The 288,358-nt window shown below is 41.3% G+C and overlaps 3 protein-coding genes across 6 annotated transcripts; 2 read left to right on the plus strand and 1 right to left on the minus strand.

The window, feature by feature from the left end:
* Window positions 1-26,597: 26,597 nt before the first annotated feature.
* Window positions 26,598-229,691, minus strand: ARHGAP6 (Rho GTPase activating protein 6). Of its 4 annotated transcripts, none has more exons than XM_060273488.1 (13): window positions 228,480-229,691; window positions 87,876-88,035; window positions 72,927-73,010; window positions 64,935-65,191; window positions 61,413-61,608; window positions 58,708-58,763; window positions 57,791-57,941; window positions 55,955-56,103; window positions 54,747-54,926; window positions 47,973-48,070; window positions 45,126-45,391; window positions 43,962-44,042; window positions 26,598-42,512 (listed from the first exon to the last, which is right to left on the minus strand). In XM_060273488.1, exons 1-13 carry the CDS (start codon window positions 229,050-229,052, stop codon window positions 41,800-41,802), a joined length of 2,964 nt encoding a protein of 987 aa, XP_060129471.1. In that variant the 5' UTR covers window positions 229,053-229,691; the 3' UTR covers window positions 26,598-41,799. The 4 variants fall into 4 exon arrangements, with proteins under 4 accessions (XP_060129471.1, XP_034972543.2, XP_034972544.2 ...); XM_035116652.2 differs by having other exon boundaries at window positions 72,939-73,010; window positions 228,480-229,689; XM_035116653.2 differs by lacking the exon at window positions 228,480-229,691 and adding an exon at window positions 153,655-154,465.
* AMELX (amelogenin X-linked) lies at window positions 107,048-113,650 on the plus strand. The gene is made up of 6 exons (XM_035116656.2): window positions 107,048-107,095; window positions 109,059-109,129; window positions 110,278-110,316; window positions 111,302-111,346; window positions 112,215-112,622; window positions 113,490-113,650. Exons 2-6 carry the CDS (start codon window positions 109,067-109,069, stop codon window positions 113,493-113,495), a joined length of 561 nt encoding a protein of 186 aa, XP_034972547.1. The 5' UTR covers window positions 107,048-107,095; window positions 109,059-109,066; the 3' UTR covers window positions 113,496-113,650.
* Window positions 229,692-252,859: 23,168 nt separating the features above from the next.
* Window positions 252,860-271,785, plus strand: MSL3 (MSL complex subunit 3). Its single transcript, XM_035115973.2, has 13 exons — window positions 252,860-253,110; window positions 257,197-257,279; window positions 257,738-257,833; window positions 258,752-258,849; window positions 260,171-260,262; window positions 261,549-261,671; window positions 262,456-262,616; window positions 264,394-264,552; window positions 264,814-265,076; window positions 265,839-265,948; window positions 266,465-266,564; window positions 267,519-267,603; window positions 269,860-271,785. Exons 1-13 carry the CDS (start codon window positions 253,012-253,014, stop codon window positions 269,957-269,959), a joined length of 1,569 nt encoding a protein of 522 aa, XP_034971864.1. The 5' UTR covers window positions 252,860-253,011; the 3' UTR covers window positions 269,960-271,785.
* Window positions 271,786-288,358: the final 16,573 nt, after the last annotated feature.

Consider the following 288,358-nt stretch of genomic DNA (forward strand, 5'->3'; position numbering starts at 1 on the left):
CAAACTCATGTTCGTAGCTTCGAGAACACTGTCCAACCATCTCGTCCTCTGTCGTACCCTTCTCCTAGTGCCCTCCATCTTTCCCAACATCAAGGTCTTTTCCAAGGATTCTTCTCTTCTCATGAGGTGGCCAAAGTATTGGAGCCTCAGCTTCACGATCTGTCCTTCCAGTGAGCACTCAGGGCTGATTTCCTTAAGAATGGATAGGTTTGATCTTCTTGCAGTCCATGGGACTCTCAAGAGTCTCCTCCAGCACCATAATTCAAAAGCATCAATTCTTCGGCGATCAGCCTTCTTTATGGTCCAGCTCTCACTTCCATACATCACTACTGGGAAAACCATAGCTTTAACTATACGGACCTTTGTAGGCAAGGTGATGTCTCTGCTTTTTAAGATGCTGTCTAGGTATCAAGGGACATTACATTACAGGGACCTTGATACTTGTCACTTCAAATCCAGGAATCACAAGTAGCCAAGTGTGCATGTGCTCCAAGGAAGGCATATGAGCTCAATGGTATAGCGTGTGAAGGAACTACTACTAGTAGCCTCTCCATATCAATCTTTTATTTTTAAAAATTATAGTTTGGTGAGGTAAGTAGCACAGAGGAAAATACGAAGCACATATTTTGTGAGTTAGCTTTAAAACAAAACAAAAACTCACCACATCCTTTTCAAAATCAATGCAAGTCACGCCATTTTAATGCCCCTTCCACTTAATGCACTTTGGAGAGCGAAAGTCTTTTGTCAACTAAGTGGAATATTAAAGAAAAACAGAGATTTCCAAAATAGCAAAGTTTGATCCAACAAGACAACAGCTAAAGCCACAACTTTAAAGCCAAAAGAATTCCATTCCAAACCCACAGCTGTTTCAGTTTCCAGATCATATTGTTTCATCCTGTTAGAGTGTGTGAGATATTGTCTATTTCATTATATTGGTCCTTTGATAAGAGAGGGTGGGGCACAATTTCTAAGCAGTTACCCAGCTTCTTAAATATACAATTCTTTTCAAGATATTCATCAGCTACAGTTAGGCCTGTGTAACTTAGGAATGGAGCCAGCCTCACTGTAAGATAATGAAAGAGAAGCAAGATGGGAGGGAGAAGACCACGGGCAGAGGTCTATGGGCGGAATACATTGTCCTTTAAACCAGAGGAACTTGTGGCTTTCTTGTCATCACTAAGCCATCTAGTTCACTGCAGTCTTTTACAACTGATGTGTTATAGAGAGCTGTTAGAATATAAAGAAGCTACACATTATTGTGAGATCACAATCCTAATCGGGAGACAACCAAACCCAATGCTCATCAGTTATCCCATTGCTACACTCAACAGGGAACAATAAAAGGTCAGAACCCACTCACAGGGTACATGAGGAGGAAAGAAGAGAGACCAGTTGACTCTCCCACCAGTGCTAGAGGTGTTGTTGCTTTGAGTTGTATCCAACCAAGTTGTCCAGTTCGCCCAATGACTTCCCCTCCTCCTTCTTGCCTGCCAATTCTATTCTGGAGCAGATTGGGGGTGAGGGCATCTAGGGAAAGGGGATGAAAGTTACACTGTGCAAGGGAAAGTCCTTAACACGACTGCGAAGACTTCAGTTGGATACAACTCATAAGGTGCCAGGCTCAAGTAACAGCTCCTGTGTCCAATTTACTCACCTCTCTCCTCTTGGCCCTTCATTAGGACTCAAGGTTGTTCACAAAACATATTAAAAAATAAATAAAATACCTCAGACAAATACCTGAACTAACATTGGTTGAATCATCAGAGCAGAGTGGGGCTTGAAAGCACGAATGTAACCTACAGCTCTTCAGCAATGCAAAAGACACATATATTTTAAGAAATATTTTTGAGAACTTTGTACCCTGGTTGGCTCCAGGTCCACCAAACACACTCACAGAGCACAGTTGAGCATATAGGGCCAACCAATCCAGCTTCCTTTTTTTCCATAAATGCTGCCAAAACCAACAGAGATTCCAGCCATCCCACAGACTCCTTAGCGGCAGACATCTCTGGCTCATCAACAGCTTAAGGCCCTGCCTGAAGGAGGAAAGTGTCATTGCTAGAGTAATGTCAAAAAGTGCTTCAGTGAGGATTCTTGGCTATACAAACCCCATTCCAAACCTCTGTGTATAAAAGCTTATGCTCCTTTCTTTTGAATGCAATTTGTTCTTTTGACAGCTTCTTCCTGTACCAAGAGACGATTCTTTGGAACCTAAGAAGCTGTCCCAAACCAAGTTAAAATACCAGTCTAGCACATCACAGGCAGGCAACTCAAAGTCTTTTCCTTTGTAGCCTGCTGGTTGCCCATGGCCATTAAATTTACTATTGTTATTTATTAAGTTTCTCCACCACCTTTCATCCAAACATCGCAGGGTGGTTTACAATATAAAATATAATAACAAAGAAAAATAATTGCCCCACCATACACAGTTTTAAAGGTCATAGACTGTTTAATTAGCCAAAGGCCTGGGAGGAGAGGAATGTTTTTGCCAGGTGCCTAAAGATATGTAACAAAGGTGCCAGGTGAGCCTCCCTGGGAAGAGCATTCCACAAATGGGGAGCCACTGCAGAAAAGGCCCATCCTCATGTAGCTGTCCCAGGAGGCACATGAAGAAGGGTCTCAGATGATGATGGGGGGGAATTCAATGCACTTTGCAATTAAAGTGAGTCCACCACCATTGAACTTCTCACCAAAATTGTAGCTATTGCCCTGCTCCCCACCCCCTTTTAAGTATCTCGGTTGCAGTGCTCTGCTCAGTGTTGATATTGCTTCTTCTTCCTGCTTCCTATTTATTTCTTCTTTCTACTTCCTTCCATAGACTTGCCAGGCACAGCATAGACTTGGTCCTCTGCCCTACAAACTCTATGGCCACCTGCTGCAGCCGGCATGCTCAGTGCTCATCTCAGAACATCAGGCGATGACAGGTCTCACATCCTGAAAACCACCATTGTGGAGTAAAAGGGAATGGATGACTACCATTAATGCCTGCCTAAAAGGACTAAGATTAAAATGAACATTAATTTTTAACAAAACTAAGTAGTGGGAGTGAGGCCAAGATAGCAGCATTTTTAAAAAGTAAAAGTGAACATAATTTAAAAAGATAAATAAATGAAATGAATAATAATAGTAATCAACTTTTTAAAAAACTTTTTTTAAGATGTATTTTTGCACACTGAGCAATTATTATTTGGATGCTTGTTTCTACTGCGTGGACAGGTGGAGTCCCCCAAACCCCAGGCAACCCCTGAGCAGAATAATGACTCAAGGCAATTTGCTATGGAATTAAAGTTGACCACAACTTGATTAAGGTTCGGATGTAGGGAGACCTTGGCTCAGGCATTGGGCATTTATCCTTCCCAGTCCCCAGCCGGGGATCTGGGAGATTTCAGGGTTATCCAGAATGTGTGGGGATTGGGTTGGTTCTGGAGAACATATATTCAAGCAGAAAGCCCGCCCCTGTTTTGCCGCCGCTGGAGGGGAGAGCAATGACAACCTCTCGGTGTATGGCCAATGCCTCCCCTCAAGACCCCTTTAATGGGGAACCCTGGTATCACCGCTGCAAAGGGGGCATGGGACACAGCTTCACGCCCCCCACCCCCATTTAGGAAGATAGACTAAAGGATTCCGCCCAAGGCCTGAAACCGCCAAAGTTGTGACGTTTTGCTATGGGAAAGGCGAAACCTGCCAATGCAGGAAAATTCCTTTCCAGCCTTTCAACAGCAACCTTGACGTAGCAGGGAATGGAGGGTGGGAGAAGCTCTGGAGCCGACTGCCGCTTCCCAGGTAAGCTACACCTTCTGTTGTGTGGGCAGGGCAGTCCCTCCCCTTACCTGGCCAATCCCCTGGCAATGCCTCCCCAGGCAGGATTGGGCAGTTGACTGAGGCAGGCGGAGACCCCAGATATCCTGCTTGGGGAGGATGCAGTCTGAACTACCAGTCCAAACTGCACGCGACCACGCAAAAGTCGCCCCCCCCATTTTATGTGGGGAGTGGTCATTATGTGTGTGTTTGTGAAATGAGTGGTGCATGCCCAAAGGAGGGGAGGGTGCATGTGTTTGTGAGGGAAGGAGTACAATGTGTTTCCCATACCACACCCCACTGTGGCATGCAGCCCTCGGGGCCCAAAAATGTTGCCTACAGCAAGTATATGTGGGAAATAAAACAAAAGACTGCAGTGTGGAATACTTTCAGCTGAGCATGCTCAGTCCTCATTTGGCTGTTGGGAGTCTTTCAACTAGGGTCCCCCGCCCCCTCCAATTAAAAAATGTTTTCATAGTTTTGAAAACTGTGGGGTTTCCCCAAGCCTGCTGAAATCTCCCTTCTTGCACGTGGGTGATTCTCTTTTGGCCACATAAGAAACAGCACTCAAAAAACCTTAATGGCTGCAATTTTTAAAAGATAAATAACCTTAAATGCAAAGGAAGATGCAGCTTACTAACAGAACTCCTTCAAAGAGTTCTCTTAAATCTTCCTTTACAAATACTAAATTATCTGGGTTTAGACTCGCTTTCCCTTTGTTAGTGACACATCAAAAAAGCTTTGAATTATACTTCGTTATTTGAAGCAGTCCTCCCTCTTTATCGTTTATACCTGTTGGGTTATGTTTTGCATGCTTATAGTTATTACATGTAATACTTCCTTTTGCTCTGTATGGGAACAGTATGTGGCTCTGCATAATTGCGATGTAAGAGGGGAATTCTTAAGATATGAAGAGTATTTTGAAAAAGGTAGGCAAAACGTTATTTTCTGTCTGTTGTATTTCCCTCAGCTTAAATGATCTCCACCCCGCTTTTGATTTCCAACCATAATTTGCCAAAGTCCATTGATTGGCATGTTGTCCCAGCATGTAAAGGAAAGCACTGTGTGGCCAGGCATATGAAGTGAGCTGCTCTTCAAACACAGGGAGATTTTACTGTGAACTGAAAATAAAATGGGGGGGGGGCAGAGACCCAAGCCCTTTCAATCATCTCATAAAAAGGGTCAGAGAGCAAATGCCTCGGAAAATCCAAACCATATCGAGCAGAAATTCTTTACATTTACGGCATTCCTTTCACAATCACATGGTACAACCAGAGTAATGACAGAGAAAGAATGGACCGTGTGGATTATGAACAGTAATTACCTGGACGCCACTGTCAAGTGCAGGCATCCCTTAAATTCACATTTCTTTGGGTAACAAAGCACAGATAAGTGAGGTCCTGCTCACGAGGGGGAAAGCAAGTTGATTCATGAACATGTTGATTCTGCCGAATGTCAACTTGGAAGGAATGTCATATATTTGGCATCATCCAAAACTTAGGGGAAGATGGTTAGCTTTGTGAATAACACCTTTATGCTGGCATCTGATGATTCAGAATGATCAGATCCATTTCAAAAAGAAGTAGAAAACCCCATTTAGTTTACTAAGAAATATGCAACAGGGCTCCTCCACTTGCAAGGAGGACTTTTGATCCAGAAGGTGTCACCCCAACAGGAGAGATGGGGAGGTGTTTTCAGTAATTTGCCCTTCCTGTAGCTCCCAGCACCGCTCAAATCTGTTCCTATTGGAGAACTCTCTCCTATTGGGGAACTGTTTCTGCAGGAAACAGGGGAAATCAGCAAAAATAACATCTCCTCTTCCATTAGTGGAGACATCCACTGGAACAGATTCTACCATTGGATCCCACCCATAGAATTTAATTTAATTCCAACTGTAGAATTTAATATATAGAGATCCTTCTGATGTTCTCTCATTTTGTGCACAAATGTTTTCCTAACTGGCATCATGGAAGTTTAAGATCATCAGAAGGGATTTGGCAACCATCTGGGGACCCCCCAAAAGATGGTTGCTGTGTATCCTTGGAACATGTGCATTACCTGAGCTGGGAGAAAATAGTTAGCATCAAAGACCAAGTACCTGCTCTGGTTGGGTCTTACTTGATGTGTTTGTGTGTGGGGATTTGGGTGTCTTATGCACAACCAGGCTGTGAAGGTCAGTGGATTAAGTGCTTGATTCGGCCTGGAAAGAGGTCTGACAGTTCAAGTAAGCAGTAGACATTGAGCTGTATTTGACTTTCTAATGGCACATTCAAGACCTTAAGGCAGATCCTCCCTTTTATAAATAGGCACAGCTCATCATCTTACTAGTGTAACAATATCTTGTAGACACCAAGATCCAATGAACTTCCATCACAAAGAAAGAAACAGAACACGAACAGGCAATTATGGGCACTTTCAACTATCACAAAACTAGGCCAAGGAAGATTTACCAGTTATAATTATGAGCACAGCAATTACAATATCAACATATTGTATGACAAAAGCTAATTATAACACAGATGGAATGCTATACGAACATGACTGTTGGTGATTTCATTTTTCTGTGTCAGGGTTAGCCATTGTGGTGTCCAATATGGTGCTAGACTCCAACTCAGCTGCTCTGTGCAAGATCCAAATGCTCATCCCCATTCCTTTGTCTCAGCTGGTATGAGTCCACAAAGAACAAGAGGCTGAATAATCCTAGTTCCATACAGATTCACCATCTAATTTTTCTTCCTACTCCAGATTCGAGCATGAATTTATTCTGAGAATCTTTTTTAAGTCTATGGGACCTATAAGATGGGATAGAGAGATATGAAATGGACTCTCCTTCATTGGAGGTTTTTAAGCAGAGGTTGGATGGCCATCTGTCATGCATGCTTTAGCTGAGACTCCTGCACTGCAGGGGGCTGGACTAGATGAGCCTTGGGGTCCCTTCCAACTCTACAATTCCATGATTCTATGAAATAAACTCTCATCTGCTCTAAACAGAGAATCAGTGGTAAGGGAGGATAAGAGTCGTACTCCAACAACATCTTAGCTACCCCATTCTATGGAAAGAGGCTAGAAAAAGAGAGAAAGACAATGATGGATAAAAGAAAACAAGATAAGAGAGAGAGCTATTAAGAAGCAAAATATGTAAAGTCTGTCCTTGGGATAATGTTCTTATGCAATAGAAAAAGTAAGTTAAAAATCATTACTTGCTCCTACAGCTGGAAAGTTTTTTTTAAAAAAAACACACATTTCTACTGTTAAGTAGGAGAATAATTCTTTGTTTCATTATGATAAATACTCAATATTGTACTACCATGAACATATTTTAACAGTTATTGAAATCAGTGCTATATAGAACGAAGAAGGGTACCAGCAGGTCAGCACTGATGGCATTCTCTTGCCCAAGGCAAATGTGATTCATCTCATTCATCTAAATCTTGTTTACTAAATGAATCAATACATCCATTTTGACAAGAGCACTGTCAGGTTCAGTGGTGATTTTTGTGCAGTTGTTATTATCAGACCTCATAGTAAATAAGGAAAGACAAGGGACTTAAATAACAGTTAAATTACAGGGTTTGGGGGCCCCCGGGGCTGGGGGATGCTTTGCTGTGTAGGGAAAAGTCAGAGGTGCTGTTTTGTTCCAAAAGTCATAGCTTGACATAATAGCTTACTGCTTTAGCTTGCAAATCACAATCCATTTCCAACTTGATGAATTACATTGACTTGAATGGGTATAAAACAGCATATGTGCAAGCTTTCAAACTAAGTAATTTGTAAATTAAACTTATTTATAACAGCAAAGAAATGCAGCAGGGGTTTCTCATTACTCCTCTATATTTTTTTGCATATCTTTCAACAGTGAAAATTTTTCCCCCCAAAATGTTTTTAATTAGTTTATTGTATCTTGGTTCCATCAATCCCTCCTCCTTTTGATATCAAATTTCCCAATACCTGGGCAGACCGTTGATAAGGATACAACCCCAAATTTCAGCTGACACCTGGGAGAGCTTTTTCGCTGATTTATATGCAGCCCATGCTGCTGACGGAGGAAGGCCAGATTTGGCCCCTTGCCTGACTGGGACCCAGTTACCTACTCTGATGTGGAAACACTTATAGGCCAGTTTAAGGCGGGCAAGGCGCCCGGAGATGACCTTATATCCATTGATGTTATCAAAGCCAATATACAGATACAGCAAGCCACAGATACCAGCAAGCCATATGCTTCAAATGGGCCGTTTAAAAAACAAAAAAACAAAAAAACAACAACACAAGAGTACCATGAACAACAATTTTTAATTTCTCCATGAATCATCAACAGGAGCATTTTACCCCATACCATAATGGAATGGGGGCGGGGATATAATTCAGTTTTGTTGAGAATCAAGCCCACAAATGGAAGGAGAGCTCAGCTTAAGTAGCAAATACTACAGATGTGCAATGATTTCTTTTTCATTTTAGCATTCAGCTTTACTTCTGAAAACCCTAATCAGTTCCTGTTTCATTCATTAAAATCTTGTTTGATTTGTGTTTAATCGTTAGCATTTCATTTGCCTTATACTCATGTTCATCTTCAGAAGCAATGATGCAGCCATCAGTGGCTCCTGGTGGCTGGCTTGCAGCACACACACACACACACACACACACACACACCAGATGATGTGTAGTGGGGTTGGAACCATGTCTAAGAGACCCTCAGCAAAGTGCCATTAGTAGGCCCCAAAGAATTCCACCAGTGCTACCAGTGGCCCCAGGCTGGGATGGTGGGGTCACAAAGGGGCAGAAGAAGCAGCCGGCAGCAGCGCTGATAGTATTGCAAGGCCAGCAGCCATTCTTTAAATTTCCTCACAATGAGCACACTGTGGGCCTTAACATTGTGCAGAAATTAAAACGGCAGCCTTGCTGGCAAGCTAAAGCCTAACTGCATCCATGCTGACGGTCTGATATTTGCAGGTACCAAAAAGGACATTTGCTCTATGGGTCCAGGGAGTGACCAAATGAATCGCACGGTTAACATTATGCTGTTTGTGCTGCCACAACTCTGGCATTCTGGCCGTTCACCTGGTTATTCAGGTCAGGGAGCTGGGGTTCTGCCAGGCATTATGTAACTGTGCACACTGTGAAGTCCCAGCTACGGCCAACTCATTTCATCCTTAAGTGTCATCTCAAATAGATTTTATTTGTTTTGCCTAGAGCAGCAGGATGTGTGCTAGCATTTATTTTGCCTTCATCATGACAGAATAAAAGATGCCTTCGGGGACTAGCATTGACAGCTGCATTAGTTGCTTGCATTGCTGCAGCATGTTCCACACAAAGGGAACCCAGATATGGGAAATATGAGTTCGGGGGCGGCAGGGGGGACTGCTTGGGAAGTGAATGATTAATGCACTCTTCAACATAAATGTCTCCGTTGTATTAAGAATATTTTCCAAGTATGAACACTCGCAGATAAAACCAAATGCAATGTAGAGCATTCAAGGGACTAAATGAACAGCTCACGCCCACCATATTCCTTGAGAATTTTTTAGAGCAATTTAGCTTGGTGTGTAACTATTAAATTGACATCAAGTGGTCATCTGATATGCAATCTTATGCTCACTTACCTGGGAGTAAGCCCCACTGAATCCAATGGAGTTCACTTTTGAGTAGATATGTATCAGATTACACAGTAGCAGCACTACTTAAATATAGGAATGAAAATATGTTGATGCCTTTATCAAGGTAAAATAATAATAATTCTATTCATACAGGATAGTCACTCTGCATCATTGCCAAGATAGCCAAGAAAAGTTCACCGAGTTTGGTTGATCGTGCATCTGATGAAACGTACGCCATAATAAATGTGTTTGTCTTTAACGTGCCACAATAATAATGCTTTTGCTGCAACCGATTAGCATGGCTAACCCTCTGGAAATGGTTATGGTGGACTCTCTAGGCATATTGAAAGGAAAAGTTTAAGAAAGGATGTTGCACATCGGTACAAGTTTTACTTTTGAAAAAGACAGCAGCCATTGTGGCTGGCATTCTTGTCTCAGAAACCTGATCACCTGAGAATTTAAAAAAGGGGGGACAAGCAAGATGGAATTTTATTTATTGATTTAAAAGCATTCATAAAACACTTAACATCGGACCAATGCCTGTAGCTTTTTATGTGGTTTTCATCATGTTGTTTTATGTACTGCCACTGTAAACTGCTTTGATTTTTTTAAAAAATGAATTGCCGTATATAAATATATATAAATTTATTTCTAAATAAATAAATAATAGGGCCTCTGTTAGCAACCTACCTGGGGCATGATGAGAAACATATGGAAAAGAATTGTGAACAATGCAAATGATAAACAGTGAACAGCTAGGCCCAGGATTATCAGAGCAATCCTGAGCAGGTTTACGTAAAGGGAAATCCTGCTGTGTTCAACAGTGTTTGCTCCTTAGAGAGGTGCTTAGCATTAGGATTGCCATGAAATATTATCATCTCTATTTAGATGTGGAGGTGCATGCTCTCACATTAACAACACAATCCTGTGCTTGTTTACTCAGAAGTACAGCTCATTCAATTCAACGAAATTGACTCCCAGACATGTGTGAATAGAATTGCAGAGGAAAGGGGAAGATGATGTCACTATTCTACATAGAGACTTCTCAGACAAAATAATCTGACATCTGGCTGTAGTGTAGGGAAGAGAGAGCTTTTCACACGCAAGTTTTTTTTAAAAAAAAAGAATCATCTTTGAAAGTGCATCTTACATGTTCCCAACACAAAGCTCCAAGGCCTTCACATTTCCAGAGTTGGGTGTTCATTAGCTGACTGGATCTTTTTACTCTGGCAAAAAACAACAACCATGGTACTGGGAACATAGCTGCCAAGTTATCCCTTTTTTACAGGGATTTTCCCTTATGCTGAATAGGCTTCCTCGCGAGAAAAGCGAAAACTTGGCAGCTATGACTGGGAAGGAGGGGCAGATGTTAGGCACAGTTTTCTTCAACTTGTGTACCTTCTGTCAAACTTGGCTGGAGTCACTAACCCAACTCTCTAAACAAAATTAGTTCAAAGCAAGGGCATTCTGAATGACTGATCGAAAATAGTTTCCTTATTTGATTTTGAAACGAGAGAAGGGCTATCCCATCCAGAGCAGCAGGAGATGAGGCTAAAGGGGCAGCACAGCAGGAGAAGTTAAGGGGAGCTTTTATTGGTGGTTTTGAAACCCTTCATGCTATAATGTAAATAAGCAGGCATGTCATTTAAAGCATTTCCTGGAGTTCTGGGGAAGGGAAGAAATAGCTAACCAGCCTTAAAGTAGCTTGTCATCAAATCTCCTCAACAGATTCTAAACCAGCCTTCGCCAACTTGGGCTCTCTGCCATGGCTTGGACTACAATTTCCACCGTGCTGGCTGGGGCTGATGGAAGTTGTAGTCTCAAACAACTGGAGAACACCAGCTCGGTGAAGGCTGTTCTCAAGGGCAGTGGCGTGGCCAATCTGTTGGAGCAGGAGTAGGTAACCTTTTGCTCTCCCGATGTTGCTGAACTACAACTCCATCAGCCCCAGCAAGTGTGGCCAATGTCCAGGGATGGTGGGAGCTGTAGTTCAGCAACATCTAGAGGACCAAAGGCTTCCCACAGCTGTGTTAAGAGTCTAACAGTTAGACCAGGCACCCCCAAACTTCGGCCCTCCAGATGTTTTGGACTACAATTCCCATCTTCCCTGACCACTGGTCCTGTTAGCTAGGAGTTGTAGGCCAAAACATCTGGAGGGCTGCAGTTTGTGGATGCCTGAGTTAGACCATGACTGTGCTGATACAGAAGAGGGTATAAAATAATATAAAATGGAGGCAGCAGAATTTGTAACTCTCTTCCTCTGTGCATCCCCTGTTCTCCACCCCTCTGCTCAAAAGCTGTTTTTGTCTGGTAGGTCTCACTTCCCAAGTCCCCAAAACACATATTCATTTTAGATTTTGTCAGTGAAAAATTACCCTGAAGAACAACTTGGTTTGAAAAATGTATACAGTGTATTTAAGCTCAGAGTTCCTCCCCTCCCCACCCCATACTGATGTGCTCTTTGCAACCCATAATGCTCAACACGCAACTATGTAGAGGGTTGGGGGAAGACTGTACAATGGAGAAGAGAGTTCCTTATTTTCTCTGGAAATGTGTTTTCTTTAGCATTTAACCTAAACCTGTTCATCTGCTACTGAGCAACAGTGATCTAAGGCCAACTTAAAAGTTGTGAGAGAAAGTCGGGGTTCCTGTCCCCAAACCTGGTTTTCCCTCATGATTGTTTCCTCTCACATCTTGATTCTGTGAATGAAACACACCTGTAAAAACTGCCACAGAAAAAAACCTGCACGTCAGACAAAGCATTTTTAAACAGTCTGTTCACAAATCCCACAGTGAAGTCAGCAAGCAATGCACATGAATGCGCAAATCAACTCCACCCCAAAACGCTGGATTCTAATAGTATTTTTTGGTGCCATAGACTGGATCCAACAGTGCCCTTCCATTTGTGGAACAGACTTGGATCCCCAGTGGGAGATTGTGCTAATGGAGGTATGCAATACAGCAGCAAGGGTACGGGAAGCAGTTGCTGCTAATTCCCTCTTTGCTAACTGCTACTAATTATCTGGAAATGTTCAGAGGTCACGGAAGGAGGATGAAAATTGGCTGAAGTCCCATGCCCATTCTGGTAGTGGATGCTAAGGACAGCCCACTCCATGAGCAGAGCTCCCCTCATGAGTTCCTGAATCCAACCCATCTAATACTCAGCAATGAGACCTAAAGACTCCACTTGGACCTGCATATAGTCTGAAGGCACCTGCGGCTACTACCTTGCTGAAACAAAGCAGGTCTGGTGCCCTGGACTGGCTGAAAGCAGGAGTGGTGGGAAGCACCAGCTGGTGACCCCTCAAGTGGACCCCCAAGGGAAGAAGGCGCAGAGCCAAGGGAGTGGTGGTGGGGTGACAATGAATGGTCAGAGGGAGAAGGGGGAGCAGACTGGGAGGAGGTGATGTTGGAAGCTGAAGAGGCAACAGGGTTTTGTAAGCAGAAAGAGGCCGTGGCGGAGAGCAATCCTGATTCAGAGGCAGAAGAGGACGGGGGCCAAGAGGCAGAGATGAGGCAGGCTGCCAGGGAGTCTACCCCTCCTGCTGCAACCAGGATTGTTGTTCATGCAACCCTCCTCCCTGGTCTCACAGAACCCAAAGATGTATGAAGAGGGCAGAACAGAAACAGACAAGGTGAAGTAGTCTCAGGTTGTTTGGGAACAACCCGGGGAAGGAGGAGACTTAGGAAACTGTGGGAAGGTGGGGGCCTTCAGTCCTCGTAACTGCTTCATTGGGGCAAGACCTACTGGGAAGAGTTACTGTGCTCACTAGGCCTGAGCTGTTTTGTTTCTTTGACTAAAGAGTTAACTTCATTGACACTTTGTGAGTTATTGCTGACTGGTTCCTGACTCCCACTTTGATGTATACAGCCTTGGGTTCCATGATGTCGGAAAGCTGGGGTATACATACCATAAAATAATATAAACTGAACCAGCAGATCACTTGCCAGTGGAATGTCTCCACAATATGACTGGGAAAGGAGCACAACAGGAAGCAAAATTAAAAGGACAAAAGTGGAATGAAAGAGACATTTTAAACTTTTAAGATAAATGATACAGATTGCTGTGATCACAACCACATTGATCACAGTAGAACTAATGGAGAAACAAAAAGAAGAAACCCTATATAAAATGTTTCCACAAAATTATAGGGTTTCCATTTGTTTGTGGATTTCTGATTTAACGTCTAGGCTTTTTCCCAGCCAATAAAAAAAAATTAAGGTCTGAGACCACAGATGCCTAGAAAAATGTGTATATATGCACACATTTTAAATTCCCGGTTGGTGTTTTTGCTGTTCTCATGCTAAGGTTTAAAGGTTACTGTTTAAGTTCCAATATGATATTTTCATGGTTCATATGAATCTGTATTACTTTACGTTTTTGTTGGCAGCTTTCATTATGCCCTTGTGAGTCTTAGAAGCCATCAGACTTTCCTGCTGTTGAGAGATATACTTTCCATAAAGTAACCTAATACAAAAATAATTGACTCTGATTTGCTTTGCTAATGGAGAGAGAATATTCTAAATAGAGGAAACCCATTTTTGTGGCTGCATCACCTAATGAGAAATTAAGGGGCTGCACAGTGGGACTGAGACACAGGAGGTAAGTTTGAGTGGGCTGTACCAGCTCTTAATATTTCACATCCGACAGATGTCTGATTAGAATGCCAAACTGAACTTTGGCTAGGAAGCCAAAGAGGGTGTGGCTGGAGAAGGAGAGAGAGAGAAAAGTGGAGTTGTTGGCCAGGACCACTGGTTCTGCTCCAGTAAATTTTGGCAGAAAGTGAAAGGACTGCATTTCACTCCTCAAAAATCCTGGAGTACCACAGAATCTGGAATGGCTTCTGTACTTCACTACAGAGTCACCCTGTTGCCTGTGTCTGAGATTGCAGAGAGTATGTATCTTAACACAAACAGCGGGCTGTGCTCAATGCAAAACCTCTCAACAGAGATGCAGTCGAATGGCTGCAATTTTCTCATTTTTAACTTTTCCTCATCACTGCATTTCCAATGTTGGAGTCACTTCAGTGAGATAAACTAACTCCCTTGCTTTCACCTCAGGAGGGGAGAGGGAATATAGCAAAAAAAAAAAAAGGGTAGTGTTTGCAAGACAGGCGCCATGGTAGAAAGCCTTTTGTTTAAAAAGGGGTATACATATAGGGCCAACACTGAAAGGCACAGTAATATATTATTAAAATCACAGCGGAAATTGATGACACCTCCTTCCCTCCCTCCAGCTAGTATCCAATGAAAACTGACAAGGTTTTTTCTGGGTTTTATCTTTAGGCACTAATAATAAATAATAATAATAATAATAATAATAATAATAATAATAATTTTTATTTATACCCCGCCCTTCCCAGTCAAGACTGGGCTCAGGGCGGCTAACAACAAATAATATCAACACAAGTATAAAAGAAACAATTCAGTTAAAACGCAGATTAATACAATGTTAAAATTCAATTTTAAAATTAAAAACCTACGAATAAGATAAAACCATTATGAAATAAAACCTTAGGAGAGGGTAACCGTGGGGTCAGACTGCGTCAGTCCGAAGGCCAAACGGAACAGCTCTGTCTTGCAGGCCCTACGAAAAGATGACAAATCCCACAGGGCCCTAGTCTCCTGGGACAGAGCGTTCCACCAGGCGGGGCCAGTACTGAGAAGGTCCTGGTCCTGGTCGAGGCCAGCCTAACCACCTTGTGACTCGGGATCTCCAATATGTTTTTATTTGTGGACCTTAATGTCCTCTGTGGGTCATACCGGGAGAGGCGGTCCCGTAGGTACAAGGGTCCTAAGCCGCATAAGGCTTTAAAGGTCAAAACCAGCACCTTAAACTTGGCAAAAACTTTCCTCTATAAGCAGGTCTTTGCCCTTTAACTATCTGTGGCCTTTCAGAAGTCGGGGTGGTGGTGGTGGGTGTTTTTGTATTTCTCTCTTCTCTTGATTTTAACTACAGGTAACCCGTGTTGGTCTGACGTAGTCGAAACAAAATAAAAAACAAATCCTTCCAGCAGCCAAGTTTCTCATTGGTATGAGCTTTTGTGTGCATGCACACTTCTTCAGATATCTGAAGAAGTGTCCATGCACACGAAAGTTCATACCAATGACAAACTTAGTTGGTCTCCAAGGTGCTGCTGGAAGGAATTTATTATTAATATTATTTTGTTTCGACTTGATTTTAACATATCTGTGTGAGGTGTATTGTCAACTTGTTTGGTCATAGGTCACTTTGGGTTGCCCCGGGCAAGGTAATGCAACTGACAAATGTAATTAATAAACAAATGAAAATGCAGGAAGCATCGATTTCACTATAATTCTTTCCCTTTTTCTAAAGATCACTGTGTGCACGCATCTTGCAGCTTAAGATGCAATTATTTGGAAAAATGGTCCTATGAGGAAGCTTTAGAAACTTTCACCACATGCAGAGTGGCTGGGGCAACCCAGCCAGATGGCCAGGATATGAATATTATTATTATTATTATTATTATTATTATTATTATTATTATTATTATTATTATTCTCCTTGCTGTGAAGGCCTCAGACTAGCTTGCAGTCTACCAGAAAGCAGTGAGTTCTGACTCACCCCACCAGAAGTTAAGGTTAGACCAAAGGTTTACAGGTTTATTCATATATGTGTTTGAGAGGAGAAAAAGAGGGCTTATCTACAGTTGCCTTCTGCTCCTAGCTTTCCAAGCACAGGTCCCTACATTAAAAGCTTAAGTGCAACAAATGGCAATTTAGGTTTTCCGTGAATTGCTGTTTGTTCCAATTTAGCGGTAAAGAGCTTAAAAGCATGGCCTGCGCCTGAAAAGCACAGAGGAAAGGACAGTATGGATAAGCCCTGACTCACTTGTCAAGCTTCTCCTTTTGATTAGTGCAATAGAGATCCTTTGGCTTTGATAAGACAGGCAGAAAAATAACCAGCACCCCTTTCCTGTGTCCAATCCATGTTAGTTAAACCTTCGCCTGCTTAATTTTTATCTGCCACAAAGATGTTAAAAGTACCTCTGGGTCAACGGTTCCTTTTCTGCAGACAAACTAGTTTGTGTGTGGCATCTTGCAGACTCCTTATAGGCCTAGGAACCGGAAACTGTGATGCAACGCTATTCCTTGGACATTCTGTAAAGTGCCCTGTTTCACTTGAAAATATAGCACAGCCTTCTTTAACTGTCGTGGCACAAAACTGATGTTGACTCAAGAGCAGCTAAAGTGCATTTCTAGGATCTCACTGTCCATTACTTATTCCTGCAACAGTGCCAGAGGAGGTGTAAAAGGCTCAGCATCCACAGGAACGCGGTTTTTGAAAATCCCTAAAACAAACAAGGGGGACTTCCTGAGAAGTTAATATTAAGATTCCCTATTATAATAACTAAGTTAAATAAGTCAACTTGTTTTCCCAAAACAGCTCTTTCCCCCCAAATTCCTGTCTAATCTCAGGAACATTCTCAGAATATGCCTTGTTTGTGTTGGCTATTTCAAATGAGTATCACTTTTCAGATTTCCATTTCAAGAAATCTGATCTTAACATCGCATCTTTGCATACTTTCTGATGTGGCATATTCCCATGATGTTTTGATAAGTAAATGTTTCTTTGATATTGCTGATTTCCCCTTCTTAGGTGTCCAAACATATCACACTGAACCACTAATGAAAGCATAGTTAACAAAAATAAAGACAATCTGTGCACAAGGTAACCCTTGCCCAAATACCTTCATAGTGGTTAATATAATGTTTGTTTGTTTTCTTAGCAGGAAACCCCAGCTATGACAAGGAATCTGCAAGATAGATTCCATATTGCTTGCCAGAAAAATAAATAATTTAGTCAGAGAAGGCAGCAAGCATGATCTGAAGATTCGCTTCTCATACTGTGCATATGGAGTTTTGCAACCATACCCTTGCCTTAGTATCTTCAGTCTCCACTGCATCTGCATGCAGTTCCCATAGAATGCATGAAAGCATTCTGTTGGCTGTATAGAAAACCTTGTTCCTTTGCTGAATATGGGTGATAAACACCTAAGTAACACTCATGAGTAGACCCACCAAAACCAATGGACTTCAGTAACTGAAATCCATTATTTCAATGGGTCTAATTGGACTATGACTAGGGGCTCTGCTCCTGCTCATCATGGAGGAACTGTCATGACAAGCCAGGACAGCTCTGTTCTGCTCTGTCACTTCTCTCTTCCACCAAAAATGTTGTTTCTTTGTCTGTATTTTCCTGGTTTCTTTGGCTCTCAAAGGAAGAGGTGACACTGCAGCAAAAGCTTCTATCATTTATGGGCAGAAAAGAACCAAGAACAACACTCAAGAAAGTGTAACTGGATCACCTAATCCGATCTCATGCACGCCGCTGGTTCATCCACTGTGCTATTGACGTTTCTGTGGATGGTTTTAACGGGACATTCATTCAGCCTGAATGAATTCCCATCCTTCCCACTAAATTTATATCAGACATTTTTAAAATATAGGAAATCACAACAAAATGCAAAATAGACTGCTTTAAAAAAAAGTTAACCTTGAGGGTAAGTAAGATTGGGCTCTTGGAAATTTCTAAATGTTGCCTCCCCTCCCCTTTCCATTGAAATGGCTCCCCTGAGTACATTTGTCTGTATTTCCTTTTGCCTTCTAAGTGGGAGTGGGCAGCAATCCAATATACATAGGGACATGCTGAAAAAGTTAGGCTAATCACTTGACTTCACTGTTATTCAGCCTATTATGCAAATCCCAAAAGTGCCAAAGAATATCGAGAAAGATTGCTTCAGATAATTTGCCTCTCTTTTCACATTTCAGAAAGACTAAAATTACATCGTTATTATGGCTTTCCAGTTTGAACCAAACCAGAGCAGAGTTTCTAGTCAATTTCCCCCACAGTCTACCATACTGAACTTTGTTGCAGAACTGGACGAAGACCCCCTTACACAAACCATCTCATATCGAATTACTTATACAGTGGTGAGACCATCTTTCTAGGAGGAGACATTTCACACCTTCAGGATACCACTTACCTCACGTACCATACTTCCTCCCCCAAACCCTCCTTTTCCCTTGATCAATTCCTTCGTTCTCCTTGTCTCCACTTCCTCCTCTTTCCTCTGTCATCATCCCCATATCCCACTTTGTGGCAGGGACCTGTTCACTCATAAAAGCTGGTTAGCTCCTGGCATTAAGATCCTACCACCAGCTGAGGGAGAGCAGCTTCCCTTGCCAGCAAAACATTGCATTTCTTCTTAGCCCTGGTGTTGAGACAATATATATGAGAAAGTAGAAAAGGGCATCCATGGCTCCTCCGGGCTGGTGTTTTATTGCATGTGTAGACTATTCTGCAAAATGATCTTGACACAATAATAGTGCATTAGCCTGGTTTTTTCTTCTTCCTGGTTTATTAGTTGTTTTGTGCTGTTTTGCTACCATTTTATTGTTGTCTGAAGGGGCTATAGAGCAACAAAAGCAGGACAACCCCCCCCCTATGTTTATGGAATGAAAAGTTATGGGATACACAGTATGGAGCAATAGGTCCGCTCCGAAATTTTTGCAGGCACAAACAGTGTTGAAAGTGGGGTCACATATGAAAAGGAGAGCCGGATAGTCCCAAACTGATGTAAGGACACATGTACTAAAGCTAAGACTTGTTAATTCCCAGGATCCAACACACAGTGGACTTTAGCCTATGAAAGTCATCCCACCATGTGTGAATTAGCCACTTAGGTGCCATGGGTTTTTAAGATGTGTCTTTGCCCAGGTGGAGACCCACCTCCAGTCTGTAATAAGGGGGTTGGGGAAAACCTTTCCTGCACCTAGCTTTGCCCAGTTTTGCAGGAGGTGTACAAGGAGAGTGAGGTGAATACCAACAGCTTATATTTGGGTGGAAAAGACCAGAGTGGGCAGTTGAGCCTGATGCTGCTTTAAGATGAACATTACTTGCCTGAGGAACAAATGTGGACAGTGGATTAGCAAAGAAACCCCAAGTCTCCAGAGTATTCTCTCTCCCCTGAAAAACTGCATAAAGGCTTCCCTGACTCCCCACATGCTCCTACTTACAAGAACTTCAAAACAACTTTTAGTTCCTTCAAACTCCAGCAAACCTCACCTTCAAATTGTCAAACTAATCCCACACTCCTGCGGGCCAAACTCCCAAAACTTTTCACCACAGCGCCTTCATTATATCAATAATTTCATAATAGTCCTTTTTATGAGCAGAAATAATTTTTATTGAGTGGCTTTACAAGTGTTTAAGCAGCTATACTAGAATTAAGACAGTTAAAAACCACACAACCTATGTTTCTATGAACTTTCCCTGTTAATAGACAGTACTCAGTTGTTTTACTGCCAAGTGAGGCCAGAAAGTGTCGCATAACAGAGCGTGTGTGTCGATTTACACATACAGTGCTCGTCATCCATATAAAAATCAAAGTAGTGTTTTTGTAAATGAAGAGGTGGCGTTGGCCTACCTATTTTAAAAGCACATTCCCCATTTGCCATTTTATCAAGCAGTAGGGATAGTTCAGAAAGCCTACTTGCAGTCCTTATTTTTTTTATAGATTTTTAAAATTGGTTATTGAGTATTATGTTTTATTTTTTCTGTAAACCCATTCATATGATGAAAAGCAGGGAATACAGTTCTTACATAAAAAAGTAAATAAAATGTTACCTTTCAGACCATTAATATCATGCCGTATCATGTTAGATCAGCTTTGTTCACAGTGCTCATAAAGGTATACCAAGGATTTCAGATACCCTTTGCAAGAAATGTTCTGAAAAGAAGTTCAGATGTGGTACTTGCAAAAGCTGAATCCTACCACTGCAAGCATTATACAAATAAAAATTACATGTATTTGCACTATGTATTTATCAGAGACGGTAGAGAGCCAGCCTGAGGATGAAAGTCTTGCTCCCTACTACAGAAGGGACCTTGGCCCATAGTTGGCTGCTATGGCTCCTAGCTACCATGCTTTTGCTCCTAACAGTACCCATATCAGACCCATAATCTGGTGCTGATTTATTTTTTTTTGCATCTCCCCCATGTTTCAGGGAGAAAGCCTGCTTTTTAAAAATTAAGGCAACCGGCATGTTTATCTGCATCATTCTATATTTAGCAATTCTTTTTTTTTAAAAAAAAAAAACCCCACAAAACCCTATTGCAGCTAGGGATGAGGAGTAGTTTCATTACTGTCACAAGGTCCAGCCAATCAGCACGATGCAGAGCCATGTTCTTCTGGAAACGGGATGAATTAGCTGCTCTTCAGCTTGACTCATGACGAAGGTTGCATGGCTGGCTAAATATGGATGAACCAGAAGCAAGGCAGGCTTTGCAAACCATCTTTGCCTGACTCTATGCAGCCTAATTATCTGGGATTTTAATGATGTGTCCCAGAATGTGTGTGTGCTTCCCCCCCCCACCAATAAACTTTTAATTTCAAGCTAATACTGTGTAAAAGCTTTTTATTTTATTTTACTCAAAACGATTCAATGAGGAAATTAATTCAAGAGAGAAAAAAAGCACCATTGTTGACAATTTTAAGCTAAACGCAGCCAGATGGAATGGGACGCATAGAATAGGCTGTTTATGGAAACAAACAAATAAAACAAGTCTTTGTCACAGCATGGCCCTCAAACATTATAACTGTTTCATAAAATTCAAGTTCTCTTTTATGATGGAGTTTGAGCATCCTTTGAATTTGTGTTCTGGTCACTGACATTTTAGAAGATGGTTCCATTACTAATCTTCTATATATATAAAAATGTAGAAGGGTCATGTTTGTTATAGTCCACTTTTCTTGGAAACCGCTTGACTGATTCTGCTCAAATTTGGACACAGCGTTCCTTGCCAATACGAGACAGTTTGCAAAACCTTAAATTGTTACGATCCCACCCCTAACACACCTAAAAACATGATTTTCTCTATAAAAAAAGGCAAAATATACCGCCCTCAAGTGGCCATCAAAGGAACAGACGGCAAATATTGCCATAATCCCGCCCACTCCTCTTCCTCCTACTAGGCTGAAGCCTTTACAGACTAGGCTGAATGGAGGTACTGACTTGCCTGGGTGGGGGATGGAGAGAGGAGGGGACGGGGTGTAGGTCAGGACAGAGTTGGGGAATTTACAGGGATGAGTCGGGGGGAGGAACAGAATAGGTCACGGATCGGGACAGGGTGGGGGCAGTCACAGGGATTAGTCACTGCAACGCGTGGCAGGGACAGCTAGTAGAAAATAAATTTCGACAGCACTTCCTGATTCATGGATACATAGACATGTAAATGGTAAAAGTAAAGGACTCCTGGATTGTTATGTTCAGTCAAAGGTGACTCTGGGGTTGTGGCTCTCATCTCGCTTCATGCCGGGGGAGACGGCGTTTGTCCACAGACAGCTTTCTGGGTCATGTGGCCAGCATGACTAAATCGCCTCTGGCACAACGGGACACCGTAACAGAAGCTAGAGCGCACGGAAATGCTGTTTACCTTCCTGCCACAGCAGTACCTATTTATCTACTTCCACTGGCATGCTTTTGAACTGCTAGGTTGGCAGGAGCTGGGACAGCAATGGGAGCTCACCCCGTTGCATGGATTCAAACTGCCAACCTTCTGATTGGCAAGCCGAAGAGGCTCAGTGGTTTAGACCACAGCACCACCCGCGCCCATATATATATGTATGTATGTTTGCATGTATGTGAGGGTGGGGGTGAGGTCCAGAGTAGGTCTTGATGTGCTTTACATGTAATATTTCCAGAACATTGAGGGAGCACTTTTAGACTGTAACCCTACACCCATTAACCTCAAAGCTCTATTGAACTCCCTATTTTCCAGAGGTGCAGGAAAAGGACATGTTCAATTCACCATGCTTAATTTGCTACTTCAAAAATGAATAGGGAAGTTGCATTAAACTGAGAAAGAAACGGTTTCTCTGACATACACATTAGAGTACCAGCATCTCATGAATATTAATCTAGTCACTGTTCTTACCAATATTGTGAAAACGTGGCACTACGTTTAGTAGCCGCTTGTCAGAACATTGGACAAATGCTATTGAAGCCAATGCACAATGGAAGCCCGATGCCATGAAATTAATATTACTGAAATCGTAATGCTGCTGGCTCTAGAATACATGCATATCAATTTCTGATTGGAGTAATATATGAATGATCAATATTCTGGAAAGGTGACAGTCCACAGAGCATATCCTGATTCATTTTGTGGGCATTTCTAATCAGTATATTGAAGAATGCTGTTGAAACCAATTCACAATGGGAATACTGTATGCTATGAGATGATATTATTGAAGTCATGTGTTTGGACATGAGGTAAACCTCAGATCCAACACAATGTATTTTTTATTTGCATTCAATCTAAAGCCTTCAAGCCCCGGCTAATTTTTAAAAGCAACTTTTCTGTGGCCCAAATTATTTATTGGAAGAGGCACTGAAGCAAATCTAATATAGTTCAAAGATGCAAATACATTTGGCAAATGTAAGTGTTTTTGTTTAAGAACAGTCTAATGGGGATTCATATTGGCAACAATTTTTAATAAAATAATGCTTTCCATTCCTACATATAAGGGAAACAAATCAATCATTGTTCCTTTGATGTCGATGGAAAATTAGTGAGCTCTTTGGAAACGGAGACGTTTATATGCTGCAATCTGCCTGCAATTCTCATACTGGTCAAAATGACAAAAAAAAGTAGTATAAGATCTGATCTGAAGTGATGGAAAAGGCAGCCTGCCCACAGCAGTGGAGGCATGTAGAAAGTAGCAAAGAAGCAGGCAGCTCAGTCTTGAACCAATTTCTCCACCGGGTACTTACTGGATTTATTTATTTTTATCTATTCAGCAATGAGATCCTATTAGTTTTCTAAAATTATGATGGAAAGGAAAGGACAGATAAATTTATTCTTGCAAGAGAATTAAATGGCACATTAGGGACTTCAAAGAGAAGAAAACGGCACGCAATACAAGCCGATAAATATTCCAGAGCATCAAACTATTTAATAACACGTCCCATTCGGTGGAACAGCAACTTATACCGCAGCAACCCTAGAACTGTCAGTGGTATGATTTATTGAAGGAAAGTATGACTGTAGCCCTGGGCATAAAAGCCTGGCCCTTGGAAAGAATTTAAAGTTCAAAGGCAAATAAAATACTTAAAATACCCAAAGTCTCCCATTTTCTAACAGAACTGTGAGGTAGATGGCTCAGGGGCTTCCTTTGCACAGTCAGCTCTGGCACAAAGCTATTCTGCAGCATGAACTGATTTCTCTTAGGGCCACAAAAGCAAGGTACAGATAGCAGGTATCAGTAGTTCCTCTGGATTGCTAAATGGGACAATTTCCCCACCTAACCAGCTCATCACTCTACTCTCAATTTTATAGATAACACAGAGTCAAAATGTTGGCTGCAAACCAGCTTCCTGTCAAAACTTTACATTAGCAAGGAAAACTATCTCAAGACAAAAATGGTCTGAAGGCAACTGATGTTCCATTTATATGGGTATTCCAATCACAACCACTTACTTTTAGTTATGGAGCAGTGCTCCAACCCAGTAGATTCACCACCCCACTCTCTTTTTTTCTCAGTTAAAACATTGTTTATAAAATTTCATTCTAAACTAGGGATGGGAAACCGATGTCCCTCAATGTTGCTGGACTATAACTCCCATCATCGCTGACCATTGGCCATTCTGAAGTGGACTAATGGAAACTATGCTTCAACATCATATCCCTATTTCAAAAGGATAATAGAATCATAGGACTGTAGAGTTGGAAGGGGCTCCCAAGGAAAATCTAGTCCAACCACCTGCAGTGCAGCAATCTCAATATGCAGTCTCCCATCCAATTTGAAACCATACTGGACCCTGCTTAGCTTTGCAAATGTGCTAGCGGTTAAATTGCTGGATACTTACTCCTTCTTGAAACGTGATGACCGACACCAACACTTAATGCAGTACTGCAGTTATGAGTAAGGAGAGAATTGGCATCCTTTTTTCTAGGTGTTAAACGTTTAGGTTAAGGCAATCAAAATTGTACTGAACTTCCTTTCCAAAGGGTGGCATTGTTAAAATGTGTTCAGCCTGGGTCACACAAGTCAACAAGTAAGGCAACTTCCAAGTCAGTTGTCTTCCACTTAAGGTTTTTTTTTTTTCATTTATATGCCACCCAATCAATGTTCCCTGGATTGGCCCATAATTTAAAGACTTAAATTAAATTAAATTAAATTAGACTTAATTTAAATGTTTGTGATGTGTGTGTCAGAAGAAAGCTACATACTTTGGATCACTTCACAAGTGGTGAAAAAGCATTTTTTTCGCTGCAGGTACACAGATCAGGAGGAACACACACACACACACACACACCATATCAATCTCTATATAGAAAAAAGTTGGGTGTTAACGCATCACTAGTATTTGCTAATTCTTCTTTCCTAAGTGGAACACCTTCATTTCTACCTGTTGAAGTTCATTTTATTGTTGTGAGCCCAATGTTTCACTTCACGGAGATCATTTTTAAAAAACTCTGTCTCCTAAAGTGGCTGCAATCATAGTTAATACTGACTTGTTTACAGTCAAATTACTTCCCGTTACCCTTCACAAAGTGACAGATAAATGCCCTTACACTAAATTGATTAGATAGGTTTGCTCTGTTCAACATCTGTGCTTTGGAAGCACTTATCACATTACCTAATAGAGCTGATTATTGATGGACATGCTATTCAAGCATGGCATTAGCTCATATCTGTTGTAACTAATTACCTTGTACCTGGCAAAAATTCAGCTCAGACAACCAACTCTGCAACTAAAATCTACTGGGATTTTCAGGTGTTTCATGAATACTGCAATGTATTAAGGGTGATGTCAACACTGTTATTATACATAGAGCCCAAGGACAATGATAATAAATAGGGGGAGGCTGAAGGAACAGAAATTGTGATAAATAGTGACTTAATTGGAAAGTAATTTAACTGGAGGTTTGCAGCCAACTGAAAAAAGTGTAGATGAGACAGAAACCATTACAAGTATATTAGTATAGCCTCATAAAAGCATGTGACTTAAAGACAGGTTCTGTGCATAACTGCAATTCTTCAAGTTTTGTAGAAGCCCATAAAAACAGCAGCAACATCTTTGTGGTCCTTATGGATGAAAAGACGTGTTTGAAAGAATGTCAGCAACAGCTGATATATTCAGAACCAAGGTGATGGCTGAATAAAGATTTCAGTGATTAAGAATAGAGCTTTGGGGCCTTGGTTTGGGGCCCCTCCCTTGGCTAGCAAACCTAGAAGAAACAATGCAAAAAAACCCCACTACCCTCAACACCACAGAATTATGCCAATTAATTTATACATAGCTCAGTTTCTCTAATTATGTCACAGAATCCAGCTTCTCTCACTGCAGAACTCAGAATGACTGGATGCATAATTTTAATTCATGTGTTCATTTTAAGAATGGTATCTGAAGAAGTGTGCATGCACACGAAAGCTCATACCAAAATAAAAACTTAGTTGGTCTTTAAGGTGCTACTGAAGGACTTTTTTTATTTTGTTTTAAGAATGGGTTAGACTCGGCCTTCTCTATTTGCTCACTTTATCTTTGCAATTCAGGTGTCCCAAAAAGTCAAGGGTAGTCCCACCATCTAAAATTTTAACTGTAACCTTAAATAAATGCAATTGGTATCAATGGAATTTAAACAGAAGATTGTTTAGGATTAGGGTTGGGTTTTGTTTTGTTTTTTGCTATGCTTTAACTTCACTGCATTGCTGAGGCAAGGCAAGTTCACAGAGCCAAACAAGGGATTTGTCACAGTGGCCGGAGCGGGCTACTTCAGAGTAACGACTCTACACAGCTCTGCATTTTATTCTTTTATTGGTGCTGTGTATTTACAGTGCTGAAGTCATTGCTATATACACGGAGCTATGTGTTCAGTCGGGTTCAGAACCTCCGAATGGCTTTTGGCGCGTCTTTCTCCAACACAAAAGCCTCGGTAGACCCATCCTCTTTCCTCTCCTCTTTCTGCGCAATTCCGGAGTTGGGCGGATGGGTCTCCCCCCCTTATTTGCCCCTTCCTGTTCCACCTGAGACCCTGGCTCCGCTACCTTGCCTGAGCCTCGGACACGACTTCCTGCTTCCCCACTGGAATCGGAACTCTCTCTGCTTTCCCCTGTGCTCGGGGATGGGCTTGAACTCAGGAGGGGAGGGACTTCGCGATATCCCCTGTCCCTCACAGGATTGTTTGAGGATCCGTGCAGAGCCGGGGAGGTAGTGAAAAACCCACGAAATTGCTTCCTCACGTCCCTTAGGCTTGGATCCCAAAAGGGCTTGCGAACAAATGCACATAGCCAGCTATTCACAGAGATCTTGATGAATGAAGAATGCGTCCCTAAACAGAGCTTGAATGAATTACAATACTGCACTTTGGTAACCAGGAGCAATAGGTTTCGAAAAAGAAATCAGTGGGAACCAGTACATGCAACCCAGCAACTTTCCTCCTTCGAAAAGCTATTATTTCTAATTGCCAAATGTATCCCTTTTAATGAAGTTTTGCAAGGCAGTTGCGATTATTATTTTTTTAAAAGACAGGCACATGTTCAGAAATGTGCACACTCTTGGATCCACTTCATAGCTCCATTGCACAATTTATAGTGCCACTGCTTAATCATTTTTGGCAGCTTTAGAAAGTCTAACTTATTTGGAGATACCTTAGGAATTAATGCATCATTTCAAAAGCTACTACAGTATTTTTTAAAATCTCCATCCTTCACATTTAATGTATTGGATAAGCTGCCTGTTCTTTTCTCCTCTTCCCTTCTGAGTTGGGTGCATTCCACGGCATTTATTCACCACCAAAATAGTCTGAAGAATGTATGCCACATACCACGAGCCTGGTGGGGTATGGGCCACATACTTCAGGTTAATTTTTAAATATTTGCATAGGGAACTCTGCACAATGCTGAAAAATCTGAACACTGGCCTATACTATACAGTCATCAAATGGAAGAAGCATGGCTTTTTTGAGAGGAAACTAGGACAGGCAGGTCTGGGTACAGAAAAATAAAAATACTGACTTTGATAAATTCCTGTGATAACGAAAACCTAGCTGTGCTCATTATGAAGCTGCATATTGTTAGGTTGGATGTTCTAAAAGATTTTTTCAAGGGAGTTGATGGTTTATATGGGCTGTGGGGTGTTTTCTGAATCAATCTTTATAAAGTTTGGCGGGAAAACTGAAGGATGGAAAGGAGCAGAGGAATGACAACCACATATAGTGAATTGGTGCCTCCAAGGCATGCAGTGGCTTAAATTGTAATCCTTATCAGAAGCAGAAAAAAAGCCACACAATAGTGATTCAGTGCCTCTAAGGCAAGCAGTTGTTTAAACCATAATCCTTGTCACACACAGAAATGCCACATACCAGTTAGAGCAAATCCTCCACTGTGATATTATTCCTCTGTTCTGGCATCTAAGCACCCAGCAAGATATAGACAGCAGAAATTACAAAATCAGAATTAACACGAAGGCTGTGAGATATCATGTGGTTTTTCTGACGGTTGTGTGTTTTTTGTTAGTGTAATAATCTCAGTTTTAGAAAGGCCAACCAAGTGAGATAATGTGGTAATACTCAGGGAATGTGCCGTGGTGAGCGGGACAGAAATTTCAAACTGGATGGCAGCTCCCAGGCAATCATCTGTAGCATCACATTTTGGTGCCATGCGTGCCCACAAGCAGGTATGTTTGAAGCCTCATGGCAATGTGACCCAGGGCAATATGATCACTACTACTAAACAAAAGTCTGTATAATCAGAGCTCTACATTACAGCTTTGACAACTGTGGGATCAGCCAAATCACATGGTTTGTTCATAAGCCTGTGCTAGACACATTCCAGGATGTTGATGCCAGAACTAAATCACACAATCTTGAACATCCATGTGCTTGAGATGACAAGATGGATGCCTGGAGGCAGCAATGGGCTGGGTGATATCCAATAAAATGAAGTTGAGGCTTGACAAAATGGAGGGACTACTAGGGGGTGGTTTCTGCTTGTTCCTGATGGAGCCACACACCTCCTGAATAAACAAGTAGTCTGAGATACTCCTGGAACCACTGCAGTCACTTAAAGCCAGGTGGCTTCAGTGGCGAGGAGCCTAGATTGCAAGGTGTTTATGTAGAATTTACCCATTTAAGAACAGATTACCTTGCTAGAACTAGAGTCACCTTCCTCACTGTAAGTATATCATTGAAAAAGAATCAATGGCTAAAGGTGTATTTCAACTTCCCCCTTTCCCTTTTCTAGAAAAAGAGGTGCTAGAACTCACCATGAATGCCTCCCTTGTTCTCTTAGAATGGCAATGGTGCCCACCTGAGAGGTGCTGGAACTGAGTTCTGGTGAGTTCCGGCTGGAAAAAAACCCCTTCCCTTCCCCCATAATGTCCTATTGTCAACTGCTGGGTGGTGAATTTGGGCCACCAGCCCATTTCATTTTAACAAGGTCTACAGAATAAGCTCAACATCAAAAAAACCAAGATCGTGGCCACTGGTCCCGTCACCACCTGACAAATAGAAGGGGAAGAAATGGAGGCAGTGAGAGATTTTACTTTCTTGGGCTCCTTGATCACTGCAGATGGTGACAGCAGTCACAAAATTAAAAGACGCCTGCTTCTTGGGACAAAAGCAATGACAAACCTAGACAGCAACTTAAAAAGCAGAGACATCACCTTGCCGACAAAGGTCTGTATAGTTAAAGCCATGGTTTTCCCAGTATAGTGATGTATGGAAGTGAGAGCTGGACTATAAAGAAGGCTGATCGCCGAAGAATTGATGCTTTTGAATTATGGTGCTGGAGGAGACTCTTGAGAGTCCCATCGACTGCAAGATGATCAAACCTATCCATTCTGAAGGAAATCAGCCCCGAGTGCTCACTGGAAGGACAGATCCTGAAGCTGAGGCTCCAGTACTTTGGCCACCTCATGAGAAGAGAAGACTCCCTGGAAAAGACCCTGATGTTGGAAAAGTTGGAGGGCACTAGGAGAAGGGGACGACAGAGGACAAGATGGTTGGACAGTGTTCTTGAAGCTACCAACATGAGTTTGACCAAACTGCGGGAGGCAGTGGAAGACAGGAGTGCCTGGCGTGCTCTGGTCCATGGGGTCATGAAGAGTCGGACACGACTAAACGACTAAACAACAACAACAGAACAGAACAAAACAAATGTAAGCCATTCAGTTCTAAGTATAGGGTGGTATTCAACGAAGTTTTACTCAGAGTTCACTTGCTGAAATTAATGAACACGACCAAAATAGGTCCACCAATTCCAGTGGGTCTACTTCAAGGAAAACACAGCTGACTGCCACCCATGGGGTTGATATTACCATATGCGATACTGAAAAAGACCCTGCTTTCTATCTACATAAATTGCAAAGTTTAGATCACCATGCAAACATGTGCTGATACAAAGTGACTGATCTGTGAGCAATATAATGCCTACTTTACATATAACAGATGTCAGTGGTGACATGGGGCACATTAGTTGCATATTTATATTAAAAAGGAGGCACGTGCTCTCTATTTTACATAGGGGAGTTGTGGGAAATGTCTCAAGTGCACAATGGTGAGGTAAAAAATGATAAATATTTGCAAATGTTTATTCAGGTGCCATGAAAAGTACAGGGCTGAAAAAAGAGAAGGGAACAGCAGATACAAATGTGCCTTGGATAAGTTTCAGTGATGCCTCTCATTTGGATGACAGCAGAACTGAGCCACAAACACACCAGAATGGAAATATTTAAAGAGCAATGCAGAATTTCTCATATACAGTTTCCTTTCAGTGCTAAACAAAGTTGAAGACCATGGTCCATTGTCATGACGACAGGCGCAATTCTCCAGGATAGATGAGGAGAGGGAAGGAAAGATGCCAGCATCAACAATATTCCCTCTGAGGAATGGTTCGCTTCTTGCACGTATTTTGGCAAGAAATGTGAAATCTTGTGTATGTGTGCGGTTTCCTTTTTAAAGGAACCCACACTGCTGTGTTTATCCCTCAAAAATTGGGAAATCTGACCTCATAGAAGAGGAGTTCATGAGCACACGTTGAAGACATGGGACAAGGGGAAGCAGAGCCCTGGCATAAATGTCAAATATAAGTCGAAGAGCAGTATTTGCTCACAAACATTTCAAAGGACAGGGAGAACAAAATCTCAATTAATAATAATAATAATAATGTATTAATTAAATGCCACCCATCTGACTGGGTTGCCCCAGCCACACTGGGCGGCTTCCAACAAATTAAACAGCAAAACATCAAACATTAAAAACTTCCCTACACGGGGCTGCCTTCAGATGCCTTCAGTTTCATTATAAATATCATTATTTCAATTGCTGTTTTACCTGAAAGTTGAAGGCTATGAAATCTATGGCCAGCCCACATTATCACATAAATGGAATCCTTTTATTGACACAATAGCCATGTTCTCATCAAGTACAACACAGTGCTCACCTGCACATGCTGTTATTTTGCTTTCTCAGTCTTAGGTTTTGCCCACACTTCCCCATTAGGCATTCCAATGATTTAGCCTTGGGGGCTAAATGGATGTGAGCATTCTTAAAAAAACATATCTGCAGTGATTCGGCTACAAAGCAGGGGGGTGTTGGAGGCTCAACTTTTAACAATAAAAGGAGTGTGTTGTGCTTCTCACCTTTGGAAAGCCCTACCACAGAAAGGCTGGGCAGATGATCTTGATACATTTGAGGCACTAGGAAAAAACTCCTATCCTTGAGGGCTTTTGAGATTGGCTAATTTTAGCATCTTTAATTATAAACTGTTTTGAGATTAACTGGTTCTTTGATTGGACTATTGCCATTTTGGCTTGCCATATTACTTTGCATTCCTTATTTTATTGTTTTAAATTTTTTAATGAATTTTGGTCAATAGGATATAAATTGTGTAAATAAATAAAAATATAGGTAGGCTATTTTTTTTTTAAAAAAAAGTTGATGCATCCAGCAAAATATTAATACTTCTACATCTGGTATCTTAATCTTAGCGTTCACCAATTTATATGAGCAACTCATGTTTCTATAAAAAAAAATCTAACAGTACAAAACTAGAAGCAATTCTATTACAACTCTTGCACAAATTAAGAGTGGATAAAAGGGACACATTCCAGAATCTGGATCTAAACAACAGACAAACAGAGCCAATACCTCCTCGCACATTGGTGGGAAAGTAAGTAGTTCAGTGTTTCTCAACCGCTGTTCCGCGGCACACTAGACGCTGGCTGGTGTGCCGCGACGTGCGGCGACGAGAAGGGCGATTTGCATTGTCACGTGCCTGGCGGCCGCCAATAACCAACACTGACCCGCCGGAAAGGAAGCCGGCTGGGTCACGACGCGGAGCGAGCGCAGCTCTCAACAGCCACCACCACGGGAGGGTGGTTTTAGACAAACTTAAAGAAGCTGGCTGGATGAGCTCAACCTGAAACTTGCTGAGCAAAGGATTGTGCTGGCAGAGAAATCAGCGGCTTGTGAAGCCTTATTACAGGAGATTGCAACCAACACAGCAATTGGCAAGTGTTTCTTACAGTCATAATTATATAGTCAATATAGGGCGGCACAGAGTTAAAATTTTTTAACTTTTTTAATGGTGGTGTGCCTCGTGATTTTTTTCCTGGAACAAGTGTGCCTTGGCCCAAAAAAGGTTGAGAAACACTGAAGTAGTTAATATTCAGGGACTACTTCGACTCGGGAATCAGCTTTATTATTTCTTATCCACACTGCAAGCAGAGTGTTTTGGAGTTGTGACACTTACTTATTCCCAAGCTATAATCAAGCTATTTCTTTACAGCGTGTATAAATAATTACATGGGGAGAAGTTGCTATTGGTTACAAAGCTAAATCCTTGCTTACATATTCTTCAGGAATAGGATATCAGGAGGCAGACATCCAGGTTTCTACAGCTACTTCACCACACACAGCTACTTCCTGCCCCACAAGCCAAATAATTATTTATAAAGAGAAATGTGATTTTTACACTATAAAAGCAGAGTTTAAACTGGATTCTTATTTCACGGAGGCATGATACCAAACATGATCTGTCGTGATATGCAACACCTTTGACAAGTATTGGCAAGTGCCCCGACAGCATTCTTTTCCAGCTCCATCACGTTATAAAGAATGAATGGCTGTATAGTGTTAGGAGGGCTGACACCATAAGCCTGACAGTCTCTGCATATCGTCACTTGGTGATAACTTTGTCAAGCAGACGTCACTTGCAGCTGCAACAGAGGGTGTTCGAATCAGAGCAATAATTTAAAAACAACAACATTCCCAAGGATGTGAAATAACTATCACTCAGCTATTACTGAGTTTTAAAAAATGAAGCGGATATCACTGAGGTCAATAAAGCTATGAACATTGTGAAGCCATTAACGTCCCTCAGAACACTAGAACTGGGGTTATCCAACAAAACTGAATATCAGTGGAAGCATCCTTCCCTGCCCCGGACAAAACACATAATTAAGGAATGAATATCAACACACAATGATGGCCGCTTGATTAGAATGCTATGAAAAGTATTAGGAAATTCATGATGGATAGGCCTTTCAGAGGCTATAAGCCACAACAGCGACAGAGAACCTTTACATTCATAGCAGCAACATACTCTGAATACTAGGTGCAGAGAACGAAATGCTCTCACTTCCCAGCAGGCATGTCTGAGTGGCCACTGTTAAAAGAGAGATACTGTAGTATTATTTATGTATTTGATTTACCTGTCACAGCTGTCTCAAGGAAATTAACAGCAATAAAATTCATGCAAATACAGCGTTTAAAATCAATGACAAACTAAAAGTGAATGGCCACTAATTAATAAATGAAAGTACCCTCTCCACACACAACGAAAATATCATCTGGAATAGTTGCAAAAAAGTTTTCATCTGTTAGCGTTGGCACTAAGCAAGTTTCTCTGGGAAGACCGTTCCACATATTTTGGAATATGTTGCTACCCTTTGGAATTCTCCTAGAGGAGATGGCCTTTGATGATAACTTGAGGGCCTGGGTAGGCATGTATGACTGAGGTAAAGCTCGTCCATGAGGTATTGTGAAAGGCTTTGTTGGTAAAGACCAGCACTTTTAAATAAGTTTGGATTTTTGCTATATGAACAGAATATGTTCTGCATACCTCTTAAGAAATGAACAAAGGTATCATTCAAACAAAGTTTACTCAACAGGAAATATTCCAAATTATAATCAAAGATTTACAGCTCATCCTGATAATTCCTCTCAGATGCCTTGAGTGATATAGGCTGGCCTTTGCTTACAGGCAGACTTCCAACCTAACACAGCTAGTCACTGGCAACAAGTCACACAGAACAGTGACAGAGCGACAGGGATTACAACCACAGAAAAGTGTCCTATACAGAGAGGCAGATTATTCTCCCATTTAGCTAAGTATTGTCTACACTGACTGGTAGTCCTCTTCTTACCTGAAGATGTCAGGAACAGAACTTGGGGGTTCTAGGCATGCAGATCATGTGTTCTACTCTAAATGAAAATAAAAGGGAGCATAAGTTCGCAAGAAGCCTTTCATATAAAAGCTAAGAACACTCCTTACATAAAGGATATGAAATAAATAGTGCATATTAAGTGAAAATATGCTTTCTAATATACTTATAAATACAGCTTATATGAATTTTGTTTCAATATGTATTTATCCAGAAGTCATGGAGGGCAATAGGAAGAAACTATAGGATGCTCCTTTACAAATGACACATTTATGAAAATGCAACACCCCCCTGGAACCAAATCAATGTTTGTTTGTTTTTTAAAACCCTATAGACCAAACCATTCTATATAGCTCTCTGGCTGAGGTAATTTGAAGAGAACAGTTCCGCAGTTTAAGAACTTTTTTGCCTCCAGGCATGAATAGCATTTGAGTGGCAAGGTGACTGACAGACGAGGCCGCTAAAGGATTGTTCTTTGTGGAGAAAAGCATTCTGGAGACATTGGATCACAACGTGTTATTGTCACACCAAATTCTGTTTACTATTTCTCTTCCAATTTCCATAATCAATTTGCCTGCATGACTAAATTGAGGATTCGCTCAGTTATCTTGATTCACAGCATCAAGCCTGCTTTGGAAGGAAACAAGGGAATCATATGCTTCCATGAGATTTTCAAAGAGCAATTTGGTTTCTGTGCCTGCCAGTAACATAAGGATGCCAAGCCAATAAAACCTATCCACAAGGCAGGACACACAAATCAAAATTAGAAGTTTGTGTTCCTGCAGATACTCTCCCTACATAGCACCAGGGGCTGAGTGCAATTCTCCCCTGCTAAAGTTTCCAGAAACTGCTATTCAGGAGCATACGGCTTGTGACTATGGAGACAAGAGTAAAGCCATCATGGCTGATAGCCACTGATAGTCTTATACTCCCAGTCTCTTTGTTCAGGTGCCACAAAACTGTTTTGCTGCAGCAGACTAACATCACTACTCTGAGTAGCAGAAAAATAAATATTCTTAAAAGCACACACTGTCTGCAAATCATTTTCATTTTGAATATAACATCAGGCCTTTAAAAAAACCTTGCTGCGATGCTGGGTTCCATCTCACTGAAGTCTCTTTGCTCACGCTTACAGACACCGGGAATAGCTTCATACTACTGGCTCAGGTTTTATCAAATTTAGCAAAACGTTTATACCTGGGTGAAAGCCAATGGAGTACATCCACCAGCAGGATAAATTTCCTCCCCCTCCGTGTGTCCCAAAAATCAGCTTTAGTAAAGTTTAGAGACTATCTGGAGGATACACAAAGGACTATAAAAGGGGAAGGGATACTGATATTCCCCACTGTTCTTATTTTATGCCCAATCCTACATGATTTCAGTCATTAAAGTTAAATAAAATTTACCTCCTGGTAAACATGCTTTGGATTGGAGCTGTAAATAAAGAGGCCATCCGACGAAAAACAGCTATCAGCACAGTCCTAAATCATCTGCTAAGAAAAATGAGACTTAGCTTCCCTGTAGCCTGAGAGCACAGCTGAAGCTAATTTTCCTGATGTGCCTGTTACACTCACCCACCTTTCCCTTAAAAAGCATGACTTGCAGTAGCTATTTTTGCAGCATATGAGGTATTACCAAATGCAGCTTGGGTCCACCATGATTTTGCATTGATTTAATTAAGTTAATTAAATTTATCTGCTGAGTTTTGTAAATAAAACAGGCAGAAGGTAGAACACTGAAAAAACAAATTGTTGTTGAACACATGTTTCATGGTAATCTGGCATTCTGCTATGGCTTGACATAAAAACAGGGGGAGTGGGAGGGAAGGCATCACTGGGCTCTGACTGTCAATTGCCACATGACTGTTGTACAAGATATGGGAGGAAGGAAGACACAAAGGCCACTCCATCCCAGTAAGACCAGTGGGAATTCAGCCTGGCCATAATAAATAGAGTGGTACCTCTGGTTACAAACTTAATTCGTTCCGGAGGTCCATTCTTAACCTGAAACCGTTCTTAACCTGAGGTACCACTTTAGCTAATTGGGCCTCCCACTGCTGCCGTGCGATTTCTGTTCTCATCCTGAGGTAAACTTCTTAACCCGAGGTACTACTTCTGGGTTAGCGGAGCCTGTAACACGAAGTGTTTGTAACCCGAGGTAACACTGCACATAAATGTCTGTTTACAATGCACCTCTTGTCCTGGTAGCTATTTTCAGAACAATCCTATCACATCTGCCTGTCCCCTCCATCTCTCTTATGCCCTTTGAAATGTGAAGCCTGGGGACAGGGTCCGTGCCTTATTAAAAGAAGACACTCTACCCCATTTAAAAAGATGCCTTCAAACATGACAACCCCGTCATGTGGGAATCCCTTGCAGATGACTGGAGTGCCTGGAGACAGACAGTCAAGTCGTGTGACCAGAGGAGGAATAACCACTGGGAGGAGAAACGCCATGGTGCAACCAGACGCCTTCATCTGCCCCAGCTGCAACAAAACATGTCTCTCCTGTATTGGTCTTCCTAGTTTGACTTCACACCCAAAGCCACACTGTCTCCACTGTCTCCCGACACAGACGGATGCCAACAACTCCTTCTATAACTAAATAGAATTTCCACTGTTCATTTTCTGAATATAGTCCCTAAATGCCCACTGTTAGCAGCTTGAATAGCTTCTTTCTCTTCAGCCCCGTAACACAGAACTCATATTCAAAATTACTGGTATTAATGAAGGTCTGAAAACTCTTAAGTGAATTAAGAGGTAATCAACCTAGGTTATTTAAATCAGTGGCCAATCTTGAATATATGTCCATGGCTTTTCTATGAGGCCATATAGATTCACCCAGTCTGTTAGTTTTCATAAGATGTGATCATTCTTGTCTACACATTTATTTATCTGTGGCTTGGAACACAGAAACACATCTAGCGTATTGTGAGGTAAGACAGCCTCCTAGTGGCCATATTTGAATCTCTCTGGCAATAGTGCAAGTGAACATACTTCAAACAGAATGCTTTAGTTCCAACAACACTTCCTTCAAAAAATGTCATTTCCGATTATAGCCAACCACAAGGTATTCAGTAGATGAGATCCTTGGCTACATGACAAATATTCTGTGGACTCAACAGTTTCTCACAGTATTTCAGAGCAGAGCTGAGAGAGTACTCATTTCCAGTTGATTTTAAAATAAATGTATGACAAACACTGTGAAACTCCTAGAATTTCATGCGCTGGCAAAAAACAAAACAAAACAAAACTTAGACGTGGCTTTGCCATCACAATAACAAGTCCCTGGAAGGAGAATAACAGACAAGAGCATTAAATGTACAAATGGCACAAATTTATTTTAAGTTCCGGTGAAGTTGCGAATGTAACCTCTGGTCTAACACAAGGCTATTCATGGCCACACATCTTGACTGATCTGTGTGCAACTTTCCACAGTCCTTTGTATCCATGCAGAATGAGAGGACTAAATCAATACAGCCAACAAGCTTCAAACTACATTATTGGCCACCCATTTACAAACAGCAAGCAGATCCACCATTCATTGAGAGAGGTTAATATTCTTCTTTTGAGACCTAAGTACAGCTGAGACTCATTGAGGGGGGAAAAGACAAAGTTGAAGACAATGTGTTTAGTCCTGTTAATGCAATTTCATGTATTAGTTTTGATTTTTCATACAACACACATACAAAATACATACTTTAAAAGTGCATTTATTGTACCCAGTGAGCAGTTTATAATAAAAGTTGTCCTCAAATAATGAACATTTCACAGTATTTATCTTCAGCAAGCTTGTTGACTACTTGATCTAGGCAAACACTAACAACTGAAGTTTCTGTTACCCAAAGTATTCTTTGGCGATCTCTTGTAGCCGAGTAAGATTGTCTTCTATAAACACGATTTTAACAATGAGTCCGTAAGTGACTGTGGAGGCCAATTCTGGACCCACATGTCCTTCCACAATGGGGACATTGGTTTCTGGGCGGGAGTTGATCATGGTGTGGATTTGCCAAGCGTGCCTTCCTCTTAGCACATTTCTCCCTTGCGTTCTGAGTTCGAGTGCCTTCAAAGCCCATGACACCTTTGGTAAACTGGAGCGCTCGCAGGCCAGTGATTCCCAGTTGTCAGTGTTTATACTACATTTTTTAGATTTGCCTTGAGACAGTCTTTAAACCTCTTTTGTTGACCACCAGCATTACACTTTCCATTTTTAAGTTCAGAATATAATAGTTGCTTTGGAAGACTATCATCAGGCACAGTAGTACTAAAGGTGAGTTTACCTGGTACATTCACAGTACACATAATCATGGCTATTTCAAATCTAATTCATACACCCTAAACTGATGATGGCTCTTGATTCAGCCAGATCTCTATCCTGGAAGAATGGGGTGGTTTTTTTTTGGGGGGGGGAATAAAAAATAGTAACTTAATCAAGTAATACCACATACCTGTGCTCAGAATGAACCAGTTCAAGTCAACAACATTCACCACAAAAATCTCTGAACCTGACCCCATCCACACTACACATTTAAAAACACTTTAAATAGCCATGGATTCCCCCAAAGATTCATGGGAACTGTAGTTTGTTTAAGGATGCTGAGAGCTGTTCCAAGACCCCTATATTTCCCTCACAGAGCTACAATTCCCAGAGTTCCCTGGGAAGAGAGATTGATTGCTAAACCATTCTGAAAATTGTTAAATTGGTATAATACTCCTTTAAATGCACAGTGCAGCTAGTGCCCCACACCTGAAAGTAGTTTCCATAATTGCTGGGTGAACTGAATGTATACTAAGGTTGCTTTTAGTTTAGGCAAAACTTTGGACTGTTTCTAGTCTATCTTCAAGTTCATTCTCTGACATACTTTTTTAAAAAAACTCTTTAGATTCTTTGGGCCTTTAAGATTAAATATCATAATTGTTGGGGAAAACAAATTAAACTAGTCAGATTTCTCTCTGTGTGTGTTATATGTATTGAAGTTTATTAGTCATTTTCTACTTCAGCACAGCAGCTTGTAACATTCTGAATGATTTCTTTTCTTTTCTTATTTTTGCCAAGGGATCATTTGGATCAACTTGAACTGAACTAAACTAGTTGAATTTGTAAAGGGAAGGACGTGAACTGGAATTGAGTTTCTTTTTGGACAGCTTGAACCAGAATAGTTCTTTCTTTCTTTTTAATGAAGCTTCCAACCTCTGCATGACACACAGTGCTCTTGACATGAACTCAAGTAGATGTGAACAGCCAGCCAGGGGATATATAGCAGAAGTTCTCAGAGGAGAGGTCCCTGTTCTGGATTACTAAGGTCCATGCAGTTAAGACTTCAGAGGTGCTGCAGTTATTTATTCAGCTATTTGGAAAGGCTGAGTTCTTCGGAAAAATCATTCTTAGTGGAACACTTAGTCTGCACTTCTTTCTTTCTTTCTTTCTTTCTTTCTTTCTTTCTTTCTTTCTTTCTTTCTTTCTTTCTTTCTTTCTTTCTTTCTAAGAATGGCAGGAACTCCTGCAGCATCTTGTCCATTTCTGAAATGCCTTTTCCCGATTGCTACCTTCCCCACTCTTATTAAGTGAACATTGTGTTTTTGCTTCACGAAGCCAACCTATAAAATCACTGCACACATACATTATTTTCTGCATGACAAAATGTTTTCCGGACCTCACAATCCCTTCTTCTTGGTTTTATAACCTTAGGAAATTGACTGTTGATATTTTCCCAAATGAGAATAACAAACTTGAAGGTACTGTTGTGTAGCTCCATGCACCCCGACTCTGGTAGAGCAAAGACCCACCCGTCCCAAGGCTCCTCACCCCACCCAGTAATGAAAGCAGGAGGGTCTAAATGCTCTGTTTTCAGATGAATGTCTTTTTAGCTATATTTGGTGATAAGCCTCCCCCTCCCCCCGGACCCCATGATTATTTAATTTTTACAGGCAGGATCAAAATTATTGTATAGATAAATGGACTTTCACAATTTCATTGCTTTACGACAATTCTTGTGCATTCCCCTGAATCCCACCACTCTATGATACTGCTTTTAATCAGAATTTCTAAAATTAATTTTCAGAGTTGGGGTATTGCCAGTGTGTTGCACCTTTCAGTTTGTTTGCAACTCTCCCCTACGTTAATGATACGCATTGATAATATACTAGAAAAAAATATGACAATATGTATGAATACATCAATATCCTTTTCGTGTAGTCTTTCAGAAATGCACACAAGGAGAATCTTAATACAGCTGTATGTACAATCACGTCCAGCTTGTTGGTTGCAGTTTTTAGCCCAATGATCTTGCAAATTAGATAAAGGCATCAGGAAAAGAATCTAAATGCCATCACGCATGCGGTCCTCTCTTGATTTACAAATTTGCATGGATACACTGGCAAAGGAGAAGACAAAGTGAACTTAACCAAAGAAAGAAAGGGGGGTGCGACTAACTTCACATATGCAATACTCTGGACAAAACCTGCAAATTTGTTTGTTTGTTAGGAATAATTGAGTATTAGGAATTAGGAATAATTGAGTATTCCTAATGCATCGGTAAACCATACCAGATACCACAGAATGAGAGAACTTCAAAAATCACCCTTGCTTACAGTTTGCCTTAAAAGGTTTGGTCTCATATGGTAGCAAAACAAATAATATATTTGCACACACTGTACTGTGGTATACCTTCTCAAGTGTGTTGACACCATTATTTCAAACCCAACAAATGGAAACATATTTTTGGTAGGCTTTTATTCCATCCTTTTGGCACAAGATATAACTTAAAGACAATCATATTTATAAGAATGCCATGGGCAGATGTTTCCCTTGTTAAAACGGGGGGAAGCCTTTAAAAATGGCAACGTATTGCCACCTGCTGGCCCTAAACATTCTTGCCGTTTAGCTATTATTTGCAGGAACATCAACATTTAACAAATATGACATTGCATTTTTGGCACAATCTGCCTGTAAAAAGGTCATACTTAGTCTGGAATCTATATATGGGATTCAGTAAATACTTGTCCCTTAAGGTATGCAAGGATTTTTCCATAATACTTTGGAAAACTTTTTTTTAAAAGGAAAAGTAGTACTTCAATTATTAAATTTGGATTCCAGTTTACTTTAAAACCATAATATTTATAAATATATATTATATACTGTGTATATAAAATTGCAGTTTATCTGGAATGGGAGGCAGGAATTTGAGTTCCCTTTGTTTGGTGTAGGCACGGCCTTGCATCTGAAGGGTTAACTAAATTGCCTTCTAATAAGAGTCTAAATATATATCTTTACCATATTGCATCAAATTTTTGATTCTTTTGCTTGAAAGCAAATAACATGGTACATACGCTTACTCTCTAACTTGCTCACTATAAAATATATGGCTTTTTAACTGTTTCATCCCACATTAGTGTTTTTCGTAGGCAGTGAAAATATATGTCTCCCACAGACAGGCTAAATTAAAAGCACAGAAACCAGCTTGTGCACCTTCAAGAGAGCCTCAATGCATCTTGTGGTAATATAAGTGCAGTGATTAAAATATTTTTCTTTTCTTTTTAAAAAGCAGTTAAGGTTGCTTGTTTTCTGCATATGAACACACTACCGTACCAAAAAAAAACCCAAAAAACTTTTGCAGAATATACAATCATCTGAATGGCAGATACATAAATACATCTTAGCAACACCAAGGCTGTAGTTTTTAATGTACACACAGCTTATATTTTACAGAGTGGTTAGGTCTGGAATTGTCATGTCATTTTCCCTTCCTTTGATGATTGCAAAACCATTCTTTTTTCACAATGCTATTAAAATTATTTTATAAAGTGAACATAGTTGTTGTTCTTGTTCTTTTTAAATTAAATGACATTTGTTTTGCTATAAAAGCTAGAATCCAGTCCACCATTACCTTTACTTCTTCAGCTGGAAAAAAAAGCATGGCAAGTGCTGGTTTCTACTCATACTAATGTTTCAGGAAGAGCATCTGGATTATCAGGCGATAAAATCTCCCAGATCTGCCACCGATCCCTTTGCCAGTCATGCCAATCTGGTTCTGACAAATTTTTACTGTTCTGCTCACTGTCTGTGGCGGAGCACTCTCTCTCCGTTTTGTCCTGCTGCTCCTCAAACAGGGTAGACTGTTCAGGCACTTGCGGCATTATTCTTGCTCCCGTGGCCCTGGATCGGGATTCTGCCCTCTGGGGCCTCCACAGCGGATGTTCTGTTGGAGAGACCATTGGCTGAAGGCACGAGGAAGAACTCTGCTTTGCCTTGTCAGGATAAGGTGGCGGCGGAGGCCTATCTTTCCGAAGTGCTTCGCCCTGCCTCGGGTACAACGGGTTTATTACGTTGTGCAAACAAGCGGCATCTGAGTCACGCTCCGCGAGGTGCTGTACGTTACTCGTAGGAAAATGCTGCTCCGAATCAGACTGGCTGGAATTCCTCCGGCCAACTTCCATTTGCGGGGTGCTGCAAATCCGAGAAAGGGGAGGATGAGGGCGGCATTCCAGAAGGGCAGTCGTTGTCTGACTCCTTCGTATAATTTGCTTTCCATTGTCTAATTCTGTGGCGCTCCCCTGCCACTGAGGTGAAGACAGAGACAGGTTCCCTTGAGAAAGAGAGCAGTGCCCTGGCCGCAGTGAGTTGCTCTCGTAGATGTCTCCATATGACCCTACAGGCCCACGGAGAAGGTTTGTCAATAAAGCATATAGTAACTTTTGACACAACATTTAAGCAGCAGCAAAAACACAGGCACCAAGATCTTACATAACGTATGCACAATTATATTATGATAGGACTGCAGCCTACTAATATAAAACAGGTGACTTTCATACACATACCTTTGCTCATGTGCGCAAGCTACCCTAAGGTAGTATAGTCAAGGGTAGTCTGCTTTGCATTGGAACACACCACAATATTTTGACTATCTAGGGCAGGCATGTCAAACCTGCGGCCCTCCAGATGTTTTGGCCTACAACTCCCATGATCCCTAGCTAGCAGGACCAGTGGTTGGGGAAGATGGGAATTGTAGTCCAAAACATCTGGAGGGCCGCAGGTTTGACATGCCTGATCTAGGGCTTTCAGGAAAACATAGTTCTCAGCTTGAAATGTCAAAATAAAAAATGTTGCACCCTAAAGTGCTAGCTTTTTCCCCCTTTTTTTAAAGGTCTGAAAAGACAGAAGAAATCTCTCTCTCTTATTCCTATTTCCAGAACACATGGTCCACCTGATGAAACTGATTAGCAATAATGTCAGAAGAAAATTAATTTTTCATATAATACATGCATCCACTGGTTGGATGCCATTAAAAAACAAAAGGCGAACTATCTTCTAAATGTCTGCCAAGTGATAGCTATTAGCTAAATGGAACCTCCAATTTCTAAACAGAACCTCCACTTACCAGGTATTAAATCAAACACACAAGAGGCATGACTATCACGGTAACCTCCTGACAGTAACCATCTAGGACTGCCTCCAGTCTACTTCAGGCTGCCCAAGAAACACCTCTCCTCACCCGAGAAGCCAAAAGCTGTGTCCAGAATGGAAAGGGGGGGGGGGTATGCAAGTCATCCAAAGTTCAGGGTTCATATAAGGCCACAGAAGCTTATAGACAGCAGTGACAGCCTTGAGCAGTCACCCAATCAAGGACACAGAAAGCCAGAATCTGGAAAGGAAGGGTGATAGGAATCACTCTTCCTTGGAGACAAAGCAAGAGTACAAGGCACAAGTCTATTCCAGGAGAGAAGTAATTTCCGGTTCTCCCCGCCCCTGCCCCCCACCCCCCAGTTAAAGTGGATCTTTTTTTATTTTTCTTGCGCTTGCCTGCTCTCTAGAGAACACTAATGGCAGGCTTCTGCTTCCCTGCTCTGCTCCTTCCTGTGATCTAAGCCTTAATGGAACCTGTCACAATTCCAAACCCAGAGTAATCTACTAAAAATGAATCCTAGATTTTCTGTTAAGGGCACACCTGACTCCCTCGTGGCACCAAAATTCACAATGAAACAAGACTGATAACTGTATGAGTGGGATTCAGGACGTCAGAGTAATGTAGTACTCTGAAGTGAATGTCCAAAATCTTGCAACATATACAAGTATGCTTTAAAAGCAAGGTAATTTATACCTGTCATTCCTAAATCTTTGGAACCACTTTTCAGTGTTGAATGCCAGGTTCCCCAGATGTCGAAATAGTCTTCTGAAGCATCTGCAAAATGAGGAGAAACATAAATGCAGATTATTCTGTAAGAGTCAAACAACGGAAATAGTAGCAAGGTCCCAGAGAATTTTTTAGCCTTGCGCAAAGAGGGGAAATACCTGTTCAGCAGCGGTATCATAGCAATGGAACTTACCCCATGATTTTTTACCTGGCACCAAGCTGTGGATCATTATTCAACAGCTGGGGAAAAAACTATTTTATTTGCTTAACTGTATCCCAGCTCCTGCCCACCTAGCAGTTTGAAATAAGTACCGCTATGTACTTATTTATCTACTTGCACTTTGTTTCCCTGTGCTGCTCTGGTTTGCCAGAAGCAGCTTAGTCATGCTGGCCACATGACCCAGAAGCTGTACGCTGGCTCCCTCGGCCAGTAAAGCAAGATGAGTGCTGCAACCCCAGAGTCGTCCGTGACTGGACCTGATGGTCAGGGGTCCCTTTACCTTTATCTACTCTACAATAAAGTGCTGGCTCCATTCTCTAGAGTGAATTAATTGAAAAACTCAAAACAGGACTGAGTTGGTTTTCAGAAACAGCATGCTGGAACACTTTGAAGAACTTTCTTTCCAAATAACTGGAGGGAAATGTACTGTCAATCATGTTTAGTATCCAGAGACCAGAGAAAATTGCACGGAGATTTAACAGCAGATAATACAGGACCAAATAAGATTCTTGGAACTTGCCATATATATCATGGAGCATATATCCCGCACTGCCCCCTGCCACAGAGCAACCTCAAAAACAATTCATTCTGACCCACTTTTAATTAAGAGGTCATATGGATATAACTTTTTGATGTGTTATATTGCTGAAGGTTTTCAATTACTTCTTATAAATGTTGAAATGAATTTTGTACAAACGTGGCTTTTGAAATATCTTTACTACTGCTTTCAGTTGGTTGCAATTTTTGGAACTGTGTTTTATTCTTTTTATGTGTATTTCCTTCAGAGAGCTTCCCCCCCCCCCAAAAAAAAAGACAGCCTAGAACAATTTTAAAATATGTAATACACAGCAATAACATCACAGTGCAATTTGAAACTGGGAAATTTCATCTAGCTTTTGTGCTGAGCATACCTTTTCCAAACCACGATCCAAGGGAATTCTCTCTTGATTTGGGGTGCAAACTGCTGATCACTGTACATTGTTCTGGTACTTTGAATAACTTTGAATCGGAAGTGAGGGCCATATCGTCTTGCATTGCCAAAAGAGACCTTTCGGAGAGCACCGGGGAGTTGTTGTCATAAGGCGAGATGTCACCACTCGAGGCTCTATTTGAGTCTATGGATGGATGTCTGCCTTCCATGGAGAATGAACCTTCTGACTGGAGCATTTCAGGGATTCTGATAAAGTTTGACACAAAAACAGAAAGTTCAGCCCAGGTAAATCAATGGTGCATTTCAACAACAAGCGTGCAAAGCAGGTCCACCGATACTGGGATGAAAATGCTTCTGTAACAATGGAGACTGTTTTCTACACCACACAAGTAAAAAACACACCACCACAATATATCCAAAACAAATCAATAGATGTTTCAAGAAGACAACAACAGATGTTTCAAGAAAACAACAACAGCAGAATATGTCAGGTGAAACTATAATTTAAACAGAACTCACTTCTTGTGTTAACACTGAAGGTTTTCTCTACAATGTGATTTTTTTAAATCAAAGGATAAGAAAGGTTCCCTGACACAAAAGGGTTATTATGTATGTGTAATAGTTGTTTTTTTTCACTTTTGGAAAGTAATATAAAATTTGGTAAATTATTATGTAGGAGATGTCTAATAAAGTGACATAACGCAAGAAATGTGGAGGGTGGGACGAAGGGAAACATTCATGGAAATACTATACAACAAACTTCCAAGTTACATAAATTCTTACCTTACCTTGAATAAGCTTTGTCCTTCTTATAAAAAGAATCCCTGATAAAAGCTTAAGATGGACACTGCCTGCTTTACAAGAGATTTAACAAGAAAGCTTTCACCGTCAGTTTTTTTGGTGAGTTATATTAGTATACTGACGAAGAATAGAAAATTCATCCTTGCAAATCCAGGTATGTAAGTGGGTGGGCAATCCAGAAATAGGTGGTCATTCCAGTAGTGTTAGTAGCAAGCAATATTACATAATGCCCAACACAGCTGTATTTTTTGTTTCCATCCTGACAGGATATGTAGCAAACATGGCAAGCTTTGTTTTGTACTCCAGTAAGAGGAAATGGAAACATTGGCAATTAGCTAAAAGCAGAGTCGAGAAAGCATTTGTAATGGCATTGAGTGGAAAGCCCAGAGAGGCACTCACAATGTACACTTTACAAGTAGCAGTCTCAAGACAGCTATCTTGCCATCTTGAGAAAGAAGTGTTAGAGTAGTTCTCATATATTTTGCATGGAACCAGTTATTTCCACTGCTGGACATCTGTTTACTTCACAATGTTGAGTTTCACCATTTTCCTTGTCATTTGTCCAGCTTTAAAATCCATAATCAAGTGAAACCAGGATAGTTCCAAGAGATGTGTGGTTATAGATTCTGGTGGCTGTTGTTAACTAAACACGTATCTCACATTCCAACTTCTCATCAGGAAAAGACACAAAAAACAGCCCAGTTTATTTGTAGCCATTTCTCCAAATGGGAATGGAAACGGGCCATGTCTTATGAGGATCACATTCTTTTCATATGGAACAATTGTCCCTCTCATCTTCTAGCCAAATTCTTTCCCATGACTTCGCAATGTCGGCTGGAAACACGCTAACATTAAGACATATAAAAAGTGATTTCTAGGTACCTCATTATTAATGAGATGAATGGAAAAAGAACAAATTTTACTAGCAGCGGAACAATAGGTTAGTGACAATTCTGTCATAAGTCTCAGACACATACATTTTCCATTGTTGACCTGGGAAGTACAGTGACTGCAATTTGCAACCATCATTTTAACATACCGTATTTTTTCCATGTATAAGACACCACCATGTATAAGACGCCCCCTACTTTTGGAGACCCCAAATTCAGAAAATGGGCATATGCACTATCCGTACATAAGACGCCCCCAGATTTGTGACCTTATTTTAAAGTTTTAAAAAAACCAACCCTAGTCTTATACATGGGAAAGTACGGTAGTTTCTTAAGAAAGTGCCATCATGCATTTCAAAGAAGACTGATAAACACATCTGCATGGAACTCAGCTGCAAGCTATTGGACTGATGACACAGCAAAATGTGTGTGTGTGTGTGTGTGAGAGAGAGAGAGAGAGAGAGAGAGAGAGAGAGAGATGTCCTGAACTCTGTCCAGGAAACCTTTAAAATGACTTAATGTATAGCTGAGAACGCTACTGAGATTCTAACAGCTGCTGCATTGGCACACACTAGAAAGAAATAACATGGATATGATCCAAAACTTTCTGTGTGCCCAATACGTGCAAAACCATCCTGTACAAGTATATTCCCTACAATGGGGGAGCCAATTCCTTTTGTGTACACAGTTCTGTCCACTTTGCTGCTGTATAAGGAACATGTATGCACATGTTGGAATTTCTGTGCCCTCAGTGAACATCAGGATCATGGCTATGTGAAAGATGAACCCCATCAACATTCATGATACCAGGATACTGATGAATACATATCATTGAAGATGCTTAAAAACTGCTGCCATGTAACCAATTAAATTAGTTTATTACAGTTTCCTGCCTATTTTATAAGCAAACGGACTATACTATGGAAAATAAACATGAAGACCATTTAATGATTCTGAAGGCACTAGAATCACAACCACTCACATTAAGTTATGAAATGGACACAATTGATGACAGCACATTCTTGTTCTTTTAAATCAATGTAACAGGGTTTTGAAATTAGAAGTTTTTGAATAATTCAGCTAGAAAACACATCCCTGGTGGAAACAATGAAGGAAAAGGAAAACAAATTACTCACGATGACTGAGAAGCTTTCCTTCTCAGCAAATAGTCTACAACATCTGGGTCAGTCTCAAGTAGACTAATCAGAACTTCATTTTGAAGGTCAGCAGGGACCTATAAATGAATGAAACATCAGAAAGGTGAGTACAGAATCATGCACCATTGTACTATATAAATGGCTAAGCTTCAACAAAATGAAACAAACACACTAAAGAACAATGATTCAATGATCAATGATTTTAACTATTTGTGTGAAATAAGTACCGTATTTTTCCATCTAGAAGATGCCCCCATGTATAAGATGCCCCCTATTTTGGGGGATTTAAGAAAATGGGGGGATATATACCCCCAATTTTTGACATTATTTTTTAGGGGGAAACCTAGCCTTACACATGGAAAAATACGGTATATAAGGAAAGCACTATTATTTAACAACTGCTCTATCTTTCCACTTATTTCTTCCTTACTATGCATAAGTGCACAAGACTGTGGTTCTTATAATATGAAATAATGGACTGTACAGAGTTTGTATAAAGACTGCTCTTACTGATCGTTCAATAAAATATTGATCAAGTATCAGGCAATATTGCTGGATGCATAATTTGTTCGTAAACATCAACACTCATCATGCTTACAAAAAGAACGAGGTGTACAATGATTTTCATGTCTGTTAAGACACTAATTGCTCTTCATTCTGAATTTTATTATAAGTAGCACATTTTATTCATGAATATCTGACTTTAATGGGCTGTACAACACCTGGCAGAGATCTGGCATTCATGACTCACACTGGGATGGAATGAACCTGGGAGGCAGCACACACACACAAACACACACACAACGCTTTCAAGTTTGACTCCTGTTCACAAAACAATTGCCAAACTGAGCCTCTATCATCCTGACAGATTATTTAGGATTTTAACACATCCCTGCAGAAAGAATGTACTTAAATTAGAATTTACTTGTAGAGTGCACATATTCTCTAGTTTGTTCTGCTGCAACTTTGAAAAATATGTGAAACTGATACCTGACTATTTACTACAGAACTAAAATCAGCAGCAGATTGCTGATCCTAATTCACTGAAGAAACACAAACAACCCGTTGTAATATTATGTATTCATCCTGACAAGCAGAACCATTCTGACCTGATAATAAACCTATGCAGTAGGCCAAATATCACATTCTGTTCTACTGGATTTTATTTTGCAGATCTTGCTCCAGTTTCAGTGGTGAAGCCGGTCACAGCTGGAGGAGCGAAAGAAAACTTGGCAGCAACACACTTAAGTTGTACACTGTGGATCCACGCTCTCGTCCAAATGTTTCTCTATTTGAAACTAGTACAAATGTCAAAGTCTTAACTATAAACAGCAGCCCTGGCCTCTTACCACTTCTGGGGTTTGAAAAACAATTTTCTGCTGCTTGATAGGGAACTATCAGCATTTGCTACAAAAAGTCAACACACCTATATCTGTTGATCAATCTACCACCTTAGCAAAGAATATGAGGGTCAAATTTGCAAACTCACACACCTTGTTGTTCTCTTAGACAAAATGCTATCAGCAAATGAATAAATAAGCACAAATATAAGTATGTTCCACTATAACAGCTAAATTGAGGCAGAGGTTTGAGCCAGATCCACTGAAGCAGTTCAGTTCAATCAATAAACACATTGGCACAAATAGGAAGAATATCTACAGAGATGCTTTTCCACTGTACGTATCTAATGTCAAACTGACACACATCTGCAGCACTCTCTAATTATGAACACGTCATTTGAAACGGTACATTGTTCCCTTGCATCCAGCAAGGCACTTAGCTTGGCCTACAAAGAGGCAAAATATTTATCAGCCCCAACAAAATAATAAAACCCGCTCTAAAAAAAGCAAAGACAACAGACATTGCCCGCACCCTGCAATCTATGGCAGATTGTAAGAAAGATGTGGTAGAAAAAGGCTACTACAGCTGCAATGATCCAGTGGATAACTAGCTCAATCTTTTAACCCCATCTCTCTCCCCCACCCCATTAAAGAAATAAAAAATCTTTGTTTATTTAATAGGTTGTGTCCAAACATTGCTCCTGTTAGCTCATGCTGGCAGAGAGATGGAGAAGCTTCTTTTATTGATCTTCCACTGCAGCACCCAATATCCCCACACTGCTGAGGACTGAAGGACTCTCAGAAACAGTGTAGGGACTGGTGCAGGGATAACTTGCCCCCACCCCACAAGCAGGATCCCTTCTCATTATATTTATAACCTGTCTTTTGGCATTAAATAATATATCCTTTATGGACTTCAGAAAAGGAAGGTTCTGCATGAACTGAAAGGAGCATCTTAACTCAATTTGCATATTGTGCTTGAAGATTATAGTGAAGGAATATGAGGCAAATGAGAAGCCAAAGCAGCAAGAGTCCATGTGTCCTGAAGCCCTCCAGATGTTTTGAACTACAACTCCCATCAGCACCAGCCAGAACAACTGTGCTCATCAGATTTAGGATGCAATTAGATGAGATGTCAGTGTTCCATGTCAGAAACTCCTGTTTGTTTCTAAGGAAGTTAAAAGCAGGCTTTAGTGTTCGGGAAGCAACTTTGTGGAAGGGGGTTTAAACCCATCTTCCCCATGCCATGATGTGGGTTTATGGGAGTTGTAGTCCAACAGCATCTGGAGGGTCGAGTTTGCCTATGCCTGTTCTAGTCCATTTGGGCTACGAATAATCAGCATCACCCCTTTTCTGCTTACCAGGTGTCAGATATAGTTATTGTATTACTTCAAGCTAAGTAATAACGTCATGCAACCATAGTACTCACATGTGCAAAAGAATGTGCTATCTTGTAGAAGTTTATTGCCAAGTTAAAAATACTGTGAAGTGTGCATGAATACTTGTGGGAATATCCTTGGAGCAGAAGTGAAACCTTGATGAAAGATGGGTTTGATGAAAGATGCTTATTTTATATTTACTGCACAGAAAACTTGACAGTATGAGGAAACACTAACTGTTGTTTTGAATTTCATTTAGCAATTATGAGTTGCTGTTCCACTTTCTACCTCATATGCAAGTGAGCAATAATTTTGTAGTTCCCAAGGCCTTTCTGGTATAATTGTCAACCTCATAATCCACACTATTCACCTTACCATGGAAGGCCTTCAACGTGTGTGAAGGAATATGCATCCATGCTCATTCTTTTTTCCTTCTGAAGTGAGAAGCATCTGCGATTCTTAATGGAGCTACTTATCAAAGAATTGTACTCCCACAGGATGAAAACACTGTATGCTAATATATAAGGTACTTTATTTATCAACAACTGAAAATATATCATAACATATGATGCTATCTCGAGTTTATGATGCCAAACTGGTGTTTTGTTTTTTATCTCAGGAGATTTTCACCACTGTCTTTTTCAGCAGTGATTTGCCATACATTAAAAAGACAATGTATCCCCTTCATGGATCAATGCCTTGTCGTGGCGAAGGGGCTTGAATAACTCAGAGAAGCTATGAGCTATGCCATGCAGGGCCACCCAAGATGGACAGGTCATAGTGGAGAGTTTTGACTAAACGTGATCCACCTGGAGAAGGAACTGGCAAGCCACTCCAGTATCCCTGCCAAGAAAACTCCATGGACAAAGACAACAGGCATATAAAAGTTATGACGCTGGAAGATGAGCCCCTCAGGTCGGAAGGCGTCCAACATGCTACTGAGGAAGAGCGGAGGACAAGTACAAGTAGATTCAGAGCTGATGAAGCGGCTGGGCCAAAGCCGAAAGGACGCTCAGTTGCGGATATGCCTGGAAGCGAAAGGAAAGTCCGATGCTGTAAAGAAAAATATTGCATAGGAACCTGGAATGTAAGAACCATGAGTGGAGGTAAGCTGGATGTGGTCAAAAATGAGATGACAAGAATAAATATCGACATCCTGGGCATCAGTGAACTAAAATGGAAGGGAATGGGCGAATTCAGTTCGGGTGACTATCATATCTACTACTGTGGGCAAGAATCCCGTAGTAGAAATGGAGTGGCCCTCATAGTCAACAAAAGAGTGGCAAAAGCTGTAATGGGATGCAATCTCAAAAATGACAGAATGATCTCGATACGAATCCAAGGCAGACCTTTTAACATCACAGTAATCCAAGTTTATGCACCAACTACCGGTGCTGAAGAAAGTGAAATTGACCAATTCTATGAAGACCTACAACACCTTCTAGAAATGACACCAAAGAAGGATGTTCTTCTCATTACAGGGGATTGGAATGCTAAAGTAGGGAATCAAGAGATAAAAGGAACAACTGGCAAGTTTGGCCTGGGAGTTCAAAATGAAGCAGGGCAAAGGCTAATAGAGTTCTGTCAAGAGAACAAGCTGGTCATCACAAACACTCTCTTCCAACAACACAAGAGAAGACTCTACACATGGATATCACCAAATGGGCAGCATCGAAATCAGATTGATTATATTCTCTGCAGCCAAAGATGGAGAAGCTCTATACAGTCAGCAAAAACAAGACCTGGAGCTGACTGTAACTCAGATCATCAGCTTCTTATAGCAAAATTCCAGCTTAAACTGAAGAAAGTAGGAAAAACCACTGGGCCAGTAAGATACAATCTGGATCAAATCCCTTATGAATACACAGTGGAAGTGAGGAACAGGTTTAAGGATTTAGATTTGGTGGACAGAGTGCCTGAAGAACTATGGATGGAGGCTCGTAACATTATACAGGAGGCAGCAACGAAAACCATCCCAAGGAAAAGGAAATGCAAGAAAGCAAAATGGCTATCCAACGAGGCCTTACAAATAGCGGAGGAGAGGAGGCAAGCAAAATGCAAGGGAGATAGGGAAAGATACAGGAAACTGAATGCAGATTTCCAAAAAACAGCAAGGAGAGACAAGAGGGTCTTCTTAAATGAGCAATGCAAAGAAATAGAGGAAAACAATAGAATGGGGAAAACCAGAGATCTGTTCAAGAAAATTGGAGATATGAAAGGAGCATTTCGTACAAAGATTACCATAATCAAGGACAAAAGTGGTAAGGACCTAACAGAAGCAGAAGACATCAAGAAGAGGTGGCAAGAATACACAGAGGAATTATACCAGAAAGATATGGAGGTCTCGTACACCCCAGGTAGTGTGGTTGCTGACCTTGAGCCAGACATCTTGGAGAGTGAAGTCAAATGGGCCTTAGAAAGCACTGCTAATAACAAGGCCAGTGGAAGTGATGATATTCCAGCTGAACTATTTAAAATCTTAAAAGATGATGCTGTTAAGGTGCTACACCCAATATGCCAGCAAGTTTGGAAAACTCAGCAATGGCCAGAGGATTGGAGAAGATCAGTCTACATCCCAATTCCAAAGAAGGGCAGTGCCAAAGAATGCTCCAACTACCGCACAATTGCGCTCATTTCACACGCTAGCAAGGTTATGCTTAAAATTCTACAAGGCAGACTTAGGCAGTATGTGGATCGAGAACTCCCAGAAGTGCAAGCTGGATTTCGAAAGGGCAGAGGAACCAGAGACCAAATAGCAAACATGCGCTGGATTATGGAGAAAGCTAGAGAGTTCCAGAAAAACGTCTACTTCTGCTTCATTGACTATGCAAAAGCCTTTGACTGTGTCGACCACAGCAAACTATGGCAAGTTCTTAAAGAAATGGGAGTGCCTGATCACCTCATCTGTCTCCTGAGAAATCTCTATGTGGGACAAGAAGCTACAGTTAGAACTGGATATGGAACAACTGATTGGTTCAAAATTGGGAAAGGAGTACGACAAGGTTGTATATTGTCTCCCTGCTTATTTAACTTATATGCAGAATTCATCATGCGAAAGGCTGGACTAGATGAATCCCAAGCCGGAATTAAGATTGCCGGAAGAAATATCAACAACCTCAGATATGCAGATGACACAACCTTGATGGCAGAAAGTGAGGAGGAATTAAAGAACCTTTTAATGAGGGTGAAAGAGGAGAGCGCAAAATATGGTCTGAAGCTCAACATCAAAAAAACCAAGATCATGGCCACTGGTCCCATCACCTCCTGGCAAATAGAAGGGGAAGAAATGGAGGCAGTGAGAGATTTTACTTTCTTGGGCTCCTTGATCACTGCAGATGGTGACAGCAGTCACGAAATTAAAAGACGCCTGCTTCTTGGGAGAAAAGCAATGACAAACCTAGACAGCATCTTAAAAAGCAGAGACATCACCTTGCCGACAAAGGTCCGTATAGTTAAAGCTATGGTTTTCCCAGTAGTGATATATGGAAGTGAGAGCTGGACCATAAAGAAGGCTGATCGCCAAAGAATTGATGCTTTTGAATTATGGTGCTGGAGGAGACTCTTGAGAGTCCCATGGACTGCTAGAAGATCAAACCTATCCATTCTTAAGGAAATCAGCCCTGAGTGCTCCCTGGAAGGACAGATCGTGAAGCTGAGGCTCCAATACTTTGGCCACCTCATGAGAAGAGAAGAATCCTTGGAAAAGACCTTGATGCTGGGAAAGATGGAGGGCACAAGGAGAAGGGGACGACAGAGGACAAGATGGTTGGACAGTGTTCTCGAAGCTACGAACATGAGTTTGACCAAACTGCGGGAGGCAGTGCAAGACAGGAGTGCCTGGCGTGCTATGGTCCATGGGGTCACGAAGAGTCGGACACGACTAAACGACTAAACAACAACAAAAAGACAATGCCACAGCTGATATATAATATATAAATAGAGAGTGCTGCATGTTTTGAAATGAAAGCACAGGAGAAAAGTTTGAAGTGTATTCATAACCTGCAATAATGCAAAATAAAGAAGACTTTGCCTACCATAAAAAGCATTTCATAGTTTTCTATCATCTTTTGTACAACAGCAATGATTGCAGTACTCTCCTCGGCTCGTGCTGTACTTTGAACAGTAAATTCTTTGTCTGTTGTCTTCTGTTTGTGCAACAGGTTAGGTCCAAATATAGTGGCTAGATTAAGTGATGTCATTTTGTTGCCAGGAATCTGGAACAAAACAGAAATAAAGTTGGGTTACCTGATTCTGTAAATGGCTGCCTGGGATTTAATGTAGGCTGAATTTATCTGCCTAACCAGTTTAGAACCCCACATTGTCTTATACTCTTGAACCATCTGCCATAAAAACGATCCAAATTTGTTCTCAATATGTCTGCATCTTTATTTATCTCTCTCTCTCTCTTTTAGTTTATCAACAATGTGTGCTTTATACAAGGAAGCCTGAAGATCAGGGACACAATTGTTTCTGGAAAGAAGATCAAGCAATGACCTGTTGTATTTATAACTGGAGGCAGTTTTCTGATAAGCTGCTTTTCAGTGGTCAGGCTCTTCTATACAAATGCCACCTGAAGTGGTAAGTTTCTACTCCAGCACCAGTGATTACTGGAAACTTGCACTGCTGAAGTGGAAAGTTCCTCTGTGAGGGCATCCCTCCCATATTTATGCTGCAATGCATAAGGCAAGGGAAAGTAATATTTGGAAAGCACAAAACATATGCTAATATTCAACTTCCAAAAGAAATCTATAACCAGAACAGAAATAATCCAAAGGAAATTGTGTACAGTCTACTTTATCCATTATTTAAAATTAAAGTTTACAAAACTATGGAAAAGATGAAACAGGAATTGCTAACTTATTATTACTGCAATAAAATTTACTGAGATTAGTATGATTTAGGAAAGGAGAGAGGAGTTAAACACAGAAAATGCTTTGTTTCCAACTAGAATATATTTATATATGAAATATTTAATCAAAACATTCAGGTTGGAATTTTCATTTAAAAGCATTTCTTTTCCCTTTTTTGTTCGCAATGCAGCAAATATCAAAGGCACTTTTGATACATCACTTCTTTTGTTGTTAACAATAAAAATATTAATAAACATGGAAACTCTTAATAAACACAAAGATGCTGTACTGGAAAATGAAGCAAATGGGGGGGGGATTCAGTTCTCTGTTCTTCAGAGCATCCTTATTTACTCCGGAAAGAGCCATAGAAAAAGTGAATGATCTGAACTTACATCCTGGCTATCTTGGTCTATCCTGTCTTCTGCATGGCTAGCTACAGTCGCAAGGAACTGGAGGAGTCGATGTAAGGTGTCACAGTTGCAGGGAGGTAGAAGATAAATAAGAAGTTGCAGGGTGCTTAGTTGTTCATGGGGCTCTAATACTAAAAGAGAGGGGGGAAAGTACTCTAAGGAATGTGCTCACAGTTATGTACACAAGGACAGGCATGTTACATATCTCTCAACTGACATGATATTTCTATATAATTTATATAAACTGCAATTAAATACAGGCAACTCCCAATCTGCTCCTCTTCCACCCCACTCCACCCCTGTCACACCCTCTTCCAGGTCTGAAAACAGCCCATGTGTGCACTGTCGCATGTTCTTTGAACACAAGCAAAACTGGTGTTGCCTGTATAAGAACATAGGGAATGTCTAATCTAGAGCTGAGCCAAACGTCTCCCCTTTTCTCAGAGAGTTTCTGAGAATTTTCTCTCATTTCCCTAGAAGAAAAGGCCACTTCACAGAATTTTCTGTTGCCCACCAATTCCTTTCTTCTCCCATGACCTGGGATAATGCTATGTTTGCGCCATTGTGGAGAATGCAAAATGGTAGCCAGGCTTCCATCATAGTTGCCGCTGTTGTCACTTGTTGAGGGGGGGGAAAAAGCTTCACAATTGTCACTGAAAATACTGAATCCCATCCCTGAGAATAGGAAGAAAAATTTCAAGAGGCATTCGTGCACAGCTCTAGTCTGGGGAAAAACAGGATTCACGTCAACTTGATGAAGCAATAGGTATATTCTAATGGAGTTCATCTCAGGATAACATGAAATCAACATTTGAGGACGTTTCTAGAGAAAATTCAACTATAGATCACATTTTTACTCTTTTCTCAATCAGTGAGTGGGGCTGAATACCATATTGTCAGCATTGTGTACGTGGACAAAATCATACATTGTCTCTCACATTAGTTCCAGGTAGACAATGAGTGGGATCCAATATTCCACAAGTGGGAGGCAAGCTTACGCAGCAAATCATTCCCTCCCTCCATCCGCCCTCCAACGCTTGCACTCCCCAAAAAGCTTCTCTACAGGGTCAGGGGCCATTCAGGGAGTAAAGGGTTGTGTTGTAAATGGCTGCAGTGGATAAGAGGAATTACTGAAAAATCGGTGAAGAAAAATATGCTCTGCAGGACTGCAGGAAGGAAAGAAATAGATCTGTAGTGTGAACTTATGTTTCACTTGCACAATGTTGGCTATAACCCCAAGTGTTTGGCACTACTATTTAAAGCTTGGGAAAGCATAATAGCTTTATAAACTGCAGTCAATTTGCATGCACACATGATGAACATTGGCAACTGGCCACGCTGGAGATGCAGTCCAAAACATCTGGGCAGCACCAGGTTGAGGAAAGCTGCTTAGGATTAGCCGTAGAAGTTCATTAGGAACAGGCAATAAGTGTAACGGGAAATAATGGCAGAGCCAACATTTCTTTTGCCAACTTAAGAATATAGCCACCATCTATTTCACACTCAGAAATCAAAGTATGTTAACTTTTGTGTCCTCCCAACTCTCATTTTACACACCAAGAACTGATTACTTTATCTAGGGACTTCATCCTTAGCCCATGCTCAGAACTCCACCCATTAAACCACACTAGGTACTTGACAGCTGTTTTAAGTTTCCCGCATTTCAAAAATTTATCAAACAAGTGTTTTGGACCCTACACACATTTTAAACAGGTTAATTTAGGAACAAATCACTTCAACTGCACTTCTACACCTTACGCAGAGTTTGTGTGGTGTAGGTTTTAAGGAATATGTAAAAGCGGAGGTTGCTCTGCTTACGGAGAGTATTGATGAAAGGAGTGTAAAGTTCCCTAGTCAGGAGTGGATCAGGCATGTCACGAAGAAATTCCTTTAATAAAGCAGCCACATCATGAATGCTGTGTTCTTCATCCAACATTACATCCACACCACGGTCAAACTCTTCGCGTAACTGGAAAAATCAACACAAAGGAAAAAGGTCACATCTAGACATCTACATTATTAAACTACAAATCAAAAATAAGAGGGAATGATGCATTAGGTTAATACTTTGGCCGCCAGTTGGAAACTGTGCCATGTTCCACATCTGCTAAGAAAACAGTATAATCTGAGGAAACGGATCAAAGTCTGTATTGTGAAATGGAGTGATTTCAGTATTATTAGCAGTCAAATGGACACTTTTTAAAAAATGATTTCAATGTACAGTGTTATTTCATTGTATGGGACCATCATTCAATTTTACAGAAATCCTGTTAAGTTTGAATTTAATTTTAAATTTTAAAATTTTAAAAATAAAGTTGAATTAAACAATACAAAAGTGAAATCCTTTATGAACAATAGCCTAGACCATGTCATTGGTTGCAATGGTCCTTATAAAGCAAATTTTATCCCTTGTGGGTTTTAAATGGATCTTAAAGACCTACCTCTTTACCAGTGCCTTCAGCAACTAATTTGATCTGAATGGCTGAACTCCACAAATTTTGCCCAATTCTCTTAATTTTATATTAGTATCAGTCTTCAGGGCTTTTAGCAATGATTCAAAATATTGTTCTGAGATTTTTGTGGTCATAATTGTTTCTGGTATGTTTGATATGTGGCTTGTAATCTGCTTTGTCTAGCAAAGTTATAAAGGCATTTTTGTTCTCTTAGACTTTTTAATCAGATTCTCAGTACGCATTAAAGAAAGTGCAAAAAAGAAAGGTGTATTATAGTCTCACCTGTCTTACTCTCTTTTTTGAGCTACCAACTCGGAATATGCCCACTGTCTGAAGGCCTGAAAAATACAACAAATCACTTCTTTCACTTTGGTAGAACATGCATTATCATCACATTTTCACATTTTCTGCAGCAAACATCCTATGAATAACTATAACAACACTCAGGGGCTATCACTCCTCCAAACATAAAACCCCAAAACATAAAACCCAAACTTGTCTACAATTCAGAAAAAAGGTAGAATTGGTGAGTACTTTCCTCAGTGAAGCTTGCTGTTATGCATCAATGATTGCTTTTCAGCAACTCGGTAGTAACTATTTAAGGGTGACACTAGAGGGTAGTCTAAGACCAATCTTGACCATAACACATATGTCTCAATTATATAAAAATGCTTCAGCTTCAGCTCACTAATGTGGGCTTAAAAGTTAAGTGCATAGAGAAAAAAGTTGGCTATGGATGAACTTAGTATTGCACTCGCTCATGCGCTGCTTTCTCCCTGGCAACAGCAGGAGGCTGGAAATGGTAAATGTAGATGTGAACAACTTGTATCCCAGAATTTTAAAAATGCTAATCTGAACACCATTTTAGTTATCTCCTAGTAACAAAGGACAGATACTTCCCTTTTCTATCCTATGAATGGCAACAGCTCAAGATGTGTATACACCAGAATATTAATGCACATGTAAGTTGCACTCATCTTATTTCTCCACTTCTACGTTTGTCTATGTTCTTTTACACATAAGTGCTTTCAATTGAACTCTGTTTTCTGTTGACAATCTAGTGAGCTATGTTTGATGGAATGTATTTGCCCTGTGTGCTACCTTAAAAGGTAAAGCTAAAGGTACCCCTGACCGTTAGGTCCAGTTGCGGATGACTCTGGGGTTGCGGTGCTCATCTCGCTCTATAGGCTGAGGGAGCCGGTGTTTGTCCGCAGACAGCTTCCAGGTCATGTGGCGAGCATGACTAAGCTGCTTTTGGCGAACCAGAGCAGCACACGGAAACGCCGTTTACCTTCCCACCAGAGAGGTACCTATTTATCGACTTGCACTTTGACGTGCCTTTGAACTGCTAGGTAGGTGGGAGCTGGGACTTAGCAACAGGGAGCTCACCCTGTTGCAGGGATTCAAACTGCCGACCTTCTGATCAGCAAGGCCTAGGCTCTGCCCTCAATTAGTGCTTCCCTGCACTGCCTGAGTTCCATAAACCTTATGTCCATTGTAGGTATGTGCACAGGTATTCATTTACCTGTGTGCACAACCATTAAAAAAATGTGAAATATTAGTTTTCTGATATACCACACGTGCACATATTATTGATCTTCATGTCATTGTTTACAGGTTGTGTGTGTGTGTGTGTGCGCACGCGTGCACCATATCTGGCCCTTCTATGAGCCAACAGAGGTGTGATGACAAGTGGTGAATTAAAACAAAGTAAAGATACAGGTGGCACTACTGAAACTCCATCAATGCACATGACAGAGTTATATACTTGGTAAAACACACTTGCTTTTTCTCAAGTAGCATGGGAAACCAAAGTGGCATTATCCATGTCTGTCACAGATGTATAATCTGCCTGCAGCACTTTTGGATCTTTTAGATTTTTTTTAAAAAACTGAAGGAATAGGCTACATGAAGGCAAAGCTGAAGTAGACATAAGGTTGGAGTAGACATAAATACATGTACAAATTTTGCCTTCTGGTGTGTTGGATGGATACATGTCTCCCAACAGATTTCCAACTGTAATTTGAAACTTGTGAACAATGTACAGTGTTACCTTGGTTCTCAAACGCCTTGGTACTCAAACAACTTGGAACCCAAACAACTTGGAACCCAAACACTGCAAACCTGGAAGTATGTGTTCCGGTTTGCGAACTTTTTTAGGGAACTGAACACGCTCCGTTTTGAGTGTTACGCTTCCAATTTGAGTGCCACGCTTCCATTTTGAGTGCCACAGTTCCGTTTTGAGTGTTACGCTGAGGTCTGTCTGTTTTTGCTATTTATTTTGCATTTTTGTGACTCTTTTTTGTTTTGTTTTTGTGACTGTGTGGAACCCAGTTCAGCTACTGATTGATTGTGTGACTGCAGTACATTGTTTATTGCTTTCATTTTATGGATCAATGGTCTTGTTAGTAAAATTCATGTTAAATTGCTGTTTTAGGGGATATTTTTAAAAGTCTGGAATGGATTGATCCATTTTGCATTACTTTCTATGGAAAAGAGCACCTTGGTTTTGGAACGCCTTGGTTTTGGAATGCCTTGGTTTTGAAACGGACTTCCGGAACGGATTAAGTTTGAGAACCAAGGTACCACTGTAATCCATTATGTATTGAAATGTCCACTTTATGAGGGTCCAAAGGAAATAAGATTTTTCAAGTTTAACAAGAAGTTCTGATCAAGTTCTGATCTACTTTTTGTCAGGAGTTATTTATCTGTTTGTGACATATAGAACAACTGTTTCCTTTAGCTGTAAAGAAACTTTAAATGGAAAGAGGTTGTGTCAGGTTTTTTTATTGTATTGGGAAAAAGGTTTTAGTATAACTATACTGTCTTTTAACTTTTATCTTATTATTTATCTTTATTTCATTGTTTATATATCTGAAACTTTATACTGAAGTTTTATATTGGAAGTCGGCAAGGCCAATGGCTAGTAAAATAAATACAAGATGGTCTATCACCTGCCTTTCATTACCAGGTTGAATCATACTTACCATGTTTTTCTAAATGCTGGCAGCAGCTGTCCACAACTCGAGGAACCTGCCTGTAAATAGGATTGAGGCTTAGTTTCTTGTCCCTGGACTTTTCTTTTTTGCTCTGTGCTTCAGCAGGCAATGACAGCTGTAGGGCTTCTAGCAGTCGAGATTGACTGTCATCAAGATCCGTAATGGAGTCCACAGACATTGCACCCTGCAACATACACAAAGACATACAATTAACATGGGTGTTGGTGGGAGAGAATCCCATTCATAGTCTTCCTTCACAGTAGAGGTAGCCATGAATAAAAATACCTTCAAAAACACATGGGAGAGATTCTTACATAAACAGAAAACAGGAAAGTCAATTCTGACTCAAGATGGTGGTCTGAAATGTGACTTTGTTATGACTTTGCCCTATTCTTGGCATGATGGGTCCAAACTACACTGATCTGGATGCCTCTGAAGACATCATCACCCAACTCAACACAAGGATTCTTGAGGGGGAGGCAGTGATCTTCATTTGCGTTTGGACACCAGGGACCATTCTGAATTAAGACGGTGGACTGAAATGTGACTTTGGCGTGACTGCACCTGATTTTTGGTGTGACGGGTCCAACCTCTAAAGACATAATTGCCCAGTTTGGTGTAACTTTGTCCAAATTTGTCCTGGGTCCAAACCATTCTGTTTGGATCTTCTCACCCAATTTGCTGGGACAGCTCACAACTGTGCCCATTTGGATGCCTCTTGAGATATTGTAACCCAACTTGTCATGAAGGTTCCTGAAGTGGAGGTGGTGGTCTTCGTCTATGTTTGGACATTGGGTACCATTTTGAATCAAGATGGCAGACTGAAATATGACTTATGTGTAACTTTGCCCAATTTGGTGTGATGATTACAAACAAGGTTTTCTGAGGTGGAGGAAGTGGTTTTTGATGATATTGGGATACCACTGGATGCAATGAGCCATGCATTCTGCTGTATGTGGGTACACAGCCCCAAAATTCACAAATTACACCATCCATTTAAAAATCACATTTTAAAAGGGGGGGGGGTTGATATTCCAAGTTCCAGGCAGTGCCCAGCATTCCCTGCTAGCACCTTACAGAACAGAAGACACTTCTACTACAGTGGTACCTCTGGTTAAGAACTCAATTCATTCCGGAGGTCCGTTCTTAACCTGAAACTGTTCTTAACCTGAAGCACCACTTTAGCTAATGGGGCCTCCTGCTGCCGTTGCACGATTTCTGTTCTCATCCTGAAGCAAAGTTCTTAACCTGAGGCACTATTTAGAGGAGTTTGTAACCTGAAGCATTTGTAACCTGAAGCATTTGTAACCCAAGGTACCACTGTATAATAAAACACAATAGCCATTTTTAGAAGGGAAAATTGCTTTATTCCTCGGACAGGCCAACATAGGAATCTGCTATTCACGGGCACAACCAGTCCAATAGAAAAAGTGTACATAATGGAAGATACTGCCTTTCAGGGCAAAGCATAAATCATAAAACCATTTAAAGGCAAAACTACAAAGCACAACATACAAACATTTCATTCTACACCAGCAATAAAATAACAGTTAAAATCACATCTTAAGATGGTAGAACAATATTAGGATTGCATTACCACCACAATTAATCAAGCTTGAAACTCATTTGAAAACAATAAAAAAGAGCTGAATATACCTCCATTGGGAGGAAAATTCACAATGAATGATGGGGCCATCACTAAAAAAAGACGACTATTTTTTTGTGTCCACAAACGTGAAAGACCTTATAAGAGGGTCCATGATCAAGGACTCTGCCACCAGATCTAGTTATCTTCCGCTTGGACTACTGCAATGCGCTCTACGTGGGGCTACCTTTGAAGATGACCCGGAAACTACAACTAATCCAGATTGCGGCAGCTAGACTGGTGACTGGGAGCGAGACTGGCCGCCGAGACCACATAACACCGGTCTTGAAAGATCTACATTGGCTCCCAGTACGTATCCGAGCACAGTTCAAAGTGTTGCTGCTGACCTTTAAAGCCCTAAATGGCCTCGGTCCAGTATGCCTGAAGGATCGTCTCCACCCCCATCGTTCTGCCCAGACACTGAGGTCCAGTACCGAGGGCCTTTTGGTGGTTCCCTCGTTGTGAGAAGCTAAGTTGCGGGGAACCAGGCAGAGTGCCTTCTTGGTGGTGGCGCCTGCCCTGGGGAACACCCTCCCATCAGATGTCAAATAGAAAAACAGCTACCAGATTTTTAGAAGACATCTGAGGGCAGCCCTGTTTAGGGAGGCTTTTAATGTTTAATAGATTATTTTATTCCATTTTTCTGTTGGAAGCCGCCCAGAGTGGCTGGGGAAACCCAGCCAGATGGGCGGGGTATAAATAATAAATTATTATTATTATTATTACTACTACTACTACTACTACTACTACTATTACTGTATTATCATCTAAGGGCTGGGCGTAGGCCTTAAAAAGTCTAGTCTCTAGCTATCTCTAGCTAATTAGGACTTTAAATTGGGCCTGGAAATGTTCTAGCAGCCACTGGAGCTGGTACAGAATCAGTGTAATATGTTCCAACTTTGTGAATCTTATTTTCTGGATGATGTCCTAGTAGAAAATACAGGGAGGAAAAAATTCTAAACATCGTTTTTTCATTTTGAAAGAAAGCCCACCAAAAATACCACTAATGGGCAGCACAAACAGCCTGTATCTGTTCAGTGAGGAAAAACCTTTCTCTTAATTATCTTGTGTAGAGCATATGGATGTGTGACTGACTGCTGACTAACACTGGATAATATACACTGGCATAAAATAAAAATCTCCAGTCATAAGATTCTTTATCTGTACTGTACACAAGTGTTATTCTATAAGTAAAGGAAGCCATAGTCAAACAATTTGAATAAATAAAATGTGTGGCTTCAAGCTAACTTGAAATCTTGCCCATTCTTTTTTGACTTTTTTTGGTTAGACCTAATAACAGGTTGCATGATTGTGGGTTTTAGAAGTTTGACTCCAGTTATTTTTATGAACCTCAATAGGTTTTTCTTTAACCTATGCAAGGAAAAAGCAATTTAACTTATTCCAATGCTATTTTTTAAAATGTTAGAATCGAACCAGGAGTCTAATTACACAAGTTTTTTTATTATTATATTTTGAGGATGAAATGAGTAACTGGATGAACAATAGTCTCATAAGCATGTAACCCATCTACTATAAACAGCTTCTTCTTCTTTAAGTGACTGAGTGCTTTAATAATTTGAGAAAGACCAACCAGAATCTGACTGGGGAAAAGGAAAGTTTCCAAAGAATCCTTGTGTCCCCTGAGGTGTTGGCAAGAGACTTGTGTCCATTTCATTCTCTCCCACGAACAGCTGGGAATGAGAGATGACCATTAAAATTGCAACGACTATCAACTGAATCAGGGCTGAGTTTAATTTAACTATGGAAGACCAGCTCTGAGATTTTAACTTCTGTAAGAAAGGCAGCGCCTGGGAAAGTCCCATAAAAGCCTGCAGCTCATGCAAATCCACTGATAGAAAACTTACTCTCCTCCTTGCTCGTGGAGCTGGTTCTGGTGTGTTAGGAGAAGTAGATTCGTTTGGTGTTTCCGAGGTGGAGCTAAGAGATGAGTTACTGCTTGAGAGTTCTTTGTTCTGTCTTTTACTCCCAAATGGTAAAAGGGAAGGTACAAATTCTGAAACATCCCTCTGCTCTTCCCTATGAGTATCTTGTTTCAATTTGTAGGCCCGATCATTAGCGATCACTTGTGATAAAGGCATTCCAAAAGCCTGGGGTACGAATTCTGGAAAACAAAAATTACAAATTACTTTTTAGATTTCAAGTGCTAAGCCTAACAACCTCAAGAGGGTCCTTCTTACATTTTATAATGTCACTCAACACATTAAAATGGATTCCACGAATCCCAGGCAGCAGATATTATTGTACAAAGCAGAGTGTTATAATTTTAAATCTGCTCGGTGAGTCTCCACAAAGTCTCAGAAGCAGTTGCATGGGGACGTGTCAGAATAGGTGGAGAATGGTGGGTGGAAGAGACATAGAAAGAGAGATTAGGAAGGGGATAGGGAGCTTGAAGACTCAAGTACTACATTAAGAAGGGTTTCCCTCAAAGCCCATGCGATTTGTCAAAGGATGGCGTCTAAAAAGCAGGTGATTTATTTTAAGTGTGGGGAAAATGGCAGCTATGCAAACTTGAATCCAATTATTTCCCCCCATCATCTACCAAATATCAACACTTGTTTTCCCCCCAACATACACACAGACACATGTTCTGTTCAATTTAATTTGTGTATGTATAATTTTATATCGTGATTTAGATTTCTTTTGACTACTGTGAAAGTACTAAGCATAATAGGAAGTTATATAAAATTGTAAAAGCAGCAAAATACAGAACAAACAATGCTTGAAAAACATTTCTGAAAAATAAAGAACATGCCATTTTACATTCGCCAGGAGAATTCCCTCTTTTGGATAGGCAATTGCCTACCAACATTACTACTGAAATCGTTTGAACAATTCAAACATAAACAGAAAGAAACACTTTATATTATCATAGAATGGGTAGAAAGTAAACATGGGAAAAAAATATATCAATTTTTCTGGCTATAATAAATGAAAAAAAATCAAATATTTATTCACAGCAGTGCATCTTTTCCTGGAAGTAATGAGGAACGGAACGAGACAAGGATCAGCACTCCACAAGGTACAGCAAAACAGCAGTTCCTACGATACACATAACCTACATAGCCAAATTGGGAAGTTCTCAGTTGCTGAAATGATCATCAAGGGAGATACCCACATTGTCCTTCCAAAGAAAAAGCCTAATTATAATGCAACAAGAACCCTCTGCCTTAAATTAACTTTAAAGGATTCAAATGTTCCCATACTACACATACACTATTTTATTTTACTGTATCATATTTCAGAGAGTGTGGTGGTGCTTAGAGTCATCTCAAGGATAAAATGTTTTAGGAACAAAGGAACTGGGACTAATCTGCCAGCTGATTGGACATCCTGAGAACCATTTATTCATATGAAAAATGACATTGTTTCTTCCTTAGTCTGCAAACACTGAATCTTCTACTTGGCTACAAAGGTGAAAAGATTAAAATCTCTTCCCCCCCTCTCTCTCTTGTGTGTGTGTGTGAGAGAGAGAGAGAGAGAGAGAGAGAGAGAGAGAGCGCTGTAGTGAAGGAGATGTGAGGAAGACAGAATAAACTGTTAAGCTTCAGTTGCAGTAGCTAGCTCGGTTTTAAACTTCACTTTTTATTTTTTTTCTACAACTGTTGCAATGCTGTTTGTCCTCTTGAACTGAGCCATGCAAAACAATAAATGAAAAAGGCTATTCAGATTTTAGAACTATTCCTCCTTTTAATTAAACAGCAGGCACAGATATAAAAAATATCAAAACAAGGTTGGCGTTAACGCCTTGCAGCAGCCCTTTTCTTATTTTGTTTGCAATGACCTTTAAAGATGACAGCATTTATTTAGCCACTGGAGCTATTTCACTGACAAAAGGAAGGAAAGACTATGCTTGGCTTTTAAAGGAATGGAAGCACCATTGGTTTCTGTTCCGTCTTGAAGTATTAGAGAGCACTAACAATATATCAAATAGCAGGAAAGTGTACTGCCAAGGGATGGAGTGATGTAAATAGCTGTGAGAAGAGGGATGGTCACATCACAAAGGCACTGAAGGCTCCTTTTTCAAACTGCAATACATTTGTTTTGCTCTATATATTTCCTAATAAGAATACACATGGGGACAAGAGAGGGCTTTTTATTAGAAGAATAGCCATGCCCCCACCCCAAACCTCAAAAGTCTTCGATTTTAAGCTTTCCAAGAGGAGGAGGAAGAGGAGGAGGAGGAGGAGGAGGAGGAGGAGGAGGAGGAGGAGGAGGAGGAGGAGGAGGAGGAGGAGAAGACGAAGAAGAAGAAGAAGAAGAAGAAGAAGAAGAAGAAGAAGAAGAAGAAGAAGAAGAAGACAAAGAAGACGACGACGACGAAGAAGAAGAAGAGGAGGAGGAGAAGGAGTAGTTTGGATTTGATACCCCGCTTTATCACTACCCGAAGGAGTCTCAAAGCGGCTAACAATCTGCTTTCCCCTCCTCCCCCACAACAGACACTCTGTGAGGTGGGTGGGGCTGAGAGACTTCAGAGAAGTGTGACTAGCCCAAGGTCACCCAGCAGCTGCATGTGGAGGAGCGGAGACGCGAACCCGGTTCCCCAGATTACAAGTCTACCGCTCTTAACCACTACACCACACTGGCTCTCAGTTCCAAAACATCATGTCTTGCTCAAAGTGGTTCAGAATGAAAAAGCAGGCACATCCACACAATTGTTTGTTCAGTTGTGGGGCATTATTACAGAAGGCTATCATACCCATTCTACAATGATACAGAGTTGTGTGGCTGGGACAGAAGGGAATTCGTTTTGCCTCCATTAAAGCTAAATCTACTTTACATACAACAAGCTTTCCTGCAGTAATAGTCACTGTAATCAACTGAACCAACTTAAAAGAAGACATGATTTAAAATCATATAACTACGGATGCTCACTCCAATTTCTAATTTGCTTCTCATTTGTTCACATGGTCCAAGAGCATGTCAAAGCACTAGAAGTAAAAAACTCCTAGGAAAATGAGAAGCTCTAGGCTCACCATTCGTTCATCCTGAGGAATCAAGCGATTGTCTATGTAAGTCAGGAATGGGTAACCTGTGCTCTCCCACCAGATGTTGTTAGATCCCAAGTTCCATCATCCTTGACCAATTATCATGCTTGCTGGGAATGATGGGAGTCCAACAAGAGCTGGAGGACCACAGGAGTTGATGTCAACAGAAGGAAGGTGATTATTTCTGGTCTGCAAAGTCTCACGTTCCCAACAGAAGCACAGTGTGACTTGCCTATAGCCCAGGCATCCCCAAACTGCGGCCCTCCAGATGTTTTGGCCTACAACTCCCATGATCCCTAGCTAACAGGACCAGTGTTTGGGGAAGGTGGGAATTGTAGTCCAAAACATCTGGAGGGCCGAAGTTTGGGGATGCCTGCTATAGCCCATGATGACCAGCACAGTAGGCATGTGCTCAAATACTTTGGGATTCCTGCATGTCTATCAGTATAACAACCAACAATACCTCTGAATTACCCCAACACTAGTTATGTAAAGAAGCCCTTGCTTAACGAAAGACAACTATTTATGAGCTTCTCTGCATAAAATCATGTCAAAGTGGGGTTATGAAACATAATCTAAATCTAAAACTGCCAGCTAGTGTCTCCTCACTACTCCCCAAGAACTAAACCAGAGGCTTAGCATGAAAAAGTGAGACAGCTGCAAACAGTGCTTGCAGGCAGGCGGAATTAGGAGAAAGCCACGGTGAATGAGAACACTCAAGACACATCTGTGCTAGGACGCCTACACGTGCTGTGCCGTACTGAGCAGAATGTTTGTTTTGGATATGTTGCCTGGCAATGGAAGGCATTCATTTTATAAAATAAACTTCTGAGAGGCTTGTTAAAAAACACAATTGTGCGAGCACAGAAAAGAACATTTTTTCTACTCGCTGTCAAGCATAAAGGGGAAGGGTGGGGAGTCGGGGGTTGGCTATGAATGCTGCTTAGGAGGGCGTGGGTTGACCATGAATCAAGTCACTGCACTGTACTCACATCCTCACAGAGAGGAACAATACTGAGCGGGTTCATTGTGCTGCACAAAGAAACACCCCACAAGGAAAAATGAAGGCATAATCTGCTTGGAAGACAAACCATTTTTCAAGTTTTTTTTTCAAGTTTCACGTACATTCAAAGCATATACTACCGGTAGCAGTTCCACAGAAACCATGCTCACTCCCAGTAACCAGCTTGGGAAAGCTTACCAAAGCAAAATACTGTGGTCTGAAAAATGTTAAGGCCAGCAGTGAACCTTAAGGTTACCAAGGGACTAATCTCAGGGAAGCGTGAAGTCCAGATATGCGCTCAATTTCAAGTTGGCTTTCAATACAACACAGACGGCTGGCGTGTGTTGATAGGACTGGAAAGAGGGACATTCCAGGATGAATGTCATCCTCAGAAATGGAAAGAAGATTCTGTACCAACCAAGGAGGAATGGCAGACTAAATCAATGGACTGTGCTGAAATGGCTTAGCTTTTTAATGTGTGGATTATCTGAAATGTCATAGCACACATATAAGCTCACTAGTACCGTGTTTCTCATATTATAAGACATGTCTTATATTTATTTTTTCCTCAAAAAAACACACTATGGCTTATTTTCAAGGGATGTCTTATTTTTTTCCTCCTCCTCCTGCCGCGGCCGGCATTGCTGCTGCGCCTATCACTATGTCTTATTTTCGGGGTATGGCTTATATTCTTGAATGCTTAAAAATCCTGCTATGGCTTATTTTATGGGTATGTCTTAAAATATGAGAAACAGGGTAGGATTAACTTAAACCAAACAGTTAATGCTAAAAGAGCACTAGGGATAAATTATTAATTGCAGTAATGAAGGAGATGCAGTGTTACAAATTTTTAATTTTTTTTATAAAAAATGCCAAAAGGAGTGGGGGTAAGTAAAAAAATGCGTATTTGTTGGGAAATATCAGATTGTTTTCATGTCAAAATATCTCGGGGGGGGGGAATAAAATTATTTTTTAAAAAAAAAGGAAAGAGGGACATAAATACAGTCACCTCAATGGTACCTGATTCTGTCTAACTGCACCATCTAGTTGCTGCTTTAAGCCACCTTGCTATCTGTTCTGGTGTTTTTAGTTGACATTCTAATTTTGTCTTAGTCATTTTATTGCTGCGTCATTCATTGTGTTGTTATTTTAAATTGTTAACTGTCTTGGGAGCCATCTGGAAAGCCAGACAAAAAGATACAAATATAAACAATGAATAAAATAATCTGTGGCAGCCACAAAAATAACCTCATTGGTACAAAGCCTCAACAAGTGAATCCACCACACCAGGAAGCTGCTTATTAATATACCCTGCACATGCATGTGGGCGAGAGCAGTCTTTGGGTGTCATCAAGAGCCTGGTTAGTTCCACCTGCCTTATCCCACTCCTCCGTTCCAGGAGAAGTTGTTGCTGGAAGGAACTGAAGAGGGACACACACACACACACACACACACACACACACCAAACACCACCACCACCACCAAACCCATGGCAGGGGTGCCATTCCATTTAGCCCTGGAAATAATGTCTCTGGTTGGGAGGCAGGGCATGGTGTAAGAGGCTGACACAGGTGGGTTAGGGAGGTCAACCAGGATGTGAAGCGGGCTACCAAACCAGTTTGTTGCATTTTGGAAAACTCTAATCACTTAGCTAATTGTTTATGGTGTCTTTAATATCCATAATATCCATTTGTTTCATTTTTTTGAAACCTTCCCTACATTACTAAGGACTTATTGCAACACTGATGTGTTTTGAAATGTATTGCTAAAGTGAGTACTGAAATGCTTTTTTTTTTTGCTTTAATATATTGCTGCTGTTATTTGCTTTGTATATTGCGATCTGCCCTTGAACACAAATTTCCTTTGTGGAAAGATAATACACAAATAAATACTTCATCCCAGCTAATTTATCTTCCTAAAAGCACGCTAACACTTTTAAATTGTGAGCCACACAAACTTGCACCAGGGAGGGGATTATATAGCTCACCTGATTCCTGTTTAAGGCGATTTAGGAAATCGGAGTAAAAATTGTATTGGTAATACTTTTAAGAATGCATATCATATAGGAAAGCAGTCACACTAAGCAAGTTCATCCCTACCAAACCCAGGTTTAGCTAATCATAAGAACAGTGTGCTGCCCAAGACCACAAGTTTTCAAAATTTATCCCGAGTGCTACAATTAATAACAGTTTAGTTTGTTTTTGAATTTGACACCCTCTCCCCTAAACAATGGAGAAGTACTACACTTGGGCCAGATTTAGAAGGCTTTTCAGGGGGCACTTCTCACAGGCTGTCTACTCAAGTGGTGTGAGTGATTCTGATCAGATCCATGCAAGCAAATATATCACCTTACATAGCAGAGATAAATCATGACAAATATTTGTATCAAAGACATAAAGCAGGGGAAAATGTAAGTAAAAATGGGGAATTCAAACACAGAACAAATGGAAGCAGGTGCTGAAGATTCACCTCACCTAGGAACACCATTTGATCCGTGGCCAGACCTGAAGAAATATATTCTTTCAACTTAAAAAATAATTAATATTGTCCTCAACTCACTTTAAAAATGCAGCTGTACCGAGAGTCTCACAGCTAACCAATGCAAAGTTAATTAAGTCAGATTCATACTGGAACCCACAGAACTGCAGCAGCCCATTAATAACTCATTTCATTGTTAGACTGTGAAATCTTCTCCTTAGCTATAATGAAAGTACGACGTAAGATTTGCCACTCTCAGAATACAATGCCAACTGGCTTTAAGCATAGAGGATGAATGCTCGGATGAAGATAAAATGGAAATTGGATTTTTATTATTTTTCTCCAAGTGCTGGAAATGGCTTGTCCAGCTTTTGGGAAACAGGATTTAGCAGCGGTGTGTGTGTGTGTGTGTGTGTGTGTGTGCGCAAAAATGTTAACTTCTCCTTACTTCTTTTGTCTGTCAGATTTCCAAACGGGACATTGCTGTTTTGATACAATCTTATGGCTTAAATGCCTTTAAGTCATTCTGTAGTCGCTTGCTTGCTTTAGGGGGGCAATCCTAACCCCGGTCTCAGAAGGGCTAGCACGGGCCAAATGCCAGAATGGGATCCACTGGAACCCAGGACACCTCAGCCCGTCCTGACCCTCATTATGCTTTGTTTTGGTGCTTTCTGCTGGCAGGGATCCCACCACCAACACTTCCAGCCACTTATTTGGCTGGGAGAAGGTAAAAGTCTATGCCGGAGTGATAATGGTATCACTCTACAGGTAGCACCTACTAAGAGGCTGGGCAGAACAATATTTCTGCTCATTCTAGCCCCTGCTCTTATATGATGATGATAATAATAATAATAATAATAATAATAATAATAATAATAATAATAATATATTTGTACCACATCCATCTGACTGGGTTTTCCCAGACACTCTGGGCAGCTTCCAACATACCGTATATAAAAACATAATAAAACATTAAACTTTAAAAACATTCAACCAACACACAAGGGGGTTTGGACCTCTCTGCCCATGAATCAAATCAAAAGCAAAGGAGCAACAGCCATGTTAATGAAGTTCAAGTTTCTCTGTAAATAGAATATTTATGTCATTGTGTGTGTGTGTGTGTGTGTGTGTGTGTATATATGTGTGTGTGTGTGTATATATGTGTGTGTGTGTGTGTGTGTGTGTGTGTGTGTGTATATATATATATATATATATATATATATATATATATATATATTGCATCTCCTTAAAGTGAGGGTTTCTTTAAAGAAAAACTGTCCACCTGAAAACAAGTAAATAAATACGTTTTTCAAAAATTTTATTTTAACCGTGACTCCATTTTTGTAATGCACCAAGTATTTAATACATACGTTTTACTGTACCTTTATCTTTGTTTTTTTCCTTTCCAAGGGAATCCAGTTTCTTTCGTAATGATTTCTTCCTCTTCTGTCCATCTACAAATAAAAATATTTGATATATTTTAAGAAGAGAAAAAGGTGTCAAGATAAAAGAATGCAGCAGAACTGATATTGAACAATAACTAATCCCCCACGACAAGAGCATATAGATTTTCTTTTAATTAAAAAAAAAAACATCCAAATGAGGTCTTGCCTACAAACCCTTCACCTGATTATAATACCAAAGGACATAGATACTTACTTCTAGAAGAGTTAATATAATATTACAGTTCTTAAAGAATGAATCTTTGCCTAGGAAAATACATGTGTGCTATTTTGCTACACCTTTTGAGAAACTGAGTGTGTGTCTGTGTACACCCATGTACCTGAAGATTTGGTCAATCAGGTGAATGTCTTTTTTATTTCAAATATTTATATGCCACTTAATACTCAGAATTTCTAAGTGCTGTATATAAAATGTTTTTTATAAGAAAAATTGAAATTAATCCTAAAAATAGAAAACTATGTTAACATGCCTGCTGAAATATATCTAGCCCGGATCTTTAATCCATCTAAAGGTTATACTTATTATATCTTCACAGCAATGAAATCTTTACAAGGTGCTTCAAAAGGCAAACACAGGAAAGCAATTTATCAGGGACTAAAGATTTAAAGCACTCATTGGTAAAGTTCATGGTAAGAATGTTATCTTTCACCAAAATACTTTCCTATCTTTTGCACAGCTGAATTTTCATTGATGTTGGGGGGTGGACAACCAATGTGTCTACTCCACTAGCTCCTCGAGTTTTCCACAGAGTCCCTCACTACTTTCTGAAGAAGCACTTGGGAGAGCTTTGCAACAACCCTCAAGAGCATGGCCTTCCTTTTCATACTCAGATCAAAGCAGTGTCATGTGTTGTCATAAGGCATGATGCTGTGTGACAGTGCACTGCACCACAAATCTCCCTCCTACATGCATGTAGCTCAAGTGGCCAAACCAAACATGATTACATGGTTGGGGAGGGCCATGCCCAATCATGCCCCTGAAAAGATACTCCAAGAGAATCCTGCTCTCATTGTTGTAGCCTTTTCAAGCCTTGAAGACTGGATGTTGGCAGATCATTAACACAACATATATGCAGAATCCAAACCCTGGCTGGTAAAACATCATGGTTTAATCAATCAGCAGGGCTGCATCGCTACTCACACCAGAAGGCAGCAGCGGCAGTCAAATCACTGCCCCAGCCTGGAGTGCAAATTGGCCTGTGGTGACAGCAGGTTTGGCTCAGCCAGGCTTCCTGACCCCACCGTTTTTTGCCCTGGCTGGCATGAGCAATAGGATTGCAGATGTAGTGGCGCCACTGCAGTTTCATTAAGCCCTGATGCCCCTGAATCAGGGATTCGATTGCAGTGTCGAGGAATAACACAGATCATATGCAAAGTCTCTGATGTTATGGCAGAGAATGTGAATTCATCTTCCAGTCATTATGAGAAGACCATCAAACAAGCTTCCATTTCAAAGTAGGAAACTAAAACTTTAGTTTGTTCTTCTATCGTCTCCCACTCTAGTAAATAATCCACGTGGGCTCAGGAGCTTGGACATAACATCGATATGGAACAGTGGGAGAGATTGTGGGTTGAAGATCTAAAATTTACAGCATGTTATAATTTACGGGAGAACTGCTGGCATTTAACACCATGTAAGCTGGCTAAAATGTATGGGGGAATAAGCCCAAGGTGCTGGAGGTGCAAAAAGGAGGAAGGCACATATTTCCACATGTGGTGGTCCTGCCCAAATATAAAAGAATACTGGACCAAAATATACAAGGAGTTAAAGAAAATGTTTAAAATGACATTTAAAAAAACACCTGAGATGTTCCTTTTAAATATATTACCATCCAAAATAAGAAAGGAAATAAGATCTTAATTTTTATATGGTGTGACTGCTGCCAGAATTTTGGTGGCAAAAAGCTGGAAAAGCGAGACGCTACCTACAATAATAGACTGGTAAATACAGATGTTAAACTATATATGATTGGCAAAACTGACCGATTCAAAAAGAGATATATCTGTGCAAAAAGTAACAAAAGAGTGGAGTGTGTACAAAAATTATCTTAAAATACACTATCCAAATAACTCTCTACTCATGGATATTGAATAATGTTTGAGAAAATTAGGAATGATAAAAGTGGAAATGAAAAGGAAAAAAAGGATACTGTTAGTAAAAACCTGTGAAATACAAGATATATAAAAATGTATAAGGGACGGGAGGGACGGGAAGTATCTGTGTATAGATGTAATGATTGTATTTATTCTTTATTTGTTCTTTTTTGTGATGGTAGACTTGGTCGAAATGCTTTTAGATGTGGTTTTTTCTTTTTTCTCTTTCTCTTTTTCTTTTTCTTTTTTTGTATTTGTATTACGTTGTATTTTTTGGTATATTTGTGCTTTTACTCTTTGTGCTTTTAAACAATAAAATTTAAAATTATCCATTAAGAAAAAACAAAGTAGGAAACAAAAAATGGGCAGAACTTTACAGCTCTATCGTTCACATCTAATTATGAAAATCTGTAACAGAAACAGTAATATAGTCTTTTTACCCAAATATTATCATATCTGGGAACCTTTCATGCCTGCCAAGGTGAAAAGCAGGGGGCAGGTTAACTTGATAGCAGTGGACTGGGCCAGCAAGGGCAGTGGGAAGGATCCAAGGTACTTCACACCCTTTCTCTCCCAACAGCCCTCTTTCCCCAGCTGGGAAACCATAGAAACAGAGAACTGTAGAGTTGGAAGGTACCCCAAGGGCCATCAAAATCCATTCCCCTGCAGTGCAAGAATACAGTTAAACCCTTCCTCAGCTGGTTAAATCTTGCCTCCCCTGTGGTTCCCATGATGACTGGCCCCATGCTGCTATTATGCTTTTTTCTAAGCTTAACAGCAACATGGGAGAGTTGAGGAATTTCCATCAGAATTGTGGGAAGCGGTGTAAAAGATTAAAACTTAAAACTTTCCTCTCCCTGCAATGCGCCTTGTGCTGCTCAGCTGACTGGGGAACAACGGAGAGTAGTGAAAAAGGAACTGGACCACAGAAAAATGTTGCTCTTTCTCCACAGCCCCCCTTTCTTCGTGCTGCTTCGCTGATCAGTGGGAGGGAAGTTGTGGGTCACCTAAGATTAGGCAATGGGCCAGGAACAGCCCAGGGAGTACAAAATACAACTTCTGAACAAGAAATAGAATATACTGACTGGAAAATATGCGTATTGTCCAGAGAATGTACAAAATGTGGTCAAGATACACATTCCTCGAGGCCTCTTGGAGAATATACATAATGCCTGGAGAACATACAACATTTGGTTGAAAAATGCTTATTTTCCAAGGCCTGTTGAAGATTATGTCTATTAACTAGGAAATGTGCATAATTACTTCTTCATGGAAGGTGAATATGCATAATGACTGATCGCTATGCACATTAACTGCTCAATTTACATTCCTCTTAACATATGTGTGTGTGCATGTTAATATGAACATACTCAGTCCTAAAAGTGAAATGGACTAGGTGGGGGGGGAGACATAGAGACAGAGAAAGAGAAAGAGTGAATACATATTCAAATGTGTAAAGTATCTGTTTGCAAAATTAATAAATAATATGTCAGAAGTAGTTTAAGCACATAAAACTTTAAGCAGTAAACCTAATCCCCGTGGAATGACACCATTAGCTCTCAAGTAAACATGTTTATTATTGTCCCCTAATAATAAGTTTCCACAGTTCTTTAAGATATTGTAAAGGAAGACTTGTGCAGCTCAGTTGACAAGTTTCTTCTTGCATCAGTGCAAGTCAATGGTGGCTATCACTTCCTGAAGCATTTTTGTAAATCGTCTGCCATAAAACAGTATTTTACCTTCAACACATGTATTAGCACAATTCAGTCACTGAAACTAGGTGCCTGTTTTAACATGTCACCTAACTTTCTAAAGTGTAGTAGACCTACAGCTTTATTTGTATAATATAAAAGGTAAAGGGACCCCTGACCATTAGGTCCAGTCATGACAGACTCTGGGTTTGTGGCGCTCATCTCGCTTTATTGGCCGAGGGAGCCGGCGTACAGCTTCCGGGTCATGTGGCCAGCATGAATAAGCCGCTTCTGGCGAACCAGAGCAGCGCACGGAAACACTGTTTACCTTCCCGCCGGAGGGTACCTATTTATCTACTTGCACTTTGATGTGCTTTCGAACTGCTAGGTTGGCAGGAGCAGGGACCAAGCAACGGGAGCTCACCCCGTCACAGGGATTCAAACCGCTGACCTTCCGATCGGCCAACCCCTATGCTCTGTGGTTTAACCCACAGCGCCACCCACTGCTTTTGTATAGTACTGGATTATTAATTCACTAAATCTTATTGTTCCTATTTTATACAATTGTATAAGACAGTAACAAAGCTACACTAACTTAGAGCATGAGAATATTTAACTGTTTCAGTTTTTAAGTCTGGGCTGTACAACTTAAGACTGCAAGCGGGAGCTAGATGATCAAATGCTATCCATAGGAAACCAACTGAACTTCAAGAACCAAATATATCTGATGTTTTATTAACGACACACCTCAGATGGTTGCCATGCGATGTCAGGCCAGATGTTCATCAAACCTTAAATTATGAGCCCAACCCATTGTGAACCCGGAAAGTTCAAAAGCAGGGCATGGTAGGAAGAATCATGCCTTTGGTTTGCCCTCAGCATTTGATAAATGAAAGTGCATTTCCTGAGCACTGAAGAGATTTCAAGTCTATAGACACAACTGGGATTGAAACTCCTGTTTTTCTCCAAAACCAGTAAGGTAGAAAAGGGTTGTGCCAAACTCTCCTCTCACATGCTCACTTTCCACTGCAAACTTCCTCCCTTCCAGTTTAATTTCCCCCACTTGAACAAGAAATCTAGTCTCTGAGGTAAGCTAAGGGAAAGGTGCTGCTGCATAGAAAAATAGAAGTTGGTAGTATAGTAGTTAAGGATATCCAAGGATGTCTACCACAACTCCGAACAGAGGGGCAAACAGGGGGTTGAGAATCCCAGGTTTGCCAGAGCTGTAGTTCTGTCCCCAATGACGTGGACAAATTGCCATTGGTGAACTTTTCCTTCTCTGATTAGACAAGTAAAGGACTTAATACACCAAAACATACCATGGAATATGATCAAGAATGTGCATACTTTTAACTGATCAAATATTAACTAGGTGCAAGCTACTGAAGTTTAGTATTAAAAAGTATGGCACCATTACGTTCCTGTTGCTTGGCAGCCGGGCCCAGGGCTGGTTGCCCACAAGTATGCTTTTAAAATTCCACCTACTTTCTGCCACTCAATGTTTCAATTCTATATTTTTAAATGCAGAAAAGAGCTTTTTTTCTGGTTGCTTCAATTTAAGAGTTTCTACTGGATCCAACAGAATCAATGTTACGTTGATTGTGTTTGTTGAAAGCAAATATTATCATTTAATTGAAACATAATACCTCCTCTTTGATCCATTTGCACTGACTGGGTTTTATCTGATTGAAAATTCGTACAAATAGTCTAAACAGCTTCATGTTGCGATAGCAATACAACACAGAAAAATGAATGTTTCTATTGTTCACTGAAATGGTTACTCTTCAAACATAGTTCCCCTGTATCTTCTGTTGTTTGCCAATTTGAAATACAGATAAAAGTTATCTAGAACAGGGAATGGTCCAACACACTTTTAGACCAGGCATATACCACAAAAAGGACAGGTTTATTTGGTTTTAAACTAATACTTCACTCAGTATTGCTGTTAGCCCTTCATCATAAATTCATATATAGGCATTCGAATATACACAGTTAACATGAAATCATGAAAACCTTCTTTAATACAGCTGCTTTCCAAAACCACTATGCAATTCCATTCCTAATAAAGATTATTATCCTTATGGAGAACCAGTAGAGAGACACTTAATCTCTGAACCAAAACTCAAAACGTCATTATACTAGAAAAATATATATGCAAGGAAACTGGAACACAAAAAACTCTGAGTCTATTAAATAAATTACAAGTTTCTTTTTCTCGGTTTAACAACTGGTGATCTCGTGAAATTACTATTTCAAATCAATTAAAAGGATTTCTGTTGAATATTAAAATATAATCAAAACTTTGGATGCTGGCTGAAGAGTTATAGGGTTCAGCAGAAGCCCTGCTAAGTGAGCAGAATATCATATACACTGTTGATATGACAGAAAGGCAACTGAATGTACCAGCTGAATTCCCTGGCAGCTGAACTATTCTGTTGGGAAATATACTCCAGCAGAACAGAGCTGAAACAGAGCAGGGTCCTATATTCCAGCCTTCTCGGTATGATGCCCTCAATATATTTTGGACTACAACTCCTATCAGTCCATGTTTGATGGAGCTGGTGGGAGATGTGGTCCAAGCATATGGATGGCACCATGTCAGATGTGGTCCAAGCATAAGGATGGCACCATGTCAGGGGAGACTGCTATAAACCTACAGTCTATGCATCCCCATTGATGGTGCAACTTTTACACCAGCCCTGGACTTGGTGGAGGGAATTTTACTGAAACCACCACTCAACTGGAGCACATTACACATGAACATAAACCCCACACAAGGAGATCATAACTTAGTGTCAGGGGGTTCTTGCGACTACTCCAGAGTAACGACACTCCCCATGCTTGTCTTTAAGCAGTTTTTATTAGTGCACTCTATTTACAGGAGACAGGTGTGTAAAACATGTCTGCTCATTCCGATGCAGAATCCGGCACTGCCCCCCCCCGCATGATTTCCTCCAACGTAAGAGTCTCGGGACAGTGAATCTCCTCCCCCTTTTTCTCCTGCGTAATTCCGGAACCAGAGGAAAGGGTCTGTGCTCCATGCTTTCCTTCCCCCCCTCTTTCCCCCTCTCTCTCCTCCCTCCTGTGTAGTCGGGGCTCTCCCATGCTGCCAGAGCCCTGGCACTCTCTCTCCACTGCCTGTCTGACCTCCTCAGAGCCCTCGCTTCCATCACTGCTTGGGGAGGAGCTACTTCTGATGCAAGGGGGAGGTTCTCTATACTGTCTCCCCCTTACACTTAGATATGGTGAAATGACGATGAAGGTGCCTGATAACAAATGATTTATTGCTGTTGCTCTCCAAAACTTAAATAAAATCTAAGCATTGGTATCAAGTGGATGGAAATGGGAGTAGAGGGCTGTAGGATCCATTCCACAGCCAGGTGGTATGTTTGAAACTTTTTGCCGAACCTACTATGGACAGGGTTATAGAATTAATCATTAATCTATGTTAACATATAATCACCATCTGCAACAAATCTTAAAAGATAGTGGTTGAAGGTGTGGTGCATTTCAAAAATATAGGCACTCTTGCGTGCTTTAGGATGAAAGGTCACTGCATATGATTTCATAGCATGGCATATCCTGCATACTGGACCAAAGCCAAATATTCAAAATGATTAGATGTGTAACTATGTGCAGTTTTGTTCAAGTTTGAGACATTAGGAAAAAATGTCTAAAGTATTCTTTGTTGTTGTTTAGTCGTTTAGTCGTGTCCAACTCTTTGTGACCCCATGAACCAGAGCACGCCAGGCACTCTTGTCTTCCACTGCCTCCGCAGTTTGGTCAAACTCATGTTCGTAGCTTTGAGAACACTGTCCAACCATGCCCTCCATCTTTCCCAACATCAGGGTCTTTTCCAGGGAGTCTTCTCTTCTCATGAGGTGGCCAAAGTATTGGAGCCTCAGCTTCAGGATCTGTCCTTCCAGTGAGCACTCAGGGCTGATTTCCTTAAGAATGGATAGGTTTGATCTTCTTGCAGTCCATGGGATTCTCAAGAGTCTCCTCCAGCACCATAATTCAAAAGCATCAATTCTTCAGCGACCAGCCTTCTTTATGGTCCAGCTCTCACTTCCATACATCACTACTGGGAAAACCATAGCTTTAACTATACGGACCTTTGTCGGCAAGGTGATGTCTCTGCTTTTTAAGATGCTGTCTAGGTTTGTCATTGCTTTTCTCCCAAGAAACAGGCACCTTTTAATTTCGTGATTGCTGTCACCATCTGCAGTGATCAAGGAGCCCAAGAAAGTAAAATCTCTCACTGCCTCCATTTCTTACCCATCTATTTGCCAGGAGGTGATGAGACCAGTGGCCATGATCTTAGGTTTTTTTTTTATGTTGAGCTTCAGACCATATTTTGCACTCTCCTCTTTCACCCTCATTAAAAGGTTCTTTAATTCCTCCTCACTTTCTGCCATCAAGGTGGTGTCATCTGCATATCTGAGGTTGTTGATATTTCTTCCGGCAATCTTAATTCCGGTTTAGGATTCATCCAGTCCAGTCTTTCACATGATGAATTCTGCATATAAGCAGGGAGACAATATACAGCCTTGTTGTACTCCTTTCCCAATTTTGAACCAACCAGTTGTTCCATATCCAGTTCTAACTGTAGCTTCTTGTCCCACATAGAGATTTCTCAGGAGACAGATGAGGTGATCAGGCACTCCCATTTCTTTAAGAGTTTGCCATAGTTTGCTGTGGTCAACACAGTCAAAGCCTTTTGCGTAGTCAATGAAGCAGAAGTAGATGTTTTTCTGGAACTCTCCAGCTTTCTCCATAATCCAAGGCGCATGTTTGCAATTTGGAACCTGGTTCCTCTGCCCCTTTACCAACCTCAAAAACCATAATTATTCTCTTAAAAAATAAAATTAAACAACAGGATTATGAACTGCTTAATATAAGCCTGAGGAGCTGCAGCAGCCATTGCACGGTACACTGACAGAATATTTCTTGTAACATAGTCAGAATCAGTCCCAATTGTAATGCATAAACAGACAAAAGACAACAGGAAATTCCAAGAGCTTCAGCCAATAAATTCCACTGAGTTTTCCCAGTTAAAGAGTGTTTTCTTCAAGTGAACTAACACGAACCTTGGTTGCACAAGGAATTCATAAATTCCCCACCGCTCAGTCAAAAGGTAAGTTACTATACTGCTCCTAACTTTCTTTAGGAAATTATATACCAAGAAATACAACAACTGCAGTATTAAAGCAACCCGTTTTTTCTAATCTCTCTACCTACTTATTAGTGTAAGCGTAGAAACTCTGGGAAAAAATTAAAATAAAACTGCCAATATCATAACACCAGCCTATGCTGCAACAGCATTTGGAATACTGTGTACCATTCTGGTAACCTCACCTCAAAAACAAAATTGTAGAATTGAAACAGGTTCAGAAAAGGGCGACCTAAATGATCAAAGGGATGGAGCGATTCCCCTATGAAGAACGGTTGCAGCGCTTGGGACATTTTAGTTTAGAGAAAAGGCAAGTAATAAGTTTTATAAACTTATGCACTGCGTGGAGAAAGTAAACAGGACGTTTTTCTCCCTCTCTTGTAACACTGGAATTCGTGGACGTTGTTGGAAAATTCATGTCAGATCAAAGAGAGTACTTATTCACATGGTGCATGGTCTCAACTATGGAACTCCTCCCCCCGGAGGCAGTGAAAGCCACCGACTTGTATGACTTTAAAAGAAGATTAGATAAATTCATGGAGGAGCGAGTGATCAATGGCTACTAGCCATGATGGCTGTGCTCTATATCAACAGTTGAAGGAAGCAATGATTCAGAATGTGTTCTTGTGCTCATGTTCTGCTCTGTGGTTTCCCACAGGCATCTGTCTGGCCACTGTGAGAACAGGATGCTGGACAAGATGGGCCATTGGCCTGATCTAGCAGGCTCATCCTATCTTCATTCAGAATAGTTAGACCATACTTTTAGGCCTGTCTTGAGTTCCAGATTCAACATTTAGATAAAAACCTTCCCATAATGGCTACACATTTCAAAAAGTGATGTTACTTTTATATCATACATTGCTTATTTAGGGCGTAATATTTTGAGCCTATTATATTCTAAATATTATATTCTAAATATTTCCCGGTATCTAAAAGAGATGGATGACTGAGTTTAAAAAGCCCCCACGGAAAGAAACCATATTGGGTATTTTCCAGTGCATGGTAGCCACCTTAATGCCAGGTCTATCTGGGGTGAGTGGAATATCAAGATCAAAGGGATCTCAATATCCAATATCAACAATGGGCCAGATAAGAGTGAACAAATTGAAACTTAAAGTCGAAACAAGATAGGTGGTCAGAAGATAGTGAGTTTTCCATCATATCTCCTCCTGCAAATTCATTATTTGCTGCTGCTTTTGTTTTCTTTAAAGTAAAGCTCAAGGTCAAAGTTCTCTCTGGTTTGCATATTTCTTAATCTTTCCAAACAAAACTATTCTATAGGAAGGTTACAAAGGTTTATGGATTCCATTCTACAAAATGTGAAGGATGTTTTTCTTACAAATAAATCATAACCAGATGAAAGTATTTAACATCAAATAAGGAAGATATACTCTGGGGGTGGGAGTAAAAATAAGGAAGCAGCAAAAACAAATCCCTCCTAAATCTCCTACATCCAATACTCTTATTAACATTTATAATGCTTATAAGCCTCAGAAGAGTTTCATTTGAATAGTCTCATATTTGAATTTATGGATGGAATCTGCGGGTTGTTGTTCACTATTTATTACATCAGTCCCACACTGAAGCACATACTAACACTAACAGATTTTATATATGTAAATAGTTCTATCAATGTTCAATTGTATTTTAATGATTGATTTTTCTTTGTTTTTAGCAGATCTTGTTTTTATCTGTAATGACTGTGTATTTGCAGGGGTACAACCAGATTAAATAAATCTTAGTCAACTCATTGACTAAATCATATGATTAAATCCACCAACTACATTTGCATACATTTCAAATGGGTATTAAGCCGTAAGTATATTCTCTTAATTTTCAGATGATGCATGTATGTGCAATAGCATAGCAGGTACCATCATAAAAGAGACATCTCCCATTTTATCTCACTTATGAGGCAATGACTCATGTTTGCATTGTTGTGGGATGTCAATTAGTTCCAAACAGCAAAGGAGCCCTTTAGATAGCCATTTATTTAGCTTCTTTGATGCTTGGTCACTTTCGCAAACCAAGAGAGAACTTAAGAGGATTAAGGTATGGGAGGTGAAACTGCTTTGTTTATCATTCTAATTCAATCCAAGATATCAGATAGGCAGTGTTCATTACTATGGAAGAAAAACAAATATAAGCTTTCTCCATTTGACTGTGGGAAGAAGATTCAAATGACTAGGAACCACATGTGGCGGATTTAAGAGACTGCAGAGATTGCTCTTATGGGAACAATCATGTACAGCCTGTGAAAACCAATGTCACTACAAAACACATACATGTACATATAGGAACAGGAGGGAGCCACAGCAACAAATAAAAGGGGGGATATGAACTTGAAAAAAGGCCAGCTGATATTATTTATTTTAGCTCATTGCGTATTTTAGAACTTAAGTTCTACCTTTAGAAGCAATCTTGGACCTTCTCACACAAATGCTGCTGCCTATTGTACCACCCTTCCTTGCAATCTTTACAATTTGAGTGTCAACCATTGCCATCTGTAGGGCTGCAGCAGCACAGTGTGAATTGAAGAAGTTGTGCAAAAAGCACTCTATGACAGTTACAGTATATTTAAAGTAGCCATCACACTGATTGTTTGATTGTTGGAGGATGGATGGCGGCTAACAGATTGAGGATGAATCCTGACAAGACAGAAGTACTGTTTGTGGGGGACAGGAGACGAGCAGGTGTGGAGGATTCACTGGTTCTGGATGGGGTAACTGTGCCCCTGAAGGACCAGGTGCGCAGCCTGGGAGTAATTTTGGACTCACAGCTGTCCATGGAGGCACAGGTCAATTCTGTGTCCAGGGCAGCTGTCTATCAGCTCCACCTGGGACGCAGGATGAGACCCTACCTGCCTTTGGACTGTCTCGCCAGAGTGGTACATGCTCTGGTTATCTCTCGCTTGGACTACTGCAATGCGCTCTACGCGGGGCTACCTTTGAAGGTGACCCGGAAACTACAACTAATCCAGAATGCGGCAACTAGACTGGTGACTGGGAGCGGCTGCCGAGACCACATAACACCGGTATTGAAAGATGTACATTGGCTCCCGGGGGACCCAGGTGGCGCTGTGGTTAAACCACTGAGCCTAGGGCTTGCTGATCAGAAGGTCGGCGGTTCAAATCCCTGTGACGGGGTGAGCTCCCGTTGCTTGGTCCCAGCTCCTGCCAACCTAGCAGTTCGAAAGCACGTCAAAATGCAAGTAGATAAATAGGAACCGCTACAGGTAAACGGCGTTTCCATGTGCTGCTCTGGTTTGCCAGAAGCGGCTTTGTCATGCTGGCCACATGACCTGGAAGCTATATGCCGGCTCCCTCGGCCAATAATGCAAGATGAGCGCGCAACCCCAGAGTCGGTCACGACTGGACCTAATGGTCAGGGGTCCCTTTACCTTTACCTTTACCTTACATTGGCTCCCAGTACGTTTTCGAGCACAATTCAAAGTGTTGGTGCTGACCTTTAAAGCCCTAAATGGCCTCGGTCCAGTATACCTGAAGGAGCGTCTCCACCCTCATCATTCTGCCCGGACACTGAGGTCTAGCACCAAGGGCCTTCTGGCGGTTCCCTCGTTGCGAGAAGCCAAGTTGCAGGGAACTAGGCAGAGGGCCTTCTCGGTAGTGGCGCCGGCCCTTTGGAATGCCCTCCCATCAGATGTCAAAGAGAAAAACAACTACCAGACTTTTAGAAGACATCTGAAGGCAGTCCTGTTTAGGGAGGCTTTTAATGTTTAATAGATTACTGTGTTTTATTTTTCTGTTGGAAGCTGCCCAGAGTGGCTGGGGAAATCCAGCCAGATGGATGGGGTATAAATAAAAAATTATTATTATTATTATTATTATTATTATTATTATTATTATTATTATTCCACAAGAAATCAAGTTGCTTATCTAATAATGTTTGAGGGCCAATTCTGATATTCTATCTACTCCCTATCTTGGTTTACATCTGTGTAGAAAAAAATGTGTACATCTATGTATTCCTGCCATGTGGTGTACATGTCTATTATGCCTTGTATATTTGGGAACTGAGGCGCCATATGCTAATTGGTGCTAAAATTTGGAAACATAATCCATGGACATTTACTTTTATCCTTTCCACTTTTGTTCAAAAATGCAGATACATTAACACCATCGTGAATGGCTAAATACATAGCTGCCAAGTTTTCCCTTTTTTTAAGGGATTTTCCCTTATGCTGAATAGGCTTCCTCGGGAGAAAAGGGAAAACTTGGCAGCTATGTAAATACAAGGGACCAATGGCAAGTAACGACGAAAAAAAATGTAAAAACCGTAGTCACACTGAATGAAGATGACAAATAGGTAATTAAACACAACAAAGAGCATTATAAACAGAGGCCCAAAATCACAACCCCACTCCCTGCCAAAATAAACACAAGGCAGAAAGCACATTGCCATTTTTTTCAAAGCTGAGCTGAGCAGTAACATACTGGGCACAAAACCAAACACAGCATAATAAAGGTTCTGAATGTTAAATTGTTTCTTGCTCTGTTTGGACACAATTTACTCCAAGACTATGCTTTTTATCTTTGAAAAGTTCAGCACAGGCCAGTCAATCAAAATTAGTCAACTGGCTAGTCAACTACAGTAAAAGAAAAGAAAGAAAAGAAAAAGCATTGATAAGTTCAATATTTTATAACAAGGCCAAGAAGCCAGAATGAAAAGGAAGGATTGAACTAAGTGCCCCTTGTTATTGTGAGGATCTTTACATATTTCCAGTTTGCTTGCAGGTTATGGCAAGCAGTAAAATGATCCATCCAAATCTCCCAAGTGGCTATTTGTTAAATTGGTTTACTTTGGGCATGGCAACGTTAAAGTAGAAGATGACCATAGAAACTATTGAAATCCATAATGAGGCATATAAATGGTTCTGACTCATAACACAGCTATTCTCTGACCTTTAGAAGATCCTTAAAGCAACATTAGTGGATGCTACATTTCCCCAAATAAAACTTAATCGCATTATGTTCTCTTGCATCTGAATTGTTCTAGCTTTCCCCAGTTAAAAAGCCTAATGCTTGAACAATGCTGCAGTCTGTAGTATAGATGAGAGGTAAGCATTCCACTCAATCCCCCCCCCCCTGCCCAAGTTCAGTCTAAACAATATGCATAGATAGGCATCTAAACATAAGCAGAGCCCTGTTGGATCAGACAGATAGCCTAGTGACTCCAGCATCCTATTTATAGTGGTTAGCCAGTTGCTTTCAATGGGTCCATGGGCAAATAATGTAAATAATAGCTACCCCATTATTATCACTAGTAAAGACCTGTTTGTGGGTTCCTAGGCTCTTCAGCTACCTTGGTTATTAAAAAAAAATGATAAAAGAAGAAGATCACTGTGCTAAGTACCAGTATTGACCCAGCCTAAAGAAAGCAACTTTTTTTGTAATTTTTCTTCTTCATAAATATTTTGCATATAAGAAGCCCTTGAAAAATGAGTTTGTTTTTATTATCCTCCCTAGTAAGTCAGACCTAAATATCTAAAAACAACATATATTTTTAATTCACCAGTTCATATAGCAATTTTAAGGGCTGCTCAGGAGTAGCATAGAGCCTTTGGGTAATTCTAAAATCAGGGCCATCAGTGAGTAACTAGTTTCCCTCCTGGGGTCAGTGGCAAAATATGTGATTGTGTTATCAACAATATTGGTATTTTAACTGTTTGGGGAATACAATCCCTGAAGAGAACATTTATGTAGTATATATTGAGACCGCATTCAACCACTTAAAAAACAGCAGCCAAAAACGAATTTCATAGAAGGAAATATTTTTTCCCTTATTATATACTTCAAATGGAAATAACAGTTTGAGATGTACCAGACAGGGCCGACCATTTCAGCACTGTCCTCAGGAGACGTCAGGAGCACATCTCACCTTTGGGAATCGTTATCTGACATCCTAGGTCACAGTCCTGCTGCAACTGATAAAAGGCCACTTCCTGTAACCGGGCACGCTCCAATTCCGAAAGACTTTGAACAGGAACAGACTTCAGCCGAACACTGCGCCCTGACATGCTGTTCCAAGTGAAGTCACCCTGCAGGAAATCAAGTGGAAAAGTATGAAGGGTCATATGGATAATCAACAGTTCACTGAGAATGCCACTCAGCCCTTTATCCCATAACTAAACATTTAACTTACGCTTTATTAAACACCCACAGTCACCATGCACATTCCATAATTTTTTTTGTATAAGGGTGTTCTAAACTTGTTTTAACATTATTGGTTGCAAAAGGACAGCTATCTGGCGTAACCGGTGACACATACGAAGCCTGTGGAGGACTCTTTATTGAACCTCTACCACTGCAATTCCCACCAAGGATTGTGTCACTTCTAATGTACATGGCAGTAGCATGTCTTCATTTATTCAAGTTGAGGAACAAGAACCGTATTGGCCCGAATATAAGTTGCACCTTTAAAATGGGGGGGGGGGAATTCACGACTATAAGCCGCTCCATTCCTTTCTGCTTCTGGCTGCATACTGGGCATGGGGGGGGGTCGCCCTTCATTGCTGACGTTCCCCTTCCTCACTCCCTTCCTGGCCTTGGGGGTGAGGACGGGGGGAATACGTGCGGGGCGGGCACTGCTTTGACATGCTCCTGGCTACATACCATAAGGTAGCGAATATAACCTGCACTTTAACTTTTCATTGTCGGAATTTGGGGGGAAAGTGAGGCTTATATTCAGGCCAATACGGTAACTGAATGATGCCTTTTCATTTCTAATTTACTGTATTATATGTGTAAATGAGTATTCTGAAAATGTGAGGCATGTTACTTATTAACAGAGCCAAAGATATCAGAACAAGCAATAATAATTTACCATTTAGGGAATGGACATAGCTTAATGATATAGTATCCACTTTGCATGCAAAAGTTCCCAAGTTGAATCCCCAGTATCTCCAAGGTAAGGGTAAGCGAACAGACTCCTGTCTGGAACCTCGAAGAGCTAGACCAGTGATGAAATAAATTTCAAAAGAACTAAATTTCAATTCCACCATAAACCAGAATATTTGCAGTGTAGAATATTCAGAAAGCAAAACAAGGCTGAAATTTGTCATGAACTTCCAACCATGAAGAGCTTTTCAATGAAAGCAAAAAGCATTCTATGTTTATACTGTTCAATGCAACACATATGTGTAAATCCATAAACATCTTCAAGCAAATGCCACAAACACATAAGCATGAACAATATTTGCATACGTGTTTTGTATGTTTTAATTCACATTCCACTGAAACTTTAATGAATACTGTATCTGGCATGCAGGTTTTAAATAGTTGCACTTGTCTTCAGTATTATTCAACGTTGTGACACTTAAAATGTCAGGTGTGGTATGAAAAATATGCATCATGATTCACTTATGAGCTGATGCAGCAAACCAAAACAAGAGGCATCCTATGCATATCTACTTACCTCTGTGTCCTATTCAGTTACATGGGCCTTACTCCCATATACAGTGGTACCTCTAGTTACGAACTTAATTCATTCCGGAGGTCCGTTCTTAACCTGAAACTGTTCTTAACTAGAGGCGTGCTTTCGCTAATGGGGGGCCTCTTGCTGCCGCTGCGCTGCCAGCACACTATTTCCGTTCTCATCCTGGGTCAAAGTTCTCAACTCAAGGTAACTCTTCCAGGTTAGCGGAGTTTGTAACCTGAAGCATTTGTAACTGGAGGCGTTTGTAACTCGAGGTACCACTGAACATTAGTATAGGATTGCAGCCTTAACATTATAATTTGTGCAGAATGAAATGAAGTAAGGTAGCAACAGACAAAGATTAAGATATTTTGTCATTTAAAATTCCTTAGGAATGTTAACAATAATTAAGGCTAAAGACTAAATTTGTCATCTGTAAAGTAGCTTACTAACTTCTCTTGAAAGTCTGGGATACTCCTTAATACTGTTTTCAGGATCCATAGATAAGCACAGAAATACAGTTCTAGACAAAGGACCACAGTGGATTTTTCTTTGTCTGTCCAGGGAGCAATAATGGTTCATGTATCCCTGCCACCAGTAGTACAAAGAAATCTAGCATGTGTTAACTTTGCTGCAGTAAATTCTCTCCTAGGCCACTCTAACATGATGTTAGTGAAGACCGTATCTGTCAAAATATTTTTGGATAATGCTATGTTATGAACACTGGAATCTCCTGATCTAACTGAGATGAGCAATAAATGTTTACTTTCAGCTGTCTGCTTTATTTAGAAACAAAATGAAATAAAACAAACCAAAGTAACATAAAACTTTAGACCGTTCACAAGAGGGGCACAAGCTAGTACAATAAGATTCATTGTACTAAAAACATTATGTACACTAAACATTTGTTCAAGAAGCTCATTTTGTCCCAACACAACTTAATTATGGAGAAAAGTGGAATGGGAGTTGCCAGTTGTAGATCTTCCTTCCTTTATGGAACATAGGCCTTCCCTCTGATGAAAGGAGGAAGGACTAGCTTGGTTACAAGCACTGCCCTCCATCCCCATTCTCAAGGAGAACACAAAGGATCTGTTTAAATAAGATCTGTGGGAGAAAATGTGCTTTGCAGACAGACGGTCCCTAGTCAGCCCTGGGTATCTCAAGAAGCAATGCAGGGCCGGCCCTATGGCCAGGCTAGGTGGCACACGGCACCACGGCGTCGGCCCGCCAGGAGGGCGCCGCGAGCTGCGCCCGCTGGCCGACCGGTCCACCGCGCAGCTGCGCCCATGGCAACTGTGCTGTGCCTGCCTGCGCGCTGCGTCCACCCGCCCACCGGGTGGGAAACGGGACGGGGGCGCCGGAGGGATCCGGCGCACCACGGCACCAGGGGTGCTTAAGACAGCCCTGAAGCAATGGCTTCATACTGGCATCTTTTAACCCAACTGTAATTAAAATTAAGCAGAGTTTGTTGATTTGGATGAAACAAGTTATAGTTGTTGTTGTTTTTTTAAAAAGGAAGTGAACGCTTCTGAATGCCTCCTTGGAGCTGGTGTCAGTGAGGTACGACGTGCAGGAGCCTGTTCACATTGCACTGGACAATGTTTTAACACGATGTCTTCCCATGGTCAGATTTCTTATTGCTAACCTACTGAGTGAGAGCTGGACCATAAAGAAGGCTGATCACCAAAGAATGGATGCTTTTGAACTATGGTGCTGGAGGAGACTCTTGAGAGTCCCATGGACTGCAAGAAGATCAAACCTATCCATTCTTAAGGAAATCAGCCCCGAGTACTCACTGGAAGGACAGATCCTGAAGCTGAGGCTCCAATATTTTGGCCACCTCATGAGAAGAGAAGACTCCCTGGAAAAGACCCTGATGTTGGGAAAGATGGAGGGCACTAGGAGAAGAGGATGATAGAGGACAAGATGGTTGGACAGTGTTCTCGAAGCTACGAACATGAGTTTATCCAAGCTGCGGGAGGCAGTGGAAGACAGAAGTGCCTGGCGTGCTCTGGTCCATAGAGTCACGAAGAGTCGGACACGACTAAACGACTAAACAACAACAACAACAATGCTAAGCTAGATGTCCATTTTAAAGGATTGAATCCATGTTAGTGCCCCCTAGCCTACTATTCTTGAATACAGATGTCCTGCCTTTGTCAAAAGCCATGGGGTCAATAATCCACTGAATTAAGAAACTTGGCAATTACTCTATGACTTTTCACTTTTTCTTGTCTTTCAGATGGCTCATGAACCTCTTTGGGATAACTCAGTTGGTTAGAGCATGATGTGGATAATGCCAAGGTTGCAGGTTCAACCCCCATATGGGACAGCTGCGTATTACTGCATTAAATGGGGGTGGACTAGATGATCCTCAGGATCCCTTCCAACTCTACAATTCTATGGTTCTATGTCTGTCTACCCCTTTTCATAAGTTCTGCATAGCATTTCACCATGAGGAATGTTGCCTTCTGTCCACAGGGAGGCTAAATTTACACGCACAAGAGAAATACAACTCACAGTATGTACAGTACTTCAAATATAAATTCAGTATATGTCTGCATCAGATACATACAAGAGTAGCCGAATCATTCTACAAGCTTACATCATAGTAAAGGGGCGGGTGTACATAAACCCGTTGCATTCCAAGAGCATGAAGGAAGTGTGAAAACAGCTTGATATTAAGATTCACTATGAAACAGTTGTGCTTAGTGTATTACTTGCTACAAAATTCATGTAAGACAAAATCTGCCTGCAATGGTGAAAGTACCCTTCAATCTCTTATAATCCAAACATTATTGCTTACAAAATCAATAGGCACACTATTAATTAATGTTAGCAACAGTTCAGTTTCATATGAAGATTGCTCATGCCATCTGATAAATACCACAAATTTCAGAGATGGGAGGAGGCAAGAAGTTATCAAGTTTTAGATGTACACAAGGATGGCCAGCCCCTGATGGCACAAAACATGCTCTGATCTCCTGATAACCACCCCTACCCCCATCCTAGTTTAAGATTTTTCAAATCCAGTTATTTGCATGAAAATAATTAAGGTTGGAAAATGCGAGAAGATGCTTTACATGGTATGTGCACAGGATGGATCCAATTTGAAAAGGAAGAAATCCCTAACATGTAAGGTACTTATTGAAGAAGCCGGTACGGTACCTCCTTAAATACTAAAATGGTGTGTGGAGGTGAGTGGCATTGAAATCAGTGCCAGAAAGCATCCAAGAAGCAACCTTAAAAACAAACCATAGGTGGCACTGGACTGCTTTATACACCATAAATCCAAATATTTCTGTTGGAGATGTTGTAGAGAGGGGAGGGATTATTTCTTTGGTGGGAATGTTGTTTTGTGAAACTTACTGGGGTGGAGTTCTTGCCCAAACTATAGGCTATTATACTGTATAGGACAACACCCCCTCCCCAATTCCACCTCTGGCATTACTTAATATCAGTAGACTGGGTGGTCCTGAGATCCATAAGGAACATGTTTCCTGTGTTAGTGGTAGCAGCATGCTTGGAGTTGGCCAACCAATGGAAAACATCCAAATTCACCATGGCAGGGTGCTTAGATAAAATTTGGTCTCTGAAAGTCTGATGCATTGATACTGTGTACTTGGGGGGGGGGGGACAAATCTGATAGTATCTGAGGGCACTTTTTGTTTTATGTGAATAGAAACGTGAATTCTGTATATGATGTCAACCATTGGTTCAAATTGCTCTATGGAGAGGATATATGCACGGTCATTCCAGCCTCTTATTAACCCTCCCTAAAGTTCATGCTTAAATTGATGCAAGATACACAACACATTCTCTTTGTTGTACATAGATTCTATGCCTATTATTTTGAACTCTAATGATTCCTATTTTGTTACAGTTTCCTTTGTGTGTTTTGTTACCTTTAAAGGTGAAGGTGAAGGTATCCCTGACCGTTAGATCCAGTCACAGACAATTCTGGGGTTGCAGTGCTCATCTCGCTCTATAGGCCGAGGGAGGTGTCCATAGACAGCTTCTGGGTCATGTGGCCAGCTTGAGTAAGCCACTTCTGGCTAATCAGAGGAGCGCACAGTAACGCCATTTACCTTCCCGCCAGGGCAGTACCTATTTATCTACTTGCTCTTTGATGTGCTTTTGAACAACGGGAGCTCACCCCGTCACGGGGATTCAAACCACTGACTTTCTGATCAGCAAGCCCTAGGCTCTGTGGTTTAACCCACAGTGCCACCTGCTTCCCTTTGTTACCTTTATACAGTAATGCAATTGAACTATTAAAAAAATAAACAATGAATGTAGCAATGCAAAATAAGTAACCCAGAAAATTCAAATAAAACAAACAGTATCTTAATTTCTGAGGTTTGATTTAACTATAGCAGACTTCTGTGAAAAGAAAATAGACACAGCCTCAGTTTTGAAAGCACTGGTATCGTTATGACACTACAATGCTTGCATTTAGCTGACCATATTGCTCATCTCTGGACAACAGCTGTCTAAAATTATAGAAGATGTCATGGTTACAGGTAGGTAGCCGTGTTGGTCTGGGTCGAAGTAAAATAAAAAAATTCCTTCAGTAGCACCTTAAAGACCAACTAAGTTTTTATTTTGGTATGAGCTTTCGTGTGCATGCACACTTCCTCAGATACAGTGAAATAGAAGTTCCCAGGCACTTATGTAGAGAAGGGGTGGGGAGGGGTGGGGAGGGGGAGGGGAGGGGGGATCACTCAGAAGGGTGGTGGAAGTGGGTGATTGACTGACTGATAGCTGTTGATGACCGAAAACGACTGCAAATGGTTTTGCATGAAAAAGCAAGGGTTGAGATGGCTGAAGATCGCTTATCATGTATAATGAGATAAGAATCCGATATCTCTGTTCAAACCAGGTCCCTCCATGGTTTTGAGCTTGGTGATAAGTTGTAATTCAGCAACTTCTCTTTCCAGTCTATTTCTGAAATTCTTTTGTAGTAAGACAGCTACTTTGAGATCATGTATAGAATGTCCTGGGAGATTGAAGTGTTCTCCTACTGGTTTTTCTGTCTTCTGGTTCCTGATGTCAGATTTATGTCCATTTATCCTTTGGCGTCCCCTTCATGGATCAATGCCTTGTCGTGGTGAAGGGGCTTGAATAACTCAGAGAAGCTATGAGCTATGCCATGCAGGGCCACCCAAGATGGACAGGTCATAGTGGAGAGTTTTGACTAAACGTGATCCACCTGGAGAAGGAACTGGCAAGCCACTCCAGTATCCCTGCCAAGAAAACTCCATGGACAAAGACAACATCTGAATGCTCCCTGGAAGGACAGATCGTGAAGCTGAGGCTCCAATACTTTGGCCACCTCATGAGAAGAGAAGAATCCTTGGAAAAGACCCTGATGTTGGGAAAGATTGAGGGCACTAGGAGAAGGGGACGACAGAGGACAAGATGGTTGGACAGTGTTCTCGAAGCTACGAACATGAGTTTGACCAAACTGCGGGAGGCAGTGCAAGACAGGAGTGCCTGGCGTGCTATGGTCCATGGGGTCACGAAGAGTCGGACACGACTAAACGACTAAACAACAACAACAATCCTTTGGCGTAGGGTTTGGCCTGTTTGTCCAATATAGAGAGCTGAAGGGCACTGTTGGCATTTGATGGCATACACAATGTTAGAAGATGAGCAATTAAATAGTCCTGAGATGGTATGTTGGATGTTGTTGGGGCCAGTAATGATGTTGTCCGGGTGTATGTGGCAGCAAAGTTGGCATCTGGGTTTATTGCAGGCTCTGGTACCAGTGTCCATGTTAAGTCTGGTGGTTGTATTATTGTGGGTGAGGAGTTGTTTAAGATTGGGTGGCTGTCTGTAGGCAATGAAAGGTCTTCCTCCCAGAACTTGAGAAAGGGAGCTGTCATTGTCCAGGAGAGGCTGTAGATCTCTGATGATGCGTTGTACTGTTTTAACTTGGGAGCTGTATGTGATGACTAGTGGTGTTCTGTTATTTTCTTTTTTGGGTCTGTCTTGCAGCAGGTTCTCTCTAGGTATCAGCCTGGCTCTGTTGATCTGTTGTTTAACTTCATCAGGTGGATATTTTAGTTCTAAAAAGGTTTGCTGTAGATCTCTTAGGTGAGATTCTCTGTCTGTAGAGTTGGAACAGATGCGGTTGTAACGTAGGGCCTGGCTGTATATGATGGATTGTTTGGTATGTTTGGGATGGTAGCTAGAAGCATGTAGATATGTTTGTCGGTCAGTTGGTTTTCTGTATAAGGTGGTGTCTATACGTTACTTATGTTACTTATTAAATATACACTGGAGGAGTATATCCCACAATACATCCACTTATGTTTACAAATGCAATTAAAATCAAGTATCATGCAAGCATTTTAACTCTAGTCTGCCATTCTAAATAAAATCAGCAATGGTCTAAATCTGAACTATGTCAACAACTTCCAGGCATACCACAGATTAATGCAGGGACCATTTCAGTGGACTGTCACCTTTACTATCAGTGAGCTCAAATCCAGCTGCAACCCATTCCCCACCCCCACAGCTGTCCCAGCCTGGAACCTAGACTATGTCAACAGCTGCCAAGATTCAGATTCGATAGCTCAGTTGGTAGAGCATGAGAATCTTAATGTCAGGGTTGTGGGTTCAAGCCCACATTGGGCAAATGATTCCTGCATTGCAGTGGGTTGAACTAGACGACCCTTGTGGTCCTTTCCAAGTCTACAGTCCTATGATTATGATTCTATGAGAAAAGGCACACCTAAGATGCATACGTTCTGGAGTGTAATTGCTATATACCACTTTGAAAGCAAATCTTTACTAAATAGCAGGGGGGGGGGTAAAATATAACCAATGAAACAACTGAAGAATCGGAATACTTTTGACCTACTGTTAATTGTATAAGTGACCAGCATAAAATAGGAATAGTGCAGATGCACACATTTGGTTTGTTCCCTGGTCTCAAGATACACTAACCTTATTCCCATCCTTCTTTCCACATGTTGATCAAATGCATGGATCAACCTCCAAAGGTGTCCACCCCAACCTTTGTGAGTTCAGTAGAAGGTTAAATCAGGCCTCTCCATGCATACAGTTGTCTGCTTGTAGACTCTTTGGCATGATCAGGAGCCCCTCACTAAGAGGGATTCTGAATGTGTGGAATTTGTGTGCCTACAGCTATAGGCACATAGAAGCCCTTTGCTAAATGTTCAAAGGAACAGAGTCAGGAAGTGTGACCCTACTCCCCCCGCCCCTGCATTCAGTCAACATGTAGAATGGGAAGCAAAAAGAGGGATGTAGTTTTTCTTGGAAATTAGATACACATATACTTAACAGCTCCCTTTAGACTTATCAGTTACTTGCCAGGGCTTAAGAATGTACATGTTGCATTTTATACAGTCATTAGACCAACATGAAAGCATTTCTCCCAATGACTGTCCTTTCATTCCTTTCCCATGCCAGAGCTCTCAGATTCTCTTTAGAAAAGTGTCACACATGATTAGGATAGATCAGCCCTTTGCCATCTTCAATCATTGGTGCACTGAAATTCAAATGGTGCCCTTTAGTTTCATTCTTTGTTTTAAGCAGCACATTTATTTTGGGCCGGGAGAAGGGGGAAAATAGCCATAAAATTTCCCACTGTTATGAAAAACAGAAACAATTGCTAGAGTTACGAGATACTCTTGAGACTGAGCCAAAAGATGGCCGGCTTTTAGTTGGGACTATGCTCTGCAACAAGTTATACATTTGAAGATTGAGCTCATGGATGGCCATTGGGGGGCTCACACTAATCTCCAAAGATCTGGAGACTAGGAGGTAGCTGCTGCCATCAACTAGCAAGCACTTGCAGTACATACAGGCTCAGGCACAGCCCCAGTTATTAGATAACAAATCTCAAAGAGATTTAAAATTAAGTTGGGAAATACTTCTGTTTCTCGGAGCAGTAAAACATTTTCTCTTCTTTATGAGTGAAACCAAAGGCATGTCAATTCTCCTTAACATTTAGCATGGATGCTGGGAGCCAGAAAACAGCACAGTCAAATCACAACCACAGGTCATTAACTGACCATCCATTTTAGTTTGCTTTATAAAATTTGGAGCAAAACCGCTCAGTATATGCTTCTATAGCCAAGGTAGTTATCATGGTGCCCTCTGGATGTTGTTGGCTACAATTACCTATCATCCCTGACCACTGGGCCAAGTTGTCTGTGGCTGCTGCTTGCTGGATTCCAACTAAATCTGGAGGGCACCATGTTGCCTTCGACTGGTTGTGCTAACTGCATTTAAACATTGTCGCAAAAGCATTTGACTGTGTCGACCACAGCAAACTGTGGCAAGTTCTTAAAGAAATGGGAGTGCCTGATCACCTCATCTGTCTCCTGAGAAATCTCTATGTGGGACAAGAAGCTGCAGTTAGAACTGGATTGGTTCAAAATTGGGAAAGGAGTACAACAAGGCTGTATATTATCTCCCTGCTTATTTAACTTATATGCAGAATATTTCATGCGAAAGGCTGGACTGGATGAATCCCAAGCCGGAATTAAGATTGCCGGAAGAAATACCAACAACCTCAGATATGCAGATGGCACCACCTTGATGGCAGAAAGTGAGGAGGAATTAAAGAACCTTTTAATGAGGGTGAAAGAGGAGAGCACAAAATATGGTCTGAAGCTCAACATCAAAAAACTAAGATCATGGCCACTGGTCCCATCACCTCCTGGCAAATAGAAGGGGAAGATATGGAGGCAGTGAGAGATTTTACTTTCTTGGGTTCCATGATCACTGCAGATGGTGACAGCAGTCACGAAATTAAAAGACGCCTGCTTCTTGGGAGAAAAGCAATGACAAACCTAGACAGCATCTTAAAAAGCAGAGACATCACCTTGCTGACAAAGGTCCGTATAGTTAAAGCTATGGTTTTCCCAGTAGTGATGTATGGAAGTGAGAGCTGGACCATAAAGAAGGCTGGTCGCCGAAGAATTGATGCTTTTGAATTATGGTGCTGGAGGAGACTCTTGAGAGTCCCATGGACTGCAAGAAGATCAAACCTATCCATTCTTAAGGAAATCGGCCCAGAGTGCTCACTGGAAGCACAGATCCTGAAGCTGAGGCTATAATACTTTGGCCACCTCATGAGAAGAGAAGACTTCCTGGAAAGGACCCTGATGTTGGGAAAGATTGAGGGCACAAGGAGAAGGGGACGACAGAGGACAAGATGGTTGGACAGTGTTCTCGAAGCTATGAACATGAGTCTGACCAAACTGCGGGAGGCAGTGGAAGACAGAAGTGCCTGGCGTGCTCTGGTCCATGGGGTCTCGAAGAGTCGGACACAACTAAACGACTAAACAACAACAACGTAATACTTCCCTCCTCACAGTTTTCAGTAACTAGCATTACAGAGCTTGTATGTTCACTATAAACATGATAAAAAGTGATCAGAGACTTCAAACAATTTTCAGCCAAGCCAACTTAAGTCTAGTCATATAATTGACTTTAATTACACAACACCACTGCTGATTGAAGGGCTTTTGCCCCTCTCAGGCTTGTTAGCAGTACATGCAAAGTCATGAAAACAGACAAAATCAAGGGTATTTGAGAACTCGCTGCTTGTTGACTTCTTAGCCTGCTAAGTGGCAGGTAGAGCAGTTTCCCTTACCAAGCAAGAAATATGTTGTGAATGGTGAAAAGTTGTTTGGGTAGGGTTGTTGTTTTTCTGCCAAATTAGCTATAGCAAGTAAACATTAAAACAGAGCAAGTTAATATTCAAAAGTACTACAATACTACAACTATTTTCTTACCCATCAACCCAAATCTGCTTTTCCACAGTCCTTTGTTAACTTCATGAAACCAAACTTGATGAAGATTAATCCATTGTAGAACTCTTATTCGAAGAAAGGCACAATTTTTTCCTGGAGATGTGTATATATCAGGTATCTTAGAGGCAGCCCAAACTGTAACTCCTATAATCACTTTAGTTGCCACAGGTTTCTACCATCATAAATCTTAAGAATCAAAAGAAATGAAAATTAATCTCTTAACTGGAATTCCAAGTAAGTTCAACAAGTTTAGCATTGCCAAATTCTAGATAAGTCTGCATGTTGGGGAAAAAACAATCTATAACTGCTTCTTATTCCATAAGGTTGTTTTGAAGCGGTGCAAGGAGTGGTTATCTTTCCCTTCCGTCCAAAGAAAATCCTCTTCCACATGGCTCTTCAAATGCAGAACTGCACTGTAACTGTGCAAAGTTTCCTTATTAGGAACACTCCAAAGAATGCTGCACACATCTGGTAAAATCCCTTTGAGTATGGTAAAGACATCTAATGTTCTTTCTCATCTAGGACGGTCAGTCCTTGATTTTAAGTCTTTGGTGGAATTTCTCTGACCCTAACAAACAAGAAGTTGCAACACCCACGGCAAACCTATTGGAAACGTAAGCCGCACATATGCTAAACTGCAACAAATGCTTTTTGAAAAGTACAACTTGCTTCTTACAATAAGCCAATAACATTTTACTGCTAAAATGGGTTGAGGGGAAAATACTATGAACCAATCCATCCTCAACTAATTTTGTATGGGAGTGGGTATGGGTTTTTAACTGAAGATTAAAATAATGTTCCTGCATTTGTATCTCAAATAAATTTATATCTCAAAAATTGTCTAGATATGACCCTTTTGATAGATGTGAGCATACCTTTTATTACGACCTTCCCCCATTTTATGTCTCTCTGTTCTCAATAAAGCTATTTTTTTTTAAGAATGTATCCTTGCCGTATATTGTATAATGCAATATAACCTTATTAGAAACAGGGAGGAAATGTAGACTTGTTGTTTACATTACACATGGGGCTATCTTTGAAGGGTGAAACCTTCAATTAGTATGGAATATGGCTGCTACTTAAGCACAAATCAAAGTGTTGTTTTTGACCTACAATGTCATGAACAGATTGAGTCTGGAGCATCTTAAAGACCACCTACACCTAGATGAAGCAACCTCTATATTTAGATTCCTTGTTGCAGAGGTTGCAGTCCCCACCTCTGGAGATAAGGTGTATGTGCCATAAAAATTGAGCATTTTTTTGGTGGCAGCCAAAAATTTGAACAATCCAACTTCTTTCAACAGGCACCTATGTTAAGCTATTAAGTGCCTATTAAATACCTCCCTGTTTGCTTTTAGGAAGCATTTAGTTTCAGCAGTTGCTGTGTCTATTTGTCCCTGCTATATGCTTTCCTGTGATTTTACTTTTGATTAAAATAAGCAGAACAAGAGAAATTGTTACCTGGATAATCAATGATTTGCAAAAGATAACCCGTCAACTTAGAAAACCCAATAGTTATGTTGCGTTTTATTCATTCATGCATGCATGCATTTTAGGCACATGCATCTCATCTTCCTACCCTTTCTATCAAAGATAACCATCTCAAAGATGGTCAACATGATCAAAACTCATAATTGAAACACTAAAAATAATTGCACAATTTAATTGTGAGCAAGTTACTGTGTCAGTTGCCCAGCTATAGTGAGATGCATTGTATTTCTATTTAAATTACAGCAATTCTTTCTAAATGTGTTTATATTAATACAAACTAGCACATTTTTGGGGCAAATCTGTGTGGTTTTCCTATTAACCCTTTCCCTACATGGAATACTGCAGCCTCCAAAGCCACAGTTTTGGCCGACTTTTCCAGCTTCTCCCACATTCCAACAAAGCTGCTACTGCCTGCTCCACTCCACACACTCCATGAAAGGGTTTCTTACAGGTGTCATAGCTACAAGGAAACACTGTCTTCAACTGCATCTCTCTGAATACCAGATATCATGGACAAAACACTACTTGTTTGAATTTACTAAGGCCATAAAATATGAAGAAGATTAAATGCATTCACCTTCACTTAAGCTTTGCAAAGATATTTGGATTGCCAGTGTGGAAAACAGAGTGCTGGACTAGATTAAGACAAGTGATTTACTCAACACAACAAATCTGAGATTGGATCAGAGCCTCCTGCAAATAAATGTCCCTGTCCAAAAATGACACCACTTGACCCAATATTTCCTGCAATGCCATGGTATGTCACACTCAGAAATGCTCCTTTTTGTCCTCTCCCCAAGTTCCCATTTGCCACAGACATAAAGAGAAGAAGAAAAATGCACTTTCAGCGCTATAGTCTCTTCCTCTTAACCATGCAAGTTAAAACCCTATTTTTTCCTAGGTTCAGAACTGGTACTAAGAAGAGCTTTCTCCTTCAACCTTCTCCCACACAGGGATCCCAGTCCTAAATTTTTCCAGCTCTGCCTCCAAGCGGGAGATCAAAGATGCAAAATTTAAAATGGGAAGCTGCGGCTTTAAGGACTTAGTGAACAGGCTCTATCATGCCTTCACCAATCATCCTTCCTTCACTGCACCATAGCACTGGCATCTGCACATGGCTCATTGCTAAACGATTAGGGCAGGCAGCATGACAAGAAGAATCCTGTTAAGAGCAGCATTCTCTGCTCAGCCCAATTTATCTCCTAGTGCTACTTGCTAAGGCTCCTTGATGTGCCTGTCCTCCCTGCCTTCCCATGGTGGTTACTGGATCATTGAAGCAGTCCTCAGCTTGGTTCCCATCCTTTCTTCCCATCTCTTGCTGTGCCATATCCCTTCCTCCCCTTCCCTACCCCACAAGCTGAAGCAGAGTGTTGATTTTCCTGTCAGCAATAATCTTTCCTCTCTTGTTCTTCCTGGCTGATCCCAAATTTCTGTTTTCTTTCCTCTCCATTCCTGAAATCCACTACTCATTGCAAAACCCAACTCGACCCTCTTTTCTCCTCTCTTTCTGCCCTGGCTGTTGAGTTTCTCTCTTTTCTTTTGTGGACCCCCATTGTGTGTAGAGGTGTGTGGGTGTAGCCAGATAGTTACACAAGTCTGGTCCATGCAACACTCTTGTATTCTGAGGTAGGACTCGACTGCTTTGAAATCTTGGCTCACTTTCTTCTTGGGTAGAGGATAATGAAGAGGCAGCCTCTACAACCGTAACACCAGATTCAACCAGTTTTCCAACCATGAGCTGATGAGAGAGAAACTGCTAATCTGATGGAAGGAGTAATATTAAATTCTTTTCATGAAGGTGTAAAAAAAATCTCTAGAAACAATTAAGCAGCATTGAGGTTGCAGTGGAACCAGGCCCTACTAAAGCAAAAGACTTGCTTCTAAGAAAACAAAGATTGGACTGGGCTAAGCTTCGTACAGTGGTACCTCTGGTTATGAACGTTGTTTGTTCTGGAGGTTTGTTCTTAACCTGAAACAGTTCTTAACCTGAGGTACCACTTTAGCTAATGGGGCCTCCTCCTGCTGCTCCGCCACCGGCACACGATTTCTGTTCTCATCCTGAGGTAAAGTTCTTTACCTGAGGTACTACTTCCGGGTTAGCGGAGTCTGTAACCTGAAGTGTTTGTAACCTGAGGTGTTTGTAACCTGAGGTACCACTGTAATTGTTCGTAATCTCTTGCTGCTGTCTGCAGAGCACTATTCTAAAAGTGCACCTGTATGTATGTAGAAACACAGTCACACAGCAAAGAAGATAGCAAACCATGAATTAATCTGACATACACACGCATGGGTTCTGAACTGGTGGTGACTGACCAGGAATGGATAGATCAATAAAGATGTCGACCCAGTGTGCGGCAGCTGTGAAAAAGGCAAATTCCTTGCTAGGAATCACTAGGAAAGGGATTGAAAATAAAAATGCCACAATCACCATGCCGTTATACAAATACTGTGTACTGTTCTGGTTGCCAAACCTCAGAGAGGATACTGCAGTTGGAAAAGATGCAGAAAAAAGGATTAGGATTCTAGACTGCAAAAAAGAAATGGCTTTTAAAGCGCATCAGTTTGTAGCTACAATAACCCAAGCAGCAACAGTTGAACCAATGTCAATTTGGCTTAAACACCTTTTCTTACTGGTTACCCATTCAAATTCATGAGCTTCTTTTTTTAATAAATAAACTTTTATTGAGATGTAGGCCAGGGCTGGGCAATGTATGGATACATTGTCCAAAATTAGTTTGAAGTCCACATCGTGGTAATGATTTCATAATATTCAGCATGGTGATATATCGCAAATCACAATGTGTGTATGTGTGCGCGCACACTATATGTCTTCTGTGTCTTCAAAATATAATAAATACTTCCTGGGCAGTTGAAACTTAGGGAGAAAAGACTCCAAGCAGCTGTTCCTCATCAGAAAGAGACAGCTGTAAGGGCTCCTGGAAACTGTTACCCTTACATATTGTTTTTAAATACGCCTTCCTATTTTTAGGAATCAGTGGCTTGGATCCCAACTTTTTGTTCTACTCACCGGGCCGGGGGGGGGGGGGCTTCCACAAGCAAAACTCACATTTCATGAACCAAAGCTCCTTCTGTTCTGAAAAGTTAGGCTGAATGCCAATGAAACAATAGTTTGCTCCCAGAGATGAAATCTGGTGCCAATGTGAACACTAACTATATTGACCCAGAATTCTGCATGGACAGCAGCAACATACTTTCTGCTCCATCCTGGGATTTGGTGCAAAGTTTCTAGGTAGCTTTGCAGTTAAATTTACCCTATATTGCCGACAAAGGTCCGTATAGTTAAAGCTATGGTTTTCCCAGTAGTGATGTATGGAAGTGAGAGCTGGACCATCAAGAAGGCTGATCGCCGAAGAATTGATGCTTTTGAATTATGGTGCTGGAGGAGACTCTTGAGAGTCCCATGGACTGCAAGAAGATCAAACCTATCCATTCTTAAGGAAATCAGCCCTGAGTGCTCACTGGAAGGACAGATCGTGAAGCTGAGGCTCCAATACTTTGGCCACCTCATGAGAAGAGAAGAATCCTTGGAAAAGACCTTGATGTTGGGAAAGATGGAGGGCACTAGGAGAAGAGGACGACAGAGGACGAGATGGTTGGACAGTGTTCTCGAAGCTACGAACATGAGTTTGACCAAACTGCGGGAGGCAGTGCAAGACAGGAGTGCCTGGCGTGCTATGGTCCATGGGGTCACGAAGAGTCGGACACGACTAAACGACTAAACAACAACAAATATTGCTAAGCTTTTCTGGAAGACATCACAACAGTTCAGTTATAGTACTTTTGATATTAACAGTTGCAAATCATTTCATAATAATTTCACAATAATGGATACTTTGGTTGAGATTTCGGCATTGCAGGGAGTTGTACTAGAACAATCTTTTCCAATTCTGCAGTTATATGATTCTATTATTCATTTTCTTTAAGAAACAAATGGGTTCCCACTAAATATTTGTATCTTCTGGGGTGACTTACTATGAATACACAAGATTTATTTGTTTTCTTTTCCTTTTTTTTAAAAAAACTTTTTTCTCTTCTATTAATACAAGAGGATTATTATTTATTTATTTTTTGCTGATTGGACAGACAATTTTCACTCTGTTTTTACCATAGCTATTCATCTTCTGCCTTAAATGCTATTCATGTGCATCATTCTCGCTTAGTCAAGGAAGTTTTTCCGACATCTAATTACCAAATTCTTTTAACTCCTTGAAATTATAAGCTAAACAGATATTTTGGCTAGTGTTGCTAGCTTTACTGGTACTTGTTTAAAGGAGGGGGACTAAACACTGGCATATAGTTTTTGTTATTTCTGTGACAAGGGAACCAAAATGTATACAATAAAATAAATTTATTGTAAACAAGTAAACATATGGATGTTGGCAGCTCCCCAAATATCTTTGAAAAGCAACACAATCCCGCAATGCACAGTTCATAACCAGTTTTCTGATATGCAAGGAATATAGATGAAATGTAAAGTTACAAAAGGTTAGATATGTGTAATATAATGCATCTATTCTCCTCCCTTTCCTTAATAGTTTGTGTGTGTGATTTTACACCAGGACACAAGTTAAGGCCCACAGATCACAAACGCCTCTCTAGTTGCAACAACCTGGAATATGCCCATTACACTCGTACCTTGGTTGTCGAATGCCCTGGAACTCAGACGTTTTGGCTCCTGAACGCCACAACAAGTGATTGTTCCAGTATGGAAACATTCTTTCGGAACCTGAATGTCCAACGGGGCTTCCGCAGCTTCCTGCAGCCAATCAGAAGCCGCAATTTGGTTTTCAAACATTTTGGAAGTTGAACAGATTTCCAGAATGGATTCCGTTTGACTTCCAAGGTACGACTGTATTTGAAGTCTGCCCAGATCATTATAGGGACAGCTAAGCCCAAACTCCATCAAAATTAAGAAAGTGCCTTTATCATTACCAATTCCCACTAGATTCTGATATAAGTGAAGGACTTGGCTTCATTTTCCCACCTCAGAATCTTTCAAAAAAAACCAAACTGCATGGTTCTCCTGCACCACAGGCTTTCTTGGTCCCTGAATTGTTGGGAAAGCATAAGCCCCATGCAGTGTTGCTACAATATTCAACCAAGAGAAGCAGAAATATGGGGGGGGAGAGAACAAAAGTATCCAGAATGAAGGAAATTGAAAGAAGACAATTGGAAATGGGAAGATTGGGGTTCGGAGAGCCCTCCAGAAGTGCAGAGAGAAAATAGCCACAGTGCACTATGACTTGGAAAGATAAAAGAGGTAGCAACAGGGACATGGGAAAGATAAAATGGGCGAGTAATGGATGGCGTGGAGAAAGAAGACTGCATGCTATGGAGTGTAGAGAAGAAAAAGAGGGCTAAACAAACAGGGAGGTTAAAAAGCAAAACACTGTTCAAATTGCTTTTCTATGTGTTGGTGTTTCAACAGTGCAAGAGAGAGAAAGGAGAACAGTGGGGTATGACTGAGGGAGACTTTCTTCCAATACATCCCCAGCATGCTTCTAAATTCCTATTCCCATGGCTGTAGTTTGTTTTAAACCAGGATTCCTCAACCTCGGCCCTCCAAATGTTTTTGGCCTACAACTCCCATGATCCCTAGCTAGCAGGACCAGTGGTCAGGGATGATGGGAATTGTAGCCTCAAAAACATCTGGAGGGCCGAGGTTGAGGAAGCCTGTTTTAAACTGTTTTTTAATATTGAATTTTAAACTGTGTTAACCTACCCTAGGACCTGATACTGAAGGATGGGTAATAAATTGAGATAATAATACTAATAATAATACGGGAGGAAGGCCATGCCAGCCCTGAAGCTGTTATAGTTAATTCCCCCTCCCCAATAGAAACTATTTGGAAGGAGGGTAGAACATGACATGACAATACTGGGAAAAGCCACCTCACCTAGTTTTTGTCCTGGCTGGCCCATGTCAGGGCTTGGATGTGGAGGTTCCTCTGCCTTGTATCTACCATAACAGAACTCTGTCTATTTTAAAATGAACTGTATGGGAATTTGTACAAAAGGATCAAATTATCACTGAAGTCAGGCAGAACTGCAGATTAGAAACTGAATCCAACACAAGAACCACAGAGAATTAGAAGTTGCAAAAGAATATGTTTTATCAAGCCATGCAAACATAATAAAAGACTGCACACTGTAATCATAATGTTCAGTTCCGGGCGTGATTTTATGTCTGAAAACACATGATACAGCAGGTTTTTTTTAAAAAAAAAAATGGGTTTGTTTTTTTTTGAAGCTAAATGTTCATTGGTTGTCAGAGGTGTGAAAACTGTTTAAATATGAGCTGAAGATAAGTAAATTCCTTAAACTACCAAGGCTACTGGAGCAACACACATAGCAAGATTCAAGGAGTACTTCCAAGAGGTAAACTTATTCATTATGTCAACAGCTTATTTATCGTTTCTCTTTATCCACTGAGATTTCTAAGACACAGAATAGAAGCTTCATTCATAATAAGATGCATATTGCTTATGTGAAAGATTTTTTGGGGTGCAGTTTCTGCATTGTTCTCCCCTCCTCCCCCCCAAAAAGGAGGGGGTGGATATTTAAGTGGGCAAGGTATGTAAGTTCTAAATTTTCCCTTAGTGTCCTTATATTTAAAAAGTTTGAAATAAAGACTTTAATAGTGAACATTCAAGGTCTTCTGTCCATTATCTTATTTCCTGTAATTCCAGCATTCGTCTTTAGAGCTTAATTAAAAGTTGCTCTGCTACAGCCTTGCTCTCATTTTTTTCCCATTAACAATCAGACCTGTTAACTGATTGTTTTCCTTTAATTAGATTTTGGGCTCTTAAGCTGTCAATTAACTGATGAATTAAATAATATACAGAAGATGCCTTTTTGAGAGCTCTAAATGGGTGGAAACTCTTAAGTAAGAAAGCAAATTGACAATCTGATGAGCTAACATATCACTTGTATTGTAGGAAAAGCTATCTTTCACTCACTTCCCACTGGGAAATATGAAATATTTATTTCATTTTAAGGCTTATTGGTATTATAGAATCACACGTTTGATAGATGCACTGCTTTTTTTTATTTAAATGGAGCCATGCCAGCTTTATGTGCCTATGATACTCACTGCAAATAATGAAAAATGTCATTTTTAGGTTTCCCCCCACCCCCCAAAAAATGTGGGACAGAGGTGGAAATATTTGCTTTTTCCATCGCCATTGATTAAATAAACTATAAGTTTTAATCAACTAAAACTGTTAATTTATAACATCAAATAATTAAAACATCCATAAAGGTAAAGGTAAAGGACCCCTGACAGTTAAGTCCTGTCACAAACGACTCTGGGGTTGCGGTGCTCATCTCGCTTTACTGGCCGAGGGAGCTGACGTTTGTCCACAGACAGCTTTTCCAGGTCATGTGGCCAGCATGACTAAGCTGCTTCTGGTGAACCAGAGCAGCGCACGGAAATGCCATTTACCTTCCCACTGGGAGCTCACCCCATTGTGGGGATTCGAACTGCCAACCTTCCAATCGGCAAGCCCTAGACTCAGTGGTTTAGACCACAGTGCCACCCGTGTATTGTATAATTGAAAAAAATAGCTCTATCAATGTACCCCTAAGGCTATGCACTAAATATCAAATTGTGGACCAGTTTGCATGTCTCATTAACCCATAGTTTAGTATGCACTATGGTTTAAAGTGAACTACCGAAAATCTCTGATATGCACTACTCCCTTCTAATCCTTCACCATACTGAGAAGGAAAAGAACAAGAGGCTAGCTTTGCATTAAGTGCAAACAAATACTGGCTTCCTTGCTGTGATTTATTTGGAGGAAACAAACCATATGTGCTGGTTAGCATACAGCCAGCATGGTTTCCTTCTTTCCTGGTGCAACAAAGGATTAGCAGGAAGAAGAAAGAATCAGGAACTTCTGAGCAGTTTGCGCATGCTTCATTGACCAGCAAATCGTCTCTATAATGTTAATACAAGGTTGAGATGTCCAAAGCTGCAGATTAATAACATGCTGCATATTTTAGGGTGTGCAAGACGATAGGTAAATTTATGCTTTTCACAGGAGGTTAAAATCCATGAAGACATTGCTGCCAACTTAAGCACATTCAGCTGTATAAGTTTCAGTGGAGAGAACTGATGTGCCTAAGTTTTCCTCTCTGGTGTAAAATAGACTTTGACTGCATTCCTCCCGAAGCCATTAACATCCAACAGAGACAGTACAGCTCACCTTACATTTTAAAAGTTGGTTTAACAAAGAGCAGATGAGACAAAGCAACATTAATTATATATGCTTGTATACTTTGGCTTGACCTATAAACGGTGTGTGTGTGGAAACTTTCTCCTGTATGTTGTATATTGCAGGACCTGCAATGAGGAAAATGGAGGGCTGGACTTTTGTTATGTGCCTCTTAAGCACTACATTTGCTATGCCAGTAAGTGCTAATCCCTAATTTCAAGTAACTTAATTCTTCACTAATTGCTTGAAATCAGAGTTAAAAGACAGGTGAAGATTTACAGCAGAGTTTCCCAAACTTAAGCCTCCTGCTGTTTTTGGACTATAATTCCCATCATCCCTCACCACTGGTCCTGCTTGCCAGGGATGATGGGAGTTGTAGTCCAACAACAGCTAGCAACCCAAGTTTGGGAAACCCTGATTTACAGCATACCTATGATGAAAACTAAGGCTTAACATATATTACCATAACCCATTGATGAGTTTTCTCAAATTAAAACCAATGTTTTTTTTACAACAGTAGTAGTAGTTGTTGTTGTTAAAAATTATTTATATACTACCCTGTTACAAAACACCAAGGCAGTGTACACCAAAGTAAAAATATTTAAAAGCAATACAGATAATATTATTATGATAAGGATAATGCAGTATACCAAGTACCGTAGTAACTCAGAACAGCTGCAAACTTAAAAAAATAGTTACCGTACAAAAAGGTCTGAAATGCAGTCATAAAAGATGTGTAAAGTATGCATTGTACCGTATATGTCAGGAAAGATATATACCCAAGACTTAACAGTTAGCAACAGGTGAAGATGAGAGACTTTTTGCACTTCTGCTGCATGAGAATCTTGCTCGGTAAAGAAAAACATGTAGCATTTTATACTAGATGATTGAAGTTATCTCGATAGTGTGTTAAAACATGCCCTCAGGGAATAGCTCAGTTGTTAAAGATCTATTCACTTATTGTGAAGTAGCAATGGAAGTTTTCCAGTGTAGAAACAAACCGAAAAGGGAATTACAGGCAATTCCAGCCTCCTAATAAGTGTTTATCTCCTAATAAGTGTTTATGTCAATTATATGCTACTGAAAACACATGTATTTCTGCTTGTTCATAAATTAAAATTTACATTTTGAAGTGTACATTTAAATCTTCTTAGATGTACACTTGAAAAAATGTAGTGGTTCAACTGGCCTACGTCAAACTATGAACTATGCAAGTACGGTATCTCAACCTAACCCTTCATCCAAAGTCGTAGCTAAAACATTTACAGTACTGGGAAGAATTACTGAACTGAAGCTATCTCCAAATGCAAATGTGTGATTTATTTTTTTAAAACTTTTCCACAGTTGCCACAACATCCTGGCTATATCAATTTCAGTTACGAGGTACAACCTTTTAAATGTTTTTCATTCATTTTCTTCGTGTGTAAATTAAAAGCAAAGTAGATCACTTCAGGACTTGTATCACTAGATATGACAGCATGCACAAAACATATTCACTGTTAATCAGCAGAGGGACAGTGAATTTGTTTGGTAGTCTATTTTGTCAGGTGATGCGATTAAATGCAAATTATGCTGCTTTCACTCTGCTAAATTAAGGTGACTAAACCTATACTGATATACTAGAAGAGAAATTAAATGTGATGGAAACTGAATTTGTAATGCAAGTGTATTGTTCAGCAGTTCCTACGACAAATGCATCACTAATAGAAATGATCAATAAAACCAAATACTTAGCAACACACAATCTAATTTTTATTTGCATTCAACAGGGGAACCCCCAAAGCAAGTAAAGCCCAGTCTTACTTGAAATGGAAATATGCAATCAATTAAAAACGGAACCTAACTTTAGGGATCAAAGGAGAATACATCTGGGGATACTGATTTTACATAATTCATTGGATATTTAATGTGTGATGTGATTTCATAGCATAGTTTGTTTATTTAAGAAGTTTATTTATTTAAGAAAGACATAGGAAAGGTGGGGTTGGGGTGCCTGCACGAGATCTTCCGAATGAACAAAACATTATGATCATGGCCTGTTAACTTGGAACACTAAGTGCAGGATTCACCTAAGCAGCCCTGTCAGTGGAAGCCCTGTACAAAGACTTCTGCTTGAGCAATGGGGCTCCCACCCTTTGCATGTAACTGCCCCCCATAACCAAAATTGGTTCTGGGGGCTGGGAGTACCCCCAGAACAAGGAACAGAGAGGGCCTGTTCCTTCTGACAAGCGGCAATGCTTGCCCAGATGAAAACAACTGGAAGAGCACGACATTGAATTCTATCGTTTCTCAACAATTTAAATGAAGTAATCCTTGTGGAATGTTTGTTTGCTATTTATAAATGTTTCTCTTTATTTGTATCTTCAAGGTGATGACACCTTTAAAGTGGTACCAGAAACTAATGGGATCCCAGGTATGGCATCTATAACATATGCAACCTATGAACTGATTTCTCAAGCCGAGATTTCAGAAGGTCAGGTGTGTCCAGATTATTTAAAACAGGCTTTACTGGAAGTGATACAGGGCAGCCAACATGGCAACAGCTGGCATGGCCAACAGTAAGAAAGTAGTAGTGTTTCTCCGAAAATAAGACACCGTCTTATATTTATTTTTCCTCAACCCCCCCCCAAACCGCTATGGCTTATTTTCAGGGGGTGTCTTATTTTTTTTCCTCCTCCTCCTCCTCCTGCTGTGGCCGGCATTGCTGCTGCGCCTATCACTATGTCTTCTTTTCGGGGTATGGCTTATATTCCTTGAATGCTTAAAAATCCTGCTATGGCTTATTTTATGACTACATCTTAAAATAGGGGAAACAGGGTAGTAAGTCCAGCAACATCTGAAGGACTAAAAAAATATTGTGGAAAGCTGCAGGATAGTTCACAATCACTGTCCTTCAAAATTCTGAGTAACTGCCTTCACATTATTTGTCCCAATAGAGTGCTTCTAAAAAATATTGTGTTGCCTGTAGATACCTTTAATCAGCTGCCACTTTGACCTTTTCACTTATTTTAAGTAATCAATATTATACCTCTGGTTAAGAACTTAATTCATTCTGGAAGTCCGTTCTTAACCTGAAACTGTTCTTAACCTGAGGTACCACTTTAGCTAATGGGGCCTCCCGCTGCCACCGCGCGATTTCTGTTCTCATCCTGAGGTAAAGTTCTTAACCCGAGGTACAGTTTCTGGGTTAGCAGAGTCTGTAACCTGAAGCGTCTGTAACTTGAAGCGTCTGTAATCCGAGGTACCGCTGTATAAATCTTCTTTAATATTTTTTCCTCTAGTATCCACATTATGCCTATGAGCCCATGGGAGGATGGATGCACCACCATACAGGGCCAACGATGCACCACTATCCAATGCACCTCAATCAAATGCAGCCACCGTTCCCACATCCAAACCCACAAATGCCACAACCTGGTCCTGGTCATAGCCCATATGTGCCGATGACTGGGCAAAACACAATCATGCCACAGTATCAACCAAGTCACGTGGGACCAGTTCATCACTCACTTCAACCACATGCAGGAGATCACCCATTGCACCCCCTGCCACCAAGCGGTCCAAACCAGCCAATGCACCCTCAGCAACCAGGGAATCCAAACCAGCCGCCGTACCCAATGCCTCCAATGATACCAGATACACCCCTTGAATCATGGCCACCAGCTGACAAGACCAAGCAAGAGGAAGTGGTAAGAAATCATTGCAATAGCATTACATTTCATAAATACATCAACCCAAAAGACATCACTTTTAAAATATTTATATTTATTTTAACGATCAGAATTATTATTATTTTAAAAAAGAAGTGTTCTTATATTGCCCAGGAGTGTCAACAGAAGCACTTGAGTTATGTCATTCAGAGATGTGTATCAGAAATATAACCATGATAATTTGTGTCAAGAACAACGGAAGTCGTATGGCCCCATGAAACTAGTTAGCTCACTGTCGCAGGAGTTTTCAAGTGCAACACCAAGGCTAGACAAACTTTCACCCACAGGAACTGGTCCAGAAGAGGTGATCCTCATGGGATGGTCCAGGAAATGCCATATTGGCTGTTTCACATCTTTCAAATTAAGCTGACGTGAAGCTCTCGTTGCAATGATCTCATATGAAGCATTACAAATCACGAAAAACAAAAATATTAAAGTAGTACCATTTGCCATATCAACTCAAATAGTCATTCCCACTCCTAGGCAAATATCACTTAATACATATTTCAAATGAAAATGGCTCACTTTCAAGCCACAACCCTGCCTATATATTTGAAATTGCATGAAATTGCATCTTGTTTCCAAGACTTTGTCTCTGTATAAGCATGTAAACAAAGGCACAGTACTTTCCAACCATTTATGCCAGTTTGGAACTAAAAGCCCTATGCCTCTTGACTAAAAAAAATCAAATATATAATAAGATTGTTTTATTGTTAAAATAGTATTCATTTGGGTAGTAAAGTTTTTGTTGTTTTATTTCACTGAATGAAACAAGCAATCTCAATAACCATGGTAACTGTTCAGATATTGGTTTTAATTTTAGTCATTTTCTCCCTTCTCTTTCAGGATTAAAGGGGCCAGGAAACCAGAATAACGAAGAGCATTTTAGGCACCTTCACTTGCTTTCAAAAACCCATCGTTCTACTGCAGTGATATTAATCCAAATTCTTAGAGGATACTGTAGCTAGAAACAAACACAAAGTAGTAAATAATAAAACCTGTTTTAAATCAATACTAATAGAATTCTGACTTTTTCTTTAAAAAGTACTTCAGTCAATCGAGCCATTAAAAGGAGATTAAAGCAGCATCTCCAAACGAACAGTAAAAATATCACAGATCATTCATTTGCATGTCTTTATTTAAAATATGAACACACAAAGAGCCAGTCACATAGATGAGTCACACTGAGGCTCCATCCTCCATGTGATAGTTCTTCTAAGCTTGCCTTCAGTTTCAAAAGATTAATTACAAGCTCCGAAATGAAGCACTAACACAACCTACCACTTCAAGGATTAAATAGCTACAATATGGACATGCTGTATGCTGTGTGCCAAACATAAAACATAATTTTAACATGAATTAAATAGTGCAACTGAAGAGACCCCCTCAAACGAAAACAAAATCGAGGAGAAGAAACCTCAAGAGTCATAATACATAAACAACATTACCAAATCAGAATGCAGTCGCATTGATACACACATATAAACGGATCACAACAAGAGAACGCCAAAATAATGTCAGAGAACAAAGTCTATGTGAAAATGCCCATTTACCAATGTTCACTTGAGATCAACTACAAATAGTGCTCAAAAAAATGAGGCAAAGTCAGTAGAGGTTGACCCAGCAAGGAAAACTAGGACACTGTCCTACAAAGCAAATTTTTAAAAAATGCTTTCAAAATCTCAAAGTCACATTCTTTTGTGTCCCACAGATACCCATATCTTTTCATTTCAATTTAGAACCTGGAGCTATTTCTACTAAGCACATGTTCTCTGGTCATCTGGCTCTCTGCACCAGTCAGACAAATCTAATGCCAAAAACTATTGCCGTGACCAGGAGGCCCCTAATCCATCACCAGACAGACAAAAACATGTGAAAACCTTTTATTCTACTATTAATGTTGCAAACTCCTTACCCCCAGCAGTACAGCAGAACCCCCCACCTTATTTCATGACGGTAAGTTTTATGACACGCTGTTCATCCTAAGGTAGGATTCAAACAACACGAAAAACAATTTAAAACAACCCACAACCGTAAAAATAAGGTGGGTCATAAAAAATATACCTCAGGTGTCAAAAACCAGGTTAAGGAGGAGCAAGATGAGCACCGCAAACCCAGAGTCGGTCACGACTGGACCTAATGGTCAGGGGTCCCTTTACCTTTACAGCAAGAGACAAAACAATAGTCCAATAACTCTTTAAAGGCTAGCGAATCGTCATTAGTAATCCATGAAAGTTTAAGTATCTAATGAAATGTATTCCAATAAAGCTTAGACCTTAATAAAGTTGTCTTTAAGATCCCAGTAGAGTTGTTCTTGTTTTGCTAAAACTGCACTGTGATCTATTTAACAGTGTTTAAAAAAACCTATGAAACACTTTGGCAAATTTAGAATACTATTACAAAAGTAGAATGGTGGATGGGTTGCTTCAGATGAGAACTCAAGCATGCAGAGCCAACAGGTAGTACAGGATAGTATATTGCACCCTGAATGCACACCCTACCCCAGGGCAAGCCTATCCCAGCAGACAATCATATATTTGATTTACTGAAGGTCTTCATGCAAAACCCAAATGTTTGTAGGCCCATGATTCCAAACATGGCCCCGTGCAATTCAAAGCAAGAAACAGGCAGATGAAGATAATAAAAAGTCTATTGTTGTTTATTTCCAATGTTTCATTTATACCCATTATACCCTTCTTTCAAAGAGCTCAATGTGCCATTTATGGGTATCCCTTTCTCCATGTTTTCCTCACAGCAAAGCTATAAGGAGGCAGGTTATGTGACAGACAGTTGCTGATCCAAGGTCTCAGCTTGAGCTTCATGGCTGATTTTAACCCTGGTTTCCCAAGTTCTAGTCCACTTAATAACCCTCCACCTTATTCCACATTCTGGAAAAAGATATAGAATTCTGCACGATACCTTTCAGACTTCTCAATTCAGGCTACAATCCTGGACATACTTATCATGGAATTGCTGTACTTCTGTGTAATGTAACGGCTATCATGTCATGAACTTACATTACAAATTGTGGCAGCTTTTAATGAATCGAATGATACAATGTAAAGTGTTTCTTTGCTGAGGAGGATGGGGACAGATTGAACCAGAATAGGTGGGAGCCACGCAACCTTTTCCCCAGCAGAGAAGTAACTGTTAACAGCAGGGACCCCCCCCCTTCTGAGCCAAAGAAAGACACTTTTTTAAATTTAAGTGAGGTGCTAAATATTTGTACAACTGCAATGCTTAAGTGTCCACAGTATCTTTGCAAGGGAGAATACAGAGCAAACCACAACAGCTTGGCCAAACTGCCAGGCTTCGTTGTCCACACCTCTGTGATACAGCAGTTGAATGAGACTCTAATCTATAGGGATAGAATGAAACCTTTGGCTGCCTGCTTAAGAATCAATGGCTGTAAGCCTTCTCATTGCCTGTGCACATGCAATAACAACCTGATAACACCTCCCCTTTTCCGGCAAACACAAAAAATGAGTTGTTTTTTACCTGCTCTGAAGCTTCGGTCAAGAAAAAGTGATAGAGTTATCAAGCATTTAAATATTGAAACTTATCACTCAACCTTTTATAAATTCACATCTAATATCATACTCTCTGCTCTGTAGTTGCAGAATTTATGATTACTGTGCAATATTGCTTTAAAATAGTTAATTAATCATTATTTATTTTTGTTAAATATTATTAAAAATGTGGGTACATGTACATTGTTGTAAAGATTTTATTATGAGGATGGTTTATCACAGTCTGAGCCACATAACATCGGAGAACGGAAAGGGGAGAATATGATTAATGAGGAAGCAGAAGTTGATGATGAGCCAGGAATCCTCCTTTTGCCAGTGGAGGAAAAAAATCAGATTCTAATTCCGGAGTTAAAAATATGACAGTGTTCCCAGAATTTAATCTAGTCAACACCGCATTTTACTGGGAAGGAATTCCAAGAAAATGCAGCATTTTATTTTTTCTTATTGTTCCAGCCAACCTGACAATCTTTAACTAGATAGCCCCCCGTTTTCCTTAACTACAGTCTCCAATCTTCTTGTGCCTGCATTCCATGTTTAACACTTAATGCCACATTTTATATCTGTTTTTAATACATTATAATCAAGTAATACCTCAGGTATCCTGAAGGATGGGGACACAAGTTAGGGACACAGTTCATTTGACCTTAAATAGACAAACCTAGCAACATAAAGCTTCATCGGAGGAAACAGATTGGGTGAAAAATATATAATTTACGTTTTAAAAGCCAAAATGTATGTATGAGAAAATGAAGCAAATGACTGTAGCATTATTTTAACTATTCAACCCAGAAGACTAACTCCAGTCACAGAGATGGAGCAAAGGTCAGCAGACCCATCCCTACAACTGCAAGGCCAAATCAGCGAATCACTCTTTTTTTCACCCTTCTGTCTAGCTCTCTGCATACTCTGCTGAAAACTGATCAGCAATCATCATTCAGTCAAAAGTCCTTTGAAGTGAGAAATGCAACACAAGATGGATTTCTTTGGAATGTGGAAAAGATCTAGGTCGTAATTAACTGGAGCTGGCCAATGTCTGATTAAGGGGCCACCCTAGCAAACTCAAAGAGGTGAGCAAAACGAAGCAGTTGACAAAAAAACACTTGACCAGCATCTAACCTTTCTAACAATGTACTGTATTTATAGCTGAGAAGCTTTACGGCTATTTAAAATAGACCAAACTGGAGCATGATGCCCAGAGAGCTTCACTACTTCACTGAAAACAAAGCATAGCAAAGTTTGAAACTTATATATATATACTAACTAAGGGGGTGGGGGACAGTCACAGGAAACCATATGAACACAATTCATTTCAGTATAGATATACGTAGTTATTTGAAAGGGGCCTCCGAATATATACTTTGTCACATGCCCTATCCAAGGAACTTCCTCAAACTATCTACAGGAAACACATTGCATTAGAAAGCAATAAAGGAATGAATATTCAAGATACCTCTGTCATATGAATGTTTCATTCAACACAATATCCTTCATTAGGCAAAGTGTATTTCTGCTTTTCCTGAAGTATAATGGGGTAGTACCGTGTTTCTCATATTATAAGACACGTCTTATATTTATTTTTTCCTTAAAAAAACACACTATGGCTTATTTTCAAGGGATGTCTTATTTTTTTCCTCCTCCTCCTGCCGCGGCCGGCATTGCTGCTGCGCCTATCACTATGTCTTATTTTCGGGGTATGGCTTATATTCCTTGAATGCTTAAAAATCCTGCTATGGTGTGACAAATTGAAGCACTTTTAAAATGTTTATTTCTGCCCGGCTGGCAAAGAGTTAACCCACCTCCAGCCTGACTGACATAGAACTCTGACGGGGGCGGGACTGTGCCCGGTTTAAAAAAGGAGGGAGAGTCGGTTTGGTCAGTTAGGAGGGAGAGGGAGGAAGGTGTGGTGTGGTGTTATGAGGTGGCTTGTTTGAAGACAGTGAAGAGGCTAGGAAAACTTAAAGTTAAATGTTTGAATGAGTTTATTTTGTACAACTGGAACAAAGCTAATTAATAAATGACACGTTAAAGAATCACCTATGTTTTTAACACAATAAAACTTCATCTCTGTTTTTGCCAAAAAAAGGTCCGTCTTTATTTTTCCAGCGAGGTACCAGGACTCACAGCCGGGGTGGCTCAAGAGAGGGCAAAACTCACCTCAGGCAGGGAGGTGGCAGTTTGTGTCCTGGAGTTACACGGAGGAGGCTTAGAAGGGTAACCTGAGGTGCCAAGAAGTTGCCAGAGTGCATTGGGCAAACTTCTACAGTGGGGAATCCAACTGAGGGAGACCCTTTACTGGAGGCAAGAGGTTATTCCGTGGGACAGCCTAGAGTTTCTTAAGGTACCAGGTCACGCAAGCTGGAAGGCTCTCCTTACTAAGAAACCCATCAGTAAAAGGGGTTGATTTTTGAGGCGGCAGGAGCAGAGGGTGGGTGTTTTCCCCTCTGGATTCCTGTGTCGCAGTGATAGTAAGGTAGAGTGGGACACGGGTCGTCACATATGGCTTATTTTATGGGTATGTCTTAAAATATGAGAAACAGGGTAGGGAAGCCAGGTACGTTTTAAAACTTCCTTACAATTCTGAAGACGTACCAAGATCAGTCAGCAGAAATTTTTTGAGGGGCAGGAACAAAACAAGAGCAACATAATCAAGGTAAACTTATAAATTACTTCACACATACACAAACACGATGAAAAAGGAACAGTCACTCGTATTGTTTATGTGATTTTCCCAGTTCGATTAATACAAATACGTTACTAGTTAAAAAGGAGAGGAGAGATGTGCCCCAAATCATATTGTATAAGTTAATTTCTTAGTTTGCGTTTTAAAATAAAAAAAACACTGAAGTGCTGGCCCTTGTGCAGAGGGAGGTTATCACTCCACGCAACAGATTCTGGGAGCAGGCAGCAGCAACAAGGTGGTGGTGTTTTGTATATCAAGCCAGCTGCTATGCTTTCTTCCCCCAGGTGTGGAAGAAGACCCTCTCCTGTCAGTGCTCATGCTCAAGTATGATTTATCTGCCAGCCCTATTGGCTTCTGCACTTTCAATGGGAAAGGAAATCATTTTGTCCTTCACTTAATGCAGCAAAATGTATTGGGCTGTGTCAGAGGGTCGTCGTGGCTACTCTAGAGTAACTCCGCTTGAGTCCAGTTTGTCTTTAAAGACTTTTATTGTGCAAAGTATTTACAGTGCAGAGACAGCTTAAAACAAGACCTCTCATTCCGAATCAGAATCCAGCAATGGCGTATGTCTGTTCCTATGCCAGCAAAGTAGTCGGGGCACCCCAAAACACCTCCCCCTTGACCTGCATCACGGTGCTCTCCTTAACTCTTGCGCCGGAAGGAGCGATGCCCTCTCAGCCTCCTCCCGGTCAAGGCGGTGGAAGGGCTCTCCAGCATCCTTGAGCCCTTGCCTACATCTCTCCTCCCCTGAGCTTTCCCATCGCTCTGCACGCTGGCTTCTCTCTCCCTCCGAGTCTTCCCCCCCCCCCGCTGCTTCAGACCCACTGCTGCTCCCTGTGCTTGGCGAGGTGGACGTTAGAATGGTGGGGGTTGGCTCCCTGTAGGGAGTCACCCTTACAGGCTGGTTCTAGTGTTTTCTCAATTAGGGTAAATCAGGTACAACACCAGAGGTAAAGCCTAGTTAAATTTTCTGTTCTACATGCAGGTCACTTGGTATTAACAATACATCAAACTATAGATGTCAGATATAGAAACTGGCTCCTTAAAGGCGTATAATAGTAACAATAATGCAAGCAATAATGGGGGGGATGCAAACCATAACTCTTCTCAACTAGAACTGTTTCAATAGACGTGGTTTTTTCTATTCCCTCAAATTCACCACCATCCACTTTCTAGATATGCCAAACAAATGCCAAAATGTATCATATATAAATGCAAAATAACCTTTTACTTGAAAACTGTGTTATGATATGTCACAACCAAACCAAGATCAATTATTCGTTTTTCTGACATATCCACAGAAAACCATCTACCTTCACTTTAGTCAACAAATGAAGGATCAACAGCTGTAATTGTCAGTTTGCTTCTGGCAAGTAAATCATTTGCTCTGGCAACAGCATGTGATCATAAAAACTCCTACCCTTCATCCATGCCTGAAGAAATAGGAGGATTGTCTTGTTCCACTGTTACAACATCCCTTCAAGTGATTTAGGGTGAATCTCCTTCCCAATGCAGCCCTGTATGATGACATAGCCACCACTGTTGGAGAAGGGAACAAGTGGAAGTAGCTGTCCAGGTTTTTTTACTCTATCCAGAGATGCTAGGGATTGAACCGGGGACCTTTTGCATGCAAACCAATTTCTCTGCTACTGAGCTGACTATTTCAACTAGACTAAGGTTACCCGACGTCCCTGTTTCCCAGGGACAGTCCCCAGATTTACAAACCAGTGCCCTGACAAAATCCTATCATTCCTACTGAAGTTGAAAAGTGTCCCCAGATTCATTGAAAAAAATCTGGTAAACTTAATCTAGAACAAGTACTCCTGACAAGCAGAGAGAACCCAGTTCTGCCAGTACTAGGCAATTCCAATAGACTGCATCAGCGAAATACAGCTACTGTACTGAGTCCTAAAAATAATAATAATGATGACATATAGATCCTGCAAAATCACATCCCATGCAATGCAAACAATGCTGATTGCTACCTATTTGAAAATTTTAATATGGCACAATATGTTATTGCATTCTCAAAATTGTTTACTGTATTGGCAAGATCATAAAGTTGGGGGGGGAGGGAGGGAGGGAGAGAGAGAGAGAACAAGAGAAACTGGTTCCAAACACATTTTGAGATATATACAGAAAATATAAATTCTCAAAGAACACAAAGCAACATACTCTAATAATGAGAATCACAAAAAATAATAAACTATGTCAGACAAATTCTGCAGTAATTCAGCTACAATGAATAACAAGTAAACATTCCACATAAAAACAATATGAGACCTTAGGGCAGTCAGTACAACAAAGCTATAATAACGGTAAGTATTATTAGCCAATATTTATTTTTAATATAAATGGAGGAAGGGGGAAACACAAAACAAAAGCCAAGACAAATGTGCATGTGTTTAAGAAAGAAGAGATTGAGTTTCTCTTTTCTGTGCATCAACAAAGCAGGCTTTCCGAGATTCTGCTTTCCATTTATAAATTCCTATATACAGCTGGTCATGAGATGCGCTTCACAACTGTAGATGACTCAACTGAAACTGGCAGGAATAGAAGTACAGACATTAACAGTTTCCTTAAAAAAAAAAAGGACTTCCTTTGCAGAGATAAAAGTACCGTACCACTTGAAATGCCCCTTTTAAAGAAATCAGCATTTCCAAACACTTAATGAAATCTGAGCAAAGCAGCAGCTCCAAACCAAACTGCTGCCTCCCTCAAAGCAGTGAAAAGTTATATTAGCAAATGTACACTTTATGGTTTTAAAAAAGGCAAATAAAATTATCTTAAAATTCAATATCATTTGGAAAAGCAAAACACATCAATTTGGCTCATTTAGGTGACACTAATTTTCCCCCAAATAATTCCCAGTGTCAAAATCCACAATTAATTCACTCTTCTGAAATCATAAACTTGATGAACATTTGACAGGTCAATCAAGAGTTCAGGAGTAACTGAAGTCTGAATACTAACTTGCAATATTTTGGTGGGTATATTTTGGAATACCTCCTGTTTCTGCTCTTTTCCCCTCTTTTTGTGGGCGCATCCAAGGACCACAAACACCATAAAGTGGGAATGGGAGAATGCCTGCACTGCTACCTATACATTGTTTCTTCTCCTGCCTGGATTCAGCAACATGTCACAAAGTAAATTTAATCATAGAATTGTAGAGTTGGAAGGGATCCTGAGGGTCATCTAGCCCAACCTCCTGCAATGCAAGGATCCCAATTCAAGCATCCATGACAGATGACCATCCAACCTCTGCTTAAAAACATCCAAGGAAGGAGAGTCCACACGGTCCGGAGGAAGTCTGTTTCACTGTCCAACAGCTCTTACTGTCAGAATGTTCTTCCTAATGTTTAGTCAGGATCTCCTTTCTTGTAACTTGAAGCCATTGGTTTGGGACCTACCCTGTGGAGCAGGAGAAAACAAGCTTGCTCCATAGATAGCTAAGTTTGTAGAGTATGAGACTCTTATTCTTAGGGTCATGGGTTTGAGCGCTATGCATTGCAGGAGATTGGACCCTTAGAGTTCCTTCCAATGCTACCTGTGAGGGATAAGAGGTACAGGCAGCCCCCTCCCATCCTGAATACCAGCTCCTCCCCCAGTGGGGAGGGGGAGACTTCGAGTGGTGATTCAGGAAGTGGAAACAGGAGCTCGAGTACCTTAGCGGAGCACAGGCACCGCCGGGGAAAGGAACAGGGAAGCAGGGAGACGGTGGGAAAGAGGCCGATCCCAGCTACTCCGGAATTGCATAAAAAGCGCAGGGGGGCGGAGATTCAGTATGCCAAGATTACTTTGCTGGAAGAAAACGCGCGAACCGCCATTCGGAGGTTCTGCGGAAGACTAACAACATGTACCACTATCTGTAAATAGCACTGCTTTCAGCACTGTAAATACACAGCACCAATAAAAGGATAAAATGCAGAGCTGTGTGGAGTCGTTACTCTGAAGTAGCCCACCCAGGCCACTGTGACACTACCATTCTATGATTTTATTATCTTCCATATGACAACCCTTTAGATATTTGAAGGTGGCTATCATATCTCCTCTTGGTCTCCTCTTTCCCAGGCTAAACATACCCCAAACCCTCAAGCATTCCTCATAAGGCTTGGTTTCCAGGCTCCTGATCATCTTGGTTGCCCTCCTCTGCTGACATTCCAGCTTATTAATATCATTCTTAAATTGTGGTGCCCAGAACTAGACACAGTACTGTACTCCAGGTGTGGTCTGACCAAGGCTGACTAAAGTGCAACTATTACTCCCCTTGATCGGGACACTATATTTCTGTTGATGCAGCCTAGAATAGCATTAGCCTTTTTGTGGCTGCATCACACTGTTGATGCATGTTAAACTTGGGGACTACTATGGCCCCTAAATCCTTTTCACATGTACTATTGCCAATCCATGTGTCCTCCATCTTATATCTGTGCAGCTGGTTATTCTTGCCTAAATGTAGAACCTGACATTTGCCCCTACTGAAATTTATTTTGTTAGTTAAACTTTAGGCCCTGTTCTCTAACCTGTTAAGGTCTTCCTGAATTCCAATTCTGTCTTCTGTGGCATTAGCTACCCCTCCCAGTTTGGTGTCATCTGAAAATTCGATGAGCATCCCCTCAATTCCTTCATCCAAGTCGTTTACAAAGACGTTGAAGAACAACGGTTCTAGGACAGAACCCTGCGGCACCCCACTTGTCACTTAAGTCCAGGCACCTTTAGTGAGCGTTCTTCAGGTTCAGTCAGTCAACCAGCTACAAATATGCCTAACATTTACCTCATCCAGTGAGTAGTGCTAACAAGTTAGCATTGAAGACAACTCTTGAAATTATACCTTCACTATCCAACCAGACAGATGAGGATTTAATTCACTGCTGAATACCAAAACAGTCTCTTAAGTATTTTACAAAAAAAAGCAAATATATGTATATTGATAGATATATGTTTGTGCGCACAGAGAAAAAACTAAAAAACCAACAACCTGCAATCCAATGCTGACGGCAGTCCTATAGGCTGCCTTACCTATCTATATCCTGTTCCCCCTGCTCAACATCTTGACTGAAGCATTTCTCACCCACTCACTCAATGGCAGCATCCTCCTCACACGTGCCCTGCTTCTATTAGTAGTAGTTAGTTGCTTTATATGCAAAAAAAATTCAAAGAAACAACAATGTAAAACAATGAAATACAAAATTCAAAATTGGCTGTTCACAGTTTCAATCCGGACCTGGCATTAATTAATTAAAATTTATATGCCGCCCTTCATCATAAGATCTCAAGGCGGTTCCCAGAATAAAAAATTGGCAGGTTCTAATAGAATCTGAACACATGAAGCACAGGGCATGTTTGCTGATCACCACTCATTACCAAGCTGACCCAGAGATGGTTCCTTCTTATGGACCTTGATGCAATGCCTCACATGGAACAAGCAAAACAAAGTTGAGCATATTAGGGATGCCTATGAAATAGCATCTTTGAGTAATAAAATTTCAGGAGCTCTTCAGAAGACTCAACATCTTCTCATGTTACAGTCCATGTAGCTTTACTCTTCTAATGGTAAACCAGTTTGTAACTACATTTTAAAACCACAGATGAATTTCCTCTAAAATTGTACTGTCTCGGTTGACAAAAATATCAGTAACACAAGAGTATGCAGAATTTTTCGCATGTTTTTCTTAGTAACTTCTGTTGTAATTTTTGCAAATACCAAAAAGTGCAATACAGAAGACGAGGAGAACACTATGAAAGACCACTGAGTCACATGCTGAATCACAAATCCATAGCTATCACTCCACCTACAACTTTCTCTATTAAACAGTAGCCTTGAAATTGAGCCCAATGAAGAAAATATTATAGGATTTAATCTTCTGTCCTCTTGTGAAATTATCACAAACTAAACAATGCATTTTCCTGCCAATGCATGTTCTCATTTGGGGGCTGGGTGAGGCTGGGGAGTGGATGGAGAAGAAAAGTTGTTTTGAGCCCATCTTGGTGATTACTAATGCTTTAAAGGCCAAACAGGAAATATTAATAACTGAATAATAACTGGAACCACCTTACAAAGCTTTTTTAAATAAATAAATCTCTATTTCGTACGTAAAAATGCACATCATATCAAATGCATTTCATTGCATAGCACCTTCAATTTTCAAGCACAGCCATTTTCATTAATGTGTGTGTGTGTGTGAGAGAGAGAGAGAGGGACTATTTAATTTCTGCTTCACATAAAGACACACATGTGCAAGACACTATTTTATGTTTACCGTGTTTCCCCCTTTTTAAGACACCGTCTTATAACTTTTTTTCGTCAAAAAAACACACGGTGTCTTATTTTCAGGGGATGTCTTTATGGTTCGGGGCGCTGCAACCAGGTGCACTTCAGGCAGCGACCAGGAAAACGGAGTTGCCAACCAACCAGGAAAGAATCCGGTTGGAATCTTGCCTCTTCCCACCCCGTGGCCCAGAGGCAACCCGCCCTCTCTCTCGCTCTCGGTCTTTAGCCCCACACACACCACTCCACGCGCACCGGGGAGCATCAGCGCCCGGGCGGCTTTCCGGGGCAGCGAGGGCTCGCAAGGATGTAAAAAGAGCCCCAGGTACCCGCGAGAAAGAGAAACGTTCGCTACTGCTAGAGCGCTCGGGAGCGCTGAGTTCAAATCGCGCGCAAAACCCCCGACCCTTAGCCTTTGGTTGATCTAACAAAAACCGCTGCCTCTTTCCCAGATGGGCGCCACCCCAAAATCACCCTCCCTCTGAAATTCGATGGGGAGGTGCGCCGGGAGAGGGAGATCCGCGACGCCCTGCCCACACCCACGCACCCCCGTTCCTCCTTTTTACCTCAGCAGGAGGTCAGGCAGCATGGAGAAGGCGTCGAGGAGCACGGTCCGCCTTGCCGAACTCAAGGCTCTCCTGCTCTGCCATGGCGCTAGGAAGGGGTGAAGGGACCCGGCGGAGGAAGTGGCCGGGCGAGGAAGAGGCCAGGCTGCTGGCTCAGCGCTTCGCTTGGCATTGCGGGGCGCTTCAAGAGCTCGGCGCTGTGGAGCGCTCCGCTCTGCAGCAGCCGGTTCTGGGCGGTGGGGCCAGGAAGAGGCCAAGCCGCTGGCTCAGCGCTCCGCCCGGCATTGCTGGGCGCTCCAAGCGCTCGGCATTGCGGAGCGCTCTGCTCTGCAGCAGCCGGTTCTGGGCGGCGGGGCCAGGAAGAGGCCAAGCCGCTGGCTCAGCGCTCTGCCCGGCATTGCTGGGCGCTCCAAGCGCTCGGCGTTGCGGAGCGCTCCGCTCTGCAGCAGCCGGTTCTGGGCGGTGGGGCCAGGAAGAGGCCAAGCCGCTGGCTCAGCGCTCCGCCCGGCATTGCTGGGCGCTCCAAGCGCTCGGCGTTGCGGAGCGCTCCGCTCTGCAGCAGCCGGTTCTGGGCGGTGGGGCCAGGAAGAGGCCAAGCCGCTGGCTCAGCGCTCTGCCCGGCATTGCTGGGCGCTCCAAGCGCTCGGCGTTGCGGAGCGCTCCGCTCTGCAGCCGGTTCCGGGCGGCGGGGCGGCAGGCCTCCTCGGCTGGGCCTGGCTGGGGCGCTCAGCGGTCTCGCTTTTAAAATCCAGTCATTTAAATAGGATCTCAGTCTAATTCTGCAACATCTTACTGCCAGTAGTGGCCATAAGGAGGGTGTTAGTTTTCATACACGGCATGGAGGTATGTCTTATTTTCGGGGTATGTCTTATATTTCGCAAATGCTTAAAAATGCTGCCATGGCTTACTTTATGACTACGTCTTAAAAAGGGGGAAACACGGTATATGTACAAAATGCCTCGATTTACAATACTTCTACAAAGTTGTTGGGTTTTTTTAAAAAAAACTGGCAATACAAAAACAGTTGCATCTGCACAAATAGACAGACAGACAGACAGACAGACAGACAGACAGACACACACACACACACACACACACACACACACACACACGTATGCCCTTGCATTACTGTTCCTCAAATCCCAAAGCACACATGCAATGCTATTTTCATGAACTGTAAAAAGGCAAGGAGTTGGAGAAAGAGCAGAAAAGGGCGACCGAATTGGTCAAGGGGATAAAGCAACTCTCTGATAGGAAAAGGTTGCAGCATTTCAGACTTTTTAGTTTACAGAAAAGGAAAGTAAGCAGTAACATGTTAGAAGTTTTATATAATTATACACAGTGCTGTTTTCTTTTTTTAAAAAAAGTATTTAGGGGTACTCACATTTTCCTACTCATATTGAAATACTGCCCCTCAATGAGGCCAAACTTAGATTCACATAATGTTTAGGGGTATGCGTACCCCTGCGTACCCCCAGGGGAAAAAAGCACTGATTCTACATGGCATGGAAAAAAGTGGATAGAGGACAGATTCTTCTCCCTCTCTCATAATGCTAGAACTCATGGACATTGCATGAAGCTGAATGTTGGAAGATTCAGGACAGGTAAAAGTACTTAATGCAGAACACAGTTAAAATACAGTGGTACCTCTGGTTACGAATTTAATTCGTTCTTGAGGTCCGTTCTTAACCTGAAACCATTCTTAACCTGAGGTACCACTTTAGCTAATGGGGCCGCCCGCTGCCACCACGCGATTTCTGCTCTCATCCTGGGGCAAAGTTCTTAATCCGAGGTACTACTTCTGGGTTAGCAGAGTCTGTAATGTTTGTAACCCAAGGTACCACTGTATAGAACTCAAAACCCACAGGAGGCTGTGGTGGCAACAACCTGGATGGCTTTGAAAGATTGGACAAATAACATGGAGGACAAAGGCTATCAATGGCTGTCAGTCTCTAAATACAAGTTGCTGGTAGGTTGTGTTGTGCTCTTGTCTACCTTGCAGGCTTACCACAGACATCTGGTCAGCACCTGTAATGCTGCACTAGATGGATCATCAGCCTGATCCAACACGCTTGTCTTATGAACTAGTTTTATCTATTAAAAGGTATACATTTTTTAGAAAACATTGCAGAAAATGCAGATGCTTTAGCAAAACCACAAACCAGAGTTGTTAAAAATACAGGATCACGTTAGGAAAACCACACTACCACAAGTGCTGGAGTTTTACAACTCAATTAAACCTTAAAATAATAATTTTCCATTCATTTGCAGTTACTACTTAACTAGAACCGCTTAAGTACTCAAAAACCTTGACTGATCACACAACCACTAATGATTCTAGAATGAATAAAAGAAACAGAAATATTGCATTTGAATGCATTTTTTTAAAGGCTACAACTGATTTCTCTCTCTCAATTGTGGAAAATTAAATTATTTCTTGAAAATGAAGGAATGAGAATTATAGTTTATGTCAGGGATGGAAAAGTGCTAACTGGCATGCCAGGTCCAGTACCCAAGTACTTTTAAAGTATTTCTCTACCCCCCCCCCAAAAAAAACCCCACTGATTTTATCTGCAAAGGCATCTGCAACAGTGAAAATATTAATAAAAAATAACTACATGTTAGTAACATTAGGGGTGTTTTGGCATAGCCATGGCTGCATAGTTAGAAGTGTTTCTCTAATTTCTCAGGAAACAGGAAGAAACATTCATTTCTATTCCCTGAAATCTTGTGAACTTATAAGGGATTATTCCTATAACACTGCCCACTTCTTTTTATTTTACATACGGCAAAAAGCATTCCTACCCACACAAGGATGTTATAAGAATTTTGAGGTCATATATATATATATATATATATATATATATATATATATAATAATTCATAAAACATGTACATCAATGTACAGAAACATGTCTGAAGCAGCACAGGAAGACAGGCCTGACTGACACCATTTTGACTCTCTCTCTCTCTGACCAGTTGTTCCTCTGCAAGGAAGAAGGGGGGTGGGGGGAACCTTCTCATTGTCTCAGGAATTAAAGTGATAATCCCTGGCATCCTGATACCTGGGTGCCAGACAAAAGGGTGTGATTAACTTGGCTGGGAAACAGGGAAATGTAAATATCTCTCTCTTTTGTTGATTAGGTTTGGGGGGCAGGGGGCAGGGTCCAGGATGCTCAGATTACTGCCACCAGACCTCCCCTTTCATGATGTACCTATGATGAATCTAGGGAGGGCGGTCTTGGGCTACACCCCTTCTGTGACATATGGATGATGCTTCTGGGGGGTGGGCTGAAACCAATTTTAAATTTCTTTTTAAGGGCAGGACACCTTTGTTTGGGGTTCCTTCCTTGTTCTCCTGCGTGAGAGGAAGGACCCTGTTGCAACAGGTTTTTTTTCTTTAATAAACTGTACTTTGCTTTTGACAGCCTTAGTTTGGTCTCTGTCATTCTACGGCCAGCGGCAACATCGTGCCTGCTTGCCTGGATCCTTGGGCTCTCCCTGGGTCAGGATCCATTTCTCTGGGTTCATAGGAACCAGCTTAAATTGTACTTCAAGGAAAAAGGAGGACTCTATAGATATGGTTGCTCTCTCGCTTTATCTGACTGGCAGGATATTGTTGGACACCATCCACAATCTCCACAGCAGTATGAGATTCCCAGTAGTTTCAGGCTCTTACCCAGGGTCTGTGTTTCCTTTTGGACAATGAGACGCAATACACATATTTACTTAGCACATATATACAACATAAGCCAATGATGTAGGGGCTCCCAGCATCACACTCCAAGAGGGTTCTGTTTCTCCCATAGCAGTAGTCTCTGATTCAAACTGTCAGCCCGCATTGTGTTCAGGCCCCCCTCTTCAGCCTGCTGCATTTAACAGACTGACACCTTTTCCCCTTGCCACAGCCAACCGAAATCCTCAAACTTCCTCCTAACAAAAACTCTGGCACTGTCTTCTGAACAACGATCTCAGACCTCAAGGTCGGGCTCCACCCATCTGCCAGCTGACAAGAGTCTCTGATTCACTGATAGCTCATCTCCCTGTCTTTGTTCTCTGTTAATGGTATCTCAGGCAATCTTCTGACCTGGAAATCTGAGTCCAGCTAATACAAGTCTGACTTTCATTTTACTCACCAAGCACTGATTAAATTATAACACTGACTAAATCTGGGAATTATGGGTGCCTTGCAGCCACAAACTCTAGCAACCCAAACTCGTAACAATATTTATAAGCATAGATGCACTTGTTCCTAACTTTACGTAAGTTTTCAGGAGGAGTATGCTTGCAAAACTTGAGAAAGTCAACAGAGGTGTTCTTTTGGCGCAGAAAGCCCCCTTACCTCAATAAAGGATGAAGAGTGGGCCATTAATCCTCTCCCCATTCCCTACCACCTTGGTGTTTCAAATTTAAAGGGAGGAAAGAGGGACTTGAATGAAAATGTATTAGCAATGAAGTGTGTTTTGGGTGTGCTTTATATGTTTGTTTGTTTATTTGTTTGTGTGTGCTGGGCTGTGTATTTGTATGAGCAGGAGAGGGATGGCCACATGTTTAGTTAAGCCCTCTCCTCTTTCGTCTTGTCCACAGTCATAGCTGAGTCGGCAAAGAATAGGGTGGGTGGGGAGAGAGTTAGTCACTCTAGGTTTCTGTCCATGTTCTGAGAAACCCCTGAAATATCAGTAAAAGAGACAAGTTTCTCTGCAAGTAACACTACGTACTAATCTTTACTTGCCACGTACACCAGAGAGAAACGCTGGAATTTCCACACCTTGCCCAGCAGCACCCTTTTGAGCATCTTGTCAACATTCCCATCCAACTGACACTCATTCAATAGTCTCATTAAATGGTATTCTGGAAGCATTCACAGTCCAAACCCCTACAATTCAGAAATCTGATTGCCTAGGTTCACACAGCTAAAATCAACCAATGCAACTTTTATTTTTTAAAAAAATTAAAAAGTGAGCAGCTGCTGGCTTGGTAAGAGTGGTAAACCGATTCCACCGTAAACCAATCCATAATTTGGAAGCCTATGTCAAAATGATGAAAAGCTTGATAAACCTTTTAAAGCAATGTTCTCTGGGTTGACAGTAACCCCATTACCCAGTTCATTATGTTGCTGAACTGCGGTAAATGAGGGATTTAAAATGATATTGTTATCTGACAGGTCATTTTATATAGGTGACGTTTTCCTCACCAACAGCTGGCCTAGCAGAAGTGTGTAGCACACAGCTTAACATCAGTAAATCATTAAAGCAAAGAGGAAAATTGATCTATCAAAGGGCTCCATTTTCCATGGTATGTGTGTGTGTGATTATATATATATATATATTATTGCTTGTTAAAATACACACCCCTAAGGAGCCACCATATTACTCAACCATGTTTATCCACCTTTAATGAATCTGTGAACAGGCCTAGTTACAAAAACCCACAACTACAAAAATGGGAGTAGTGGATTTCATGATTAATACTATGTTTCTCCAATGGTTGTTCCATTAAGCAAGAAATGGGGGTGGAGGAGGAGAAGGTACTTTAGATTAAGAGAAATTTAGTGAACAAAGGATTGTTATACAGTGTGTGCGTGACAGTTGTGGAACCTTTTGTCTGCAAGAATCCTTTGAAGATAACCATTTTGTTTCATGATACCTGCAACTGATTGCCTACTAAAACGCCAACAGCTATGTCCTACCACAGCTGCAGCACTTTTTATCAATAAAGTGATGCAACTTGTTCCATTATAAATTCCTTTGAAATATCTAAAATATTTGTTTAAAGGGTGTACCCTTCACCACCCGAGTCAAGCACCAAGATGAATACCTCCTAATGATGATCCAAACAAATACATCTCAAAATTCCTAGGAAAATTTATGGCAAATCTGTTTGCAATGGATGGGCCAATGCTTCTCTGTGCTGCTTTTCCTAAAAGGCTGGTGGCAGTTGAAATAAAGTTAACAAAAATTAACCTTGGAGACTGTTGTCTATTACAAGAGCATCTGAAAAAGTGTGACAAGAAAAGCAGGTTAAAAATCAGCAAACCAAAAGTAGTTGTAACAGAAAAAATTCTTACAACCAAGCTCAATGTTTCAATTTCCCTGGAACAGTAGAAACCTTGCTTGATATTAAGTCTCACAAAAATTACAAGCCACAAAACGTTGTGTGGTTTAGCATTGACATATGTACAGAGTTGAAACCAACTTGAAACAAAGTTACCTGAAAAACTACAACTCTGAATATGCACCTGTTCATCCACTTAGGTCCGTAGGGGATGTCCTGTATGGGTCTGTTCTTCTCATGTTATAATCTTGAAACATATTGAATAATAAGAAATCTAATACAGTCGTACCTTGGTTCTCGAGCCCGTTAGACTACCAGAACTGTTTGAAAACCAAGGCACCGCTTCCGATTGGCTGCAGGAGCTTCCTGCAATCAATTGGAAGCCGCAGAAGACACGCTGGAAGTTCGGCTTCTGAAAATCGTTCAAAAACCAGAACACTCACTTCCGGTTTTTGATCATCCGTGAGCCAAAACATAGGAGTTCCGGGGCATTTGACAACCGAGGCACAACTGTATTTAAAATGTGGTGTGCGTAAAGTGGTATAAATAGATGCAAACATCACAGAAGGCTCATCTGGATCCAAACTAACAAAGAACTCACAAAGGCCAGGCTCTACAATACCTACTGTAATCATACAATAGGAAAAGAGGAGGCAAACCCAGTTTAATCTGTCCAACCACATTTCCAATAGGTTTTTCAGCAACTTAATCTTTTTTCCATTAGGCACTAGAATTAGCTATTTTCCTCTTATCTCAAACGCAGCCTTTACAAGATAATTTTAGTTCTAACTGCTGCTTTGAACTTAGACACGAAGCATTTGCGAGACCTTATACAGCTTAGTTTAGCTTTTCTTCTTTTTTTCCAAGAGAACTATGACCACTCCAGAGAAGCGGAACGTGATAAAATGTCTGTCTGTTACTGGTACTAGCATATGGTTTGTATATACAGAACTCCCCCTTGTGTACATAATTTCTATCTATAGAATTTTCTTAAGAACTGTTTGTACCACAAGGTTTATTTGGGGGCAGGGAGTTTAATTTAGGGAAGGGGGTAGGACTTGGAATCTACAAGCAATGTTAACTAACTTCCTTCATCACGCTTATTATAAATTATGGTTTTTATTTCAGAACAGTATGCCTTCCCTCCCCCACCCCTAACACATATACTCCATAAGAGGTTAATAAATGGTTATAACAATAGCTTCTATGTAACTCTGGCTTGCAAGGACACATTAACAAAAGCAAGCGGGATTCCTGAATACAGACAACCCCTATAATAAAAGTAAGCTTTTCAGAGACAAAATAATCCTTCCTGGTAACCTTTGGGCCCTGCCTTGTTCTTGTTGGCATCTTAACCAGCCTGCCTGATAGGTGGAGGGACCCTTTCCGGTGTTGCTACGGTAGCAAGTGTTGCTCACTGTGTGTAGACCTGCAATAATGCCTTCTTTAGTAACTGTGCCCTGACTGTGGAATTTCCTTGTCTTGGAAGCAATGATGGTTCCATGTTTAATGAGCTTCGATTAGCTATTTAATACACACTTGCTCATCCAGGCTTAGAATTTACTCAGGAGCACCCTGGTCTTTGATCTTAACTGTATGTCCCTTACAAAACAGATCTCACAAGTCTGAAGTCTAAATCTGCATTGTTTTTACTCTCAATCTCATAATAATTTTGTACTGTAGTATTGTTTTGTTGTTTAACTCATGAGGATTTAAAAACATTTTATTAGTTTGTATGCTGTGGGTTTTTGTTTGTTTGTTTGTTTACTCATTTTGTTGGAAACTGTATCAAGCAAAGTGGTGAAAAGCAGTTTATAAATGCAGGAAATAATAAATCTAGGCAGAAAACATTTGTATTAATACCGTAGAGCAGATGTGGCAACTGACCAAACAGTAGCACTTCATCAGATGCACCAATGTGCTGGGGGTGTACATTATACAATCAAGACATGTGTGGGACATACATGTGTGGGACATACACTAATAATTCAGAATAAGATCTTCTTATTGCCCAATAATATCCCTCTAGACCTAAAATAAAATACTACACGTGTTGCTGAGCAAGTTATGAATCATTTTGATCTTTTCCTCTCAAATATTTGCACTTGTGTAAAAGCCAGGAAACAGTCTTTTTCATTTGTATTTTTAAGCCAAGTTGACCACATGATTGAGCAATTACACATATATTTTATCTTCAAATCATTATACCAAATACAAAATAAACTTTGCATGGCATCTTTAGGATACAGGTGATCATCATCTGTGTTCTACAAGTAAAAGAGGTCGATGCTACTCATAACAAAACTTACAGGAACCCATTTCAGAAATGAAATTGAAGTAATAAGCTATTCATATTTTGAAATAAGATCAGGCATGATACTTCATTTATTTTTCCTTTGATTTCTATTATGCTTGAAAATTAACTACAGAATGCTTGCTATAAAATGAACAGAAATGTTAGTTGAAGGAGTCTAGAAAAGCCCTTTGTTGCTAGCAGTTAGTATTTCCTTTCAAATATTTTGACATTGGGTGAGCTTGCTTTATTAAATTATTAGGCTGATTAGTTGTAGGATTTTTAATTTTTTTTTAAATTACATCACACAAAGCTTTCCATCAACAGCAAAAGCTCGCTTATACAGAGGCCTTAGGAGTCAACATCACTTGCTGAAAGTTCAGAGCAACCTCCACTATAAGCTAAAGCTCAAAAACAGAAGATAACACTATTCTCTACTTATTATTCCAACACATGCTGATTATTTCTGCAAAATTTACACACTTATTTTGAATGCAATAACTATTTGTCTACTCAAGTGTTATTCAACATGACCATCGAGTCTGTTTGTCTATGGACTCATGCCTGCTTTGCAATATGTATGTAGGAGTGTCTGTGCTTTTCTGTGTATGAACTACCATCTCAATCCACTTGAAGCATGTGATAAAAATAAGTTGTTCAGAAAACTTCATGAAAAGAATTAAGGTCAAAGTACCCAGTCAATATATCGTTACCACATACTCCTTTTTAATATGATCTTTCCACTCATGGAATAATTTGTCCAACTAACTTGATATGATGCAAAGCTGCACTTTAGCACAGTTAAGCTCAACCCACAACATTGTGGCATCAGTGTGGTCAGATCAGTGTGGTGTCTTTTTTGGGAGTTCTGTTAGGAAGTTTATTTATGCTATTCACTTAAGGCTGCACTCCTATGCATATGGGCTGAAGAGTTCCACTGAAGTCAAAAGCTGCTTATGAGCAGCAGACTGGGCTACATTGCAGATCCCATTCTGTCTGTGCTAAGTTGGAATGGTGGCAAGAAACTGAGTAAAATACCCGTTCCTGATGAAGCAATATATAAATATGAAAGCTGCTTCCAGAAACAAAGGAACACAGTGTGCCAAACTCCATACGTAATACGCAAAGTTAAGCAAGTCCAGGATTGGTCATAAACAAGCAATGCCTAACACCAAAATGTGCAACTAATTTCTCCTGAAATCAATACTAGACCTCTTAAATACCTGGCTTTTATTTAAAATGTGTGGCAAGTTCAAAAGCAAAGTGATTTCCATTATTATAGCGGTGACAGAATTCATCTGGTACATGAATCTTAACATTCCTCGCAAGTGACTCAGGAAAGTAGAAGAAAACATTCCCACTATCTGATCAGAGGCACGTCATGTTTCCTACACAGAAATGGCTGACAAAAAGCACGGAATGGTTGCACAACAGTACCATTTTTATTCTTGTGTCGTTAAGACAACCTCCAGCTGTTTTAAGAGTTTCAATCTTCTTAAAGAAATACGTGTCCCCCCTTTTTTTTACTCAAATACAAGAACCAGCTTTCAGATAAAGAATGTTAAGACCAACATAAAGCGCCTTGATGATTTATGAATATAATCGGGCATAAAAAAAGAAGACGTGTATATGTTCATGGACAGGAAATAAAGCATTTAGTGATATATCTGGGTTTCACATAACGTCTCTCCCCCAGATACCACTCAGACATGCTTAATGTTAACAGAAGGAAATACATTAGGTGAGCTCCAATAAATTCATTACCTTCTTCTCCACTCGACTGCATTGTAAGCCTTTCAAAGGAAAAAAAAAAACTGGCAATGAAGAAGCCTGTAGAACATTTTCAATATGGGTGCAATCACACCGAATCCGGAAGCAACTCAAAAAGTCACAAAAAGGGTAGACCGGCATTTTCAATGGTGTTTCCAACATAATATTTGATGAATTATTGTAATTTAATATTTTCCTGGAAGCCGCCCAGTGTGGCTGGGGAAACCCAGTCAGATGGGCAGGGTGCAAACAAACAAACAAACAAACAAAACATGATTTCACTGAAATGTGCAGGACCTTAGAACCTAACCCCTGCGAAAATGGGGTGCTTGGAGGGGGTTGTCTGTGCAACAAAGAAAAGAACTATTTCCAATCAATTCCTGCTCAGCTGCCAGGAAGGGGCAACATGCCATGCCAGGAATGAAATCATGGTGTGGCCTCAGCCACGCTGTATGCAGATGCATGCTGTGCTACTGTCGAGCCACACCAGGGAGGGGCTTTTTACGTCCACTGCACCCTTTCCCTTGCCTCTTCAGTTCTACAAATCCAGTTCTTTGCAGTCAGCAGGGCCTAAGCGCAGTTTGGTCGGCGGCACCTGCAGCTTTCTCAGCATGGGGAAATGTCACTTTGCCATGCCCTGAGGTGATGAGGATCCAGCGGCTTTAAGCTGCAGGGGCTTTGTCTGCCTGCATGCAGCAGCCTGGTGGGGAGTTGCAGACTGAAGGTCTGAATGGAGCTGCAGCTGGGGTCTTTCGTTGTAGGCCCTGAGGTGTGGAGTTCTGTTGCTTTGCACCCTGGGGGGAAGGTTTTGCATGCAATTTCAGCAGAGGCCAGGTGGCGGCTTCCATCCTATTTGTGGGTCTTGGGCTGGCTGGGATATATTCCTCGGCTTTTAAGTGTTTCTGTTCCCCCACCACCACCTCAGTTCCACCACCTGCTGGAATATCTTTGGCCCTGTTGTCCTGAGGCTGGCATGCTTAGCGGTCGAGGCCTTGCTCATTTCACAGGGATAGGGTTGCCAGACTCAGTAGAGGACAGGACTTCTGTGCCTTTAATTGCCCTGCTCTCTTTTGAGTTTGGAAACCTTAAAGAGAAACCAGCAGACCCTTTGCTTGGAAATTAAACAAAGGGTCTGCTGGTTTCTCCTTAAGGTTTCCAGACTCAAAAGAGAGCAGGGCAATTAAAGGCACAGAAGTCCTGTCCTCTATTGAGTCTGGCAACCCTACACAGGGAGCCCTATCCTTTCTGGGCCTTTCCTTTCTAGCTCATGATCATTGAGACTTGGGCATAGCTGCCAAGTTTTCCCTTTTCTCGCGAGGAAGCCTATTCAGCATAAGGGAAAATCCCTTTAAAAGGGGCATAACTTGGCAGCTATGGACTTGGGGCTTGAGTGTTAGACTAAGACCTTAGATCCCAGTCTTTAAGTTTAATATTGGTGGAAATATTATTTCCAGAGGTTTGCCTAACTATTTTACTTGCTATGCCTTCCCCAAATGAGGGGGAAGACAAATGTCCCAAATGAAAAGGAAGGGCCTCAGAAAGCCTCTCCCTAACAAACACTCTTCTATGTCTCCACCTTGGAGGATGAGGGTCCTGTTCTTGGAAGGAACACAAGGCCCCAGATGCATGCTAATGCCTAATTATGCAGCTACATCTTCTTCTTCTTCTCTGGCGATCACTCGTACCGTGTTTCTCCGAAAATAAGACACCGTCTTATATTTATTTTTCCTCAAAAAACCCACTATGGCTTATTTTCAGGGGATGTCTTATTTTTTTATTAAGGTTAAACTGTCTATCAGTATGGCTTATTTTTGGGGTATGGCTTATATTTCTTGAATGCTTAAAAATCCTGCTATGGCTTATTTTATGGCTACGTCTTATTTTCGGAGAAACAGGGTAGCACTTGCCATGGCTAATGCAAGCTAGCTGTTCTTTATTGTATGAATCACTTCCTATGAAACATCTCAAGGTGATGTTACAATACAATAGAAAGTATGCACAAAACAATTGCTTGTATGAAAGCAACTGCATATAAACGATTTCAAATAAATTCAGATACTGATTGGGGTAAACACCATTACAGTACTTAGTAGGCTTGCTGGAACTTTCAACGGACAATGAAAAGACAAAAAAGGAGCGTGTCTTCCTGATATGCATCAGGTAGGTGCCACCACACTAAAGCTCTATTTCCAACATGATAAGGAACAAGTGCCTGGTAATTAGTTAGCCCTGGTGAGATTAAAGTTCCTCTGCGCCTCTTCTAGACCCCAGTGCCCCTTGCTGCTCTCTATATGGCAGGGGTCAGCAAGGCTTGTCAGGCATCAGCCGGATCACTCCTACGGAGATTCTCCATGGGCCTGGCCGCCACATCATGACGATGGAAATCGCTTCTGCACATGCTCAGACCCCGAAAATAGTGCATGTGCAGAAGCGATTTCCGGAATCTGGGCATGCACAGAAACGATTTCCGGAGCCGCGGAAGAGAGTCCCAAGCTCTGCGCTGGTTTAGCGCAGCGCGTGGGGACTCGCCGAGCAGGCGGCTCAGTTCAGGGGCGGCTTGGGGCCCTGTTAAACAGCCTCCGTGGGCCGCTTCCAGCCCATGGGTCTTAGGTTGCCTACCCCTGCTATATGGCAATCACTAGATTCTCTACCACCATCTATATCCATCCTGTCATCAAAAAAAGCGTAAGCTGTTGACCCAAGAAATGTGAGCTTGGGTAGTCTGTGTTTAATATTTTAATAGCTCTTCCATAACATTACATTTGGCATTTCCAAAGCCATTTTTCTCAACAACAACTTAAAATCACAACACAATAATAATGTATTTGCTCAATCCCAAAATTGGTTCTCAACACTTATAACAAAGACCTCCCGCCACATTGAGATTGATATTTCCCTTTAAGCTTTAATCGGGGCGGCTCATTCTTAATTCTCTCAATTGTTCCTGTTTTAAGCCAACATGTTGACAGAAGACACTACCCATTTATTTAATTGATCTGCGACACTGAACACCATTCTAATAAAAATTTACTTGTTATACATTGTATGGTAATAAGATTTACTATTGAAATCTTTGGTTTCTTAGTAACAAATCCAGTTTTCTGAAAAACTTCACTGTATGTTTACATAGCACATTCCCTGTACCAAGCACATATATCACTTCAGTAGATAAAGGTTGCATGAAATGAATACTACTACATTACTATAGGCTAAATCAGAATTTAGTTTTGATTAGAAGGGGAAACTACAATAAAATAAAATGTACTGCTAATTCCCCCTTTGAAATTACTACATTGAAGTGGTCTCTCTCACTCTCACACAAAGCATTACACTATTATACCATACCCCAGCCACTGTGTTACTAGAAATGGTCAACATTTTTTAGTACTGTATATTGTATTAACATAAAAATACCTGCTGACATTAAGCCAAGTTCCAAAGCTTAGAACCGGACGTGTGAAAGATTTTAAACACTTTGGCTCAGTGCACAGGATGTATCAAGAAGCTTAATTATGGAAACTCTTGATAATATAACAACATAAAACTCGTTTTCAAAAAGTATGAAGCAACCAAGAGCAATTAAAACATGTAAAGATTCTCTCATATTAAGGTCAGTACTTTATTAAACAAAGCACTTAGTTTTTTCATGAAATATTCGGGTGGTTGTAATTGTGTTACATTTTCTTTTCTTGCACTTTTTAAAAATAAAGCTTCAGCAATCATGTTTCATGCTTATTATTCCACAGGAAATTGTGTATGCCTTTGAAAGCCAATGCTCTATTCAATTAAGGAACATAATTTATAATCATATTTTTCTCCTCCAAAGTATTAACGACAGTACTTAGCAAGCCACTGAACCTTGATGCTTTTTTTCCACAGTAACTTACAGTGTAAGTGGTGTTATCTTTATTCATATGTCTCCCACTCTCCCTCATACCTTATTTTGTGCCAGTTACTTGACTCATTTAAAAATTCCTAGACAAAATGCATACTTTTTCTTGTGGTATAACATATTATCCACGAACTAAACAAGTATACAGGCAGTCAACAGGACACGCACAATCCCACCCTGCTGAAAATGGCCTGTGCATTAGCAGTCATGCAGGACTCAAACACATGCAAATGGGGAGTTGCTTATAGATGTAGTTTGGGCAGGAATGGGGTGTAGCCCAAGGACACCTCAGTGAGCCAGATAGAAAGGACTTGAGGGCCACATTCAATCCCTGGGCCTGAGTTTCCCTGACCAATGTTTGCACAGGACATCAACGTTTTGACTCAGTATACAACATTTTCATAAGTTCATATGCTTGAAGGCTTGGAAGTCAAACCTAGTTAGTGAACCATTTACCAGTATTGATATACAGTGGGACCTCGGGTTAAGAACTTAATTCGTTCCGGAGGTCCATTCTTAACCTGAAACTGTTCTTAATCTGAGGTACCACTTTAGCTAATGGGGCTTCCTGCAGCCGCCGCACCGCCAACACACGATTTCTGTTCTCATCCTGAGATAAAGTTCTTAACCCGAGGTACTATTTCTGGGTTAGCAGAATCTGTAACCTGAAGCGTCTGTAACCTGAGGAGTCTGTAACCCGAGGTACCACTGTATGGCCATCCTTCCAACAGAACAATGTGAAGAACTATTGTCCGGTGGAAGTGTTTTGCTTAAGGCTACATCTCAATCTGATACAACCTGGGCCAGTGCATTATACTATAAAGTTTCTTTACAAAGTATTTTCTACAGTGCTTACAATTGTTCATATTACTCAAATGAACCTCAGGAGCCGGGGGGCGGGGCGGAAGGGCGGCAGGAAGGAGGCAGAACACTATCCACTACTTTCCAGGTTTTATTAATGACATTCTGGGTCTTCTTTAAATATTGTGCTCTGAACATCAGGAAGATGGTTTCAAAGAAAATTAAGGTACTTTAAACACAAATAGTATAGATCCCAAACTGCATAGTAAGAAATGACTATTAGGAACGTTTAAAGAAAACAACATCATCCATTCAAAACAACATCATGTTTTTCTCATTAAGGGCTATTGCATCACAAGGGAAGCGTGCTGATCATTTAACACATTTATACCACATCTGTAGAAGTCCAATAAAAGGCAATGCTAACATTTTTTTAAGACTTCAACATGAACCGAAGGCATAAAAAAATCAATCAAGTGAAATAAAAGAACAGCATTTTCTTAAAGCAAGGCAGATTAATGTTTCAAATTAAGTTTGGAAGAGATAAATTAAAACCATGGCATAAGAATTGCAAGCGGTCCCCTATAGTGTTTTCCTTAAGAAATAGGTAGTATTGTGAACATAAAATCCTGAAAGGCCTCATGATAGGAAAAAGTACCTTCTATCTTGCAGGGTATATAGTAAACAGCACTATGTAAATATTTTAATAACATATACAAGCAAATAGATGTGACACATCTTTGAGACATTTTGATACACCAAGTCAAATTACTATGTATGTGCGGGAAACAAAATGTATCAAACAAAGTTACATATGTTGCGTAAAAAGGAGAGTTTTGTTTGGAATGCTTCTGTACTGTACTGGCTCTAGAAATAGTATGGTAAAAGTAGGGAGTATTTTACAGGACACTTTAATAACCATGTCTACATGTTGTTCCACATACAGTGGTACCTTGGTTCTCAAACGCCTTGGTACTCAAATGCCTTGGTTCTCAAATGCTGAAAACCCAGAAGTAAGTGTTCCGGTTTTTGAAAGCCGAACGTCCGATGCAGCTGTCGGCTCTTATTTCTGGGGCACCTGCACCGATCAGAAGCTGTGCCTTGGTTTTCAAACATTTCAGAAGTAAAACGGGCTTCCAGAATAGATTAAGTTTGGCACTTTTATTTTTGCTATTTTGCATTTTTGTTTTTGAGGCTTTTTTGGTTAATTTGTTTTTATGACTGTGTGGAACCCAGTTGAGCTACTGATTGATTGATTGATTGATTGTGTGACTGCAGAAATGGATAAAAGCCCCCCATCCAAACAATGACTATCATCAGTACAGGTAAAGGGAAAAAGTACCGGTAATTATAATTTTTATAATCTACATTACTGTCTTATTTATTTTATAGTACAGTACATTGATTATTGCTTTCATTTTATGGATCAATGGTCTCGTTAGATAGTAAAATTAATGATTAATTGCTGTTTTAGGAGTTGTTTTTAAAAGTCTGCAACGGATTAATCCGCTTGCATTACTTTCTATGGGAAAGCATGCCTTGGTTTTGGAACGCTTTGGTTTTAGAGCGGACTTCCAGAATGGATTAAGTTTGAGAACCAAGGTACCATTGTACCAGCCTTTGCCCAACCTAGTGACAACTGCCATCAGTCCTAGCACCACAGCCATGCCAACTTGGGCTGAAGAGTTTGACCAAAACAGCTAGAGGGTACCATGCTAGCAAAGGCTGCCATATACCAATATACAAATCCCTCCTTATTCCTCATAAAGCCAACAAGATACAGAACTCCTAGATTAACATAATATCTGACCATTTTGAAAGTGCCCAGTATTGACACAAGATGGTTTACCTTGTGTTCAAGTTCAGCCATGACGGTGCATGCTTAAAACATGGTTTTCATCTCTTTTTGCTATTCTCAATGTTTTCTTTTAAGATACATACTCATGAATTCATCTCAGAAAATAAACTAGCCAGCCAAACAGAGAGTACATTACTGTCCAGGGATGGAAGAGCAGGATTTGATAAAGAAAGTACAGGGTGAAAATTCTGTAGAAGCTCTGTTAGTCCTAGGGGTGGAGGATAGGCAGCAGAAGAAAACCATATTGTTTTAAGTGTGGCTGAAAATCTGAGTTCACTAGAGAGGAGCATTTCTCTAAAAGCAGCAGGATACAGATGGATTGTGGCTAATGTTGTATGAACCCATCTTAAAAAGCCAACAGTGCACACAGGAGCCACAGTAAATGGTAATGTGAACATACCCTCACTTGACACTGAACTCAATGTCAAGCATTTATTGGCCTGAATTGTTGGAATTTGTGGAAATATATACTATGGGCTTAATTTTATTCTTAACAATGACCACATGTTTTCAGAGTAAATTTGCAAAAATAGCATAGTTCTTGGAATCTTTGTATGGTACTGTGGCTTTTGCTCCAATTTTCAGCTGTTCGTTCTTTTTAGTCTTTCAAGCATCATTTCATTTAGTGATTTATAAAGCACCTATAGCCTCAGCAATTAGTTGCACTTTTGATATAGCCTTAAAAGGTATTGTTTACATTTGTAATTCTGTGATGGTTATGTCAAGGTTGTAGGGATAGAATAATTTCTTTCCTCTCACATATCCAACCCTTTCCCCCAGAAAACCAAATTGCAAACAGAACAAAAGCTTTTCCATACTATATTCAATTTGTAAAAGTTGCAATGTAGGCTCTGCCTTTATTAATATGCAAGAAGAAAATATGTTAACTTTATAAAAGTAGTGAAGGTTTGCTTGTTTTTTACAAGCTTGACATATTCCTTGCGCGTGCACACACACGCACACACAAAATTTAAACAAGTCCTTTTAAGGCTGCATAGCTTCTGTCTAAAAAAAAAAACCTTCATGAAGTGGCTAAACCGGGATGCTAGTTTCTGCAACACTCTTCTCTTCGTTAGAAAGTCCAGTTGTGTTCAAAGTGTGCACACATATGGACATGCTTTCATACATTATTTGCCAAAATAAAGGTGGAAAGTGTGTTTCTAGCTGTTGGGAAATTTAAGAAAGCTATCTTACAGAGCTCAAAGTGAGGTTAAAACAGTGTGAAAATCCTGAGATTCAAACAGTCCATCGTCCATCTCTCACAAACACTGACAATATTTTCCTGCCAGCTACTGCGGGTGGCGATGTGGTCTATACCACAGGCCTAGGGCTTGCTGATCAGAAGGTTGGGGGTTCAAATCCCCACGATGGGGTGAGCTCCCATTGCTCGGTCCCTGCTCCTGCCAACCTAGCAGTTCGAAAGCACATCAAAGTGCAAGTAGATAAATAGCTACCGCTCCGGCGGGAAGGTAAACAGCGTTTCTGTGTGCTGCTCTGGTTCGCCCGAAGCGGCATGCTGTCCACATGACCCGCTGTACACTGGTTCCCTCGGCTTATAGAGCAAGATGAACTCCGCAACCCCAGAGTCGTCCGCGACTGGACCTAACAGTCAGGGGTCCCTTTACCTTTACCTTTATTGCCTGCACAGATTAAGTGTGTGTCACGGCAATCTTGAAAGGGGTCAGTTGTGCCAAGTATTTCTCTGACCCCACATGCCACTTACAAGAGACAGCATGCTGCTGCAGCTAGAGTAATAGATGTGTCCTCTTGTGCAACTTTCTCTCCATCTATCTGCTTCGCTCATATTTTCTAAGATGTGTGCTTACTGCCGAATTACATTTACTGCAAAAAAAAAACAATACAGTAAGAAAAAATATCCATCATACATCCCTGGTTATTGCTAGTCTGGGAGCCCATTAACCATTTTTGCGGGGTGGGGTGGGGGTTTGTTCCATATATTGGTTTGGCGGGTAGTTTGCTGATGCCATAGCCTTACTTCAGTTTACTCCTCAGCTGAGCAAAAACTAGCCATTTGGTTTCTAGTGGCCCAAACAATATGAAACTATTTCCATTTATTGCTGCATGCAGAAGTGTTGTTTGAATTTCTAAGTCCAGTTCGGAGGAGCTATTACCTCACTATTACCCCATAGTACCTGTTGAGAATACGTGGCAGTAGCGCCTCCTCCCTCCCTCCCTCCTCCTGGCATCTCCCCGTCCTGCCTAGAGGAGGAAGGGGGAAGGAGGAAGGGGGCGAGGCTTTGTTGGTGCCAGCAGCAGCAGCACTTGAGCGGCTGCCATTTTAAGCAGTCCCTCTCTGGACCCCTTTCACCATGGGCGTACCCAGGATCAAAACTAGGGGGGGGCAAGGGGAGGGGCCAAGGCACGGAAGGGGAGGGGCCACAAAGTGGGCGGGAACAGCGAACTCGCGCTCCGCCGGGCTGTGCCCCTCCCTAGCAGCAGGGCTGGTGGGCGGAGGCGGAGCCCAGCCCAGCAGAGCGTGAGTTCAGCGTTCCTGCCCGCCGCGCCGCGCTCTCTGGTTCCCCGCCGCGCTTGGCCTTGCCAGAGGGCGCGACGGGGAGCTGGAGGGAGGGCGCAGCGCGGCGGGCGGGAACGGCGAACTCGCGCTCCGCCGGGCTGTGCCCCTCCCTAGCAGCAGGGCTGGTGGGCGGAGGCGGAGCCCAGCCCAGCGGAGCGCGAGTTCGGCGTTCCCGCCCACCGCGCCGCGCTCCCTGGTTCCCCGCCGCGCTTGGCCTTGCCTGAGGGCACGCCGGGGAGCTGGAGGGAGGGTGCGGCGGGAATGGCGAACTCGCACTCCGCCGGGCTGTGCTCCGCCTCTGCCCACCAGCCCTGCTTCTAGAGTAGGGCAGCTGCCCTAACTTGCCGCATGGTGGGTACGCCCTTGCCTTTCACACGCCGCTCATCGTCCCGCTGCTGCTGCTTGCAAGACACAGGTAAGCAGCCACCGAGGCTCGTGCATCTTTCCCCCCCCCCAAATACTATATAGTCCGGCCCCCCTGAAGGTCTGAGGGACAGTGAACTGACCCCCTGCTGAAGAAGTTTGCTGACCCGTTATACACCTTGCAATGCAAAAATATATAAAAATTCACACATCTGACTGCAGTTTGATATCTGCCATGGCCATAAAGACATTCCAATTACTATTCAGACAGCATGCAAAATAGTTGTGGCTCTCCTGCTCATTGCATATTTCCTTGATGCAGTAGCTGCAATTTCTTGTCCACACATTAATTGAGCTTTTTGCTTCATAGAGGCATAGCACACTAAGAGGCCCTATCTATGAGAAAAATTGGAATTCAATACATGGAAGAGATTAGTCATGCTGCTTTCCTGCAGGCATGGCTTACAATAAGATTAGCTAAAAAGTAAATTGAGCTTGAATAATGATGAAATACTCTAGTCATTATGGCATTTTCCAGTGTCATTATCAGAGAGTACTTGCAAACGCAACACGTTTAAGAACAATGTTAAGATCCTACTCAAATAGCACACCAGCTACAAGTCAAATGTGCAGTGAAGAGACATAGAATACCTCTGGTATATGCACAGTTAAGTGTTCCTTTTTGCACTTCAGTTCTCTGGGTATGTCCACACCACATACAGGGCACACACCTCATGGTTGGCATATACAGTATTTGGCTTTTCACTGTCTGCATTAGAAAATGGAGACATTGTTTATCTTTCTCATGTGGTGTTTCAGCACTAAGAACCCACACCAGGCATGCAACATTGACTCACATGTATGTCTAAAATCTACTGTGCTCAAAACCAATTAGCAATGAAAAGCTATAAAAATTGTTCTCCCGTTTTCTCACTTCACAGGTTAAAACAGCATTACTAAGCTGATTGATTTCCAACATTTAACACAGAAGACAACTACGTCCTCTATTAAAAACCATTCCCTATATTTGCTCCACCCCTTTTACAAATAGGCTCCCAAATGCCAACAGCTGGGTTGAAACAGTTGTTTTCCTGATCAGAGGGGGGGGGGAATATTTGTGTAGTAGTTAGTTTTTTAAAACAATAACAACTCACATTTGAAAGCATAGTCAAGGTAAGAAATATTACCGTGTTGCAACACAGAAATATTTCTGATCTTAGCTGTGTTTGACATAAGCGAGTCCATTTATTGTCCTATTTGTTCATTCAAATCTAGTCTGGAAAATGAATTATCACAGCAGGGTGCTGTTAACCTACTTTTCACTGAATAAAGTTAATCAATATATTTGACAGTACAAAACCCAAGATTTATGCTGCTTAAAGAGAACAAAAAAGGGCAAAAAGTAGTTGCTAGAAAAATACTGGCTCCCGCTGCTACGTTAGCTACCACTAACTGGAAAATATTCAATGCAATGGCACCAAAATGTGAAGCAAGTCTTGCTAGAATCACAGAAGGGAACACTCAGTTATTTGCAACAGCAGCTTCACGTCTTTTATATACATCTACTACCTCAGAAGTCAGAACATTAGCTGTCAAAAAGGAACATTTTTTTCTTTCCTCATTTATTTACTGGTATTTGTACCCACTCATGAAATATGGGAACCGCTGAGGTCTAAATGCTTGTATTAGAAGCACTGAATTTAGCACACAAATAAATGCAGGAAATCCTTTCCACTGCACACTGCTGATAAAAGTTCTGAAGAGCAATACAGTTAATGTTCTTTTTCTAAAGACCAATTAGCATAGATCAGGCAGAACATCTCCCCAATGGAATTTTAGGCACCAACACTTCCTTAAGGCCACTGAACACAAGCCACCATGTTTATTAGAAAGGCTTTATTGTTTGAAAAGATTTGTTATGCATAAAATACTACATAACCTGGTCAAGAAATAGTTTTGTTGTGAGACAATTTAAGAACATAAGAAGGTCTTGCTGAACTGATCAAAGGCCCATTTAGTTTGGCAACCTGTTCTCACAGAGACTAACTGATGTTCAGGTATGGAGATCTGCCCTATACTGTATTTTACACAGTGACATAGGTGCCAAGTTCCAGATTGAAAAATCTGGGATCAGCAGCGGCGCGGCACCGGAGGTCGCTTCTACGCATGTCCGAAAGTGCATAGAAGTGACTTCCGGTGCTGGCATGGCACCAGAAGAACATGGCCGCCGGCAGGCACTCAGTAATCTGGGGGAATACAGGGTATTTTGCCATTCGGGACACCTGTGGGAAACAGTAAGAAAATATGGGGGTTTTCCAGGGAAAACAGGGTACTTGGCAGCTATGCACAGTGAGGACAGATGCCAAGAATTTTCTGAAGGAAGTCTTCTTGCCTCCAATACTGAACTTGATTCATTGACCATGCTGGAATCCTCTTGGCCTCCAGTAACTTTGCAATCTTCACCACCAGTTACTTTAATGACCAAATGTCGTTTAGGGAATCTAAAAATTTAACTACTTTGTCACGACTCGAACATTTATTTACCTAGACTATGTGGGGGTAACTGAAGTAAGCTATCGCTAGCACACTTGCACTCTTAGATACCTATTTGATTTCATTTTCCATCTTGACATCAGGGGGGTGGTAGTACATCTCCAGTACTAAATTATTCTTGGGGTCTGGTATCATCACTCATAGCGATTCTGTGGAGGAGTTTGTCCTGCTTTCTGGATTCTGTGCCCTCTTTGCTGTAATAGAGAGAAAGCACCTGTGCTGGCAGCTGGTGAGACCCAGACCCAGTCTAGCAGAGATGAGACATCAATTAACACAAACAAAGCTAAAACAAAGATTCCACCCTCTTATTGCAGCTTTAACTGCAAAAGCAGCTTTTTGCACTCGCTACAGTTCTCTGCAAAACAGACATTCTGCAAGTTTCGTACATAATACACATAAACATGGTGTTTTATGCACACTAAACACATATCTTTTACACAATACAGTATGCCCTTTCTTATCCTTCCTACGGCATTCATATTCAGAAATAACCATGCACTTTCAAATAGGTTCTTTCCACCACATCAAGTTTCCCTAATAATAATAATAATAATTTATACCCCACCCATCTGGCTGGGTTTCCCCAGCCACTCTGGGCGGCTTCCAACAGAAAAATGAAATAAAATAATCTATTAAACATTAAAAGCCTCCCTAAACAGGGCTGCCTTCAGATGTCTTCTAAAGATCTGGTAGCTGTTTTTCTCTTTGACATCTGATGGGAGGGCGTTCCACAGGGCGGGCGCCACCACCGAGAAGGCCCTCTACCTGGTTCCCTGCAACTTGGCTTCTCGCAATGAGGGAACCGCCAGAAGGCCCTCGGTACTGGACCTCAGTGTCTGGGCAGAACGATGGGGGTGGAGACGCTCCTTCAGGTATACTGGAGTATACCTGAGTATACTGGAGTAAATATATTCAGGGACATCATTCTGTTCATTTTCTTTCCCCTACCTGCTGTTAGCCCTGCAGTGCAAAAGTTAACAGGCTTCCTGCTATTGGTCCCCTCCCCCAATAGCACTGTTCCTCAGGATTCCCTGGTTTCAAGTGGAAATCTCCTCACAACTCGCCTTTGGCTTTCATATTTTAGAGAAAACATTCCTACTGAAGCCAGTAAATTCACTACTCTAAATGAATATATGATCAAGCAATGACCAGTAAGACCAGCATTTCACCATCATGACTTAAATCGATATGATAGATATCTAATGCACAGAACACTCCTTAGAAAACTTAACACATTTGATCTTGATAGTTGTCAAACTACACAAAGTCAACCTAACAAGTTAATGTCATTAAAACATCTACTGGTATATAGTTTCTCACTCAACCACAAGGCATACTCACCGACAAGTTTGTAATTGACATTTCCTCTGCACATTTCCTTTTATTGGGGGGGGGGATTTAACTACTTAATATTTTGTAACACTGTTGCAATACATGCTTCAGAAACTAAATTATCCTGCAAGAAAGGATTAGACTTCCCAAGGAACATGCTTAACACAGTGATATAATTGCCACATTAGAAGAGACATGTAAACATGCCGTTTATTTAAGAAAATGGTGCTAGTTTGCTCAGTCAATAGGAATGGAAACACTCTTCATAAACAAGATCAAGAAACAAGTGACAAAGCATTAACTGATTGTAGCAGCAACCCTAAATTAAGTGGATTTCAATATTTCACATTTTTAGAAGTACTGAACTACGGTATACCTTCTACAAAATAAACATGTTGATCACAAGCCAACATAGAACTAGGCATACCTATTTATTAAGAATATATTCCTCACATTTTGATTCCTAACACAGCTAACTTTAACAAGTAATAGGGTGCACTTTAAGTGTGGTGTCCAAGACAGAATTCTGTATACTAAATTATGCCTCTCTGAAATCTACAGGAAGTGATGATTAGGACTCGTCAATAATGTAACTTGGTGCACAACTTAAAAGATAACTAAACATATCAGAGACCAGGTCTACAGAATATCACAAGAATGAACAATGTGTAGAACTGACAAGTTTTCTTTACCTTCCTGTTACCAAAGCTGTACTTCGCTAAACTTTTAACGGGTTAACTATGGGTATATTCAGGCTTACCAAACTCCCCACAGAAGAAAACCTGTTTTTCTTCAAGTGACATTTTGTACAATTACACCAGCAGAAAACCTGTTGGTGCACAACTTAAAAGATAACTAAACATATCAGAGACCAGGTCTACAGAATATCACAAGAATGAACAATGTGTAGAACTGACAAGTTTTCTTTACCTTCCTGTTACCAAAGCTGTACTTCGCTAAACTTTTAACGGGTTAACTATGGGTATATTCAGGCTTACCAAACTCCCCACAGAAGAAAACCTGTTGAGCAATACATGTAAAAGGAAAATGTTTCTCTGAAATGCAATAGCCAAGTGGATTGTATATTCTAGAGTAATGTCTTACGTCCGTACTTATCCCAATATTAATTTTATGGCTGGAGAAACATTACATCAGAATCTGTCTACAAGAGCAGCATGAAGACAAGAAACCACATGCTCAAGTACTGCTGGAGCAGTTACACAGTGTTACAACATCTGTCTTCCACTTACGAGGTCAAATTAAATATCCACCTAACAGCTGAATTCCAATACTGGTTTTAAAAAGCAGAAGTTTTTCTTCAAGTGACATTTTGTACAATTACACCAGCAGAAATAGCAACAGCATGTCTTACATGTTTTAAAATTGCTTTGATATTTACACATGGCTACAGGGAACAAACTATGCAGAGATAAGGGAGTAAAGCTTTTTAAAAAAACCTCAGCTACAACTGCGAAGTAGGGTAGCAAAAAGGAAGCAGTTTCTCAGCTTCTCAACTTTAAGACATACAGTGTACCTCAGGTTACAAACGCTTCAGGTTACAGACTCCACTAACCCAGAAATAGTACCCCAGGTTAAGAACTTTGCTTCAGGATGAGAACAGAAATTGCACAGTGGCAGCGCAGTGGCAGTGGGAGGCTCCATTAGCTAAAGTGGTACCTCAGGTTAAGAACAGTTTCAGGTTAAGAACGGACCTCCAAAACGAATTAAGTTCTTAACCCAAGGTACCGCTGTAAATATAATGCAATCTTATCACATAAGAAGATTAAGAAATGAAAAGGTTAAAGTTAACTCCTTTCTTACAATACTTTCAAGTACAAGTGATTCTTCTCCCAATGCAGTGAGATGAGAAAAGAACAGTCTCTGTGTAACTCTGCGCTTGAAATCTCATACTTACATTTGAAACACATTATGTAGCAATGTCTTGGTTCACCAGTCAGGATTCAATTAAACTGTTACTGTCGCGCATTGGAAGCACTGAAAGGTTGAAGCGTTTAATATTTGAAATATTGCCATGTGTTTCATCGTACAACTCCAATACTCTAGATCCCTCATATAGATTATTTTTAGCATATGCTATATTTTGTGTTTGTAATATTATATAGCAGTTTCAACGTGTGAAACAGATCAGTCATCTGTTGTTTTTTTCTGAAGCAGACCACCATAATTTCATTTTTGCACAAGGAAACTCACAGGAAAAAGGCTCCACTTTGCCCCATGAATCCATGTTAGATAGGGTTTTGCCCCAAGATTAAGGGCAATACGATTCACTAGATCACAAGTTCCAATCACATTACACACAGCACTTGGGACATCACAAACTTTGAGATATAGTAACTCTTTTTCTACAAAGAACATCCAAAATCAACCACTTTAGCTTTACGCAGGTCCAGCTATAGACATGTAAGTGTGCACTATTCCAGCAGGAATTATTCCTCTATACTTATTTTAAAAACCAAAAAAACCCCAACAACTATTGAATGAAATAAAATTCTAGGCCAAACAAACTAAATGACACAATTTCAGCCAAGCAACAGTGGCACTGCACTGAAAGGGCAAGCTGCTTGCCTTAAGTAGGGGCGTTTTCCTCACCTACCAGACAGCTCAACTCTGCCAAAAGAGAGGAAGGGGGTGGAGGTGGTCAGCTGCCTCAGTTTCTCTCTCTGCATGGGGCAAGGTGGTGGTGGGGTGGATTGGAACATCTGCACTGCCTACAGAGCTCTTTTTGCTGTCTCTCTCCCCCAATACATGCCATGGGAACAGCACTGTCATTCAGGTGAGTCAAGATAGCAACTCCCCTAACCTCTCCCTCTCTTCTCTGCACCTTCACATAGAACAGTGAGTGAAATCCTTCCTAAATTGTCTACCAGAGAAAGGAAGCAAGTGAGTGGGCAGAGGCTTCTCTCTCTGGGCAGCATCACTAGGCCCCCAACCATCACCAAATCCTACGGAAATCCGGGGGGGGGGCAGGCAGCAGTGGCTGCTTTTGTAATGTGCAGCTGCTGCCTCCTCTTGGCTTGTAAGCTCTCTCTAGAGAGGCTTGTTGGTGCCCAGATAGTGAGCTGCCACCTTGCTGAGTTTCTTATCTGCACTCTTGCCCTGAGCAAGATCTGGTCCCCACAGTTTCATCGCCCAGAACAAGAGGACAGGTAAGCAACTGTAGACAGTAGCACTTGTTCTTCTAAACCAAGCACTACAGTACTCACTTTTCCAATTGCCTTGGCATGCAAGCAACAGCTGTCCTGTACCACCAGACCTTGTCTGAGCAGAACAAGGTGTTGATATGCAAGGCAGAGAGCATGCACCCAGCCAAGGAGCCCAAACCTCCCACAGGCTTCTGCAGCACCTCAGCAGCAACTGGTCAGGGGTTGAGTGCCCAGGGGGTCCTCCTAAGACACTAACAGCACAGTGGCAATGGGCACTCCTATTTTTTGCAAACACCAGGTACAGCAGGCATGTCAAACCTGCGGCCCTCCAGATGTTTTGGACTACAATTCCCATCTTCCCCAACCACTGGTCCTGCTAGCTAGGGATCATGGGAGTTGTAGGCCAAAACATCTGGAGGGCCGCAGGTTTGACATGCCTGAGGTACAGCAATTACACACACACACACACACACACACCTCATACACACATAACCCATCTTCACCTCCAACTATTTGACAACCTTTCCAGAATAAAGTTTCCTCGAATAGAGAATCATGTGGCAGGAGATCTGGTCAACAACCACAGTTTTATACCATCAGCACTTGGATGCATGCGGTAGTGCAGGGAAGGAACTGAAGTTCAGCATAGGAGCATATGCTATAATGCCAGATTCAATCCCAGCGACCGGTGGTGGGAAAAAGGACTAGCAACAAGTACAGGAACCCCACCCCGTCCCCAAAAATAAATAATAATAAAAATAGTACGCTTGCAAAATGTAGAGCCACTACGCATGTGCGAGATGTTTGGCTTTTGACTTTTGTTCCTGTCTCCAAAAGCCCTACCCTGCCCAACCACCAATACCTGGAGCTGGGATGTTTCAGTTTCTACAACGAAAGTCAGCAGGATGACTCCAATCTGGACGACCCACCCAGAAGCCATGCTAACCATGCATGTTACACGGACGAGCCAGTCTGTGAAGGGCAAGCTCTCTGCGCCATGCCCGCTCTAGTCAACTTGCAGGTGAGCGCGCGGAGCAGAGGAGCCCCCCTTGACACTGGCGCAGGAACCACGTCGGCGGGCGGAGAGGATTGGACCCGGGGGGGGGGGGACCGCGGCACAAATTAAACTCCGCGCTTCTTCCAGGCTGCACCGTCTCCGTGACTTTGCGCGCACACACATACACGCCCCGCTCCACACCCGGAGCACCTCAGAAGCGCGGCTTCTCCGAGGGGAGCTGGCCAGGCGCTCTTGAATCCCCGCTTCCCTTCCCCTCGAGGCGCTGACTCCTTTGGACACCTCGCCCCCTTCTCCCGCTCCCGGCAGCCCGTCGAGAAAGGCGAAGGCACTCACCGCGTAGTAGAGGCAGGGCTTCACGTTCAATACGGGGGCCCCCGCCAAGGCCGGAGGGGAGCCTCCCAGGTCGCCCCGGCGCTGCAGCATGGCTGGCGGGACTCTCCCTCGACCCTGCTTGGCGCGCGCGCGCGTGTGTGCTGTGTCTGCCTTTCTCACAATCCCTCCTCCTCAAACACGCTCAAAGGCGTCCCAGAGGCGGCAGCCGCTCCTCCGCCTCCCGCGGAAGCCAGCGGCGCAGCATCACCCTCGCAAACCACTTTCCCCGCCGCCGCTTCAGCCCCGCGGATCCACGACGGGGATTAAGCCAGAGCCGCGGCAGGCGAGGTTGCCGCCTCCTCGGGGCGGGGCCGCGGCATCCCGCCCTCCCAGCGGCGCTTGGCTGGGACCAGTCGAGTTGTGAGAGAGAGGAGAAAATGGGGCGAGGAGGAGAGGGGGGGGCGCTCGTAAACCGCCCTCTGCTCGGCAAAGGGAAGAGCTGCCTTTCGGTCGCCCTCGTTGACAAGGCGGAGGCAGCGGCTCCACCCTTAAGGCAAAGAGGATGCCTCTCTGTAAGTCTGTACAGTATATGAATATGCCGTGTCTGTCTTCTAAAACGACGGCAGAGCCCTCTCACTGGTGGCACCCAACTGCCGCTGCCCTCCTTCCCACTTGCAGGCCCACCATGGGTGCCGCCACATGCACCCCAAAGAAGGAAAACGCACACACACACCCCTACCCCCATGGGCTCCTGTCACAGTGCTATTTTTGTTTCAGAGATCTTGCCGTGTTGGACACAACTTGCCCACCTAGAACAGGAGCCGACTCCTAGGGGGCGGTAAGGTAAAGGGACCCCTGACCATTAGGTCCAGTCGTGACCGACTCTGGGGTTGCACGCTCATCTCGCATTATTGAGGGAGCCGGCGTATAGCTTCCAGGTCATGTGGCCAGCATGACAAAGCCGCTTCTGGCAAACCAGAGCAGCACATGGAAACGCCGTTTACCTTCCCGCTGTAGCGGTTCCTATTTACTTGCATTTTGACGTGCTTTCGAACTGCTAGGTTGGCAGGAGCTGGGACCAAGCAATGGGAACTCACCCCGTTGCAGGGATTCGAACCGCCGACCTTCTGATCAGCAAGCCCTAGGTTCAGTGGTTTAAGCACAGCGCCACCTGGGTCCCTCCTAGGGGGCGAGGTCCCTTCAAATATTTGAGGGGGGGCAGGGTTGCTCCCCAAAGATGATGGTCCCCAAAGTTGAATTGCCATTTGAATGTTGTGTAATGTATGCACACATCTTGTTATTGATTATGCAGGGTGCGGCTTACCTGCCCCCCCTCCCCCTAAAAAGTTGGCACCCCTGCCACCTAGCAATATACTTTGCCTCTTCTGTGCTCCAGGATTTTGTTTTTTCTTCAGATGCCACCACTGAGGCCTACGAGTCCTTTCCACACTTGATCATAGTTAACACAGACAGACTGGATGTCCCCAAGGGTGCTGTGACTGTTTGGATACAACTTTGTGCCTTTGACAGCCAAAGCTTTTCAACAACTTAATCTCAGGGCTTTGGGTTTGAGCCCCACAAGGGTCAAAAAGTTTTCTGCATTGCAGGGGGTTGAACAAGATGACCCTCATGGTCACTTCCAACTCCACAATTCTATTATTCTAAGGATAGTTTTGCCCCAGAAGACAGGTGATCAAGAAAGCCAATCCCTTTGTGCCTGGGTGAAGCACCAGAGCCCTGGAGAAGGGCCCAGGCTAGAAAAGGAGACGGTAGCTTAGGCCCTGGGTTCCATTCGAAATGGAAGCAAGTGAAGGGGCAGTCAGCACACCAGCTCTGTCTACTAAGCTAAGAGGTGCCCGTTTTCTTTGTCTTGCCATCACTAGTGAACTGAAAATACAAAACAGACATACAAAGGTGTCAGAAATCATCGGGAGAAGGCAAGCCAACTATTATGAATAGGCAGGCAGAGCAGACTTTAATCAAACGTGTATTTCCAGATACAGAGCAGCGGCTTAGGGCCCAAGTACTTGAAGGCACGGATAGCATGATAGTCTCCTGCTATCTCCTGCACCAAACCCTGAGGTCTAGCTAGGGATGATAGGGGTTGTACTGTAGTCCAAAAACAGCTGGAGAAACAAGTTTGGGAAGCCCTGCCCTAGATCATTGGTCTTCAACTGGTGGGTCAGGAGCTGCTACTAGGCCACAGTCTCTGGTTTAAGGTAGGTCACAAAAGCAGCACTACTGCCAGACAGATATAAGGCAAAAATAAATAAGAAACGGGTCCCAAAATACATGTTTGGGTTAAAGGTAGGGGCCTGGTCTGTACAAAGGCTGGAGACTACTACGCTAGAGGTACAATGATCACCAACTGCGTTGAGTTTTTGTCATAAACTTAGAACACACGTATGCACCCAGGCTGTTGTGACATGCTGCTGTTTTGGGCTGGATCCATGGTTTGGACATCTGCCACAGTACCATTACTGTGAATTTTAAACCTTCGGCTTTTAATTTATGAAACTGGTCAAGTAACGATTGATGAGTATTTTATTGTTTTCGTGATGTGCTATGAACTGACATGCAGTCTGCAAATGGAATAAAAAAAATAGCTTGGTATGAAGTTCCAAAATCAAGACCAGCACAGAATCTGGGCAGGAGGCCCATGAAGCACAGCATCTTATTCTGAACAGTGGCTAGCCTGCTGTTGCCAAGCAGACCACGAATGTGACAGTATGGTTGTATCCGCCCCCCTTTACTTTGCTGTTTAATATTTTGTAAACTGCTTTTGCAAGTTGTTTTTTTTAAAAAAAAAACAACCAGCAACAACAATCAAGGGGTGTATTAAATCAAGGGGTGTATTAAAACAGACAAACAAGCAAACAAACAGTCTCTCCAATCTATCATCTCCTTCCCAGTGCTTAGTATGTAGGTGTAGAAGCTCCATTTAACTATAACTCCCATAAAGAGAAAGCGCCACAGCTATAAAGAAAAAAGTCTGTATAGAAGAAGAAAAGTCATCACATAGGAACAGTACATCAATGCACTGCCATTCTGACCATTTGTGATAGATATACCAAACAACTGGTATTCAATTGCCTCTGAAAGTGGAGGTAGAACAGAGTGCTAGTCTCCTACAATAAGTTGTCTAGTCCCCTTTTAAAGCCATCCAAATTGATGGTCATCACTATATTGTATAGGAACAAATTGCACAGTACAATTATGTGCTGTGCAAATAAGTTTTTCTTTTGTCTGTCTTGAATTTTGCAACATTCAGCTTCACTGAATGCCCTGCTCCCTGAGTTCTAGATGTAGAAAAACCTCCCTCTATCTCCTCTATATCATGCACAATCATTCCTTCTAAAATCCAGGCCTGCGAATTTTTGAAGCATCATAACTAAGGTTTGCGCTTATATTTTTCTGCGGAAGGTTTCCAAAATCTGTTTGGAACAAATGTTCGCATTTATTGGAAAATGATGCTTTCATCTGGAACATTTTCTGACCTACTGGATTTAGTGTTTATATTCAATAATGACAATTTCCTGCTTCTGATTTATTCTTAGACATCCTGGGCTCTAACTAACAAAACTAGTCCCCAAATAGAATTTGAAATATATCAGCAAATGAATAACGTTTCACCTTTCCCACCCATCATTCTGCAGTTAGTTAACAACCTAGCTTATTAAAATGTGCTTTGTATGATTCCAATACACTGGTTTGTGAGCTTAAATCATTCAAAAATGATACTTAAGGATTAGAAATTACAGCTTCTAAAAAGAAGGAAGAAAACTGCAATTGCCAGCATAGTGAATTCTTCTGCCTCAGTTCTGACTACATTCATGCTGTCTTAAGACAATAATTCTGGCATAGGACCACTGTAAAACCCACCTACTGGTTTCTGTTCTGAGTGGTAATATGACTAATTATCAAAGTAGCTAGGTGTTTCTAAGCCTGCACTATGCTATAAGATGTTACTGTACTTTTAAAAAAAAGCATTAACTTTTAAACCACCTTCATCTTTGAACCAAAGAATTACGTATTTAGTGTTTTCAACTTTTCTCTAACATGCCATTACAATATCATGATAAATTAGATCATATTGTATGGTACTGTACTGTACTGTGTTTTACAATCCTATTAAGCACTATATATATATATATACACACTTAGGGACCCAGGTGGCGCTGTGGTTAAACCACAGAGCCTAGAGCTTGCTGATCAGAAGGTTGGCGGTTCGAATCCCTGTGACGGGGTGAGCTCCCGTTGCTTGGTCCCAGCTCCTGCCAACCTAGCAGTTCGAAAGCACGTCAAAATGCAAGTAGATAAATAAGAACCGCTACAGCGGGAAGGTAAACGGCGTTTCCATGTGCTGCTCTGGTTTGCCAGAAGCGGCTTTGTCATGCTGGCCACATGACCTGGAAGCTATACGCCGGCTCCCTCGGCCAATAATGCGAGATGAGCGCGCAACCCCAGAGTCGGTCACGACTGGACCTAATGGTCAGGGGTCCCTTTACCCTTTACCTTTATATATACACACTACCCCAAAGAGGCCAAACTTGCAAACTATCTAAAAAGACATGCTTCTTCACTAAAAAGAGAAGTAAGAATCAAAAAACATTTTTTTTTAAAAAAAGAAGAGATAAATTGATACAAGAACATGTTTACTGTACATAAATACATTTAAATGTGATTCATTCCACAATTCTATTAATATTTACTTAGAAGTAAGCCCCACTGTACTCAGTGGGGTTTACTCCTAGGCATGTGATCATTGCTGCTACATTAAGATGGCAATATGAATTCAGCTACTACAGAACTGTGGAAAAACCAGGTAGTATCTGCCCTACGCATGGGGAATAGGGTACTACTCCTTACATACCATTTACATTCGTTGGACTGGTCATGTTGTGCCTGATTATCATCTTCCAAAGCAACTACTCTACTCTGAACTTAAAAATGAAAAGCGTAATTCTGGTGGTCAACAAAAGAGGTTTAAAGACTCTCTCAAGGCAAATCTTTAAAAATGTAGTATAAACACCGACAACTGGGAAATACTGGCCTGCAAGCACTCCAATTGGAGAACAGCCTTTACCAAAGGTGTCATGATGTTTGAAGACGCTCAAACTCAGGACGAAAGGAGAAAACGTGCTAAGAGGAAGGCACATTCGGCAAACTCTCACTTTGATCAACTCCCACCCAGAAACCTGTGTCCCCACTGTGGAAGGGCATGCGGATCCAGAACCGACCTCCACAGTCACTTACAGACTCACTGTTAAGACCCTGCTCATGGAAGACAATCTTATTCGGCTACGAGTGATCGCCAAAGAAGAAGGAAGAAGACTCCTAACATACCATTTACAGTAGCTTTTGTTGTTTTGGTATTTCTCAATGGCATATGATCCAACTCTGAACGTGACTACGGTAACATTGGACATCGCCTTTAATATAAACAGATACACATAAGCACATTGTCACAGTCAAGAAATGAAATGTAATGCAAGGAGCAGCATGGTGCAATAGAATCTAGGCATTCCAAACTTAACTTTTATCTATAATTGTTCAGCTTTTTGAGTAGTCAAATGACCTTATTTGCATGAGACGCTGAGGTAATTTCAGGCAGGTGATAGATTTATACAGGGGATGCAGCGCACACAGTGTTGCCCTAAGCAAGTTGATGTCTAACATCGGCCTCAGTTCCCCATCTGCTAAATGGAAATAACGGTGGGTCCCTTCACATTATTTGGATGACAAATACACAAAAATGTTGTTGCGTCCTTTGAAAACTTAACATTCTAATGTAAGTAACAAATAGTAACCATTTTGAAATACAGTGGTACCTCGGTTTATGAACACAATTGGTTCCGGAAGTCTGTTCATAAACTGAAGCGTTCATAAACTGAAGTGAACTTTCCCATTGAAAGTAATGGAAAGTGAATTGATCCGTTCCAGATGGGTCCGCGGCATTCGTAAACCGAAAATTTATAAACCAAGGTGTTCATAAACTGAGGTTCCACTGTATATAAAAATCGGTTCTGCTATTTTCCCACTCAGCTATGATCCTTCCATTTGTAAAATAACAAAAGCTGCTTCCACTAAAGGAATGTATAAACAAAACCAATTTCCCAAGAAGAAAAGTATTGTACAAATATAGCTTGCAGCTACACTCTGAATGGAGAATGACATGCTAATCCTTCTGAGCTGCAGACTGCACGTAGAAGACATCCAGAACAGTTCCTAATGGTTGCAAGTAACCCATGAATTTTGGTTGAAAGGAGTAAGAGGAGAGGCAGATGTGTCAATAGTGAAGAAGGAATGCAAGTGAGCACTTTAGCTGCTTTGTTAGAAGCAGCTCCTCCTGGACAAGGGTAGTCTAGCCACAGCCATTCATTTTCTGGTATCTTCCTAGCTGGATTACTGTAACGTTTTTTTGTGTGATGCTGCTCTTGAGGAGAACACAGAAACGCCAAATCATGCAGAACTCAGCTCCCAGAATTTAATTTTTAACTGGTATTGTCAGATTCATTCGTATAGCTGCAATTTTAAGAAAACTGCATTGGTTACACATTTGCTTTTGGGTCCAACTCAAGATGCTGATGATACTTAACTTTAGAACCCTAATTAAACAGCTTTGGACCCAAATTGCTGAAGAAACTCCTCAGTCCATGCTAGCCTCTCTGCCAAGGCCCTGGTCTCATGTGCCTTCCTTATCAAAAGTGTGTTATGTAATAACAAAGGAGATGACCTTTTCAGTCATGGCAGCCCAGCTTTAGAATGCCCTCACTAAGGAAGCACGACTAGCATTTATTTCACTAGTCCTTCTATGCCAGGTGTTGAAATATTTTTATTTTCTCAGGCATTTATGATGGTGGTGTTCTCTTGTTTCGTAGTTTATATTTGTTGTATACCACCCTGAAATCTGATTTGATAAAAGGGCGGATTTAAAATGTTATGTAAATAAACAAGTAAAATAAAGTGATGGCTGACACATTGGTCATGGAAAGCTTATGCAAGGTTACATTAAACAAACATATCCTGAGAGCAGAGGTGTCAAATCGCTAGAGCATCTATGGTCTGGTGTTTAGCAGGGCTGGCCCACCCATCAGGCAACAGGAATACAAAGGGCAGCAGATCTAGCCTCCAAGGAATGCATTGCCCAATGTTGCTGCCACTGCTGCAGTAGCAGCAATAGCTGCAACATGCTCCTTGAAGGCTGATGGATCTGTCGTATCCTCAGCAGCTTCCCCCCAGCCACCTCCACAGCAGCCTCTTGGTGCACAGGAGGCGCTGATGGTCTCCTCCCACCCTTGTTCTCAATGAGGATCTTCACATTTTGTGGTTCTCCTCAGGCACCCAAATAGGCCAGCCCTGGTGCCTAGACTAGTGACTGAACTTCTGGATGACATGAGGCTTTAAATTAAGGCAATCTTCTGCTTTGTAGAAAACTACATCATCCAGCATCAAATACATCACAAAGCAGCGAGATCAACGGTAACATCATGAGTACTTTCTTAGAAGTTAGCCATGTCAACCTCACCTTTCATTCTCCCATGTTGTTGTTTGTTGTTTAGTCGTTTAGTCGTGTCCGACTCTTCGTGACCCCATGGACCAGAGCGTGCCAGGCACTCCTCTTGTCTTGCACTGCCTCCCGCAGTTTGGTCAGACTCATGTTCGTAGCTTCGAGAACACTGTCCAGCCATCTCGTCCTCTGCCGTCCCCTTCTTCTTGTGCCCTCCATCTTTCCCAACATCAGGGTCTTTTCCAGGGAGTCTTCTCTTCTCATGAGGTGGCGAAAGTATTGGAGCCTCAGCTTAAAGATCTGTCCTTCCAGTGAGCACTCAGGGCTGATTTCCTTAAGAATGGATAGGTTTGATCCTCATACTTAAGAATAATTAAGTAAGGACCAAGTTACGTGTCATTTCTTGTCCCAATCCTTAGACATGATCTCATTGTTTAATGAGCAACGTAACTCCAAACTCTGTGCAGTGGGCTTCACATTATCTTAATTATTCAAAACTTGCATAATCTACCAGGAACATCCTCTGTACAAGTCAAAGTTAGAATAATTGTAAACCTATATCTACTTCCCTGGGAGAAAGTCCAGTTGAATTGAATGGGACTTGCTTTTCAGTAGACATACATGTATAGGGGTTGCAATGAAAAGTACTGTAGTTAAACTGAATTGTGTCAAAGTTACTTCAGTGAGCTAATGTTCAAAGAAACTATTTTACTGAAAACATGGGAAAACATGGCTTTTTGACTACAGTCATCACTGTTGGCAAATGAGCTTATAGAACTAAATATAAACTGCGAAGAGTTAAAAACACTGGCCACAGATAAGCATGAGCAGGAATCTAGCTCCCACTGGCTTTGATTCCTTCGCTTCCCTTGCCCTCTTCCTCTGAATAATAGTCTCAAGGGAAAGTTTTGGGAACAATAATTTGAGTACTCAAGCAAAGCCAGAACACAGATAGATTGCCAGACTGAATCCTGAGAGCTGTGCCTTTAAAAGAAAAATTAAATGAAGCTTACATTCAGTCACTGAAGCTGCTCTGCAGAACAGCTGCAAGATGTTGCAAGGAAAGGAGGCCATTTACTTTCTCATTTATTCTTCTAGTGGTCCTAAAATATGTAATTAGTAATGCAAAAACTTAAGTGCTGCAAGACCTTTTATTGGTGGGGAAAGTAAAAAGTGGCAGTAGTTTTGCTTTCCTGATTTCAGGCGTTTTATTTCTACTGCCTTTGGAAAAGCAACTCTCAGTGTGGGTCCCATGCAGCGACAGAGTTAAATTAAAATCCAAGCAACATTCCAAGGATAGCAGAATGAGAGTAACCTCAGTATTGTTTTCTTAAGATCTCAAGTTGCCAACGAGGCAAAATGAAGTAATGCACTCTGTCAACATATAGCATGCTCCACAAGCAAGGTCACTTATCCATGCAATTAGAAAAAGTGTTTAAAGAGAAACTACTTAAACAGCCATAGGGAAAGTGCAGAATAGGTACCATCATTACGTGAAATATATTTTAAAGACAAGTTCTAAAGTCCCAGATGCTTCAGAAGTGGATGGACAACAGACATCCTGAAGCTACATTTTAGCTGAACACTTTTTATATTGCTTCTTGTTTACACAATCTGTTTTGGACTAGGATTTAAATATCGATGAGTTTCAAAGGAAGGAGCTTTCTCTAAATCCTAAAAAAAGCAAATCACTTTCTATGACACTTCTTTCCAGGGGGAAAAATGCTTCTCTCTTTCTATTTTTGCAGGGCAAGATAGCTGGATGGCCTAGCCCTAGAACAGATTAAGCTGCTGTCCCACATTTGCAGACGTCTTCATATTTAAAGTTTGCTGAGCCAGACATCTTGGGGTTTACGGAGCCAGCCCAATCATAAAAGCTATTTCTACAAGCCTCAGGTAAATACACACAGTATCTATTTCATTCAAGAAAGTGCTTTTCTTTGTCAAAAGAAAATTAAGTCAGCCTTAAACTGAAATCTAAACACATTCAGTACATTTCTGTTTGTTTGTTTTTCCTCCATTTGGGAAAATTATTTCATCAAACTCACCAGTACTCTTCTCTTAAAAGTTCGTGGAGGGATGGCTAAAAATTAACAGACCACCAGTGTGGAGACGTGATGGTTTCTCCCACATAACATTCACTGTGGGTATCTATGTGTGTAAAATGCCCCTCCCCAAACATGGAAAACTCAAATGAAAGTGAAGTGTTAGAAGTCAACAAATGTGGGCTTTTCTTATTTTTCAGCGACTGATCCCCATCTAGGAGCTCCTGGCAGCACATTACAACCAGCACTTAACATTTCAGAAGCACAATGCAAGCCACAGGTAGAGTGTTTTGCTAATCGTCTTCCTGCATTTGTATTGGCAAGGCAGTTGTGCAAGTGCCCCAGCAGTCACGTGACAACACTTAATGCAGTCTAAACTTCAGCATGACAATTGTGTAGTGAGACAGACTTAAACTAAATGGCAAAGGGGAGGAAATCAGCGACAGAACAGAGCTCACGGCGCACATGGCTAAAACACTGGTTATTCACTCACATCTCAAAACTGAAGCCAGATTGGAATGCTTATTACATTATTCCTATGCTTCCCCGATTTGGGAAATCAAAATGACTCCGTATTTTTAGAAGAAGAACAAAAGTCAATAATCAGCTGAGCTTGTAATCAACTTTGGACAGGCCCCTGGTGCATGTGCAGTTTGGTCCCCTTGGTTAGGAAAATAGGGACAAGATTGAATGGATGAAAAAAAGCTGTAAAATCTTAATGTGTCAGCACCAGGATTCAATTTAGACACTCCCCATGTTAAATCAGAAGAAAGGCAGTTTTGGAATACAATAAACAAAAAGAACCCAATGTACAATAATGGAAAAGAAAAAGAAATGTAACTTCTTCCCTACAGAGGGTCACAACCCTCTATTGAAATATACACTCAAATAATTTTCTGTGCATTTTCCTATTAAACAGACTTAAAAGGAACTTGCTTGAGAGTTGAAGGAGTTACTGGAATTTTCAGGTTTAAAATTACAAAATAGATTTTTTTTTTAATAACATAACTCAATTGTATGTTTGTAATGTTAACATTAGGTAGCAACCTGCATCACGGTGGAAGACAGAAGCTGTTGCCACCGCAGTAGAGAAAGCTGATATGACAGGGTAGAAGTGGTGTGCCAGAAAGTCACACCAGTTCAAGTGTTATTGTCATAACTTAATTCCTGAAGACTTTAAGAGTGTGCTATCACTGTCTGATCAAAGTAAGTACCAATGAACTCAACGGTGCTTATTCCTAGGTAAGAAGATACTGCACAGGATTACAGTCTAAAAGACAAAGTGATAGCAAAGTATGTACCAAGTTAAATAAGAATAAGAAATACTGATCTTTGTTCTTAGCGTTACCATGGTTGGTGTGACAGTTTTTTGGACATAAAAATGGGAGAGATTTCTTTCATGGATAATCCTATGTAATGAGCTGGGTTTCTCATTTTGAGTTCTTCAATAAAGTTTTGTATCTCCCCACCAGAAACGGCATCTGTTGGAAGATGTCTGCAAGTGAGAATTCCAGCTTTAGGTAGACCATAGGTTGTTTAAGCTGTATTTATTTATAGAACACCTGCATAAACAAGTTCTATATGAAGGTATAACAGGAACGGCCTTATATAGAATCAGACTGCATAGTCAAATAAAGGTCTCTAAGAGGACTTTCACACTCTGCTGCTGAAAATGTTTTACAGTAGAGACTACTGGTGTTATTCTGTGCAGTAGAGCTCTCTGTGGGATGTCTGGAGCACAATCATTTTTAGGGGGTGGGGATCTTAACCGCTGTACAGGCAACAAAGGATTTCTCCAAAGAGATTGCACGAGAGCTTTTCAGAGGAGAATCCACCAAAGAGATTCCAAACTGAAGATTTGAGAGCAGAAAAGGAACTCGGGAGAAGAGGGGTTGAGAATAAAAACAACCACACACAAACACACAACCCTGCCCAGAAGAGTATAAGGAGAACAGCAGCTTTCTGTCCCCATGTAGAAGTCATCCAGCAGCAACTCCACAGCCAAAGGTGTGATGGAGACGGAGTCTACAGCGGCATGTGAGCTCAGGACTGTGCAGTAAGAGACAACTCTCCATTGCAGGGGGTTGGAATAGATGACCCCTGTGTTCCCTTCCAACTCTATGAGCCTATGAGCTCACCTTTGAAAAAGTCGTTTATTGAACTCCACCTGCCCCCTTCTGTTCCTGTTTAAAGCCTTGCCAAAGTGCATGAGTTATTTTCTCTTTCCTCCCCAGTCTTTCCATAAGTAAACTCCAGGTGTCATTTCCCCAGTTATGTTGACCACTGTTTTTTCTACCCATTCCAGGAAACATGGGGCCTGTGGCATTCTTTCCCTTCCCTTATCCCAACACAGTTTGAAGCAACCTTTGTCAATGTGGTGCCCTCCAGTGGTTTTGGAATACAATTCCCATCAGTTCTAGTTACAGGTAGGTAGCTGTGTTGGTCTGAGTCGAAGCAAAATAAAAAAAATCCTTCAGTAGCACCTTAAAGACCAACTAAGTTTTTATTTTGGTATGAGCTTTCGTGTGCATGCACACTTCTTCAGATACACAGTGTATCTGAAGAAGTGTGCATGCACACGAAAGCTCATACCAAAATAAAAAATTCCCATCAGATGAGAGTTGTCATCAAAAACATCTGGAGAGCACCAGCCAGGTCAAGACTTTGAATCCAGGTCTCATAGTTTCTCTCCACAACAAAGGATTGCCGAGGGAAGGGGGGGAAGTCATGAGTTACCCATTTGAAACTACCATATATGCAAGGCATTTGTTATATTGCAGAGCTACCGGCGCTTAAGCAGTGGGAATCACCAAAGAGACTCAGCTCCTACATAGTGTGCTTCTCTTTTCAAGAAACCACCACAAGCTTCAGAGCCTTTGTTTGCTTAAGACAGACCTTAGAATATAGAGGGGCGAGGAATGACACCTATACGCCTTTACTCACAGAATAATCTTATGCAAATTTACAACCAACTTGGGTAAATAAGTTGACAGCAAAGATAAAAACAAATCAAGTCATGCTTGGCTATCTGCTGAAAAAGAGCAGTGTGATTCCAAAAAGATGATGTAATCTTCCAGCATCTCGGCCACATTTAATTTAGCACATCAGCTAGTGTGGCCGAAGGACATCAGTCTTCACCAACCTAGTGCCCCCCCCCCAGTTGTTTTGGACTGCAACTCCCACATCATCCCCAGCCAGCATGGAAGGAGGGGGGGAATCCACCATTCACTGCTCAGTGGTCTGAAGATCTCAATGCCCCTTCTACATTTGACTGCATGACTTAAAACTGTCTTGTTTAGATACCTATTTGGGCATATGGACAGCTTATAGTGATCTATATGTTTAGATTAGGATTTATAGCAGATTCTTATTGTTCATGTTGGCATGCAATGTCAGTACTGTGTGCAGTCTTGATAGCTCTCTCTGTGTGTATTACACAGAGAATGCAGGTGGGCAATGAAGGTTTAAATTAAAACATTCCCTTCCTGCAAACTGGAATCCTCATAATAATTCATGCACCTTGTATTTGATTAAAAACAAAACAAAACGCACAGCACAGTTGCCAATCACACTGTTATTGCCACATATAGGTAATACTTTGATTCCCATGGTACTTCCAAATTCTACTGATGTCAAGAAAGCAAGCTGAGAGATGAACACATCCATGAAGGATAAGGACACTGAGTGAATTCATTACTCCCAGGCACTAAATATCCAAGTGTAATTTGGATATTTAATCCCAAATCCAACAATGTACCATACTGACATTCATTTTGTGACAAAATTATATTTTTGTAGAGTTACCTCTAATGCATTGTGTAATTGGCTGGGGAAAGATGTTTGCTTATATCAACGCAGAAAATTCTAGATTATTGCTAATTCATCACATTGTGCTCATTTTCATCTTGGCATTCTTGTGAAACATTAAAGGGGCTATTAAGGGAGGGTGGGATTAGCTCCCCCCTCCCCCCGTTTCAGACTATGCTTGATTATTCATTAAGGGGTGTCTATGCCTCTAATTTAGGGACCCAGGTGGCGCTGTGGGTTAAACCACAGAGTCTAGGGCTTGCTGATCAGAAGGTCGGCGGTTTGAATCCCTGCAATGGGGTGAGCTCCTGTTGCTCAGTCCCAGTTCCTGTCCACCTAGCAGTTCGAAAGCACATCAAAAGTGCAAGTAGATAAATAGGGACCACTCTAGCGGGAAGGTAAACGGCGTTTCCGTGCACTGCTCTGGTTTGCCAGGAGCAGCTTTGTCATGCTGGCCACATGACCCGGAAGCTGTCTGTGGACAAACGCCGGCTCCCTCGGCCTATAGAGCGAGATGAGCTCCACAACCCCAGAGTCGGACACGACTGGACCTGATGGTCAGGGGCCCCTTTACCTTTACCTATGCCTCTAATTATTATAAGCAGAGGTATAGAAACAATCTGATGCAATGTGCCAATTCAATGCAGAGCTGCAATTTAGTCTTGCACATAGCACTCTCTAACCTTGTTGCAAATAACACCCAATGCTCTTTATAAGATTGTTCAATGTCTTTTAATCTTGAGGTTGAGAATGCCAAGTTATGAGCCTGTAAGACATCACCTTTATGAATTAAACCAGGGGTAGGCAAGCTAAGGCCCATGGGCCACAAGCCGCGCACGTGAGTCATTTAACCAGCCCACAAGCCGCTCCTGAACCGAGTCGCCCGATTGGCGAGCCCCCGCGGGCTGCGCTAAACCGGCGCAGCATGGCACGGGGACTCACTTCCACGGTGCTGGAAATTGCGTCTGCGCAGACACTGACACTGGAAATTGCACCTGCACCTGCGCAGATGCCGGAAATCGCAGGAGTGTGCGCAATACGGCCCACGGAGGGATCTCCGCTGGAGTGAACCGGCCCAGGCGAGGTAAACCTTGCCAACCCCTGAATTAAATATGCTCAAAAGTAGTTTTACTCATGTTTAAATGGTTATATTATCTGGAAGTTATTGACCACTGGTCCAAAGGGAGTAGAAAAACAGGTATGCATCTCATACATATTCTGTCTTACTAAGTGTATGAGATACAATCAAAGTACCCCCTACATATACAAACCTGGTACATCAAGGAGAAATAAAGGCCAATTGAATTCAATTGTGTGTGCCTGATGTGATGGTGCCAGACCTTGAATATATTACGTGTCTTTCTCCCATCCAAGCTGAGTCTCAGACCCTCACGTTTGCTTGAGAAACAGTGTAAAAGCAATTGACTGCTGTAGTTTTCCATATGACACACCAAGACATCACATTTTCAGATTCTTTGATATGTTTTAGCTATGTCAAGAACAACTAGCAATTCACTTTCAGCATTCCAAACCTTTATTGACATTTATGTTGATTACTCAAGTTTCATCCTGTTTTGTCTCTTGGTATTCTCTTTTGTGTCTCAGATGAACAGCAGCATGGAAAAGCTTGGCGTGCAAAACTGGAATTTAACCCCTCATGCAAAAAAACAAGCCAATTCAAATCCAGGCACAAATTTTGTTTTTATAGCCTCTCTCAGAAATGAATAGTATGGGGTTCCCAGGCACTAAGACTGTGTGAGGAATGCCACAGTGCATAAAGGAAAGTGTCCAGTCTTCGGGAGAGGCCTGAAAAAAGACTCCTAAGACCAATATTGCTGTTGGCTTCAAAGAGACGTGCTCACACACCCTACTGGCAAGAAGATACTACTATGGCTGCCAGAAAGCAGACGAAAGGTAAACGGAAGGTGAGAGACCAAAAGGTTATTTAAGCTGGGTAGGGGAGGAAATCTTACAAACAAGATATATTAAATTAAGAAACTGGAAAGCAGAGTTTGTATTCAGAATCATTCCATTTTCTTTTTAGTGGCTCTGTTTTCTTCAAAATGGCTCAGATACCACAGGTCATTCACACATTTCCTGGTGCATCTATGCTTAGCTGTGGAAAGTCAGTTAGCCAAAATGTTCCCAGTATTTTATCAGTAACTAATGAGAGAACTGCCCAGGGCTACCAAGCAGTAACCTGGGATCCAGGGCAAAACATAGTCTTGTGGCCCTCTTACTGCACCTCCTCCCTAATCAATAGAAAACATAGAGTGGCCGCTCACCTGTCGCTCACCTGACATCACTATGACATCAGGTGATGCTGTGCTCTGAAGCCATGATTGTCAGAACTTCAAAACACAGGACTGTCTGAAAACCTTTACTTTTTGAAAGATTCCCATTCAAACCTATTCCTGAATCAGGGCTTCTGGTTCCGCTCTGGCTTAATGGAGGCAGCCCCCATGACAGCGGAAGATCAGAGGCAAAGGAAAAGCAAGGATGATTGAGGGTAAATCATCCTTGCAAATTCCCCCCAGGGATGGGGGGAGGCAGGGAGAGAGGCTTCATTTGCAATTCGTCTCAGTACATGGCTCAGTACCATGGAATGCGGGGGGGGGGGGCAGGGAGGCGCTGAGTGCAAAAGCACTTTGCCTGGCAAAAACCCTCCAATGCTGCCATTAAGAAGGAGAGGTTCTCCTGTTAATTAGACCTTAATTGGACTAAAATTCCGGTTGCGTGCTAGAAGATCACAAACTGCAGAACAAACAAACTACAGAACAAACAAACTGCAAGGTCTTTAAAGTTTGAAACTGAGATAAGACAATGCAAAAGACGGAGTGGGAGGAGGGGAGCCTACGGTTACTATATTTAAAGTTTTCTTCTCTACATTTATGATTCGGCAACCCTCCTCTAAATGTTAGTTCAAATTATATTTGTGAGGATTATACAAATCATACAAGTGAGGATGGAATAAATTGTATTATAAATAAACATTAAATGGAACTGTATGTTTAAAAAGGGATGGAAGCTCTATTTTGCAAAAGGTTTACGGTGGAAACATAGCTGACTCTTCCCTGTCCTTTATTATCTATGAAGTGAACTGAATAATGCTAAGAGGACTTGGAATTTAATTTAATTTAATTGGAAGGATAATTGGCCATATATCTTCAACTGGAAGAAAGGAGGAAAGGAGTCTGTGAACTTCCAAGGAACTGATAAGGTTCTTTATTGAGTCATCTGCAGTTTGACAGACCGCTCTTCTTCTCAGGCTGAGGGGGGAAATGGTGACAACAGTTTATTTACTGGGACAGAGCGACTTTTGCAGCTGTTGTTAAAGTTCTCAGTGCAAAACAACGAAACACAGGATGGAGCAATGGAGAAATTTCTAGAACAACAATGGAATATCAGCTCTGCCCAAGGCATGATGGATAACAGCAACAATCGGGGGAAAGAAAGACATAGCATCTTACAAGGACAGGAAGAAACACTACAGACAGAAAAATTGCCATACACAGGAAGTTCAAGGATATAGTTTGAGTTCCTCACTTGAAGTTTTATAAATCATTTAATGTGTCAACCCGAGTGTAAGTTATTAATATTGTAGTTGTTGTATAAGGGATTACCAGTAGCATTATGACCAGAATGTAATTGAAATTAATAAGATTTCGGAACACATAAATAAGTAAAATAATCAAATCTAGCATCTAGCACATGGGGGGGCCACTTTAAAGAAATTATATACAGTGGTACCTCTAGTTACATTGTGTGGGTTTTGCATGGAATTCTGCTGCCTTGGCATAGCCAATGCAGTATCTAATCCAATCCTCCCACCAGGGGTGCCAACTTGAATACAATATTGGGGGGGCAAGTAACCCCTACCCCATATAATTGATCACATGATGCAATACATGGACACCATTTGAATGGCAATGCCCATCAACTTTGGGGGAGCCTATAAATCCAGAGGCAGATTTTTGAGGGCCTGAGTTCTATCACAAACTTTCATTTCATTACCTGAACAGGTAAACTGAGGCAATGTCTCCTACTGTTGGCTTTTCCTTGCAGAAAAACCAGCACTAAAGTGCAACATTTCTGTAACGTTAATGCAACCGTGAGTACTTTAAAATACAAACAAGTGTTTTGTTAGGGGAACAATGGGAAAAATCTGTACAAATCATGGAAGAAAAAAGGGATGGTTTTAAGACTGTCTGACAGAATCCTTTATCTACCTGATATTGTCATATTTGTAGAATTGCTTGCCTCTCCTGCACTCAGGCCTTGGGTGATTTCACAAAAAAGTATCAATCTTACCTTGAATCAAAATTTCTTAATCCAGACTTTTAGAGCTCTAACTAGAGAGTCCAAAAGTTCAATAGCCTTCCCTGTGCAAAAGCATTATTATCTCAAGGACTTGAATGCATATTTGCCTCTCCAAATAACCTACATACACTCAAAGCAGAACTGCTAGGAAAGTGGAATTCTGTCAGCAGGGGTGCTAATGGGAAATGAAGTTCCTGACTCATACGTTCTATTATGCTCCCCTTCCAGCTTCTTTAAACTTGACCTGTCCTTCCCCCTGAAATTATGCTTCCTCCCCGCAAAACAGAAAGTATGAATTTGATAAGAATTTATCTCAGGGAAGAGAAAATCCACAGGAAGGGGATGGAACAGACTAGCCCACAGGGTCAGACCTTTGAATATTTAACATGCTCTGTTCCTTAGCAGTCTTCTCCCAGCTGGAAAAGAGCTGGGAGCAGGTCTCATCTCAGCCCAAAAAACTTCTAGGCCATGTGCTGTGGGGGTTTCTTTTTGTATTACAATCTAATAAAGTTGGTGTGCCTTATGATTAAAATAAAATATATGGCCGGGGGGCGGGGGAGAGAACAGGACATTTTCTAAATGTGTCTATCATTTTATGTTAACCTAACACAAGAAAAACTTTACATACTGTACTGAGACACAAATATAACAGCCAGACCTACTCTCTAAATGAAATAAGCCCTTCCCGTAACCCCAAATTTCACTTCTGAATATAGTAATGTAGCACTGCATGCAGGCTAATGTCACTACTGGGAATGGTTTTACATTCTATTATGGTTTTATAATATTATATTGTGGACTTTCTTTTGCCCATCTTAGAATCTGGAAATTATAGCACTTTTTCCCATTATATATATGTAGAATGTAGGGGGGGAAAGGTGACAGCTCTAAAAGAAACTCGCCTTTAATGACATCAGTAGCTATAATTCCTCATACCATTAAGTTCCTGGGCCAATTCCAAAACTAACCAAGGTGACACAGTACCTACAAATTAATCATCAGAATTGGATGGAATTCCAGATGGTGCTAAATATATTACATGCACATCTAGTAAGTCATGGACTAGACCCAAAGACAAAGGGGCTGGCAGTCTACTGATGCACAGTTCTCATGCAGACATCTGAGATAAGTGACACAAGTATGTCCACAGCAATAGATTTACTACATTTATATCTCTCCTTTCCTCCAAGGAGATTAACAGCCCTATGAAGTAGGTGGTGTTATTAGCAGTGAAATTAGGGCTACCAGACCAACCATAAAATCTCCATAGTAGTTACCAATTTCACACACATACAAAAATCATTTATATGCCACTTCTCCACTTTCTGAAAAACTGGGAGGGTTCAGAAATATGTCAAAACACAAAAAAAGTTAAACTAGTAATTTGTATTCCAGCAAACGAAGAAAATCAAATGCCAATTCAGAAAGAAAGACTGCTCTCTTCCGAAATCCCACCCCCAACAGAAATCTTTAATCTCAGAGCATGCTGAGGAATGAAGAAAACTTCCCAAAACTGCTAGCAAAGTGGGGAGGGAGGACCCCATTCCGTGTCACCTAGGCACTGTCTCTCATCAGGGTCCAACAGGTTGAGGAAAACTTGTTGATCACCTCAGCCCTTGCGGCAACACCTGATGTCGCTCCACCACCTGCGATGGCTTTCCAGTAACACACCAATCCCTGAGCCTGCTATCAAAACTGTCAACACTCGCAGAGATTAGGATGCCCTTAGGCTTTGACAGAGTTTGCTGCTGGCTCCAGAAGTCTTTGCTGTGGTAGCAAAGCACTGGCAAATTATGTGGCAGTGACTTCTCAGGAGTAGGTGTCAATGCTGCTGTCTACCTCAGCCATCCAATTTTGCTACCTGAGTTGAAATGGGAACGTGCTGCCCTGAACCTGTGCCACCTGCATCCCCTTGCTGCCCCTGACAAATCCTCACTTACCATAGTCATGCCTGTAGCTTCTGGCAAAATCATGTGGAAGCCTTCAGAGGCCTTGAATGATCTCACGGGGCTCTCGTGAGATCTCGCCAGAATCTGGAAGCTACCGCAGCTGCTCCTCTGGCCATGAGAGGGTGTGTGTCCACAGAGTTGCCCCTTGGATTCTGCTGCTTGAGGTGGCTGCCTCGGTTTGTCTCATGGATGGGACTGCCCTGGTCTCAGCCTTCCAGATAGCATCCTGCATGTGCTAGAGTCAGTACTGTAGAGCACATAGGGAGCCAACCATTTACTGACCACAACCAAGGGCCAGAACAAACCATTTGAATTCTGAAGGTTCTGAGCCCTAGAAAAGTAGTGAAAAGGCTTCCCCACCACACATACTGTACACATAAATAAGAAACTGGCATTTGGTGCTGAAGTTGCAACTGAAATGAAATCCATACTGCCCACCCAAAAAGTATTTTAAGATATTTAGTGTTGGCAATTACACCTACAGATTTCACTAATCTAGTTTGCTTTTAAAGGCCCCACCAGAAAGATACTTCATTTAAAAAGTGCATTTTGGGGGAAATGCGGAAATTAAAAGACTTCACAGAAGCCCTGCTGTCTCTTTCTCTACATGAAGGTTATGGTCACACACACAACACTTGTACTCTGCAATCATGAACCTCTTTGTCACAGGCAGGAAGAAAAGAATGACAGGGTGACAGGTGCAAATTTATCATGCCAAAACAAAGTTTCATACAGGGATACAATACTGCAGTTTGAAGTGTTGGAGTTATATATTTTAAAATGCAGCATTGTGTTTGAACTTTATTTCGCCCCCTCCCTCTCACATTTTTTCTGTTTCTTGAAAAGGCCTAAATTTATATGAACTTTTCCTGGCTTTAGATTATAACCAACTGAGCTAAGGCCCAGGTTGTTGAGCTACAACTCTTGTCAGCCCGAAAACACAACCATGGGTGATGGTGAAGATGTTGGTTTAGCTAAGCATGATGCAGAAGCAAATAGGATTAGGGAGGATCCAAGTGACTGTGCGCTCCTGGCAGAGTGCTCACACATTGTGTGGTCTCAGTAAACCATAGTTTGGCTTACTGTGTTGTTGAAACAAGTCATTGTACTATATGTCACCTAGAAGCTGTAGCATTGGTCAATTTTTAAACACTATTATTTTTAGGCACTTTAAAAAAATGTGATTACACTTGCAGTGGAACAGTTGACAAACACCTATCAATATTTTCAAAAAGATGTGCATCTATACTGGTTCAAAAACAGAAACATACACAGAACACAGTACTGAAACCAGCTACTATACAATAGCAAGATAAAGTGTTGGCATGCGAAACTTGGCCCTCCAGCTGTTTTGGGACTACAACTCCCATAATCCCTAGTTAACAGGACCAGTGGCCAGGGATTATGGGAATTGTAGTCCCAAAACAGCTGGAGGGCCATGTCTGGAGTAATGTGATTGTGAGGGATGGAGAAAAGGGAGGGGACCACCCACACAGCAATATCTCATTCACTGTGTGGCTCTAACACAATTAGATGGACACAGCACTAGACTCTACTTGAAGTGCAGGAAGTAAATTGTATTCCTGCCCATAGATTACAGTGGAAGAACACAGAAAGAATAAATCTAGATGTTGCTCGCCCACCCATCTACCAGAAACACAATTCAGTTTGTGGCAATACCACATTCACCAAAAGCTGAGCATTGCAACAGGGCAAATCCACAAGCTGCCCCATTATCCTGTGATTTAGTGTGTTGTATTAAAATTAACAGGAAAATGCAACTCATTATTTATGCTGTGTTTTATATTAGCTTTCCATGCTTCCACTGTAGTTCAATATTTTGAAAAAACCCTTCAGAGCTCCCAGATTTTGCCACAAGAGTGCCTTGAAATATCCATTTTCACTGGAGCACCAGCCTAAATTATCAATTACTTATACTCAACATTCATTTCCATTGTTCCAAGGAACTTTTGATGCTTAATTGCATTACCAATTATGCCAGTTATTTTCCAGAATTACTCTAAACCACATCTCTACACAGAAATTAGTAGGTTGCCCTTGTTTTTCTTTTCATATCCACACTATTTCTGACTAGTCAACAAGAAAGATACTGCACTCAGTCCTGAGAACACTGAAATTAATGAGATTTAAAATACATTTCAGAAAATATTGAGGAAGTTTACTGTAATAACTTGTACTTTCAAGCAAAATTATTAAGTGGTAGGAACAGGAAAATGTGAGATTATTCTCTAGCGTACAGAAGTTCTTATTTTATGGCAAGTTGGGCTCACAAGGGAGAGTAGGGTTTTCCCCAAATGTTGACGTGCTGTTCAAGCCACCATTGTGAAAAATATAGAGCTGGATTCATTACTGACTTTAACATCTTGTTTTCATTCTCGCTTCCAGGAATACTAACGGATGACTACTGCTCATTGCTTAAAAGAAAAAAACGCCATGGCCCTGTTCAGCAACGCTAATCCTGCTACACATGGCTTTAGTTCAATGAGGCAGAAGTGTGCTTGCATAAGGGATGCTATAGTCATGCATTAAATGGGGGCTTCACACACACTGTTGTCTCACTCAAAATGCAAATTTCTATTTTCCCTGCACTAACAGTCAATAGTCCACACAATTGCTACCTAATTCCCCAACAGTCACTGAAACCCATGCTCTGAACACATTCAAAACCACACGCATGCCTTTCAAAACTGTCTCAACCAATAGTCTGAATATTAACTGAGTTACAAAACTGTCTTCCATCACTGGTCACCTTCTCTAAATATTACAGACCCTCCAAGTCTGCCTGTTTTCCAGGAACAGTCCCAGATTTACAGAGGCTGCCCCAGTTTCTGATTAGATCCCAGAATGTCCCACTTTTCCTTAGGATGTCCCTATTTTCATCGGAGAAATGTTGGAGGGTATGGAATAGGAAAGAAGAACACTCTGTTTTGAGGGAATGGCAATGGAAGCACTCCTTTAAGGGAGCAGAACACACCACCACCTTTTGTTGGAGGCCCCACTTGACCCTCATCATACCAGACTTCAAAGCCAAATTTAAAGTGGTGTGAGCTTAAGGCACCGAGCCGAAGCGGTGCAAAATTGAGAATATTCATAATTGATAAGATCCCATTTGGAGATGCCCAATTTCGGTCTCGCACAGGGTGCCATATTACAAAAGACTATCAAAGTCTGCCCCTGCAAACTTGGTGATGTGGTACTTAACAGCTTGGCACAGACAAGGTGGATTTATTTATTTTTACATTTGGAGGAGTTCCCTGACATATGAGTTTGTAAATTGTTCGTCTAGCCCAGTATTGTCTGAACGGCAGCAGCTCTCCAGAATTTCAGGGAGGGTCTTTCCTATACCTACTTCGATATGACAGGGATTAAAACAGAGACCTTTCCCATGCAGATGCTATGCTCCACTAGACTACCACTGAAGCTCAGGCTTGAACCCTTTAGCAAAAAGGGAAGACTGCAGAAGGGTGGGAAAGTGAAAAGGTAATTGTTTCCTCCCACCTACCAATTTCCCACAAGCTTTAAACTGTACACATCTAATCCTACTCCCAACCCCCTTCAGTGTTTGTTGGTAGGAGCTTTTAAGGCCTGGGATCCCTTTGAAGTTAAAAAGAGTTTGGTGGTGTAGAGGATGGAGTGAGGTTTAGATTGGAGGGTGTTACTTCTAATCACACCCTCCAAGTACTCTCCAAATTATGAAAGGGCTTGAAACAGCTTAGAAGTATCTTGGAAGTAATAGATAGAAGATAGGGTGCAGCAGAAGGGGAGAAACAACAATTCAATGGAAAATGGGATGGGAAGCCAATAAAAATGAGAGAAAAGATGAAATTGCATTTTGATTGTATATGTTTAAAATGTTGAAACTTAAGAAAACATAATGGGGGGGAAAAGAAGTATCCTGGAAGGAGGAGTAAAAGAATGTTCTGGGAATGCATGTGGCGAAGCACACATTCCCTGACTTTGGTTCCTGCCCTCTTTCCCACACTTCCCCACACACCATAGGGAGAAAAAAGATAAGCTCACTACCCTTCCTGCTCTGCATTTCTGTGTTAGATAAGCAGGTTCCTAATCACCTAACCTAGTCTGTGCCATTGGGCAATTTCATCATAGCACTAGGCTGCTGATGTTCAGGGTAAGTGGGCAAGAAGCTACCTTGGAGCTCAGCTTCTGCTCGGGTGGGGGGGGGACTTATTGTTAATTAGCTCTTTGCCTCAGTAATAGCTATACTGCTACATAACATTCTGTATAGGCTTTTGTAAAGGTAAAGGGACCCCTGACCGTTAGGTCCAGTCGTGGACGACTTTGGAGTTGCAGCGCTCATCTTGCTTTCCTGGCCGAGGGAGCCGGCGTACAGCTTCCAGGTCATGCGGCCAGCATGACTAAGCCACTTCTGACGAACCAGAGCAGTGCACAGAAACGCCATTTACCTTCCCGCCAGAGCGGTACCTATTTATCTACTTGCACTGCGTGCTTTCAAACTGCTAGGTTGGCAGGAGCAGGGACCGAGCAACGGGAGCTCACCCCGTCATGGGGATTCGAACCGCTGACCTTCCGATCAGCACTACCCACATCCCATAGGCTTTTGTACCCTCTCTGAAAGCCTAACACAGCTCATATTCCAGGAAAGCCAGCTGCCTTAAGAACTATGAAACAGGAAGAAAGTACGGTGACTAATATACAATAAACCCCCACTAAATGAAGACATCTGGCTTTGCTTTTGTCAACACTGATATATTTGCAAGCTTCAGATTTGTCACACAGATCAATATGTAACAAGATAGAAGAAAGGGGTTTTTTTGTGCCCTTTGTACAGTGAAAAACAGGTCAGTGGTGTCATTTAGGGTAGAAAGGCAATAAAGCTTCAAAGTTTCAACTTCTTTCATCTGGAGATTGGGCCCCTGGAAGAGGGAAAATCTTACAACATATTTTGCTTATCCAACCATGTACTGTATCATAAAGTAACACAAAATTCCTGGGAGCAAAAATGAAGACAAAGTCTGAGAAGGTATACCATAGGATTTTGGGAATTGCAAAACTTTTGATTGATATACAGTGGTACCTCGGTTTACAAACACAATTGGTTCTAGAAGTCTGTACTTAACCTGAAGCGTACTTAACCTGAAACGAACTTTCCTATTGAAAGTAATGGAAAGTGGATTAATCTGTTCCAGACGGGTCCGTGGAGTACTTAAACTGAAAATACACAAACCGAGGCGTACTTAAACCGAGGTATGACTGTGTACTCTTGCAAAGTACTATACTTATATCACAGGGGAAAGTACCCTTTTTTGTATACAGTATTTACATTAAGGAAGCAGCTTCCAATGCAAATGAACAACTTTGATCTTCCAAGTGAAGTCTGTAGGATCCGTAAGATCCATCAGACAATAACCAGGAAAATTCCTTGCTGTTCCCAAGGGCAAAAAGAAATCAGTCACCTTATTGACTTTTGCCACACAGATGTTGGATAAATTATCAAAATTTCCACTTATGCATTGATTTGAGGTGTTCTGGTACCCTGAGGTTCAACACAGAACAAACCCTGCCATCTTTTACGCTCCATCAGTTTTTGTGGTTTTGGAACAGTCCCTCTTCTTGCACTGTTGTAGCACTTTATGCACAGATATAATAAAAAGGAACAAGAGAAGAGTATTCCTAGACAAGTAAAATTAGAGCAGTCCTTTTACCCTACATGACCGTGATTTTTAGACTTGGAATAAACAAGTAACTTGAGAGGTTCCTGAAGGACATCAAAGAGAAACTTAAAAATAAATAAATAACCTACATACAATAGAATCCAGGATGTGTACAAAAAGCACCGAGATCTCTGGACTCAGAAAAGGTACACCCTCAAAACACTGCACTTTAATATTTCACTTAAAGAAACACAACACTGGAAATTTATGGTGATTTAAGAAACTCATACCCTGTCCAATCTGGTTTTCCTCTATCAAGTATTCAAGGAGACATTATAATCCTCATAATGTGCTTTGAAGGTAACGGCAAAAATAATGCTTTCTAGCTGGTAGCCACTGAGAGCCAACAGGATTTTCATGGTCCAGTACACTGTTTGTGGTTTTAGCCCTCCACCCCACCCCCACAAAAAGACACAAGTCAGTACAGTACATGCTTTGTATCATACGCAAATATCCCTCCTCTTTTACAGGTGAAGGGCCCCCAAAAACAAATCAGAGCCCACACATAAAAATAATGTGCCTGACAGGCAGAATATCAACAGGAAACTTTTATGATAATTGTATTTCCGTACGTATTGCACAGTCACAGCTACATTAAAATCCTAGATTTCTCAGTTATGGCAAGAGGAGGAGGAGGAGGAGGAGGAGGAGGAGGAGAAGAAGAAGAAGAAGAAGAAGAAGAAGAAGAAGAAGAAGAAGAAGAAGAAGAAGAAGAAGAAGAAGAAGAAGAAGAAGAAGAAGAAGAAGAAGAAGAGGAAGAAGAAGAGTTTCAAAATAAACCAGGCAGTTCTCCACTATGTGATTCTTGAGGAAAACATACGCCCAGGAAAAACCCAAAATGACCTCAGAATGAACTAGGAAGTCCCTTCTCCATTTGAAGCAGGTTTTGGGTCTTCCTTTCGGTCTGTTTAACTTTCTATACAGAATTCAATCACTCTGGCCCCACTTATTGGCTAAAAACACTGAAAGATGGACACAAGCTTTCACAATGAAATTGCTTTGAATAATGCCAGCACATTTTGCTTAATCACTTTCATAGCTCTAGTGGTAGAGACACATTTTAAAAGAAGAGAGAGTTCAAAGTCTGGTACCCCATCTGGCACAAGTCCCTATATATTAGTACCTACTCTAACCACTCTTGACCACCGCGTTTCTCAAAGGGTGTGGTCTACAACCAGGCAGGTGGCCATGAGACCTTCTGAGACTGAGGCATGAGCACACAAAGTATTGTCTGCCTGCTGCTGCTGACTGAGTTATGAACTTTCTCTGAAGCTTTGCACCCAAGTTTGTCAGTATCTCAGAGTACCATTTGAATAAGCAGCAATACTGCAACAGGACAAATGACGGAAAAGGCCGGCTCAAATATAAATGTGTGTTTGAGTTCAAAAGAGTTTTAGTGAGTATCAGTGTCATCTTAAAAGCAACAAAAGCCAGTGCTGGAATCTACAGCTCCAATAACACTAACACCAGTTAAAACAAGAGTTAGTTTCACTGTGTGTGAACTAAAAGATTATTTGCAGCTTTGATGCCTCTGTGTGTCAGATAAGGCAGGCATATTTTATTTAAGGAAAGCATTACCTCATGCATATTCTGAATGAGGCTTATCATCCAATGAAGCCCAACAGCCTAGACATGGGTTCAGATTCTACATTAGCCACACACATACGCTCACACATGCAAAAATTCACAGTGTGTGCAGTCATACACTCAAGCAGAGGATGAAACTGGCATGCACCAAACAGAAACACACAAACAGACAGACAGACAGACAGCATGGTGATTTTGCTCTCTGGGGTAGGACAGTGCCAATGTAGACCACTCTCTTTTACCCCTGTGAATTGCCCCCAGCAGCCAAATTACCCTGTTTCTCCGAAAATAAGACATAGCCATAAAATAAGCCATAGCAGGATTTTTAAGCATTCAAGGAATATAAGCCATACCCCAAAAATAAGCCATAGTGATAGACAGTTTAACCTTGTAGGTTAAACTGTACAGAAGGTCGGCGGTTCGAATCCCTGCAATGGGGTGAGCTTCCGTTGCTCGGTCCCAGCTCCTGCCCACCTAGCAGTTCGAAAGCACATCAAAGTGCAAGTAGATAAATAGGGACCGCTCCGGCGGGAAGGTAAACGGCGTTTCCGTGCACTGCTCTGGTTCGCCAGAAGCAGCTTTGTCATGCTGGCCACATGACCCGGAAGCTGTCTGCAGACAAACGCTGGCTCCCTCGGCCTATAGAGTGAGATGAGCGCCGCAACCCCAGAGTCGGACACGACTGGACCTGATGGTCAGGAGCCCCTTTACCTTTACTTAATAAAAAAATAAGACATCCCCTGAAAATAAGCCATAGTGGGGGGTTTTGAGGAAAAATAAATATAAGACGGTGTCTTATTTTTGGAGAAACACGGTATTGGTGGGGTTTGCAGACCACCAGAAGCAGCCTCCTGGCTGTTCTTGCAATGTGATAGGACACATCAGAAATCTACCTGCAGGCCTCTCTAAGAGCATCTCTGCAATAATCATCAGTATGTAGGCATGTGAGATTTCAGATCACTGATGATATTTTAGTGAATGGGTGGGAAAAACACAAACAAACAAACACATACACACACAAATTTGGATGGAAGTTACAATTCTTCTTTTCTTCTCCAAAGCAGGTTGATTAAAATCTCAGGATGTTCCCTCTCATTCTTAAGAGGCAACTAGATAATTTGGTCTTTGTCCTTTTGCATGGTTTATAATTTTGTTTACAATGTGTCTGGTTGGTTGGTTGGTGGTTGTCTTTTTAAACTGTTTATTAAACTTTTTATTGCACATAACATTGGGACAGGTATATAGAAGGTGAATAGTAGTAGTAGTTTAGAGATGTTGGTGGCGCTGTGGTCTAAACCACTGAGCCTCTTGGGCTTGCTGATCGGAACGTCGGCGTTTCGAATCCCCATGACAGGGTGAACTCCTGTTTCTCTGTCCCAGCTCCTGTCAACCTAGCAGTTTGAAAGCATGCCAGTAAAAGTAGATTAACGGGTACAGCTGTGGCGGGAAGGTAAATGGCGTTTCCGTGCACTCTAGCTTCCGTCACGGTGTTTCATTGCACCAGAAGCGGTTTAGTCATGCTGGCCACATGACCCGGAAAGCTGTCTGTGGACAAATGCTGGCTCCCTCGGCCTGAAGCGAGCTGAGTGCTGTACCCCATAGTCACCTTTGACTGGACTTAACTGTCCAGGGGTCTTTTACCTTGGCAACATAAGCTCTGAGACAAAGAGAAAGGCATGAACTCATTTCCTTGTGATTTGTACCAAACAACACACAAGGCCCAAAGCAACTGGTGAGTAATCTTGTTCTGTATATTTGTTTACTGCTTCTTGTTTGGTATTTTTGTCGAAGAAGAAAATGTATTTAAATAGGTGGCACTCTTTTTCTTTTCTTTTGTTGTCTCTATTCCAGCTCTGTTGGCGTTCCCAGTGCATACACACACAAAATAATATTCTTCAATGCCATCTACTGGCAAGACTTGGGATTCTAAAATTCATACATAGTATTTGAGGCCATTACTTTTCTTTCAGGGGGAAAAAAACATGCTAGTTCTAATGTACTTGCAGCATTCTGTACGTTTCCTAAGCGCTTCAGTTTATTTCTGAGGGGTTTCTGCATAAACTGTTAAGTCACGAAAGATTTTCACAATGGAGTTTGCAGCTTGAGCACTGGGAGCTAATTGGCCTCTGTTGTGGCTGGGTAAAGAGAAGACACACAACATGGTTTGGAGGCCCTGGAATGGACAGAGCAGATATGCCAAGTTTCAGTTCTTTTCAGAGAACTAAAGTCTAGACAGACTGTGTACTAATCCTGTATTTCCCACATTTCCCCATCCCAAAATAAGACCATATCAATGGTTTGCTCTTGACACTACACATCTTCAGCTTATGGGAAAGAGTGTGGTGCGCAAGCAGACAACTTATTTCAGCTCTAATACATTCTACCTCAAATGACAGAGCCATCCAGAAAAATACTGAGGGAACTAAAAACATCCATGGCGTCATGATAAAACACTCTAAATAAGGAACGAAAACACATTCTGTTTCCTAGCAGATCTTTTATTAGTACACAAATACTGCTCCCATCAGTGTATTATCATCAGAGGGATGCTATCCAAGTTGTCCAAAAATACTGTTTTAAATTAGCTGTGTTCAAAATCTTTTAGAGATAAAAAGCCTTCCAGAATACTTTAAGTAGAAAGGGAGCACATTTGCCTCAATAAAGCTGGGTTATAGTGTTTATTGAAATAATTTTTTTAAAATATATTTTCACTACCTTCTTCAGGCAATTGATGGCATAGAAACAGTTTTAAGTGCCAAAATCTTTCCCCACGTTAAGCATTCTGACTTTTCTAGAGGGTTGCACTCACACGAGGAATATAATTTATGACCCTAGTCCCCCACAAAACGATAAAAACAGTTAAATAAGTGTGCCAGTCCTTACAAACCACTACCAGGAAGCTATGGAATGTTCAGGACTAGAATGAAGTATGTGTCCTGGGACATGAACATGTGTCCTGGGACATCCTTTGGCACAATACAAAGAAGAAGACTGAGACTGTGTGATCTAGCTTGTGGCTTCTTGTTCTTCTCTTGATTGAGGTGGAGATTTTCTTCTAACTCAAATAACAATTCTCTCTCAAAAGGTAGCAGGTATTATTAGAATACCTAGCAGGTAAATGAGATTTAGGCCTTCGTTCTTTATACCCAATAAGCCAATGTTCTGTTAAGAGGAAGCATATTTGCAAGAGCCAAAAATCTTCACTGGTGGGGTGTGTAGCCAAGAGGAGCAGAAAAGCACCCCCACCTGACACACCAAGGCCAGGAGCCAGAAGCAACCTCAACCACCACAACCCTGAGCCACAAATGCTGCTCCCAGCAAAGCAGGGTGGTGGTAGAGGGACTTATCTTCTCAAATAGCCCATGGTTTACTATGGCCGACATCAACAGAATACCATGTTAAACAGTTGTCCTATACGAACAAAATTAAGTCTGTTCTCATGTGTTCTGCATATGTCAATGATTACATGTGCTCAGGAGGAACATGCCTTCGGGTATTGAGCCAAGAGTCACTGTGCAACACCAGGACAATTGGGCATTCAGGTACGGGGGAATTATTAATTAGGCAGCATCAGAGTAATCAAATAGATGAACTGTTCTCAGGAGGATTATGCGCAGAGGCAGCATTTCGATTGGACCAGCAACCACGGGACCAGCAACAGAGGACAGGTGGGATTGAAACAGATAGAACAAGGTGGAACACTATGCTAGTGCCATGCAGAGGAGGAAATTTGGCTGCAATAAGGAGAGGGGAAAGCGATGGAACTTAGGCAGAGAAGCAGGGAGTCTAATTAAAAGGGTTTGGGAGGTAAATAAGACTTCACTTAAAACTTCTTTGAGGAAACAATGTGGGCAGCTTGCGTGAGATTTTAAAGAAGGGAATAAGAGCAGAATCAAGGAAAGAAATCAGGGCACAGGTATTACCTGTTTGAAACTGTGCATCAGGAGGTCATTCTGTGGTGCCAGGTAACCAAGACAAGTTTTTGTGCATTTATGAAAGGAGTGCTGGAGACAAGCAAATCCGGAGCAGAAAGAGAAATGATTAGTGCAAAAGGCATAGGAAGGGAGAATCAACTGCCCAGTTTAGGAGCCACAGGTGCAGGCCATGCTTTGGAGCATCACCCCCATGGCAGAAGCACTGCTCTTGACTCCAAGAGGCACATGGTCAGAGTGCACCAGTGAAGGTCTATATAAATAATAATAATAATAATAATAATAATAATAATAATAATAATAATCCTATATAATAAAGTCCAAGTTGTCCCTGTGTCCAAGTTGTCCCGTGTGTCCCTGGGGTACTGCGCATGTACCCCAGAGACACAGGGATTGGACGGAGAGACTGCACGCGCGCATTCTCTCCCCCCCCTGCCTCCTCCAACGGCCGCTCCCGACCAGAACATAAGGGAAGCGAGGGTGGAGGCCGGCGGAGACCTCCTCCTCACAACCCTCCCTGGCCCGTGAGAGGAGCGGCGGGAGGCCGCGAAGCAGCGGTGGCGAGGTAGGGGTTTGTGTCCCGCGTCCTTCCTGTCGGCGGCTGTGGGAGAGGAAGGAAGGAGGAGAAAGCAGCGCTTTCTCCTCCTCCGTTCCTGTCCTCCTGCCGCTGACAGTAAGGACAGGTCCCAGGGTTCGGAGAAGCGCTGCGCAAGCGCTTCTCCGAACCCAGGGATGTCTCCTTGCTGTCGGCGGCTGCAGGAGAGGAACGGAGGAGAAGAAAGCAGCGCTTTCTCCTCCTTCGTTCCTGTCCTCCTGCTGGCGACAGCAAGTACAGGTCCCAGGGTTCGGAGAAGCGCTGCGCAAGCGCTTCTCTGAACCCTGGGATGTCTCCTTGCTGTCAGCGGCTGCGGGAGAGGAACGGAGGAGGAGAAAGCAGCGCCGACAAGCGCTTCTCCGAACCCCAGGATGTTCTAGCGCCCGTTATTGAACGGGCTGAAATACACTAGTAATAATAATAATTTATACCCCGCCCTACCCAGTTCAAAAACCCGGGCTCAGGGCAGCTAACAACAATTATTACTATTTGTTATTACTAATTGTAATACAACATAAAAGCAGCATAAAATACAGTATAAAAGCATGAATAACAATAAAATTCAAGTTCAAGAATCAATTTGGGGGAAATCCATCCAATAAACATTAGATAGTCACCAGGGCGATCAGCCTTCTTCGCTGATCGCCGAAGAATTGATGCTTTTGAATTATGGTGCTGGAGGAGACTCTTGAGAGTCCCATGGACTGCAAGAAGATCAAACCTATCCATTCTGAAGTAAATCAGCCCTGAGTGCTCGCTGGAAGGGCAGATCCTGAAGCTGAGGCTCCAATACTTTGGCCACCTCATGAGAAGAGAAGAATCCTTGGGAAAGACCCTGATGTTGGGAAAGATTGAGGGCACTAGGAGAAGGGGACGACAGAGGATGAGATGGTTGGACAGTGTTCTCGAAGCTACAAACATGAGTTTGACCAAACTGCGGGAGGCAGTGCAAGACAGGAGTGCCTGGCGTGCTATGGTCCATGGGGTCACGAAGAGTCAGACACGACTAAACGGCTAAACAACGAAGTCACCAGGGCTAGCTGGCTTAGACCTACTTGGGCCAGCGAGGAGGCCAGGGGAGAATTAGCTGTGGGGTCCCAGAGTGGATAAGCTTCATAAAAGGGGGGAGGGGAAGAGAAGGGAAATAAAAGATCAGGCTGAGTTCAAATTAAAGGCCAGGCGGAATGCCCGGCGGAAGGAGGTTAAATCCTGTAGGGCCCTAATCTCATGGGACAGAGCATTCCACCAGGTCGGAGCCATCACTGAAAAGGCCCTGGCCCTGGGGGAGGATAGTCTGACTTCCTTAGGGCCCGGGACCTCTAACCTATGGTTATTCATGAACCTTAAGGTCCTCTGCAGGGCATACCAGGAGAGGCGGTCCCATAAATATGCTACACATTTCCTCACTGCACTGGCTACCTGTTCCTCCTGATTTCGAAATGGAGCTCAGAGAGGAAGTTGGGACTGTGCTACACTGTCAAGTAACAGAGTTTCCTTCTTACTTCCTTGCCTCAGTTCCCTTTTTAACATTGCAGCCAGATGCCTGAACAGCAGAATGCTGGTGATCTGTTCTCTCACAATCCAAAACTGCTGCTACTTCTTTTTCTTCTTTTTAAACTATATATTTCTTCTTTATTTAAATCAATGCTGTGACTACAAGCTGCAGTTTTACATATAGATCACAAGTGACTCAAGCCATACACCCTGGTTTCTGTCAGTGGATGGGAAAAGTGGTGTTCATGACATTTGGAGTGCCCTCTGCTGGTTGAGAGCTGAATGGCCCCAGACATCAGCCACAAACCCCAGCCTCCACTGTTCATAAACATCACAATAAGCTTGGAAGGACAGACTGTGAAGCTGAGGCTCCAATACTTTGGCCACCTCATGAGAAGAGAAGACTCCCTGGAAAAGACCCTGATGTTGGGAAAGATTGAGGGCACTAGGAGAAGGGGACGACAGAGGACGAGATGGTTCAACAGTGTTCTCAAAGCTACGAACATGAGTTTGACCAAACTGCGGGAGGCAGTGGAAGACAGGAGTGCCTGGCGTGCTCTGGTCCATGGGGTCACGAAGAGTCGGACACGACTAAACGACTAAACAACAACAAAGCTTGGCACATAAAATGTGTATTAATTTTAAAAGAAGCAGGCACAGAATAAGGCATATGAACCACTGCCAAGATGTTAAGCAAGAATGACACTTAAATTTCTGAAATTTATTTATCTATCATTTATTTTAATTTAATAGTAATAGGGAGAAGGTAAGAGTTGATACATGCTAAATTGAAAAAGAAACCAAGTAAATTACTAAGATTGATGTCTGATTGTAAATTCTTTATTATAGTGAACATGATTCTTTGAGTATCACTGTCAGGGACAGGCTGGATGACAGGATTGGTGGGAGGCAGCAGGTGGGGAACCCCCAAGGGAATCCCCAGAGAAGGAAGGCTAAAAGCCCATGGATTAGTGGTGGAACACCAAGGAGATGTCAGGGGGACAAGAGAGGGAGGAGTTGTTGGCTGCTGAAGGGGCAAGAAGAGGATTTAATGAACAGGAAGAGCCTGTGACAGGGAGCAGTTTCAACTCAGAGGCTGAAGCAGAGGAGGAGGGGCAAGAGGCTGCAGAGGAATACAGGGAGCCTGCCTCTCCTATTGTGACAAGCTCCCCTCCACCCTTGTCTCCAATGACATACAGAGTGATTCATAGAGAAGAACAGAGATTAGAGGTGCCCAGACGCAGTTTGAGGCTGCTTGGGAAACATCCAGCAGCCTTAAAGGGAGTTGAAGGCAGGGAACTGTCAGTGCTGGCAACTGCTCTATAGGGGCAAGAGATACTGGGAAGTGTTGCTGAGTTGTATGCCATTTCTCTGAATAAAGAGTTAACTTCACTGGCAAACTCTGCTTCTTGCTTGCTGACCTGTGTCTGAACTGTATTGTGAGAGAATAGTTATTTATCATTATTATTATTATTATTATCTTCTTCTTCTTCTTCTTCTTCTTCTTCTTCTTCTTCTTCTTCTTCTTCTTCTTCTTCTTCTTCTTCTTCTTCTTCTTCTTCTTCTTCTTCCATTTTGAAACATTAAGATTTTGAAAAATAAATGCACCAACACAAAATTGAAAAGTTTAACTTCTCTAACTGTGCTATCCAATATGATTTTGCTGTACCTGTCTGATTATGGTTCTAAATCATTTTACGTGTATATTCAAATGCAGAACTAACGATTGCCATATAATGGCCTCTCAACTAGCACATGCTAATGGGGAAAAAAAAAACAATTAAACTATGGTTTAATCTGGGCTGATATATGGTCAGACAACACAAGCTATTCGGAATAGCCTATTCCTAAACAGCAAATACTGTTCCAAACGCTGCAGGGGGAAGAATTGATGCTTTTGAATTATGGTGCTGGAGACTCTTGAGAGTCCCATGGACTGCAAGAAGAACAAACCTATCCATTCTGAAGGAAATCAGCCCTGAGTGCTCACTGGAAGGACAGGTCGTGAAGCTGAGGCTCCAATACTTTGGCCACCTCATGAGAAGAGAAGACTCCCGGAAAAGACCCTAATGTTGGGAAAGATTGAGGGCACAAGGAGAAGGGGACGACAGAGGATGAGATGGTTGGACAGTGTTCTCGAAGCTACGAACATGAGTCTGACCAAACTGCGGGAGGCAGTGGAAGACAGGAGTGCCTGGCGTGCTATGGTCCATGGGGTCATGAAGGGTCGGACACGACTAAACGACTAAACAACAACAACAAACTATTTTTAATTCTTCTGAATCTTCAGTATAGGCATCCCCCCCTGCAACCATTAATTTTTGCTTTTGAATGCTCTACACATTGTACTGTGACCTGGCTTGCCTTATCAAAGTATTTCAAATATGCACTCATCAAACATTAAAACAAGGAAGTGCTGAAAACTTTATTTGGCAGGAAACTTGTTCCTTCTCTATCAAGTTGAAGCAAATACTGTTCCAAACGCTGCAGGGGGAATAATTCCAAACACGTTTACAGATTACCTTGTTATGTCCAGTTACTCACCTTTAGGCAGGACACCCCTTTGTGCTCAGTGTGGGAGAATGAGAAAGGGGACAATATGAGATTTGCTGCAGGCAGTTGTTCAGCTTTGTTTCAGGCCCACCACACCACAGGCTGAGCATGACCCACTGATTGATTTGATTAATCCTCTAAAGCCCAACCCTGAAGAAAAAATAAAGGTGGCCAGATCAAAGGGCCAACGTGCATTTTGCCTTCTCTTCCTTCTTGCAATGATGTCTTACTCAGAGTCTATTAGCTCTTTTGTTCTGCACATGGACTGGGCATCAGCTGACAGGGCCAGGAAGAAATCTGATCAACTTTCTGACTGAGAGTCAGAAGCTGAGGATTCTGCTTCTTTCACAGCAAACAATTCCACTCCTGGAACCCTGTGGTTGGTCATGGAGTTTGTTCTCCTGTTGGAAGACACCATAGCTCACTGGCAAAAACATGCATTGCACACAGGAAGACCCAGGTTCTCCACCTGAAGATAATCTAGGTGTCAGGTCTGGACGTTCTGTGTCTGACAACTTGGGAGATTTGTCACTTGTTTGTTTGTTTTTTTAGTTTAAATTCTTTATTGTTTTAATATTTTAAAATACAAACTTGGTAGCAAAAAAGAAAAATGCATACAAAAATTACAAAAGATACACAAGGTATAAAAACTCACACAAAGATTACCAAACAAAAAAGAAAAAGAAAAGAAATATGTAGACAACAAAAAATATCCATAAAAACAGCTCTTCCAATTATTCTCTCTGTAATTTATGTTATTCTTATTTTATCAAACATTTGTGAATACTATATCTGCATATCATTACATTTCTTACAATTTATACCAGGTTCAACCTAAGTCTGCTATTAGGGTTTCAGATATTCCATTTTTCAATAAATATTCTTTAAACATCCTCCATTCCTCCTGTGCTTTTTGTTTCGTTTGTCCTCTTAACCTTCCTTTGAGCAATCTTCTAACATTGTGTATACTCATAACATTGTGTATGCTCATCTTCTAACATTGTGTATGCCATCAAATGCCAACAGTGCCCTTCAGCTCTCTATATTGGACAAACAGGCCAAACCCTACGCCAAAGGATAAATGGACATAAATCTGACATCAGGAACCAGAAGACAGAAAAACCAGTAGGATAACACTTCAATCTCCCAGGACATTCTATACAAGATCTCAAAGTAGCTGTCTTACTACAAAAGAATTTCAGAAATAGACTGGAAAGAGAAGTTGCTGAATTACAACTTATCACCAAGCTCAAAACCATGGAGGGGCCTGGTTTGAACAGAGATACCGGATTCTTATCTCATTATACATGATAAGCGATCTTCAGCCATCTCAACCCTTGCTTTTTCATGCAAAACCATTTGCAGTCGTTTTCGGTCATCAACAGCTATCAGTCAGTCAATCACCCATTTCCACCACCCTTCTGAGTGATCTCCCCTCCCCATCCCCACCCCTTCTCTACATAAGTGCCTGGGGACTTCTATTTCACTGTATCTGAAGAAGTGTGCATGCACACGAAAGCTCATACCAAAATAAAAATTTAGTTGGTCTTTAAGGTGCTACTGAAGGAATTTTTTTATTTTGCAGCATAGTCATCTTGTCTCTAGTGTTTTCATTAAGTTAGCACTTCTCTGTAGTTACTTCTAAAATAATGGATTAGAAATATCAGCGGACTGAGATCTTTGTAACTTTATAGTTTATACTTCGCAGTTAGCTTGGTTTTCGCTGATAAACCTTTGCTCTAACTCATTTGTTGTTGTTGTTGTTTAGTCGTTTAGTCGTGTCCGACTCTTTGTGACCCCATGGACCATAGCATGCCAGGCACTCCTGTCTTGCACTGCCTCCCGCAGTTCGGTCAAACTCATTTAGTGCAACCCTAATAACTTCAAGTTCACCTGTAAAACAATAATAGGCAGTAGGGGTGTGCATCAACTATGCGTGGAGGCTGAATAATAAGGCAAATTGTAGTGACTGAGCTGCAATTTACATGCAAGAATGCATAACCTCTTGGCTACCTCTAAATTATTTTAAGCTCAGAAAGAGCATGCAAGCAAAGCTCTGCTCCCCTCTGCAAGGATCACGGAGGCAAGTGAATCCCTATTACTTCCCACATAAAAAGTCCCTGAATCTATCTGTCTCCACCAGGTCAGCCTTAATTTAATCCACTTTGGCCAAAGGGAGAAAAGTTATTACCATTTTTTAAATTCTCCATTATAGTGAATGGGAGTCACAGAGCTTCATTTTATACAGAACTTCTTAGGAGCTGAATTACAGATCAAAGTGGAGAGTATCATAGAGCAACACAACAACACATCAAAAAAATAATAATGAAAACTTCAGTAATGGAAAGTGATGGTCTGACGTCTGCCAACAGCTAGGAGACTCCACCCCCTTACTCCCAGGATCAACATCATGAATCAAACTGGTCCCTTTCAGTAGCCAGTGACATATTTGCTGCTCCAGTGCTTCTTTTCTCTTCCCTCCCCATTCGTGTGCCCTTTTATATCACTGTAAACCTGCAAGCAAGTGCTATCTTTTTTTTAAAAAAAAATACCTGTACAGTACTTTGAAAATTCATAACCATGCAATTTATGCTTCAAAGAGATAATCAAAAATACACACACACCACACACACACACACATATACACAGATGGTCAGCCAGAATGTTGCAGTAAGGAAAAAAGAACCAGATTATTTTGAGGTTTGAAAATATTTTTTTTCATGTTTGCACATACCATATTTTCAATTGACTCCAGATGCAACCAAAAAACACCACATTCCTTGGCCAGCCCAAGTAAAACAGGAAACTGCCTCCGATAGTCATGCTTGACTTCTAATTTTAATGTTGAAATTTTAGAATGAGCTGACCCTTATTTATTTTAAAAAGTATATTCTACCCAATTTACAAAAGAATCTCAAAGTGGCCAACTAATCCAAAGCATCGCTCCCTACTTCAACCCCAATCCTAGTATCAAAATATTAACATAAGAAATGCAGTAACAAATTCCAGGACAGCCATCAGAACTAAACATCAAAATAAACCAGAAAAAAGAAAATAACCAAAGGCCTTTTCAAGCAGACATGGGGTGCTGCAATGTTTAATGCCCATTTAGAATCACACAAAAGTATCATTGCAGAGAAACAAATATTGAGTTAGATCCAGACTTAGTAAGATATTTCAGTGGGTCTACTGTTAAATCATGACCAAACGCTGGATTAAGATAACTGGTCCCACTAGAAGAAGGGCTTCTGATGATGCAACAGGGCTTCCCCCGCTCTGCGTCCCCCATGCCTCCTCATAGTGTCTTGTGGGGGAGGGCTCAGGAGGAACCTCCCCCCCCCCCAAGCAGTGCAAAGGAGGAAGAGTGGGGTTATCATTCCATCAGCACATGCAGAAAACTTAACTACTACATTAAAATAGAATGTTTCAATCTATGGTTATGGCTTTTTCTGCAAGGAATACCGTAAGGCAAATTATTCTCTGAGATGCATGGCGTGTTCAGCAAATTAAATTCACAGGGAGTTCTTAAAGATAAAAACTTGCTTTAAAACATGGCCTACATTTGCACAATGAGTGAAGCAATATTTCCAGTATCTCATGAATAGCATTTCTCAGAGCTTTTTCCTGTGAAATCTATTAGTGTCTGCAAAGTATTTAAGAATTATACATCTGTTCTTCCTTTGTGACTACAATGCTTATAAACTGGGTGACTTTCCACAAGCGTCTAGCAAGGGTGCTTTCTAGAATATTAAAAGCAAACTGCAAAATTAGTCGTAACTAATTTAACAATACAGTAGCTAATTTAACAATAAAGTACAAGAGTCAGTCTCGACATTAAAAAACAAAAACACAGCTCAATAAACAAGCATCATTTCACAAACAAGATGCAAGATATTTTCACAATGCAACACCTGTTTTGAGTAACAATTTTTTAAAAAGCAACACTGGATACACAATAGCATTATTAAGGGCAAACTAGAGTTAAATTTGTTTAACGCTTGCTCGTAATTTTATCTGACAGTGAAAATAGGTGATGAGAGAAACGTTGCCTATTAAGGCTGAAGGGGACAGTACTTCGGATCTCCACTGGGTGGCATCTGAGAACTGCACTAAGTGATGTCAAAAAGTGAAATGAAAGTTACAATAAATTATAGCTTCGTTCAGAATTATCCATTGCCACATAATCAGGCAACGTGGCAGGTGTGCGTTTGCCCTTCATTCCACTTAAGAACCATATTATGATGGCTTCTAGAGAGCAAAAGGCTTCCTCTGACCAGGCACCTGCATTTCAGAATTCATTAGGACTACAGTATCTGATACATCTTTCTGGAATACTGACGATATAGTTTTGGATCCAGGCTGTTAGTTGAGATTAACAAGCATTCCAAGTTACTACAGTTGCTGTGCAAAGGAATGCATAGTCCTAATCCGGCAGCACACAGAACCATCACGTAGAGCGAGTGCTGTCCTCTGAGAACTCTTGGTATGACCCGTTTCCATTTGATCATGTAAGGCCTTCCTATTCATTATATATAAACTATATTTTTTCTATTCTTTTATAAAAGAAGTCCTGATAACAGAAGAAGAGCAAGAATTTACATCTAGAAATGAGATATTCCCATTAAACACAATCAAGAAAATAAAAGGTTATAAAGGGGGGGAGTCTTACTTCTAGGAGAAGACAGATGGCAAGTAATACACAATTATTTCCAGAGAGATAGCATTAGTCCATAGCAGCAAACACAACAAAGAGTCCTGTAGCACCTTAAAAATACATAAGGATTGTATTTATTGCAGCATAAGCTTTTGCAATATATATGTATACACACACTCTCATATATATGTATACAAACATTAAAAATGTAAGGCGTGAGTTGAATGGCAATGGGATACAAAAAGTACAAGCGATGATCATTCGATTAGAATTTAACACAAATATTAAATGGGCAAAGTAATCCTTTTACAGCAGCCGATTGGTGATAATTTACTCAACATGTCTAAAATGATCTTGTTGATATCTGTACTGTGACAGGAAGCTGTTGTATCTACTCAGACACAGATTAATAGTACTGGATGTCTTGGTGAACTGAAATTATTTATCCATCAAGATATGGAAAATGTGACTAGCACTAAATTTCTCCCATGCCTAAGTATACAAACGTGGCCAATGATACAATGAACCGGTCAATTTGCCAGCGTTAACTTTTCCAAGAAGAGTTCTTTCAGGGGTCCAGACATACACTGTCTGACAAGCATGAAAAATAACTTATTTAGAACCCGATGACCTGTTTTGTGATAAAGTAGTAATAACTAACCTTACAACTCTGTGTTTTGTCTACTTGAACCATAGTGCATTAGTGCATTTTGGTAGCAACTGGGGTCCTCCAGAACAGTCTGCTCTCTCATAAGAACAAAGGAGACTTGTTTATTTGATTTGGTTTTTTGTTTCATATATACATCACAAAACACAGTTATTTCAGAGGATGTAAAAAGACCGGGCATGTCCAACAGGTAGATCGTGATCTACTGGCAGATCACTGGATGTCTGTGGTAGATCACCGGTAGATCAATGGCTCCCCCCCCCCAAAGAAGCTAAAAAACTTTGGCTCCCCTAAAAAAACCTCAATTGCCATAACAATAAACTCACATTTCAGGTCCCTCATCCTGTGTAATAATGTAACTGCTGTACAAGCTCTGAATACTTATTTGAAGAACTCTTGATCAGCTTCAATCTGTCAAACTTAATCCGTTCCGAAATGCACATTCGTAGGTCGAAAATTTCATAAATCGAAAAGTAGATTCCCATAGGGGGGAAAAATCGTAAAAATTGGTAAATCAAGGAAACCGCATTAAAAAATTTGTAAGTGGAGGAAACCGCATTTAAAAGCGCCAACGGTTTCCGTTCGGATGTAGAAAAATTCGTAAGCATGCGGCCATTTGTCCCGTTCGTAAGTCAAAAACATCGGATGTCGAGTAATTCGTGTCGAGGGACCACTGTAAACCACTCTTCATGTATCCGACAGCGTATGCATTTGGGTGCAGGATGGAATTAATCAAAATAATGGAAAGGAATGAAGAAGTTTCTTTTTGTAAAATACGTCTTCACACTCTAATATTATAGAACTTCTCACAGAGTTTTTTTGTTTTGCTTTTAAGATTGAAATAAAGGCATTTTCTGTCTTGGCAAACTAATAGCAAAATAAGGCTGGGTAAATGGGCAAGATTGCAACTTCAGTAAATTCCTTAAAAAAACAAACCCAAGTGGGTAACTTCCAAAAATAGTATTGCATGCTTTAGAAATTTTACTCGTGTCCGGAAAAGCCTTAGAAGGAGAAAACAAAAAGCAAACTATTGTGTTTATATACCTGATGTAAAAGAATTAAACAGATTGCAATGGCGGGTTTGTGACGTCCTGGTAAATGAAGATGGTAAATGTGAAGATTAGGGATACTTGGGACTACTTGTAAAGTTCTGCAAATTTGTCTCTTGCACATTGGCTCAATTTTGTTGTGCATTCTGCAGCATAGTTGCTGCTAGGAACACAAGCCACTTGATTATGATTCCGTATGGCAAACTGTTTGTGCAGAGTGGTGCAATGAGGTTTATGCTGGTTTACAAAGGACCCCTGTGGCAAAATAATAGCTTTTGTATTATATGATGAAAATAATTTTGAGCTATGCTTCGGTAAAGTGGTCTAGTGCAGGGGTGGCCAACTTTCAAGAGACTGTGATCTACTCACAGAGCTAAAAACTGGCATTGATCTTTTTTTGGGGGGGGGTCAAAGTTGTTGAGCTTTTTTATAGGAAGGAAGAAAGTGACATTGAGCTTTTTTTCTAGGAAGGAAAGCCCTGTTTGTGGTGGTTCAGGTCATTTTAGGGGTGCAGGGCAAAGGTGATGAAGTTTATGCACACAGGCAGGTACACTAAGCTACAAATCATTGCAGCAGGACTACAAAAGGAAATGAATAATTCAAACCAATCAACAGAATTTTTTTTTTAAAAAAAACCTCATTACAGAATTATTGTGCTAGAGGGAATAATTTAAATGAAAATCTGCATGAACTAACATTTCAAGTGAAGTGTTCAAGGTTAACTTAATCTGATTCGGGGGGGGGGTGTCATTTTTCCCTAAATCAGAGACATGATTTGATATCATTTCTCAAATTTGCCACTGGAATGGGGAAGCCGCTCTGGAATCTGAAAATCTACACACAGCAGCAAATGCCATTTCAAAGGCACGCAGCGGGCACTGGAGCGACTGCTTTCCTGGGAAAGGAATGTGCTCTGCACCAGCTCTGATAGTGGCTGAGCTCCTGGCCAAATTTCAGGACCACCTAGTAGGAGCGTGTCTGCCATTCCTTCCAAACCAACCTTTTCCTTGCTCCTAGCATGTTTAGTGCTAACATTCTCCAACTATGTGGATAGGCAAGGGGGCGAGAGAGAGCTGGTATATGATGCGAACCTGGCACAAAATATGCCTTTCCAAAGCTCAGAATGATTAGTTTTACTCCACACTGAAATATTTATACACTACTGTGCTAAATCATAAATATTATGCTTAATAATAAAACTGATACTGACAACCCACTAAAAACTTGGCTGTTGCAAAGTTCCAAGCCCTTGTGCCACTGCTCTATCTCACCAGGCGTCAAACAGTCGGACTTGAGTCTGAGTCAGACAGTTCCAAAATCTACGGTCTAAGTTACAGGTGGTACAGCAGAGAAACAGACATCCTGCCCTCATGCGTTATACCTGCGTCCTACTTTTCTACTGTTATTAGCTGTGCAAAAAACTTTAAAAGTAGACTGGGCCATAGGAAACCATCCAATTAGATCAGAGAGCCATCTACCAATCTGTCTAAATTAATTTTAAGATGTATTTTAATTAATTGATGTCTGTTTTTATGCATACTGTGTTGTTTTTATGATGTTAGCTGCTTCGGCCCGGGAAGGGGGGGGGATACAAATCAAATTTTTTATTATTATTATTATTAATTTCATATATCTGAAACAAAATAAAGACACTGACAGCAAGAATGGGTTGTGTGTGTACTTTTGGGGGTTGGGGTGGGGACATAAGCACTTGTGCTATATGATAGCAAACATTATTTTAAAACATTAGAAAGAGAGAGACCACAGCAAGAGGTTTAGCCTGTGGGTGGGAAGGAAAATAAAAATGGTTACACCTCCAAAGGGATCACTTTTGCTTGCTCAACCTGCTTCAGCCAAGAACCTGCACCCAGAAACATTTGGGACCTGTGAAAAACAAAGAAAGAAGCAAAAGGAGCACCACAAGGTGGAGTTTTTTTTTTAAGGTCCTAAAATAGTCTTGTTCAGCATGAAGTCCACACAGAGTCTAGTAAGGAGGTGAGATGGAAAGGTTGGGATCTAGAAACCATTAAGCAGCTTTGTAAGCTTTCAAACTGTTGCTTGGGAAAACACAACTTCTCTCTCTGTCTCTTTCTGTGAACATGCACATCCTAATAAAATATTCTGGGGCTGCCCTTCAATTCAGTAGCTGACTGAGTCGACAAATACAGCAAGAGCCGTAGCAATCGGAAAGGCATCTGTGATTTCCTAAAGCTTTGCAAATTAGCACTTTAAGAAAGTTATCAAAACACTAACACACAAACACCATCTGTTGTGCATTCCATGTTCAAAGCTATGTTTTATGAGCATCGCTTTCTACTGCCACATGATACGTCCTACCACAGTCGGTTATATTCAAGCTGTTGTTAAATCTGCTGGACTCTGCCGTGGAAAAAAGAAATATGGCTCTCCGTGCAAAAACTGGCAAATGGTTGTGGAATTCTAAGTCCCGCGCCATGCATTCAAAATAATTATCTCATAAAGTCAATGTGATGGTTAAACTAGATGTGACACTAAATAATATCACTTGACATACTGTTTATCATTTTTTTAATTGGTAAAAGACATCTTTGGGGTGGGGCAGGTTTTGGGACCATGGTACATTGAGAAGCAGGTTAACCCTCTCATCTTCCTAAAATGAAAAGCAAGCACATTCTCTGCTAAGTCCTTCCAGTGCCCAACTCCAAGTAAGAAAGCACAAACCGGAGCAGGAGAAAGATTATGCATTTTATTAGGCCATTCAAAGTGTCACATTGCTAAAGCCAGTCATGACCGCAGTGCAGACATTAGCTAGTACATAGTTTTGTCAAGAATAGGTCAATCCACACCTGCCATGCCTCAAGTTATTTGCAATAGTCAGTCTTCTGTCTTTATAGCAGCCAGTTACCGTACTTTACCATTTCCCCCAAGTGAAGTTTGAGGTAGATCAAAAGAGAGTATACTTAATAAATGGAAGACTGAATAAAGCTGCAAATTTGCCTCCTTTGTACCCCAAACTTGATGGCAACAGTACCATACATTGCAAAGCCACCGGTTAAATGATTCAGTCTGCAGCTAATCCCAATCCAACGTCTTTTGAAATGTGTTATAAATAAGGGTAGCATACACACTGCATAAATTCCCTGTAACCTTTTGAATGTTTTGTGCCATTGTTTTTGTATGCGTTTTACAGTTCTGCAATGATAAAAACAGTGCTTTGAAATGGAAACCTGCTCATTCTGTATAATGTCACACATACCTAAAGTATTATACAAATGTGCAACCTAAGAATTAGTGTCACATCACATGCACCCCAACCAACCTTTAAAAACTTGTTTCTAAGAAACCAGCAATTACTTGGAATGAGTTTTATGTCAACGGGTGAAACTCCGTGTTCCTGTAGTCTCCCTAAGCATCACCGTGAATTGGAAGCACCAGTCTAAACAATGCTTTTACATGGAGTGGTAAGAATTTGATCAGGTTTCTAACTACTGAACATGTAGCTTTTAGAATATGAAAAAAACCCAACAGCAGAATATTGACAACTTTAGTCCATGTATCCTTGAATGATATCAAGTGCTGTACTAATAATCTGAAATGTGCATAGATCTTTTCTCTAATATGGTTTATAGAGAATTACAATAAACACTAGATGTCATTCCCAGTGTTATTCCGACTTCGATAAGACCCATCAAGATTAATTAATTAATACGACTAAGGGAGCAATCCAAACTCTTCCCACTTTGTGGGTTTGGGGGAAGGATCATTGCTGCATCGGCAGCTTAGCTGCACGCGGTGGCTGGGGGGAGGGAGTGGGATGAGACAGATTGGTGCTCTCGGGCACCATATTGGCAACCCCAGCTAGGTCTAAACCAGAGAAATAAAGATGTCCCAGGCACTAATTTGTCACAGTCCTGCATAAGCATTACAGAAGATGAGTTATCCTTTCCAAAACCTGAGTAGCAGCGAGGTAACAAGAAGCAGCAACAGCAGTCTCCATGTTTTTGTTTCGTTAAGAATTACAGGCCTCTACACTATAAGCAACTGTCTGCAGACAGTTCCTTAATAGTAAAACTATTCATGATGAATACTATTTACGTTTACAAAACATTCTCTGAGAATTAATCAAGGATATATTCAACAGCAGCATGCACACACACAATGAGCACAGGATCGTTATTCCAAGTACTATAAGCTACCTATCGACAATAATTCCAGATTAATTCATATTCTGTTATTGCAGTATTTATTTATGTAAGCAATGTATAAATTGGCTTACCTACAACTGTCTCTAAGCAGCTTACACGTATACAATTAAAAAAAAGTAAAAATTGCCTAAAACTATGAAATAAACTTTGATTTGGAATACACACTTAGTAGGCACTGAAAGTTCAATAAGGGGATGGCCTCTGTGACGTTAACTGAAAGGGAATTTCATAAAATTGCATCCACAATATGAAACTCTCGACTCCTCATAGATACGAGCCATGAAGGACCACTAACAGCAACTCCCGCAAAGACCTCAGTGATTGGACAGGGATACAAGGGATTATGCAGTCCTTGAGGCATCCCCATCATTCAAGTTGTTAAAGGCCTTTTTAATTAACACAAGAATATTGAACCTAGCCTGGTGGCATATCAGCAGCTAGTGAAATTTTTTTGAACCCTGGAATTATTAACTGTCTGTCCCCATCCACAGTCTAGTTTCAGCATTTGGCAGCAGCGGAAGCCTCCAAACCAGCCTCACACAGAGAACATTGCAATAATTGAGCCTTGAGGTTACCCATATATGGATCATCCTTGTCCAAGAACAGCCATAGTTGGTGTACCTTCTGTGGCTAGTAAAAGGCACTCCTAGCCACTGAGGCCACCTGAGTTTCCAATGACAAAGATGGACCCAGGAGCACCTCAAAACTCTGAACCTGTTCATTCACAGGGAGCACATCTCAATACAGAACAGGCAACCAGCCAAAATCCCAGACTCATTATTTTCCTCTTAGGACGCCCCCTAATTTGGGGGACTCGAATTTAAGATAATGGGGGGAGATGCCCCCATTTTATAGCATGATTTTTAAAGGAAAAAACCTAGTCTTATACACAGAAAAGTACGGTACTAACCATTCTGACTTCCTGACACTCAGTCCAGTTCACCCCAAAACCATCTGGAAAACAGCGCTTCACAATATTGCCACACTCTTGTAGGGACACATAAAATGCACATGCCTCTAAAACATATCTTATGCAAAAGTATACACCTCATTTTGAGGTGAACAGCTTCTGTTACTTGCATTGCCCAAAGAATGCTTTGATTCTAATAACTAGAGAGAGATTATAGCTGGCAGATTTCGAGACAATTTAAACCAGGTTTTCAAAATTCAGAATCACTGCCAAAACAAATATTATGCTTAAAAAGCCAGCTTCCATTTAGTGCCCCTGAATTACATTTATTTGATTCTTACAAATATGTTGACTTAATACAGTATACATTTCTACAAATATTTTGAGTTTCGTTTGCATGCTCCTAATGGAGGGTCTGCATTAAAAGGTCTCTGTTATCATTCACTGCCACAAGAACAAGATTTTAAGAAAGACCAATTATTTACAAAGAGTGGGAATGATCCCCATCTGAAACCCTGGAGGATTGCTGCTAGTCAGTGTAAACATACTAGGCTAAATGGGCCAATGATCTGACTCAAGGAATGGCTTCCTGTGTTGAAGAAGAAGAGGAGGAGGAGGAGGAGGAGGAGGAGGAGGAGGAGGAGGAGGAGGAGGAGGAGGAGGAGGAGGAGGAGGAGGAGGAGGAGGAGGAGGAGGAGGAGAGTTTGGACTTGATATCCCACCTTTCACTCCCCTTAAGGAGTCTCAAAGCGGCTAACAATCTCCTTTCCCTTCCTCCCCCACAACAAACACTCTGCGAGGTGAGTGAGACTAGAGACTTCAGAGAAGTGTGACTAGCCCAAGGTCACCCAGCAGCTGCATGTGGAGGAGCAGGGAAGCGAATCTGGTTCACCAGATTACGAGTCCACCGCTGTTAACCACTACACCATGCTGGCTCCTGCATGTTAGAGGTGGTAACTATTTTTCTCAGTGGTACCACTTCAGATGACTAAATGCTTCTCTGGGCAAAAGATCCCTGCACATGGAAAACTAGCATATTAGAGAGCAAGAGAGAGAGAGAGCTCTAGCCTGAAACGGTACAAAAGCAAGACCTCATCTGCTGAAACGTTATGTCCAAATAACTTTACAGCTGTCAAATACAGCTGTCAAGTGGCATTTCCAACACAAGCCTGTTTGTTGCAGTGAAGCATGTGCAAGGTAGGAGGACAAGTCACACGGATACTAGAGATTAGTCCTTCTTGCCTGAATACCTAATAAGCACATCAGGAAATCAGGAATGAGCATGACCAGGGCCATGCACTGTATAGGATTATCAAGCCTAAAAAGCATTGCACCAGCTTATTTGTTTTTAAATCAATCATAGAAGATTGAGCACCATTAGAGATTTCAACAAGGACTAGGATCTCCAGACACTTTTTTATATGATTGGGCATTCCTTCATTACAACCCTCATCACAAGCCTGGTAAATCTGAAACTATACTTGATGATCTGGTAAAGTTGATAGTCTTTACTTGGACTTACTCATTCTATGTTCCTATTTTATATATTTTTTCTCAGCTTTTTATTTTTTTCTGTCATTAACATTTTATATACATTATCAAATGAAATAATAATAATAATGAAAACCTGACCCAACCCCCTCCCTAGAGGATTGAGAAACCAAGACAACTCAACTAAAACAGAACAGAATGAATAATAACCGACCTTATAATTGTGGCCTCTGACATTCAAAATGTTCATCTACATGATTTGCCATTGGAGGAGCTGAGTCTTATTGGCAAGAATAGAGACAGAACTGAAGGGGACTCTGGGAAATGTAGTCATTCCCCTGTTCCAAGGCTAAACAGTTACCAGCCCAGCAATTCCTTGAAACGTCCAAGTAAGGAGATCTCTAGGCTCCTTCAGGCTTCCTGCTCACCAATGCTGAACTGATCTGACATCAGGCCTGCCTACACTATGATTTAACACAGACAGTGTTCAATAGAGCCTGATATGTCTACAAACTGACCTACTGAATGTATACTAAAGATACCAGTCGTCAAAGTGTGTTGGCATGTTGCAGTAACCAGTCGTGTTAATGATTGGGTTGCACAGCATTTCATTCTTCAAATCTTTTTATATAGCTGCACACCGCCCTGATATTTTACGAGAGGGCAGCATATAAATACTTTTCTAAATAGACAAGAGTTCTATGGTGGGTCACAACAATAAAATATGCAATTATTTTTTTAAAAAGCAGATAAAGACATAAAAGTTACACAACGTGTAAAATCATAACAAATGGAACGATGCAAAATTCAGCAGAAGAGCAGAAACAAAACATCTTAGCTGTCAAAAGCCAGGGCAAAGAGCATACTTCAGCATACGGCGAAAGCTGCACAATGAAGATACTAGACACACCTCTGTGAGAAGGGAGACTGCCAAAGAGAAGCTCTGCTCTGGCAAAGGGTAGCAGAACTACCAAGAGAGCTCCCTCTGCAGATCCTCATGCTGAACAAGGTCAGGAGGAATAGAGATAGCCTTTCATTTATTTAGAGATTTAAATAATAATGTGAGCACCTGGAATTGAACCTATAAACAACTATTTGTAACACTCAAAACTGAGCTTTGTACTATTCTGAACAGTGAAACAATATCCAAATTAAAATTTACCAACATAAAAACACACACTGTACTCAGATAATCTCTCCATCGTCACTATGTACCAGCTAAACAGATCTGGCCCATGTTCCACGCTTATATTTCCCGCTACTGATTAAGAATAATAACGTTGACTGTACTAAGCAAGCAAGAGCTGTAAAGTTACATAAGCAGTCAGAAATACGTTCTGACAACTCCTACAGGCAGCCTTTTATTGATGAACGTGCTGCTGTGTAAACAGAAGACATGTGGACATTAAGCCATCGAGAATGAGCAGGGAGCCTTGGACGTATGTCCTCCCTTCACCCGTTCCACTTACGGTACATTGAGGTTCAGAAGTTTTCCCTTCTGATTTAAATTAACTACTTCTTGTTAATCTTAATTGCAGAAAGAATCAAGCGTCATTAACTACAATTTGAAATTGGCATGGTTCTGACAAACCAGATTAACCAGAGTGTGGACAAAATGTCAAACTACAGTTAATCTAAACTGGAAGCAAATGTGTCTGAATGCTTCCTTGTGGTCACAACAGATCACAGGGAGAGCACAGGAAACGAAGACTTTCTGCAGCTCATTCTCATCATACTAAACTATGGTTTAGCACAGGGGTGGGTAATCTTTTCCAGCCAGCAGACTGGAACCTCAAACCCCGCAACCACTGCAGGCCAAATTTACAGGTGGGCAGAGCTACTCACCTGTTAACTACCAGACATTACTGTGACTTTGCCCTGGTGACTTGATTTCAAACTGGGGTTTGAAAAGTGCTGTCAATCAGCTGATATATGGCATCAGGTGTAGGGCAGGTGGATGTGGCTTGAGGAAAACAGCCTTGTAGGCCAACTTAGACCCTCTGTGATGCCTAATTGGGTTGCACGGGCTAGAGTTTCCTCATGTTTGGTTTAATGGGACATCTTTAATGAGTCAACAGTTTAGGAAACTGGCTTAGTGCCATCAAAAACAGGTATCCCTGCAACAGTTTTAATAGAAACACTAGTTTTTCACATTTCTCAGATCATCCTTCAGAACAGAGTTTGTTGCAAAGATAGTAGCATCTATCAGATTCCTAGTCAAGGTCAAGCAGCTGTGATAACAAAGATAATCCCCAAAAGGTGGAGGTAGTGATAAAGGCTCTGATAGGGACTTGTTTCAGTTGAAATGTCTGTTCTTTGTGCCTTTATTTGCTCAAAGAGTTTTTTTAAAAAATAGTGTATCATTTCCTTTCCATAACATATTCTGCTTGCAATAACACACACATTTGAGTAAGAATAAGAATGACTTGGCTGTAATATTTTCCCCTGACATACTAGCTTTCATTTAGTAGGGAGTTTGACACAGGGGAGGATGCACAAATGAAACTTGTATTTAATAGCAGTACAATCCAGGAGGGCCTACCATCAGATTTGTTCTGCATACATACCGTAACTCGGAGTTCAGCCACACATTTCTGTGCCTTCCTGATATTGAGGTTACTTTATGATTGTTGGAAGTGCTCTGCCTTCAGCCGTTCAAAGAACAAGCACATAAACAAAAAGAATCCACAGGGTTATCCACTACGTGTTCGAGCGGTCCTTTCCAATGCTGAATATGAAATACTTTGAGACTTTTCCATAAGTATATACAAATCCCTGCATGTCTTGGTCCTGCTGGCTTTGTATGCATTTTGAGATGCCATTTTACAGAAGACAGAAGGGTTTGTTTTCAAGTAAGTAAATCCTCAATAAAGTACATGACAAAATGTTATTACTCACACTTCACACTCTATACACCCTCTTTTCAAGTGCAGAAATACTTGGTTCCAACACAAGAAAGCATCTAGCTATACAAGACACATAGTCTAAACATTCTGAGCCCATTGGGACACTGTTTACATGCAGGCTGCTATTTCTATCAGGTATTGATGTCTAGAACATTCACTAACAGATCGTGAAATGCTGGAGTGGCCAGGTCAGTTTGCCAGGTCAGTTTTCCAGCCTGTCTCCCCTCATCTCCCCCCCCCCTCTCTCACACACATACATATATACACACAAAGCAGATTTTACTATAAGCAAAACTACATGAGCTCAACTACATTTCTATACAAACAGTGAACTGTGTGAAAATACTATGGATGTGTCTGGGGCAAATGCATATTGGGAGGTTTGGATAGTCATCTGTTGCAGATGCTTTAGTTGAAATTCCCACATTGCAGGGGGTTGGACTAGATGACCCCGAGGGTACCTTCCAACTCTACAATGCTACAGTTCAATGATCCTCCTTTGCCTTCCTGGCTCTTCTATTCTTCCTAGCCTCCCCTCACACCAGTTTCTGCCCTTCTCCTCTTTTCCTTCACTTTTCCCATGAAATTTATTGTTTCCTAAACCATTTTGGAGTGGATCTACACTCATGGTTTATAACGTTAAGGAAGGGTTTTCATAACAGAGGGACACATTAACGTTCTGCTTTTAATGTTCATAGTGCTTTATTAAAATGTGAAACCAGAGGGCACTGCAGAGCAACCAGGAACCAGCAGCAGGGAACCAGCATTGTGACGGACAAAACAAAGTAAGAAATGCTTTTAATTTACAAGTCTGCCCTGCGACAGTTTAGAATGATATATATGTAATAGTGTTATAATAATGCTAAACAGGTCAGTGTAGATCCAGCCTTGCTTGCTCTTGGCTTACATGGTGGGTGGAACAGCAGTTTGGTGAAAATGACATGAGGTAAGGCGCATGAAGAAAGTTCTTTCTCACCATCTCCCTCCCTCTCATCTCTTCCATTACACGACAACTCTGCAACATCAAGGATGGGCAAGCTTAACAACAAACCTGCCCTTAAGGTCCAGGGACAAGAAACAGGACCCTTTCACTGAAACAAAGTGAACCTATCCAGGTGTTGTGAGGGTTACAACTTGATAATGCATGTAAAATGCTTTGAATACTTGAAAATGCTTTATGAATGTTATATGTTATTAAAATTGCCTATCTTGTCAGGATTGATCTTCGTATAGTCCATCAGTTATCCACGATCACAATGCAATTTCAGTATCTCATTTTGCAAAGGAAGGCAATTAGAGATGCAAGTCCAAGAGACTGGGGTCTGGCTGCAAGGAAGCGCTTAGCTGCCAAGTTATCCCTTTTTTTAAGGGAAATTCCCTTATGCTGAATAGGCTTCCTCGTGAGAAAAGGGAAAACTTGGCAGCTATGAAGGAAGCGTAATATGCAAGGCTGCGGAATGTATTTAACTACTTGCACGGCACAGAAGTTAAGGGCAGATGCCTTAACTTGCTTGAATTCATTGTAGTGACCTTAACTCTCCTCGTTTGATCTCTGAAATAATTACTCTAGAATATTTAGAGGGGAAATAATGACATAGATTCATTGGTACAATGTCAAACTCAAGAAGGGAGCTTTGAGACTCACATAAGCAAAGATAAGAAAGCCATACTACACTAGCAACACTCCAGATGTAGGTTGTTTAATGCTGTCTGGAGGAAAATGCTCTAGGGAAAATAGCTCTCAGCAAGTTTATTTGCCCATATCACAGAAACGAGAATTGCTCAGAGTTTCACCAGCTGTGTGGGAGGGGAGGCATGGAGTAGCTTTTTCAGAACACTTCTTTATTCTCATCCAGTCAAGACTTAGAAAGTTAGTAATCAACTTTTTTTCACCCCTGAGGCAGTCCATTCAGGTGAGATTTTGCCCACTTCCCACACCATTTACCCAACATTGCCTGCCTGTTGTTGAACTGTCCCACTCAAGGACTAAGACCTTAGCTTATCCAGCATCCTTCTGCTTCACTTCGCACTGGACACGCTGAAACTTTTATGTAGTCACACACAGAAAGACCATTGATTAAAAAAAGACTTTGATCAAAAGGAGTATTATTACACCACTGATAATGCAGACCATGAGCCAGACAGTCCCTATTTTGAAGCTGCGGCGTATCAACTTTACATTTCCGTAGCATTACATCATCAAAGAGGAACGAACTAATATCTTTAGAACAAGATTTAGGACAGAGATCGCAATCTCCTGTAGATTTGTTTAGATTTGCAAGTGATTTTGTTGTAAAGACTAGATACAACTTGCATGTTGCTACAACATATTTATATGTAAAGCGGCCATGTTGTCTGACCAGCAGAAAAAGTTTCTCACAGAACTTTTTTTTTTTTTTAATGGCTTGTGAAATCTACTTGAACTTATCTGTAAGAAAACAAGCTATAATTTCTGAGAAGGATGACCTCATCATGCACTTGAGAACAACTTCCTGGAAAAAATGTGCTTAATGAGTATATGTAGATTCCAATTTTTGTTCTAAGCTTAATCATAATAAAACAAGTATTGAACAATTCCAAATGACCTGCCAGTATACGCATTGTTATAGCCTACTAGGGATCATGTTTTACATTTCCGTGGAGGCAGCTGAATATATTTATCTCAAGTCACACTGCTGCAGTGCTGCCTCTACACATACATTAAATGTTGTACTTTGTTTAAAAGCTCATAAAGCTTTGCTTACACAAACACAACTAATTTGGTAGGAATGTCAGAGCAGAGGAAGTAGAAATAACAAGCTACAGTAAAACTGCTACTTTAAAAAGCAAACGGCAAGTTACTATTAAGCTCTATGCTGCCCCAAAAGAGTTTTTTCGCTGGTATCAGTATGACAGGTCCACACCACTCTACTCGAAAAGGTTCACAAGGCCACACAGCCTTTTGGAGAATTAAGTAAAACAGGAGACATTAGAGCAGACCTATACATTTGTACAAAATGAGGGGAACTGAGGTAACAGGATTCTGGATTCCAGGGCTGACACAATACATTTTCGTTGCCTGAGGTGAAAGACAGGTTGGCACCCCATCCACATGGGACAACAGGCTAGTTTGGCGTGGGCAAGGTTGGCTGTCTAGTATACAGCCATTACCATAAAATGAAGTGTTACTAAAACTCCAACCTGTTAGTAGTTATCCAGGTTAGAAATAATCTGGATTTTAAGATATATACCGTGAATTCTCTGTAATTATAGCAAACATTTCTAATTAAGCTGGATGATGGAACTTGATTAAGGTTTTGTCCTGCTAAGCCTTGCTTTGTCCTTGTACGACCACATCTAATAGACCTCTATCTTACCTAAGTTGTAAACATCTTAGTTTTGTTTAAATATAAATTGTACTAATAAGTAATATTTGAATTGAATTTAGTACCAATTGTTCCTTTTTACTTTTCAACAGGCTATTCTCTTTATCACATCAGCTTCCAAATTAATAGGAAATTGGAGGCAAAGACTGAATTCAGATGAACTAGCAAACCATGGTTTGAAGAATCAGGGGTGAGTTAAATAGTTGCACCAAAGTGACCACTCTGAGGCACAAGCCTAGGCAGTGTGTATCAGGTTCCAGGGATGCCCAGACCACAAAACCACTCTCTTGGCTTCACTGATGTGGTCCCAAGGAAAGCAGAGCAATATAATGGGAACCAGCTTTGGTGCAGGAGTTGCCAGGAGGAGGCATACAAGACGCCATCCAACCGCCTTAGGGACTCCACTCCAGATTTGTGTAAGGTTTACTCCTCTGCCTTTTTTTCTCTCTCCTGAAGATGTCTTGCAAGGCAGTGAGTACATATTTTTCCTCAGGATTTACTCCTGAAGCCTTTATCATGAATGAGTGTAGCTGCAAGGCAGCAAAGGTTGAGGATCAGGCTTTTCCTTCATCTAGATGGGCTACCTTTCTCAGGCTGATAAGCCGCACCTGCCCCTCATCTCCCCCTACAGTACATGCAGCCTTCTTAACCATTGGACCCACCATTGCTTTTGCCTGCTCAAGCCTGTCTTCACATGCAGGGGATTGCAATAGTTAACAAAAAAGGGAAACTTTTCACACCATACAAGTTGAGGTTCTAACAAGCTGCATGCATTGATCCATTGTGATAACCTGCTACACCATAGCAGTTAATAGTTATTATAGAATAAAAGGAGAGCAGGGAGAAAGATGACTATATCAAGCAGGAAAATGCTCTGTTTTCAATATGCAAGTAATTTGTAATAAATTAATAGAAGATGCAGGGGAAAGTTTGCATATGTGTAATACACACTTCACGGAAAGGACTCATTTCATAGCAGGCAGTTGATATAGATTCTAGTCATGCAGTCATTGTTAGCTATTGCTAAGCGTGTTAATGAATGCAATGGCACCTGACCTTAGGTTGACCTGTCAAATACACTACCAATACACCCCACAGACTGTTATCCGAACAGGATTGAACAAAATTTAGCAGTCAATTCCCTCACTTCAACTAATTAACTTTGAAACCTAAGGACAATTTCATAACCAGGATTTTTAATTAATACAAGTATAAAATGATACACAGCTTCAGCTTTACAAAGGGTGAGGCTTAGAGACCTCTGTCAGCCCACTCTGACCTCAGGGTTACAAAGGAAGAAATTCTTAGAATTTTGAAGTGTCAGGCATAGCTCTAGTGGCTTTAGCCCAAACGTAGCAGAGTTTTCCTGCACAGCGCAGAAGCTAGTTGAGGTGGAAATGACTAGTCGGCTAGACGCAGAATAACTATTTACAGGATTTATTAAAAGAAAATAAAACCAGCAGAGTTTCTGCATACAAAGCAAAATAAATCCTTACTCTCTCTCTCTCTCCAACCATACGCAGCACTCCTACTCCCAACACCCACAAGAAACAACTGTGCTAGCATTCCTAGATAACAGAGTTCAGGGCTGGTCATTAACCAATGAGAGAGTTGTTGCCAGGCCAGGCAGACCTTGGCTTTCTGCCAAGAGTAAATTGACACTGCCTTGAGTTAATTGTGTGAAGCAAGAATCTGTAAGTTTCCCATGAGAACCAATTATTAGAAACCGAACAGAAATCCCAATTGCACATGAACTCCCAACTTAAAAATTCACTTTCATTTAAGATCCATGTGACTGCTGAAAGAAGAACCTTCACCCCCAATCATCTAGGGTTGGAAAGTGAATCAAACAACTAGTCACATGTTGTCAATTGTTAAATAAATCTGCACAAGTTGAGCATCTCTGAGAATGGTAAATGGGATGTTTACACATTTTTATTAAGTAAATAGCAGCAATAGGACAGTCTGATAAGTCTAGCAACTGTAAGTGATAGAGAGTGGGCATTTAACCCTCCTCTCCTACCCCTTACCATGGTCCAGAGAAAAAATGCCACTCCAAAGTGGCTATTTGCATTTCAAGACATCTATTGGTTTCAATGGATGCTTCCCTTGATATCCCAATGATTTCAGATATTATTTTTCCTGTGTACTTGCCAACCAGCCATAGAAGAACTCAACTTCTACTGTAATATGATGCAGCTGCTTCTCCAGGGATCTAAATGCAATTCCAGCATATCCTTAATGGATAGTGACTCACTTTAAAATATCTACTAGATCTGAATTTCCTGGGTTCAAGCCTATGTAGTTATGAACAGTTTTATCTTTGTATCTCAGCAGGAACATCAAGCACAACATTACTAAGCTTGCTTCCTCTAATATAGCTGCCAAATCACAGGGGATCTGTTGATGAGCAATCAGCTAGGAAGTTTTTAGCTTTTGAAAAACATGGGGTCCACATTGGGAAACACTGGTGCAAGTTGAAACACTGAATCTTTGCTTATGTACTTGTGAAATCTTTCTACGCCAATTAGTATTCCACCTCAGTTAATATCCCTGTGCAATACTTGCTATTTTTTGTTTTTTATTTATTCCTTTCCATGTTTATGTTTATGTAAAGCTGACTTTTGTTATTATTTTATCAATAAAAATTAATTAGAGAGGAAAAGATGCTTGGCTTTTGTCTCATGCTAAATTCTGAAACATTGTTACATTTATAACAATTCTATGACTCTTAAGATTCTATTATTTATCATTATTCTGATATTTCAAATTTGTTCTTTTTCTTTGCTTGCTGTTCGTCCCCTTGGCCTTTAGGAGGGAACAGAAAGGCGTAAGCAATATATATATTAAAAATCCATCTCCCCACCCCCCACCCCATTATACTATATCTCCATTGTTTTCATGCAGCCACTCACATCATAATACATTATTTCACATGTACTTTTCTGACATATCAATTGAAGCATGGAAATTTCACAGAGCTTAAGGTGAGCCAAAGGAAAATGGCATCCAAATGGATAAGAAGTTCCAGCTGCAGACTGACATGAAAAATTAGCATGTCGTCCAACAGGGCCAGAAACAACTCTGTGAATAAAGCCTATTGATATTGGTAGTTGCATTAGAAATATCCATACGGCTTTACTAAGTATGGACTACAGCACACACACACACACACACACACACACAAGCCAATATGCAAGAAACTAATAGCAATTCACTTTCTCTGTACATCTCATCCATAAACAAGCAAATGTCTCAAAATCATGCAACAACTACTACTAACTATCACAGATTAGCAAGGCTTCAAAACTGTACAATATCTGGATATGTGGTATGGTGAGATCATTGGCAAGATGGTTCCCTGTGCATATGAACAAAACACACTAAAATTCCAAAGACAGCTTCTCTGGATCAAAGCTAGTCAGAAAAACTGATCCAAGCTACTGAGATTGAAATTTAAAGGAAGAAATGACCATCCAATTTCCTATCTATCTTATTACTAAAGAGTCAATATTTATGAGATGAAGCAAAAGCCTGTTCTGTTAAATTCCATTATGCATACGTTCAGACCTTTGCAGCTTACTCACGTAGCAAATTACTTTGTTGCATACACTTCACAGATTTCACCCATGACACCTTCTGCAGATGAAAGTATACTGCCACTTCACATGTTAATTAGACTGCTTACTCAACTACACCTAGGAGAAAAGTTGTTGTTGTTGTTGTTGTTGTTGTTTAGTTGTGTCCGACTCTTTGTGACCCCATGGACCAGAGCACGCCAGGCACTCCTGTCTTCCACTGCCTCCTGCAGTTTGGTCAGACTCATGTTGGTAGCTTCGAGAACACTGTCCAACCATCTCGTCCTCTGTCGTCCCCTTCTCCTTGTGCCCTCAATCTTTCCCAACATCAGGGTCTTTTCCAGGGAGTCTTCTCTTCTCATGAGGTGGCCAAAGTATTGGAGCCTCAGGAGAAAAGTAGGCAACCCCAATATGTGACCCAACTTACTGAACTATTGCCAAGATAAAATTACCACTGCAACAAGCAACGTTTTGTTGAGAATGATACCATGCAACATGCACCTCACTCTACTAGCTAAAAATGTTTCATGAATCTGAACCAAGTATTCCCTGGCTCAGTTAAGGAAAGATATTTAGGAATCATGACAACTTTCAGCTCTGAATTCCCTGAGGTTTAACAAATATATATAATGACTGATGATTTACAATGTTTTTGTTCCCTGACATAATTCAAATATTCTCAGTGCAATATTGGACTCTATTTATGCACTTCCTCTAGAGGATAGCAGGGCCTCAAGCCCAAGCATTTAAATTTATTGCAAAAAATGAGGAATAAGGAGAATCGAAAGCCACCATACCATTATCTATGAGGCCGTTTCTCTTCTCCTAGCATTCGTTCCTGATATACTCACCGTGTTTTCAAGGTAGCCTTATATTCTAGTTATGAATAGCTTCGAATAAAACATCTCAAAGTGATTTAACAACAAACATATATAAAACAATTTCATATAAAATCCAAAACAAATACAGACTGGGATAAATGACATTCAAGGATTCCAGGCACATCCTTTGGTATCCATTTGTCTCAAAAGACAATGGAGTGTGCCTCTGGGGTGACATCAAACTGCTGGAGAATCACAGTAACTTGTAATGGCTGCCTCTTGTGGAGCTAGGTAATCTTGCACCCCTGGCAGAACTGTCCAGATTGTACCCCCTAGCCACTGACAAATTAGCTCTTCTTTCCACCTCTCCTTCAAACCCACCCCCCATTCAATTCACCCTCTATTTAAAACCTTTTCTTATGAGGCAATAATCAATATTTTTATTTATAGACGTATTTATGAACATTCTTTAAAGCCAATTATGCGCCCCCCCTCCGCCTGCGCCCCTGGCGGAGGCCCACCTAACCACCCCCTAACTACGGCCCTGCTTGTGTTGCTTTTGTTGTGTTAGCAGCACCAAAGTGACCTCCCAGGCACGCAATGTGTATAGCTGCCAAGACAACAAGACCCCCCCCCCATCAGTATTGCTGATGTGGTCCAAAGGAAAGCAGAACAATACTGTAGAATAGTGGGTAAGAAGGATGAAAACACAGCTCTCAAAACAACCAGCTCTTTATTCTAGCTCTGAGCCCAGACTGAACAGTAGCTTAGCCAACTGGCTTATATAGTACTCAGTAACTTGCAACAGTAACAAACTTCCCCTAGCTACCCAATCCGTGAACAGCACTCTCAATCCTTCATTTGCATGTTGTGGACCTGAGTGAGAACTGCAGCCACAGTGGGCAGGGTAAGAACTGCAGCCACGGTGGCCAGAAGGAGTACTGCAGTTAACTTAATACATAACACCCATTGTGGACCGGAGTGAGAACTGCAGCCACAGTGGGCAGGGTAAGAACTGCAGCCACGGTGGCCAGAAGAAGTACTGCAGTTAACTTAATACATAACAAATACATTTAGAACCAGCTGGGCTGCAGGAGTTACCATAAGGAGACGTACAATATGTCATCCAACCATCTTAGGGACTCTACTCCAGATTTGTGTAGCGTTTACTCCTTAGCCTTTTCTTCTCCCAAAGATATCCCACAAGGCAGCAGAGGTAGAGGATCATTGTTTTTCTTCTCCTAGATAGGCTACCTTCCCAGATGAGCGAGCCCCATCTGCCCCTCATTTCCCTCAACAGAATGTGCAGAAATCAACTTTTTGACCATTGGACCCACTATTGGTCTTGTCCGCTTAACGCACCAGAGCCTGTCTTCGCATGCAGGGAAGTCCCTAACTCACCAAGGGTTCGAGACCTATCAGCTACCTTTACCTGGTTTAGCCAGCTAGTCAAAGCCATTTTCCAGAATCCAGAGTGTGGCCAGGAATTTTGATCATTCCATTTCATTACCCACATGATCTTTGCAGCCATTAATAAGATAGAAGCTAACAATCTTAGAGGCCTCCCCACCTCATTTCCAATCACATTAAACAAAACCATCAAAACACTAAGTCTTATAATGCAATCTGTGGTATTTGAGAGACATTGAGAAATTGTTCTCCAATAAAGTAAAGCTGAAGAGCATTCCCACCATACATGAAGAAGATGATCATAGTCAGCCTGACAATTCCAGCATTTAAGGTCGTTAACCCCATAAATTCTATTTAATCTTGCCAGGGTTTTTTTAACCTCACACCAAACTATTTTTAGTTGAAAAGAGACAAATCGTATTTCCTCCTCTGCATTCACTTTTATGTAGCTACATTTAATATATCTACTACACCGCTGCTTGCATAAATGGGGCCCTAGTGCTGAGAATGAACAGATCCTAGCCATAAGTTTCAATATCATTCTGACTTCATGCCAGTAGTGATGCGATGTTTTAACTAAAAATAAAAGCTAAAAATAGCTGGAGTTTAAATTTACAAAACAGGACTTTTCAGTGCTTGGAGCACTGCCAGGCTTTGAAAGTCTACATGTGGAATTCAATTTTTGAACGCAAGTATAGCCCAAATGTAATACTGAACTAAAAATGTTCTATTAATTAATGCCAATTAAGGGAGAGGTGGGGACTACACAGAGCTGCTGATTTTCATCACATGTATTAATTACCAATAAGGGAATACATGTATTAATTACCAATAAGGGAAACAATAAGATGCCTTGGACAAGAAATGTGTATTTTCTATGGTCCAAATAGCTTTTTATTGACTTAACTTCACAGAGTTCCAACACCATTTCTCACCAACTTCAATGGGAGTAGAATTAAATTAGTACTGATATCTTAGCACAGCCTTTACCAACCCAGTGCCTTCCAGATGTTTTGGACTACAACTCCAATCAGCTGCAGCCAACACTTGCTGGAGGGCACCAGGTTTATGAAGGCTATCTTAGTAGCATATACTGTACTACTTATTGCCATACATAAAACAACTCTTCCCCACCCTTGCATATCACTATCCAGACTGCTCTGGAAGAGGTACCCACATAGCTTGTGAGGACTTCTGTATCAATTGCAGCCATTTGAGGCCGTGGTGGTGGTGCAGAGTGCCTTCCATCAGCTTCAATTGGTGGCCCAGCTACACTCCTACGTGTGCTCCCTTGCAAGGGAGGTGTGTAGCGGGGCAACAAAGGAGTCGGTCTTTTCAGTGCACTGTTGTCTTAAGAGATTTCAACATTCCCGTCAAGAAGGCATCTAGCCTTACAGAGCAGGACTGTCATGGTCTCCATGACAACCATGGGGCTATCCAAATACATCAGTGGCCCAACACACTTTTGTCAGTTTTGGAGACCAAGCAGGTTAGATCTATTAAAAACATTAAAGGGAGTCGATGGTACTCAGCCTGTTGTCATAGACAGACCATTCCTTGGTGAAGGCTGACATACCGGTAGTTGTGGTGCAAAGGTGGTGAACCTATTGGAGACCTACTAAATTCAAAGGATTCCTGAAGGCTCTGGGATTTTCTGGAGAAAATCCTGTCAGGGTTCCAGTCCTGTTCCTATCAGGGCTCTAGTCTTGCTGTGGAATGGCAAGAGGCATAAGACAATTGATGTGATCACACCATAGTGTGAGTGGGGAAAAAAATCTTGAAGAGAACCTGATCTAAGATGGGTGAGAGCAGTGCTTTTTTCGGGGGGGGGGACGCAGGGGGACACATACCCCTAAACATTTTGTGAATCTAACGGGAGAAGAAACAAAAAAAAAATTAAATTGTTAGTTTCTTCTCTAGCACAGGGAATCATCAGTTCCTTTGCTACCCCTGATGGCGACATCATTTCCTGTCACGGTGTTTCCTGAGTCTCAGATGGAATGTGTGAAGTAGGAGTTGGAATCCAGCATGGTGATCGGTCAGTTTCATTGTTACCACCTCTGACTGCAGCTTTATTTCCTTTCCCGGTGATTTTCTTGAGTCAAAATGAGAGTACTGTACCCCTAAACATTTTTTTGGGGAAAAGCACTGGGTGGGTATATTATTTGAATCTACCATCTAGTGGTGAATAAAGGTTACTACATCTCCACTGAGTAGCTGTCCAACAGAGCTGTTCCAAATTGTAAATACTGGCTTATTACATCTGGCCAGTGGGGAAGATTAAGTGAGTTGTCAGAAGACTGCTGTGATACTGTGAAGTACATTGAGGATAAAATTATTCAGATTCACATAGAATTAGAAACTGCAGTCACAACAAATTCTGAGAAGATATCTTTTTGGATGTGTTTGTTATCATGCCCTGAAACACGATGCGCCCCGGAGAAAAGGGAGAGTGCTACCCTCCCTGTTCTCCTCGACTTCTTCATGGCTTTTGAAACCATGGACCACAGTATCGTATTGGAATGGCATCAAGAGATGGAGACTGGGGACATGGCTTTACTGAAGTTCCACTCCTAGTTGCAGGATTGATTCCCATGGGTTACAAAGGGTAGTGTGAAATCTCACCAGCATTGCAGGAGTTGAGCTGTAGCATGTTCCATTTCGTTACCCATTTTTTCCAACACATATATGAAGCAGCGGGATTGGGATTAAGGTGTCATTGGAATGCTGTTATCACTCAGCTTCCTCCTTTGCATCTCAATCAAGGTGTCTGGAGGTGGCGATAGGCTGAATGAGAGCCAACAAATTCAAATTTAATCCAGATAGATGGCAGACACAACTAAACGATTAAACAACAACAACTATGTGTGTTTGGTGTATGAAACCTGTCCAGAATAGGGTAGTGCTCCCCTGGAAAGATCAACAGGAAATAACTTGTTGGTGATTCCATGACCTTCAGAGGTCTGGGGCGGCAGTCTATAAGAGGCCCTTTTTGAGGTTCCCACACTCTCTGCCTTCTGATATTTGCCTGGCCCAATTTTGGGGACTGTCAGAAAACACAAGGCTATATATTTTGACTCAGGCTTTTGGGAATGTGAAATTGTTGCTTACTTTCTGCATGTAATTTTATCAGTTGGTTGCTGTTTTAACTATTATCTTTTGCAAGTTTATTGTTTTAATTGTGATCCTTGGTAAGTAGCAGACAATTCATGTGAAAAATAGATGTTATTCTGCTTCCCCCTGACCACAAAACAATAAACCTTTAGGATAGGTGGTAAAAGAGACAATTGTTGTTGTTGTTTAGTCCTTTAGTCATGTCCGACTCTTCGTAACCCCATGGACTATAGCACGCCAGGCAATAGACTGCAGCAAAGAGACAATAGACTGCAGCAAAGAAAAGCAGAATTCAGCTCCACTTACTGAGGCATGTCTTTTGAGGTTAAAATTAGACCTCACATTGCTTAATATGCCAACATGTGAACAAAAATATAGCTTCTGCCATCACATCTAGTTTGGCCTTAAAAGCAAAGATTAATCTATTTTTCTTAGCAATAAAAGATAACCAGGCAGAATTTAAGACTTTCTTAAGCACTGCTGTAAAGAAACATGACTCATAATATGGCTGTCATTGAGGCCCGCTTAATACATGACCAGGGTTAAATAAACAAAGTTTGATCATGACTCTAAGCAGCAGTGTTCAGCTGAACTCAGTTACTGCCTGCACAAAAGGTCTAGCTGGATGAATATTCAAACAAGGCTTTCAACCTCATGGTTGTTGGAATTTACTAAAGGAAATTCCTTAGGATCTCAGTAGTTCAGTTCTCCATGTTCTCCCTGGAAGAGATGTGCGAGACCAATGATAACAGAATCCAATGGAAGAAAACCATGGGGAAAGGGAACTGAGCCAGACCAATACTGTCTAAAGAAGTCACCCTTTTTGGTTCCTGAAATTCATTTTGATTGTGCAGATAAAATGTAACAGATAGAATTCCACAGGATGTGCTGCTGGTGTGTGAAAACAGTCAAGACCCAAGGATCCCCAGGCATGCACCACCAGATGGTGGAGACATCAGGTGCCATCCTGGTGCCCAGGCACCTTCACTTGGTCACAAGTGGCTGACAGCCAGGTGCAAAACGCACCTGGCACCTGGTGAATTTTGAACATTGCATCAAACCATGTAAACTTTACCAGGCATCCATCACCCCATAGCATCCTTGCTTCAGCATCCAGCTATTGCAGGACTTCAGGTGTACAATTAAACTCTCAGGGAAAATAGCAAGTACAGTGGTACCTCGGTTTATGAACACAATTGGTTCCGGAAGTCTGTTCATAAACTGAAGCGTTCATAAACTGAAGCGAACTTTCCCATTGAAAGTAATGGAAAGTGAATTAATCCGTTCCAGATGGGTCCGCGGCGTTCATAAACCGAAAATTCATAAACTGGGGTGTTCATAAACCGAGGTTCCACTGTATACTATTAAAGCCACAAGAGTGAATGCGTATTTTCAAATGAAATTATAAAGTAGCAGCACAGCTGCTTGGATAGGGTCCTTTGGTTCAGAGGAATGCCATCCACATTCAAAACTATCCAATATATCCTTCTTCCAAACAAGATGTTGTAATAAAATGTTAAGTCTCTGAAAACACACATAGACAAAAGATGTACCACTAAAGAGAATGTGGTTGAAACTGGGCAAAAAGATATATACTGTATATGAGAGAAAACTATTCATAGTTTAGCCAAGAAATGCCTTCAAAGTGAAATTTAAGAAATCCTTTGGTGCTTGTTTTTAACCTGCAGGCAAACCAAGTGTGGTTATTTCCTTATTCTGTAGGCTCCAGTCTTTCTAATGCTTACAATCCCTTTGACATTGATTATGCATCTTCTGAAAAACAGAGGAATAGTTTGGGTAGTATGCCAAACAATCAATTGTACCTAGGTTCCTATGGGAATACAGCCCAAAAGTTTATTCAATAAATTAGATATAATACCTCCTATGGGAAGCAAATGACATAACAGAATGAAAAACATTTCCTGTTTGAGGAATATTTTTAGATTGTTCAGAGCGCCAGAGAACAAAAAGAAATATGAGCTGGGTAACTGCTCACCAAAGCAGCTCTAAGCAGGGCTGCACACACACTCACCATACATTTAGAGCACATAATTTCCACCAAATATTCCTGGGAACCATAGTTTTTTTAAAAAAAAATAGAGTGCTGGCAATTGTAGGGGTAAACTACACTTAACAATAATATTTGGGAGAAACAATGTGTTTTAACGGTCTAGATTGTAACTAGTGAAATGTTGCAAGTGTGCCATTTTGTTTTGTTTAAAAGATAATGCATGATACAATACAAATTCTAAGGGTAAGTAATAAGAACAAACTAATAACTAAAACTAAGGAGTCAAATTACCTTGGTAATGACAAACCTAGACAGCATCTTAAAAAGCAGAGCCATCACCTTCCCAACAAAGGTCTGTATAGTTAAAGCTATGGTTTTCCCAGTAGTGATGTACGGAAGTGAGACCTGGGCCATAAAGAAGGCTGATCCCCGAAGAATTGATGCTTTTGAATTATGGTGCTGGAGGAGACTCTTGAGAGTCCCGTGGACTGCAAGAAGATCAAACCTGTCCATTCTTAAGGAAATCAGCTCTGGAAGGACAGATCCTGAAGCTGAGGTTCCAATACTTTGGACACCTCATGAGAAGATAAGACTCCCTGGAAAAGACCCTGATGCTGGGAAAGATTGAGGGCACAAGGAGAAGGGGACGACAGAGGACGAGATGGTTGGACAGTGTTCTCGAAGCTACCAACGTGAGTTTGACCAAACTGCAGGAGGCAGTGGAAGACAGGAGTGCCTGGTGTGCTCTGGTCCATGGGGTCACGAAGAGTCGGACACGACTAAATGACTAAACAACAACAACAATTAGCAAAGTAGTGTTGGAACCACCACAACATTCAAATTTGACATGGGCCTAGTTTAACTACCATTGGTAGAGTAAGGGTGAAAGTATCAGAGTGGAGAAGTATAATTATACTTTGCCCATTAAGAGGGAAATGTTTTTGTTTATATTTCAGTGCATCCAGCTAGACTGTATTCTGCTTTTCCAAACTATTACTTCCAAGCCAAACTTGAAAACAAAATAAGCTTCAGTCAATGGATCACCTACTGTGTAAGGAGAATTAGCAATAAATGTTTCTAGCAGTTCCTGAACCAAAAATTAAGAAATTCAGGGTTGCTTGCCAGATGGCAAACTTAGGAGCTTTCAGTTTAAATAGCAGAACAACAATCTCCTATCTTTATTTGAACACTTAATCACATTGGCAGATAATATTTCAATTCTCCTTGGGCCATGTACAACACAAGCATGCAAGATGCATCTGTAAGACAAGGACAATCCACTTGAAAACTGAACATATCTTATTGCTGGCTCTTTCAAGAGTCTATTTACAGAATCATAACCAAGGAAAGGAGTGTATATGCAAAAGAACAGGTGCTGCTTTTGGAAGATAGCTCAAGTCTTTCTTCAAGGACAATAGCACGCAATCTAGGTCACATGTAGTGTAGCCATGAAGCCTTGCTTGCATTTCTCTCACCACCTTTTTCAGAAAGATCGTTCAGGTATTGTAGTCCAAAACACCTTGAGGGGATTGGGTTGGCAAATGCAGCATTAAAAGGGTAGCCCCATAGGGTCGTAAATGAACTACACTGAACAGGAAGTTCACTGTACATTTTGCTCCATGGGTTTTACCTTCCATTTCGCTCTTGCTTTCAATAGTAATCCCTGTGTATATGAATACTTGTAGTTTCTATTGTTATGTAGATGTTGAAAATCAATTAAAAATATGTTTTAAAAGTGGTTCTGAGGCTCTATCAGTTTTGTTATCCAACAAATACCTTCATTTAGAAGGGCATGAAGGCGGTGCATGAAAGCCCCATTCCCATTCCCCATTTCCAGTCACAAGTAAAGGTAAAGGTAAAGGGAACCCTGACCATTAGGTCCCGTCGTGACCGACTCTGGGGTTGCGGCACTCATCTCGCATTATTGGCTGAGGGAGCTGGTGTACAGCTTCCAGGTGATGTGGCCAGCATGACAAAGCCACTTCTGGCGAACCAGAGCAGCACACGGAAACGCCGTTTACCTTCCCGCCAGAGCAGTACCTATTTATCTACTTGCACTTTGACGTGCTTTCAAACTGCTAGGTTGGCAGGAGCTGGGACCGAGCAACGGGAGCTCACCCCGTTCGCAGGGATTCGATCCACTGACCTTCTGATCAGCAAGACCTAGGCTCTGTGGATTAACCCACAGCGCCACCATTCCCAGTCACAGGAGACTCTCACAAACTGAGTACAAAAGTTTGAAATGGCCTCGAAATTGCATCTAACTGATCCAGAATCCAATGTTATCCTTGGTCCAAATCAGACACTTCTAAGCACATTCATTAAAACACTCTTAGAAGCCCCATTCTGCTGCTCAACATGGAAAAGTCAAGGTAGCACATGTTGGATATGGATGTTTGGGGCAGGAGCAGGGCACATGCAGGACAAGAACTTTGGAGACAGGATAGAAACTCTATACCCTCTGCACACTTACTCCACCCACACATTGCCTTAACACCCAAAACAGGGGCTGAGATATCTTCCTATCAGGTTCACAATAATGCAGGAAAAAGTTGCTCTGCAGTATCACCCTTCTGATCATTATGAGGGCCTTGTTTTGAAATCTGAGCACCATAAAAAGCCTTTTGTGTAGACAGTTGGTCATAAAAATAACTTGCAAATAGGAACAGGTAAGGGTAAGGGTAGAATACCACAGATAAAGAGACAATAATCAAGCAAAATTCTATCTATACTTCTTTCTATATCTTTCTTCCTCAAACCGTTTTCCACAGAAGTATGATTCCACTCCAGAGACTGACAGTCAATACATAAAGTCTGCATTTTAATTTTACAGCAATACTCCTCACAATCTGCTTATTCTTCAGCAATTGCTCAAAAAATATTTTGAGCCTCGCTTGCCTTTCATCCAGTCAATGCTAGTTAATGAAAAACAGAAAAACTGTCCTGAGAGTACACATCTTGACAACTTAAAAATAATCTGTGGTCTATAGAAGCAGCAGGAGTTTCTAATGGCACACCTAAGGAAGACTGAAAACTTCATTTGAGGGATTGCTAACTGGTCTGTTTCATATCATCCAAAGTGCCTATAAAATAGATGTGCAAGTAAACTTCTAGTAAATATCCTAAGGAAATCATGTTCCACTCTCGAGATCTAACCAACACTGTATCTTACAGATGTTACTAGTCTGCAACTCCCATCAGTGCCAGAAAGCATGGCCAATTATCAGGGATGGTGACAGTTGTAGCCTACAACATCTGGGAGGCACTCTGTTGGCTAACCCCAATATAATAAGCCCAAATACTGCTTGAGCAGATATTAAGGATTTCACCTTACCCACAGGTATGTTTGCCTTTATTATTATTATTATTATTACATTTATATTACACATTTCCTCCAAGGAGCTCAAGGTGGCATCCATAGTTCTCTTTCTCCTTGTTTTATCATTACAAAAAGCCTTTAAGGTAGTTTAGGCTGAGAGACGGCGACTGGCCCAAGGTCACCCAGTAAGTTTCATGGCTGAGCAGGAATTTGAGCCAGGTCCTAGTTCAACCACTACATACTTTTCCTAAATACCCACCTCCCCCCCCCCCAAAAAAAAACCAAAATCCAAAGAAATTAAAAATCTTGCTGGCTTCACATCTTGTCCAGCCAAGATGGCTTGTAGTAGTGTGTGGAGGAATCATTTTTACAATGTGCTGAGTGAGACAAGGTTTCTTCTGTATACAATGTATAAGAGTTTACTATGTTTGTGGAGTACTGAGAAGGGTCAAGCTTAAAATGTGAAGCACCCATTTCTGGTTGGCAGTTAGCTGCTACTTAGTTTTGTAAGACCGGTATGGGAGAAGCTGGGTTCTTTTTATGCAGAGGAAGAAGAGTGTCATATTTCACTTCTGATTGGCTCGATGGATAGCAATTCTTGGTCACCCATTGGACGGAAAAAGTGGTTTGATGAGGAGAAAGAATTCTGTGCCGCTCAAATCTTATCTGTCAAAGTGTAGGTATAATAGGTCAGTTCTGCCAGTGTGTGAGAGTGTGACTGTCTGGGACTGCTGACCAGAAGAAGAATCTGGGAGGGTAGGCTGAAAGCAGATGGCAAGGCAATGGCGGTAGTAAAGTAGGAATTCCTCCACACACTTGGGTAAATCAACAGTAGTAAAAAGGAGAGGAAATTTTCTGCAAGTGGCAACTTGGTTTTGATGCATTAGCAAACCGGCAGCTGCTCTGGTGGACAAATTCCAGTTTCAGCAACCACCACATTTAGATCAACACTCTTCATTGACCTTCAATTAGAAATCAGCTAGCATCAGAAATTCACACACAACTACATCTCTGAAGTTCATCAATAACAATGCATAGCATGCTTGAAAGCAGGTGGCTGGATTGTTAACCAGATCATCTGCAAGATCACAGACAAGTGTAAGATTTGAAATACAGATCTGTTACAGCATTTATGCTGAAAGTCCTAACAAACAGTTTGCATCCATCAGGGAAAGAAGCACGACAAGGGGGTGCAGCCAGGATTTTACATCAATTACTGTACCAAGAAACCATCTTAAGTATTGTATATTGGATGTTCTAAACCATAAGGCTGTGCAGTCTGTAACTGCATGTAGGATCTAGTCCTGCATTTTTCGGTCTTGTCTTAGAATAATTACAATCAATAATTTCACCTTTAAACCCAATTGCCTTTGCCAATATCTCATTGTGTGTTCCTGCTACTGAAACTGTGAGGCGCCTATAAAATTTGATTGCTGCCTAATAAAAAATCTGACATGTGGATTAGAGAAGACAAACACCTACTAGTTTCTCTACTTGTGAATAAAAGATTCAACACCCTTTTGTATTGCCTATATACCTACAAAACTGCCAATATGTTTTCGAAGCACTTAAATTCCATCCTCTTTGAGTCAGAGCTGACAACCAACCATCTCTTGCACAGAAAACATAAAAACCTGCTTGGTTGCTAATGTGGCAACAACTAAGTCATGGGAGCTACACCTTCCTTTCTGTGAACTGCAAGTTGACAGAAGAGGAGCAGCAATATTGCATGATTTTACAACTCCAATACTGTATTATACAACTCATCTGAAAAGACTACGGTACTTTGCAAAAGGAAAAAAGGAGGCAGTGGTGGCTGATCACCTGTTCAGATTTGGTTCTGAAGTACCACTACCGATCAAGGCACTAACTAAAGTCATTTCCAGATGACCTGTTTAATTGGGCCTTCATCCTTATTGTTTGTGAGGAAATTCAATGACATAAAGAAAGTGTTATCCCACACTTTCCAGTGCATCTTACTGTAACAGGTCTTATCAAAACAAGTTTGATTATTGGGGAAGCAGGGTTGTTTTGCAAGAGCTTCAAATAAGCTTTGACTGTGTGACATAATTTGCCAGGTTGTGACAATGTGGAAGCACCCTAAAAGTAGACAAATGTTTTATTTTTCTGCTTGCAACGATTCTTCACTTACTACTGAATCTTACAGTACGTGCCTGCAAAATAACTCACTTAAGAAAGCTACATCTAAATAGCTCACTTAAGAATGCTACACTGATGGCTCAGTCAGTCGAGCATGAGACCCTTAACCTCAGGGTTGTGGATTCGAGCCCCACATTGGGCAAAATGTTCCTGCACTGCAGGGGGTTGGACTAGATGATCCTCGTAGTCCCTTCCAACTCTACAATTCTATGATTCAAAAACCCAAGGAAGGCTGCTTATGGCTGCAATGTGTATGTACAGTAATTGCTTCATCCCCCATTATTGTATGGCTGGAATATAGTACAGGCCAACTAAAAACTGGATCTGTCACAGGCTAATGGGGTCATGTGAGTACCTCCAATTTTAGCAGTGCTTACTTACATTCAAGTAATACTAGTAACTGTGCTGCATGCAAAACTAGTCATTTTTGCCTGGGAATGCTAGGTCTGCAGAGCTATTTCAATACCTGTATATATTTGCATGCATCACAGCAGAGTTTGTGCCTGTTTCCTAAATCTCTGAATAACTTATCAACCTTATTGTGTTTGACTAAGTGTTACTCTTACTTTTGCAACTATTTTTCATCCATATATAGTCAAAATTAGTTGGGAGGAATATTTGCACTCTTTCCACCCAGAAGAGGTGGGTTAATGTATATGCACCCAAGAATTCTAAATGAACCTCTGCATACTTGTCAACATGACAGAGTACACCACAGCTTCCTCAGTACGTAATAATATTGTACTACCACGTAGTTTACAAAAATGGCCTGAGTGAATACAGCAGAAATAATTAATCCTACCAGGGTCATGCATGCTTACAGTTAATCATTTGCGAGGAAAGTTTTATGTACGCATTACAACTATATATGGAATAAACCAAGGGTATAGCAATTGACCCTACAAACAGAGAGCTTACTTTTCAATGTGAGTTTAAATAATTCTCTTCAGTTGGAACATAAAAGTAGATACATATGAGGGGGTAACAAAAAAAAATTCTCTTTATGCTTTTTGAGGAGTTGTATTCAGCCACAGAAACTCGGTATGTTTGATTATACAGTATCCTCCTATTTATTCTTTGGTTCCCATAAGGCAGAAATATAGGTTTAGAAACTCATAAGAAAAAAGTTACAATCCTTAGCCCAAATACCTTTATGTAGAAGTGCTTTTACCTATCTACATGTCTCAAAAAAATTAAGTGCCTTTGAATATAAATGGACCCCAGCAATGTACCATCCAAGGTATATCCCACACATTTTAACAATTGTTTGGGAGGGGTCCCACTCAAGGGGCTGTCATTTACCATCTAGCAAGGTGATGGACATGTACCATATTAAATCACTTCTTTTTCATTCAATTGCCCTGTAAGTTAGCACACCTGCTTCAGTTGCTCTGATACATATTACAGTTCCCAATTGATATAGATAGGATTAGTCCTCAGCCAACAGCCATAGTTAACTACATGCGAAGCACAGTGAAATCACAGCTATATAGAGCGTTCAGAACAGCCTCACTGGCTTCTCTTTCTCTCCCAAAACTTTTATACATCTCCAGATCTTTCGCCAAAACATTCTCATTAATGGAAGTCCAACATCAACCCATGCTCCTAATGTTATGATTATAATTCATATAGAACAACACAGAGTAGGCGTTTAGAAACTTAAACAATAATTGGGAATGGAATCATGAGTTAAGTTCTCCACTACTTGAAGTGACGTGTTCCACTAGGAAACTCTACATATCCTAAGCACATTTTCCAAAAGTGTCACATGGACTACTTGCCCTTCACAAGACTGGCAAATTTACTGAAGGACATATCCAAATTATTCCCTTTTCTGTGTTTCCCATCCTCAGAGAAACCAGCCTACTACTTCTTACTGTTCTCTCACTTCAGTGAGAACAGCACAAAAGTTAAATAAAAAATAACGCTTGTAACACAATTCCAACAGATGTACATTTTGCTTTGCATGTGTTGTCTATTCCTACTCTCTACCCGCAGCACGTCATAATATAAATGATATTAACTAACCAAACATAGCCAAGTATTGATACAGATGACAATCAGTGAAGATTGTTGGCTATCAGTAACTTCAACTACATGGTTATAAAAATACCCATTTTTGAAAATTGCCTTGTCACCTTTATGCCTCTTCAGACAGCAACCAATTCACACTTGAGCCTGTTTGAACATATTTGCAGCCAGTCATACATAAGGGATTCAGATGGGCTATCTGCCCTTAGACAACTGTAACAGTGCTACATGCACATTGTACGCTTGGTGAGATGGAATGGTGTGAAGATTTTTTTAATGTTCATGCTTCTATAGTTCAATTTTAATTATGAGCAACTGGCAAGAGAACACATCCACTCTCTGAGTCACTGAAACTGATAGTGAATACAGTACTGAATAGTGGGGATAGGGGCATAGTGAAACTGGCCACAATACAGGGCAACACATTGTTCCCAAATACTGACATATACACCACAGAAGTACTTAACACCACCTGTCTTTACCCATGGAAATATAAGCAAGGCTTACTAGATACTACCCAGTATCATGGCTTGGTCTTGTGGAATGTGCAAATCTTCCATATTAAAAAAATGAATGCTAACAAGCATGTTCTGAGCATCTTCCCCTCTTCAGTACTGTACAACCACTCCTATATCTAAATGGGATTAGGAATCAAGCCACAGGGGAACATCCAGACATGCTACAGCCCCAGAATCTGTCATTGTAAAATATTAAATATAGAAACCTAAGACAAGGCAGTTAAAGAAGACAGAAGGGCAGAGGGAAAGGTCTACACTTGGAGCCGATACCTACCTGTAGGTTAACTTGGTGCAAGTAATATATGCCTTAGTGCAGTGGTTCCCAATTAGCAAAGAACTGCAAACAACCTATTTTCAAAAGCCAAGCTATGGAATCGCTACTTTTGCAAATGTTGATATCTCTATGGCAGTTTTTTGTTATGTGAATGGTGACACAGATCCCCTTGGGTCCAAAGCCACCAAGTGGGAACAACTGCCTTTTAGTGCTTTCCCAGACATCGTGGTGAGTTCATGGAAGAGAAAATTAGAAGCAGAAATTTCCCAATTCACAGTTCTTTGGCCCCCAATACTGTCCATGTTTGCCATTCCATAATCAGAGACATGAAGTGCAATAAAAAGTGGTTAACTTGCAAAGCCTGTGGCCCTCAAGCATAGCAGTCAACTCCTGGGGGCCAAGGTCCCTTTGTCACCCTCAGTGAAATATTTGAGGGGTCTGCTCCTCACAAAATGAGTGGGCATTGCCATTCAAGTGGTGTGCGTACGCTATGTCTTGTGATCAATCATGTGGGGTGGGGCTTACCTGGGCCCCAATATTTTATTCAAGTTGGCACCCCTGCCCCCAAGCCGCCACCCTGTGACCTGGACCTCCGCCTTCTGTACTTAATTCAGTGGTGGGGGCAGCCAAGGCACTCTCTGCAAGTGGGCAGCCCTGAATAAAATATGGGGGACAGGTAAGCCCTGCCCTGTGTAATCGGTCACCTGATGTGGCACAAGCACACTATTTGACTTTGGGAGGGGGGAGTCCCCCTTAAATATTTTATTGGGGGGACCTCCGCCCCTAGGAGTTGGCTCCTATGGGCAGCCCAGACCCAGACCTTGACCACAGGCCTGGAGACTGAATAGGGAAGCTGTGGACCAAGCCCAGTTGTCTACCTCGGATTTCCACACGACATAGGAGGACGCATGGCTGCTGGGCATCTGCTGGCCTTTCCTCTGCTGGAGCCACTTTCGGGGAGAGAAGAAGATGCTGTTGGCGCCGCCGCCGGGGGCGCTGCCGAGCGCCGAGGCGGACGGCGCGCGCGCCAGGAAGGGCAGCTCCCACGCGGTGTGCCTCTTGCCTCGAGGGCTCTCGTAGTCGAAGTGGAAGCTGCCCGACGGCGACTTGTCCAGCGGGGTGCTGGGCGTCGAGAGCGACGAGGCGCCCGAAGGCGGCGGCGGAGGAGTCGGCGGAGCCACCGGGCGCAGCAGAGCGCGCGAAGAGAAGGCCGCCAAGCACTCGGCCGAAGGACTACCCGCCGCTGCCCTGGCTCGGGGAGCGCGGAGCGAGCCGTCGGCCGCCTCTTCCCCGCCGCCGCCGCCGGAGCGGCCAATGACAGCCGGGTCCAGGCTACGTGTCTGGCGGAGCCTCCGCTTGGAGAGGTTCTTCGGAGGGAAGGAGGGCGAGGCGCCGGGCGCCGGCGAGGACGAGCAGGAGAAGACGCTGTTGAGCAGGCTGTGCGCCGACATCCCGGCGGCGAGGCGGGAGGACTCCCCTCAGCCCGAGGCGCCTCAAGGAGCTGCTGCTGCTGCCGCCACCCTCTCCTCCTGGCCGCCGCGAGGGTCTGCTCCTCGCATGCTCGCGCTGAGGCGGCGGGAGAAGAGTTAGCGAGAGAGGAGGGAGGGAGACACCGCCGACGCCGCTTTTTATCCCGGCGCTGCTGCCGCAGAGCCGGAGGGAGCTCACCGTTCCCTCCCTCAGGCACCTCGCCGGCACAAGAGGCTGCTGCTGCTGCTGCCGCCGCCGCTGCCTCAACAGGCGGCTCGCGCACTTCTCTCCTCGCCCGTGTGGCTCCGGTGGCCGCGTGCTTGTCCTCCTGGCCCAGCTCCCGCCAAGTGAACTCCGCAGTTAGAGCCTAATTTGGCTGGAGGAGGATGCAGCCGGCGCTTCGCCCGCCTTGCTCCTTCTCTCTCTCTCCCCGCCGGCCCTCCTCTCGCGTGGGGCCGGCCGGGGCCCCCACCTGAAAGGGAGGCTTGGCTCTCTCCGCACAGGCTCCACAGCAGCCGCGCTCTGAGGCTGACCAGCCCCGCGCATTGCATTGCCCGCCTTCCCAGTTGCGCAATGGGCGCCGCTGCTTGGAATCTTTTGTCAGGTCGCTGTCCCACAGCTATTGGATTTCACAGCACGGTGCTGGTCGATGTCGGAGCAGGGCTTGATCCGAAGGAGGATTGCAGCGTTGCAGGTGGCTGTTTTTACCTGCCCTCCTACTCTGCCACCTTTTGCATCTCCTCGGCGGTTTTTTCATATACTGTAGAGGAAACGGGGCAGTTCTTCTTCTTATAAGAACTGGAAGCTGGGAGTTGCCCTGATCGAAATGTGAATGGCATTTGCAAATGCTCTCCATTCTAGTACCGGTAGTTACCTGGCATCGTTTGACCGGTATACCTAGAAGTGAGAAGTGGGGAAAGAATTCCTACTAGTCTAGAAGTCAAACCAACCTCACAAGTTCTCCCCGATCTTGAGATGCTTGCAGGGGGCTTAATTTCCAAACAGTTCATTTACAACAGGGGTTTGTTTTGTTGCTTATCTGATCTTCTGTAGAAAGGGTAAATCCAGATTAAACGGGGCCAAAAATGTTGTTGATGCCAACAACATTGTATGGATTTTGTTGTTTTTATTAAACAAAATGCATGCAAGCACAGGAAGCACTCTGGAAGCACTCTTATTCACAGGTGTAAGAAAAGTACTTCTTACATAGTTAGAAACATCTTTGTCTATTTCAGGTGTTTAGAAGCTAAGCCCTAACACCCAAAATAGGTTCATGACCAAAGTTGGTGAGTTGCACTTCAAACAGTGTTAGAAAAAGAGAAATGAAAGCTAGGAGCTCAATGGCACCTTATACCTAGATTATGGGCGCAACAACAGAATGTCTAGGCGCACTTTTTTATAACAAGAATACAAAGCTGAACATGAATGAACTGCAGCTGAATTATTATGTTCATTTTTCACATGGTCTTCCCCTGCCCGCCCCTTAATATTAAGAGGGTCTCTTCTCCAGTCTTCAGAGAGTGACTGGAAGTGGGGAGGCAGAAAAAGGTCCTCCTTTTCTTCAACTCTGCAGTTTTAATATGAAATCTTAGGTGCATTACTGTGCCCAGAGCTCAGAAACTGCTTGCACTAATGAAATTTCCTGTCACAAAATGCACCTAGAACTGGCATGTCCAAAGTCCATTTCGGGGGCCTAATCCGGCCCACCGGTCGGTTTAATCCGGCCTCTGGGGCAGTTTATTTCCTGGGGTAAAATCAACTTTGGGGTAAAATCATAAAAAAAGCTCAACAACTTCAGTTCTAAAAAAAGGTTAACAACTTTGGTCAGCCCTCACGGCCCTTCACTTCATCTGGCCCTCTTTGGGAAAAAGTTTGGACACCACTGGCCTAGAACAATGGGGGTTTTGAACACTGACTTCAAATTATTAGCTCTCTTTCAAAGTACATTGAAAATTTGTACTTCCCGGATCTAGATTTGCCACTTGTTGCAACAATGCAAAAGCAAAAATAGATTTTTTAAAAATATCTATCTCTTTTTTTTTGCACTTTCTCCATGTCTCATGAAAATAAACTTCATTTTTCCAACACTTAGGCTTTGGTGATTTTTCTCTATATTGTTACAAAAATATGACTGGCTGTATAAACTCCCAACATACGAGCCATAAAAAAATCGCTTGACACATTCCCTTCCTATTATGGGCTGCTTATAAAATACCATGGCAAGCATTCTTCTGTGTAGGCTATGTTGGATACTTTTGCTCTCTTGCTTACGATTACTGTATACATTTATTTAAACAACATGAGCCTCTGGGCTGAGTTCAGAACCCTTCGCTCTTTCCCATTCTATTGAAATGCAGTTGCATAATAGATGTATAAGCCCCATGGCCACTTTTCTAAAAGATGAATTGCAAATACAAAGCCTATTTATATAAACATGATCACAGCAAAGGTTTTCTCTCAAAGTTTATCCAAAGTATTTCCCATATGTTCCTCTCTGCAGGGAAAACCCCACATGTCTATTTATTCAGCCATTGTACTTCTGCACAGTGATTTTAAATTAACTGCAGAAAGAGGCAAGCACTGTACCTCTTCCCAACAAATGACAAGGATAGTTAATGAGAAGTACTTTCATTGGATTCTGGAGTACTATATCACCTTTTGATTGCATTGGTTCCTTCCAGTTTCCCCTTCAAGCAGATAGGAGTGCAGGCTGATAAGCTGACCCCCAGTGGGGTGGCATCAGGGAAGTTGAAGTACCCACATGAGAGCAAAGCAACTTAAGTTTGCCAGAAGAGAAAGAGAAAGATGCACAATTATAACTCTGAACATGTATCTTTGAGCTACTCCTCCCCTTGATGGTGAAGACAGAAGTTAGTGCTGGGCACATTCTCGGACAAAATCACAGATATAAGCAGAGAGAACTGTAAAGCAATTCCTCAATACCCAGGAGGTTGGATTGTACCAGCATCCCACCAGTACAGGCTGGGCAGCTTGAAATTTTCATGCAGACAATCTGAACACACCTGATTAAGTTCTGGAGAGTCCTCATTAAGGACAGTCACTTCCGAAAGTGGTTTCTCTCTTCCAAATCCACACAAATGTCTTAAGATTTCAGATACTTTTACAGCCTTTACCAGATACAGGGGAAGCTCTGGGTTAGCAGAGGACCAAGTGGCAGGAGCACGTGGGAAGCAGCAGTTGCATCAGAGTATGGTGGTGATGATGGTGATGCTTTATATACCACTCTTGATCAAAAGATCACGGGCTGGTGTACAATATTAAGAACACATTTTATAATTAATCATAACAACAGTCCCCCACCATACCTTTGGTGATGTTGGCCAGGTATAAGGTTGCAAACATAGGGCCACTTCTAGTCTGTAGGGAGTGGGGCACCAGTCCTGGAAGTTGCAGTGTCATTAACGTTCATCAGTGTCTCCCGTATTTCTCTACCATGCCTAGAAAGTGCAGGACATGGTGCAGGACCTCAATACCTTAAGGACCACCTGTCCCCATACAAACTGACCCAGACCCTGTGCTTGTAATCCAAGGCACTTCTCTGTGTCTCCCCTCCCCAAGGCATCCAGAGGGTTACGCCAAGAGAAAAGGCCTTTTCTGTGGTGGCCCCCCCCCAACTTTGAGATGCTCTCCCCAGAGAAGCTCACCTGGCACCATCATTGCATGTCTTTAGCTGCCAGGCAAAACATTACTCTTTACCCAGGCTTTTAGCCATTAAATAATCTGTGGCCTGTTAAAGCTGGGAGGGGGCTCTTATTATGATATTATTATTATTATTATTATTATTATTATTATTATTATTATTATTATTATTATTATGTCATTAAGATTTTTATTATGGATGCTCCGTAATGTGTTCTTAATGTTGTACGCCATCCTGCAATATTTTAGAAAGATTTAGCTTTAGATTTAGAAACAACAACAGATTTGAAGACTCCCCCCAAAATCCTGAAGACCCCAAATACATGCTGGAAACTTATCATGCTGTCTTCCTCACAGGTCCTTGCGCCTTGCACAGAATTTCAGATGGTATGCTGTCCAGATGAAGTAGGCCTCATCCACGCTTAGCTTGTCCACTTCCTGCAGAACAAGCTTTGGGAAAATCTTAACATTGTAAAGATTTGTTTTCCAGTATTCTTGTTGAAACCAGGAGCTTATTCATATCACAGATACTATAAGGCTGGTATAGGGTGTCCAGCCGGGAACGGAAATGAATAATGACCTATTTTTCCGCTTGCGCAACTGAGGAGGTATACAGAGGACTCTTATCTAGAGTGCAACCTGGCAACTCCTAGCTGTGAAAACAGCTTATGGAACAACAAGGGTGTGTAGATGTTTCTGATCTAAATATATTTATTTCAATTTATTAATCACTTTCCATAGAATATATCAAAGTGATTTCACAATAAATGACATCAAGGTGTCAGAAATAAGAGTAATCCACGCCAGCATAATTTACTGTCCATCTAATTCTGGCTTGTATATCAGTTTATAGCTTTGCCTCAGTAACAATGATGATTCATGCCGCTGCACTGTGAATGGGAACATTTGTTGTTCTGTCAGGATACTGTAGGACATGTCATAATGCTGCATTGATTTGGCAGCTCTTTCACTCCATCCTGAATGTTTATTTGCCAGAAGAACAGCTTATAAGATTGATTGTGAGGCCATTTCTTTGTCCGTTTATTTGCATTGACATAAATGCCAAGAGCAAACAAACTTTAGATAGCCATGTTTATCCATTAGATTAGAGAGATAAAAGTATAATGGCTGGTCTGAATAAAGCATACTGGCAAGGGAAGACTAAGCAAGGTCTAGCCTTCTCAACCTCACTCACTTCAGAGGTCCCAGTGGACCTGCTCCCCGGCAGCACCAGAGAATAGCAAAACTGAGGGCAAAAAAATATTGCCATAATAAACTTGGCACAGTGTTATTTCTGATTAAGTATGCAAATCTTATTGAATTTTATTTTATTGTGTAAATCTTTAGTAAGGTGCTCTGTGAGCCTTTGGGGACTACCGGTATAAATAAAGGAAACATCATTCTGTGGCCTTTTGAAAGCCAATCAAGCTCCCCTAGGGCAAGAATAGAGTTGCAGACTTACCCGGGGATAGCTTTGCAGTGCTTGGCATCAATAAAATAACCAAGGTCAATGGCATGAGATCAGTGCCTCAGTACAGATACATACAGATCTGTGGAATTAGCTTCATGCTAAATGTCTAGGGCTGTGGTAGTAGATTCACTTACCAGAGAGGAGGACCCACTGAATTCAATAGGACTTACTTCTGCATACACCAGGTTTGGACTGTCCTATAGAATGCCACTGCTACTAAAAATGCATTGTAAATCCCATGGATTGCAGTGGAATTATTTCAACGTAAGTGTACCTAAAATTAGTTTCAAAGCAACAGGTAGTTACAATTTTAAAAACATGATCCCAAAGCTCTTCCAGTTCAGACCACTTGCATTTAAGATAATGTAGTTCCAATTTGAGTGAACCTTTTCTCATGTAATACAATTGCCATGGGGATTGCAAACATTTTGCTGGTACATGTGCAGCTTTTGAAGCATATAAAAACTGTTCTATTAAAACCACAAAATGAGGGCAATAAAATCAAAGCACCTTATGCAGAAGGTTTGCCTAATATAGTTACTATATTGCAGAACTTCTCATGCACCCTGTTTGGAAAACCATTTAGCATCATCCCAACCCTAGGCTTAGTTAGGCAGACAAAAGCTTAATTATCTATGGGCTTAGATATGTCTAATTCTGTATTACGTAGCATAAAGCAGGTGCTTTAGGTAGCTGATTTGGAATGTCCTAAGGAAATAATTCTTCAATTTATTAATGTATCTTATTGGTGGTGTGTGTGTGTGTGTGTGTGTGTGTGTGTAGCATTTTTGAGTTTTTCTGCATCAGATACCAAAATAACTAGACTAGCCCAGGAAATGATAACTATGCAACTTGACTTTGGGGTGTTGCCTTTATTTACCAAATTAAGCACTTTTTGCATTAAATTGATTTATTGAAAGTTCTCTAAATGGTTTACAGAGTTATAAACTATATAACCTGTGGGGTGTAATCCATTGGTGCAGTCAATGGTGCTCTCCTGCAGCCATTTTGTATTCTTTATGTAATTTTGCAGCGCATGATCTCAGACTCTATATGAGATGAACTCACACCGGGACGCGGGTGGTGCTGTGGGTTAAGCCTAGGGCTTGCCGATCAGAAGTTCGGCGGTTCGAATCCCCACAATGGGGTGAGCTCCCGTTGCTCAATCCTTGCTCCTGCCAACCTAGCAATTCGACAGCACGAAATGCAAATAGATAAATAGGTACCGCTCCGGTGGGAAGGTAAACGGCATTTCCGTGCACTGCTCTGGTTTGCCAGAAGCTGCTTAGTCATGTGGCCACATGACCCGGAAGCTGTACACCAGCTCCCTTGGCCAATAAAGCGAGATGAGCGCCACATCCCCAGAGTCGGTCACATCTGGACCTAATGGTCAGGGGTCCCTTCACCTTTTAAAGGGGACACCAGGAAATAATCTTTACTAAGAGATTCAAACAAATCTGCAAACTAGCTTCCAGCTATATTGAGGGGAATTTGCTCTGCTTCATCACTCAGTAATGTGAGTGAAGGAAGGATAATAGTTATTCAGTATATCTTTTCCTACTATCCTTAACATTCCCACACAACCAAGTCCAAGAGTACAAATAAAGCTACATACCATCAATAAATATCCACAATAAACAATCAATAAACTACTGAACAGTGCTATATAACACTGGTCCGGAAATCCCTGAACAAACAAGAGTTTAATAAGTATTCTGCACAGTAGTAGAACTTGCTGCTCTACCTCACATGGGCGCAGCCAGGATTCATTTTAGTGGGGGCAAAAATGATGTTGGGGGAGCAGAACTGAGTTATCTGTGATGCAATTGGTCAGTTAGTCAAGTATTTTTATTTTACTTCATGCTGTGAACACCTTCACCTGTTGTATAACTGTAAAGGTAAAGGGACCCCTGACCATTAGGTCCAGTGGTGACCGACTCTGGGGTTGCGCGCTCATCTCGCATTATTGGCCGAGGGAGCCAGCGTATAGCTTCCAGGTCATGTGGCCAGCATGACAAAGCCGCTTCTGGCAAACCAGAAGCCGCTTCTGGCAAACCGGCGTTCTGGAAACGCCGTTTACCTTCCCGCTGTAGCGGTTCCTATTTATCTACTTGCATTTTGACGTGCTTTCGAACTGCTAGGTTGGCAGGAGCTGGGACCAAGCAACGGGAGCTCACCCCGTCACAGGGATTCGAACCGCCGACCTTCTGATCAGCAAGCCCTAGGCTCAGTGGTTTATCCACAGCGCCACCTGGGTCTGTTGTATAACTGTACTGGAACACAAAAGTTAACAGTCCCATGGAGGAACAGCTGGGAGCACTATGGCCACTGCTGCTGATGTTCATAGGGTAGTCTCCTCTCATACACAGCAGTGAATGAGATGGGGCATGTGTGTGGATCCTGTATATGTTGGAGAAGCAACCTACTGATAACAAAGGAAGAGAGGGGAGGGGGAACAAGCTATAAGTCAGCAGCTGGAATTCCAGTTCCTGGATGCATTATAGATGTGTAATCTTCATCTTGGTTCAATGCCACCTTGCAGTTACTAAGCAATGACTATCAAACTTAATCTAGCTAACTTGCATAGTTTCCCGAAGAGAGAGAATGTGACAAAAGTTTACCATTCGATGCAGAATTTTTAGCATCTTCTGTGTAGAATTTACCTCTGAAAATAATTATTTTTTGAACGTTTTAGCCCAACTTGTGGGAATCGGAACCATACTGGAGTAACGTGACTCCAAAATAATTGACAAGACCCAAGGGCTGCATACTACTTGGGAGAATTCCAGATAGGTCTATTATTACTGATCTTGTAGGAAGATAGACATTTGTTTTCACAGATGTACTTTTCAGCATCCCAGTTTGACGTTCATTGTTGTTGGAAAGGAAACATTAAAAACACTGAAAATAGAAAAAGTGCCAGAAGTAACATGACTTAGTGAACAGCAACCCCTGCGTTGAGCCTCTTTGGCAGCGTGCAACAGATGAGGCTGTGGCTGACTAAAAAAGTTTATTATTTATTTGCTATTATTATTGTTGTGTGCATTTCCTTTGACCTAGCTGATGCTGAAAATCGTGTCAAAAAAATAAAGCCACCTCAGTGGGGCATGGGGACCCTGACTCAACCTTTAACTAGGGAAGCCGGAGTTTATATTTTTACATGTGGCTTTCTGTCAAAGCACATTTTAAATCTACCAGTACTTTCCCAGGCATTACTCCTATTGGTAAATTCCTACACAGAAATACCGGTAACTATTCTAAGGGACGTCCAGGGCTCAGGTGTTAATATTTCCTTTTTGTAAGACTTTGTGAAGCAGATTAAATATATTGTCGTAAAAATATTATCTCTCTGGGAAAAGAAAACTTGAACGCATTCAACTCTCCTAACTAGCCAATAAATCAACCGCTATCTATTTGCACTGAAAAGGCAATGTGCCAAGTCACAAGTAAATGTCCATACGCATGGCTGTAGTATTGTAATATCCATTATTATCTCCAATATTTATATCAATGTCCAATCCCTCTCTCAAGGTCTGCACTTTTACAAAAAAAAAAAAAACCCAGTGACCCTCTGGTGACCTAAACTATATATGATGCTAAGTTGTGTCATTCTCCACACCCAATGTTTTCGTTAAACACTTCCTCAGTCATGGAGGATGTCGTTTGAAGCAGAAAACATGACTTCCCCAGTTATAAGGGTCAGATAGCAGGTGATGGAAAGATGGAAAGAGTGGCTAGGGAAACCCAGCCAGATGGGCAGGGTATAAATAAGAAATTACTGTATATACTCGAGTATAAGCCTACTTTTTCAGCACCAAAAATGTGCTGAAAAAGCCGCCCTCGGCTTACACTTGAGTGAGGTGGGCGGCGGCGGAGAAAGGCACAGGGTTGGGAGTTCGGAGAAGCGCTGTGCTGCGACTGTACAAACCCCCATCCTATGCCTGCTCTGTGCGAGGCGGTGGCGATGGAGAAGCCCCCACCCCACCGCCAACAGCTGGGAGAGGCATAGGACAGTATTTATTTTTATTCTTTTAATTTACCGGTAGCTGCTGCATTTCCCACCCTCGGCTTATACTTAAGTCAATAAGTTTTCCCAGTTTTTTTGAGGTAAAATTAGGTGCCTCAGCTTATATTCGGGTCGGCTTATACTCGAGTATATACAGGTATCATCATCATCATCATCATCATCATCATCATCATCATCTCTCACCTATGGAGTAGGGAGACAGTTCTGAGCTATATGGACAAGTGGTCTAATCTAGTACAATACACCTTCCTTGTGTTCCTAAGGGCCAAACTGGGTACAAGGTTAATATGAAATTAATATGCACTTTTTATTTTTCTAAATAGCAGGCACAGAAAAGCCTTTGGGCTGTGGTGTTTTGGGAGGGAGGGTCCTCTCCAGGGTCCAAGCAAAAAATGAATTCTGCAATTGTTTGTGTGTGGTGGAATAAGTAACATTATTAGAGGCTTTAAGGGGAAGATTGGGGCATATTGTTTGCACAAAAGTAAATACACCCCTCCCCAAAGCAACATCATTAGAACAAGGAGAGCCACGGTAAAGCTGCACTCCCTGCTTTTTTGTGTCTGGCATTATCCATTTATGGAGTGGTTGGGTGAGGTATCAAACCAGGTTGGGGGGGGGGAGTGTTTCGGGTTTTTATTTTTTATTTAAAAAAGAACCCCAAACCACTTCCAAAGCATTTCTGAAACCTTGGCACCAGCCAACTCCAACCTGGCCCTGAGTTGCTCTGGATCCAAAGTTGTTTGAATATCTTCAAAGCAAATGCACAACCCTGGTTCTTAGGTGTTGCATATTCAAGTTTCTATGTGGTGTAGGGTGTGTGTGTGTGTGTGTGTGTGTGTGTGTGTGTGTGTGTGTGTTGTTTTGTTTTTGTATCGGAGCCAATAGTTCATGTCATAAGCTGAATGCAAAATGTGAGGTTCCATATAATAATAAACATGCAACTTTTAATTGCTTCTTTCCGAATACCACATATTTTATTTGTGGTTTGGTTTACAAATACTTTCATCTGCCAAATAAGTCTGCATGTTTTCCAGCATCCAAATGCCCCCCCCCAGCTATGTAAATAAATAACATGCTAGCGTTTGGGTTCTCAGTAAAAATTCATTTTGAATTAAGATGGCTAGTAATAACACAATATTTAATACTTCCAGTGCAATCCTTTGGATGTATTTGCAAAAGTAAGCCCTACTGAGGTTTGTGACTGCAAACTAAGTGTGACTCTAAAATGAATATTAATTCCATATCCACCCCCCTTTTGCTTTTTCAGCTTCTTCTGTGTTGCTGGATAAATCTAAGAATAGAAACTAATTTGGCTCTATTCTTAGTACTATCTTTAGTATCTCTTTTGGTGGTCTAACTTGGAACCAGATTTCATGTTTCCAAGTTTTTTTTGGCTTAATGCAGAAATAGCATTGTTCCCCATATATTTTCAAATTCTCATCAGCTCACATTTAAAACTTAGCAAATGCACATGCAATGTTTTTTCCTTTCCTTTCCTTTCCTTTTTATTTGCATCTTGTTGCAAAGAAAGATTTGCAAGAAAACAACTGAATTATGAGTAAAAATAGTTCAGGGGGGACCTCTGAAACTGTTCTTACAATATAAATTTTCAGAAGCAGAGAAGCTCAACTAAATATTTGTATTTTTAGTGGGGCTTATATATGTGTATATATAGATACTTTTATTAACTGCAATTCCACTTGTATCAAAGTACTCTGCTGCCCTGCCAATTTCTAAGAGCAACTTCCAATGTACAGTGTACAAGGATAAAAGGCCTACTGCCAATCCCAAACAGATGGAGGCAGGAGAATTCTGGACTATGGGTTGTATTCAACATACCGCCTCATTAAAGTCACTTAGCAGAATACTTGTTCCCCTGGCGAAACGTTTTGCACCACCAGTGATGTTGTACAAAAGAATGCACAAGAAGGTTTGTGACAACTTTATTGCACTGTAGATTGCAACTTCATTACACCGTAGATTGCAACTTCATTGCACCGTAGATTGCAACTTCATTGCACCGTAGATTGAAACTTCATTGCACCGTAGACTCCAACGTTACAATTTGCCCACCTAGTAGCAGACAGAAAATGTTGGCTTCAGCCTTCCACAACTTCAGGAGGCAAGTAAGGAGTGTTATTTGTGAATGTTTCCTTGCATGCAGGGCACTATCATTTATTTATTTAAATCAACTTCTTGCCCTCTGGGAGGGATTTAATGGAGAGGAGCCTGCAGCTGGGACTGTCAACAGGAGCTTCTCTTGCTGTTGGAAGACAAGATTGAGCAACACACACTTTGCAGAAGTAGCCAGAGAACGCAAATCTCAGTTTCCTCTTCTTGTTTGGAAGTTCAGGTGCCGGGATTCCCTTTGTCTGCTCAGCTGCCTCCCGCACACACATACTCCTTCTAGTCCATTCGCAAGGGCTGTAATAAATTATGTTAGAGGTTTTTGCCAAATCCCACCTCCTTTGCCACCCAGCAACCCTTTTACAAGTCCCTTTACAGCTTGTTGGGAAATGAAGTCCAAACATGGGAAAGAAAGAAAGGCAGCAGTGCCTATCAACTTTGGGGGGCCCTGACCCCCTCAAATATTAGAGGGGCAAAGAGACCTGGGCCCCTAGGCATTGGTGGCTATGGTTGCAAAAGTGTGTCAGGAAACTGTGGAAATACTGTAGTAGTATGGGGGAGACTTAAAATATATGTCACTTGGGAGGCACAACAAACACTTCAAAGTAACTATTACATGTTGTGTGCAATGCACTTTCCACAGAGTGCTGTGTGTATTTCATAAACTTAAGATACAGTTGTAAAGGGGTTTACAACTGGCAATGATGAGGACAGAGATAAGGGAAGGGCAGACAGGAAGGGTATGGAAGAGAACAAATCTAGCTATGTTTTCTTAAATTTGCTTACAGTTGAGGATGGGAATTAAAGTGTTAAGTCTAAGCTCTGCTTGACAAAGAGGGGGGATTTGAAAGGGGGCCGAGAATTAAGGGAGTGAAAGAAACCCAAGGACAGGGGAGAATGAGAGAGAATGGGCAGAGTTGACTGAAAGACAGGAACTTCAGAGAGATGGAGAATAACAGAGATGGAGGAGTTACAGGTAGGTAGCCGTGTTGGTCTGATGCAGTCAAAACAAGATAAAAAAATCCTTCCAGTAGCACCTTAGAGACCAACTAAGTTTGTCAGAGGTATGAGCTTTCGTGTGCATGCAAGTGAAGCTTGGAAAGATGGGCAAAAATAAAGGGGAAATTAAGGGCAGGGCAGGCCTAAAAGCAAGTATGGGAAATGTGCTGTAAATGAGAAGCCAGCATATGGATTTAAGGATACATCAAATAGTCAAAACAGGAGAGGTGAACCATTTGAACAGCAATATATTGGATAGAGGTGAAAGGTGCAGAGGTGGGACAAGGACAAAACAATGAGAAGTTTGCATTAGTCATGTTAGAAATGTCCTTAGAGGTTTTTCAGGGTAGGCTTGATTTATGGATCTTTCAATAAGAGGAACAAGGCAGGAATTGCCAGTGCAGGGAAGAAGCAACATCGCCACAGACTGCTCTTTTGCCAGGAAAATGTTGGACAGAGATCAGCAGTAAAGATATTCCAGGAGGAGACAAACATGATCTATCTGCTGTTAATTTCTTCATCTCAAGCTGCTGTTAAAGTTATAATGGCTGGCTGAAAAGCTGGCAGTCCGTCAGATGGGTGTTGAATTTGCCGCCACCACCATTGGTTCATAATTTACGGCATCTTATGACACTGGAGCAGTTGCCTGCTAAACTGATTTTTTACGAGCACAACTTTATTGTTGCTACTGCATGTATCCCAAAAGTCACTTAAAATGTGAATGCTAATGGGAAAAGGGGTTTTTATTCAGTTCTTAAGTGCTGGAATATTTAAATTACTCTCTTGCTACCCATGATGCTTGTATTTTAGAAAACCTTCTCATTTCAGAAGAGCACATGTTTTCTTTCTCAACTGAAAACATGTTTCTACTGTTATCGGAGGCCTGGAATCAGTTGTGTCATATAGCTAAAAATCTACTTACGGTAACCTGATTTTCAATCAGAAATTCAGTGTTGTCTCATATTTGTTTTGAAATTCCCTGATGTGCAATTGGACAAAACGTTCCCTCCCTCCCTCCCTCCCTCCCTCCCTCCCTCCCTCCCTCCCTCCCTCCCTCTCCTCCCTCTCTCTCTCTCTTAAAAAAAAACATACAGATAATGTTCTGCATTATGAAAGCTTGTTTAAATAGATTATCATTTTTGAACACACGAAAATTAACTGTTATACTTCACACACATTTAAAGAGGGATATCTAGGAATAACTATGTCCCCAAAGAACAAGACAGGAAGATGGAAACAAAATGATAAAGGAGAAAACAAAAATGGGGACAGCCATCCGTGGAAACTAGCATGCAGTCACTGACTAGGTCTGTATCCACACACAGTTTAATAGACAATGCACATGCCATAGTTACCGGTAGGAATCTAAAAATTTGGTCAGTGGGTACATGTATTCTGTCTAGTATTTACATCAACAGCCTGTATTTCAGCATATAACCGAAGCTCATAAAAATTTTAAAAATCTGTTTATGACAAGAGTTGTGATGTTTCTATGCTGGGAATCAACAGCTGTGGTGGTATTTATTATACTGTTGCAATTTTGGTTTTCGTAACTTTTAGTGATGGCTTCCTGTTTTTAGCCCTGGTTGTTTGCCACTTTAGCCTCGTGAATGGATGATGAAGAGCATTAAAATGATTTGTACAAATAATGATGCATTTGCTTTGCACATTTTACTTTCTTGCTAATGTTTCTTCATTTGATTTTCCCATGGCTAATAATCTGATTGTACCCAAATGCTAAATATTCTACATACAGTCATATGAACTTCCTCCCTCCCTCCTACTTCCTGCTGGAGCAGCATGATGATAAGCAGATGGGTGAGGAGCAGAGCTTGCACTGGATGGGTCAAAGATAGGTTGGGGCATTGCTGGGAGGGCTGGGGGTGATCCTACCAAACACATTTTTTTCCAAGTTCTGGAGGCTAGAAGGGGACTATTTCCTTCCCCTCTCCTGCAAGGATCCACTGAAACATGGAGGGCTTCCAATTATGATACTGCAGGTATTCTGACTGAGATACCAGGGGCTCAGCCAGTGTGGTGTAGTGGTTAAGAGCAGTAGACTCGTAATCTGGTGAACCGGGTTCACGTCTCCGCAGCTACTGGGTGACCTTGGGCTAGTCACACTTCTTTGAAGTCTCTCAGCCCCACTCACCTCACAGAGTGTTTGTTGTGGGGGAGGAAGGGAAAGGAGAATGTTAGCTGCTTTGAGACTCAGTGTAGTGATAAAACGGGATATCAAATCCAAACGCTGCTGCTGCTTCTTCAGCAGCTAGGACTTTGCACATGGAAAGTGTATGCTATGCAATCAAATATAGCAAGTAGATTTATTCCAGTGACTTTAGTTTTAAAGTACTTCTATATGGGAAGGGTTGTGGGAGCTCAGTGGCAGAGAAGGTGCTTTGCACACAGAAGGTCCCAGATTCAAATGCCAGCATCTCCAGGTAAGGCAAGGAGATATCTCCCCCCCCCCGCCTGAAACACTGGAGAGCCCCTGCCAGTCAGTATAGAAAATACTGAGCTAGATGGACCAGTGGTCTGGCTTCCTAAGTTCTTTCTCAGTTCACTTAAGGTACATCATTGTTCTACGTTTCCATGCACTGAATTTGGTTTTTGGTGTATATTGCTTTAGAGAAGAGTACAAAGGAATATACAAATAGATTTGTTCATTCCCTGACCAATCCACACTCCTTTATTTCAACCACAACCCAGAAAACAGCAGTAACCTACTGGAGCTTCTAGAAGTAAAAACTTAAGTATTTATAGGCAAGCGCATTAGGTTGGATCCCAACAACAAACTCAACAGTCAACTGCCAGTGTGAAATTACGCGAAGTTGGACATCCAGATCTTCAAACCAGATTAATGTGTAAGACTTTGAGTTCCATTTTTACACTGACCAAAAATCAATCCAAACTACTTTAAAACTAGCAGGCAGTCATTTACAATTTGAGAAGGTTCACCGTATAGCAAGGTGCCTCTATTAAAAATGATACAAACATGGCTGGTCCTAGTCCTATTGATGATCAAGACATGTGGCAAACCTGGATCACTCACTGAACACATTGATTAAAAAAAAGAGGCAGGCCAGCTTTGAAATTAGTCCAATAAATGGGATGTGGGCATCAGCACTTTTCTTTGCACTGTTTTAGCAGCAAACAGTAAAGATGGCTATACCGTAACACCTCTAGTATCACCGAAATATGGCATACAGTACACAAAAGGATAAATCTATGCCTCCCAACATTATGAGGTAGCCTGGTGTATCATATCCAATAAAATGCTAATTGAGCTGTAAACTTGTACAAAAGCTACCAATGGATCAAGGTAGCCACAGTCACTATAACGAGGCATTTCCTGTTTGGGGGGGAAAGTGATGCATTTTATCTGAAGCAGCCCTTGTTATTGCACACCAGCTTCTGCTGATGACAAACTTGTTCCTTTTGCTAAGTGGGCCAAATATAGTATTGAATTTAATGCTTAATTGACATTTCCTATTCATTATTGATAACAAATATAGCAAACATTCAGTCATGATTGAGTCACAGCAGGTCATAAACTTTCTGAAGAACATTTGCAATAAGGGGCAGGAAGAGACATGCTTTTTTTTTTTGCAATATTGCCAAAGTGTACAGCTGCCCAACCCTTGGGGACACCTTGAAACAAAGGCACTGTAGGCAGTTTGTGTCAATTGTACATGTAAAAGAGAACAGCATATGAAGGATCAGAACATTTAGTTCAGTGCCTTTGCTTCGTCTCTACAGAACTTTCAGCACAAAGTACTTAATTATATACCCCGGCCACTCATTTCCCTCAATGTGATACGGGTTATCAATATAATATCAACTATCACATAAGCATCATTCTAGATTCAGGTAGGTAGCCATGTTGGTCTGACGCAATCAAAATAAATGAAAAAGATTTAAAAAATTGTCCAGTGGCACCTTAGAGACCAACTAAGTTTGTTCTGGGAATAAGCTTTTGTGTGCATGCACACTTCTTCAGATATGTTCTAGATACGTTTCAGAAAGCTTATACCCAGAACAAACATAGTTGGTCTCTAAGGTGCTACTGGACAATTTTTTAAAAAAAGGTATCTGAAGAAGTGTGCGTGCACACAAAGGCTTATACCCAGAACAAACTTAGTTGGTCTCTAAAGTGCTACTGGGCAATTTTTTATTTATTTATTTATTTCCATAAGCATCATGCTATTAAATATTCCTAAACTACCTTAGTGCAGCCTGAAAGTATGTGGCAGATAAGTGACAAGATTTAGAGTTTCAGGCTTGGCTATTTTGAATCTTTTCTGGAATTTGCAGTCTAAAGCAAGCGCGTCACATTGCTTTCTGAAAAGTTTGGGCCACAACCCACAGTGACGATAACATGTTGCCTCAGTCCTCAAGAACCCACTTTCAATCTGAAAAGAAAGTCCTCTTACTTTTCATTTGATTTTGCTACCCTAGACAACAACATAGTAGGCAGAGTATGGGAAGCCAAAGGCAAGGGAAATGGGCTTAGGAGCTCTAAGGTCAACCTACCCACAGAAGGGAGAGACAAAAATTAAATGAAGGTGGAAGAAGCAGAGAATACACTACAGTGATATAGGAGACTCACAGCTGCTACCAATGTCTCCTTTGCATCTTACTGGAAAAGAGCTTTGGATAGCACCACCCTTAGTCAGGAAAACAGGATCTCTGTCCAGTAAGAGAGAACTCAGGTTGGGTTCCGAATTAGTGCCCACATCTACCTTAATATCACTGGTGCAAACTACAGGGGCCCCGGGCACGCACAATTTTACTATGGGACTCCAATGTGACTTCTGGTTTCTACCGGAAGTTGTGTCAGAGGCCTAACACAATCTCAGAGGCCCTGCAAAGCCTCAAATGCACTTTCCAGAAGTCATGTTGGAGGTCTTGTGAGGCCCCCAACTTGACCTCCAAGGGTCCGCAAGGCCTTGGAAGCAACATCTGAGGCACTGCCAGACCTTCAATGCGAATTCCAGGAGAAACCAGAAGTTGTGTCAGAGGTCTCATGAGGCTTCGGACATGATCTCTGAGGCTTTGCAAGGCCTCTAAAGTGCTGCTGATGTAATATGACGTCATGATGGCACATTACATCCCTGGTGCCATTGGGCACCCATAATCTGGGGCTCAAGTTGTTGCCCCTGCTTAATATTGTAAACTGCCCTGTGATTTTCGGATGAAGGGTGGTGTAGAAATTTAATTGATTCATTAACAACAACAACAACAACAACAACAACGATGCCACGTGCCTATCGATTATTCATGGTACAGAATTGGCCCCCAGATGGATTTTATGCTCTTCTGTATACCTTAATTTTCCAAAATATATAAAAGCTAAGTGTGTAAAGATTGGAGTACTTCTAACCTACCAAAACAATCATCTTGCTTTTATAAGGGCAGGGAAATATTCACAGGAAAACAATAGTACTGCTTCTGAGAATCCAGGGTTCTTTTTCTTCTTCTTTTTTACGTCTTAAAAAAAGAAGAAGAGACAGCTGTTATTCATTTTCAACAGTTTCATTGCTCCAATAATCCATGTGGTTAGTCCAACCTACTGCTTTATGAAATACGTAAATATTTTTCATTTTCTTTCTGGAAAAACAAGGAAGGTACCCAGGCCATCTAGTGGGAAGCAAAAAGAACTGCATCCTGTATGGAAATCACACACTTGGATTCCAGGTAATGTACAACAATTGTATTGTAATAGCAATAGGCAGACAAAGTTGATTGCAATATAAAGAAGAAAGACATTTTCTAGATGGGAAGATTTCCGGCTGTAAGGTGAACCTCTCAAAACTTCAGGTTCATGTACTTCATGAGAGGAATGTGGAAAGTTGTAAAATGGCTGCTACTCCAGGCTAGCCTTAAATAACCAATAAAGTGATGGGGAAATGCATTAAAAAGTGAATGCATGATTAAGTGAATGAATGATTAAGCCAGGGGTTATCTTGGATAATGGTTGTAGCTCAGCGGTAAAGCTTTGCACATAGAAGGTTCCAGCTTCCGTTCCTGGGACCACAAGCGTAACATGAGTCAACAGTGTGATGCAGCAGCAAAAAAATCTGACGCCATTCTAGGCTGCATCAACTGAAGTTTAGGGTCCCAATCAAAGGAAGTCATAGTCCTGCTCTATTCTGCCTTGATCAGACCACACCTGGAGTTCTGTGTCCAGTTGTAGATACCACAATTAAAGAAGGATATCGTCTAGCTGTTCAGAGGAGGGCAATCAAGATGTTCAAGGGTCTGGAAGCCGAGTCTTATGAGGAACAGTTGGAGGAGCTGGGTATGTTTAGCCTGGAAAAGAGGAGACAGAGAAGATATATAGCCACCTTCAAATATTTAATAGGCTGTCACATGGAAGATAGAGCAAAGTTGTTTTCCCCTGCTCTGGAGGGTAGGACCCGAACCAATAGATTCAAGTTACAAGAAAGGAGACTCTGACTAGACATCAGGAAGAATTTTCTGATGGCAAGAGCTGTTTGGCAGTGGAACAGACCATGAGAGATGGTGGACTGCCCTTCCTTGGAGGCTTTTAAGTAGCGGTTGGATGGCCATCTCGACTCTCATGTATGATCTAGCTGAGATTCCTGCATTGCAGGAGGATGGGCTAGAAGGCCCTCAGGGATACCTTCTAACTCCACAGTTCTATGATTCTGTATCACCATGCAAACAAATCAGAATGAATGCTCAATAAACAGGCCACCTGCAGGAGCCTGGTGTAAAACCACCATTGAATATTACTCTTTCCTTCCCCAACTGCTGTTTTAAGGACTTTTAATATACTCATCCTTCCCTTAGGAGTAGGGAGAAAAAGCAGAAGCAGTTTCTTCAATGACAATAGTGGGTGGTTTTTTATCATTATATTTCATTGTACTGTATAGTGTTGATGCTAATTGTTTTAATAACTTTATGCAGGGCTTTTTCAGTTGGAACTCAGTTCAGGCACCTCTCAGGTCATAAGAGAGGTTATAAGAGAACAAGGGAAGTATTTGTGGTGAGTTCCGGCACCTCTTTTTCCAGAAAAATAGCACTGGTTTTACGTAAACTGCTTTCTGAAGTCCACTTGAAAAACAAAATATAATACCATAAACGGTGAAGACCATAAATCTGATTATACGATGTGTTCCATGGGGCTATATTTCTTCTGTTGCGCAGGTCCCGTCCCTGTTCGTGATCTGCTGTTGCACATAAGAATTGGTAGTTTGGTTTCTTTTACCCACTGTTAGTTTGTTGTTTATGCATAATAACATAAGTTGCCTTATTTTATAAAGACCTGAACTTGGTACGGATTTAGACAGGATATTAAATACGTACCATAAGAGGCTTTGAAAGCAAGTAAGCTTTCTCTTATAAATACAGTGGTACCTCGCTAGACGAACGCCTAGCGGCACGAACAATTGCAAGACAACAACGTTTTGCGATTTTTAGGTAGACTCGGAAGACGAAGTTTTCTATGGCCGTGCCATAGAAAACTTCACAAGATGAAAGTCCCGGGCGCCTCGCGCTTCCGCCGCCATTGCCTGGAGCCCAGCCGCCTTGTGCTTCTGCCGCCCGCCATCGCCTGGCTTCCGCAGCAGCCGGATCCCCCCTCATTCACCTTAAGCCTGCCTGCCTGCACGCGAACGGGCTGTCTGTCTGCTTGGGCGTGAGGGTCCGGCTGCTGGGGAAGGAGGGAGGGAGCCTCTCCCTGTCCCTCCTCCTCCTTCCACCTTCCCAGAGACTTAGGAACTTCCGGAGCGGCCATGGCGGGTGAGTCGGTGCCTTTTTTTGCACTCCCCCCCATAGGAACGCATTGATTAAATTTCAATGCATTCATATGGGAAACCGCACTTCGCAAGACGAAATTATCGCAACACAAAACAACTCGTGGAACGAATTAATTTTGTCTTGCAAGGTACCACTGTATGGATTGTCTCATTTGACTTAAAATGGGAACAAGTACATTTGGCAAATTAGTTCAAAAGATTGTCTTCTTTTCTCTGCATTTTCTATATACATAATAACAGATCAAACTAAAATAATTCCATCATGTCTTTGGAATTTCCCGAAAACATACAAACAGCATTTCGTTTGCTAAAATGTACTCCGCCCCTTGAGTACTCATTCTTTGTCACAAGTTCAGGATTGTTTCCAAACAAATGACCTCATCCCATTTCCCAGAAAAAAAATGCTGTGCTAATTCCCACCCTTGAGTTTCTTCTGAATGCTTCTACTAGAACATTGTGGTTGCACAGCTGGGTTTTGACAAAAGGAACAGTTAATTTTTAAAATAAGTTTCAATGAAATTGAGAAAGCCAAGAGGCGAAAGCAGTTATCAAAATTTAATATGCAGCAATATGGGATGAATAAATAGGTATTAAGACTAGTAAAGGACAGAAGTTGGCTCTCTTACATGGAAAGCAGGAGCAAAAATGGATTGGAGATTTAATTCAGTTTCACAGAATCGGTATTTGGTGGGTCACTGTGGAAAGGCTTCAGGAGTTAGGCTAGTTAGTCAGTCATATCTAGTACCGTAGTTGTACACTAGACTCAGGTAGCTCCTACTTGCCAGCAGAAAGCTAGCCCTCAATGATAACAATTTTATATCACCAGACTTAACATGACTTAACATGGATACTGGTACCAGAGCCTGCTATAAATCCAGATGCCAACTTTGCTGCCACATACACCCGGACAACACCATTACTGGCCCCAACAACATCAAACATACCATCTCAGGACTATTTAACTGCTCATCTTCTAACATTGTGTATGCCATCAAATGCCAATAGTGCCCTTCAGCTCTCTATATTGGGCAAACAGGCCAAACCCTATGCCTATGGATAAATGTACATAAATCTGACATCAGGAATCACAAGACAGAGAAACCAGTAGGAGAACACTTCAATCTCCCAGGACATTCTATACAAGATTTCAACGTATCTTGATTTCTGTCTTATTACAGAAAAAATTCAGAAACAGACTGGAAAGAGAAGTTGCTGAATTGCAACTCATTACCAAGCTTAAAAGCATGGAGAGACCTGGTCTGAATAAGGACATTGGATTCTTATCTCATTATACATGATAAAGCTTTCTTTAGCCATCTCACCCCTTGCTTTTTCTTGCAAGACCAATTGCTGTAGTTAACAGTCGTTAACAGGTTTACCACTCCTATCAGCCAATCACCCATTCCCACCACCCTTCTGAGTAATACCCCTCCCCACCCTCTGACTATACATAAGGGTCTGGTGACTTCTGTTTCAGTGTATCTGAAGAAGTGTGCATGCACACGAAAGCTCATACCTATGACAAACTTAGTTGGTCTCTAAGGTGCTACTGGAAGGAATTTTTTGAATTTTATTTGTATCCCACAAGATGTGTGGGAATAGGAGTCTTCAATGGTTATACAATTCTTATAACCACAAGTGTGTGTATGTTTTTAAAGATGCAAGAGAAACTGGTATCCGAAGCTTGAGGCTATATTTAACATATTATTCACCTTTCTGCCAAGGTAGTCAAGGTGACAGATATAAAATAATTAACCAACTAACAGTAAAAGCCCAATAGTGAAACAGAAGAGCTGCAGCAAAATAATTAAACATGACTAAGGTCTTGAATCATAAAACAGTAGAAGCCTAAAACAGCAGCAATAAATAACTTAAAAGTCTTGATTGAAAACAAAAGTTTATATATAGTGCCTGTTAAACTCCTGAGGAATTAAACTGACAAATGATTAGCCGGGGGGTGGGGTCTAAAAATGGTTCAGATTAAGCACTGAATAAAGAGTTATAACCAGCAAGGTTTTTATTGGTTTCTCATATCACTTGGTACTGCTGGACTGATCTGCAATAAACCACTTCTGGTCAGCACAGCAAATATTAGGCCAATTGCTTTCTATCTTGGAGGTGCAATCAAATAGCGTTTTAAAAACTGGACTTTTTGCGATTTGGAAAGTGAGGTGGAAATGTGTTGAAAAGTGCAACAATGAACGAATAATTAACTGGAAGACATGTAAGCACACACAAGCAAATTAGGATGAATGTAGGGTGACCCGTAACAAACCAGAACAAATGTTCAATAAAGACCAGGCATAGTCTAATCACCACTTAAGCTTTGGGCAAGCAAAACTGGATGCCAGCTATAAATCACATGGAGTCCGTGAAATTAACTCTTTATTAGCAGAAACCAGGCCAGCTCAGAGGAGCCAGGCCTAATGAGCACAGCAACTCTTCTCAGTAGGTCTTGCCCCATGAGGCAGTTGCGGAGGCTGAAGACCCCTTCCTTCCCACATCTGCCTAAATCTCCTCCTCTCCAGGACTTTTTCCAAGCAAACAGAGACTGCACCTGCATGCAGCCAATCGTTCTGCCATTTTCATGCCTCTCCTGCTTCTGGGAGACAGGGGAGAGGGGAGCTAGCAGCAGCAGGAGGGGGAGGCCCCTTGGCTTCTTCAGCGGCCTGATTCATCTCTGCCTCTGGGCCCCCCTCCCCTCCTGCTTCTGCACTTCTGTCTGCCACAGACTCTTCCTGCTCACTAAACCCTTTTACCTCTTCACTTTCTGACACCTCTTTCAGTCTGCTCCCTCTTCTCCCTGTGACCACTTCCTGGGCTCTGAGGGGGTTCCCCAGCTGGTGCCTCTGTATCCAGCCTGTCCATGACACTGGAGAACAGCTGAATAAACAGGTGGCCTTTTTATTATTATTTAAACCAAACTGTGCATTGAATAAAGCATACAATTTCAATGCATGTTTACAAATGGGAGAATTCGCATCCATTTTGGCAGCTCTAAGGCCTAGAGTTAGGGCAGCTTCACACTGAAATCCAGAATGTATGGTGTATGTATTCATTATTGTTTCTCTATTATATTTTCCCCGCCACACCTTTCTCTAAGAAGCTCAAGGCAAGGTATATACAGACCCTCCAAATGTCCCTATTTTCCAGGAACAGTTCCAAATTTACAGAAGCCCTCCGGTTTCTGATTCGATCCTGGAATGTCCTGCATTTCCTTTGAACGTCCCTATTTTCATAAGAGAAATGTTGGAAGAGCTATGGAGCTATGCGTCCCCTGAGCCATGGAGACTGTTAGAAGACATCTGAATATTAAATGTTAAAAATGTTTAGAATTTTGTTTTTATGTATGCTGGAAGCTGCCCTGAGTGGCTGGGGTATTAATAACAAAATGGACTATTATTATTAATATTATGGAATGGGACGTCCCTATTTTCATCGGAGAAATGTTGGGAGGGTAGGTATGAATGTTACGGTTTCTGCACAACAGTTATGATGCAAGAGGTTAAGCGACCGGTGGTCCAGCGGGCTCCATGGCTGAGCGGAGATTTGTTCCCCGCTCATCGCGCGAACAGCAGCGACAGCGGTAGCATCCCTCCCTTCCTTACAGCACATCCCACCCACACGCCTAGCGAAACGTAGCATTGCAACCGCGCTTGCTTGCTCAGGAGGGCGCCCCGCCCCGCTGCTTTGTTGCTGCTCTCGCGCGTGCGGCGCGCGTTCTTTCTTCGCTCGCGGACTGTTTTTCAGCGCGGAGGAGAAGACGAGGAGGAAGAGGAGGGGGCGGGCTCAGCCGAGCCGCCTGCCTGCCTTTCCCTCCGCCCTTCTGCCGCGAGGCGTGGCTGAGTCTTCCCTTTCGCCATGATGAACAAATGACCTCGCGGGGAATGAAATTTAAATTCCGCAAAGGCGAGAGAGTTCTCTGCTTCGAGCCGGACCCGACCAAGGCGAAGGTGCTCTATGATGCCAAGGTGAGGATTCCTCCGCCGGGAGGGAGGGCGGGCACGCGCGCCTTGCCGTCTCGCCCCCGCTCCCCTCTTTCCCGTGCGCGCGCGCGCGCGGCGCCCCCCTCCTCCGAACAACCCGCCCGCTAACGGAAGCGGCGGCCTCTTTCTTCGGTGGCGCTTCCGGGTGTTGCAGCTGTTTCCTTTCCCCTCTGGGTGGCTGGGGAACCCAGCTCTGTTTGGCTGCCCCCACCCCGCAACTCAGCCCCACTCCCCAAAGCCAGAGGGGCTTAGGTGCAAAGCAGCTTCCTTGGGCTCCTCCACCTCGCTTGGCCCCATCTAAAGGGGCACATCTTATTGGAGCATATATTATTTTATTTTGTTCCATTGCATATACCGTTGAACGAGAAAGGAGACAACGCAAAAATAGGCGCCAGTCCTCCCCCCCCCCCGCTAGTCTCCTCGTCTTATTTTGACGCTTTTCTAGTATAGGTTACCTGGTGACCAGGGGCTGTCCTTTTAAGTGACAACTTGATACACGTGTATGTGGGGTAACCGCTTCCCAAGTTGGCTGACCGTGTTCTCTTGAGGGGAAGGGGTGGGTCTTACCAGCGCCTGGAGATTTCTCGGATCAGGTACAGGGAATGTGGGAAAATTGTCCCCACTTTTTAAAAGACAATACCACCGTGTTTACTACCGACTGGCTCTATTCTGTAGCTAACCATATCAGCTTAGAAGTAAGCCATACCGAGTTCAGTGGGGCTTATTCCCACTTAAATGGGGATTGCATTTTTATGGCCTGGCCTCTGTTCACCGAATATTATCAGCTCAAGCTGCTGCAAAGGTTATATAGAAGGCTGCAGCTGCGCCTTTTCTGCATGGCAAGGCCAATTCCACTGTTCTCTATAGGAGAGAAAGGCCTTCCCAACGACTTCTTAGCTGTGGGCTTCCTATAAGAAAGCTGGTTTATTTTGGCAACACTAGAAACAAATATCTGAATTCCATGCTAATTTACTTGGAAGTAATATTTATTCAAATGTTACATATTCTTAAAAGCCCCATGTGGAAATCGCTTCCATGTAGTATTTTGCATGTAACTCAAGTTCAGTTTATTCACTGACCGCAGAGGCACTGGACGGCATGACCCTTTGCAGCTAACCAGTGTGTGCTACTTGGGTGTTCAGGTGGAAAAACAAAACTGCCTCATGCATTTTGTAATGTTTGAACTGGACCCAAGTTCTATTAAAATAAATAGTACTTTGGACAATGAGGGCACTACCAACATTTTAGCATGGATGGATTTGTTGTATATGTATTCAAAATGGACTTTCTGCACCCTCCCCATGCATTGAAAAGCAAAGACCTTTAATAAAATGACATAGCATAAATAATCTTGTTTATAGTGAATGAGAACTGCTTTTTTAAAAAAAGACAAGCATACTTTGTTTTATAGCAATATTTATAAGTTATAAATGAGGCTTACTTAAAACATTTAAGGTAATCTATAAATTGAAACAAACCGGTAGGATAATTCTTTACCATCTACCATGTAGGACTGAAAATAATATATTTGGCTGTAATCTCAAGCATATTTGAAACCATTTCAAATGCTTGGAAAATATATTGCAAAATAGCTCAGGACTGTAGCTTAATACTGAATACAGTGATGGCAATTCCCTGTTATGTACACCAGATCCTTCCAATTCCTGTTAGTCCAAACTAGATTACGCAGCCAAATTCTGTGTACACTGTATTTAGTTGGAAGTAAGCCTGGTGAAAAATATGTAGACTCGTGTGCTTAGGATTGTAGCCATAAACTTTATAGGGAACTGCAAAGGAAATAACTGGAAAAACTGTTATATTGCTTTTATACTCTGCAGCCTAATCTTATGCAGAGTTGGCCACATCTAAGTCATTGAAATCAAAGGGCTTGAGTATACTTAACCCTGCATATTGTTGTGGTGGTATTCTTTCCCTTGTTTTGTGGCTTTTGAATGAAATTATGTGTGTATTGATGATGACTGTTAGAGACAGGTGGCAACATACCTTCATTTGCTTTTTAAAATGGATCTTCAGTAGCAGGCATACTGTTCAGCAAAACACCTGCCAAGCCAGCTGCACCTTTGTTTCCCAGAGGGTGTCTAGTCTGGGCAACCTGGAAAACAAGGATGGGAGCAGGTGAATACAGTAAAGCTAGAGTCAGCTCAGGAGTTTCACTGCAGCTACAACAGGAAAGAGAAACTATGGCCCTACATGACACCACCTGGTAAGGGGATGGGGGGAAAGCAGAGTTAGGATTTACCTTGCTATTATTTCTTTACACAAACACCCCCATCCCCTTTCCAAACTGGTGTCAGGAAAAAGCAGGGTTGTTTTATTTTTTAAAAAAATATTTTTTAAAAGGTGTGAGCAGACTCCATCACTTGTCTGAACAGCACACCATTGTGTGCTATCTGGCGAGTCGGGTGTGACAGCAGGCTGGACAATTTCCCTTATCCCAGCTTGCCAGATGGTATGTCAGAAAGGGAGAAGGTTAATTCTTTTTTTAAAAACAAGGAAAAGAAAAGGAAGTTCTGATTAAAGGAAAGGAGGGTCAATTCTTGATGACACCTGATGGGGGTGGGGTGGGGAGAGCACCAGGACGAGGGTAGTGTGGCATGTGCGGGGGTTTGACAGCTCCCATAGGAAGTGATGATGTAGGAGAGTTTTAGCACACTGGGGTGCAGAAGCAAACAGCCAGAATACGCACAATCAGGTTCTTCCTCTTTTCTGCATTGGTTTTCTTACTCAGTCTTCTCTGTTTATGACAAGTGCCTGATTGGCTTTGATCCGCAAATGTTTTGCCCATCTCAGCCCTATTTTCAACACACCCCTGGCAGCATAGCTGTCAAGTTCTCCCTTTTTTAAAGGGAAAGTCCCTTATGTTGAGTAGGCTTCCTCGTGAGAAAAGGGAAAACTTCACGGCTATGCGTGGCAGAAGTTCCACAGATCTGGCAACAGTGTTAAAAACTGAGATATGAAAGCTAGGAGCTAAATGGCACCTTAAACCTAGGTTGTGGGTGCAAAAATGGAATGTCTAGGCGTGCTTTTTTAAAATAACTAGAATACAAAGCTGAAAATGAATGAACTGCAGCTAAATATTGCGTTCATTTTTCACATGGTCTAGTAGTCCTTCCCCTGCCCCCCCTATTATTCTTAAGAAGGTCTATTCTCCAGTCTTCAGAGAGTAGCTGGAAGTGAGGAGGCAGAAAAAGGTCCTCCTTTCCTTTCACTCTGCAGTTTTAATCTGAAATCTTAGGTGCAGTACTGCGCCCAGAGCTCAGAAACTGCTCACACTAATGAAATTCCCTGTCACAAAATTCGCCTAGAACAATGGGAGTTTCAAACACAGTCTGGCAATACTGGTTATTAATAAGGCTGCCACCTTCTTTTCCCTAGGAGCAAGGCCCATTAAACTCAATGGCATGTTTTGAATTGTACTGTTAAGGCTGAAAAAGTACAAAGGTGTGAAGCAATGTCAAGGTGTTTGCTTTGTTTTTACTCAGTGCAGTGGGAAGTGGAGGAAGAAGCAGAGTCGCCAGGGTGGTGCAGGTGAGAGAGACTGGCTACAATGGCATAGGAATCCCAGATGATGGTCAGCCCAGGGTTTCTTCATATGTAGCAGCACCACTGGCTACACAAACCGGTTACATTCTGCCCGCTCCCCCGGCGAAAACTGCAGTCCCTAAGTGCATTGTCTGCCGTTTCTTCTGCAGGATTTGAATACAGCACCAGTTCCTTTCTTAGTATGGGCTAGAAATCCAGTGTCTGTGTTGTGACAAATAGCAATTGGTGATCCATCCTCAAAACAAATAATGCATTTGAAAAGAGAGCCACTCAGCAATCCCCTACACATTCTCAGTTGCTAAATGTATTGTCTCTGGGTGGTATTCTTGGCTTGGTTCCCCAACTCCTTTCTGAAACAGCTATTGCTTTCACATATGATATTGTCTGTCAGCCTTCAAAATAAACAAGCTTATTTGGAAATGAAACTAATTCTCTTGGTCTGAAGTACCAACCTGTAGAATCTATTCCCATGTTTATATAATAATGCACAAATGTTAATAATTTCAGATTGTTGACATTGTTATTGGAAAGGATGAGAAAGGAAGAAAGATTCCAGAATATCTGATCCATTTTAATGGTTGGAACCGAAGGTGAGGATGTATTTAGTACATTGTGCATAGTGCTGCAAGTTCTTTTAATAATTCACGAATAAATAAAATTTCAAATAACCACACCTTTGCAGGGATTGGTACCTGTAATGCCTACCTGAAAGTCAGACAGCAGTTTTAATCATGCTTATCTTGAAGTAAATGTCACTGAAATTGGACTTGCTCCTAAATAGCAATGTCCATGGCCAGATTGTGAGGACCTGCCATCAGTGTAAGAGGAGGCATGTCAACTTAACTGCTTTGTGCAATATTTTGTGCATCCACTCATACAAAAAATGTATGCATGATCTCACTAACTTTGATATCAAACTAATAATCAACATTAACTAAATCCCAATAAGCCTTTTAATTATGAACTGACCTGAAATCATATGTATTGTTTCAAATAATACTCCCTACTGTAATCTTACATTCTCATGCTTTTTTAATAAAATACTCAGTTGGGACAGATGGGCAGCTGAAGACCATGTTCTTCGTGACTCTGATGAAAACCGCAGATTACAACGTAGATTGGCAAGAAAAGCTGTGGCTCGCATGTAAGGATAAAACAAAGTTTGCACCAATAGTCATATCTGTTAAATGCATATCCCTTTTACATACAATTGTGACTTTATACCTGTTGAGGTAGATGTAGCTATTTCTGTACTTCCAAGTTATATTTTTTAACCAGGCTTTTCACTAAACTCTTTTAGCACATGGATGGGAGTCAATTTGTTCCCACTGGGAATTCTAAAAAGGAAAAAAAGCTCTAAAAGCTAACATTCTTAAAACTTCCTACCACTAGTAGTCAGAACAGTTGTGGTGGGTGACAGTGCTCTGCGCCGTGCTTTTTAGAAGAATGGACCACTACTATTTCTGCCCCGCTTGTGTGATTTATTTAGCTATAGCTAACTTTTTAAAGCAATACCTTTTGTTTTCATGAGAGAAGCCACATACCTATATAGATGAAGGATCCCCGCCCCCAGCAATAGTGGGAGCTACTGCTTTTATAGCTTGCTATTCTCCTTGGTAGTGAGAAAAGGCACCAGCAAACCACTCAGTCTTCTCTCAACCTATTGCTGCAGTAGTCCTTAAAAAACTAGAATTGAAACTCCAGGATCAAATCATAGCTTCTGCTTTACATGGTGAGCACTAACCATAGTTAACTGGTTTGGGTGAATGAGTAAACTATGGTTTACTGCCAGCAAGGGAGGGGACTGCAACACACAAGGAAAGGAGGAAGCATATGATAATAATAATAATCTGCCAAGGCTTTTTTGTGTAGCAACAACCTATAGCTAGCGCTATGTATGCATCAGTACCTATGTCTTTGAATCCATTCATGTTCAGGGGAATGGCAAAACACAGGCATATCCTGAAGATTTATGTTTGTATGGTATTTTTGTACTCTTACTGCTTTAAGTAAAATAACAAAATGTTAGGTTGAATGGTAGGCTTTCTTAAATTTCTTTTAGGAGAAGAAAAGGAAAGAAAGGGCGTTGCAGACTGCCTGGTGTTGATTCTGTATTGAAGATCCTTCCTGCTGAAGAGAATGATAAAAGCAGTGAAAAATGTAAGTGGTGTCTGTTTTCTCTGCTTAAGTACAGTGGACGCTCAGGTTGCGAACGTGATCCGTGCGGGAGGCACATTCACAACCCGCAGCATTCACAACCCATGTCTGTGCACGTGCGGGTCGCAATTCGGCACTTCTGTGCATGCGCAAAGCGGGATTTAGCCCTTCTGCGTATGCGCGCACACCGAAACCCGGAAGTAAACTGTTTTGGTACTTCTGGGTTTGGCGCGGAGTGCAACCTGAAAAAATGCAGCCTGAAGCAGCTGTAACCCGAGGTATGACTGTATTTATATATCAACTTTATCAGCACAAAAAGATTTATCTCTAGTCCTAAGAAGCTTACAGCCTTAAGCTAATAAGGGAAAGGAGGGAGAAAACAGAACAGCTTTACTATGGGTTAAACTTCACATGTAAGTCTTATGTACAGAAAAACTTTGACTATTTTTGGTTTGAATTGCTTTTTGTTGATGATAGTGTATGTCCTGCTAAAAAGTACATTCACCTGTAAGGAATTTGGCAACATTTCTGAGTTCAGGTTTTGGAAATGAACATATTTGGAAATGGAATGGAACCGTAGCCTTAAAAGCACATCATATATTTAAGCTTTTCAACACTGGTAGTGGTAATAAGGAAGGTTTACCATACATCCTGCTTGTTCTGATGCTTCAGCAATTAGAACTATTCAGAATCTTTGTTGGGTAATGTCCAACTTATTGTTCCTTGTGAAACCAATTTATTTTCTGTAAATTTCCAATTATTGAAGCATTGTACTAAGAAGTTTCCCAATTATAGTTATTTTTCACTGATATTAAGAAACCTTTCCCATTTTGTCATGAATGAATGAAATTTTATTTGCATCAGCTGTCGGCCATGGCAACAAAAAACATTGCGATATACACAGGGGAAAAAAGTTGATTATATAAAACAAGTTTGTGGTGTGTTTAAATGTGTTTAATTAGTTAAAAGGAAGATTGATAAAGTTTTTAAATAGGCAGATAAATCTAGCTTGAGGATTACTGGTACATCTCCTTTTGTCAAATGAAGTGAGTGCACCCACCTTGTGGAATGCCCTCCCATCAGATGTTAAGGAGATAAACAACTACCTGACATTCAGAAAACATCTGAAGGCAGCCCTGTTCAGGGAAGTTTTTAATGTGTGATATTTTAATGTATTTTAATCTCTGTTGGAAGCCACCCAGAGTGGGCAGGGTATAAATAAATTATTATTATTATTATTATTATTATTATTATTATTATTATTATTATTATTGAGTGGGTAAGTGTGCTAAATGTCAAAGGTAACTCATTTTTTCTTATACAGCTATAAGTAGTTCTTCTTCTGATGACAGTGATGAAGGCACAGATGAAGAAATAAAGAGTGAAGAAAGTGACGTGGATGACAAAATAGAAATGGTATGCCAATACAGCTATCTTGACCAGCAAATAAGTGATAAGCTATAAAATACTTCATGGGCAACTATGAGAATTTTCTGGGTATAAAGTGTAGAGACAGTTTCTTACTTGCAAAAGATTAGCTTAATGCAGGGGTTCCCAAACTAAGGCCTGGGGGCCGGATGCGGCCCAATCGTCTTCTAAAGGGTCCAGGAATCAGCATGTTTTTACATGAGTAGAATGTGTCCTTTTATTTAAAATGCATCTCTGGGTTATTTGTGGGGCCTGCCTGGTGTTTTTACATGGGTAGAATGTGTCCTTTTATTTAAAATGCATCTCTGGGTTATTTGTGGGGCCTGCCTGGTGTTTTTACATGAGTAGAATGTGTCCTTTTATTTAAAATCTATCTCTGGGTTATTTGTGGGGTATAGGAATTCTTTCATATTTTTTTCCAAGATAATCCGCCCCCCCCCCCCCAAGGTCTGAGGGACAGAGGACCTGCCCCCTGCTGAAAAAGTTTGCTGACGCCTGGCTTAAAATTTGTATACAGTGTAAAAACAAGGTACTTTGTACCCTATGGTTTTTGTCACTGGTATATCTCAGCAGACCAATGGTGGTAAACCTTGGACACAGGAGCCTAGTTCTTCCCAAGCTATGCCCATTAAATATATACCACTTAATATTTCACAGATCGCTAATATCCAAGCAAGCTCCAATGAGACTTGTTTCACCTGGGAGCTCCACTCAGGAGCTGATTCCTGCCACATTGAATTCAAGCCAGTCCACAAAGGAAAATATTAAATCTGATGTCAGGTGGCCGAGAAGTGGGTGGTTCCATCCATCTGTCAAAGTGGCTCATAGGGGCTAGAGAACATCAGGATCTGGCTCATTGTTTGGATCCAGTTTCCCATTTTTGTAGTATACCATATAACTCCAGAATTGTTTTTTGCACTGATCACAGAGGCGTATTGTTTCAAAGTACAACCTAAATGTAATGTGACTTGCTCTTAAAATGATGAGTGATGTTACGTTTTTAAAAACCCCAACATGTTTTAAATGAATTTAACATTTCTGTGCAAAAAAAAGTGTTAGTACGCAGTTGTTTTAAGTGGATGATGCAGCTAAGATACGTGGAGTATCCCCAATGAAATTAGTGGACATAAGTTGGTTATGATTAACTTTAGCTAGCTACTAGCATCAGTTCTGGTTCATATGTTATAAATAATTCCAGTGTTTCTCTCTGTGTAATTTACCTCAGCTACAATATATGAAAAGACTTTTAAAAAATCTTGTATGTATTTGTACAGAAAGAAGAGCAAGAGACTCATACTAAACGGGACATGGAAGAGAGAGCAATAAACATCGAAATTCCTGAAATCTTGAAAAAAAAGCTTGAAGAAGATTGTTACTATATTAATAGGAGAAAACGGGTATGAATAACGTAATCAAATGAAGATGCTTGAAAGCACTTATGTAAAATTCTTGTATTCAGAAGATTGAACCATTTTAGTTATGTGTTTCATAAGCTTTATGGAAGCTAGTGAAAGAGTTCTGGATTGATGATGAATAGCTAATTTATATTGCAGAAGGAGTATTTTTTTAAAAATAACCCGAATTCTGCAAGAGTATTATTTCTGATCACTTCTTCCATGCTATCCCAGAGTGAGGTTATAGCCTGAGGAAAATACGGTTTGTGCTGCTAAGCTCTGTAGCTCTAAGAGGCAATATGATAGCCATCTTCAAGTATCAGAAGGGCTGTCACATGGAAAATGGAACAAGCTTGTTTTCAGTTGCTCCAGACAGCAGGACCCAAACCAATGGATACAAATTAGGTGGTGGGGTATATGTACATATCCCTTTTTATACCACTCACATAGACAATACAGCAAATGTGTGGATACAAAAGAGTAAGTTTGATCCCACTGAACATTTAGACTCTGGAACATGGAAGTAAAATGAGTATAGGTTTTATTGGTGGTCAGTAGTTAGCTGCTGCTACTGGAAATTCTATGGCTGCTTTACTCTCCAAACAGAGAAGGTTGGATGCAAAGTTTCTCCTGTACACTTTATTTTTCTGAGTTCAGGCTTGTCTACTTAAATGTGTATTTCAAAAGAATGGGGGTAAGCAGATCGCAGATATCAAGATATCATGAACTTGTATTATGTTGTTGCATAAATAATTCCTTCAATTTGGCCATTGATTGATTCATCTAGCTGGTGAAACTGCCATGTCAGACAAATATAATAACCATATTGGAATCGTACGTGAAGCATTTTGCCATCAATGCAGCTTTTTCAGCCAATGAAAGATCACGGCACCACCAGATGTCTTCACACACCAACTTGAATGTGCACTATATCCCACCAGAAAAGAAGTAAGCAAGCACTTTTTTGTTTTATGTATCTAAAGTATGCTGCTTGAAATGAAAGCATAAGTTTTCAAAGCAGTATGTGCTCACTTACAAATGAACTTGGTCACTCTGAGGATAAAGTGAAAGGTTAGCTGACACAAGCAAATCATAATGCTTGAAAATGCAATGTGGAGATGGATCTCATTGAGCTGTAAAGGCCATCGTAGGAGCTGTTAAAATTACCTTTTTAGTGGGGGTAATGTAGATACAACGTAAGGAGTTGGTTTGGGCAGGTTTTGTCTTGGAAGTAAAAGGCAATTGTTTTTAAATAGAGATACGTTTGGCAGTCCTTTTATTATCAACCTCATTTTCTGTCCCTGAGCATAAGCTCCAAAATTTAAGGTTCCCTAAATGGCAGCTCTCAGGAAACACCAGGTACATATAGAGCCTTTTCTGTATGTCATTTATGTTTATATAAAGTCATCTTGTATAGTTAATGACAAACTTAGTTGGTCTCTAAGGTGCTACTGGAAGAATTTTTCAAAAAAATTTTTTGTTTTGTATAGTTAAGATAGTAAGCAGAGTGAAGATGTAGCAGAGGGTTTAAATCTTCGCTGTGTTATTTAAAGGGTGTGTGGTGTTTTGCCTGGGTGTTTGTTGATTTGGTTGTTTACCAAGCCATAATATCTAAATGCAGTTTCCCTCACCAGATACATCTCTTGCAAGAAGATAGTATCAAAACAGATGTTTCATGCTAGTAGTCTAAATTCTTAACTCAATAAGTTTTAAGTTGTTTCCAAAACCTTCTAAGCTCACTGCTCGCCTCAAATGACCTCACCTCTCTGCCTGCCAGCAGTACTTAGCTCATCCTGTCCCTAAGATCTATGTGAATTTTTTCCAGTCCTACTTTGACTTCCCCTGCCGTCACCCCTTTCCCTCAAGTCTGTTTATTCTCAGCATATGATCTACTCTTCCCCTTCCTTCAGCAACCATTTTTCTGAGCCCTCTTTTCATAATTTCAGTTTCCCAGACCTTAGCTTTCCGGCTTCCCCAGCCAGCCTGCTATTTTCTTCCCACATTGCGTAAATAATATTTTCACCTGACAAGGTGTTTGGTTCAGTTACAGTGTTGTATCTTTGTCCTTGCTTGTTTCATATACTTTCACACCCTTTATACTTGTGATAATGTGACACAGTTGTTTCTACAATGTATGCTGGCTACTCTGTGTTTAGTGGGGAATTGACTTCCTATAAATCTGACTTTCTATTCTCAGCATCATCCCTGTAAAACTTCAGAGATATAGTCCCCAGCTTCCAGCCTGGAGCAAGAGCTGGGGCTTGTGATAGCTTAGAGAAGCTCTGGCCAGTTCATAAACACAGTGAAATATCAATGAATCCAGCTCTTCTCCAGAGCTTTGGGGTGGGGAAGGGAAGGGAATTGTCCTCAATCTCTTGCTGTGCTTTAGAAGCACTTCCATGTGGCGTGATGTGAGACCCATCCATTCCTCCACAGGGGAAGAACCTTGGTGACTTCAAATTTTGGTTGGCTGTCAAGGAAGGCATTCCAAAATTTGTGGACCTGTACTCAAGAAGCGTAAATGTTCATGAATTTGTGCTCTTGCGTGTCGAGGCCCTGTGACCACCCAGTTCCCTAGAGAGTTCCCTAGAGTTCAGTTAACTTAAAATGTACATTCACTTACCATTTCTGTTAAAATTGTCTGCCTTATGACATGTTAACATAAACATATTTAGTTAATTATAGAAAATATTTATTCATTTCTTTTGCAACCTTAACTTTCTAGTGTTGAATTGTGTAAAGAAATGGTGGATGGGCTAAGAATAACATTCGACTTCACTCTTCCTCTGATTCTTCTGTATCCCTATGAGCAAGCACAGTTTAAGAAGGTGACTTCCTCCAAATTTTTTCTTCCAATCAAAGAGAGTGTAGCAAACACTAACAGGTAGGTTGGGTGCTTCTTTTGTTCTCTTCTCTGGAGTATATTTTTAAGTAGATGGTGTAACTGCAGTGTGTTTAACCTTTGCTTGCTTTTTGTGATAGTGAGATTGGTTTCAAGTAGGCTAAGAACAAGTAGAAGACAGTAGTTTTGAAAAACATGGAAGTCCCATTGTTACTATAGCTAATACTTTTTTTCTGCATAACATACAGTTGCATCGGTAAGCACTTACCACTTTAGTGCACTTTTATTTTTCTCTTTCTTCAGAAATCAAGAAGAGCTTTCCCCAAGCCCACCACTTCTGAACCCGTCGACTCCCCAGTCCACGGATAGTCAGCCTGTGACGGGAGAGTCAGCAACACCAAAACGCCGAAAAACCGAACCTGAAATACTGCAGTCCCTAAGGCGCTCCACACGCCACACATCCAACTGTGACAGATTGTCGGAAAGCAGTTCTTCGCCACAACCAAAACGACGGAACATTGAGGGTCCCACTTCAATGCCAAAATTGTTTTTGCACCTTGAAAAGAGTATGTCGTTGTAGCAAGGTGGAGAAATTATTTAGTGGGGGAAGGGGCAGACACCATTTTGTTGTAAACATTATTTATCATCTATTACTTTTTAAGAAGTAGGGAAGGACATTTGTCATGTGCATGCTGAGTGTTATAGTAGTAGTGGAAGGAAAGTAGGTACTGGTGGCACTGAAACCTTTCCCTCTGGGTAGGTAGCTTGGATGCATATAATTTCAACTGCCTTCACTCCCCACTCTGCTTAAGTAGACTTGCTTCAAACATAGAATAAAGCCCAGAATAATCAGCCTTTGACTGATTAATGTTCTATGTCCTATTAAATGTGTCCATGGGATGGGTTATTGGTGTGGTTTTGTTCTTGTTTTTATTATGTATTTTGTGTTCTCGTTTTGTATTTTTATGTTGTGAACCTTCTTGTGATCTTCCAATGAAGGGCAGTATACAAGTTTAATAAATAACAAAATAATAATAATAAATCATGCATGAATTGTGTTGATACAAGGTCATCTGAAAATAATTTCTTCCTGGTCACCTGATCAATTCCTGGAAAACAGATTATTATTATTTTTGACATGTGATCTGAAAGATACCAAAGCCAAGTTCAGAGGCTCATGCCTGGGTGAGCGCTTTCCCTAGAAGGTAATGACCAAAAAAGTCCTGAGGAGCTTTTGATTACAGCTGGAAGAAGCCTCACACAGGCGAATAAAAGTTCTGTTCCTGATGCATCAGTGAATAATATAGCTCTCTGCTTTTCTTTTGAAGAAACTCCTGTCCACAGTGGGTCATCGTCACCCATCACGTTGACTCCTAGCAAAGAGGGTGGCGCAGTATTTCCTGGTTTTGAAGGCAGAAGAAACAATGAATTAAACGAGGTAAGCTCTTAGTCTTAGCAGGTTCTTAAGATTAAATTTCGTTAAAAGAACTAAATTTAGCTGTGAACCCAAGTTGTCCTTAGTCTCTCTAGAAAAAGAGCACCTGCAAATGTACACATGGCTCCCACTTTGCTGCTTCCCTAGCATGAGCTGAAACAATACACCACAATCTCTGAGTTCCAGACAAGATTATTGTGTCCAAACAGACTTTATGGCTTGTTTTTCTCCAAATGAAACATAGCATAGAGCCAAGGTTTGATCTTGAATTACTAATTGTGGTTTGTTTGAGCAAAACAAGCTGAGATCCCTGGTTCAGATGTCATTTGAAGCAGGGATTGTGGTTTTTTGGTCCCACTGATGCTAGGTGAGGAACACAGTGAGACAGAGATCTACATTCATAATAAACCGTTAATTATGGTTTGTTGTGTTGTACGAGCTGGGCCTATATAATCTCTTGGGGATATTATTATGGACCATGCCTTGATGTATTCTTAAACGTGCTAATTTTATGTTTAGGTGTTGTCATGGAAACTTATGCCAGAGAGCTATCCCCCAGGTGATCAGCCACCACCGCCTTCTTACATTTATGGATCTCAGCATTTGCTACGCATGTTTGGTAAAATACATTTTTTTACTTTAAAAATAGACTCTGTATAGTGCTAAGGTCCTATACACAGTTACTTGGATGTAAATAACACTTTGTCCCAATGAAGTTTGGATTGGATTTCTACAGTAACACTTCCAAATAAGCAATTTGAGCTCTTGAGAGAATTTGAGTTTCTCTTTTAGGTACTGTATTCTCCCATATCCAGATATACTTTATCTACTCCATCTTCTGACCCTGGTGCAAGAATTCAAATACTGAGTGTTTCCTGTTAAACTAGTATTGGCTTACTAAATCTCAAGCAGGTCATTTTAAAAACATACATTTGTTCAAACTGGGTGCTAATGTGGGAAGCTCAGCTAGTTCATTTCTACTAACTGTTGTGCTGGGGGAGAAATAAGGATGGGATACAGTGGCTGTTGTTTTAAGCATCACATGAATTTGTTGCAGGTCACTGCAGATGCACCTGAACTGTCACTTGTTGAAGTGTTACGAAAAGCTGGTAGTGCAGCTCCAAACTGGAAGACAAGCTATTTTAGCAATCAAATTGACCTGCGTATCCTTGCAGCATATTTGTCATTTGATTTAAGTACTTCTATTAACACATTTTTGTTCAAAAAATTAAAAATTTAAAAAATCACTTGTCCAATTATCTAGGGGCACCTCTTGACTTGATCTAGTTGTATCAAATTCTGATGAACAGCATAGCAGGGCACATTCACTATCTTCATCAGAAACTGTTACGGGCTGAGCCACAAGCCATTCTGTATGCCTTGAGGATCAATATACTTTTACAAATGGAAGAAAACCACCAGAGTATTCTACGTATACTCATAGATTATTGAATTGAGCAATGGGAAACTTAACTTTAAAAAATCACATTTTTCTTTTGTCTTTGCACAGTTGCATAGAAACGGATTAAAAATTAACTATAATAATGTTCCCCCCCCCATTTTGTTTCTACAGTAAAGCTTCCTGAGATACTTGGGAAGATGAGCTTTCCTGACAAAAACCTAAAGGCATTAGTAAAGCACTTTGAGTTGTTCCTAAGGTAACTTGACCGTGAATTATAGAAAGTCTTTAAGTCTAAATGTTCAAGGGCACCTAGTAACTGCAAGAGCAATCGTTTTAATAATGGAAGAGACCTGTGCTATGTGACTGTTTAGCTTCGTCTGTAAGAAAAGTGAGAGGGTGTGCCCAACAAGTTAATTCTACCTTCACAAAGGGCTTCCTGTTAACGTTTTGTATAATAAGAAGCTGACACATTGTTTCATTTGTGTATCCTCCGATTGCACTTAAGTGAAGTGGGAACTTTGGTGTAAGGAGTGCTTTAGATGCACAACAGGATGTGTGCATGGTCACCCTATACCTGCATTATATGATGTCCATTGCTGTCCTTAGCATCCATTCTCGATACACCAGTGCTTCAGATTGGCCTACCATCTATGCGGTGCACACACAGTTGCCATTCAGAATTGATATTTGTTCATTATATAGAACACCGAATTAGCATTTCTACCATATACTACTAACTTGATCATTCTTCTGATTTGAGTTTGCAGCTAGTCTTATTTGTACAAGGAGTAGGCACTGTGGAATTCAATTTGCAATAATGATATGTGACCACTAGTCTGTACCAATAGGCAGTTAATACAGTGCCAGGCAACATTAGCTGCCTGAGAGGCTGCAAGTATATTCAGTTAAGCTTTAGTTAGAGAAACTAGAGTATTTTTAGGCTGTAACCCTCTGCCCAGTTACTTGGGAGTAAGCCCCATTAGACCCAGTGGGCTTACTTCTTAGTAGACATGTGTAGGATAGTATCATCAGAAGCTGGAACCGAGAGATGACGTAAAATTGATTTAAAATAAATAAATGAGCTTTATTTTTATTTCTCGCACTGCAGCATGAAACCATCATATAACACATATCTAGCTCAGTCCCTGTCATCTCCAGTTGGGCTGGGAAGGACTTCTGCCACTTCCATTCTGTGTCAATGGATTAAAGGGCTCTGCATGAGGCAGCTTTAGTGGCCTATGAAAGTGAGATTGCTGCTCCTATTTATGCCAAAAAGTAGAGCTGTGTAGAACAAACCTCACTGTTGGCACACCTACCAGTCCAGTTTTTCATCCTCCCTGCTCAGAGAAGGCAGGGAGGTTTGAAAACAATAGTTCCCACCTTCTCTTCTCCTTATTCCTGTGATTTGAGAGAGAAACCGTGTGGACACAGTGGAGGTGGCACCATGTCCTGTGGAGAGCCTAGCACTCTGTTGATCCCTCAGAGGAGAGAGAGGGCAAAGAGACTTTAAAGCACTTTAAAGGGGGCCAGCCTGGCTGACAGTTGGCTCTGCCCTTTCCTCAATTCCAGACCAAGTTGGATTGGCACAAGCAGTCCCTGGCTAATTGGGAGCGGCTGTGTTCAGGTGAGAAAAGGTTTCCTCAGCAAAAACACTGTTGTTTTTGCTGCAAGACAGCTGCACCTCTGGAAATTAGTTTTCACTGACACTCGTTGCTCCGCTTAATAACACCAACCCGCCCAAAGTGACTGCCTGGCTAATACGAAAATTAGGCTACACAGTTAGGCTACACAAACAGATATCTCTAACTTGAAATATAATTCTCTGTGTTATGGCAGTGCCATTTTTACTTTAGCATAATGACTTGTTGAAATGTAGTGACGGGTTGTCTGATCTTATTGTAATTTGATTGCCAAGTTCCAAATCCAAATCTTGAGAGATACCTTTGAATTTTTCCACATGTGTATCTCAGTACTTTACTGGCATGAAATGGGATTCATAAGTAGAGACTGCAGAAGCTGAGTAAATGCCAGCAACAAGAATGAGTGCTTGTTGTAAGTGTATTGCAGATTCAAGGAGAACACCAAAGGGTTAAATTAAAACCATTTCCTGTGTATTACAAATGGCATTTTAATGTCCTTGGGAAACCAAAAAGGAAAGGGTTGCAACAACAAATAACTGCATGTTCAGTGATGGTAGACTTTAGTTGCTTAGTCTCAGAAACCAGGAAATATAAATTGTAACATATCTCTGAATTACAAGAATACTTGGCTTGAAGTCAGCAAGTAATACATTAGAGAATTACAAGCTCAGCAGATTTGAGTTGTGAACTGACTAATTTTGATCTTCAGCAGCATCGCTGGAAATATGGCAACAAGACTCTAAAATCTTGAAGGTGTGACTCCCATTAAGGAAATTGATTTTTGTAATATTCTGTGTTGGATGTTTGAAAAATTACCTATGTAGGTATGTTAGAGAATTATAGAACTCTCAATACATATTCTGATTTTCCAGGTTTTTGGCAGAATACCATGACGACTTTTTCCCAGAATCATCTTATGTCGCTGCCTGTGAGGCCTACTATAGTACAAAAAATCCACGAGCCATCTACTGAAGCAATCCATATTGACATAACCAACTGTACATACTCCATGGCTACTACTTTACTTCACTACTTCAAGAGAAAAATCAAAATACTTTGTTGTAATATTACAAAGGGAGTTCCTCTAAGTCATTCTTTTGACATAAGAGAATCACATTTCATTTCAGAGGTATGCTGACATTGCATTCTAGCACCAGATAACCTTCACTTCTAGATAAAAGAAGCTCTGCATTGACTGCTGATGCATAGAACTGCATACCAATACAGCGAGGAAAAGGAATAGATGCATTAGAACAGACTTCACGAGAACTAACCATGGTGCGTTCCACTTTAACATGAGCTTGCTTCACCTTGAATTCCTGGAACACCACCTCCATTTAAGGTGAATCTAGGAGTGGCAATTCTACAAGTTTTTCTCATTTGGAATTTGTACCTCATTACATGAAACTATTTTGACATAAAGTGATATTTACAGAAGAAAGAATAAGCAAGGGTTGTGTTAGCATGATCTCAGTTTAAGATTTCTGTGGTTGGGGGAGGAAGAACCCAGGATTGCTTTTAAGGATGCACTTGCATTTTCCCACGGTAGGTGTGTTGGCAATGCCTGAATAGCTTGGATTTGGATTAATGCACCCCATACGTGATTTGAATTGCTTTGGTGATTTATTTATTTTTGTCAGCAATTGTTAAGAACAGGGTGTACTTGTTCTCGGGAATGAAGAATGCCACAGTGACAATTACTTTGGCAAGAGTTCTGAAAATCAACAGTGGCTGCTAAATGAACCTCTGCTATGGGATGTTCAGCTTGAGGTGCAGATTTTGTTTAGATTAGTTTAGGAGTATGTGTGCTGCTACATAGGTAGAGATCTGGACATACAGTTGCCTGCTGGCGTTATCTTAACGTGGTAATGTGTGATGATATATAAATGAAATAGATTTTGTTTCATATACTAACTAGACTTAAATAACCTTTAGAGTTAAACTCATATGCCTATACCAGCCAAAATAGCTTGCTCAATTAAATACTTTAATTTAGCCTCTGTAATTGAGAAAGCCAGTAGGCAAATAAGAAGGACTGACACTATCGCTTAAGTAGTCTGATACTGTATCCACACTACTTGAACCCCACCCCCTAATTTTATTAGGCTTTGTATTGGTCAGCTCAACTTATGAATTAAGAATTTAATATTTCCATGGGACAGAGTTACCTGAATACTAAGTTGCCCATAAATTTGTAGCAGCAGCAGCAATTGGTTCAGGCACCAAAATACTTAACACTTGTGTCATTGCTCCCAAATGTTGGGATAATTCACCTAGATGACTTCTCCCTAACAAATGATTGCACCCTGTTTTCTTAAACAAAGTCCCAGGTTGTGAGCCTAGTCAGTTAATAGTTTTGAAGTTTCAGCGAAAATACCTTTAGACTCTGACCCGATTGACACAGATTGCAGGCCTACTGTTGTAACAGGCTGGCTTGTGCAGGCAGGGGACAACTGCGGGTAGAACGGTTGCAAGGTGTGGCAGGGCCATTTAATTTGTGGACTATTGCTGTTTGGGGTGCTAGAGTTTGATAAATATATTGGTTCCACACAGGTTTGCTTTCCGACTATAGGACCTAAAGTGCTTTGAATGATTTTGGTCTCCAGTTTGAAGTTTTATAATGACAAAGGCATTTGATAGCCTTGATGTAAATATTGTTTGTACAAAATGGTTAAAATAATTAATAAGTTAATATAGAATAGCAAAACTTGATTCTAATTCCTTCCATTGTGTGTTCAGCTGTATGGCAAATGTCTTTTGTTGTATTCAGTGTATAGAAATAAAACGGCTGAAGTGAACCATTCCTTTATTCATTTATGCATTTTACATATCTTGGTACATCGATTATCGTTGTTTATCTTACACTCTTTGACTTCTATACACTTCCCCCCCCCATTGGATCTTATTTAATCCTTGTTAAGCTGCTTCTCCTTAATTGCCAAAAGTGAACCATTCCTGTGTAGTCGCTGTTAAACTGTAAAAAAAAGGCATATTTGGGAGCCCAAAATACTACTTTGTGTATCTGTTAATTTGCTAGTGCAGCATGGTAGTTAAAAGCCCTGTTCAAAAGGATTGTGTCCATCCTGTTTTCTAGGTACTTCACTCAAAATCCAGTCCATATCCAGTTCTTTCTTACATTTTCTTGCATGTAACCCAGAGTATGGGTACTTATAACCACAATGCTCTTTCACAAAACTGAAAAGGGGGTCCACTGCTCTGTAGAGAAACTTTAAACTCATAACTTTAAAGAGGAAGCCTTTTTTCTGGCTTTCTTCAGATTACCTTGATAACTCACTGGCCTCATCTGCCCCTGATTAAGTTATTCTACATAGTTGTTTACCCAGGTATGTACTCATGCACATATACAGAAAACAAAGCACTGCTGTCTGTTACTATCTATATTCATATCACACTATGTATAACTATTTCTAAGGAAATGCAAAAAATACACATGAGAAGCAACAACTTTTTCCATGACTAGGCTTGTCCACACATCCACTTGTCGCCCTGCTTTCCCCCAGGGAAACCCAACTCTTAATGGCTGAATCGAAGAAATGTCAGTTGAGTTTTCCAGGGGAAAGCAGGAAAGTGACAGGACAAGCAGACAATCTCCTGTACCTGTGCTGGTGACCCCTGTATCTGAGATAAAAATCACTGAATTATGTACTGATGCCCTTTCTAGACAAACAAGTTGGCCACTTCTATTAATCTTCTGTTGTTAGAAGGCTACTTCTATTTGTGTGAGTGAGAGTAGACCTAGATCGGTAATTCTGCTGCCATCATATATTTCCTCCGCCTGACAATTAGTCTTCCCTCCATCTGTGTGATGATCCTAGAATACAGAATGCATCCAACGGGCATTGAGGGAAATATGAGAAGAGATTTATAATTATGATGAAGCACTAACTGTTTAAGAGCCAGCAAGCTTTTGAGTGAAGGAAGCGGAAAAAACACACCTTGAGACCGAAACATGAAACAGTTGTGAAACACAGCCCCATCTTAGAACATCGTTTTTCCTATTTACAGGGAAGCAACCTGACATGCATCAATCTGGTTTTGCAGCTGTAATGACGAACTCTTGACACCAATTAAGTTAGCTGGTCTATAAACCATTCCAGATAAGCTGCTTTTGAAGTTGGTGTGGGAAACTGGGTGATATATTATGCTACAGTATTGCGAGTCCCACTGCTTGTTGAAGATGAGTTTAAAATGCTGCTGCTGTATTCATACTGACATCAAAATATGGTAGCTTTTATATCCAACCAATTGTTGCTATGTATGAAGTGTTTATGCTTAGAAAAATCCTCGCCATTATGCAAAAGTGAACCTAATTTCACATTATGCAGCCAGCAACCATTTTTGGTACAGTTCCATATTCCTCTTTAAAACAGTAGCTGAGTCAAGCTAAAGGGTGTCCAGAAGAATAAGATTATTTATTTAAGGATGAACCAAATTATTAAACACAATTACTTAACAGGTTAGATATTACGGTAGAATTGGGCTTTGTTCAGTGCTTACTTACCAGCAGTTATCTATTGAGTGTGTGCATGTATATGTGGATTAAGAGTGAATTAAGCTTGACAGATGGGACCCAGGTGGCGCTGTAGTTAAACCACTGAGCCTAGGGCTTGCTGATCAGAAGGTTGGCGGTTCGAATCCCTGTGACGGGGTGAGCTCCCATTGCTTGGTCCCAGCTCCTGCCAACCTAGCAGTTCGAAAGCACGTCAAAATGCAAGTAGATAAATAGGAACCGCTACAGCGGGAAGGTAAACGGCGTTTCCATGTGCTGCTCTGGTTTGTCAGAAGCGGCTTTGTCATGCTGGCCACATGACCTGGAAGCTATACGCCGGCTCTCTCGGCCAATAATGCGATATGAGCGCGCAACCCCAGAGTCGGTCACGACTGGACCTAATGGTCAGGGGTCCCTTTACCTTTACCTTTAAGCTTGACAGATGGGAGACACATAGCTCTTTGGGGTCCCCCCCCCGAGGGAAGTAAAAGAGATTCTCTTTCCTTCATGATCCCTTATCAGAGGGAAGGGGGACTTTTATGTCTTTTATGCTAAAATATTTAAGAGGCAGCAAAGGGGTGTGTTCTTGCTTGTACACTTTTTCGGTTTGTTTGTGTCCTCTGATAGGCCTTAAAATGTGAGGCTGTCTGGAATGCTGCATGCATTCTTAAAAGCTCCTGTGAACTTTTTCGTAAAGCTTAGCAGTATAGGATTTTTAAAACTTAAATGAAGCTGTTACCTCTTTTTAAGTTTTCCACTGCTGTGTGTTTAAAAACACACACACAGTATAGAGCTGCTCAGTGCTCCACAGACAACATTTCACAGCCTCATTTGCAAAGCTCATGGACCTAGAGAAATAGATACAGGTAAACATACAGGACAGAAAAGTACAAAAATGGCATAGCAACATGAGGATTTGTGGAGGCCCTGATCTGGCTCAGGCAGAGAGTTAGTGCCATTGCACTTTGATGCAGGATGTGTGTGAAAACATCAGAAGAGCCAGCTGGATCAGGCAAAATGTCAGTTTAGTCCATGGGTAGGCAAACTAAGGCCCGGGGGTCGGATCCAGCCCAATCGCCTTCGAAATCTGGCCCGCGGACAATCTGGGAATCAGTGTGTTTTTACATGAGTAGAATGTGCCCTTTTATTTAAAATGCACCTCTGGGTTATTTGTGGGGCATAGGAATTTGTTCACCCCCCCAAAAAAAAAATATAGTCCGGCCCCTCACAAGGTCTGAGGGACAGTGGTGGACCAGCCCCCTGCTGAAAAAGTTTGCTGAACCCTGTTTTGTCCAATATCCTGTTCTCGCAGTGACTTACCAGATGCCCCTCAGAAGCCCACAAGTGGAAGGTGAGTACAACAGAACTCTCCTTGCTTGTGATTCCCAGCAAATGGTATTCAGAAGCATAGTCCTTCAGCCATGGAACTAGAACACAGCCACCTGAATCACCTGAATTGGTCTCGCAGCTATGCAGACTCTCAGCTTCCTTGTTGAACTTCTTATAGCTCATAAATGTGGCTACAGCTGTGTTGGACGACAGCTGCACAAACTCTTCCTGCAGATCCTCCCAGCATCGATTTGCAGCTATCTGCTGCTGTCTTCTTCACTTCCGCTGGACAACCACTGCTTGCTAGTACTCTCTTTCCCCCTTCGGTCTTCTTTCTCCTGACCAAAAGTAACAGACTCATGCCTAACCTTCTACTCCTCCCAGTGAAAACCCTGTGTCCAGTGACAAGTTACACACTCTCATGATGGGCTATTGGCATATATTTTAAGAATCAGTGAGAAGAAAAGATACAGCAGAGGGCAACCTATGTACCAAGGGCCACAGACAGCCCTGGGCATTTCTTCAGAGTTAATGCATGTAGACAAGGCTGAAGCTGGTGGTTGGATGGACAGACAGGTGTGGGTGGGGTCACCCTTTTACCTTTCCCTGTTTTCTGTTGCCCCTGACTCCTACCCCATTCCTCTTTGCCCATCATGCTGCTGGTGGAAGGCAGATAGCTCCTTTGCCATCCATGCCCCACTCACCCACATGACATTAGGTAAAGGGCTACAGGTGTCCCCCATTCCTGCTGTGGAATGCTCTCAAGTTTAGCATGACTTCCATGCTTTTCAGTGTATGCGAATTGTTAAGCACTTTGAAAAAAATCCCTAGAATATAGATTTCCCATTGCAGTCATGGTTTTGTTCATTTCACAATTGTTAACACTCTATGGTTAAATAACGTTTGGGGATAGTAAAGGTGTAGATGTCTGGCTGTGGTCTTGACAACTCTTCTGAGACTGGCATCTGCAAAAGGAAGGCTGCTGCACATCCTGAGAACACTGGCATGAAAAATGCTCTGCCAATTGATGTAGAGAACAAGAGGAGACCCACGTTTTCAAGCTTTATGCTCATACACATCACAGTCTCTCTCCAGCCACCTAAGAACATTGAAGGCAGAAGTTAACACAGCATCTCTGCAATGTCTCCAAAGACAGATAAAAGAATTTGGTTGTGAGATTCCAGCAGATGGAGTGCCAGTTGTGTCTTGAACTTGCCTACTTGAAAGGCAATGGGTGCTTTTATGTCTCTCTACAGAAACCAAGTATGTTGATGTGTTGACATAACAGTTCTTTTTCTGTGTTCAAGGGAACTGTTTCTTTTCAGGTTTCAAAATATTTCAGAGTCCATCCGATTGATGCCTATATACGAATAACTTGTCCCTTTTCCAGCATAGCCCTAAAGGCGATGATTGAGGAACCTGTGTCCTCCAGATACTCCCATCATGGCTGGGATTGAAATCAAAATCTAACAACATCAGGGAGGCTACAACTTTCTCACTCCTGATCAGTAATCTTAACCCCACTTAGCTGGGAGTAAGCCCCACTGAATTCAATAGGAATTGGCTCTGAGTAGATTTGGTTAGGATTGCACTGTAAATTACCTTCTTGGAACCTGTGAGATGAGTTTTGTTGTTTGGCTATTCTCTCATTCCTCCATAAGGTTTTCCTACTGCAGACCTAAGGGTTGGCTCACAATTTACCTCAGGCCTGCTCATAAATGTCAGCTGTGGTAACTTCTTATCATCGTGCCACAAATGCAGCTCAAATCCTTCAGGTAACTTACTTATGTGCTGAAGATGCAGTTCCTTACCCTTTGATACTTCAGAGATATTTTTAGTTGTGATTGTAATTTGTTTTTAAACCCTTTTAATGCTGCATTTTATAATGCTGTAACCCAGCCCTGAACCTTCTTGGGAAGGTAATAAATCTAATAATAATAGTTAATAATAGAGCAAGCAGTAGTGAGTCACTGAGGTGATGTGTGAACCTGAATGTGTTTGTGGTGCACCTCAGCTTTTGTTACCTTGTGACAGGAGTGTTTTGTTCTTTTTGCGTTTAACACTGAGAGTTTGTGAAACACTATACTATTTTGATAGCTGGGGAGATGGATTGTTTGTACTTTTCCCTCAGGGATTATATACTAGGTAAATTACTCTAATGGTTAAATAGAATGTTAGTAATAAGGAGCGGAATTTGATATGTTTGTGAGCAGCAGGTGCAAAGCAAATCTGATTGATTGCTGTGATTCCATTAGCTTCAGTAGCTTTGGAGGAAGAAAAGTGCCTGTAACATATGTGAGGTATTGTATGTCAATATAAAATTGATAGACTGACACAAATGGAATAAGTTTGGTTGGTCCGGGCAAAATCTCAAAATCTCTCACTTCAGTCAAAATAAGGAGTAATTAATGACAGACAATTTTGCCCAGTGGTGGAGGAGGGGGCGGTAGGCCAGAGAGAATAAGTTCGTTTTGTTTGGTATATGGCTCCTTTTTGAATTAAAATACAGCTTCACAACATAAAAATAGAAAATGAGAACGCTAAATACATAATAATACAAATACAAGCCCACAACCCCCCCCCCGAAAAAAACATTGAATGTTAATCAGCCAAAGGCCTGGTTCTAGAGAAACCTTTTCTCATGTATAATGAAGATGCCAGGCAAGCCTCCCGTGAGCTGGAACTCGGAGCATTCAGGATTTCAGCTCTAGGGGGCAGCCTCCATGTATTTGACAGGCTGCCCTGTCATGATCTGAGTCTAGAGAGAGAGACTCTCCTCCTTCAGTTATCACCATGCGCTTGTTAAAGCCTGAAGAGGTCTTTACTTGTAGTGTCTCTACGTTCTTCTAAGAACCTAGAGGAACCTGACAGGAAAAGAATAGTGGAAAGTTTTCTTGACCTGTCGAAAAATAGTTAAAAGTATTTCTGGGTCACCAGGCATTACTGGAAATGATGCAAGGAAGACACCTGTAAATCTTCCATAGGAAAAACGGAGAGGGGCAGAATTAAGAGTACTGAAAAATGATCAAAGTATTTTTAAAATGCTGAAATTGGTAAGCACGCAGACTAAAATATACTGTTCGTTATTTGAAAATAGGCTTTATTTTATTTATTTATTAATAGATAAAATGAACTTCAAAATAGAATCTAGTATTCTATTACAAAGGATGTCTGGCTGTACTTTGGATAGTGCCTGGCTTACTCACACACTTCAGACAACTATTTGAAGAAGGCGGCACTAAAAGCATAAATCAATTCTTGAAGGGGATAAGCTTCATTTAGTAGTATTATGGAAAAGTTCAGTAGCTTGTTGACGGCCAACCACACTTCACTTAAATATGTCTGCTGATGTCTTTTGGTGTCCATATATTCATTTCTAGTTATACAGAATTGCTCCAAGACTGTCACTTTGAGTAATTTCAGGTACTTTGTGGACCTATAGCTATTAATGGACTTCAAGATCACCAGTGTGATAAATAATTCATCCGTGAGTCATTTTTACGGCATCTTCATTTTTCATATCTTGCTTTTCTGTGGTGATTGTATCACATCTAATCATCGGCTTTAAATCTAGTTTCAGTGCCTTGACTTTTGGGGGCAGCCACAGGGTTTCACAACATGCAGGTTTTTACTACACAATAGAAAAGCTAATATGCTTACTGCGGAGAAGAAAAGAAAGATTCTGTTCATAATGACAAGAATGTGAAATGGTAGACTATCGATTTGTGTGATTACATGGTACTATGGAGACAATGATATTGACAGGGAGTTGAAATACAGTTCAGCTTCTAAAAAGCCCTTCCTAGAATAAAGCCACAGTCTCTCTTTATTCCCCAGTTGTGCGGGTGAAGCGAACTTCCTACCTTTGCCATTTGTGAGTGCTGCGCTTATGAGTAAATTGAGTAAACTAACTAACTCAGTTATCTCCCTCCTATCCCTATCCTTAAAGGAGACCCTGGTTTAACCCCTATAAGCAGTGCTCCCCCCCCTTGGGGGTACGCATTTTGTGAATCTAAGTTTGGCCTCATTGAGGGGCAGTATTTCAGTATGAGTAGGAAAATAAGAGTACCCCTAAACATTTTTTAAAGAAAAAAAGCACTGCTTATAGGCATGAGTGGTTATTGAGGTTTTCTTTAAACAAACACACACACAACTTTTGGAAATTCAAATCTGGTCTTGATGGCTATGAATTAGACAAATAAACTACCCTGTTCAGCAGCCCAATAAAAACTGAGCTTGTATACTTATTTGTATTTAGAAAATCACCACTACCACATTTTAATGGCATTGTAAGATGCATGTACATTTTTATATTTCTCTTTAAAAAGTATTTGAGAGATAAAAGGTATAATATGCTAGTCTTTGCAAGTATTTTTTAAAGCTGCAAGTATGCTTTTATTATCATTATTACTGAAATTGTTTAATGTGTGTGCCTATCAAGATTCTGCTACAGCCGTGATGCCTGTCGGTGTTTCTTTGATTTTCTGGATCTTGTGCTGGAGAGGGAACAGAGAGGGAACCATGTGCAGATAGGCACATGTGCTGCTGCTGAAATCCATAAACTCACTCAACTCAAGTGATGCACACACACACAAAATTATATGCAATGTCGGCACAGCAGTGAGGCAGAAGCAGAAATCTTTTGAGTGGGGAAAAATCGTGAGGGGGCAAACCATGGAATATTGAGTGCAGTGGAAAATAAAAAGTAGTAGGAAGAGGTGAATTAACCAGCTTGATAGGGCATTAGTGGTGATCTATTTTGCTTTGGTTTGTTCTGCTACCACATTGATGTTGTTCATTGTGGCTACAGCACAACAAAAGTGGGACAAAAATAAACAGAGCATTAGCGTTATAAAAAGTTACGAAATTTCAGCATGAAGTCTATGCACCAATTGGAAATGAAGTTGTGTGACCATCCCAAAACTTTTGCAGGTGCAAACAAGTATTGAAAGTGGGATCACATTTACTGCCCCATTAGCGTCATGAGCACAAATTGTCATGAATTGCAACAGAAAGGATGTATGGAGAGACCCTCAGGGAGTGCGAATACACTGCAATATATTGTTAGAGGTCTACATTAATGATTAGAAAGTGTTTTGTGTAGGTGCTCTTTCACGATATTTTATAAAGGTGTGCATTATGTGACAGAAGAAGTAAGGATTTGACAGTGGAATGTGGTAGCAGTGAGTCATCACTGGCTCAGTAGACAGATCCTCTTGCACTCTATGTTTCACATACTGTTTGCAGGAGTGTATGACTATAGATTTCCACCTTTTCTTAAGTACAGAAGTTAAATGAAAAGCTAAAGGCCCAGTTAGACATGGGGACTGCTAACTTTAAATCTATAAATAAACTGAAGTCAAGACAGGAAGAAATTGATTGAATATGGGAGTAGCCTGGACTGCTCAATAAAAGTACTGTAAAGTAAAGAATAAGAAATGTAAACCACATTGAACTGAGAGTAGATACTTAATGCCCACTTTGCTTCTGACCTTTAAGCTCTGCGGATGGTGGTTTTGTTATGTACTTCTGGGGGATGTAATGGTTCAATGCTTTATATTAAATTCTGTGGTATATTTATTTAAGGAAGAAGAACCTGAGTAGTTTAAGTGCATGGCTCTTTGAAGCAGGCATTCATTTTGATGCAAGCATTTTATTACATTTTTATCCTGCCTTTCCCACAAGTGAGGAGGAATATGGTATTTGTGCACACACACACACACACACAGAGAGAGAGAGAGAGAGAGGGAGGGAGAGGGAGAGAGCTCTCCCACTGATCTTAGTGGTTTAGGGGAGATTTGAACCTGAAATTTCTGTTCATTTGGTTTCTAACTAGTCAAACACTCTTAATGATAACACACCAGCTGTTCATGAGCTATAATGGTATGAAAGGAAACCGTGTACACTCTTTAATCTCTTCCTGTCCCAAATCAATGCTGATTTCGTTAAAAGGGACATAATAATAGCAATATAACCTTTGAGAAGGCAGGACAGTCATTTTGAATCTGTGTGGTGGGCCTAATGGGGGGGGGAGTATGGAGCCTGTTCTGAATATAGAACAAAAATAGCTAGTTACAAGACTGATCTTGATATATGACTAATATTGTAATAGGTTGTTGTTAGTATAGTAGTGAAATACCAGCAAGGAAAACCTTGGCTTAGGTTCCAGCACACTTTGTCATTTATTAGTAATAATGATCTAATCTGATGCCTTGGATGATGCCATTTACAGGTCAGTACAGCAGATCTGCAAGAATAAGACTATTGTGGCAAACAGCAGGTGTAAACCTAGCTGCTCTGAGGTGTGTGCAGTGAGTGAAAACAGAGATAGATAAATATAATCTCTACAGTTGGATATATTGTTCTATCCGATTATCAACAAATTTCTGCTCAGTGCAAATTCATTATGAAGAGTAAAGCCTTGATACTTAGTATGCAATCTATGAGACTCTCTGGAACATGAAATGTCTGTCTTCAGTGGCAGTACCAGTTACTGGGAGCAACAGCAGGCCATATTCAGGCATCTTGTAACCATGGATACAAAACTTGGGAAGAGATCAGTAGGAATGGGAAGGGTTCCACCCTCTTGATGTTTCTGCATAAGCTGACCACATACCATGATAATAAACAACTGTTTGAAGGGGGTTACTTGTACAAGCATGTGGTTTCCTTCGTGAGAACAAAAACCAAAATCCTGTCCAAATTTGGAAACCCTATGGGTGTTGAAGTGACCCTCCTTCAGATGGACACTGAGCATGATTACCAGGGCTGTGACCAGCATGTACAATGGCACTGAGTGGAGTGAGGTTAACGCTCTCATATTTTCACTGGACCCTTAATGGATTTCTTACCTGCAGGTTATCAGATGCCTGACTAGGGTTGGCATAAGAAAGCAATTTGCATTCTTTCAGGCTCCCTGGAAGCTTGTGGCTGGATGCTGAACTGGTTGGCTCATCTGGTCTGATATGGTGGGCCTTTTCTTGTGTTCTTATGCTTATGCCCACATCTTGGAACTACATATAATGGATTATGTTTCTATGTATATTTATTTCAAAGATGAGGTTGTCTGTGTGTCTTATTTTTGTGCATTGACTTTGGAAGACTTCCTTCAGCACTAGAAACCAACTGGCTTTCATTGTAGAAGAAGAAGAGTTTGGACTTGATATCCTGCCTTTCACTCCTCCCAAGGAGTCTCAAAGCGGATAACAATCTCCTTTCCCTTCCTCCCCCACAACAAACACTCTGTGAGGTGAGTGAGGCTGAGAGACTTCAGAGAAGTGTGACTAGCCCAAGGTCGCTCAGCAGCTGCATGTGGAGGAGCGGGGAAGCAAACCCAGTTCACCAGATTACGAGTCCACCATAAAACCACTACACCACGCTGGCTCTTGCAGTTTTCATAGTCAAAGTATATCCTGTGATTAAGTACAATGGAGCTGCTTAAAAAAATAAATAAATCTGGTTTGCTTTTCTCATGACTTTGCATATGCCCAGTCCTTCACAGTAAAGCCTTTAGTCTTTCCATGTATTACTAAGTATATGCAGCCAAGGAAAGAGACATTTGCTGCATTTTAAGGAGCAAAATTGGGAATAAGGGGTAAAACCCAGTGAATATCTGTATATTTATATGCTTGCTCATTTAGTGAGGCACTGGAAATATTTAGCACTGCAGTTGCCAGGTTATGGCATATCTAAGAATATATTTCTTTTGCTTCTTTTCCTTTTCATCTTTAGCTGCTGGACTGTGAAATTAAACACAACTCTAGTAAGCACCTGGGTCAATTAAATTGCATCTACCAAAACAAATATGTGAGAGAGCTTGTATTTAAATGCTTCTGGGAACAGATTTCAAGGTAGCAAGCAGGAAACCATGTCATAATTCCCTCAACACCACCGTTCAGTATTCTTGCAGTGCATTTAGTAGTACTGAATAACTTGTGTCAGATCTTTTTCTTTATACAGATGCCATCAGTGTAATCTATCCCACCCCCCAATGAACTGTTCTGAAGGTTTTCCTGACCATCCTAAACGGATTGCGGGAGGGCACAGTCTGGAGGTCTCACCCACGCATAACGTCCTCCCCTGATCTTTCTGCTGTTGAGGGGAAACACTAAATGCCTGGCTTTGCTGCTGGCTTTTGATAAATTAATTAAAAGTTAAAATGTGTTAATTATTTTCTTTTTAATGTAGATCACGCTGCTCAATTTGCTTCACTAATCACTTAGATCAATTGCATCTTAAAATAAAGTCAGTGAAGATTGATGAAATAACCATGTAAAAGACAGATAGATTAAGAAATATTTTCTCCATAACTTTACTCTCTTCAGAGGAGTCTTTGGAGTCTAGGCAGTTACCTAAAATTACATTAGCCTTTTATGCAGCCACAGAACACTGCTGATTATGTTCCTCTTATGAGAGACTACAATCCCCAGATATTTTTCATAGGCATTACTGCAAAGTAAGATATCTCCCATTCTATGCCTGTTTACCTGCTTGTTTGCCTACATGCAGAATGCTGTATTTCTTTGTTGAATTTTATTCTGTAGGTTTCAGCCCAATTTTGTGTTTTGTCAAGGTCATGTTGAATTTTATCCCTGTATTTGGTTATGTAAGCTGTTCCTCCCTGTTTTGCATCATCTGAATATCTGATGAAAATTTTTCCCATCCTCTTGTTTAGAGAATGGTTGTCTTCCACATGCTGTTGCTTGTACTCTAACTCCCATCAGTCCCAGCCAGCATAAAAACCAATAGTTAAGAAGGAGGCGATATTAGGGAAGAGAAGAAATACATTTCATTCCAATAGCAGGAGATAGCCTTCTCTTAAATTGCCTTAATTTGAATGATCCATGAAACCCATAAATAAAACACACTGTAAGTTGGAAATCAAATCTAGAGACTGAGAGGGAGGCTGTATATATTAGTAGCTTTGTATTAATGAAATTTTTTAATGTAACTGTGTATTTTTGTAATATTTTAAGTTGGTTGCTGCTTCAGTTTTTTTTTTGTACACTGCTTAGGGATATTTTTAATATATTAAGAGGTATAGAAATTAAATAATCAATTAATTCAATCAAATCACACAGTGAGTTCTCCATATAAGATTAGGCTGTCAGTCCAAATTGTTGCTAGCAGTCCTTTTAAATCCTATTGGAGATTTCATTTGCTGTATAGAACCAGCCCTCAGATTTGCACAAAACTAGTAAACTGCACAAGCAAATTTACCATTGCCTGACTCTGCATTACCACCCTTCTTAGGTGGGGATTCTTTAAGTACTGTAGGTGCACATGCATGCATTCCCTGTTGGTACTTAATTGCCATAACAGAAACAATATATCTGAAGCCAGGAGCAAGCACAAAAGTAAGCGCCTACTGGTATGAATAGGAAAGGCCAAAGTTGCCCAGTGAATGCAAATTCTTTTTTTTTTAATATAATTTTAATTTTTTTCCTTGCTTGTTACATAACCAAGAAAAAATACAAAAAACAAAACTGAAAAAGGGTGCAACTTAAGAGGGGAAGGGAAAAGAAAAAAAATAAAACTTACACAATCTGTTATTAAGATAAAAAGTATGACATAAATTCGTGATTACAATTTCATGTTGCAATAAAAACAAAAATCTCATTATCTTTTATACCCGACCTCCCATTTATTCCTTAATTCTTTTTACATATCTTTACTGCCATACAAAAATACTTTTTTGTGTTAATATTTTCATAATTTATAAATATTTATATTATATTTATATTAGAAATATTATAAATATTTATAATATTATAAATATTATATTTATGTTATAAATATTTATAATATTTTTGTGTTAATATTTTCATAATTTATAAATATTTATGTTTATATAAACAATTGCTAAAAACTGCTGGGATCACTCAAAAGCTGCTACAGATCTTAACATGGTATAATTTTGTTTAAGATATGTTCTGAAGGCCTCCCATTTTGATACAAATTCAGTTCTCGGTTTATTTTTTTTATTTTTTTCGACGATGAATGCAAATTCAAATACATGTGTATGGGGATTAGTCCAGGCTAATACAAATGGGACAAAAGTGGATTATCAAGCCCAAAACTTCCATAGTGGGAAGTTATCTTGCACTTGTTAGTGCATTTTCCTTACTGCAGAAGTCTTATTTTCTTTGGAAGCAGGTTTGTTGTGCAAAAGCTCCAAATCTACTTTATCTGCACAATTTGTATTTGCCAGTATGGAACAGAACCCCACCCACAAAATAACAAGTCTGGACCTCCAAAGGCAAAACTAGCCTCTCTTTCCTTCTTTCCCCCACTCTCCATGATTATCTCTCCAAAAGACGCAACGGGAGGGGGGGGGGGTTTAGATCATATTTCAAAAGGTTTGGGCACAATATGCTGCTCACCTGCAACTGAACATTCTAAATTTACTCCACAGGTATAAACAAAGGAGCCTCCAGCATCCCAGCCTGCTTTAGCGGATCTAGTTGTCTTGGAAGAAGGCGATGATGCCCGTTTCTATTGAATCAACATTACAAGTGCTAGACGGTAGGTTCTGTATGCTGAACAGGTACTGCTGATGTTTCGTTTATTATTACTGTTTAAATTGCTAATCATTTCTATAAGACTCCTTAATAAAGCACAGGGCTTACACTAATGATGTGATTTATTCTCGCAACAACCCTTCAAGGTATAGCATTAAAACTGTACTACAATAAAATGCAATGTAATGCAATAAAAGGAGCAATTAAATAACATACAGCATATAGCACAGTGCATTACAATAGCCACAACAGGCAGAAACGTTATTAAATGGTCTGCCAAGACCCTCAGCAATTTTCAAGCGGTCCACAGAGAAAAGAAGTTTTGGAACCACTGCCATATACAATATGTTTTATGGGTAGAACTCTGAAAAATACTGGCATGAACAGGAAGAACATTAGGCCCAGTGGTAAAATGCTTCTAACTCCTCTGCTTTAGGTTTGACATTGATCATTGTTTGCTGAGCTGGGCCTGAATTGTAGAACGGTAGCCCCAAGAATAAGGAAATTCACATTTTCATTTCAAATATGATGTAGAATCCTCTGTCCTTCCCCAAAGAGTGAGGGGTGTTCAATATGGGGCTGCATATTTTGGCTTATCTCCATGTGATTGCAGAAGAGTCTGTTCTTGCATAAGGGACCCAGGTGGCCCTGTGGGTTAAACCACTGAGCCTAGGGCTTGCTGATCAGAAGGTCGGCGGTTCGAATTCCTGTGATGAGGTGAGCTCCCGTTGCTTGGTCCCAGCTCCTGCCAACCTAGCAGTTTGAAAGCATGTCAAAATGCAAGTAGATAAATAGGAACCGCTACAGCGGGAAGGTAAACGGCGTTTCCATGTGCTGCTCTGGTTTGCCAGAAGTGGCTTTGTCATGCTGGCCACAGGACCTGGAAGCTATACGCCAGCTCCCTTGGCCAATAATGAGGGATGAGCGCACAACCCCAGAGTCGGTCACGACTGGACCTAATGGTCAGGGATCCCTTTACCTTTTACCTTTACCTGTTCTTGCATAACACCTCTCATGCCCCGTTCAGCCCCCTGAACTTCTGGATGGGACTGTGGGGGAGAAGGGGGAAGGTGAAAAATCAGTTGGGTGATTGGATACCTCCAAATATTTCCTCTGCTTCCTCTGCCACTGTACAGAATTTGAAAAGTTGGGGTGTCTATGCTTTTCATTTCAAATGCATAGTGCACAACCATTTGCTTCATAATTACTTATTTATTTTCTGTGAGAAAATAGAGGAATTTTTAGCCTGTCACTTTGTCCTAGACCTTGAAACACTGGATGTGCTGGCTCTGACTTTGTCATGACATCACAGCTGAACTTCTACAATGTATAATTAGTGAGCACTTGTGGTGATGTCATAATAAAAAAGCACGGAATATGGAATATAGACATTGCTAATTCTGAAGGTCAACTTTTTACATTATAGTAACTGATGCTTCTAGTAGAGGCACTTAAAATATCCCACATGGTCTTCTGACTCTACGGAGTCTCTTTAGGCCCGGAGGTTTCATATGTACACTTATGGTTTTGTTTTGCCAGTTAACTTTGTGGCAACTTCTTAAAAATTCACACCTGAACCCTTGGGGCTTTGAATATACCACTCCCCCCATGTGTATATTGGAAGAAAAATAAGAGCAGCTTAATGTGCACACACAGGCACACTTTGCATGCACATCTGATCCTACACTTTGCTCCTTGTGTGGTGCCCCTTTTCACTAGTCAATAACTCTAGCTGTTGTCATTCTGAAAAATACCAACATCCTAGCTATTGGCTATAATTCAGCAGCTCTGGTTTACGCTCAGATCACTATTCATACAAGACCTTTGTTGTTGTTTTCTATGCAAAGGGAATATCAATATCAGCAGTTAGAATCTCCCCTTGTAAATATTAAGCAGCAAAGAGGGAAAAAACAGGGACACATCTATGATGAAGACTTGGAAGTCAACTTTTTGTATTACATTTGATGTAATTTGGCATTGATTCATTAAAAACTTGGAAAAACCAATAAATATTAATTGGTTAAAAAAATCTCCCTTGTATACATACATACATACATACATACATACATACATACATACATACATTTTGGCACCTGTTGAAGATGTCCATCTTTGAACAAACCTTAGTGGAGGTGTTTTTATTTATTTATTCTAGTTTGTGTCTCTTTGGATTTGAACTGAATTTATACACTAGTGATTGCTGTTTTGTGCCCCCCTCTGTGTGTGTGTGTGTGTGTGTGTGTGTGTGTGTGTGTGTGTATGTGTATACTGTATATATTACACACACACACACACACACACATGCACATGAGGGACGTGTCACGGGAAATGATTCACAAAAAAACAAATAATTATATGAAGCATTTCATAATTATAGGAAGACAGAATGCTGCAAAGAGTCTGCATGTACACCTTTGTTTTTTAACCACTCACAACAGCAGAAAGAATACATACAAATTCGGCCTTTTATTTAATTGCGCTGTTACATGATTGGCAAACAGAATCTTCCATTTCACTTTTGCATGCACATCTATATCCTTAAATAATTTACTTATCAAACGAGAACAGATATTCACATGTTTCCCATTCTCCTATCCTTCTTGTGTATATAAAATATAAGCCTATATGTTGCTATTATTTCTTGTTCTTTTTAATTCCAGGTTTTTTAAATATTGTACAGTTCCTTGGTTTGTTTGTTTTTCAAAGGTTTTATTAGAATAGAAGCAATTCTGAACCCCCTTCCTTTTAGGATTATTGTGAGGAATCAGAATAGTCTGTAAGTGGTTTGATAGTGCTGTGTATTTTAAACGAAGCTTAATTCTCTGTACAGCTGAACTCTGATGCCTTCCTTGAGAGGACAGTCTTGAAGCTCTAAATTTCTGCTCTTTCTTTATCCCTGTGGTAAATTGCTCTTGCTCAATAAAGTTTTCCTTATCTGGCAGAGGTATTTGGTCCCACCGTTCCACTTTCTGCTTTAGCGACTTCAAGTATGCTACAGAAGGGCAGAAATCC

Source organism: Zootoca vivipara, chromosome 4 (genome assembly GCF_963506605.1).
Source record: "Zootoca vivipara chromosome 4, rZooViv1.1, whole genome shotgun sequence".
Lineage (NCBI taxonomy): Eukaryota > Metazoa > Chordata > Lepidosauria > Squamata > Lacertidae > Zootoca > Zootoca vivipara.

Coding starts and splice junctions, on each gene's coding strand:
- AMELX (XM_035116656.2), top strand. CDS start 109,067: ATGAGGAAAATGGAGGGCTGGACTTTTGTTATGTGCCTCTTAAGCACT. Junction 109,130..110,277: donor GCACTACATTTGCTATGCCA/GTAAGTGCTAAT, acceptor ACTTTTCCACAG/TTGCCACAACATCCTGGCTA. Junction 111,347..112,214: donor AGAAACTAATGGGATCCCAG/GTATGGCATCTA, acceptor TTTTTCCTCTAG/TATCCACATTATGCCTATGA.
- ARHGAP6 (XM_060273488.1), bottom strand. CDS start 229,052: ATGTCGGCGCACAGCCTGCTCAACAGCGTCTTCTCCTGCTCGTCCTCG. Junction 88,036..228,479: donor ATGTCGTGTGGAAATCCGAG/GTAGACAACTGG, acceptor GATTTCCTGCAG/GGTGACTTCACTTGGAACAG. Junction 73,011..87,875: donor TCAGATAACGATTCCCAAAG/GTGAGATGTGCT, acceptor TTTTATTTGTAG/ATGGACAGAAGAGGAAGAAA.
- MSL3 (XM_035115973.2), top strand. CDS start 253,012: ATGACCTCGCGGGGAATGAAATTTAAATTCCGCAAAGGCGAGAGAGTT. Junction 261,672..262,455: donor ATATTAATAGGAGAAAACGG/GTATGAATAACG, acceptor TGATTCATCTAG/CTGGTGAAACTGCCATGTCA. Junction 267,604..269,859: donor CACTTTGAGTTGTTCCTAAG/GTAACTTGACCG, acceptor CTGATTTTCCAG/GTTTTTGGCAGAATACCATG.